Source organism: Pogona vitticeps, chromosome 6, assembly GCF_051106095.1.
Source record: "Pogona vitticeps strain Pit_001003342236 chromosome 6, PviZW2.1, whole genome shotgun sequence".
Taxonomy (NCBI): Eukaryota; Metazoa; Chordata; class Lepidosauria; order Squamata; family Agamidae; genus Pogona; species Pogona vitticeps.
The window spans coordinates 47623818-47912175 of NC_135788.1; the positions used below are offsets into that span (position 1 = coordinate 47623818).

The window sequence follows — 288358 nt, forward strand, 5'->3', positions numbered from 1 at the left end:
AAAAATGGGGTCAGCCTAGCCTCCTGTGGGAGGGAGTTTCAAAGTCTGGGATCAGCAACAAAGAAAGCCCTTTCCTATGTCCCCCACCAAACACCTCTGAAGGGTTTGGGTGATGGCAGTGTTAGATTTAGGTCCCGAGTTCAAATGCCCCACTTTGCTATGCAGTCCCTTAGGTCAGTGGTCCCCAACCATGGACCAGTCAGGGTGTGTGGTGTGCCAGTAGGGGGGCGGAGCTCCCTTGCACACATGCACACGTCACACTTGGGGGTCCCACTTGCGCACACGCACACAAGTATGCTCATGGACGGAACGTGCTCTCGGGCCACTGTGTGCATGTGCACGGTGCAAGCGCAGGGGGTGGAACGCACTCATGCATCTGCACTTGCAGGGGGTAGGAGATCTGTGTCCATGACCCAGTCCTGGATAGGCCACAGATCACTGCTGGGTTGCGGACCGGGGGTTGGGGACCTCTGCCTTAGGTGACTGCGGGTCCATAAATGGATTACACAACTATGCTTGTCCCATTCAGTTTTAATGGAGGACTATGACTTCATATATATGACAGGAAGAAAAAAAATTCCCATGTGCTTTCTCTATACCATGATAGTATCTCTTTACCTCTGTGGTAGTATATGATATTTTAGTGGATAAATACTCTGCCTTTTCATTAAAATTTATCTAACGTGTGTTTGAGAACCAGTGTGGTAGATAGTGTTGGTCTGAGTCTCAGGAGATCTTAGTTCAAATCCCCTTTGAATTGTGGAAATTCAATGGTGGGTGGCAATAATAAACCACTCCTTGCAAATTTTATATACTGTACCTCAGAAACCATTATTAAGGCTGCTATAAGTCAGAAGTGAGTGCTTAGCGTATAACAAAAAGGTACAGTAACACCAACAGCCCAACTGTTGCACATGATGCCTTAAGATGATTAGCTAGTTTATGGTGACAATGTTGTTGCTTTTTTTTTCTCTTTGGGTGTAACATTTATGAATATTTATATTGAGATTTGCATGCACCAATAGGAGTTGGTGGTGGGTGGAGTTAAGTGGGGAAAGAAAAGGAGAGATGGGAAGAGGGAGGGTAGGCGGTTGAGAGTGGAGGAAAAAGGTTGTTTAGTTAGTTAACAACATTGAATGGACTTTTATGACTTGTAATAAACAATTTCTACTTGGTTCTTAAATGATATGTTGCCCATATCTCTGTCATTGATAGAGAATAATGTAATCAACTGCTGGCAGCTGAACAAGACATAGCTTGTACCTTTGCTTGGTGAAACAACCAAGGGACAGATGGAAACATGACATAGGTACATTAGTGTTATGTGAAAAATTTTGCTTCATGTAGAAGATGGATACAATACGCCTCATGATGAGCATTGGGATATGCTCAATATGTTGTTTAGTCGTTAAGTCATGTCCGACTCTTTGTGACTCCATGGACCAGAGCACGCCAGGCCCTCCTGTCTTCCACTGCCTCCCGCAGTTTGGTCATATTCATGTTGGTAGCTTTGATGACACTGTCCAACCATCTCATCCTCTGTCGTCCCCTTCTCCTCTTGCCTTCACTCTTTCCCAACATCAAGTTTTTTTCCAGGGAGGTTTCTCTTCTCATGAGATGGCCAAAGTATTGGAGCCTCAGCTTCAGGATCTGTCCTTCCAGTGAGCACTCATGGTTGATTTCCTTCAGAATGGGTAGGTTTGATCTTCTTGCAGTCCAAGGGACTCTCAAGAGTCTCCTCCAGCACCACAATTCAAAAGCATCAATTCTTTGGTGGTCAACCTTCTTTTATGGTTCAGCTCTCACTTTCATACGTCACTACTGGAAAAATGCTCAGTATAGCTACAACCAAACTGCAAGCTACAAGTTCAGTATGTAATAGCCTAGAAGATATTGTTGTTCTGCTTCCACTGGGGTGGAGTCCAGGTATCAAGAGATCTTGGATTGGAAACTTTTAATATTAGCCCTAACAAACAAACCGTAGAACCCCAAAACAAAAAGTCCACCACAGTTTTTAAAGGGTTTCAAAGATTTTCTCAGTGGTTTTCAATTATGAAAGATACCTCATTTCCAAAGAAGATTAGGGAGTTCACCCCTGTGAAACACTCAGATGAGAAGCTTTCAAGATTTGCACCAAACTACTAAAAAGAAAACAAAATCCATCACAGAGGATCATTTTTGAAAGGTACTCCTTGATGTTTTCAAAAAGGTTGATCTAGCCGCCTAGAGTGGTCTATTGACTAGATAGGCGGGATATAAATAAAATAAATAAATAAATAAATAAATAAATAAATAAATAAAGGATACCTGATTTCCAAAGGAGTGAAGTGAATTATTCAGGTCAGATGTTTTCAATATTAGTTCTACTAAAGAAACACACATACACAGACAAATATAAAATCCAGCATAGAGAATCATTCTTAAAGAATTTATTCAATTTTCAAAAAATATTTTTAAGCCATTTATTTAAAAGATAATGATTTCTTAAAGAGAAATGAAGTGAGGTTTTAGGAATGACTATGAACAGAAACCCCATTAAGATCCACATTCATTTGGAACCAAATGATGACAGTTGGCACAAATGGAGGGCAGAGAATAAATGCTCTGTTTTGATAAGCCCTTTTGTTCCTCCTTTGTACCAGAAACTGAACAGCGCCATAGCTATACTGACATTCCAGCAAAAGCATGCTGTAAACATGAAATATTTGATTATTTGTTGTTTCAGTTTTTACAGTAATGTTGAGCAAGATTCTGTTGGACTTCAGCTCTCCACATAGCATAGCTGATGGTGAATAATATTGGGAACTGCAGTCCAACAACTCTTGGAGACCTACAAACTACCCATCCCTATTTTTCATCAACCTGAGAAATAAAGTAGGTAAAAGTAAAGGTTTCCCTTGACATTTAGTCCAGTCGTATCTGACTAGGATACGGTGCTCATTCCCGTTTCCAAGCCATAGAGCCAGCATTTGTCCGAAGACAGTTTCCGTGGTCACATGGCCAGCGCGACTAGACACGGAACACTGTTACCTTCCCACCGAGGTGGTACCTATTTGTCTACTTGCATTTTGCATGCTTTCGAACTGCTGGATTGGCAGGAGCTGGGACAAGCGACAGGAACTCACTCCGTCACATGGATTCGATCTTACGACTGCTGGTCTTCTGACCATGCAGCACAGAGGCTTCTGCAGTTTAACCCGCAACGCCACCACGTCCCCGAGAGAAATAAGGTAGTATTATCATAATGTTATGAATAATTGGAGGATGATGCTGAGAGGCAATAGCTCGCTACTACTGGGTGGTTCATAACTCAGCTAAAATTTGAGATGGAGGCTTTTATATTGTAGTTACTGTCCTCAGTGGCTCTTGTATAGTACAATACCTGTCCGAGAGGGAAAAGGGGCATGCCTTCATTCCCCTCACTTAAATAGCCACACTTTACTGTATAACATTCCTAGCACCTTAAATGTTTTATTTCTTTAACGTTTTCCACTTAACAGGATACAAATGGTTCTAAGGAGCTTATACTTGGCATCTAGGTGACATGGGATTGTTTCAGTTAACACCTGTGTATGCTTAGTTTGCAGGCTAGGTTGCCATTCATTGGACAAGTTTTCCAAATGTTTTAACTTTTGTTTTAAATTACTACCCTCATTTTAGTGGTTGTGTTCTTCACAGAATATACTTATAACTGATCAGGTTAATCTTATTTCCCTCTGCTTCTCTCTGGCGTGGTGGACGCTGGACCTGTATAGGGATGCTCATATTCAGAGCTGCAGAATATCCCTCCCAGCAGCTCAGCAAGCTACCATTTATTTTTAATTGCTCCCCACAGTGGAGGCCAATTAAGGATGGAGACAGCAGGGTAAGGATCACTCAAGCCCTTTTGAAGGGCACAAAATAAGCGTTTGCTTTGCCGAAGGCTTCCATTAATGCATTTCATTTAAGTTATAATACAAACACTTGGACACACTCTGTGGGACAAAGTGTAATGCAGTTCTGCTTCAACTAAGTTTTTGTGCAGATGGCAATAAAAGTGACAGAATAGCACCCCAGGTTACAAAGTTGGAAAATTAGATTTATATTTTTTTATTCCTCCTCTTGTCAGCAAGAAACACCTGCTGCAAAAGCATTCAGATGTCTCCTCTCTTATAAGTAACAGGCTTTAAGAGTTCAGTAGGATTATGCACTTCCAATTTTAGTGGATTAAAAATACAGAGAAGAAACAGCATAGAGCAGTACATTGTTTGAGTTGTGATACAGAAAATAACGTTTTGGTACCTGAAATTATAATGCATATAATGTTGAATACAGATTTAGTGGCATAAAACTGAGCTGGCCGAAGCACACTTCTCCAACCACCCTCTCCATGGTGCTCTTTCCAATATTCTGATAGTACTGCATGGAGGGTGTTTACTGAATGAATTGAGCTGAATGAGTTAATATTTGCTGGTGTGTGGATAGAGGAGGAATCTCTGAAGGATCTCAATTGGTACATCCCAGTTGGAATCCCATATCTTGACTACTTGTACTGTACTCTCAAGATAGTCAATAAGTGTGTACAATTTAGTTAAGATAATGAAAAACTATCTTAGAATCCTGCATCTATTTACTGGATAATGACTCCCAATGAACTCTGTGAGATGTACTTCTGGTTAGATATGAGTACAGTACAATTAAAGTATTCAGCAGATACAGATTCAGCTGAGTTTAGCTAGCCTACTTTATCAGGTTTGCCATTTTAAATGTTTTAGGCAAATACATTTTTTAATATTTTGACTATACTGTTTACTTGTATTTTATTATTTTCTGTTCTCTTCTGTTAAATTGTATTTTAATTATGTTGTCTATATATGCTGTAAACTGTCTAGAGTGGCCTTCGGCCAAATGGGCAATATAAAAATGAAATAAATATGAAATGGTGGATGGCAGCAAGTGTGGTTCAAACAGGAAAAATGTATGCAGCATATATACCACATTGAAATGCAGATTTATTCTGGTTGTGATTAATTTTCTTTTAAAATGCATTTATACCTAGATACAGTTTGAATACATTAAACAATTACTGATTACTCAGTGAATAGATTAAACCATGAGGAGTTTCAAAGAGCTTGTGACTTTAAAACTTCTTGAGTACACAGTAGGAATGTTGCCAACACTTCTTGGAGGAAAAAATGTTTCAGTCTAACGCTGCTCACTTCCCACTAAAAATCTGCTAATTCCTTAGCTGTTCATGAGATTTCATGGAATTGTATGCATATAAAATAGCTTTCCTCCTGTACAGTATATTGCTTCCTCCATCCCTGCAAAAAGCAAACAAACCAAAAAATACAACTTTTATCCATTTCATAATTCCATTTAAAATAAACTATTTAAAAAGTGAAAATTGTGTACAATATGATTTTATAAATGGATCTCATCACTTTTACAGTTTTACTGGTCAGCTGCTGATCTGCACTTGTATCAGTGAAAGAATGTTAGATTACATTGGCAAAGTGGAGTCAATTAATCAGGTGCCAGTTGAATTCTTGATATGTTTGATAATCTAATCAGACATGCACCCAGGAACACATCCAGTAACTTATTTAGCAGCATTTTGCCACTAAGATGTGTGCCATTTGACATGCAATTGCAAATGTGCAACTGTATTATTGCTGGTGTTTATTCTTGTTCTGCTATGACATTATTGTATGCACATATTGTTATAAAGCAAAACTTACAGGAATATAGAACAGGTATATTTATATATCCACTGGTTGACTAAATTTTATCTGTTTGGGAACTTGTTATTTTGTCATTGCATGAGCAAAAACTGTAATGACTGCATTAGAATCCCGCCCATTCTCATGTGAGAACTGCAAGCTTGATGGAATAGGCATTCTTTCTCCCACCACCTCTGTTTAAGAATACCTGCTCTTTTGATTTTTAAATGAACTAGCAGTAGTGTTAAAAAGGGCCACACATCTCTTTCAGTAATCAGGACAGGTGAATGGGATTCTTGTGAACTGGCTGTTCTTTGAATGACTTGAAGGGGCAAAGAATCATCCAGAATTTTTAGCAGTACTGTAGTCTCCTACACTGAGCATGTACGTGCTGATTCATCTTAATCCTACTGTAAGAGTAGTACTGTTGTTGACATGTTTGAATTACTAAACTAAGGTTTTGGCGATAAATATTTCTCCCTCTTCCTGTCTAAGATTTATTTTTTGTTTGTTTGTAGCTCCCTTTCTCCTGATAAAGGGACCTAAGATACATGTTCCACTTCTAAAATCAAGGTAAATTTAGCTTTTAGGAACATGGATTGCACTTGAAGACATTAGTATGGGGTTGGTCAGAATTCTCTACACATATAATCCATCTTTCTTTTCCCCACAATCCAGCTAGAGTCCAGTCAATGAGGTAAGAGCCTTCTAGTCTACATAGTACTGTTTGCATTCCTAATATGAAGCAAAACTCTTGGGGATTAGAGAAGCAGTACTTTCTGGTAATATGGGGAGGATAGTGCTTCGAATAATCTGTATCAAGGTATTGAGAACAGAAAGGAGACACCAATTAGAATTGATTCCTTATAAGGTACAAATCAAGCAGATTTGTACCTCATCACCATCTTGGGTCCCTTGTTGGGAGAAATGTGGCATATAAATAAAACTAATAATAATAATAATAATAATAATCATCTTATCAGCATTGATCCTCAAGCTGAATTTGTTACAGGTGGAAGGAAATAGACCAAGACCTCTTTGGATTTACAGGTGTTTGGTTGCATTAAGAATGTAGTCACTGGCAAACAAGACCCCTTGCACTGTGCAAAATGATCATCATCATCAGATGGTACAGACTGAAGAGTTTGCCATCACTGTGATATCAGGATTTTCTTCCCTGTAAGAGTCCCAGAGTATTACAGAAAACACAGAGTGAAAAGAGTTGGCACAGAAATACAGCCTTGTTTTATACTGTTTGTAACAGGAAAGAGATCAGAGATGATACCATTACTGCCAAAGTTAGCTTTCATACCATCATGGAATTCTCAAGTCATATGTTTGAACTTCCTAGGACTTTGCTGATTGGTACTTGAGGCAGCATCCTAATTGCCTCCTCAGTGATTTCAGATGGTTTCTTCAGCACATTTTGAAAATGCTCAGCCCATCTGTAAGTCCGGGCCGGTTCGGCCAAGGGCGGTTCCGTTGAGGTCGTGGGAAAGAGAACAGGAGGCGGTTCTTTAGATTTAACAGAGTCCATTTTATTCAAATACAAACTCAACTCAACAGGCTTGAAAGGGTCCATCAGACTCAATTCGGGCAACAGCTTATAACTTCTAACTCTCTCAACTTTTTCTGTTTCTTTACATCTCACTGGGGGGCTGGCCCAAAGCATTCTTGGTCGGTCATAGGCCGTATCGGAGTAGTTCTGACCGCGCAAACGGTCCCGCAACATGGGTGTCTCGCCCAGTCCCCCTCCCGTTGCTTCTGAAGCAAAGAGGGATTGGGACGGATCACCCTCCTCCCCCCACGTTGATTGCGAGGATAGACCACCACAGTCCATTCTAGAGAATCCAACTCTTGCCCGCGCGTTAAGAAATCTGGTGGTTCCGGGAGTAAACTTCCACTTACTTGCAGGTTAGGGAATTCCTTTAGCAACTTTCAGAAACCCTCCTGGCCCATGCTCCATTCTGTTTGAACAGATCTATCTTTCTTGTCAACCGGTTCGCTCTTCACCACCCTGAAACTTCCCGCCTTTCCCCCCTCATTTATATCCTCCCACACAATTAGATCAAGCTCCTCCCCTTTCTCATCAGCCAGACACACTTCTCTATATTCCTGAACTTCTCGGTCGTCACACTCCACCTCTACCAGTATCCCCTCTATACAATCTCCTCCTCCTTCTGCTCCTTTAATCGCGGAGGACGGCTCACTCCCTTTCTCTCCTTCACACCAGCTCTACAAACCTGGTGACATCACTGTGATGAGTAATGAATAATGAGTGATGAGAAGGGGCCATTGCCCTTCAGAATTTTTCTTTACAAAGCTATGCTTCCATCTGAAGAGAATCTCTGCTTGATAGATTGGCAACATGAATATTAGTCTGCCTTTCACAAAGTTAAAAAAAACATTCCCCTTATAGCACTGTATATATATTTTTTATTTTAAGTAAACTTAAATAAGACGGGAATGAAGCTTTCTATCCAAAATCGGTCCCAAAATATGTCTGTAACCACTGGAATATTCTTCAGACCCTGATTAAGCCACAATTTGGGCAGAAATTCATACAGTTTTTGTCCGAGATGTTATAAGCATTCAGTTAAGCCAACAGATGTATATGGTCTACTTACTGTTGTTGCCTTTCAATTATGTGTGTTCTCAAAGACTTGCAACTTATCTGGAAGTGATCTCATAAAAATGACACTGATGACACTATTTTGAAATAATACTTTCTTTTAACTCAGAAAATAAAATAGGCAGAATCTGATCCAAACTTGATATGTGATAGGTTCTTTAAAAACCACTGGGAAAAATGGTTTTTAAAGAACATAGTTCATACCTATGTTTCTTTGGCTAACAATGCCATATTTCTACTAAGTATGATTGAGTTGTCTCATGGTAGAAAAAAATAGACACTAGAGATTTTATATCTTTAAAAAAAGATTTTTGAAGGCAAAGTCAGAATTTCCAACCAGATCAGGCAATCTATCATGGGCTGATGCCAACATAAATTCATCTTAATGTTTGCCACTCTCTCAGTGCATGATCAGGCATATGACTTATTGAGATGTGCCCTGGCATCTTGTCAATTAGTCGCAGCAAACTACACAGTCCTTATTCTAACACTAATAGGATTCTTGGGAATGAATGTTCAGCATATGCCCACTAAAGCTAAAAACAGTTACTGAGGGGCCCTCTCATCATGAGCAAAAATCCATATTAAGGGATAGTGGAACAGAGCTCAATATATCTTGCTACTGGCCTGTTCAACCTCTCCAGACACAGACAGCCACCATGTCTATGTTGCTAGCTGGGGAAAGGGCAGATCCAATGACTAGATGCTCTTCTATTGCCTTCCTTACTATTCTTTCACATCTTAGTTCCTAAGGGTGCTGTCTGGTAAGTTATCTCTCAGCTCTTGCTAAAGGAATACTTAAGCCCCCAAAGTGTCATTACCTCTGTCAGTTTGCCCTTCCCACCCTGCTAGACTTATTTCTAGCAGTCATGACATAGCCACATCTAGATCCACAGAACAGCTATGTCACCTTTAATCTGGTAGGGGGATGGGTAAGAAATCAGATACTCCAGGGCAGACATTCTCAACTTTTTTTTTTTTTTTTTTTGGCCATGACCATAATAAATACCATGTGGAAGTAATATATGCCAGATCAGAATTGTATGAGTTGCACAACAAACTTTAAAAAGTGGTATGTGCAGAATTGTTTCCAGTCTCTGCCCCTCTTCAAATGTGCCATGTCTCCCCAATGAGGTCATATGACCTCTATTGAGAATGTCTTCTCTAGGGGCCAAGGTACAATATTAAACTATCAAGGGGAGATACTGATAGAACCATGACCATAGCCCATTTGGCATCAAACCATGCAGCAGTATATCATATCCGAGGAATGTATGTTCGCATGCTAATATGTGAAGAGTGGCTAGCAGAATTGCACACTGAATGTACTCAATACATGTATTTTCAATTAGTGCAGATCTTTGAACAAAAGGCTACCACTCTGTTTTCTAGTCAAAGTAGTTGTACAGTACTGTATTTTACCTGCATTACTTAAGATTGACTTTGCAGTTGTGTTCCTTGGCATAGACACAAAGTTTATCTGCAGTGTATGCAAATATTTGCACCTCTTTCCACTTGACACTTAGGTATAGACTTTCAATAAAGCCCACCCACTTTTAGAAAAATTAAGCATACAGTATTTTATTCTAGACAGTGCAGTGCATTTTTTTGAGGAAGTCAGTGATTCTGTGCATATAATTGTCATGTACAACAGACATACGTAAGATGTGTGGTACCCTGTTCAAGTACTCATAATATTTTTCAAAATATAATATAAAATCTTGACCCCTAAATTCCATAGAATCATATCTGTGTCATCATAAGAATGTTTCTTGTAAAAACAATGGAACAGAAAAACAAAGGAGACAGTAAAAACAACTCTTTACGATTGTATTTTATTGTTAATAGCTTTAATGCAGCCTATATAGTGGGTTACAAACTGTTATCCAGCATTGTCTATAAATTTAGAACTCTGATTTATGCATAACTCTTGAATAAAATATTTGAGCAATAAAATAGACAAAACCCAATTTATTGAAGTGTAATTGCTTAATTTTGATTCGATTGTATTACTGTTGCTTTTAAATGTCTTTAACACTTATATTTGCAAAACATATTTTTGGGTAATCTATGTGTGCAGTTAAGTATATTAACTTGAAATCTGTACCACAAGTCTCAATCATAGGTACAATAATAATTTATTTCTCATACTCCCCTAGCATTTGAGATGTTTGCTATCTTTTCAGTCTGTAGTGCTTTTCATATTGTTTAACACATTCTGCAGGCAGCCTTTTGAGATTACTGTATCTCTGTTTAGCTTATCATATGATTCATAGCTGAGTGAGGTTTAAACATGGTCTTCAATATGCAAACGATACACTCTAGCCACTGCATTATACTATTCATGCAATTAGCATGATTAGTTAATCTTGTCTCCTATGATATTAATAACTTTATGCTATTTGAATACATCAAGAAGGAACTTTGTCTATTAATTGAAATGGGTGCATATTATGGCAATAATACCGCTGCCATCCCAGCAGGCGCAGGTTGTCCATTATGCCAAATTTGTATTGCATTTCAGATCCGTGCTCATGTAGTCTACTGATTAAATTCTTCATGGATCAGGAAAATATAAAAATGTATGGTTTATTATTATTTATGAGCATTCTAGTATCAAAGATCTAAGGTATTTTATGCTTATCTCACTAGAGAGATATTTCAAAATAATGCTAAACAGGCTGATATTTAGTCTTATTTAGATAAATCTCTCCAATTCTAAATAAAATTTGGTCAAAACTGCTTCAGATTCTAATATGCTAAACTTGTTAGGAAAATCTGGGAGAGGAATTCCAGCCAGCAGGAGTTCAGTTAGGGTTGGACCTCAAGGTCAAAGTCCTCCACCCCATAACCACCCCATATAGACCAATAAATGGGGAGTTGAGCATGACAAAGAGATCCAGCCTTCGTACTTTGGCTGGCATGGGCTTGCAGGGACATTGTGGCTGACGCCATTACTGTACATCTTTTCTTTTTTTCTTTAAAAAAACCCAGGGAATTTAGTCAGCAGCCTGTTAAGCATGTGTTCCCATGTTCAGTTTATTATTTTTACGTTGTACACAAATGGTACAGTATTTTGTACAAGAATATAGTATCTCTTCCCTGGAAAATGCATGTAACATCAGAAAGCAGAATAATTACCCATGCTCCCATATACTGTATGTAACTTATTAAAAGCAGTTGTAGAGTGTGCAGTTGCAAGGGAAATGGGAAACAGAAATTCTAGTTGTGTGTTCCACAACTTAAATGATATGTATTGCCATTGAAGAGAGTCTCCTTAGACCATTAAGTTCAGGGTGAAAAATAGTACAAGCATGCTTTAGCTATTTTAATGCTTAGTAAATAATCACTAAACATCAGTAGATCTCAAGCTTTGGTAGCCAGAATGGTATATTTTAAAAATAAATGTGGGTTAGTATGGTTTCAGAAGCTACTTTGCTGTTCTGTTTCATATACCAAACTGGCAAATACTGCCAGATATTCACAAAATGAAGCTATTGGACAATATCTTGGAGGAGAGAAAATTAAAGGGGAGAATATATGACCTGTGCTGCACAAAAGAAACAGTTGCTAATAAAAATTGGAATAATTTCTGGGTTCTTATTTCACATTAAAAAAAACAAGGGCAGCAAATCACAACTGCAAAACATTCCCACATCTTCAGATTAATACTGCATGTTGGGTTTTATACAGTATGTCAGTGATTTTCAACATGGAGAACATGTACTCCCAGGGATACAACCCAGGACGTTTAGGAGTATATGAAGAAAATTGAATAATGCAGAAAAAGGCACAATGTAAGTTGCTGAGAAACCCCTCGGCTTCTTCCTTCTGTACCTGCCCATTGTGTGAGAGCCCAGCCAGTTGGCTTTCACTCCAAGGCAGCACCCATTCTTGTTCTGCCACTAACCTGGAGGCTTGTGTCACCTGCTCCTTTCTTGTCAGTGGCAGTTTCTATGGGACAAAATTCCGTTTGGATTTTAACGCCTTTATTGGTGTGCTCATGTATGCTACCAGAGGCTGTGAGGAAGTAACCTGAAGACAAGAGAGTGTCTTTCCTAGCCTGCCCCTCTCCCTAATTGAAGGGTATGCTTTAAGAAAATGGGCTGTGAAAAAAGATTGGGAACCACTGCAGTATGTGTGTGAACCAGTCCCAAAGTGAAAATGAATCATAACTGTGATGGTCCTAAAATTTATATGTCCTTTTAAAATTAATAGCATATAGTGTAGAGATACTAATTTCCTTTATCCTAAATACCCAGTCATAGTTTTAATTGTTAGAGATACTATGTGCCTTCTCCAGTCTACCAGTCTAGCTGCAGGCAAATGAACTTAACATCATTCAATTAGGCAAGCTAAGTAAAAACAAACAAACAAATAAAATGTTGGGTAAGCCAGTTGTATCCTTATTAGAATTAAATGTTTTGAAGATGACTTCAGAGTCTCCAACCTCTGTGGAATCCAGTTAATTTAAATTCTAGATTTGCCATTCTGTTAGCTTTATGTTTTGTTAGAACAGGAAAAACTTATGGGGGAAAATTAATGTATTAAAATTAGTTACCTATCCACTCTTTATAAAATTACTTGTCTCTAGTTTTATCAAGACAAGATGAATTTCTGATTATTAAAATTAATAACTTTAATAACTCAGTGCACATATTTTCTTGGTGAACTGTGTCACTGCCAAGATGTTCATTTAATTTCCCTCTGTCACCATTATCTACTATCCTATTCCCAACTTGTGTATACTGCAGAAGCACCTGAAATTCTGGATAATACTTCATACATTTGATGAATTTGGTATAATCATGGAAACTCATCCTACAATAGGTTTGTTAGTCTTTAAGATCTAAAATAATAGACTCTGTTGCTTTTCCTTTTTGTCCTCAAGTGAGTAGGATTCCATGTCAGGGTAGTTCCTGCTGCCTGTGAAAAGATCTCCATCAATAAAAATGTGCTCACCAATACATATACAGTAGTACCTCGACTTACGAATGCCCGTACCTACGAACATTTTGACTTATGAGCAGCTCAGCTTGCAAAATTTTGCACCAACATGCGAGCGGAGCTTCCACTTACAAACACAAAAAAGCAGGGGAAAAGGGCAGGAAATTTACATTTACTAACTGTTGGTGGCAAAGAGGCTGCTTCTTTGTAGTTCTTTCGTCACAACAGTTAGGGAAAGGGATGCGGAGGGGGGGTGGCCCAGAGCCAGGAGGCTGAGCCTGGCCGGGATGCTTTGGCCGCTCACCTCCTAGGCGCAGCAGAAGCAGCGGTGGCCCAGTGCTGGGAGGCAAGCAGCCAAAGCACCCCAGCCTGGCTCAAGCCTCCCAGCGCTGGGCCACTGCTGCCTCCGCCGCGCCCAGGAGGTGAGTGCTGGAAGCCCGGGAGGCCTCAGGGTGGTGGTGGTGGTAGAAGCCCAGGAGGCCTCCCAGAGGTCTCCCAGCGGCAGCAGTCGCGGCGGTGGTGGAGCCTGGGCTGGACCACAGCAGTGGAGGTAAGGTGCTGCTTTTTGCTGTTTTGGGTAGCTTTTGTAGGTGGGATTGGGCTGGTGGGGTTCTGTTTGTGTTCATTTTTGGATTTTTTTTTTTTTTTGCAGCTCCAGGGGCTTGCAGTGTTTTATTTATTGGTTTTTTTTTGAGATGCTGGAACAGGTTAATCCCGTTCCCATGCATTTCAATGGGAAATGATGCTTCGACCTACGAGCATTTCCACTTACGAACATCTTCTGGGACGGATTAAATTCGTAAATCGAGGCACCACTGTAATAAATTGAGGGAAATGAATATTTCCCCCACCCCATTTCCTGTAATATTTCTGAACTTTTTCCCAGACCAGCCAATGTAACGCATGCCATAGTTGAGCAAAGTAGTTCAGATCCTTCCTCAGCCATGAAGATTACCTATCTGACATCACCAGATGGTTTCTACAATCTCTCTGTTGGTCTTAAAGATATTGCAAGACTGGTAGTTCTTTTTATGGAATAATGTTTTGGTATGCATCGTGTAAGTATTTTGAGTCTAGTGGTTCTGTATCTGCATATTATAATCTTTTCCTCCTCCTTTTATTTGTGTTCATTTCAAATTCTTTCTTTTGGCATGTTGTCTTACTCTATGGCATTTATTCCCATAGCCACTTCATTAGTGATCCCGTGCCACCGTATGACAACTCACAAAGGGAGTTTTTTCAGACATTATACTGTTGCTGAAGCTTATTGATTGCCTATTGCCACACTATACTGTACATTTCTTTCCAGGTCTTGCTGCAGTACTGCTAGCACTTTTGTAACAAGGTTTACAATTTGCAGTGCTGCTGCTCTGCTTCCTGCTTTGCTCCTAGTGGCACAGTGAGCTCCAGTGCCTGCACCCTGCTGTCCACACAGAATGAATGGAGGTGGGTGCCCTCCTGTAAAGGCATAAAAATCAAATATATCTGCAGAGTTAGTCTGTTGCTACAAAACCAACAGAATGTTGTGGCCTGAAAGACTAGCCAGTTTTATTTGGCATAAACCACTGTATTCACAAGTGACAGGAATGGATTACTTTTTTTAAAGTGTCTTTTCAGTCTCCCAGTAACATGTTGTCTTACTTGCATTAGTAGCCTAAAGACTTGTTGGAAATACCTATTTCTGATTTCTCATCTAACAATGATTTCCACAGTCTGTCCCTAATGAGTATAATTTATACACTAATTCAAATTATTCAGGTTTAATCCCCAGAATGTAATCCTATTACTCTGGCTGCACATATAGGTTTGGAGTGGAAAGGGAATGTATGTATAGGAGGGTATGACTTTGTCAGATCATCGTTGAATATTTGAAATACAAGTAACTCCACTGTCCTGTCACTTTCTTTAAGAAAGTGAATTAATTCCCACCTGTTTATGGAAGAAATCTGCTCTAATAAAATTAAAAAGAGAAAAAAAGATATGCATATAAAATACAGCAAAATTAGCCTTTGAATTATGTTACTATGCTTCTCTGAGGACTGTTTCATGGTACAGTACTTTGATATAAACCTGAGTTTCCAGCAGAATGAATGCTCAACAAGAAGCTGTAACCAGTGATGCTTTCTGAGAACTGTATTTATATATACACACTTACCACATCTGTGGTATAAAATTTTCAGAGATACCTTTTTAAACAAAATGGCCAAAATTCTGTTGCTTAGCATAGTAAATCACACTAGAGTAAGCCCACTGAATCAATATGGAGTTGACTCACCAATTCTTCTTTGTGATCTCTGTGAATCATAAATGTCGATGTTTTTGCACCTGTGTGAACCTTGTGCATGAACATTGTTTTGTTTTGTGTGGTGTGATTATTGCTGTAATTTCATTTTCATCTAAGTCAGTATCAAGACAGCTATCTTGTTAATATCTGTAGAAAAGAGGAAAACCCTTGTTGCAATGCTTTGGAACCACCATGCCTGTATTTACATTTTGCAAAGGATATATCATATCCTTTTAACAATAATTCTGTAAGTAGTATGAAGATAATGGTGAATTTCAAGAACTTTTCCAGTCCAGATTTCTAGTTTACAAGGACCAAGGGTGAACTTTTGTAGGCTCACACTCTGGACCTTACGGTCTCCCTAGTATATACCGTATTTTTCCCTCCATAAGACGCACCTTTCTATAAGACGCACCAATTTTTTAGGAGAAGAAAACAGGAAAATATAATCTGTTTTCTTCGCTCCATAAGACGCACAGACTTTCCACCCCCCTGTTTTGTGGGGAAAAAGTGCGTCTTATGGTGCGAAAAATACGCTATGCTTTTGCTTTCTTCAGAGTATGGTAGGCTTTGTTCCATATGCTGCTTTGTTCCATATGCTTGTTCTACTGAATGGGGTAATGAATGTTGTTGTTGTTTAGTCGTTAAGTCGTGTCCAACTCTTCATGACCCCATGGACCAGAGCATGACAGCCCCTCCTGTCTTCAACTACCTCCCGCAATTTGGTCAAATTCATGTTGGTAGCTTCGATGTCATTGTCCAACCATCTCATCCTCTGTCATCCCCTTCTCCTCTTGCCTTCACACTTTCCCAACATTAAGGTCTTTTCCAGGGAGTCCTCTCTTCTCATGAGATGGTCAGAGTATTGGAGCCTCAGCTTCAGGATCTGTCCTTCCAGTGAGCACTCAGGGTTGATTTCTTTTAGAATTGATAGGTTTGTTCTCCTTGCAGTCCAGGGGACTCTCAAGAGCCTCCTCCAGCACCACAATTCAAGGCATCAATTCTTCGGTGGTCAGCTTTCTTTATGGTCCAGCTCTCACTTCCATACATCACTACAGGAAAAACCATAGCTTTGACTATGCGGACTTTTGTCAGCAAGATGATGTCTCTGCTTTTTAAGATGCTGTCTAGGTTTGTCATTGCTTTCCTCCCAAGAACCAGGTGCCTTTTAATTTCGTGGCTGCTGTCACCATCTGCAGTGATCATGGAGCCCAAGAAAGTAAAATCTTTCACCACCTCCATATCATCCCTTTCGATTTGTCAGGAGGTGATGGGACCAGTGGCCATGATCTTAGGGGGTTTTTTTATGTTGAGCTTCAGACCACTTTTGGCGCTCTCCTCTTTCACCCTCATTAAGAGGTTCTTTAATTCCTCCTCACTCTCTGCCATCAGAGTGGTATCATCTGCATATCGGAGGTTGTTGATATTTCTTCCGGCAATCTTAATTCCGGCTTGCGATTCTTCCAGTCCTGCCTTTCACATGATGTATTCTGCATATAAGTTAAATAAGCAGGGAGACAATATACAGCCTTGTCATACTCCTTTCCCAATTTTGAACCAATCAGTTGTTCCATATCCAGTTCTGTTGCTTCCTGTCGCACATATAGATTTCTCAGGAGATAGATAAGGTGGTCAGGCACTCCCATTTCTTTAAGGACTTGCCATAGTTTGTTGTGGTCCACACAAAGGCTTTTGCATAGTCAATGAAGCAGAAGTAGATGTTTTTCTGGAACTCTCTGGCTTTCTCTATAATCCAGTGCATGTTAGCAATTTGGGGTCATGAATATCTGCCTCCAAATCTTGCCTCGAACTGACAAAAACCCTGCATGCTCCTGTCAAAAATTGCTTTGTTAATATCAGCATGATCTTTTCTTTCTAGTACTGAGCCTCATCTTTTTCCTCCCATCAATCTGCAAGTGTTTAGTTTCTCTGAATGTCTTAAGATTTATACAAAAAATAGTGGCCAGTGATCAACATCACTTCTTTATCATCTCCGTAATTAATCAGATTATTTCTTTTATGATCCCATTTATCATTTCTGTTTTGTTCGTTCAGTATTTTTGTGTCTTAACATCTACTGCTTGGCATGTGCTCTTTAATCCTCTCCTGTCTTTCCCTTTTTCTATCTCCCTCTCTAATTAGTGAAAAAGATCTGCATGTATACAGTCTCTATTTTATTCTTTTATGTTCCTTGAAGGTAAGCCAACATTGTTTAAAAAAACCATGAATTTTATTGCAATTTTAATCTTTGTTATTCATTTAATTTTGTTTATATCATTACTTTCTCCCAATTCAGGAACTCAGGACAGCTTAAAAAAAAGATAATTGGACAAAACTGTTCAAACACAAGAAAGAATCCTACCTTTCTTCAAATCAGCTCCTGATGCTTTATATTCTTTACCTTCCCAATTTTATCTTCGTAACAACCCAATGAGGTAGGTCAGGCTGGAAAGGGAGACCAGCCCAAGATCAGTCAACATGTCTCATGGTTATGTACAGATTTGAGTTTAAGGGCCACAGGGTTGAAAATGTGAAACTGCACATGCTCTGAGTACTTTTTTTTAAATCAAGAGTGGCAAGGTGGTTTGTTTTTCCCTCTAAAAATGCAAGTATGGAAACAGTTACATAGAGTGATGGAGGAAAGGGAGGAGAATGTTAGTTGTGTGCTATTTAAATGAACAACTGCTGAAGAGAGTGAGTGAAAAATCCCCCGGTACTTTATTGTAAAAGCAGCAGACAGACACCTTAATCACTGTTCTTCTCTTGGGAAATAAATGGTCTGCCCCTTTTATTTATTATATTTTTAATTGTCTCTCCTGGTTTTATCACTGCCATGCCACGGAAAGCATTATTGTGCATTTGGATGACATTATCTTTGCTGTTTTAAGGCCAATAATGTGCTGCCTCTGTCTTGTTGTGACCTCAGTTATGCATTTTTTTTCTATTTTTGGCCTGCCAGGTACATTACATTCAATATCAAGTAACACACTTGCTTTCTGTATAAGAAAAGGGGAAGGGGGAAATCAAGTGTTTGTTTTTGTTTTGCTTTATTTCCTTTCAGCAGTGGAGTTAAGCAAAGAAACAAACCCAAAAAACAAAACAGGATATTCAGGAACTAAAATCATTTATAAGACTTGGCTCTTCTGTGTGTTCGTTTAGTCGTTTCCGACTCTTCGTGACCCCATGGACCAGAGCACGCCAGGCCCTCCTATCTTCCACTGCCTTCCCGGAGTTGGGTCAGATTCATGTTGGTTGCTTCGGTGACACTGTCCAACCATCTCATCCTCTGTCGTCCCCTTCTCCTCTTGCCTTCACACTTTCCCAACATTAAGGTCTTTTCCAGGGAGTCCTCTCTTCTCATGAGATGGCCAAAGTATTGAAGCCTCAGCTTCAGGATCTGTCCTTCCAGTGAGCACTCAGGGTTGATTTCTTTTAGAATTGATAGGTTTGTTCTCCTTGCAGTCCAGGGGACTCTCAAGAGCCTCCTCCAGCACCACAATTCAAGGCATCAATTCTTTGGCGGTCTGCTTTCTTTACGGTCCAGCTCTCACTTCCATACATCACGACAGGAAAAACCATAGCTTTGACTATTCGGACTTTTGTTGGCAAGGTGATGTCTCTGCTTTTTAAGATGCTGTCAAGGTTTGTCATCGCTTTCCTCCCAAGAAGCAGGCGTCTTTTAATTTCGTGGCTGCTGTCTCCATCTGCAGTGATTATGCAGCCCAAGAAAGTAAAATCTGTCACTGCCTCCATATCTTCCCCTTCTATTTGCCAGGATGTGATGAGGCCAGTGGCCATGATCTTAGTTTTTTTGATGTTGAGTTTCAGACCGTTTTTTGCACTCTCCTCTTTCACCCTCATTACAAGATTCTTTAGTTCCTCCTCACTTTCTGCCATCAGAGTGGTATCATCTGCATATCGGAGGTTGTTGATATTTCTTCCGGCAATCTTAATTCCGGCTTGGGATTCCTCCAGTCCAGCCTTCCGCATGATGTATTCTGCATATAAATTAAATAAGCTGCGGGACAATATACAGCCTTGTCGTACTCCTTTCCAAATTTTGAACCAATCAGTTGTTCCATATCCAGTTCTAACTGTTGCTTCCTGTCCCACATATAGGTTTCTCAGGAGATGGATAAGGTGGTCAGGCACGCCCATTTCTTTAATGACTTGCCATAGTTTGCTGTGGTCCACACAGTCAAAGGCTTTTGCATAATCAATAAAGCAGAAGTAGATGTTTTTCTGTCTCTATGCATATACAAGTGTGATGCTCAGACACACAGAGAGACTCACACTAAGTTTTACATATCTATTCCGCTCTTCTCATGCAAAGTAGAATACAGAGAAGAGGATTTGCAACAAATAAGGCATGGGGCTACTTACGGTAGTTTACAACATGGGGCTGTGTAAAATATTCTCAGACCAGCCCCAATGTCTGTTTAACCCTTTGTTTTTGCATCAGCTGCTTGACTATTTCCTTCTATTTTCAAACACACAGAGTTGGCATTTACTGAACCAGCCCATTTATCTATGATCCAGTTATAGCATCATAAAATAATTGAGTTAGAAGGGGCCAAGTTACATTCTAGCCTATACCTTATATTCAGAGTGCATTAAAAAAAAATAAAAACATTAGTATCTTGGCATCTTGAAGACTTAACAGCTTAAGTGTCAGATATATATCCAGCAATGCCTCTCAAGAGCAATCAGGCTGTGTTTTTCTTCCTTATCTTTTCTACTGTCAGACTTCTTTCAGCCAGAGCTACCACTTGCTGAACCTGGGAGGAGGCTTGCATAAAGTATGGGTGCAACTACATAGCAAGAAAAATCTGATGGATCTGCAATGAAGTCGCACCAAGACAGGTTTCCCAGGTTAATTTGCTTCAGCAAACCACAAAGGAGTCAGCAGAGAGAGAAGGAAATCATCCTTGTTTGCAGCTGGGTCAGCTGTTTGAATCCTCTGTTCCCCACATGTATTGGCTGGGTCTGCTTGTTACCCCCTTTCTTTATTTCTGTATTCTAGATAGATGACCAAAGAGACACAGAGAGAAAAGCAAAGAATTAGCATAGAAACAGAAGGAATTTTTAAATTTACCGTAACTTTGTTTTCAGCTTAATGCAGCCTTGTTCTGCTCTGGCTGTCCAGATTTGAAAAAGGCACAATTAGAGAGAGGTGCCTTAAAACTTCCTGTCTCCCCCCCCCCCCTTTGGTCACCCAGCTGCCCCACTCCTAGATTAACATGGTAAAAAAAGAAAAGGAAAGAAAGAGAAAGTAAAGAAAAGAGAAGGGAGGGAAAAGCAGACCTGGGCACCAGACATGGGGAGCAGAGGATTCACACAGTAGGCAGTTTCCCCATTGCCCTATCCCTCTCACTGCCATTAGAGCCAGTTGGAGTGGTTTTAAATACAATGGCTGTAAACCCTTCTACATCAATTCAAATATCAGATTGCCTGAAACAGCACAAAAGCATTTGATTCCAGAAAAGTAGAACCTCCAGCAGTAGAGGAAAAACTCCAGGCTGATTTACTTTGACAATTAGTCCACAGAAAAAATATGAAACAGACTGTCACAATCCTGGAGCATTTCCCACATTATTAGTCAATGTGCTTACATCCTATTTTCTGTGAGTTTTCAAAGCTTGATTTAAAAGCACATTGTGGTGTTGGGAGTTTCCATAGCGTGATCTGAAAGCTCATCCATAAGTTCTGAAGATCAGTTGCAAAACAAAGCCATGTAATTGAGAAATTACAAGAAAAGTGAGAAAGGTTCCAGCTGGGCATCCAGATGCTTTCAGCAGTTAAAGAATTCTATCTTCTGGTGATAAATTATTTTTTCTGCTCTTAATGAATCAGGAGCAGATGCAGCATATAGTTGATGTTACTGTATTATTTTACCACTTCTCACCAGCAGGTAATGGAGAGAATCTACAGAGTGGGGTGGACACCTCACATCAGCTCAGGCCAGACTAGCTGATGGTGAGGGATTATGAGTGATACAGTTCAACAACATCTGGAGGGCCATACATTGCCCATGCCAAAGCTGAGGATGGACTATTAGAAATGAAACCAGATGTTCTTTGTGCTTGGCAGTGTATAAATCATATTGGCCATTGAATGATGTTAGAATGGCAACCATTCTATGGCCTATCAGAGAACAAGTACCGTATTTTTGTTTATAAGATTCCCCCCCCCCCACTTTTGTAACCCAAAAATTAAGAAAATTTAGCTTGGAATATTCAGCCTCTGGGCTCAGAACGCACGGACATTAGGAGTCCCTGTTGAATCTGAGCCTACAGGCTCCACCTCCAAGGAGGTGTGTTCCAATTGGTTTGTTCAGCATCAGCTGACGTCAGTTCCATAAGGCTCCTGACTGGAGGAAGCCAAGTCTCCTGACTATAGGAAGCTAAGCCTTTTGATTCAAGAAAGTCTGTTTACAGGCTCTGCTTACTTCCATGTATAAGAGGCCCCTCAAATTTTAGTGTAATGATTTTAGGAAAAAACAGTGTCTTATATGTGGAAAAATACGGTATTTTCAGTGTGGAGCACAACATGCCCCATTTACTTTCTAGTCATCTTTCATTTGTTATCTTCTCAACGTAGAAGACTCATTAAAAACCTTTAAAAACATAATTTCCTGTGCATGAAAAGCTTATATTTTCTTTATACAGTTCTTCTGATGAAGGACTCTAGATGGGTGGATCAAGTTGATTTATCTTCTTTGAACCAATCTATTTTGAACATATCTATGAATTTTTATGCCCCTTTGTACCACAGTCTCACTGGAAATACATTCAACTGTTCAATCTCAGGTAGATGTACATATTTGCCTAATGCCAATGCAGAGTTTTCAGGAAAATGCCCTTAAAAATTACCATATTTTTCCAGGTATGATACTTTTGTCTAAAATCTTTAGACTAAACATTGAGGGTCATTTTATACATGGAATTAAGCCGAGGAGAGAACTGCACTATGGCAAAATTGCCCATACCATGCCTCCGCAAAAAAGGCTTCCTTCAATTACAAGGTTTAACTGTCTCCAATCATGAGGCTTAGCTTCCTACAGTCAGGAAACTTAGCTTCCTCCAAGCACAAGCCTTATGTAACTGACATCAGCTGATGCTGAACAAATCAATTAGAAAACACCTCCTTGGAGGTGGAACATGTAGGCAGTGTTCTAATGCAACAGGGACTGGTAATGTCCAAGCCTGAATAAAGCAATATGCTCAAAGCCAAGTGTGATGCATAACATGACAGTATTGGTATGTAAATATTACCTAATTATTAATTTAAAATGTGTTCTGTTTTATGTTTAAAATATTGATTTCCTAATTTTTGGTTAGAAAAGTGGGGGTGGTGTCTTATACATGGAAAAACAGAGTAGTCACAAAAATGCTGGTGGACTTTTGTGAAGAGAATTTTAGAAAAGCAATTTAAAATGGATACGGCATGGGAGTATCAGTTATTTTGAATAAGGGTATGATTGCACCCTTCTCTTAAAGTCTTCAATAGATGTGCTCTTAAAGTTAGAAAAAACTGACCAGGTTGGCTATTTGCAACAATAAGATATGGAGCACAATAAAGGCAGAATGAATATCATTTATTGATGTCTGTCATTCAGTGTTGCAGTCATATTTTGGTGAGTCATTATGCCCTGCTCAAGACTTACTGTTATCACAAACAGCATGCTGTGTGATTTCAGTGGTTTTCTCATTTGCAAATCTTGGAAGGAAGGAAGTAGCAATAGTGAGTGAAAGCTTCTACACACACAAATTTCTACACTGACATATTTGGGGACAAAATTTTTAAGGAGCCACCGTGGATGCTTATTTTGTGTTTAATATCACTCACTGACTGTTTTATCAAGTTAGTTTGTTTATTTGATTTATATGCTACTTTTTCCCCAGAATTGGGACCCAAAGTGGCTTACAGAACAGTTTAAAACAGAAGATTAAAATACAATAAAACCATCGACATTAAAATAGAATTATATTCAATTTTATAATTAAAATGCAATGAAAATTATAACTCTTTAAAATAACTTAATTTAAAACAGTAAAATAATTTACCTGAAAAACCAGCACATCAGCTCAAATTGTATAACTGGAGGTTCTCAACTGCCGAAGGCCTTCTTAAATAAAAAGGTCCTAGCCAGCTCCTGGAAGGAGAGAGGTAGATCTAGCTTCTCATGGCAAATAGTTCTATTGCCCCCAGAGAGGTTCCCTTTATTTACCATTCATGGATCAATTTCTGAAATCAGGAGCATGTGGTAGAGCAGGCATACCTCAGCTGTTGCCCATGACTCTCAGATCTTAGATTACAAACAGGATCTTCTTGACCATTAGCAGTTCCAGCTGGGGCGGTTAGGAACATGACAGCATATATGATGTTTCAGTTTCTGATTTCAAAATTAAAACTAAAAAGGGTATATTACTTTTTAGGGGACCTGTACGATTTATGTGTAAATTAAAGTGACTCCTTTTACAGCAACCAACTTTCTTTTAAAAACTTTTACCAAAAATTTACAAAAATTAAGAATATTTAGCTGTGTTTTCCAATTTAAAAAAAAAATCTAATGTTAAACAGTAGGTTTTAGACAATCTGCAATAAAATCATGTCCAGGAGTTTTCTGTTGAATCAATTCTCTTGTCTGCTGATTGTGGCAAGAGGCAACCCTGGTGTTGTGAAGTAGCCGTTCTCTGTTTGGTGGCGGCCTGATTCACAACACCAGCTGCTACACCAAGCCAAATGGTTTCGATCTCCATTCTTGTTCTTCATTTTGTTCTTCACACTCTTGGAACACCATGTTTTTTGCTCCTGGAGTTATCATTCTTTGTTCCCATACCTATAAAGAAGAAAACAAATAAAAATTTTTTTCCATTTTTTTATTTTTTACTTTATATACACATATCTGTACATAGACATATATATACACACGTATGCCTAAATCTCTATCTACAAACGATACATACTGTAGAGCTTAGCCTACAAGCCTTTTGTATAATAACACATTTCTTTCAGCAGTGTCTTCTCCTCATTATTCCTTTTGGTCATTTTCTATTTATTACAAAGTTTTTGCTTTCCACCATTCGTAGAACATGTTCCAGCTTTCATAGTAAGTTGACTTTTCTTGCCCTTTTAGTCTCTTTGTAAGTCTATCCATTTCAGCGCACTCTAATATTTTTTTGATAATCACTTCGTCTTTTGGTGGATCTCCCTCCTTCCATACTTGTGCCCATGCTAATCTAGCAGCTGTAAGGACATGTGATATTAAGTAATAACTTTCCTTATTTATATTATTTGGTATTAGTCCCAATAAAAAAGTTTCTGGTTTAAATTGTATTTCTTGCTTAGTCATTTGTTTAATCCATGTATACATTTTGACCCAATATTTCTTTGCAGTATCACATGTCCACCATGTGTGGTAATAGGTTCCTTCTTGGTTTTTACATTTCCAGCACTTATTCGAAATATTGGCAGAAATTTTTGCAAGTCTGGATGGAGGGAGATGTCATCTATAAAACATTTTATACAAATTTTCCTTATATGACGTTGCTAATGTTAATTTAAGATTTTTAGTCCACATTTGTTGCCATTTCTCAAGTTCAATACTATATCCAAATTTTTTTGACCATTTTACCATTGTTTCCTTAACCTCCTCATCTTGAGTGTCCCATTGCAATAAAAACTTACATGCTTTTTGAGTTTGTTGTTTTTCTGTAGTGAGTAATATTTTATCAAGTGCTATGTACTCGCTATAAAATCCTCCTGTTTTTTTATCCTGATTATAGATCGATTGCAGTTGTAGTTGGGGCCACCATGAAAAAGTCAGTCCTTTTATTTTATAAATTTTATAAGATCTAAAAAGGAGGAATTGTTTAATTTTATTTTTGATCTTTTAAATATTATAAAACACAGAGTAACATTACCCTAAATTAAACCACACACTTGATGAAATGTTTCTAATATTTCTCTTAGACAGATATACATCTAATTTTTGTGAAGTCAAAAAACATACAGTGGTGCCCCGCATAACGAGCGATTCGTTTAACGACAAATCCGCATAGCGATTTTTTAAAATGGGAAAACATCGCTTTGCGATGATCAGTAAGCGTTTCGCTTAACGATTTTCGCATTGCGATTTTTTTTAAACAGCTGATTGGCGGTTCCAAAATGGCCACCGGGTAAAGAAAATGGCCGCCTGCTGTGTTTTCGCGCCCTTTCCTCGCTTACCAGGCAGCGAAAATGGTGGCCGCATGGAGGATTTCCGCAGAACGCTGAGTTTTTTCCTCATAGGAACGCATTAAACGTGTTTTAATGCGTTCCTATGGGCTTTTTTGCTCCGCATAGCGACAAATCCGTATAGCGACAATTTTTTTGGAACGGATTATCATCGCTATGCGGGGCACCACTGTATATAGTGCTTATTTTATGTTATTTATTTTGTGCCTGATTTTCCAGTGCCCACGATTTAGTATACACTATACAGTGGGAAGACTAGAAATAACATTCTTTATGTTTCAGAGTGGCACCTGCATCAGAACTAGGAAAATTGCTTTCTGGAATACAGTTCCTAGAACCACCACTAACTTTATTAGAAACCTTTAAAAATTACATCTTGTATAGATTATTGCAATGCGCTCTACGTGGGGCTGCCTTTGAAGATGGTCCGGCGACTGCAACTGGTCCAGAATCGAGCTGCGCGGCTGGTGAGTGGTGGGGCCACTAGAGAACACATCAAGCCGATTCTGTTTAAGTTACATTGGTTACCAGTTGCTGCCCGGGCCCAATTCAAAGTGCTTGTTTTGACATATAAAGCCCTAAACAGCTTGGGCCCTGGATACCTGAAGGATCGCCTCCTTCCATATGAACCTACCCAGCAGTTAAGATCTAGCCAGGGGCCCCTTTTGAAAGAGCCATCCCTCAAGGAGGTAAAAGGAATGGCTTGTAGACAAACGGCCTTTTCGGCAGCTGCCCCCCAGACTATGGAATGCCCTCCCAACTGAAATTCGTCTGGCGCCGTCATTGTTGATATTTCGGCACCAGGTCAAAACCTTGGCGGGGCAGAAGTTGCTATCACACCCCCTCACCCATCCCATGCATGCACCAATAAAATGGTAGGAGATATGCTAGGTGTGTAAACATGCACACAACTGACATGCACTGGTCATGTAATCAAATAGGAATTTGGCCACTGTTCCAAGCATATGTTCATCTTTACTAACTTATGTGCAATTTTGAGAAGCACTGATGCTTATAAAGTGTGTGGAGAGGGGGGCTATTCAGTGAAATAAACTTATAATAATCTTTGTATTCCACGTTCCATTCTGCTTAAGAGCTAGTGTTTAACAAAAGTTTCCAAAATGCATGGACCAGAAGGGTTGGTTTTTCTGGACTTTTAACTCCCAAGAATACTCAGGCAGTATGGCCAGAAGCCAGGGAGTTGTCCAATAATGGATATTCCCCCCCCACACACCCCAATGGCATACCTATGATAAGGATACTTATAGCATTTTTAATCAGCTAAAAAAATTCCTTAAGTGAAAACTTTAAGTAAATAATAATAAAAGAAGTAGCTATGCATGCTCAGATGTCTAGGCTGGAGAGAGACAGCAACTCAAATAAATCACCTGCAGTCCTACTTTGGTACTTTGCAGGGAGGATCCGTCAAGATCTGATTCATGCTGGGGAGGGGTGTGTGGCCAGTCATAAACCATATGACTGGTTCTGAGGGTGCTTCATCCCCTCCGTGCTGTCCAGTAACTCCTTGAGATTTGTACTAGAGACAGAGCTTAGAAGATACTATGTCTTTTGCACAATTCTCTGCTTTGTTGAAGACAAGCAGGTCCCTCATTGTTCTGTAGCTCCCACAATCTCCATTAACTTGCATATTTCTGAGACAGCTCCCATGGAACTATTCAAATGTACAACTAAATTCTGTGTGGGTTTCTACATTAAGGCATACAGTCTTGAACTCTATAAAAATTCTAGCACAGAACTAGAGACTCTCCCACACTTGGAAGCAGAGCTTTAACACATTGTGGGCCAATATGTACAAATATTACATGCATCTTTGCCAACAAGAAATACAGCCCACAGAACTACTTGTGATAGCCCCCACAAACTGCTACTCATACCAGGTCTCCATATCAGTCAGTCTGCAAATTACAAATCTAGTTGCACACATGTATCAAGGAATTATTCACAAAACAAATGACATGTTTTCTGTAGACATGGGTGCTTCATATTCATTTATCTGGGGAAACAAATATGAACTGCAGTGCCACAGATGCCATGGTGGCCCAATCTTTCCCCCGAGAACTGGTCAGGCTACTTACCAGGCTCTACATAGTTTTTGGCTCCATCATCATCACATTCAATCCTGGAAGGTGCCTGGCCGGCCCTTCCCTGCCTTCCTGTGTAGCTGACCACTTCAGTAGGGAGACAGGCTGGGGAGTGTCCCTACTCAGCTGACAAGTGGTTGGCTGCATGTGGAAGCAGGGAAGGGCTGGCTGGGCTTCTTCCAGAATTGGTACAACAACAATGACAACAGAGTGGAGTATTCATTAGTGTCCCTGCTGCTTCTGGGGGAGTTGGATGAAATTGGGCATTCTCCAGGGAAACAAATACGGGGTGCCCATATTGAGTTTTCTGTCATTTAAGTCAGGAATGATCTACCTGTGGCTCCCCAACCACATCCACCAGCTTTATACAGAATGAATTTTGATTAGAGATGGGGATGACTCACCATTTTGGTGAGTTGTCCTGCTTCGTGAGTCATCAAAAGTTGATGACTCACAAAGCATGAAGTTGCCCCGTTATTCGTTGATTCATTTGGGGGGGGGGGTGTTATTAAAATAAAGATGGCAAAGATGGCAGCTGCAGCTTCCCTACCCTAAATGAAGCCAGAGCCGTTATCTTTGCAAAGGGCAGCCAGTCTCCCTTTTTACATGCTGTGGCTAGGAGGCCAGATGAAGACCTTGGCAGCGGCGATTAAGGTAAGGATGTGTCGGTGGGGGTGGGTGGGTGGGGGCTAAGATAGGGAGAGGAAGGGCCTGAGAGGGGTAGGCTGTGGGGGTGTGGCTGCCTATTGGTCGCTGATTAACTGACGACCAATAGGCAGAATTGTGTTGTCTTTTAAATAGGAAGGGGTGTTGGTGGGGTTGGGGGAGGGCTAAGGTAGGGAGAGGAAAGGAGTCAGGGGTTGGCTGTGGGGTTGGGTGGCTGCCTATCGGCTGATCGGCAGCTGGTAGGCAGAACGTGTGTTTTTTGTAATACGAGATTTTGTAAAAATCTCTTCCAGGCAACATATGAAGGTTGATAATAATTCCAACAAGAACAATTGTGGGAACAACAGATTGTTGATCCAGTTCAACCAATGCAGAAAACTGACTTATATTGAGACAGACTTGTACCTGACAAATCAGACAACTTAGATATCAAATAATTAGAACCTGATAGCAGTTCTACAGAGATTCAGGACTGAAGAATCAGATTTGCAAATACAGCCCATATTTACCTTTCAATTATCCTTCACAAAACAAAGCAAGCTAATTTTCACTATACTTGAAGTTAAAAAAACTTGTGTGACAGTAATCAGCATTTAGTACTTAAGGATTTCTCACTTCTAGCTTCAATGTTTCTGAATCACATAGTTTGCCATTGTCTAAATTAGGGAATGGTGATCAGGGAAGATTTTTTTTTTCCTGTGAAGAACGGTGTTCCGTTTGGGGGCAAATCACTATGGGGTCCATGTCAGAGGAAAGTGTGCAGAGCCCCTCCATTCTTCTACCAACCCCTTCTCCCCTTGCCAACCATCAAGTTGCCAGAGCACAGAGTTTTGACTGCTGTCCTCTGAAGATACCAGCCACAGAGACTGGCGAAACGTTAGGAAGAAAAACCTTCAGAACACGGCCAAACAGCCCCCCAAAAATCTACAACAACCATTGTCAGGGACTGCTTTTGTCAAAGGTGGGAACTGACCACCTGCAAAGAGCCTCCTGCTCCTTCCATCACTGCACCCATTTTAGCTCTCTTGTCCTTTTCTCTTTCTCTCTTGTTTTCCCTTCAAGAGCTGGATGCACTCCTTGGCCCTCAACTTGGCCACTAGTGGCCTATGTGGGCAGTGAAGCTCCAAGGTTTCGGAAAGGAGTACTCCCCAACCATTAGTATAGATGCTGCAGATTGAATTTGAGGTCTTTTCCTCGTTAGGTGCATCAGAAACAAAGCCCTTTCCTGAAAGAATAGAGATGAGGAACACTTCATTAAAGCCCCTTTAATGGGCTGCTTATCATCCTCTTTCCATGGGACCCACTGCATTCCCTTAGCACTTGCATGAATAAAGATGCATCTTCTCAGTGCCAGCAAGCATTACACATTCTCACAGTTCAATCCTCAATCTGTCCATTAATCTCAATGGAGCCTATTGACTTTTTTTTCATTTCAGTCTATTTTTTTTTCAACATTAATTTTACATTATCAGATTGGCTAACAAATTCAGATAAAAACACTTAAAAGATGCATGATTCGAAAAATTTAAAATCCAGATCTAACATAAAGCAACCTTACTCTAGTACATTTCTATATGATTACACCCTCAGTCCAATGGATGGTGTTGCAAATCTGTCCGTACTGTTTTGACAGCTGCTTGTCAAAGAAACTAGTCTTGCAATTATTTTCCAAAGGAGAAAAATCATTGATGAGAAATTTATGAGCTCTATTAATATGCATGAAAATAGACTTCTTTGGTAACACCAGCCTAATAACTCAGCCCCTCTTGTCTGTGATATCTTTATATTCTGTAGGTTAATCCAGCCAAATTTCTTTGCTACAGCACATGTCACACAGCGTAAAATATCTAACAACACAATTTTGCTAATCCCATTTTATGAGCTTTGTTGCCCTGTCTGGTCAATTCAATAGTCGTTAAAAATCTCATGGAAGCCTTCTGCCAAGAGCTCTCCCCCCCCCCACCCCTCTATATAGTTTCAATTAAATGGCTTAAGAGCCAAACATTGTATTTGGACATCTGCCAATGTCCTTCAGACACAGAATGTCAAGATACTTAATTAAATAGGCTTCCAAGCTCTTTCAGACACCCCACCTTACCCAGTCAGCTTGAACATACTAAGTGGCAGTGTAAAAAATCAGTTCAAATCTCTTTTTAGCACATTCTCCACACAGAAAGGGCTGTAGGCTGCTCTAGTCACAGCACATTCATTGCTTGTTACTCGCTTACAGATTAAACAAACACATAAAGATGAATGTCATTAACACTTCCTTTGTTGTCTTGTTTACTATTTAGTAGATCCATTAACATTAATTATTAGACAAGGAAAACATCAATGCTTTGAAGCGTTAAGCTGCCCAAGGAATGTTCACATGTTTCTTAACCGGATCTATCTCAAGTTTGTGCCAAATCTTCTTTTGGTTCCTTAACTGACAGACCCTCCTTCCACATATCCTTTTAAAACAACAACAGGAATACCAAACTTCTGATAGAAGAATCAACACTACCAGTTTCTGCATATGTATGGAACAAAAGAAGCACTTTGTCTTTCTCTGGTGTGGCATCACAGAGTATACCAATGTAGCTACTACAGGCTATTTGGCTTGCCTTGTGAAGCCAAGAGAAAAAACTGGAGAACCAAAATGATTCTGTTTCCCCGGGAGCAGAAATTTGACCTATATCATCTTGATTTAGGCAACAGAATTCTACATGTGGCAGTGGAAGGGCAAATCTTGGTAGTGGTTATTATGTATTAATATCTCTCTTTCAGTTCTACTTTTGGATTTTTAAGAAATTGCCTTTGAAAATACTAGCTTTTGTCTCTTTGGTCAATGTATAAGAGAAGACTGAGATACAGTACTACCCTGAGAGGTGTTTCCTGACTTTTTAAATTAAAAAGACTTTTCCTGCAGGCACCTCCTGATCTAACTCTTTTTTTGGTGCTTGGAACTCAGGGGACATATATTTATGTAGTATCCAGTTTGGGCTGTGTTTATAGTAATGTTGGTTTGTTACCAGATTTAATCTTTGAAATCTTTGCAACATTAACTGTAATTACAATATTCATTTAAAGAGACAGCTCCACAGAACAGATTTTTTTAAAAAAAAACTGGCTGAAATCTTGTAACATTACACGACACAACTAAGATGTCATCAGACCACAATGATAATCTTTAACTTCATTAATTCTAAGCTTCCTGTCCCCTCTCCCCTGTTTCCCGTTCCAAGGCTCCGTAGGGTTCTCTTTCACCCTAGGAATGACTTTGTGACCCTTGGGATTTGGGGAAGCCTTTAATAGCCAAAAATCACTGTTGGATTGACAGCAATAGTTCTGATCCTGGTGGTGGGACTTGCAGTGACAATTTTTTAGCAATTAAAGCTACCCTCCCATCCTGAGGCTCTCAAAGGCTTCCCCAAGGCAAAAGGGAATCTTAGGGAGCCTCGGAACCTGAAAGTGTGTTTGTGTGTGTAGGAGGTCAGTTTTCAATCTAATTTTATTTCATTTGATTTAATACAGCATTACCATTGTGAGCTGATGCCATCCTAGTTGTGTGGTGTACAGTTATGCCAATAGAATTTCAGCCAGTAATTCTTAGATTTTTCAAACAAGAGATGTGTTATAGCTAAATGAGATTGTGTAGGATACTATTTGTGAGCACAAACAAGTATACACTCTTTCCTCCACAATATCCTACTCTGTTGCTGCTTCACTATGGTGTGAAGGTGCTTGGAACATTATATTTTAAAAAGAACTCATTGCAGTATTCATTACATCTTGGCAGCCAGGTTGTTGTTATCATTGTTCCAGATGTGGCAGTAATTTATTGCACTGCATATTAGTAATGCATTGTGCCTCTGTTTTGGTCAGAAAATGCATGGAAATACTCTAGTGGCCAATTCTGATACTGCACTGTGAAAATATAAAAATTCAATGGGAAAGAATGCTTACTTTGCTACTTCCAATGGATATAAGAATGTCATAAAATCTAAGAAATATAATGTCGAAATGCACTTTAAAGGTAACTAGAAAACAGTACTAACTGAAAAATATTTTTTTCAACCACTTATTACATTATATTTTCTGTATCCTTATAACCACTGGTTATATCACCTCATAGACTATGTAAGCAGTGTACAAGCTGTAGCAAGTTCTACAAAACTGTGGTAAAACTTGGAAGACTCTACATTTGCTCACTGAGGAGCAGACAAGCTAAGTACAGTACCAATCATCTATCCATTCAATTCTTCAAAATACCTCAGGTTTATGAAAGTGGGATATTGTTCTTCTGTATCTACAATTCAAAAAGCCTGGAAACAGTCTAATATTGCTGTATATTTTGCCCACATTGCCATCAGGAAAAAGGACAACATGCTTTACATAGCAAAGGGCAGGGTGAATGTTAACACCAATAGCAGCAGTCAAGACGGTCTACACAGGATGCCCTCCTGTACTCACTACCGTTCACAAAGAGACACCATGCAAGGGGAAATCCCAGAAGCTGATTCCTTTTTCATCAGCTAACCACTTATCACCCAAACAGAAAGGAAAAATCATGATGACTGTTTTTGACAAATGTGAATGAGTAGTGAGCACAAGAGAGTGTCCTGTAGACCAGTGGTTCCCAACCTTGGGCCCCAGATGTTCTTGAACTAAAACTCACAGAAGTGTTAACCACTAGCTGTACTGGTCAAGATTTCTGGGAGTTATAGTCTAGGAACATCTGGGGACCCGAGGTTAGGAACCACTGTCGTAGGCCATCTTGACTGCTACCATTGGTGGTATCAACAGGCTTGGTCTTTTCAGTTTACATGAGCCGTTTTAAATCTGGAGACATGTGTGGGGTACAGTTTTACTTTTTTAAAAATCATAACTTGAAACCCCTTTCCCCAACTTCCCCAAATTCGGCAGAGAGCAGGAGCAGACTGCTATGCCTGTGCCAAATTTGGTGCTGATCTGAAGTCCAGTTTCAAATTTAAAAGTTTTTACTTGGGCTAACCCCATTTTAGAATTGTTTTGTAGAATCATGATTTATTCTGCTGCACAATAACACAGATCCACTATTGTGCAGCTATAATGTAATCATTTGTTTCCCAGACAGATATTAAAAAGGGGAGAAAAAGAAGAAGAAAATTAGGGATGGACCTCATAGCTTTCTTTCTGGCCACATGCTGCTGTTTTGCACAATAGACCAATGCATTATTCCTTGAACAGAGTCTGATATAAGGGAGTGCAAGTAAAAGCACTGCAAAATGCCAGCCACCTCAAACTGTCAGATCCAATCTTCTTCTCCTTCCCCTGAGACTAAATGACCACAATAAAACAAAAATCTTGCATTTTGCCAGCTACCCCACATTGGCTTTGTCTGCATTCTGTGCTAATTATAAAACTGGACAATTAAGCTATTTGCTAAATTAACAAATCTTGCTGTATAGCCTTGTGACTGGGCAGAGGTCCACGGAGAGGGCTTGCCGTGCTACCTTAGTGTGAATTTGTGCTGACAGCACAGCCCATTCGTCTTCATGTCTTTTGACAGAAGTGCTTACCTAGCAGAATGTAAACATCTTTGAACTTTGCTTACTGGAGAAAATGAAGCATTACTTTCCTACTGCATTTCCTGCTCCAAGATCAGTCATACATGTAGACGAGACACAGCATCCCTGTGTTTGTAATTAATCTCATAAAAAGCAGAACATCTCTCAGTCGATTTCTCACTATTTGTCTGCAGCTTTTGAGAGGAAAAAGAAGGGAAAAAATGTAGCACATCCAGAATAATAATCTGACAATAATTATTGATCTAGTATTGCAATATACAGTATATGCAAAAAGCTCTGTATTTTCTATATCCAGAAAAGGAATTGTTAAGTACAAGCACTGTCGGAATTGCCTTTAAAATGGTTTTTATAGTGAGAATTTGGAATTGTTACCAAATATCTTGAAGGAAGTAACCGCTTCAACTGATCACACAAAGGTTATGCGCTTCATTGTCAATTACTCTGTGAGATCACAGACAATTCAGATTTTATCTAGAGAGATCCTGCCATGCCAACTGTTAATAAGTTTTAAAACATACAACATGAATTCATGTAAACTATTTACTGATAAAAAGTATATTAATAAGTCACCGCTTTTCAAATATACAAGGAGGCAAACCAGTTTGATTCAAGGCATTTCAGGGATATTGCATTGTACAAATAGATAATTTTTCTATTTGGGAGAAGATTTGAATCAAAATATGACAAAAATCCAAAGTACAACTGAGATATGCAGATAATACTGGTGTTCTATTTCCTTTGAATCTATGAATGATCTTTCTTGATGACACTTGGCAATGCAGAAATGTTTAAAACAATAGGCAAAATATCAACTACTGTACTACAGAAAGTGTGAGAGAAGTGACCACCTTTACTGAAAATGAAGAAAGTACTTGGATGTTTTTTCCTTCAGAAATTACATCATTGAAGAGATGTACAACTTGTTTTCAAGGCATATTGTATATGTTTGTGTAAATACACCAGCTCTTATCCTGAAATGGTGTTAATAGATCTGTAGTGATGTTCATAGCTAACAGCTGTTTGATGAGTTCTGAAAAGCCACTTTCACCATATATACTATACACATCAGTAGCTTTTGCAGTATCAAATATAAAAAAAACCCTAATTTTTCTGACTGCAGGTTCTAAGGTCCAACAGGGCAATTGAAGTTTTAACTTTTCCAAGCTCTGCACTCAGTATTCAAACCAGGCCATGCTTATCCAAAAAAAAGGGGAGAATCTCAGACACATAACAACATACAAATATCCAGCTAATGATAAAGATGAAGAAGGCACAGAAAAAATTTATGATAAACTCAACACTTTTATAAAACATTTGAAAAAGCAATATCTGTTTTTCATAATGTGGAATGTTGATAAGCAAAGGAGCCTTTGGCAATTTTGTTGGCAAACAGAGACTTGGAAGATTAAATGACTGTGTGGGATGAATTATACGGTTTTGTGAAAAAGGGAGATTCATAATCATAAAGGTCATATTCAAACTACTACTGAGAAAACCGTATACATGGCACTAATGACAATAATCTAAGGAAGCAAGTAGATTATATCCTACTTGATCAGAGGCATTTTAACACACTAAATCATTGAAAATTTATCCTGGAAGAGTTGTAAATTCAAATTGTAATCCTGAGTCCTGTAATCCTGCAATAGAGTCTATAAAATAAGTAACAAATAGTCAAAAGAATTAAAAAGAATGTTAGGAAAATCAAGTTCATGGTAATCAGTAAAAAGCAAACAGTCCAAGAAATGCAGGTAAAGAATCACAACAGAAATGTGGTGCACATAGACCAAAGTAAGTATTGAACCTTGGTCGAAGGGACGGTGGGATCATAGCAAGACTCGGCAGGAATCAGAACAGAGATAACCCAGAACAACTTCTTTCAAATGAAGAATGTAATGTGCACCAAAAAGATAAAACTGGTTTTGAGAATGGGCACTGATTTCCAGTCTTATGATTTTCAGTTCTGCTCTGTGGCATGCTATCATGGACATTAAAGAAAAACTACTGTATGTAAAAAATGAAAGAAGAATGTGAAATGGAAATTTATCACAAGATGCTGAGAATGTCCTGAACTGAGAGTTTTCAGAGATATAATCTTGTTGGTCTGTTTCATCAACAACAAAAATAAAACAAAAACAGATTAATTGGGACATCTTTAAGATTCAGAAATTTATTTCAGTGTGAGCATTCATGGACTACAAAAGTTCATGCTGAAATAAGTAATCATAGAAAAGTGAAGTTGGAAGGGGCCTACAAGGCCATCAAGTCCAACCCCCTGCTCAATGCAGGAACACAATCAAAGCAGATCTGCCAGATGATTATCTAAGTTTTTCTTGAATGCCTCCAGTGTTGGAGTATTCACTGACTCCCGAGGTAACTGGTTCCACTGTCATACTTCTCGACAATGTTCTTGTTGTTGTTGCTGGGTCAAGAAGATGATCAACAAAGCAGTACTAAACCAAATGAAATCAAAGATCAAGAAACCATAAAACACATAGAATGCAGGAAGTCGACTGCTTTGGTCATATAGTGAGTGTCAGAAACACTTCTCCCTAAAGAGATAATATCTTGGGCGAAGAGTCACTGTAGGTACAAGTGACCACCACTTTTTATACCTGAGACAGGTCCTTTAGCCTCAGAAGTGCATAGTACTTGCCCTATGGACAAGTTCGACCTAAAATAAAACCTCTTGCCTGCTTACAAGGCAATAAACCATTGACTGTGGACCTCTCTGTTATAGTGGCAATTAGTGACCTTTCCACTCCACACTGGATTTAGGTGCAGTCCTGCTGTTCAAGAGATATGTTCAAGAGGTACTCAGGTACGTCCTGAGTTAGAATTATAATTGTTTTATTAAGAAAATAAGATAGTTCCATTAAAGTACAGTTGCAGCTTTAAAAGCGTAAAGCATCTACACATCCAAACAGTTACTATGATTCAAATAAGCTTACTATTCTTAGGTTAGAATAATAACAGCTAAAACTAAGCTAAATAATCATCATGACAAGCATTCTACATAACAGCTCACTAGGGAAATTGGGTGAATTTTCCTCCCCCCTTTTCTTTTCCTCTCAAAAACAAAACCTTTTCTCACCTACAAGAAACAACCATTTTCTACTCGTCTCCAGATCTCCCTCTTTCTTACACTTCCAGGTTGTTAACCAATTAGGATTATGAGGGCGTAATAAAGTTCACCACCCCTGTTTCATATGAGATCCGCAGGTGTTTATCTCGTTTCCAATTAGGAGGAATGTGGTGTTTGGTCTTCCTCTATTCTCTTTCTTGTCCAGAGTATACTATGGAACAGTCCCATGAGAACATTCAGTGGTTTAGATCTAAACTACACAGAAAACTTAACAGACTCCATCTTTGTATGACTACAAGTCCCATATGCCTTCTAATTCCTCACAGTGAGAAATGAAAAATGCAGTGCTAGAGCTGTACATTCAAGGTAAAATAAATGGGAAAAGACATGTAGGAAGGAAAATAGCTTACTGGCCAAAGAACCTGGGAGACTAGTTTGGATATAACACAACAAAATTATTCAGTGTTGCTGCATCCCAAGTCAGAAGAGCTTTGATAACTTCCTCCTCTTCAGTAATAGAGGAGAGAAGACCTGTACAAAGTATTTTAAACCCAGTAAGTGTGTATGAAACTCAGCAGTGCTCAGGCGTAGACCATGCTCTTAGTGGTTCTAACGTATGAGACAGCTAGATAGATTGCTCTGTGAGTTAGACCTCTGGCTGTGGAGCAAGAGGCTGGAAGTTCAATTCCTCACCGTGCCTCTCAGGATTAAAACCAGCCTGTGTAGCCTTGGGCAAGCAACACAGACCCAGAGTGTCCCCAGAGAAGGGAATGTTAAACCACTTCTGAGTACTCACTATCTAGAAAACCCTGAAAACAGTTGCCGTAAGTCAGAATTGAATTGATGCCACATATTAATTATTAAGATATGGTCCCCGTCATTATTGTAATACAAATTATTTTTCTTTTGGCTACAATTTCCACTTGAGAAACTAATGTCGAGGGTGGAAATACACAACAGTCTTACAATAGTACGGTAATACATAATTTGGGTGGTTGTTTTCATACATGCCCATATTAAAACTACTGGAGCATATAATGTACTTAGCAGTTTTATGAAAATGGATTTTTATTTCAATAAATGCTAGCCAGTTGCATGGTAATTATAAAACCACTGGATGTTTCAAAAATGCGATAACATTGAAATATTCAGAATATTAACTTACATTTTGTTTTAGTTGTTTTACTGTTCTACTTATGTTAAGTTTTTTCAAAACTTAGAAAGACAGACAACAGTCTACACAAAATTGTATCCATTTATTTTTGCATGCCTAATGGTGTATGGAGGTACACAAAATGTTCTTGCCTTTCACTGACACCAGAACTCCAGAAAATGGATGGGATTCAAGTGCTGCTGTTCTAAAACTGTATTCGAGATCACTGTATTTTCAAACAACCTTTTTAGAGAAGTAGAGTAGGACTGCCATATCCACGGGATTGGTATCCATGGATTCAGTTATCCATGGTTTACCACAATCCTGTATGCAACATACAAGGGGGCAGGCCTTGTAGCCTTTGTCCTGCCTCCTTCTATGTTGTATATAAGGTTTGGTATTATCTGTTTCCAGGCATTTGCAATAGATTGTGGAAGAGATCTCCTGTGGATACAGAGGTCCTATTATACTTCTTCTCCATACCCAAGGAAGAGGCTAGATTTAAGCATCCATACCCATTTAGATGCTTTTAAACATCCACAGCCATTTAGGAGATTGCCTGTTCGTCGTTCAGAGAAATTGCTAACTAAATCAAGACACAAATCAGCGGTCTGAATCTTTCCACATCCATTAATCAGTTCCCTGTGCAGCAAGCTCATCATGGCAGTGTACAATCAGATGACAGAGGAGCTCTCCCTGGACTCTTGATGCCAGCACATAAACTGAAATGACAGGCTGCTGTAGAATATGATTTAAAAGCCTAGTCTAGGGCTCTTCCTCCTCCTCCTCAGTGGCACAAAGGGATGAGTTGCTTTGAACTTATAAATACCATTAAACCTAGCCCATGTGTTATACGGGAAGAGGCAACCTCTGAACAGCTCCTGAACAGGTTTGGTCTCTGCATTCCTATACACGTCCAGCTGCTGTCTGTTTTGTGTTGCTGAATTTCTATATGAAGAGATAGGAAAGAAGAGATTCCCCAATCTTGAAAACCATTTATAAACTGATACTTGGGTATGTGTAGAAAATAGGAAACACCTTGAATGTATCAGGAAATTAAAACAACCAGAAACTAACAACAGCCACTTGCTCACAGGTAGAAAAATAAATAAAAATGTGAAAAAGCAAATTCGGTTTGCAGAACTGTGAGGCACACAGAGCCCTTTGGAGAACTGTTAGATTTTTATCAGTGCAAATTATCCCAATAATTTGGGGGACTATTTGGGGTTTGTTGTTTATTGTAATAATGAAATTCCGTATTTAACAAGGCAATGTTTCTCTAAAACTATTTACCTTGACTTTAAAGCACATTACTGTATCTTATCTGCATATCTAGCAACAAAAGTCTAAGGCTGCAATTCTATACTCCATTACCTGTAAAAAAAATCTCACTCAACAGAATGGAGCTTATTTCTGGATAAACACTGTGCATTAATTTTCATGTTTGCACTAGACAAAGAGAATCACAAATATTATGTAGGTATGAATACCTTATGTCAGCCAGAATACAATGTGCATTTATATAAAAACATAGAGTAATGAGCATGAATTACAATTGTAGTTGTAAATGCGCACTATGCATCCAACCAGTTCCATGGGAAATTTAATTAAAAAATTAGTTACAAATTTATTAATACTAGTGAGAATCATGTAAGATTGGTGTTGCTCAGCAATCAGTAAATGAACAGAGTAATGGTGTGTTTTATCTATTCCATATAATATGGATGCATCTGTATTAACACTTTCTTGCCCCTCCATACTCTACACAAAGATAACTCAGGTTTGATAACAAGAAAACCAGGATTGTGTGTTTTTTAAAAAATGGTATAAAATTATGGAAATATGTGTAGTTTTTCTTGTTTTCCACAATTTGCAACAGTACAAAAATGGGAAGGTTCGGTCTTGCACTATGAATATTTCTTTTAAGATGTAGACCACTGTAACCTTTCATAGAGTTAGGATACTTGACACTTTGCAAAATCAAGTTTGGCAGCATCTACTGTTTTTTAAAAAGCGCCTAATCCAGTCTCTCTGCTCTCCCACTCTGGTTCCCCAGTCTCCCAAGCCTCTTCCCCAAGTACCATCATTTAATGTTTTAAAGAAGTTTATCCCTATTCCCATTCCTTTCCAAATTTTGTTCAGGTTTTTTCCCCCACTTGTAAGTCTCAAAGCCTCTCCTGAGACAGGAAAAGCTTTAACATACATAAATTTGGGATCCCCCCTTTTTGCTTTTGGCTCTGGCTATTGCTGGAATGCAGCTCCTGAGATTTAGACTGCTGTTAATTAAAGAGTCCTTGCTTCAGTTCCAGGTTGTGCATGAAGCCTGCCAATTTGCACACAATGAGATTATGTTTAAGCAATGAGAAATCAAAGTGGGGAACTCTTTAATCAGTGGCAATCTGCTATTGCAAGCAATATCATTTCCCTTATACTGGCATAATTTACACAAGGATTTCAGCCAATGAATATCTGAAGTGTCTCATATAATTAATATCTTTCCACACTATTCCATGTTACATGCAGCTCTTCCAATCCTAATATTTGTTTATTTCGTCGTCGTTTAGTCATTTAGTCATGTCTGACTCTTCGTGACCCCATGGACCAGAGCATGCCAGGCCCTCCTATCTTCCACTGCCTCCCATAGTTGTGTCAAATTTATGTTGGTTGCTTCGCAGACACTGTCCATCCATCTTGTCCTCTGTCGTCCCCTTCTCCTCTTGCCTTCACACTTTCCTAACATCAAGGTCTTTTCCAAGGAGCCTTCTCTTCTCATGAGATGGCCAAAGTACTGGAGCCTCAGCTTCAGGATCTGTCCTTCCAGTGAGCACTCAGGGTTGATTTCCTTTAGAATTGATAGGTTTGTTCTCCTTGCAGTCTAGGGGACTCTCAAGAGCCTCCTCCAGCACCACAGTTCAAAGGCATCAATTCTTCGGCTGTCTGCTTTCTTTATGGTACAGCTCTCACTTCCATACATCACGACAAGAAAAATCATAGCTGTGACTATTCAGACTTTTGTTGGCAAGATGATGTCTCTGCTTTTTAAGATTCTGTCAAGGTTTGTCATCGCTTTCCTCCCAAGAAGCAGGTGTCTTTTAATTTTGTGGCTGCTGTCTCCATCTGCAGTGATCATGGAGCCCAAGAAAATAAAATCTGTCACTGCCTCCATATCTTCCCCTTCTATTTCCCAGGAGGTGATGGGACCAGTGGCCATGATCTTAGGTTTTTTTTGTGTGTGTGTTTTTGTTTTTTTTGATGTTGAGTTTCAGGCCGTTTTCTGCATTCTCCTCTTTCACCCTCATTACAAGGTTCTTTAATTCCTCCTCACTGTCTGCCATCAGAGTGGTATCATCTGCATATCGGAGGTCGTTGATATTTCTTCCGGCAATCCTAATTCCGTTTTGGGATTCCTCTAGTCCAGCCTTCCGCATGATGTATTCTGCATATAATTTAAATAAGCTGGGGGACAAGCCTTGTACTCCTTTCCCAATTTTGAACCAATCAGTTGTTCCATATCCAGTTCTAACTGTTGCTTCCTGTCCCACATATAGGTTTCTCAGGAGATAGATAAGGTGGTCAGCCACTCCCATTTCTTTAAGGACTTGCCATAGTTTGTTGTGGTCCACACAGTCAAAGGCTTTTGCATAGTCAATGAAGCAGAAGTAGATGTTTTTCTGGAACTCTCTGGCTTTCCCCATAATCCAGTGTATTGATGCCAGTATTCAGGTTAGCATGCAGATGAGCTGTGCCTTGAAAGTGCCTTGTAAACATTTCAGTGTGGGCCTTGGAGCACTCCAATACTAAATTCACTAAAGGAAAGCAACCCTCAACTCCCCTGGAAAAGCTCCACTTGTTGGCTTTGCAAAGATGTGGTGGAAATAGCAAAGCAAGACTACTTTGCCACCTTTATTCCTACAGTAGGTACGGTAATTTTACAACATAGTTCAGCCCTGCACAGTGGTGCCTTGACTTACGAACATCTCGACTTACCACTATTTCGAGTTGCGACCAGCTCTGGCTGCAAAATTTTGCTTCAACTTGCGGCAGAGCTTCAAGTTGTGACCAGAAAAAGGCAGAGGGAAAAGCAGGGAATTCAAATTTGCTAACTGTTGATAGGTGAAGAGGCTGCTTCTTTGTAGTTCTTTCGCCCCAACGGTTAGAGTGAGTGCGATCGGAGGAGGCTTTGGACTGCTTGGTGCTGCTTTCTGCTCCTAAGTAAGTACATTTACTTTGTTTTGCAGGGTGGGTTTGGGTTTTGGGAAGGGGTTATGTTTCTGTGCTGTGTTTTTTCCCCAGCCCCATCATGTTCGGGCTAGCTGTTGGGGGGGTTGTCTTTTTTCCCCAAGCCCCATGGCGTTCCACTGGGGATGGCTGTGTGTATGTGGGGTGTCTTTTCCCCTCCAGCCCCATGGTGTTCTGCTGCAGCTGGCTGTGTGTGTGGGTTGTCTTTTTTCCTCAGCCCCATGGTGTTCTGCTGCAGCTGACTGTGTGTGGGGGGGGTTGTCTTTTCCCCTCCAGCCCCACGGCATTTCACTGGGGCTGGCTGTGTCTGGGGGGTTGTGTTTTCCCCCCCAGCCCCATGGCGTTCCACTGGGGCTGGCTGTGTGTGGGCGGTTGTGTTTCCTCCCCAGCCCCATAGCATTCCGCTGGGGCTGGCTGTGTGTGTGTGGGGTTTTCTAGTGTTTTTTCCCAGCCCCATAGCGTTCCACTGGGCCTGGCTGTGTTTTTTGTTTATTTGTTTTGGTGTGTTTTTCAGCCCCAGCACATTCCTATGGAGCTTGCAGTTTTTTTATTTTTATTTTCCGGCCGGAATGGATTAATGGGGTTTCAATGCATTCCTATGGGAAATGGTGCTTCAACTTATGACCATTTCGAGTTACGCCCATCTTGTGGAACGGATTATGGTCGTACGTCAAGGCACCACTGTACCTAATTTAAAGTTCATTGTTTGGATTTTAAATTCCAATCTTTCCAGCCAGCATGGCGAAGCTCTGAGCATGTTTCTGTTGTCTTGTGCTCTCTGGCAGTCTTCCAATGTCTTTTATTGCCCAGAGCTCCCCAGTAAAGCAGGGAACCAGGTGCTCCATCTGAGGGATGACACCTTCTTTGCTGTTTCCATCATATATGCACAGCCAACTAGCTGAGCTATCTCAAGTGGTTTGTAGGTCACTCTCATATACTCCCACAGATCTAGCACTAGAACCCTTTAAAGCTATGTTTTAGGAATAAACCAGGTTATAAGTAGCAGCATGCATACATAGAACATTGGGACCTCAGTGTGTCACACCTCAAATCTGAGGGCATTTAGAGAGTCTGGATCCAATTGCTTAAGAACACACATTCAAACTTCTGAGCAGTTTGAAGATTTCAGAGATAATGGGGCTGGGTTTTTTTTAGAATAATTAAAAAGTAATAATCATTTTATCTTCTGCCTCTAGGTTCAGAATAGGGTTCATTCTCCTTCTTATTTACCATTTGTGGTAAGCCAAGTAATCCAGGGGCAAAATATTGCATGAAATATGAAAACTAAACATTTGTAAGAGTCCTCGATTTTAACTGTATTATGTTATTTCTTTGCTCATTCTCTAGCACGGCTGTAGGATGTGTAGGGGTGGGTCAGATGGAATTATAACTAGCTTGTGCTCTTGGAAGGGGGCTCACCCCAAACCTTTGGAGCAGCCAATAGCTGGTGTATATATAAGCAGAAATAGTAAGATATCCCTTGCAGTTTTAAATAAATTTAATCAGTCTGCGTGTTCCCCTGGATAAAATACACTGGTTTCAATATATAGCAGTGAACACCTATTAACTATAATCTCTATTTAAATAGGAGAAGTGACAACAGTTTTCTCACCAGCACAGTTCAACAACATCTGTACGTCATCTCTCTCAATTGCAGCACATATGGTTTATTGCCATTTTCTCGACATTTCTCAATACTTTGCTGAGATCCATTGTTCCACCTACAGTGGGGAGTGAAAGAATCCTGTCTCTGCAGCTCCACTCATCAGTGGGACCGGTCACCCTCATTAGTGCATATGGACCAACACTGTCCACAACAGATGTCAAAGACAAATTCTATGACAATCTGGCAGCTACTATCAAAAAAAATCCCTGAAAGAGAGGCAGTGTTCATTCTTGGAGACTTTAACGCTAGAGTTGGTGCTGATCACAATTCCTGGCCCACTTGTCTAGGCCGTTTTGGCATTGGGAACATGAACCAAAATGGCCAACGCTTGCTGGAGTTTTGCTATTATTATGGTCTTTGTATCAGCAACACGTTCTTTAATACGAAGCTTCAGCACAGAGTTTCCTGGAGACATCCAAGATCGAAGCATTGGCATCAGTTCGATTTGATCCTCACTAGACGTTCTAGCTTTCCTAGTATTAAGATCACACGCAGTTAACCAGAGTGCCGATTGCAATACTGATCACTCACTGGTGTGTAGTAGAGCAAACACTGTGAACAAAGAGATTGTATCACATGAAAAAGGAAGGAAGACGATGTATTGATATCAGCAAGACTCACGATCAAAGAAAAGTGGAGGAATTTGCCCAAGCACTTGAGGAAAGAAACCCTTCCAGGCCCAGCTGATGCAAATGCACCTGAACGATGGGAAAATTTCGAGAATGCTGTGTATAACACTGCCTTGTCCACATTTGGCAAGAAGACGAAAAAGACGACCGACTGGTTCGAAGCCCATTCTGAGGAGTTGATGCCAGCCATCGAGGATAAGAGGTGAGCTCTAGCAGCATACAAAGTCTGTCCTAATGAGTACAACTTGCAAGCTTTTCGAGCGGATCACAGCCAAGTCCAACAGGCCGCCAGGAGATGCTCCAACGATTATTGGCTTCAGCTCTCCTCTCAGATACAGATAGCAGCAGACACAGGTAACATCAAAGGAATGTATGACAGTATCAAGCAGGCTTTAGGTCCAATACATAAGAAATTGCTCCCTTGAAGTCTGCTACAGGCGTGATCATCCAGGACCGAGCACAGCAGATGGACCGCTGGGTGCAGCACTACACTGAGCTATATTCCAGAGAGAATGTAGTAACCAAAAAAGCATTAAATAACATTGAGTGCCTGCCTCTCTTGGAAGAGTTGAACAGCGAACCAACTTTAGCAGAAATAAAAGCGGCCTTGGATTCCCTTGCCTCCGGCAAGGCACCTGGAAAGGATAACATCCCTGTTGAAGTCCTGAAGTGCTTTAAAGAGATCATCACCACCAAACTGTATGAAATCTTTCGTCTTTGCTGGACATGAAGGATGCAAACATCGTCACATTGTATAAGAACAAAGGAGACAGAGGCGACTGCAATAACTATAGTGGCATCTCTCTTCTCAGCGTTGTAGGGAAGCTGCTTGCCCGTGTTGTACTGAAGAGACTCCAGGTGCTTGCAGAAAGAGTCTTTCAAGAATCACAGTGTTGATTTCGAGCTAATAGATCCACCACTGACATGGTATTCTCCCTCAGACAGTTGCAGGAGAAATGTAGGGAACAACAACAGCCACTCTTTGTGGTCTTCAAAGATCTCACAAAAGCCTTTGATTTGGTTAGCAGGGACGGCCTTTTTAAAATACTTCCGCCTCATCTCCTTAACATTGTCAGGTCGTCCTTTCATGAGGGAATTAAGAGATTGATGATGGCTCAACATCAGTGGAATGAAAAAATTGATGATGGCTCAACATCAGATCCCTTTGACATCTGGAGTGAAGCAGGGCTGTGTCCTCACGCCAACCCTTTTCAGGATCTTCTTTGCTTTCATGCTGAAGCACACCTTTGGAACTGCAACAGAAGGTGTCTATCTCCAGACTAGATCAGATGGAAAGCTCTTCAGTCTCTCTAGATTGAGAGCAAAGGCCAAAGTTCAACTGAAATGCATGCAGGACTTCCTGTTTGCCGATGATGCAGCCATAGTTGCCCACTCTGCTGAAGACCTCCAACAAATCATGAATCGTTTTATCAAGGCCTGCCAAGACTTTAACAATCAGCCTGAAGAAAACACAAGTCATGGGCCAGGGTGGACTCACCTCCCTCTATTACCATCTCCACATAAGGAGGTTGTTCATGACTTTGTGTACCTTGGCTCAATAATCTCTGACACTGTCTCCCTAGATGTCAAGCTGGATGAACACATTGGCAAAGCAGCTACCATGTTCTCTAGACTCACAAAGAGAGTATGACTCAATAATAAGCTGATGGCATATAGCAAGATCCAGGTCTACAGAGCCTATGTCCTGAGCACACTCCTGTACTGCAGTGAGTTCTGGGCCCTTTGTGCACGGCAGGAGAGGAAGCTGAACACGTTCCATATCCAACGCATTTTTGGTATCACCTGGGAGGACAAAGTTCCAAAATGAGTAGTCCTAGATCAAGCTGGAATTTTTAGGATGTATATATTACTGAAACAGTGATGTCTATGTTGGCTTGGGCATGTTGTCAGAATGGCTGATGGTCGGATTCCAAAAGATCTCCTGTATGGAGAATTAGTGCAGGGAAATTGCCTCAGAAGGAGACCACAGCTGCAATACAAGGATATCTGCAAGCAGGATCTGAAGGCCCTAGGAATGGACCTCAACAGATGGGAAACTTTGACATCTGAATGTTCAGCCTGGAGACAGGAGGTGTAGCATGACCTCTCCCAGTTTGAAGAGACATTTGTCCAGCAGGCCATAGCAAAGAGGCAGTCCCGAAACCAGCAAAATCAGGGAGCTGGACAGGGGAAAGATTGTATTTGTCTTCAGTGTGGAAGGGATTGTCACTCTTGAATTGACTTTCTCAGCCACACTAGACGCTGTTCCAAGTCCTCCATTCAGAGCACGTTATCATAGTCTCTCAAGACTAAAGGATGCCTAATCTAATCTAATTGACATTTCTCAAAAGACTCACAATATGTAGCCTTTTAAGTATAGCTGACTGAGGTCATGTGGTTTTTGAGTCATTTCCTGCATTCCTACTTAGTAATTGAAATGTGTATCTTCTGTTAATCTACCGATTTTAGGGGCTACATACTTTCAGCTTGTGTTCTTAAATCAGGTAGGTATGGAGAGGCTCCCTTTTAAAACCAGCTGTAAGGTTCACAATGGGCTTAAATCAATTCAGAAAACAATGTCTTAAAATAAATGGCCCTCTGGTGGCCATTTATTTTAACTCACTTCCTAAGAAAATAAAACAAGTCAGAGAAAAATAAATACAGGCTTTGGTATTCATTGTATGAATGTGAAACTTAGCATGGTTTTTAACAGGTTAATTTCTGGGTTTTTTTTGTCTATGTGACCAGGCTCAGAGTTAGACTTTGGATGGCCACTATCACCAGATGGTTCATGGCTCAGTAAACACTGGGCCCAGGATTCCTTCCTCTGCACCCAGAATTCTTTGAACTATGTCACAATAATCCTTCAAGAATGTGAGCAGCTTTCAACATTGGCTGCAGCCCAACAATGTGGACTATGTGTGTGTCTCTGTGCACCAGGGACTAAATATACAGTGGTGCCTCGCTTAGCGAATGCCTCGTTTAACGATGAATTCGCATAGCGAGGGGGTTTCCGGGGAAAATTACTGCCTCGTATAGCGAGGCTGTCTATGGAGGAAACTCGCATAGCGATGTTTCCCCCATAGGCCCCCGGCGGGCGCTTCGGAGCGGCCGCGGGAGAGGTCTCCCTGCGGCCCCTCCGAAGCGCCGGCCAGCCTGCAGGCATTCTCCGGGCGGGAGCTTCGGAGCGGCCGCGGGGAGACCTCTCCCGAGGCCGCTCCGAAGCGCCGGCCAGCCGGCCGGCATTCTCGGGGCAGGCGCTTCGGAGCGGCCGCGGGAGAGGTCTCCCCACGGCCGCTCCGAAGCTCCCGCCCGGAGAATGCCTGCAGGCTGGCCGGCGCTTCGGAGCGGCCGCGGGAGAGGTCTCCCCGCGGCCCCTCCGAAGTGCCGGCCAGCCTACAGGCATTCTCCGGGCGGGGACTTCGGAGCAGCCGCGGGAGAGGTCTCCCCGCGGCCCCTCCGAAGCGCCGGCCAGCCTGCAGGCATTCTCCAGGCGGGCGCTTCGGAGCGGCCATGGGGAGGCCTCTCCCCGCGGCCCCTCCGAAGCGTCAGCCAGCCCCAGCTGGTAGCCTATCCGCGCCGCCTACCCGAGCCGTTCTCGGATGCCTGGAAGTCCGAGAACGGCTCGGGTAGGCGGCCCGGGCAGGCTACCAGCAGCGGGGACAGAGTGGGGGGTATCCGGAAGGTTTCCAGGTGAAAGCCTGGAAACCTTCCGGACACCCCCCCCACCCTGCAGCCGCCGCTTGAAGCCTGCCCGGGCCGCCTACCCGAGCCGTTCTCGGACGCCTGGACGTCCGAGAATGGCTGGGGAAAGCAGCACGGGGAGGCTTCAAGCGGTGGCTGCAGGGTGGGGGGGTGTCCGCTCCCAGCGACCCCCCACGGCTTGGATCCAAGCTGTGGGGGCAGGCTGAGAGGGTGGTGGGATTGGGATGCCTTTCAGGCATCCTGGGTTTGGATCCCACCCGCCGCCGGTTACCCTAACCGGCGGCGGGTGGGATCCAAGCCCGGGATGCCTGAAAGGCATTCCAATCCCACCACCCTCCCCCCCGCGGCTTGGATCCGAGCCGCGGCGGCTACCCCAGCCATGGCCGGACTCTAGGGAGTCCAGCCATGGCTGAGGTAGCCGCCGGGGGTCAGATCCAAGCCGCGCGGGGGGGGGGAGAAAACCAGATAATCCGTTCCTATTGGAACGGATTATCCGGTTTTCAATGAATTCCTATGGGAAATGGTGTTTCGCATAGCGATGGTTTCACATAGCGATGTTTTTTTTTTTTGAACAAATTAACATTGCTATGCGAGGCACCACTGTACATGGTAGGGGCTTACTTCAGACCCCCACTAGACCTGATCAAGAAGCAAGCCACATTTAAACAGGAAGGTGGCTTGCTTCTTTAACCACATTAATGACTGGTGGAGAGCTCTCTAGCATTTCCGTGTACCAGTTGTTCTCTTCAATTGCACAAAGCTTCAGTAGATTGCAGCTACTGTCTATACATATTAAAAAGAGCATATCTGGTTCTTTGCCCTAATAAAATAAATAAATAAAAATCAGACAGAATCTCCATTGGCAGGTGTGTTTGCAGCCCTCTAGCAGTCATCAAGATGAGATATGAGTTTCCTTTGAAAAGACAGAGTCACAGAGCATCCTGGAGAGAGAATGGGTGCTTTGCTAATAGATGCGCATAATTGCTAGGTTACTATACACTTTGATGGGAAATTTTGACAGCTAGTTTAGAGTGCCATCACAAAGCCATGCAATGTGTTCATTGCCCATATTCATTTCTGCAGAATCCTCTACATTATCAGCTGAAATTTTTAAAAAAGAGAAGAGTTCCCAAATATTCCCAGATCTGAGGCAAGCATCTTTGTTCCATTGTGCTGGAGAAGTGTATAGATATAAGAGCAAGTACAGATATTTCTCTTTTGTTCTATCCATGTGCAGTAAGAAACTGAGGATGGGTTGTTTGGGAACTTAAGAGAATGGAAGCAGGGTGGGCATAGAAAGTTGCTATGGTCTGGAAGGGGTGGAGGGAAGCTGTAATTACCATCATGTGGGCAGGAAGGTATTAGAGAAAAGAAAAGGAGACTGGCACGCTAAAAGCTAATTTACACTCCTCCCAGTGAGGCAAAGAAGCAGCAAAGATGATGTAATAAACCAGCTGGCAAGCATGCTGAGGAGACTGCAACGTGATTCAAAGGCTGCATACAGTATTGTTCTATAACCAAATGGTTAGTCTTCATATTGTGAAGACTGTTAAGATTATTATGGCAGGAACAGTTGTGATTTCTCTTTTTTATCTTAGGCCACATTCGGACGATCCATCTTTTATTTGCTTTTTGTGTAACATAGAGCCTCACTAGACAAGATACTGATTCTGTATCAAGAAGCAAGACATCCTTCAGCAAAAAAGTGTCTGATTTGTATGTCTGATGTCACTGATTCAGATCATACATTAAGGCAAATGTATGTTTCCTCCTTCTACAATATTATTCTCCCAGACTGATAAATCTGAACAACTATGGGCCTGAGACATCAGCCATACAAAGACCTGCTATCTCCCAACTATTTAATACTACAAGAAAGATAAGCTAATGTGCCAAATGTGGACTGAGGCAAGCTCAAGTTAGATGGTCTTTTCATCCCAAAGATTCACTGTTTCTAGACTCAGTGTCCTGTCCAGTGCAGCCTTCAGGCAGAAGCACTGATAAACTGGTGAAAATGCCTCAAAATTATGCAAGCTTTCAGTTTCTTTAGAACTCTTAATCAGGTTAGATGCTTCTTTGTGAGAAACTGACTGAAATCCTGTTGCACAACTCCGCTGGACATAAATGATGATGTCATCAGCAATGTTAATCTTTATTTTAATTACATTTAAAACTTTCGAGGCTCCCTAAGGATCCCTTTTGCCCTGTGATTACCAGATTTTCAGTGAGGAAAAAAAAGTCCCTCCTTTCTCCTCATACTATGATTTTTCTCTGCAATTTTTTTAAATAGAACCCTGTAAAACAACAAAGCACACATACTGCAGTGTTTTGATGTTTTTAATAAACTAAGCCTATTAAGGGTGGATTCATTTTACAGTCAGTAAAAATGTCAGATTAGGTTTAAGCTAAACTAAATACAGTGGTACCTCGACTTACGAACCAAAAACAAAAAACACGGGGAGGTGGGGAAAGCATGAAATTTGAACTTTCAGTTGACCGTTGGCCAGTGAAGAGGCTGCTTGTCTGCAACGTCACTCGTCCCAGCGGTTAAGTGAGTGGATAGGGAGACAGTCTGGTATTGCCTGGTATAGTACACTGCCTGTACTGTACTGTACAGACTGTATTTCTTTTGCCTTTTTTAATTTTTGTTTTTTGCAGTTTTGATTTCTGGATTTTTTTATTTTTTTATTTTTGACCCTTTTCTAAAAAAACAGGGCAACTGCCTGTTCTGCGTGAGTACACTGTATTTACTGTACTGTACAGGGTTTTCTGCAGCTTGGTAGGGGAGTAGGGCTGGGGGGGGGGTTATGTTTCTGTGCCCTGATGGGTCTTGCAGGGTTTAAAAGTTGCTTGTTTCATGTTAAAATGTATTTTGTTCAAACATTGCTTGGTTTTAAAATGTGTTTTAGCTTCCAAATTCTCCCCCCCCCCCACTGTTTTCTCTCTCTGTCTTCACTCTTTTTGTGCTTAACAGCACAAACCTTTGTCTGAGGGGTCTGTGTGCCCCAGTGATGACCTTCTTTCTTTCTTTCTTTCTTTTCTACATTGTTCTGTCCCTCCTTCCCTCCTTTCCTGCCCCCTTTTTATCTAAAAGGTGTTTGACTTGGCTTGGCTTAAAAGGTGCTTTTCAAGGTGTTGTTTTTAGAAGGTATTCCCTCCCTCCCTCCTTTCCTGCCCTTTTTTTACCTAGAAGGTGCTTGGCTTGGCTTCGTTTTGTTTAAAAGGTGCTTTTAAAAAAAAGGTTTTCTGTTTAGAAGGTGTTCCCTCCTCCCCCTCCCTCCTTTCCTGCTCTTTTTTTGACCTAAGTTCATCTAAGGTTAAAAGAAGAAAATTTTTTGAAAAATTCTTCCCCTAGTGGTTGAGTACAGATTAACTGGCTTTGCATTAGTTCATATGGGAACTAATGACTCTACCTAAGAACGAAAAACATCCGGAATGGATTAAATGGTTTTCAATGCATTCCTATGGGAAATGGTGCTTCGACTTACAAACGTTTTGACGTACAAACACCGTCTCAATACGAATTAAGTTCATAAGTCTAGGTACCACTGTACAAATAACCATTGGCAGAAATAATAAAAGATGATGACTTAATTTCTGTATTTTGGGTAGTTTGAAAAGAAGATAGCAAAAGGTGGTAATTATTTGTTTTGCAACTGATTTGTTTAAATTAGCTGTAGAGTACATCTTGGTTAGCTGCCTCAGAGGCTCGCAGGCAACATATTGTTGACTACTTTAACTAGTGAAAGTTGTGGGTGTTCTTTCCTCCCTAAAGTTCTATTCATTTTACTTCCAGACATATTTTACTATAAAAATACAATACCTGTTTCAAAGAAGGTAAATGTAAATGTTCCCTTGACATTTAGTCCAGTAGTGTCTGACTCTAGGGCACGGTGCTCATTCCTGTCTCCAAGGCGTAGAGCCAGCGTTTGTCCATAGACAGTTTCTGTGATTACGTGGCCAGCGCGACTAGACACAGAACACCGTTACCTTCTCACTGTGGTGGTACCTATTTATCTACTTGCATTTACATGCTTTCGAACTGCTAGGTTGGCAGGAGCTGGGACAAGCGACGGGAGCTCACTCCGTCGTGTGGATTCAATCTTACGACTGTTGGTCTTCTGACCTTGCAGCACAGAGGCCTCTGCGGTTTAACCCGCAGCAGCACCACGTCCCCTTAAAGAAAGGTGTTGCTAATTCCAGCAGATCTTTGAAACTGTGCCATAATGCATCCAATTATTTGTATTTCTGGCATGTCAAACAGAGCAGATCTGGAACTACTACATGTTTGCAAGAAACCAGGCAAGAAACTGTCATCGCAGAGGTGTTGGAGCTTGGGCAGGAGGTTGCATGATGGGAACATCCACACCTGACTCCTGCTCCCATTTTTTAAAGGTGTTTACCATCCATCTTTGGATGTGCAATTTTAATTACTAGCTAAAGAAATAGGAATCACAGACCTGCATGTACAATGGAGGCACAAAGGTTGGGGGAAGACATGACAGTAGCTGAAGGAGGAGCATGATGTGGCGAACGAAGGAGGTCGGGAAGGGGTGGGCAGGCAACTGGCAGGGAGAACAGGGCAGTCCTGTACTGCCCCAAACTGCAGTGCATCTATTAAAATGGAGCAGAAAAGAATGGGACTGAATGCCATTTTGAATTGCAATAGGGCTTGATATTGTGCTTACAGATGGGCAGAAACTGAACTGTGAACCAGAAAAATTGGCAAACTGGGCTGGTTCATGGTTTGCCTCATAACCAGGTTCAGGGATCCCATTTTGCTGAAGCCAAATGAAGTGCTGAACTTTCCCCCCTCAGAAATTAATTCTGCTTCGCCAAAATGGGATGCCCACCCAACCCTTCCCCACTGCCCTCGTTGCCTCCTTAACTGCTCCTGCCTCCATCCTCAGAGGCAGCGGGCCCAACTCACCTGCCAGGAGCCAGCTGCTGCCTTGGCACATACACCCAGCTATCAGCAGGGAAGCTGGGCCCTTTGGCTCTTTGCATGCACCTACCACCCAGCTGAGAGTCCCCTGGGCTGCAAGGACAAGTGTGAAGGCAAGAGGAGAAGGGGACGACAGAGGATGCGATGGTTGGACAGTGTCATCGAAGCAACCAAGATGAATTAGACACAACTACGGGAGGCAGTGGAAGATAGGAGGGCCTGGCGTGCTCTGGCCCATGGGGTCACAAAGAGTCGGACACAATTAAACGACTAGACGACCACCACCCAGTTGATAGGCAGTGGCGATAGCATGACAAAGGCAGCGGTGGGAAAGGAGCAGGAAGCCCCCAGAAATGAAAACTGAGCAGCAAACTGGTTTGGTTTTATGTTTGGTTTGTGGCGGGAGTGGTTCATGATGTGTGGCTAAGAACTACAGACCACCACAAACCATTTTTAAGGTTCAAGCCCATCTCTAACTGTGTTCTACGACAGGACTCAGTGTGAATTTTTACAAGACGTTTTTTCCAGGCACTGTTATGACAATGAATGAAACTGGATGCAGGACACAACTCAAACATCTTAAACAAGCAGAACTTGGAAACACCACTCCCCTGCCCTGGTTGAAACCAAATCAATCTTCTGAATAATAAAACCCCAATAGGTGGGATGGAAATATTTATAATGACAATTATAATTCACATGATACAATTGCAAATAAATTCTACAGCAAAGATATCTTGGGGGTTATGTGTCCAGAACCTCAAGCCAACATGGAATTATGGGATTTGTAGTCCAAAACACTGAGAAGACCAAAGATCTCCTCGCTTGTTTAAAAATTTTTTTTGCTGATGTCTGATGTTTTGATGAGCCTTGTGGCGCAGTGGTTAAACCGCTGTACTTCAGCCAAAACTGTGCTCATGACTCGGAGTTCAGTCCCAGGTAGCCGGCTCAAGGTTGACTCAGCCTTCTATCCTTCCGAGATCGGTAAAATGAGTACCCAGCTCGCTGGGGGGGGGGGGGGTGCAATGTGTAGCCTGCATTATTAACTTGTAAACTGCCCAGAGACTGCTTGAAGTGCTATGGGGTGGTATATAAGCAGTACACTTTGCTTTTTGTGGCTTCAAAAAAGGAAGTAAATATTTTTATTAATTTATTTTATTAATTTATGTCAATCTATTTTATTAATTTGTGTCATATTTATCTTCTCATCTTGCTTTTCAAGATCACAGACAGAAAGATGGTTGCTTACACATCAGCTCTCTCCACAAAAAAAATGCATTGCCCAAAAAGAACAGACACAAATATTCTTAAAATGTGTATGTGGTATTTTATATGTATAAACACATACTTGGAAATTGTACTATAATTTAAATCTAAATAGACTACTCATCACAGTGGAAAGAATTGTGAATAAGTGATCTGCTCTTGCTTACTCTATTATATTGACTGCTGGTGGAAAATATAATACCCCTTTTCTCCTTTCTTTAGACAAGATCTTTATTTTTTTTCAACCAGACTTGAACCAGGTCTGGTTCAGAAAGATGATTTCAATTACACCTGCAAAACACTTGTGTTATTAACACAAAATATAAAACAGCACACACGTGTGTTATATGAATCTGTGTCTTTTCAGCACATGATGCAACACAGGTGCCACACAGAAGCATGGCTGAGACTGGTCAATATCTATAGGTCTGCAGACCATGTGACCTTTATACATGGCCATATGTCTGCCAGTATAATCCAGCACATTGGAATCCTTAAGGGTTCAAATTAGGATGGGACTTAACTCCCTACTTAGACATAAAATTCATTGGTTGACTTTGAGCCAGGCACCATCCCTCAATCTAACCTACTTCCTACTTATTAGGGTTGTAGAATTTTTTTAAAAAAATGATGTGTGTGTGCACACAAGAGGTGGGGGTGAGGACATTTAAAACAAGACTCCTGCACCCATAAGAAATGGAACTTGTATTTGCTTGCATTTCTGGTGTGCAGCCGGCTTCAGAACAGAGGACTCAATGCTTCAAAGTCTTTTTGTGTAAGTTAACTGCCACAACATCTTCATTTTCCTGCCACTTCTCCTCTACACTGACACTGTTATCTATGGCTATGTCAGCAGATTTTTTTTTAATGCACTGACATTTCCTTTCCAGTCAAAGAACAGATGCGTGATCAGATGGCACTGAGTGGGGCTTTACCTCTTCACAGCTCTACTGACTCATCACAGAACACAGGGCTCATTAAAGCCATTGTTTTATGCCTTCCTCAAACTGTAGGGGGACGACAAGGAGGATGGAAAAGCAAGGGCCTCGGTGCTAATAAAGCTCCATGTCACTGCTTTTGGTTTATTTACCTCGATGTAGAAGCTGATGTGGGAATGGGAAGGGAGGTGATTGGGTTTCACAAATCAAATTCTAACCAGAATCATACAAGATATCCTAGCAGCAGCTTTAATTTGCTTTAGTGGAATCAGAAATTAGGAAACTACTTTAAAAAAAGTAATTAATTATCATTATCATTCCAGGGTCCTCAAAATTAGTTACCATCATTGTTGCATTTTAAAAAAAATACTTAGTCTCACATTTCCCCAAAATAAGTTATAGCCATGTTAGTCTGCTTCAACATCTATTATATGCAAAACAAACATGAAAAACAAAAGTATAGAAGCACCTCAAAGGCTAACAAATTTATTTCAGTTTGAGCTTTTTTGGATTTCTCAAGCACACAGTGCCGGTTATTTAGTCAAAATCCATTACAGTATATACAAGTAAACAGGGCAGTTGGGAAATAGGAAATGTCAAATTGAGAATAGCATTATTAACCAATGCAATTAATTCTGATAATGTTAGTGACCAGAATAAGCAAGTTGGTTCTTGTTAGAATGCTTACTTTTTTATCAGATAGTAGCAGACTAGATTCTGAACAACAAAGATGCTGAACCAGGAAGCAATTTGTTTTAAATCAATCATTGGAATCAATACATTTGTGTATTCATGAGACTATAAAATATAAAATAAATAATATAAATCTATTACAATAGAAATCTATTACAAATATGTTTATTATAAATATAACAGTCAGAATCCTACTAATTACTCCATTGACATAAGTTTCAACAGCAAATTCCCACATGTTAAGAAATCACATAGGCATTTCCTATCACATATCCATTATGCATGACTCTGAGAAACAGGAACTACCTATGCTCATTTCTTAACTACAGCAATTTACAGTTGACAGTTATTCTGATAAAGTTATGCTCTCTACATTGGAAACAGGATTCTGAACATTATTCTTACAATACTTATATAATAATAATAATAATGAAGGCTGAAATTGTAATGTGTAGTGCAAATTTGGCTGAATTGCTTTTTAAAAAATGCTGTCGTAAATTCATGCTCCCAACCTGTGGAATTCCCTTCCACGGGAGGTCAAGCTGGAACCTTCTTTGCTGTCCTTCCATAGGCAGGCAAGCACGTTTAGAGAGGCTTTTCTTCAACAACTGGATGCCTGGAAGGGGGAGGCAGCATTGTAAAAGGCATGTAAATATAAAGCTGTCTTCTCCAGAGGCAGACCACAGCTGCGATACACGGACATCTGCAAGCAGGATCTGAAGGCCCTAGGAATGGACTTCGACAGATGGGAAACCTTGATATCTGAACATTCAGCCCGGAGGCAGGCGGTGCATCATGGCCTCTCCCCATTTGAAGAGACACTTGTCCAGCAGGCTGAGGCAAAGAGGCAGACCCAAACCCAGCAAAATCAGGGAGCTGGACAGGGGTTGTCACTCTTGAATTGGCCTCCTCAGCCACACTAGATGCTGTTCCAAGTCCTCCATACAGAGCACGTTACCATAGTCTCTCAAGATAGAAGGCTGCCTAATCTCTCCACTCAAGGGAACAAGAGATACACGTGAGCTACCTTATAGTCTAGATCAGTGGTTCCCAAAATTGGGGCCCCAAATATTCTTGAACTGCAACTCCCAGAAGCCTTCACCACTAGCTGTGCTGGCAAGGGCTTCTGGGAATTACAGTCCAAGAACATCTGGGGACCCAAAGTTGGGAACCGCTGTTCTAGACTGCAAACACTCAAGCTATTCCTACTTATAGTAATATGGTTAAAGTTAGTGTCTTCTAGTAGTTTAGTTCAGAAAATAATGTATTTCTAATTAAGGGAACAAGCCCCATTTAGCCACTTTCCCCCTGAACTAGTTATATATACACATGCTTGGTGGAGGAATGAGTGTCCTTGGCTAAGTAGGACAGAACCAAAAGTACCTGCTCAAAATGTATACTGAGCCACATGAGAGAATGCCAGCAGTTCTATCTGCCTACTTAATACATTTTCCTGACCATGCTACTAAAAATAATGGTCAAATTCCAGCTTTAAACTGCTGCAAGTTAGAATATTTCTCTGGCTTGGCACTGAGCATGCCTGTTTTTCTATTTTTATTTCTTTTCTCTCTTTCTTTCAATTGAATTAGGTTACTAGGCAACCAAAGCATTCTCTTCTATTGGTTAATAGCAATACTGTATTTCACATAATCAGTGTATTTGGGCAAACTGTCCAAGGAGAAAAGTGTGTGTGTGTGTGTGTGTGTGTGTGTGTCTGTGTCTGTGTCTGTCTGTCTGTTTGTCTGTCTGCGTGTGTGTGTGTGTGTGTGTCGGGGAGGCAGTGCAAATGGTTGCTTTTTGGACACCAATTGCTTATAAACTGTGTTACCAGCTGTCCCTACGTAGGCATAGAAAACACTCGGGCACCATTCAGTATGCAATTTATAGAGGTTGCCTTCGCTCTGAAAGGGGATGACAATTTTCCAAAACAGTACCCTCAATAAAAGACAATTTGATCAGTTTAATTTCCTAAAGCCACCATCCAAAAAGCACATTCTGCATTCACAATGGATGGAACTACTCCACCATCACCCCGAGCTTTCTTTTGAGTAGAGAAAATAGAATACAAACACAGAGCCCCATTAAGCTTGTGACAAAGATGGGTGAAATGATAGAAAGACTAGGGATATAAATAGTTGTTCATCTAATACTTTTATGCAAGTAAGAGGAACTGCAACCTACTTCTGACTAGAGAGGGAAACAAGAGATTTCCTGGATCTATTAATCAGAGTTTTTTCACTATCAATAATAATTATGGTAACTATGGATATGTTCCCTAGATTTCAAGGAGGACTTTGAATAATCTCTAAGCATGTTGAAGAGAAAACCCCTCTAACAGGCTGAGGACATGCTGGGATTTCAGCAGACGAACAGCCATTCACACCCTCCCACAATTATTCAGATTTGCCATGAGCTATATATCTTAATGGTCATTGGAGGAGGAGATATCTATCTGTAAAAGCTAATGTCCAGAATTTGAAGGATATACTTCGGGTGTATTCTTAGCCACTTTAATGGCTAGAAATCCTAGCCCACTCTTGATTTCCTCTTTTCTTTTTGCACCCTGTACGTTTTACATTGTGTGAGAGACTCATGTTGCTCTATTTTACTCTTCCTTAAAAACTCTACTAAATTTAATCTAAATACTATCTGGATCAAAAATGTTTAACTTCCCAAGGATGAACTGAACCCAGACGTTGATTATTATGCCAGATTTGGGGATATATACTGGAGACTCCACTTGTTTGATGGTTAAATTGATGTTCCTTATTCACATACAGTGGTGCCTCAACTTACGAACGTCCCAACTTACGACCATTTTGAGTTACGAACAGCTCCGGTCGCAAAATTTTGCTTCGACTTGCAACTGGAGCTTCGAGTTACGACTGGAAAAAGAAACAATGCAGGGAAGGTAGGAAAAGTGAGAAATTTGAACTGTTTTCAGTTCTGTTGGTCAGCGAAGAGGCTGCTTCTGTGTTTCTCATTCGCCCCAGCGATTAGAGAGTGTGGGTATGGAGAGAGACTTCAGACTGCCTGGTACTGTACAGTATTTTTTTGGCTTTTTTATTTTTGCTTTTTGGATTTTTGACTTTCTTTTTTAAAACAGAGAGACTGCCTGTTCTGGGTAAGTACTGTATGTACTGTACAGGGTTTTTCAGCGCGGGTTTGGGCTGGGGGGTTATGCTTTTGTGCTCTGATGGACCTTGCAATGTGGGTTTAAAATGTGAAAATTAGACTGTAATATTAAATTAAAATTAAATGTGAAAATTAGACAGTAATTTTAAAATGTAAAATTAGACTGAGAGATCTGTTTGCTGGAATAATGGCTGCTGGATTCTGTGGCTCTTAGAGTTTGTGTACTGTGACCTCTCTTTTGTTTTAAAAGGTGTTGGTGGGTGGATTTAAATGTGTTTGGTTTTAAAAGGTGTTTGGTTTTAAAAGGTGTTTTGTTTAAAAGGTGTTTGGTTTGGTTTAAAAGGTGTTTCGTTTAAAATGTGTTTTGTTTAAAAGGTGTTTGGTTTGGTTTAAAAGGTGTTTAGTTTAAAATGCATTTTAGACTCCAACCCCCCCCCATTGTCTTCTCTCTATCTTCTCTCTTTTTGTGCTTAACAGCACAAACCTTTGTCTGAAGGGTCTGTGCCCCAGTGATGACCTTCTTTCTTTCCTCTTTTCTCCAGTTTTCCCTCCCCCCCCCTCCTTTCCTGCCCTTTTTAAAACCTAAGTCATCTTAGGTTAAAAGAAGAAAAATTTTCCCCCTAGTGGTCATTGACGGATTAACCGCTTTTGCATTTGTTCCTATGGGAATGAATGCTTCTAGTTGCAACCGGCGCCTTGAGACACCACCAAAAACAGCCAGAACGGATTAATCTGGTTTCACTGCATTTCAATGGGAAATGCTGGTTCAGCTTACAACCATTTCGAGTTACAACCATCTTCTGGAATGGATTAAGTTCATAAGTCGAGGCACCACTGTAGTTGTTTCCTATGCTTTTTTAATAGGACATAGGACAGCCCCTTCTTCACTTTTTTTAACAAACAGGCAGATTCTTGGAATGAGGCTGTACAGAGTAGCAACAGGCTGGCCACCCTCTCATGCAGCAGACGTCCTACCAGGGCAGGATAGGGAGGGTGCATTTGCTGCTCCCAGGTGAGTCTTCCACTCAGACTAAGGAGCAGGATCAGCCCTGCGACTAGTACTGGGCAGGGGTAAGGTGGTGCGGAGCAGGGTAGTGTGTGGAGCACAGTCAACAGAAGATACTATTTGGAAAGCTTTTGCCAATGTGACATATCCATTGCAGCAAGGCTTAGCAGATCTCACAGCATAGGTGGAAGTCATCAAATGCTACATTTGGAGAATTATAGGTAGGAAAACAAATCTAAGGGTAAATGATGCTGAAGGGTGTAACAGATTGGTTTCAGGTATGTGAGCTGTCTTTAAGGCCTGGGCACCCACTTCCAATACTTCCCAGGTAGCACCAGGGCTTACCAACTCAGCACCAAAGTGTTGTGCTTATGCACGGTTGGCATACCAAAAATGCAGGAGTGAAAGCAAGGTGGAGGGGAGAGAGCTGCTGGAGCTTGGTCAGCTTAGGCCCATTATGGCATTTGGAACAAGACAAAGAAAGGAGAACCAGCACTGTAACATCTGGATTTTCCTCTTTGCACACCATCACGTTATTTGTGGTGCAGGGCCTACTGGGGGGAAACTCTCGTTGTGGACTAACAGTGACTTGAGCCTTCCCTGAGTCCCAGCAACTTGATACTTGGGGGGGGGGGACCCTGTATCATATGTGCCATAGGTGGGGCCATGTGAAATGCAACCCTGAGCAGGAATGGCAATAACTACCACAGTCGCTGTGATAGCCCCAATATGCCCGCCCACCCCTGGCACTGGAGGACCGTATCGTTTGATGAACCAGATTTTATCAGGACTGTGGCTTCATTTACTCAGATCCCCCTCATGCTCCTTCCAACGTTCAACTGGATCAAAAGCCCTTCTGCCCGTAGCCTGCCTGGCCTCTGTGACATCTCAAGGGCCCACCTCCTGGTCTCAGGTTTTGGCCCTGAAATTTCAGAGCACACTGGCACACTTAATGGAAGGTACTTTGGAACACCACCGTTTCTTCCGAGCAGCATACTTTGCTACGGAGTTTCGCAAACCTAAAGCAAGAGTAAACCTAGTGGCCCAAATGGAGTGTCATGCATTTTACAGTCTGCCGCCACAGTGGGACCTGCTTCTCTTCTCTTCTCTCCTTTCTGCAGCAATCTGTGCTGTCTGCTGAAGGAGATTCTGAGGGTACTGGGGAGGGGGAGGAATCCACCACCCCCTCCTAGTTCTAGCTATAGAAACAGTTCTGTCAGCAGAACAATCCCACTGGGCACTACTCTTCCTTAAGTTTAAACCTCCCAGTGCAATAAAACACTGAACGTGTGAGTTGCTTTAAAGTTGAGGATGAACTTAAATCTTTTTGCTAGACAAGGTAAGTACTAATTCATTATTCTCTGTGGATGTGATATTTATATTCTTCTACAGGTCTATCTTCGTTTATTGCAGTATTTCAAAATATATGTTATTTCTTTCGGACTCAAATGAATAATTCATGGCTAATTAATTCTTTGAATATTAGTCTTTGCCATGAATAATTATTCAGAACTAGCTCCACGATTATTGGGGCATTCACAATCCAAAACCTACAAATAGCCCCCTCCCCTGCTTCCATTAGAAACAGAAAACATCCTTCTTTTACACTAAACTGCTCCTCTCTTTTGAAAATACTCAAGTTACAAGAGGTATTTAGAAGATCAAATTCTACTGATTTCCCTGGACATGACAGTCGGGAGTAATTTAACTATTAAAATCAAAATATGATGGGCCACTATACCATTCTCATTATAGAGCAATACAGCTTCACTGATTTAAACTGTAATAAATATACATTAATGAAAAATGAAATACTGCCTCAGGCCCATATAATAATAATATTTTTATAAGATGGGATTCGGCAAAGGAAAGGGCTGTTACAATTGCCATCAGGAACGTATGCAGTCACGTTAGCAGCTTACAGCTGAAAAGAAACAAGTTCAAATTAATGTTCGAGTTTACAGAATAAGCTTGGGATGGTCACCATGTCCTAGTCCAACCTACTTCACAGGGTTGTTGTAAGGACAGAAAAGAGCACAGGGGACTTAGTGCATCATCTTGAAGGATGAGATAAAGATGTAGTAATAAATAAGACAGTTAATAATATGGTAATCATAGAAATTCAGAATGGTCTTTGATTTTGATACAGCTTGGGTTTGTTTGCTTTTTAATTGGGTTTATGCAGTCTAACATACAGAATCCTATGCAACCATAAACATTGTTCACTCCAAGAAACACATTTTAGTTTGAGGAATGGAAAGGGTTACTTCCACACGACTTGCTAAACAATTTTAAAATCCGCGTGGCCATCCCCTTCCACAAACACTTCATGCGTACGCTTAGCCTGGACAGAGAATGACAGTCTTAATTAGGCATGCTGTTGTATTGTCATGCAACAGCAACGTGTCAATGCAAAAGTATGGGTGAGAGACTGCCTCCTGTGCCACATCTGAAAAGGTGTGTTGGTGTGCACTTCTTAGACATGTCCTTTCACAAAGCTTAATTATAACCAGTAGCACTTAATCAAACAGGCCTTCTCCTTTCACCCACTTCTTTGGTCAATGTAAAATTTATGTTTGTGTTACACAGTTGTTCTAAAACAATGACCTAATTTCACTTACAATAACTACTTCCTCTCACCCGTGTCTCTCAATTGCACATAAATGGCCTGTACACAGTGCAGCACAATCTTTTTTTTCATACGTCAACAATTAGGCTCCCAAGCAAGCCTTGCGTACGTGGAAGGCATTTTTGATTATCCAAGGTGTGAGAGAACACTGCCCAACAATTCATTCCCCCAGACTTCACCTCACCTCTGCCAAGTTCCACTCTATTCCAAGAACAGGGGATGGGCAACGTCTAGAGATTTGGGACTACATGTGCCCACCCTTGGAATTCAGAGGGCTGCACCTACTCTTGCAACCCCCCTCCCACCATTCAAGTCCCAAAATACATTTTTATTTCTAAATATTTTAACCTTAAAAGGCCCCCTTATGCCATCTTTTGTTCTTTAGTCGTTTAGTCGTGTCCGACTCTTCATGAGTCGATGGACCAGAGCACACCAGCCCCTCCTGTCTTCCACTGCCTCCCGGAGTTGTGTCAAATTCATGTTAGTAGCTTTGATGACACTGTCCAGCCATCTCGTCCTCTGTAGTCCCCTTCTCTTCTTGCCTTCACACTTTCCCAACATCAGGGTCTTTTCCAGGGATTCTTCTCTTCTCATGAGATGGCCAAAGTATTGGAGCCTCAGCTTCAGGATCTGTCTTTCCAGTGAGCACTCAGGGTTGATTTCCTTCAGAATTGATACATTTGATCTCCTTGCAGTCCAGGGGACCCGCAAGGGTCTCCTCCAGCACCACAATTCAAAAGCGTAAATTCTTCAGTGGTCAGCCTTACTTATGGTTCAGTTCTCACTTTCATACATCACTACTGGAAAAAAGAGAAGTTACTTATTTGTAACCATGGTTCTTCAAGTGGTCCTCTATGAATTCACACAACTGGGTTCAGTCTGCGCCTGCACAGGACTCCTCAGAATTTTCTAGAGCTTTTAGAAAGCAAGATTAGTTGCAGGTTGCCCCTACAGTGCATGCTCTGCCCGCCTCAACCCTCAGTTCCATTTTATCTGCCACCAACTAAGGTAGAAACCAATAGGTTAAAAGCAAGTGACGGATAGCGGGGAGGCTGGGTGGGATGTGTGAATTCACAGAGGCCCACTTGAAGAACCATGATTACAGGTAAGTAACCTCTCTTTCTTCTTCGTGGCCTCTGTGAATGCACACAACTGAGTGACTAGCAAGCTCACTTACCAGAAGGAGGGCCGTGACTCCAAGACCGATGTCAGAACAGCTCTCCCGGAGCTGGCTTCCTTTTTGGCCCTGAGGTCCAGTCGTTAATGTATGACAAAGGTGGATGCAGTGGACCAAGTTGCTGCCCTGCAAATGTCTGGAAGAAAAGTATGCCAAGGCTCGATGTACATCCAATGAATGGAGCATACGCTCCACTTCTGAGGAAGGATTTGGAAACAAAGTTGGTAAGGTTATAGGCTGATTCAGGTGGAAACTGGAAACAACTTTAGGAAGAAATGATACATCAGGGTAGAGGATGACTTTATCTCGGAAAAATTGCAGGTAAGGCGCATCAGCTTGAAGAGCCGCTCGTTCACTAGCTCTTCTTGCTACCGAGAATAATGTCTTAAAAGAGAGCAGTCTAATATCAGAGGTGGCCATAGGTTCAAAAGGGCAGCATGTGAGAGCGTACAGCACAAGCTTCAGAGACAATTGAGGCAAAGGAGGTCTAGCAGGCGGTCGAAGGTTGCGAAGGCCCTTCAGAAAAAGATTTAAGTGTTGGGTGAGAAAACAAACGAGCTGAGTCAGAGTCGTGGGGTTGAAAAGAGACGATCGCTGAAGTGTAAACTTTTAAAGTAGACAAGGCTAACCCTTGATTAAACAGATAACGTAAGTAGGTGAGCATGATATCCAGCGAGACTGGCATCAGTTGCAGGTTCCTTGACTGAGTAGATCTTAGAAAGTTATTCCATTTATAAGAGTATAGGAGTTTAGTAGAAGGTTTCCTAGTGTGATTAAGGACTTCTTGGATCAGGGGAGAATCCTCCACGCCATCAGATGAAGTGAATGCAGGTCTGGGTGATGAATGTTGCCGGCATTCTGGATGAGTAGATGAGGCAGAAGTGGCAGCTATATGAAGTCTGTTGCCACTGTCCTGAGGATAGTAAACCATGGCTGACGTGGCCACCATAGTGCTACCAATATGACATTCACCCCCACCTGTCATATTGTGAGTGGTATAGGTGGAAAGAGGTAGAGGAGATGGGACTTCCACTGGACCATGAACGCATCTCCCAGTGATGAGTGACCTCTGCCTGCCTGAGAACCAAACATGTTGCACTTTGTGTTGAGAGGGGTTGCAAACATGTCCACTGCTGGATAGCCCCACCGTTCGCAAATCATCATGAACGTAGGTGTATCGCGCTCCCATTCATGAATCTGTACTGTGAGATGACTCAACCTGTCTGCCATCTCGTTCTCACTTGTGGAGACATGAATGGCCACAGGAAACACATGATGGTCATAGCACCACTCCCACAGGTGAATCGTCACGTAAAGAAGTGACATAGAGTGGGTGCCTCCTTGTTTGTTTATGTAATACATGGTCATGGTATTGTCCATGACCACATGAACACCACGACCATGTAAAAGAGGGGCAAAGGTGCAAAAGGCTTTTATCACCCCCCACATTTCCAGATGGTTTATGTGCAGATGACTTTCTCGCCTGGACCACAGAGCATGTATCCTGTAAGCGCCGCAATGAGCTCCCCATCCTGTGGGGCTGGCATCTGGCGAGTTGCAAAGGACAAAATGGATGTCTCATGAGCAGGTGTGGGAGGAAGATCACCACTTGAGTTGTTTCGACAGTTCTTGTGTGACACAAAGGCGCTTGTTTGGGCTGTCTGTCATGGTGTCGAAGTGGGACAGATACCAGGCTTGTAACAACCTCATCTTTAGACGTGCATGTGGAAGCGCTGATGTTGTTGATGCCATCAGACCAAGAAGATGCTGGGTATGATGCGCCGAGATGTTGGTGAATGGACGAAAGCGACGGACTGCATGGCTCAAGTTCTGGATGCATTCTGGCAGTAGGAAAATGCAAGCATTGACAGAATCCAGGCGTGCTCCTATATAGTCGATTACCTGTGTGGGAACAAGATGAGACTTTTTCATGTTTATTTGGAGACCCAGATCTTTCAAAGTTTGTAGGATGAACCTGGTGTCTCGAACAGCCTGTTGACGGGAGACGGCTACAATCAACCAGTCTTCTATGTATGGGAAGACTTATATGCTGTTTAGACGAAGGTATGCTGACACGGGGGCCACACACTTTTTGAATGTGCGAGGAGCGGTGGGCAGTCCGAATGGAAGGACGCAAAATTGAAAGGCAGTATTGATAAAGAAAAAATGTAGGTATTTTCAATAATGTTGGTGAATGGAGACATGAAAATAGGCGTCTTGGAGATCTATTACCACGAACCAGTCTCCTTGACGTAGTAGATGGACGATGGATTCTAGAGTAATCATGCGAAAGCAATGTGGTTGAAGGTAAATATTTAGAGTTCTGAGATCTAGGATGGGCCTGATGCCGCTGTCCTTTTTTGGAACTGCAAAGTAACGGGAGTAGAAGCCGTTTTGTATGTCTTGAGCTGGTACTCGTTGAATGGCTCATTTTTGAATTAAAGAAGAAATTTCTTTTTCCAGGGCAGGTGCGAATGATGTGAATTTGATGTGCCCTAGAGGTGGAAAGTCTATAAACTCTAGCCAATAGCCAAATTGAATAATGCTTAATGCCCATGTGTCTTTTGTGATTAGTAGCCAATTTCAGAGAAAGGGAGCGTGAAGTGTCAATGGGAGTGATCTGAGACATGTGAGGATGTTTGAGTCAAAGGTACTGTTTTGTTTTCCTGGCAGGCAGATGGTAAGTTTGACGTCGCTGTGAAGAAGCCTAGGGCTGGAAGGAAGTGGTGGTTGAAGATCTTTGTGAAGATCTGGAATTACCTTGCTGTTTAAAGAGCGGAAAGGCTGAGAAAACGCTTGCTGGTATTGTTGTTAGTTATAAGGCTTACGCCACTGATATTTTTGATATTTGGGTTGTTGATGAATGGTAGAAGACTTAGCTGTCTTCTTAATTTTATGCAGATTTTCCATCGTGTCATTGGTTTTCTCATTAAATCCAGTGGCATCCTCATTGTGTGATTTAGCATCTTCTGTAATGCCTGAATATCTTAACCATGCATGCCTCTTCAACCCTACAGCTGAAGTCATAGATTTCAATGCCACATCTGCTGAGTGCCGTGAGGCTATCCATTGATGTTTAGCCACTGTGAGGGCCTCAGAATAGGTATTGAGAAGGGCGGCCCTAGTATGCTCCAGGGCTGTTTCGAGGGCAGGGAGCACCTTGGCCCAAGTTGCCTTTGGTAGGCCCTCATGGCCGCTTGATAATTAGCCACCCAGAGCAAAAAGGTGGTAAAGGAATACAATCTTCGGCCTAGTACGTCCAGTTTCCGTCCCTCTCTTTTAGTTGGTGTAACTTTAGCCTTTCCTCCTGACTTTGATATGTTCGATTGAACTATAATCGAATTGGGAGCCAGATGTTTCAGAAGGAAATTAGCCTATTCACCATGCATCCGGTAATGGTTTCCTATTCTGTGGATGACTTGTGCTGATGCAGTAGGTATGGACCATGACTCCTTAAGAAGGTCCATAAGAGCAGGAGTAAAAGCTAGACTTAGCGGAGAAGAACGCTCCTGGTGAATGTCACCGAAGACCAAGTCCTCCTTAGGTGGAGGTGATTGTTCAATGTCCAGTTTTAGAGACTTGGCCATTCTGGAGACTATTTGGGCATAAGAATAAAAATCTTCCGAAGGGAAAGATGGATGGGGATCACCTGTGTCAAAATCAGGGGTTCTGGCATTCACTTGAGTTTCTTCCAACCCTTCAGAATTCCTGCTCTTGTTCAGAGGCAGCAGGTGAAAACGAGTCATCTTGGTCTGAAGGTGGAGGCGATGGAGGCGCTCTTCCTGACTTATGCTTTGGAGCTGAGTGTTTAGTCGGTTGCTGCATAGATTGTTGGGTGTCCCGCAACCAGTGAGCCACCGAGGCAATAGTGGAGACTTTGGCACGAGAAATCACTCCTCTTATCGGCATCATGGTGTTTCACATGCCAAGAGACTGTGGCATCGGCATCGGAAGATCGTCGACGTTGGTGTCTCGGTGGAGAGGAGGATGAACGATGTCGAGGCGTAGACATAATGAATTTTCTTATGTCTATGAGCATCCTTGTCATCAGAATAAGAGTACATGTAGTAATTTTCCTCTCGACGTCGATGACGGGATCACTTCCGGTCGACCGCAGTGTAGATAGGGTCATCATACAGAGTCTTCGCTCGGCATCGAGAAGAATGTGGGAGAATTACAACATCCCGATGACAGGGTCGATGTCAGTCTGGGGAGACATGCTTCCTTTTAGCTGTTCTCATTTGGGGAGGAGATTCCTGCCCTGACGAGACTGACGGAGATAACTGAATGGCCATCGCCTGCCCAGTAGAAACAGAGCTGTAATGGGCAGAAGCCGGACTAGAATGAACAATGTCCTCTAGCTGGCTAAGCGTATGTGAATGGCTCGGTGTAGGGGCTGAAGCCAGTGCCTGTTGATGTGGTAACAGCCCAGTGCTCTCAAAGGTAGATTCCCGGTCCTGAGAGGAATCCTCCAGGATAGGTGATGGGAGGGAGGCTGAGACAGGAGGAATATCTCGGTGCCGACTTTTCTTAGCTGCTTGTTTGTCAGGTTTGCCTTTAACCAAATATTTTTGCTTTTTCAGCTCGTCCTTCTGCGAGGCGGATGGTGTCAAGGTAAAATACTTTTTTGGGCAAAGTACAGTGGTGCCTCGCACAACGATTGCTTCATACAACGATGAATTCATACAGCGATGGGTTTTTTTGAGGAATTTCCCCCATCGTTTAACGATGTTCTCTATGGGGGAATTTCACTTAACGATGTCCCTTTTTGCTCATTTAAAAGTGTCTTAAAATGTTTGAAACCTGTTTTAAATGCTTGGATTCCATAGTGCACCTTGTGAAACATATGCAAACTTAATTTGGTTTTGTTCTGAGTCGTCCTTAATTTTTGGTGATTTTTTTATTTTCCCCATTTAAATCAATTGAATGGACAGTTCAATGCATTTAAATAGGGAAAACAAAAAATCACCAAAAATTAAGGACGACTCAGAACAACACCAAAGTAAGTTTGCATAGGGTTCAGGAGGTGGGCTAACGATTGCAAGCATTTAAAACCTGTTCCAAACATTGTAAGACACTTTAAAATGAGTGAAAATGGACATCGGAAAAGACTTCAAAAGCACTGAAGCCGGCTTCATTGCTTTTGAAGCTCTTCCGTTTTCGCTCATTTTTAAGGGTCTTACAATGTTTGGAACAGGTTTTAAATGCTTGCAATCGTTAGCCCACCTCCTGAACCTATGCAAACTTAATTTGGTGTTGTTCTGAGTCGTCCTTAATTTTTAGTGATTTTTTGAATTTTCTCTCATTGGAATGCATTGGACAGAAAGTTCAATACATTTCAATGAGAGAAAATTCAAAAAATCACTAAAAATTAAGGACAACTCAGAACAACACCAAATTAAGTCTGCATAGGGTTCAGGAGGTGGGCTAACGATTGCAAGCATTTAAAACCTGTTCCAAACATTGTAAGACCCTTAAAAATGAGCGAAAACGGACATCAGAAAGAGCTTCAAAAGCAGGAAAACGAGATCAAAGAGCCCTTTCCAATGTCCGTTTTCACTCATTTAAAAGTGCCTTACAGTGTTTGGAACAGGTTTTAAATGCTTGCAATCGTTTTGAATTTTCTCTCATTGGAATGCATTGGACGGAAACGATTGCAAGCATTTAAAACCTGTTCCAAACACTGTAAGGCACTTTTACAGGAGCGAAAAAGGACTTCACAAAGCCATTGAAATGTATTGAGTCGGCTTCAATACATTCCAATGGAGGAAACATTGTTTCACTCAACGATGTTTCCTATGGGTTTTTTCACTTAAAGACGGCAATCTGTTCCAATTGGAATGGATTAACCGGTTTTCAATTCATTCCTCTGGGAAATGGTGTTTCACAGAACGATGTTTCACACAACGTTGATTTTTTTGGAACCAATTAACATCGTTGTGTGAGGCACCACTGTACCTGCCTTCTTCAATGTTTTGCCCAAGCTTTCAGACACCAGTAATGGCGGCTGAGAGGCGGCTGAATCCTCGGGCCAGGGAGTCGCGGAGGGATTAGAGGCTGTTTCCATCGTGTCGGGCATCGATGCCAAAAGTGTTTTGTCCCACAAGAAAAGTTTAAGTCTTTGTTGTCTAGCTTTAAGGGCAGGTTTGGTGAGGTTTTTGCAGTGCCTGCAAGACTGGGGTTGATGACCCTTCCCTAAACAAAAAAGGCAGGTCTTGTGACCGTCCGAAAAGGGGAGTTTGCGGGTACACAAGGTACACCTTCTAAAGGGACCTGAAGGGGACATAAAGTGGAAAAATACTCAAGAAAACAGCAGACTCATAGAAACAAGCATGGTGTGGTGAGGCAGTCCGAGTCGGCAACGAGTTAACACGGGTCAACCAATCCAAATCTGAGGCTGAAGGAAGTTCAGAAACAATGCAATAGTCGTAGTCCAAGACAGCAATAGATAATTATAAGGTGACAATCCACAATCCTAAAGGAGAAACCAGAACAGTCTGAGGGTCAAAGGAGAATATCAGTCCAGTAGTTAAGGTGGGAAAAACCAGTCCCATCATAAAATCCAATGAATCAGTCCAAATTGCAAGGTCTAAACACGAGGGGCAACAATAATACAGTAAAAGGAACAGGCAAAATCGTAGACAAAGCAGTCCATGTCTAAATCCAATTATGCAGAAAAACGATAGCTCTAGCGCGAGAAGTTCCTATCGCCAAGGCGGTAAAAATGGAAATGAGGTTTGAGGCGGGCGGAGCATGCAGTGTAGGGGCAACATGAAATTAATCTTGCTTTCTAAAAGCTCTAGAAAATTCTGAGGAGTCTTGTGCAGGCACAGACTGAACCCAGTTGTGTGCATTCACAGAGGCCACGAAGAAGAACCATAGCTTTGACCTTTGTCGGCAAGGTGATGTCTCTGCTTGTTAAGATGCTGTCTAGGTTTGTCATCGATTTCCTCCCAAGAAGCAGATGTCTTTTAATTTCGTGGCTGCTGTCACCATCTGCAGTGATCATGGAGCCCAATAAAGTAAAAACTTTCACCGCCTCAATATCTTCCCCTTCTATTTGCCAGGAGGCGATGGGACCAGTGGCCATTATCTTAGTTTTTTTGAATGTTGAGCTTCAGTATTTTTTTGTGCTCTCCTCTTTCACCCTCATTAAGAGGTTCTTTAATTCCTCCTCACTTTCTGCCATCAGAGTGGTATCATCTGCATATCTGAGGTTGTTGATATTTCTTCCAACAATCTTAATTCCGGTTTAGGATTCCTCCAGTCCAGCCTTTTGCATGATGTATTCTGCATATAAGTATTCCTTTCCCAATTTTGAACCAATCAGTTGTTCCATATCCAGTTCTCACTGTTGCTTCCTGTCCCACATATAGATTTCTCACGAGACAGATAAGGTGGTCAGGCACTCCCATTTCTTTGAGAAGTTGCCATAGTTTGCTGTAGTCCACACAGTCAAAGGCTTTTGTATAGTCAATGAAGCAGAAGTAGATGTTTTTCTGGAACTCTCTGGTTTTCTCCATAATCCAGCGCAAGTTGGCAATTCGATCTCTAGTTCCTCTGCCCCTTCGAAATCCAGCTTGTACTTCTGGGAGTTCTCGGTCCACATACTGCTGAAGCTTACCTTGGAGGATTTTGAGCATAACCTTGCTAGCATGTGAAATGAGTGCAACTGTATGGTAGTTGGAGCATTCTCTGGCACTGCCCTTCTTTGGGATTGGGATGTAAACTGATTTTTTCCAATCCTCTGGCCACTGTTGAGGTTTCCAAACTTGCTGGCATATTGAATGTAGCACTTTAACAGCGTCATCTTTGAAGATTTTAAATAGTTTCACTGGAATGCCGTCACCTCCACTGGCCTTATTGTTAGCCATGCTTTCTAAGGCCCACTTGACTTCACTCTCCAGGATGATTGGCTCAAAGTCAGCAACCACACTATCTGGGTTGTCTGGGACATCCAGATCTTTCTGATATAATTCTTCTGTGTATTCTTGCCACCTCTTCTTGCTGTCTTCTGCTTCTGTTAGGCCTCTTCAGCATCAGTGATTGGTGCATAAACTTGGATTACTGTGATGTTGAAATGTCTGCCTTCAATTCGTATTGAAATCATTCTATCATTTTTGAGATTGTGTCCCAATACAGCTTTTCCCATTCTTTTGTTGACTATAAGGGCTACTCAATTTCTTCTATGGGATTCATGCCCACAATAGTAGATATGATAGTAGTCTGAATTGAATTCGCCCATTCCTGTCCATTTTAGTTCACTGACTCACAGGATGTCAATGTTTATTCTTGCCATCTCCTGTTGGACCACATCCACCTTACCAAGGTTCATAGATGTTACATTTCAGGTTCCTATGCAATATTTTTCTTTGCAGCATCGGATTTTGCAGCATCGGATTTTCCTTTCACTTCCAGGCATGTCCGCAGCTGAGCGTCCTTTCGGCTTTGGCCCAACCACTTCATTAACTCTGGAGCTATTTGTACTTGTCCTCCGCTCTTCCTCAGTAGCATGTTGGACTTCTTCCAACCTGAGGGGCTCATCTTCCAGCATCATATCTTTTAGCCTTTTGTTTCTGTCCATGGAGTTTTCTTGGCAAAGATGCTGGAGTGGCTTGCCAGTTCGTACTCCAGGTGGATCGCGTTTAGTCAGAACTTTCCACTGTGACCGGTCCATCTTGGGTGTCCCTGCATGGCATAGCCCATAGCTTCTCTGAATTACTCAAGCCCCTTCGCCACAACAAACCAGCAATCCATGAAGGGGTATGCCATCTAGTGGTAGCTTTTAATTTAAACATAGGAAGAGAACAAAGGATACTGAGGTCCACAAAATATGTCTAAAATGCTCCTCTGCATTTTAAAAGGCAAAAGGGGAAAACTGAAAAGTTTACACAACATGGGCAAGAATATAAGAGAATGCTGGGGAACTGCATTTGGGGCCGGCTTTTGGAGGCACCCTTTGTCCATCATAGTTTTCAAGAGCAGAAAAGAGGGTCTGAAAATCACCCTCAGACCTCTCCTGACCATTGCTTCTCCTGCCATTCCAAACCATTGGTTTTCATCAAAACAAGAGGAGTTTTGAAAGAACAAATAAAGCAGGGATACGAAACACATGCCTTCCCAGATGCTGCTGGACTACAACTCCCATGAACCCTAGCCAGTGTAGCCATTTGTGAGAGATGAAGAGAGTTGCAGTCCAATAGCATCTGGAGGACCATACCTTTCTCATGCCCCTTTTGAACTGCCTGCATCCTGTTAACAAACAACATATTTTAGAGATGAGGCAGATTCACATACCTTTCTTCCTATTAAAACCACAAGATTGCTTGATAATGTTTGTTTTCTTCAATTTATTTTTCAAGCATTTTTCTTAAGAACCTATTGCTCTCTCTTTTTTTCTTTAACAGAAAATGAATTCTGTAAAAGAAAACTCACCTTCCTGGCATTATAGTACAGTACTTACAACACCACTCCATAAAGATTGTTCAAAAATCTGATTTCTGGAAGATTAATTGTGTGATTTTTACGATCCTTTCCCCACATAGCTCTCTGTCTAATATTGCATTTTGAACTGGCATTATTCTAAAACTGATCTGCTATCATACTTCTATTAGCATTCTTCCATAGGGAGAAATTTATGCTCTCATGCATATATGGGACACTTGACTTGCACTTATAATAATGGCCTGCAGGCTGAGTTCCCACCCCACCCTCAAATTATATAAATATTCATACTGAAATGCACATATCCAGACACCCCTTTAAAACAGCCAATGGAATATTTAATCACTACCAATGCTACAAATGGAAAGGTGGGGAAAAACATTATGGAGAAAATCAGAAATCCAGAAAGCTGTAAAAAAAAAAAAAAAGAAAAAGAAAAAAGAAAAAAAAGTAGGGTTTGTGAATTTCTAAATGCTCTTTTGCAGTGAAACATAACATCTCTCTTCTACAGCGTCATCCAATCAGGGCAGGTCCAGTCATTGCACAAAGTGAAGAATTCACCTCAGGCGGTAGAGACTTGGAGGGGGAAAGAGGTGGGCGTTGTGTATCCTACTGTACGTGCACACATGTACAGTGATACTTGGTTCATCTCCTGTCCTGCCGCTCCTACAAGACTGTTTTGGTGCCACCTGGTTTTTATATTGTGAGTGTTTAAAATATTTGTTTTGGAATTGGTTTTAACCTGTTGTTAATCGCCCAGAATAGTGCTTTTGTACTAATGGGGTGGTATACAAATGTAACAAACAAACAAATAAATATGTGCACACCCCCAAGTAGCTGTTGCGTAGGGGTTGGGGGAGCACACTGTTCCCTCATAATGTAGAAGAAATTTTCTTTTGCATGTCTGGTAAGATTTTCAATATTCCATCTTTTGTATGTGTGTGTGTGTGTGTGTGTCTGTGTCTGTCTGTCTGTGTGTCTGTGTCTGTGTCTGTGTTTTACCTCAGCCAAATGCCATGAGCTGGCCCAGTTATCAGTCCAAAACTTCCCTGGATCTAATTAAAAATAATGTGAATGAAATGATTGATTTTTCTTTTAAAAATTAGTTAAGTATGATACAGATTGGTACTACCATGTGTAGGGTGTAGAGGCTTAAGCCTTCCTTCCCTGGTTGCAAACTAAGCTCCGTCTTTTGGGGAAACCCCCCCCCCCCCGATTAACATGAATGGGAGTGCAAATGACTGTCTCACTACTATACATCATATTAAACACATGAATTTAAATTAGGAAATGAATACATATCTTTATACACAAAGGGTAAACCACTGGTTTTGACATGAAAGGGTGTTGAGTTATTTAGTCAGTTTTTTTGTATACTTCTATAATGATTCAGTGAGATGAAACTCCTGGCTGTGGGGGCAGGAACAGGAAGTATGATTCTCCCCAATGTCTTGTACAAGAGCCAGCTTTGGCAAGTTGCAGAATCCTAGAGCATCCATCCCCAGAGGAAGGGAACAGTAAACCTTGAGAAGAGTTGCTATAAATCAGAATGGGCTTAACAGCAACTTATAATTTAATAATTAAGTTTGTCCAGCCTCACACAAACTTTCAAATAAAGAGTCAAATAATTTTCTTCACCTTCCTTATCTGCTCAGTGTTCACCTGAAACTTTTTCAGGTAAAATGAAAAGACACATGTCCAAAGTACAGGCAGATCAATAAAATAAGCTGGATATATTTATTGACCAAATTTCCCTTTGGAAAGTTGCCCCTGCTTGCTAGTTGTGAAATAAACTGCTTGACTTCAGATCCACCCCTTTCAGAAATGTGGCCTTCTCCACACCATTATGTGTCAAGGGTAAACAAAAACATCAGCTGCTCTCCAAATGGCTAAGATTTACTCTATCTGTTCAAAATTAGTTCAGCTTTTAGCTGAAAGTTCACTGACACAGAAGAAAAATACAAAAGCTCAGCCCCTGCACTGCAAAACCAGCTCTTTCTACGAAGAAATCAAAAGACATGTCTCTACAACTAGCTGCCTGCTGATCAGGCCCAATGATTGGAAAAGTTATTTTTCTGGACTACATTTTCCCAACCTGATAACTCACATGGCTAATGGGTCATGGGTCAGTGATTGCCGTAGACTGAGAAGATAGTCACTCAGAACTGTCCTCCCCACTCTGGTGTGCTCAGATGTGCTAGACTACAATGCACATAATCTCCAGGGGCCACTAGACAACACATTTGGAGGGCACACAGGTTGAAGAAGGCTGAATCAAACTATCTAAGAATGTTTGGTCAGCTGACCAAACATTCTTAGATAGTTTGATTCAGCCTTCTTCAACCTGTGTGCCTTCCAAATGTGTTGTCTGGTCAGTATGCCAAGACACTACATTCTTAGTGTATCTGCTTGGAAAACTATTGGATTCTCAACAACTCTGTCAGTAAGCAGGGACAAAAGACAGAGGGTAAGGTATAACTCTGCTTCATATAAGAAAGGGTTGAAGCATGCAGCACTTACCTCCCAGGTATAGGTTATATCAAATCGGCAACAATTTGTGCTAGAATTTTGGATCTAGGCAGCAGGGTTCTGTTAACTTTGCCCAATTAAGATTACTTTTACAGTTTTAATTGGCAAGATCCAATGCTGGTTTATATTTGCTGAAGTAAAATGGTGAAAGTTGAAGGGGCAAACTGCTGCTAATTCATGAGATGCCAGTTGCATTCCTGGTCATGCATTCCAGAATATAATCTTGTTAATTTAGCAGCAATTTGATATTGTAACTTTCACCATTTCACTCACTCAAGGCTAGAGCAGCAATATAGTAACAAGATTATGGTTCTAAACTCCAAAGGGGCATAATGAAAGATAAACCACCGCAAAGCATTTTGTTACATCTCCAGTTCTGGAATATAAGAGGTACAATTCCCATAACACAAAAAGCCTATTATGAATAGGCAGACTATGCTACGCAATCACTTCTGCTTGCAATGGGACTAACGAGGCCAATCTTGAAGATTCATTTCATGGTTGGTTGACTGCGTCACTGGCCATGGGGAAGCTTCCCTTTAGCTTGTTCCTTCCCAAATCCCAACAAACCAGAGAAAGAATCTGGGGTTTGTTCTTTGCTTCCTTCACTCTGATCTGTTGGCATGCCCTTCTATCATCAGATTCAACATAGAGATGCAACTGCCTGAAGAGAGGGAAGCTGCTCTACCCGAATCACCTCTCCCCCATGAACCAGAATGCTGAGCTTGGGTTCATATGAACAAGCTATCAAACAACAGCACTTCCACTTATTCAGATAGTTGTGTTTCTGTGCTCAGGGTGAGGATACAGGGGGAATAGGACATTGTGTGGGCTCCACAGGTTTCCTCAATAAATCAACACTATGGCAAAACAAGTGGAGAAGAAAGTGCTATGGTTGGTTGGTTGGAATGCTACTTGTTCATAACCCAACAGGTTCTGACAGATTCCTGACCTATTCAGTCATAGAAATGCATCCATTCTCTGGTCACGTCTGACTTCAAAGTTCAAAGCATGCACACGCTTCTGCATCTGGGCCCACTGTCACTGTTAACCTTATTCCTCCTCTTTTTCATTTTCAACACACATATCCAAACCTCTAGGTGAAGCTTACAGGCCAACGCTTCCATCTCTAGTCCACTACCATTTTGCATGAATAAATTAAACTACCATGTTTCCCCGAAAATAAGACAGGGTCTTATATTAATTTTTGCTCCAAAAAACACATTAGGACTTATTTACAGATGATTTCTTTTATGTACAACAATCTACATTTATTCAAATACAGTCATGTCGTCTTATTTTGATTGCTGCACAATGGTGGAGGGCGGGTTTTCACTTAACTGGGGCTTATTTTTGGGGTATGGCTTATATTACAAGCATCCTGAAAAATCATACTAGGACTTATTTTCAGGTTAGGTCCTATTTTTGGGGAAACAGGGTAGTTCCTCTGCATATCATTTGTTGTGCATTCTTCACAAATTCTTTCTGCCCTTCTGCCATGTTACTCTATAAACTTTTCTTTTAAAAATGCACAAAATAAGCATTTAAAATCATGCTTTTGGGTATCTTTGATGGCAAAAATGGATCTTTTTCTTACTATGAAATTTAGTTATCTGAGCCATAGATAACTTACTGTTTTCAGTAAGGCTCAAATGAAAACACAAATGTTCTTACCATGAACGTCTGTATTTCAAGCACCACACTGTGTTCTCTTTGGAGCTCTGAAGAATTTATGTTTTGAAGTTTTTGAGCCATATCCTACATTACATTACAGTATAAGGTACAAGAGAAAATGTGACAGACAGCTATGTTCTGGAGAACATATTAAACCCAGAGGTGCAGAATGTGCAAAATGCAGATTCTTCTGCTTGGCCATATTACTTACATTTTTACAAATTCGGACTGAATTATTCAGATAAACTGGCCTAACGGAACAATGTCTGTCACCATAAAAGTTTCCACCCAAAATATGTGCTTTGTAATGGTAAACACACAAAAAAGGTGAGCTGCATGCACAGCTCTGTGTACCACAAATATGCAGTTCCCTGGAGCAAACCTGTTCCTCTGAGAAAGAAATGCCATTATTTATCCAAGCAGAAAGAGACATCCCAAGAAAGCTGTTACCATTTGCCCACATGTGCAGTGTAAGCAGTTGTTCTAACAATCAAATTAAAGCCCTCTGCTAGGCTTTTTATTCCTCCTGCAAGTACTTGCTCCATAGCCCTCTGGTGCTCCTGGATGATAAATCTGCCCTTGCAGGCTCCTTTTGTATTTCTTTGTTCATCTGTAAGGGCTAAAATATATATTACAGACAACCTATCATTAGAAGAGAGAAGTCTCTGAGTGCTAAAAGCATCTGGTTGTCGCAGCAGGAGCTTGTTCCTATAGTCCACGAACTGGCTTGCTTTATTTTATGATTCACTCTTGGGAAGATTGGCAAAGGCTGTTTGCAACGTACAGTTTGACTGTATTTCCAGGAAGAGCAGATGTCAATACAAAACACCCTTAGATTTTCCCTGGAGCCCTATTATTCACTGTGGTCCAAGAAGGTAACTTCTCTGAGCACTTAAAATAAGGACTTATGGTCCAAATGGAAAAGAGCAAAGGAAAAGGGCAGCCTTCATTGTAGTACTATAAAGCCAGCAGATGGCAGCCATTTAACAATTCTCCTTTGAGGGAGTTCTCGCATTCCTCTTTCAAGATACAGGTGCCAGAAGCCACAGTCCTGTATCTGAAGATGGATGGAAGCACATGTTTGAGTGGCTCAGAGGCAGAAAATGTACCTCATGTCACTTACTGTACTGGGCTTCTTTGAGAGGGTGGATGTGTGAGAAAGAATGAGAGACACAGCAAGGCTGAGACTTCACTAGAATTCATATTTTGAAGCACTTTCAAACAAAGCACATGCCATGACAAGAAATCTGAATCTGAGACAAACTGCACAGAACTTGTGTTTGCTGGCAAACCAAGAATCAGAACTAGGGAAAATTACCTTTCTGGACTGCAATTTTCAGACATCTCTCCCCTCTTCCAGTGGTTGTTGGGGGATTCTGTGCACTGCAGAACAACTGACTTCCCCCAGCTCCAGAGAGTTTCCTAGAAACTCTGCTACATTAGAAAATATTGATCCAAAATACTTTTTTTCAAAAAAAAAAAAAAAAAAGTTGGATGTGAGTGTGTGGGGAGGAAGGACGAACCTCGTCAGATATGCTTGCAAGGAAACAACCGAGGAGCAGGAACAGCCAACAGTTTGAGGTTATGGGGCCCCCACAATGGTCTTTGGGAATGGAAATGTAACTGATAAAAGGTTAGAGCTGAAATGGATTTAGAGCTGACAACAGTTCATTGTTACGTTTGTGCTTCTAAAGCCTCGAACGTGGCAAACGTGTGTCCTCATTGTGCAGTAAAGAGAACATTACAGACTTGTTTGTGCCACCAGAGAGTTAACTGAACAGTGCCGGGCTGAGCCAGTGCCATTTATCTTGCTAAAATGACACAAACTTCATTAGACCGAGCTGTCACACTGCTTCCCTCCTGATTAGTGATATGGCTCCAGCAAATAGATGGAATTTTGTCTGACTGCAATGGCTCTATAGTGGGCAGAGGAGACAGTTATACTTCATCTTGTATGAAGCCAGAATAATTGCTTCCTGGCTTTCTTTTTCTATGTCAGAAGCTTCCTTTAAGACCAACAGATTCTCTCTCTGTGTGTGTTCTTTTTGTAGGGTTTACAAAAGATTTTGTCTGCTTTGGGAGTCACTGGAATATCTTTTGCCAGCTCTGGATCTTTTTAGCATTCTCTCATTCTCTTGGACCCCACACCACATTTTAAGCTGGTTTATTGTGTATTTGGGACAACCTTGAATGGCATTCTCTTGAGCTGTCTCCTATTCTTCATTTTTGCCCAATTCAAAAGGTGGCTTTTGCCTCCCAGTACCCCTATTTGCAATATGGGGCAAAAGGAAAACACCACTTTCCTAGGCTTTTTTTGTTTTGAGATAATGTTATATGAAATGAGGACTGCAAACATTTAGTGCAGTGGTTAACAAAGTGCAGCCTTTCAGTGCAGTTTCAACATTACTGATTCAATAGAAAGTGCCCTAACATCGGTCCCAAGTTCCAAAGAGTGGAACACCCCACAAGGGATGCTTCTGTTGGCGGAAGAGGCTGTTTTTTTGCTGATTATTCTTTACACATTGCAGCCTTACTGCATTCTAAAATCTGTTCCAGGAAAGCACTGGAGATAGTGTTGTTGGGGCAAAGCAGAATCATCTGCCCCCTTCTACCAACAGTTGCCCGTATTAGATCTGATTCACTTTTGTCAACAGAAGAGTAACTCTGGAACTAAATGTATACTGTATTCATACCAAGAGCAACAGATTTTTGATGGTCGGGAGGGGGAAGGGGCACTTATTTCTGCCCATGAAACTCCACGTTAGGAAAGAACCTATCTTTCTTTAAAACTTCCCACCAGCTAAAAAAGATACTTTCCCACATGAAATAGTCTGATGGCCACAAAGTATAAACCCAGAACTCTCCTAGAGGCATGGGACTTCCTGCCAGCTCCAGCTGTGGGTTTTTCCTCTATGCTCCCTGGCCCTTCATGAGTCCCCATTCTCTTGACAGCCTTTGCCACTATCCACTTGCTTGATAAGGAAAGGAGGGCCATCTCTTCCGTGAGGCAGAATGAGACAATTGTTTCAGGTAGCAGATGCTAGTGGTAGTAGTAGGAGTAGGAGTAGTAGTAGTGGCAGGCAACAACTTATTATCGCTCTTATCCCCCAGGCTTCCAACCATTCCTTTCTCCTGAAGAACAGAGCCCCTCTGCTAGCCTGCTGCCTTTAGATATGGTGGAGGACACAAATCTATTCATAGGCTCATAGAATCATGAAGTTGGAAGGGGCCTACAAGGCCATGGAGTCCAAACCCCCCTGCTCAATGCAGGAATCCAACTTGTTCCAGCTTGTCTGCATCCTTCTTAACATGTGGTGGTTGGAATCTGACACAGTACTCAAGATGAGACCTAACCAGTGCCAAACAGAGGGGAACTAATACTTCATGTGATTTGGAGACTATACTTCTGTTAATGCAGCCCCCCAAAACTGCTTTTGTCTTTTTTGCAGCCACATTACACTATTGGTACATATTCAGCTTCTGATATACAACTCCAAGATCCCTTGTGTACATAGTACTGCTGAGCCAGGTAATTCCTCATCTTGCAACTGTGCATTTCTCCCCCCACCCCCTCAGGGAGTAGAACTTTGCATTTACCCCTATTAATTTTCATTCTTTTGCTTTCAACCCAATGCTGAGCCTATTAAGGTCTTTTTAAATTTTATTTCTGTCTTTCATGGTGTTAGCTATTCCACACAATTTTGTATCATCTACAGATTTGATAAGCATTCTTTGCATCTCCTCTTCCAAGTCATTAAGAAAAAAGCATTGAAAAGCACCAGGTCTAGGACTGAGCCTTGTGGTACCTCATTTGTTACCTCCTCCCAGTTTGAGGAGGAGCCATTGATAAACACTCTCTGAGTATGATTCTTTAACCAACTGTGTATGCACCTGATAGTTATGGAAATATAATTTAAATACTTATTAAGCCCTATTTGTTAATGGACTGGGGGAAAGCATCTTATGTTACTTTTTGAGAAGTGACTTTTTGGACTACAACTCCCAGAATTCATCAACTAACACAGACTTCTAAATGTAAATGAGACAGAAACTGAGTGAGACTTCTGTTGCCTGTGTGCTGTCACTGCCATCTGCAGTTCCCACTTTAGTGAGTTCTAGATCTTCACAAAGTTTTTTTTAAATGTTCTAATTCCCAGAATCCTCACTGCCCAATCAAAATTCTCATTAGATTCTGGTACTTGTAGTCTAATGCCCCCAACCTTTCATTACAAGGTTGAATAGATTTTTCTGCTGCTGAAGATGAACATGATGATGATGATGATGACTGGTCCATTGATCTACATGCAATCTAACAATTTCATATGATTCTCCCTATCCCCACCATCCCATATAGCTACCAGGCCAAGGGGTGGGGGAGAAAGATGTGTGCACAGGAGGAAAAAAGCAGTGCGGAAAAAGGCAAGTCCTGAGTATATAGAAATCGAAATCTTTTTTAATACCAAGCCTCAGTTATCATTTCATTCTGATTCCATACAGATAATAAAACCATTTATCATTCCAGTACCTGAGTGGACTCAATATCAGATGGAAGGGGGATGATTCATTCAATTGATTTCACTGAAATATTGGAGTATAGCCATGAGCTTTGTGCTCTGGCGCTTGTACTGTTTTCAATTTGGGGAGGGGGAGGGAATGGTGGTAATAAATAAACCATTGATTACAAAATGGTTTCAAACAATGCTTGACAGGACTGATTTACACCTGTAGCTGTCTTGCTGCAGACTGTAATGTGTTACAACTGAACCGGGATTGACTGAAGAGCAATTCAATGGTGACAGCTATGAGTAATGACACAACTTAGTCACTACAACGCATGCCAATTATGCTGGATATATGCTTAACGGATGGCAGTTTATGCCAGATAAAACTATTAACTATCTGCTACAGGCACAGCATAGGTTGTCAATATCATTTTGCAGAAGGACAGCATTACCTCTGATATAGGATCAAGATGCATATGCAATTACTATAGGTGACCACTGACACCTGAATAAAATTATCAGTATTCTGGAAAAATTTCCTGTGTGTGTGTGTGTGTGTGTGTGTGTGTGTGTGTGTGTGTGTGTGTGTGTGCAGACACATACACATACACATACACACACACCCTACACACACACGTGTTTATACAAACATACACATATAGGTATATTAATTTAATATATTTGCATTTACAACTAGAGTACATCTACATTTACATATGTGTGTGTACACAGTACATACAATTCTACCTATCTATAAAAGAAAACATCTGCAACTATTACAGCATTCCAAGGTAAGCACCACCTAGACGCTACCAATCCTGCTGGCATGGCTTTTCTGGCCCCAATGTCTTAGGATAATCCACAAAAATGGACTGTTGTCTTTTAAATTTGTCACAGACAATGCACAGGTACTTTCAAAATTGAGTGCAAAAGGTTACTCATATCTACTGCTTGCTTGTCCAATGAGTTTTAGCCCATTTACTAGAAAAGACGTACATCTGAGTTCCAGGAATTTATCTAGAAGGCACATGTTTTCCCTGCAGAGTGGGTCTTTTCACATCTGTACACATCTTAATATGGTTATTTGGATGGGCAACATGTTTGCATGGCAGTAGCTTCAAGACACTGTCAGCAAAAGCTACTTTCGTGTTGCTACCACAACTTACTTGATTAATATTGCTAAAATTGAAGCCAGGGTACCAATTATGTCACCATTATGGATCTGAATCCTGTTACCACTCTTGTTTGGAGTTTCACACTCACATTTAAGAATAACATATTTATGTCGAAAATAAACAATGTGAGAAAACGAACAGGTATAACACTGAACTGTAAATTTATTTGTGAATTGAAACAGGCTCTAATGCTCTCCCTCTGACTGTTAACAGCTCTTTACCAATTTGACATGGGAAAAACAAAACAAATATGATTTCAATATATTCGCGAAGGCTTTTACGGCTGGGATCTAATGGTTGTTCTGGGTTTTTCGGGCTCTTTGGCCGTGTTCTGAAGGTTGTTTTTCCTGACATTTTGCCAGTCTCTGTGGCCGGCATCTTCAGAGGACAGCAACCTGTGCTGGCCACAGAGACTGGCGAAACGTCAGGAAGAACAACCTTCAGAACACGGCCAAAGAGCCTGAAAAACCCAGAACAACCAAATATGATTTCAACTGACTTGGATTTAATGTTAAACTGTGGAATTTGAGAAGCAGGGGTGGTGGGGGCAACCAGCAGGCCTTCATATGTTGCTCTCCAATTAGCCCCCACCACTGTCTATGCTGGGCACAGGTGGCCCACCTTTGGGTTACAGGGAGAGAGGGAGCATCCTTAGACCAAGTCAGACCACTGATCCATCTAGCTCAGTAGAAATGACACTAAGGGGTGGACAATTTGTCCGGACATTGTCAGGCTTCATCTCCCATTCAAGATCATCACTGCCTAGAGCTGACAGCAGTTGTAGCTCAACCATATCTGAACGACCGCAGATTGCCTACCTCAGACTATCCTGATGGGCAACAGCTGTCCAAGATTTCAGACAGGAGTCTTTCCTATTCTTAAGTCTTCCTGGGGATAGCAAGGGTGAAGCTAAGATCATTTCCATACACACGATGTAGGCTAGGTACCTAGAACTTAACAACATTCATCAGTGCTACTGCTCTTATTATTGTATCCCATCACTGTCTTTTTAAATATCTCCTGCAACAGTGTTACCAGTGTAGCTCTGCTATACATGGCAAGTTATAACTTTTTTAAAAAAATTATATAATTATGTGCATATCCTGCCTGAATTCTTCATGGTGTCAACTGAAACAAAACATGAAGAATATAATGTTCAGCATGTATTACCATGTAAAATCAGGCAAAACCCCCCAAACCCAAACACACAAGCAGGCACAGAAACTACAAAAAAGGCTCGCCTTCTATTCAAATCATCCCCATACCTCTGCTATACATTTGCACCTCTTTAAATAATGCAAGATTTCCCTGAAAGGAAATAATTTCCAAAAGCAAATATCATAGACACCAAATTTAAAGGGGGGATGTATCCAAGTGAGCACAATAGGGATCCTTTCGCAAAAAGATACATATGCTCATTCATGCAAATATTGATCTTTTAAATTTTAATCCCAACTCTCTGATGGGGGCTTGCCATGCTGCTGTGATGCCTTTTTCCCCCAGCCCAATAGTTTCAAAAGAAGGTGAATGGAGGGGGGGGGCTGCAGAGTGCTTGGCGGTCCTTTGTTTAAAGAGTTGGGTGATAAATTCCAAACTGAGGAAGAGTTTGAAACAATACCCTCCCTGTGCATGCCTTTTGCAGACTGCAACTGTACCCATTTTAAGAAGCTAATCTGGTCTGAATGTCATGAAACTTTGGGACTCGAATGTACAATTTTCTAAAGTACCTATAAGATCTTGAAGTACAGCCTGAGGAAGATGAATTATGACTGAAAGCTAGATGTTTGTGGTAAGATCCAAAATTTAGTAGAAATGACAAGTTTTAAAGAGGAGAAAAAAGTTAAATATCAAGGAATTCAAATTACCCCCCCCCAAAAAAAACCAAGTACCTTGATTAAAAGGCAACTACATCAAACTAATTGGTCTGATTGGAAAATATATGGAAAAATGGTCAAAATTGCAATTATCATTTATGGGGAGGATTGAAGATGTGAAGATGAATATATTACCTAAGATGATATTTCTTTTTCAGACAAAACCAGTCCTGACAAAACAATTAATACCTCAAGAATTTATGCAAGGGAAAAAAACTAGAATAAAAATCAAAGCACTTCCAAGATGCAAAACAGATTGGTTTTGGTTTTCATGTTATAAAGCTGTGCTCTAGTTTGGATAAAGAAATGGATAGTTTTAGAAAATGACAGAATATTAAAACTAGAAGGACATGATTTAAATCTAGGATGGCATGCCTTCCTATGGTATAAAAAAGCAAAAGATAATAAACAATTCAAAAACCAGCTGATAAGGAAAGCTTTAAACTGGGTAAGGACCAAGATCCAGGAAGAAAATTATCATAAAGTTCCTGAGTGGGTCCCACCAATGGAAGCATTTGCACAGCCAACATTAATGGAAAAGAAGAAACTCTTGAGATATAGAGATTTGTTAAAAGAGGACTTAAGTATGAAATCAAGGGAAGAGCTAGATGAACAAGGTACAATACTTGATTGGTGGACAAAAATACAAATAGATTCCAGATATACAAGAGATAAAGCAGTAGGATTTTGTAAGGAACAGACATCATTGGATAAGATATTTCTGAATTTAAAGGAAAAACTGATTGAAATGATGTATAATTATCTACTAGAATTAAAAACACTGGATGAAATAATTAATGTATGAAAAAATGGGCCCAAAATGTGGGCCATAATATGAACTTTAGGTCATGATCACAAATATGGGAAGGTAATATTAAGCTACCAAAAGCAATTCATTAGAAAGAAAATACATATAAGATGTTCTATAGCTGGTATATGACTCCTGAAAAATTATTGAAAATATATCAAAGTATCTCCAACAAATGTTGGAAATGCAAATCAAAAGAAGGTAGCTTCTGTCATATGTGGTGGACCTGTAGGGAGGGTAAGAGCTTTTGGAAACTAGTCCATGAGTTTTTACAAAAAAAATGTGATCCTGTATAATTCCATATGAATCTGAACTGTTTTTGTTAAATATAATACCAGACTCGATAGAAAAAAAAAGATATTTGATCATACATGTAACTACAGCAGCAAGAATTTTATATGTCAAATACTCGAAAAAAAGAGGAGACTCCAACAACCCCGGAGTTAATAGAAAAAATTATTGAAGCAGCAGAGATGGACATTTTAACTGAAGTATTGAAAAACAAAGAAATTGCTGAGGAGAGGAAAAAATGGGAACCTTTGTATAACTGGGTGAGTGATGAGAATATGAAAGGATTAAAATTATGAGAAAGAAAATGTAAGATATAATTTTAGATTTTAAAGGCTTAGAAAAAAATGGTAAGACAAGTGTGAAGTAAGTTTAGTAAGAAACATATTGATAAAAGTAATAATGATATCTATTGTTCTCTATCACATTCTGTATTTTTATTTAACCCACTACTCTGATCCAAATCCCCTTCCCTATGATCTTCCCTTACCCAATGGAAAATGAATTAAAAAATTAAAAAAGAAAAAGAAAGCTAGCTGTTGTGGTTTGCTCGATTTTTTTAGAGGTCTAATAAAGGCATTGCCTGCTCTTGCATTTGTTTTGATTTGAAATAGGGTGCTGAATCACACAGTAGTCCTGCTGTAATCTTTTACAGCAGCCTTTTATATCTTTGTTTCTGAGGAGCAAAAAATGGTTTGTCTGAATTTATTAGTTTTCTTGATGAATAATTCTTGCTTGGCTATCCAAGCCCTTGGTTCTTTTTGCCTGTTTAGCTCACAAAATGTCAAGTACCTGCATGATTCTGGTTAGAACTGTAACTGCATCTGATTTGTTCATTCCGGCCTGAAAAGTCTCACCTTCCCAAGCCCCTGTTTCTCCCTTTTCCCTTGCTATCTTGTTTCATGTAACAATCTGATTAAAATGCTTTTCCTTACACCTGATGGCATACCCTTGTATGTAGCGCTTGGCTAAAGAAGCTTTCCAGCAACAGTTGGAACTGTCACAGAACATTATACTTCTAGGAGCATCTGTGAGGCTATCAAGAAAAAAAAAAGAACATTTGTGTTTTACCCTTTGCACTGAAGCCAAACATCTAATTCTACTTAAACAGGAATTTTCCATTAGCAGTGTTTTAAATGCAGGGGATCAGCATTTGTGAAACAGAATTTAGATCCATTACAGTCATTTATAATTTCATTTGTTAGGCTAGAAAAGTTAGAGAAAGCAACCCTCCTGGAATCCAAAATGGTAGAAAAACATACTGATACCTGAGAAGGTGAACATCACAGAGCCTGATGCTGAAGGATGGTGAGGTGCCAGCCTCTCATTTTGATGAAAGTATTTCTTCATTCACTGAATTGTTATTGTGAAGCATGGGTTGTACATCTCACTTGAACTGGAAACCACAGAGGAGGATCTGGGTAAATAAAACATAGCAATAATCTTAGAACTGCAAAGATGTCCTTGGATCTTGTTGGAATGAACCATGATTACATGGCCTTTTCCTAGGTTCACAGTACTAAACGATTCAGTCTGTGGGCATCAGCCACTAGGAAACATTTCACCTAGAGATATCTGAACACTCTTACTGTTTAGAGAGCTATGTGTCTTTTTCATGGAATGAGAAAGAAGCAGGGATGTAGGTCAGGTCTTTGGGTCTGAATCCCAAGTCCAAATCCAAGACTTTGGTACCAAGTCCCAAGTCCAAGTCCTTGGTACCAAATCCCAAGCCACAAGTCTGGGCCCCTATAAAAAAACAAGACGTTTTCCCCAGAAAAAAGGAGGAGGGTGGGTTCTGAGTCAAGTCCGAGTCATTGGAAAAAAAAAAAAAAACACCCACCTGAATTGAGTCTGAGTCAAGTCACCAGTGAGACTTAAGTCTGACCTGATAAGTGAGTCTTGTGACTCAAGTCCCCATCCCTGGAAAGAAGAATAGAGATGAAGGGAGGAATCTGGCGGCGCACCTTGTTCTAGTTCATTGCAACATTCAGATGGCTCTCAAATACGTGGGTAAATGCACACAACAAAATTCTGCCCATCTGCTTTGCGCCTGTTCAGTATTTTTGTATTTGTTTAGCGGCAGGCACATGTGCAAGCAGTTGCTCTCCTGCCTCTTAAATGAGATTTCCTAATTTAAGAATATCCCATAATCTCTTGAATAATAAGAAATGTGCCATCGCAAGACAGGTGGAAATGGGACCTGCTGCCACTCCTGACAAATTTGTCACAGCTGATATTGGAAGATATGAGAAGCTAAGTATAAGAATGCACAAAAATCAAATTTACAATCCTACCTTTTAAAAAAACCACCCTACCAACATACATAATACCACTTAGTTTTGCAACACTCTGGAATGCTTGTCAGAAAAATAAATAAAATATATACCTGAGGCAACCCAAATGATATTCCTGTTGCCTCATTAATCATATTTAATACCAAAGTCCAATAATGTTATCTTTGGTTCCAGCTTTTGCATCCCATAATTTAATATGAGTGCCTCTTTTCACAGAGTGAATCAGGTACCAATCCTGTCTCTTTCAACCTCTTTTATGCTTCTAAATTAGAAAACCCCAAGTGCCAGTTCATTCAGATATGAAATACAGTCAAGGTCACTGTAAAAGAATGGAGTAATTAACTTTCCAAGCATCTGTCTGTGAAGAAATGGAGCACTTGTAAAAGTGGGTAAGAGAACATGAACTGTTCTTTAAAAGGGCTTTTAAAAGAACCAGCCCAAAAGGGATAAAGAAGTGATAAAAGACAAAAGCAGGTTCCAATGGAATGATCATGCCACGCCTCAGCAACATATTCTAGAAGAAAATTTAGCTTTAGTCCAGAAGCAGTGTAAACAGAGGGTCAACTTGGTGTTTACAGGATTTGGGGAGAAAAATCTACTACTAATAACTGTGTTGGCTAGAGATACCCTTGCACACTTGGAATGCATGTGTAAGTGAGAGAGAAAATTCTTAAGGCAAATATTCTGTATATTTGCTAAATTAGAAAACAATTAGTTGTTTCCACTCATCCTGCCTAGAACACACCTGGTCATGTTTGATTTTGGAAATCCCAGTTAGTCAGTACTTAGATGGGCAACCAGCCACGAACTACCAAGATTCTTAAGGCAAAGCTAGAAAAGAGTCCTGCCTGCAACTCTGCTGATTTTTTGCCAGTCAGCATTGGCAATAATAGGCTAGTTAGAGCAATGATTTGTCATAGGTTAAGGCAGCTCCCTATGTTACCCAAACTCTCTCGGAATTGTGCCTAGCTAGGATGTGTGTGCTAATTTAACATTCTCCTGACAACCTGCACTAGCTAGCAGATACTTTATGAATCGCAAGGAAAGAGAAAGCCATTTTAAATAGATCTGCTTGCTAAGGTGGGATGGCAAAATAGCTCATTCGTCTTTCTCTTCTTACACATACTTTTTTCTCCCTGTAACTGCTTGCTCTATGGCAAACAAAGGCACAGAGAAATGTTGCCATCATGATGACTGCTGTTCTAGTCTACTCCACAGCAGGAAGTACACAGAGTTATATGGATTTAGAGGAACAGCAGTGCTGACTACTCAGATGTCTCCTTCCATATGACTCCATCTTTCACCTCTAAAAGGCCCAAGGTCACTTAAGATATTAAAACAAAAAATATGAAAAGCTACAAAACAATATATTATTATCATAATTTAAAAACTAAGCAGTTATCAATTTAAAAACTATTGTAAAGGTAAAGGTAAAGGTTCCCTTTGACATTTAGTCCAGTCATGTCTGACTCTAGGGCACGGTGCTCATCTGTGTCTCCAAGGCGTAGAGCCAGCGTTTGTCCATAGACAGTTTCTGTGGTCACGTGGCCAGCGTGAACAGACACGGAACGCCATTACCTTCTCACCATGGTGGTACCTATTTATCTACTTGCATTTGCATGCTTTCAAACCGCTAGGTTGGTGGGAGCTGGGACAGGTGATGGGAGCTCACTCCACCATGGGGATTCGATCTTATGACTGCTAGTCTTCTGACCTTGCAGCACAGAGGCTTCTGTGCCACCACATCCCACAAAAAATACTGCATAAAACAGTTTGAAGCCATTCTAAAACACATTTAATGATAAAAATAAGTATATTAGGAACAGCATACATACTACACTGATATTTACCTGATACGTGTTATATAATACCAGTTAAAGACTGTGCCTTGTGTTTTCTATTAATAGTAGTAATAGCATCAGCAGCAGTAGTGATAATAATAATATACTTTACCTTCAAGAACTCTGGGGTTAGGGGCACAGGACCCTCTCCATGCAGTTCAAAACCTGTGTATAACTCTTATGCCCCCCATGTAACTACACAGTATAAACAGTTAATTCACACACACGTGCGCGCGCGCACACACACACACACACACACACACACACACACACACACACACACACACACACACACACACACACACACACACACACACACACACACACACACACACACACACACACACACACACACACACCCCTCCCAACCATTGCCAGCCTCCTGGCATGACCCAGCATCTTCCCTGGTCACCATGCCGGGAGAAGGGCTGGTCAAGCCCCCACCATCAGACTTCAGGTCACTGCACCCGGGGCCTTGGTAAGACTGACACACACTGACGCAGACACACACACACACACATGCCTTTCTCAGGTCACTTCATGGAGACAAATGGCAACGCTGTATTTATTGAATACTTATTTATTTATTTGTTGAAATATTTACCTATTTATTTAATGAAATGTTTGAGTGTCTGTTAAAAACAATCCACGTATAACCAAAACTGTGCTGCTCAGACCCATACAATTCAAAAGAGCAGTGTAAATAACAACAAAAAACAGCCTGTTTTTTTTTTTTAATCCTGTTAGGCAGCCAGTTACTAAGAAAACACCTGCCTGAAGAGAAAAGTCTTTACCTCCTTGCAGAAGGACAGCAAAGAGGAGGCCAGCCTGGTCTCCAGCATGAGGGAGTTCCATAGTGTCAGAGCCCCAACAGAAAAGGCCCTTTCTTGTGTCCTCGCCGTATGGACCTGTGAGGGTAACGGGACCCAAAGAAAAGCCTCCCCTGATAAGTTTAAAACCTGGACCAGCTCATATTAATATTAAGCTAGATGGAACATTCTTCAGATGATTCAAATGCAGCTCTCTAAAAAGGCCTCTTTCTAACATCCTATGTTAACTCTGCCAAAGATTGGAAAAAATTACTTCTCTGGCGTACAATTCTCAAAATACTTTAAACAGTACTGGTATTCACCCATGGTGGTTTGGGTATTGTATGAACTGTATTCCAAAAAGTAATTTTTCTCTGGTCTCAGTTGTCTGCTTGTTACTGATAGCTGTACTGTATGCCTAAAGTAGCGATTTGTTGCAGCCCACACTGCTTATCTGCTGCCTTAGTTGGGCAATGGAAGAACAGAATGAAAAGATGCTGCAGTTCAGTTCTGGCTCCAGTCCGCAGTGGCTGCATAAGAGTTTTATGTTCCAGGAAAAGACGCTTTCACTTAGCCAATCAAAAGCCACATTATCCACTCCCAAGAGGCAGTACAGATTTCCCTTTCCACTGGTCCTCAAGAAGAGGAGCAGCCATTCCGGAATGGGTGGTGTTGCTATCAGAAACCCACATACGTTTTTTTGGAGCAGAGAGGCTCAGTAATTGTATTTATTTCAATGTATTCTCGAAGGCTTTCATGGACGGGATCTGATGCCTTCACAGGCAGAGTTCTAACTCCTGTCCTCTGAAGATGCTGGCCACAGAAAGTGGTGAAACATTAGGAAGAAAAAACTCTAGAACACAGCCAAACAGCCCAAAATGTATTTATTTCCATGTTTAGGGCTAAAGCAACGAATAAGAGTAAGAAGATTCCCTAGAGACATGCTGAAATTCTACAGGAGCTGCACAAAATTGTGGTGCATATACTGTACATAGCACAAGAACCACACCAAATCCTTCTCTCTCTGTGATATGCATTTCATCTTGCTAATTTTTAAAAATTTATTTACATTTTCCTATACAGCAAAGAGAGGACTTTACACTTGCAGAAAACATTTTCCATCTATCCATCATGTTCACTCTTTGATAAGATCCTCAATGCTAATTTTACATGGGTTTGTCAGCCCAAGCATTTAATTGTCAGGCTAAAGTCCATTAAAACTAAACACGAAACCCAAATAATTCAGTGCCCTGGGTTCATTCTGTTTAGAACAGAAATATATTTTAAAGAGAGTTGCTAGCTGTGAAGGAAGGAGAGCCAGTGTGCCGTCCTCCATGGAGCAGAGGACAGAGGAGAGCCCTGGTTGTGTGGAGGGCATATTGGTAAAAATAGAACAGGGGAAAGAGTAAGGGAAAGAGTCACTTGAGGTATGCTTGGCTGACAAGAAAGGGGAGGAGCTGGATTTGATTGTGAGGGAGGAGGGTATAAAAGGGGAGGAAAGGGCGCTGAGTTTTAGAATTCTAATGGGCGAACAACCTCCCACAAGAGACCAGGCAGTTCAAACAGAGTGGAACGCAGGACAAGAGGGATTTGCTACACTTATGAAAGAGTTCCCAAACTTCCAACTGGGAGGAGGTCTGCTGCCTGACCCCAAAGATGCGAGCTTGAAGTGAGAAGATTTAGAGCCTCATAGAATGGACAGTGGTAGTGTACCCTCACAACCAGTGTGGGAGGAGGAGGGTGATCCATCCCAGTCCCTCTTTACTCCAGACACAACGCGAGGGGACTGGGCGAGACACCCATGTTGTGGGACAGTATGTGCCATGAGAAGCACCGCACTGAGACCCATGACCAATCGGGAGCGATGTGGACCGGCCCCTCAGTGAGGAGTGAGATTAAAACTCCGGACGTCAGAGTAAGAAGTTATCGCCTGTTACCTGAGTTAAGCCTAATGGACCCTTTTGAACCTGGTGAATTGAGTTTGTTTAGTAATAAATCAAATCATGTTAAGAATATGGAACAGCCTCTGTCTCTTCTTCCCATGCCAACACAGGGGTCGCACATGGCTGACAACGAACCTAATTATACTAGCACATCACTTTCTCTTAGCAGGAAAGAGGTTTGATTCTTTTACTCTTGGATTCATTTTTCACTGATGGTGCTTTTTGTCTCAGGCCACCAATTCTGGTTCCCCCTTCCCCTCCTGGGATTCCACAGTGCTTCTGAGCTGATTAAAACTTACCTGATTTCTCATACAGTGCTTCCGCTAAGCTACTTCATCCCCAGAAGTCCATCATAGAACCATGATCAGCTGTTATCTGGGAAGCAGCTTGCAAATGCCATTCTTGTTACTTGTCCTGTCTTTCTCCCAATATACACAGGCTTGCTTGCTTGCTTTTGAAAAGAGAAGGGGAATTGTCCTACATTTTATTGTTTGGCTGAGCTGCCGTCAAGTTAATACAAATCCCCAGCAAATTGGGCAATCGTGAAGCAAAACTGAAGCTTAACTGCTGAAGCTTTAACATAATAAAAAGGCAAGCCTAAGGAAAGCAGACAACTTAAGTTGTATGCTGTGAGCAGTCAGACTGATGCCTTGTGCTGCAGGGTAATAGCACACACAGAGAGCAGAATCCAATTGTTGGTCCCAAGTAGAGCTGACTCATAGAATGCCTGAATACGTAAATGTTGACATATGAAATCCAACTGATTCAACAGGTCTGCTCGAGAAGAGACTAGCCCTGGCTACGACGCTGTTGAGGACTTTAACTGCAATGCTACCTCTCCCCCGGTCAATTCACCATAGGATGGGCTATTATCAGGACACATTACTTTTTGAGATAATTCCCAGAACCCTCCAGCCAACACGGCCACTGGTCATGCTGCCTGGGGGATTCCAGTGGTTGTGATCCAAAAAGACTCAGCTTATTACCAATCTGCCCAAGAGATTCTCATAAGGATCGTCGCAGCTGTTCCCATTTTTCCTGATTTGTTTTAATCTCAAGGTATTTTTACACTATCTATGAAGGCATTTCCAAATCACAGAAAGTTCTTATCAAAAACAAAACAGAACACACAACCATTTATATTGATGGAATTCAACAGCCACAACTAAACCCAGCGGAGAAAGGACTGCATTATATCTGTCTCTTGTGCAGCTGTTAAAAGTAAGCAGCTCATCAAAAAAAAGATAAAGACTGCACTACAATTCAACACCACAAACAGTTAAATACATAGGGATCCAGAGGCAGACTTTCAAGTATGAAGCATTCAAAGCCCTCCACCTGGATGGCTGACTCTATCAGTTTTGCTTCTCCTACACTACATTTTTAAACAATTTCCATTTTTTTCATACTCTTAGACACAAACAAACCAAAGGAAGTTATCATCTATCTCTAAGAGCTTCCCCCTAAAACTCACAGGCACTGGCTACGACTACCTTTGCTTGTTGTAAATGTTACATCTGTGGAAAAGAATGACCCAGCCAGGAATATATGTGTGATGATGCCACCACCACCTTTGTATAAAGGCACTTCACCTCTGACCCCTGGTACAACATTTTATTTTTACTGTCTCTTTCAATTCAATGTGTCTTGCATTGCAGCCAGGACAATTCTGGATGCATCTGCAATATATTACAGTAGTGTGTGTCTATACCACACAGAGCAGCTTGATACAGCTTTAACTGTCATGGCTCCATCTTATGGAATCCTGTAAGTTGGTGGGATTTCTGAATTGACTGAACCATAGGTCAAAAGATTCTATATGACTCACCAAATTACGAACCCTAAGATTCACTAGGATGTAGTCATGGCAGATAAAGTGGAGTTAAATAGGTATAACTGTGTCCAGCAGATACTCTCTCAATTCTATATGAGCTCTGATACATTGTCAGCAGCAGCTGAGACCCAAGTGAGACCTATTTGGACTTCCCAGCCTTCTGGTTTAGGCTTGCATGTAGTGCCTGTGGTCTCCCAAAGAAGAACTACGTTGGGAACCATGGAGACTTTAAAAAGCAGGCACTGTTCATAGACCAGGCCTCTGCCTCACTTGAAATAAGGTTGGGTGAGGGGAGAGTTTGGAATTGTTATTAAAACAACAACACATTTATTAGTCCTTTTCTTCTAATACTTATGTATGTATTCACCAGGAATACTTTTTAAATGGTGCTAAATACTGTAATCCGTCAAGAAAAGTTCCTGAAGGAAGGAAGGAAGGAAGGAAGGAAGGTACTGCTTCTAAGGTGCCAAATTCCACACAGAATAAAGAAATGCATTTTGCTAAAACAAGAATATTGATATACTTACGCCTGAGGAGAACCCCCCCAAACTGTGGCTAAGAATAACCACATTATGAATTGTGGTGCTTTGCAATATACTGGTACGTACTGAAAATATTTTCAAGGAATAATTGGAAATCCTCCCTCCATTTAATCCTCAAAACTAGGCACCTCTTCTTTATTTCTGTAAGTAAAAATACTGACTGTAGTGGAAGCCGGAACAGCAACACTGGCAAGGACAGAATTGAAGAAGAGCCATGATTCCCCCAAGAACTCCTCCTGAAGGTGGCATCAGCTTGTAAAAACTCAGCTTTTACTCAAGAGATGCTGTTCTTTCCTTTTGCTTTCATCTAGAAAAGTACAAGCACAAAAACTGCTGCACACCCACTCTAAAACACAATGCTCCCTTCCTAGCAGCATTCAGTTGGCTACAAGCAACCCCCTCATACTTTTGATGTTATCATAGCATATAACAGTAATCATTACTGCTGCTCTGCTCACAACGGCAACTCATGTTGCATGTTACTAATGTATTGTGTCTACAATACCAACCTGCCAGAAAAGGCGCAGAAATATTCTCTGGTTCTTTCTAGTGGCCAATTCTGATATTCGAATTTGAAAATATTTACAGAAATGAAGGACAAAACAAAACAATGGCTCTCTTCCTACTTAGGATTGGTACAGGAATGGCATAAAATGTAAAAAAGAAACAAAAACAAAACAAATTCTGTCAAAATGTTTCTAAAAATGCCTCAGAAACTCCTTTTGAAAATACCTGGGGTAAGTAGAATAATACCAAGATAATACCTGGTTTACTGCAGGAACCATAGTAAAAGAAGCAGCCCCACAGACAAGGTGGAAGAAGCCCTATCAAAATATGGACTTTCCAGTTGCTTTTAAATACTTTTGCTAAAAAATTAAATCTGCAAGTTTTGAAAGCACCTTTTCTAATCAAAGGAAAGATTAATCAGATTTATTAATGCAACATATTAAATGTTGCAGCCTTAAACATTATATATGTGTGTCAACTTTATTTTATAAATAGCTGCTAAGGACAACTTTTGGCTAATGGCTGCTTCTACCTCTTTGTGTTATACAGAATTTATCAGCTCATACGTACTGTATTCATTAATCATACCTGGGTAATAAGAACTAGTGGGAGACTCACTAATCATACCTGAAACTACAGAATATGGAAATATATTTTTGTATAAATCATACAGCTGCTCTTTCCTTTAAAATTTATCTAGGTCAGATTTGGAAAAAAATATATAAAGGTCAAAAGAGGAACAGAAAGGTGTGAGTACCCACACATCAGTATGCAAGAGTATATATATATATCATGATCTCAACAGGAAGTGGTAGATATGATTCTGACACAAAAGATGTGTCAGCAGACCTAATGGTGTAAGGAACAAACGCCTAGACACTGAACTAAGCACATCAGCCAGGAGATCCTCAAATCAAAGGTGTCCATCAGGCTGGATTCCCTCAAGGGATCAATGTCCTTCAGGGCTTCATGATCCCAGTAAACAACACTCTGTGTTGTAAAGAACTGAAAGAGTTCTGACATATTGTGAAGGCTACCACTATGGCCAAAATTTGTCCAAAGGAGCCTCGTGGCACAGTGGTTAAACTGCTGTACTTCAGCCAAAACTGTGCTCATGACCTGGGGTTCAATCCCAGGTAGCGGCTCAAGGTTGACTCAGCCTTCTATCCTTCTGAGGTCAGTAAAATGAGTACCCAGCTCGCTGGGGGGGGGGGCAATGTGTAGCCTGCATCATTCACTTGTAAACCGCCCAGAGTGTGCTTAAAGCACTATGGGGCAGTATATAAGCAGCACGCTTTTGCTTTGCTTTGCAAAGAGAATTTTAGTTACAGTATTCTCATTCAGTTTGATAGAAACAAAATTCCCTTTGAAAAGAACTTCAAAGGAGGATGAATTTCTGCAAAGATCTCTCAGGTGAAGTTCAGAATCCTTGTGCTTACCTTATTATCACGTGGCTAAGATAATGTGGTGTGCATGCCTTGTCTTTCATTATATAATCTCTGTGGCAGACGGCAGTACCTTCATCCCCCTGGATTCCCTCATTGCAATTAAAGCTCAGGGTAAGATGTCATAAGGTTACTCCTTCCACAGGGATTTTTCAGATCAGGAAGTGTGGATACCCAGAGAGGCTTCAGAGCGATGGAGAGGTGTGCAATTGAAATAAAAAACAAATGCAGCACATATGGCCACATTACAATACCACAGTAAGCTCAGAAATCTAATGAAAAGAAATGCTAAAGGCCTCTGAGAATGAAGCAGAAAAATGGAAACCACTTTTATAGGAAAATAAACCCCTGGAGAAATCCATGGGTCAAGCTGCATTACTAGCTCTAGCCCTTTCCTGGAACTGGACAAAACACTGTTCCCCCTCATAGCAGCTACAGGGCTTATACGAAAGGTGGTTCTATTATCATTTGCAGTAAAAACAAAAGGTTATCTAAAAATGACTATTCAAATGTAATGTTTGAAAGGCTTGCAGAAGATGATGAACCCTGGAGAATGATATCAAGTGCAGAGTCAAACTCAAAACATACTCTTCCAGGAAACATTCTGAGATACTTTTTTTACTCTCTCCTCTGAAATAACAGGCCATTTTCAAAAACATCTCTACTTCTCCTGGCGGCCACCTCCCTGCTTCCCATAGAGTTATTGAACATAATTTCATAGGGTTATTGAACAAATGCTGCAGGCAAACAAAACAGATAGGTACATAGGAGACACAGACAGACGGGCATGGGGATGTTGATCTCTCCTGACAATGTGCCTCATCTTAGATCACTTAAATACCTTAAGTGATGATATATTGTTGCCCTTAAGTTGGTTGTCCGTCCATCCATCTGTCCATCCAATTTATTTCTCCATTTCTCAAAAATAGACTAAAAACTAATTTTAAAAACAGTTTTTAAATACCAAAGTCCTTAATAATATATTTAAAACAATATTTAAAAAACCAAAGGCCATACAGAACTGTACCAACCAGAAGCTCAACAAGGATTGACTTAGTCTGGTTTTCCTTGGGAAGAAGTTCAATAATTTGGGTGCTGTTACGGAGAAAGCCCTATTGCTGCTTCGAAAATGTCAGGAACGGAACCTCTGTGTGTGTGTGTGCGCGTGTGCGTGTGCGTGTGTGCGCGCGTGTGCGTGTGCGTGTGTGTGTGTGTTTCTACACATAAAGCACATGCAGTATCAATAAGCTACATATCCTTCCTAAATGTTTTCCCACTTCCTTTGAAGTAATACACTGAGGGAAGAACAGCTCAAAGACTGGAAATACTAATTCAACTGTACTTTGCAGCCTTTTCTTTTAAAACTAAAAAAATATATACATGCTCTCAAAGATAGCAAGAGATGCACATAGGTGACAGGGTGCATGGTGGGGTTCTATTCTGTATGCAAATAGTGACCAAGGTTCAGAAAAGCACTTAAAACATGCATTTTCCACACTAGGATTGAGTTGAAACAGTTCCTGGAGAAGCACACCAATGAACTCTGACCAGATTGAAAAGCAGTGGGAAGCAATTATTTCAAAATATGCAACATAGTCTTGCTCCTGTCAGACCATGAAATCTATGTTTATTTCTTGCCAGAGATGCCAAACAGCTACTGCCTTTCTGCAAAAATTCCACCTCAGCAGCATCACTCTTTCTCTGTGTGTATCCTCCTTACATTCATATATTTACTGCTCTTCAGACCTCTCAACACAGTCACAAACAAAATCTGAATGGAAAAAATTATATCCTTAATCACTTTGCAAAAAGCTGGTTTAGTACTTCTTCCTGCCCTAACTCAAAATTTGAACTTTAAAGCTCACAAGAACTTTAAAGCCATTTTTACCATATACAGTAGAACTTCTTATCCATGGGATCAGTATCCAATGATTCACTTATCCAGGGTCTAAAAATATTAAAAACATTAAAAGAAAAAAAAATCCAGAACAATATTCATATATATATTACCAGAAGCAGCCACTAGAGGGAGCCAGAGACTGTGTTATGATTACTTGTTAGTGAAGAATACATAGCATGGCCTCTGGCGCCCTCTAGTGGCTAGTTATGGTAATGCTTATGAAAATATGTTTTCTGGATTTTTTCCGTTTACCATGTTATATACAATATATACGGTTCTCTATTATCCATGCTTTTCAGTATCCACAGGATGGTTTGGAACCAATCCTCAGTGGATATGGGGGTTCTACTGTATATGGTAAAATATATACCACATCCAATATGAAGATAAAAGGTATGGCATTATTCTGTATTCCAAGAATAGTTGTAAACCATTTTAAAGAAGATGTATAAAATGGAGTCTGGATCATATGAACAACCAATGAACGGCTAGCCTACCCCCACTACTATGCACAAATGAGATGTTACATTTTTTCTTATAGCTTCATGGGTAGAAGAGTGGGAGAACAGATACCAAACTGAAAGGAAGAGTGGTGAGGGTCTTGCAGATTAAATAGATAGATGGACCAACACAGCAAATACCTACCTCTCTAGCATCATCACTACAGCCTCAAAATACTGTATATGGATAGGGGAGAATCAACTGGGGCCAAATTATGAGAAGGAATCAAACTGGGTGCAGACCCTGGACTGTCTGTTCAATATGAAAGTCTCTCTTCTCAGCCCAGAAAACCAAACCAAACACACTCTGAGCAATAAACCCCCAACAACAAATAATTAAAATAACAGTTAGATTTCACATTATAACATTTCCATTCTCTTCCACAGCAAGGATGAGCAACCTTTGACCTTCCAGCTGTTTTGGATTACAAAGCAGAGCATCTCCAGCCATAATGCTTAATGGTTATTATCAGAGTTGCAGTACAAAGTCACTGCCTACCACTTTTCTAGGACAGCCTCCCAGTTTCCAGAGAGATGGTCATCCAGTAGGAGCAGGGGCAAAGTCCAATATACTCATGATTTGCTCCCCATCCTGGTAGAAGGTAGTAGCTCTTGTGTCAGTGAATTTCATACCTTTTCTGAATAAAAGTAGTGCTTGGCTCTGCCTGGCTTCTCCGGCTACTCAATGGGCCCCAGCAGTATCTACCCCTGCTGACTGAGTAGAATAGTTTAACAGACAGGTAACACTTCTAAATGACACTAACATAAACTCTTAATGAAGAGCATTACTAGTGTTTGGAAAAACTTTGGAACGTATCTATGAATATGCTCAGATTCTAGGCAGGGGTGGGAGTGGAGGTTGCAAAACATTCTACCAAATACAAAATGATGCTTCTCAGGTTTCTTAAAAACAGCCATAACATGTTCCTGCTCCTTATGGCCAAAAAGGAACAACACACACTTCAAATTACATGGGCTGATGCCTGATGAAACCACAGAAGCCAAAGGCTTTGTTAAACAGCATTTATCTTTAAAAGGAGTATGTCCTTGTTCTAAACTGTGAGGAACAGCAGACTATGAATTGTGCAAAATGAAATCTATTAAGCAGGTCTGTATGATTCAGATTACAGAATCTAAATTTCTTAGTGCAGAAATCCAGTGTTTACAATGAATTTTACAATGTAGCACCTAGTGCTCCTTATTAAGCAGACAGAAATGAGGAAAAGGTTGTGCCAGCACCTGTTCAAATTCCCTTTCTTTGTTCTGCCCACACAGATACAACAACCAGGCATTCTGCCCTCAATTGGATAGCACTGCAAGTATTTTTCAAAAGACGTATTATTTTCTTTGTGTTCAAAATGCCAAATGATTTGGGGTACACTATAACCTAACAGAGCTGTAATAGAAACCAAATTAATATATTCAATAGAATGAACAAAAGTGGGGAGGGGGGAGCCATTATAAATACATTTCCTGAAAGCAAAAAAGAAAGGACTGAACTGAAGAGGGCTAGAAACATAATGAATAGCAATATAGCACAACCCACAGACACACACACACACACACCATCTAACATAGACCATGCCTGTAAAAGACTATGGTTCCTATGGATAATTATCTCTACATGATTCAGGTACATTTTAGAATCATTCATTAACCCTACTGGCAGTATTTGCGGGGGGGGGGGAATCATTTATAGTTGTGTAAGTGAGTGGGTTCATCCAATATGAACAAGACTGGGAAGTCAAATATCCTGTCTCTGAGAAAAGACAGAAGAGCTAAATGTGAATAAGAAGCCCCAGTCACATCACTTAATAAAACTAAAATAAAGCTCAGAACAGCTGCTTGAACGACACTTCCCATTATAAACTCTTTTACCCTTTGCACCCAAAGGTCCCCCGATCTCACAAACAAAACAAAGCCAACAACGCCTATCCAAGTACTTCCTGTTTCAATGGTCATTTCCACCCCAGAGCTGTCTGGGGTGGAGACCCAATCCCTCTGAGGTTGCCTGAACAAATTTCTAGCCTTAAGTAGAGTGAACCAATTTGCCAGAATCCTGCTGGTTAACCACAGTAGACTCACTGAATTCACGGTGTTGGCTCACCACTCAACAACCGATTCAATGGCTGAAATCCTGTTGCAGAGTATAGGCCAAACCATAACTTTCAACCTGTTCCTCCCTGGTAAGGGTTGTTTAGTGTGAGGAACAGACCAAAAATTAAGATGTGGCTTATGTTTAGCAACAGGATTTCAACTATTGGGTCTTTGTGGGACTAGCAATAGGGTTTGGGTTTTAGGTCACTTTTAGGGTTTAGGTCAGTTAACTCACCTACTGAGTCATGACTTATGTCATGACGTATGTCATGACGGGCTATGTAGCTTTCATTTCCATCAATATTAAACAGCAAACATTTATATGTTTTGGTCCAGAAATGAACAATAATTTTGAGAAAGAAGGCCTTCACACTGTAAGTGAGCTTGTGGAAATGTTTTCTGGATCCTGTTTTTAGGAGGGGAGGAGCAAGAAAACACAAACTATCCTGCCTCAAAGCTGTGAAGCAACAGCATATTGCAACAATAGCACAGCAAGAGGAAAACCTTGGAGACCTTGTGGTGCAAGGACGTCTTGCCTTCTGCTTGTTTATGTCTACTGCTGAAGTGCTGCTTTTAGGAGGATGGAAAACTGCATGTCTTGCAGTGCTACCATAGTCCTAGACTGTTTGCCAGGGGCCAGAGCAGGCTAAAGGTATCATATAGAGCTACTCCACAAAATGAACAGCCCTACTGGATTTCTGGGAACAAAACTGTGGTAGGCTGTATTACTGACCTTGTCTCAGTTTTACCCCAGAAACGTTGTTTTCTGCTCCTCTGCATCGCTGGAGCAGCATCTCTTTTCTGCCAAGCTTTCCCCCCCCTTCTCTATATTTTCCACTCTACACACACAAAAAGGAACTTGCCTTCATGCAGAGCAGCAGAATAAAAACTGAACCATCCAGAAAGAGCCAAAACTAGTACGTAAAGTGATGGAAAAGGAATTATATTTCTCACGCTTGAATTATATTTCTCCCTTCCTTGTCACTACAAAATGGTGCAGATCAGCTTTCTAAAATAGAAAGTCTGAACTCTCTGTTCTTTGTTTGTGAGTCAACTGACAGTGTACCTAGACTACATGGTTATATCAGTTTGCTATCACTTTAGCTGTCCTTTCACCCTACTAAATCCTGGGATTTGCAGATTAGCAGAAGTACTTGGAATTCTCTGGCCTGGCTATATTCTGTAGGAGTTTATAGTTGGTGAAGCACTCCAAATTCTCTGCTAGAGAACCCTTCTGAACTAGAACACTACAGCTGTCTAGCATTTTCAGCACCTCTCCGAGAGCCTGTCATGGGTGCAGAATGCAGACATTACACACTCTTTCTGGCCAGCACCAAACCATACAGTTGGATGGAACTGTGCCCATCCAAGACAATCTTATAAACCTTGGAGCCCTAGAAAAAGGTTTTGAGGCTCAAGTGGACCATTCAAGATCAGTCTAGTTCATTCAGAGGGTGGGCGGGTGGGTTCATGGGGGAAAGAGGTGAGATGCTTGCATATGCCTAGGCCATGCCCATGCCCACCAACCCTATCTCTTCCCACCAATTCACTTTTGCCACCATTATCCCTAGCCCGGTGTTCTAAGACACTGGTTCTTAACCTTGGGTTACTCAGGAGTTTTGGACTGCAACTCCCAGAAGCCTTCATCACCAACTGTGCTGGCTGGGGTTTCTGGGAGTTGCAGTTCAAAAACATCCGAGTAACAAAGGTTAAGAACCACTGTTCTAAGACTGCTGTTGCTGGCCTCCTTCTTTTTCTGGACCTGGATGTGGAGAGATGCTGTCTGGTATTCCCTACTCACCTGCTTTATGCAACAGGCTGTCATTAACCCATAGACGTTCATACATTTATCATTTTAGTACTTCCTGCACAAATTAGCAGCTTGTTCAGAGAAAGCTACACATTCAGCAATAGCTACTGTATACCTTCCTACTGACAAGAAACAATCCGGAAATGATTATACATACACTCATCATTGCAGGGATGAGCACATTTGTCAGCTTTGGTTTCACCTATATGCTTAAAAAAATATGTTCTCAAGTCATTTCTGTCACATGTATGAACAAAGGTGCAAGTGTTCGAGTCAAAGGAAATTCTCAACTACATGCACCAGTTAAATCAAGATACGCTTGCATATCTGTGGCCACAATGCACATACTCTGGCAGAGGCAAGCAAAGCACAGTCCTCCAGATGTTGCTGAACTTTGACGCCCAGCATGGCCAATGACAAGGAAAGCTGGGAGAAGCAGTTCAGCAACACTTAAGAGGGTCTCAGTTTGCATGTTGCACAAGAAGGGGACATTGAAAGACAAGGCATTATTTCCTATAATATTCACTTTGGTCATATAAGCACTTCAGCTTCTGTCAGAGTAAATATTAATATTACTGACATAAAGGCAAAAAATTGACAGCATAAAATGAATTTGCATGTTGATGATATGCTTTTACTTCTTGAGAACCCCTTAAAAGTATAAGGTCATTAAAACAAATATCGGAAAATTTAAACTGCCACATGGGATTAAAAATTAAGTATCAAAAATTTTAACTACTATGTATAAACATTCCCATAGTAGAACAACGAGAAATTAAGGTGATGTCTAACCTAGATCTGTGTTACTCTAGCTTTAAATATCTAGGAATCTAATTTTTAAAAAAGTAGAAACTAATTAACATATAGAAAATTTAAGAATGTGCTATTTCCACATGGGAAATTAACCCCCCCCCCAAATTGGGAGAAAGACAACCTAAAAACAAGAAAAATAAATTAATTAATTAATATAAAATTAAGAAATTAGCTAAATTAGACTTACTTTTGCAATAGTAAAAGCTTATATATTACCAACATTTTTATTTTTGTTTTTAAAAAATACCTTTACATGAAAAAAAATAAAATGGTGTCAAAAATGGGCAGGGACAATAATTAGAACTCTTAAAATTTATAAACAGTGTAAAACATGAACCAGCCACAAAAGAGGGATTGGCTATATCACATTTAATAAAACATTACAAAGCCTTTAAAATTAGTTCAGGCAGTTCAATTTGTACAGGTGAATAAGGCCCCTTACTAGAGTCAAATAGAGGTAGCTGTTGATACTTGTTTTGTTAATTCCTATTTTACACATGCCAACGTTGTTCAGAAATAGAGAATACAGAATCATTTTACTAGTGCATTAATTCATATATGGGATAAATATGTATTTGTTCCTCCAATATGCCCACTATGCCCTTTTTTTGAACATCCTCATCTTTAATTTCAAGACAAAATGCATAATATACAACTGGCAAGAAACTGGAATTTATAGGATTAGAGATTTAAATATAAGAGAAAATTTCAACAGGACAGTTAAAAGAAAAACCCACTAAAATAAAAACGAATTGTCTCCAATTATTTCAAATGTAAAAAATTTGCAACTCAAGTGTTTAATAACACAGATTCTATTAGAGCACCTATAATCACTGAAAACTATTGTATTGAATAATATTTTAATAAAAAGAAGATTAATCTCAGTAATTTGTAAGAATCTTATTAATGACGAATACAGTATAGTGTAGTAATAATATGGGAAATGAACCTAAATATTAATATACAGTACCAGAATAGTATTGGAGAAATTTTAGAACTATGCAGCCTTAAAAATCAGTATCAGCCAGATCTAAGGGTTTGTAGATGGCAAGTGTGCCCTGAAAAACTTCATGAAACTTCATAAAATTATTACGGAGATCTCCGACAGGGTTGGAGAAATTGTGGCTCAAAAAGATTGGTGGCAATCCTTGAAGGGGTTGTGAGAAACGAAATTGCTAGAATTAGAAAAAAATGCTCATGGACTCTCTTTTTGGAGATATTTGAATGAGTAGTAGCTGTGATGAAAAAACTAACTACTACTCACTTTTGATTGACAAGAGGAGAAATGGAGAAATAAAGGAAGACACGTGATTCTGTGAATAATTGTGTTCAGATTTGGTGCCCTTGATTGGTATTTGGTTCATATTGTAACAGGGAGGATGAAGATTTGAAAAATTGGATGGATTTCTGGAATGATACCTGGATTAATAGACTACAAGAACGGACTGTATCATTCACAGAAATAAATGTATTGTCATAATTTCATAATTGCAGATGAAACTGGGTTATAAGCCTTTATATTACAACCCCTTTTACTGTTTTTGTTCTTTCCAACAACTGTCAACAAAGGAGAGGGAAAAAGAATGGGTGCTACAAAAAGTCCCACAGAATGCTTTCCTGCATCATTAAATGAGTGGTGGTGGTACAGTGGGGGGGGGGGGGGAATAGTGCTGCTGCTCATTAGGGAGGTGGTCAGGTGACTGTAGTGACTGGTATATTGCATTGTCTGACTGGCAGTGGATCTCCAGGGTTTCAAAGGGCAGAATTCCCTCCTAGCCCTATCATGAATTCCCTTCTATTCCTGGTAGTCTACCATCAAAGCACTACCCAGGCCCAGCCCTGCTTAGCTTCTGAAGCCTTCAAAAATAGACAAGCAGGCAAGATCAAAAGCACACAAAATCAGGCATATTTAGGGTGTCACATTGGCACTGAAATGTCAGTGACTAATTGGAAGAGGTACAGTCCAATACACATTGGGCAAACTAGAGCTTTTTATTTTCACCAGGTGAAAATTAAATGTTCACATTCAGCTGGCAGGGTGTAAATAACATCTGCAAAATAATTAAACTGATTCCCCATTCATACAGAAAAACTTCCTTTATTCAATATATCTGTTAGAGGTGTTCATTCAGCTTGGAGAATAATAAGAAGTCTAACATTTATTATTCAAATTGCTTCATATTAAAATTGGGTATTGAGAAATGTTTCATTTACAATTCTAAAAACTTTTAAAAATTCAGATATAAAAATTTAAATAAGATTAAAGATTACAAATTAAAATATCCACCCTGGCTACATTCTTCCTCTTGCCCTGCATCTGGTGCTACCAAAGTTTAGGAGGCATTTAGAGAATCTGTTGTGTTCTTTTTCTCTTGGCCGATGGATATCATCTTTATTTTTTGTAGGTTAATGTCAATGAAATCAGTCTTCTATAACCTGTTGCCCCCCCAGTTAAGCTGAGCTAGAACTCCCATCATTCCCAGACAGCACCACCATTGTCCATGTTGTCTGTGGTGGAAGTTTTAGCCCAACACTTCTGGAGGGGATTGGATACTCATACTTTGAATGTAAGACATATTATTCTAAGACCAATGATAAACATATTTTCATGGTACATAGGGCAAGCAAAAAAGTGTCTGAAAACAGAAGTAATTTAGTGTAACCGCTCTTTGTTGCCATAGCTGATGTCATCTGTTCTAATTTTAGTCTAATCAGTCCAGTTATTTAGCTCTCATGATACTTGAGAGGCCAACTCCACTTTGATTAGTAAGATTGCATTTTTGATATGGAAATCTCTGTGCTACATTATTTTTTTTCACAATGAATTCCAAATGGTGTCTTGTTTAGTCCCAAGATGACAAGAAGCCTTTCCAACACTGGGAGGTGAGGGATGAAAGAAGAAACCACTGAAATGCCATTGATTTCCAAGGGCTTTCAGCTATTTGTTAGGAGACTCAGAATGCTCAAAGGGACACACTTCTTTGCACTCTGCCTGTGGAACATGCTATGGGACTTGTTACAATGAGTGCTTCCAAATGGAGGGGATTTGGATCAAAAAATTAAAAGGCACTGTGCAGCTATTCCATCTTTTGTGTGCAGTCCTAAAAGGACTGAAAGAGTAATGATAAAATTCAGGATTACAACAAGGAGAAGACTTACTTATCTAGAGGCCCCCTCTCCCTGACATTCTATTAATGATGCAATGTCAGTGTACCCTCATCTGGAAATACTTCTTAAAGTCCATTTTTTAAATCCTGTACCTTTCTAAAATGTGTTCAAGCCCTTGTCAAAGGACAGAAGGGGTTCTTTTCTGAAAGTACAAGAAGTGTTTGTTTCTTCTTCTAGCAGTGCATAGAAAGCTTTGGAGGAATGTTTTCCTTCCCATTGAGATCTCATGGGAGGAGAGGACAAATAAGAAATCCCCAAGCGATTCTCCCACTTTTTCTTATCTCATCCACACATGTAGAAAAAGGTTCTACCACTACCAAATTCATAATGCCTGCCAGAGAACTTGAGAAATATATCACACCTTTTCACTACTGTAGTAGTTTGGAGAAGGGGTGTATATATGTATGAGAGAGCTACCTGCACAAGCTAGGGAAGAGGAAAGAAGTAGTAATGAAGGTAGAGGGTTGGTTGATAAGCCAGGCTGGTATTTGGAGACATAGATATTTGTTGCATTATAGAACCATCTGTAACTGTCTGGTACATTAAGGAACTGTAGGCCACATCTAAGAAGCAATTTGCATGTAATAGCTAGCAACTTAATATCTTACAGTGCTCCAGATCATATGATGATGAGGTTCTGGCTGCTTTCATCATAGAGAATCTTCAGTACCTTCTCCTATGTGCTACCAGACAAAGAATGTACCATGCTTTGCCATCATTTGTACCATCATTTCCTTAACCTTGCAAATGCTAAATGACCACGTAAGTTTAATTTGCAACAGATATTGTCTACCCTTGTAAGGCTTCAGTTCTCTGGTGAGGCAACATCTTGCCACCATATGATTATTCGGAAAAAGCTTCATGTTGGTTTACTGGGAGCTGTCCATAGTACTGATCCATCCTACAGTTCCACAAACATGGGATGATTCTGTTTATTTTAAACATTTTTAAAAATGCGCTATATCTGAAGATTTGAGCATGGGGCACAATCAAGAGAAGTTTTAAACTATTTTAAATTTCAAACAATATTTCAACAATTTAGTTCAACAGAAATAAACAAAAACTACAAATCAACAGACCAAAAACAAAGATGTGTTCAATAAACCACCAACATTTGTGTGAACAGCTAAGTTTCAACTTGTAACTGAATCAAGGCCAACCAGTCAGACCACCAAGGAGAAATCACAGGGCCTTATAGGTAGGAAGGCCTTCTCTTATGTCTGCACTTGATTATTACTCCCAGCAGTGAAGAAGGCACTTCTTGGCAGATATTAATGATCAGGTATACCACAGAAGTGAGTACACCCACTCACATTTCATAAATATTTTAATATATCCTTTCATGTGACAACACTGAAGAAATGATGCTTGGCTACAATGTAAAGCAATGAGCATACAGCTTGTATAACAGTGCAAATGTGCTATCCCCTCAAAATAACACAACATACATCCCTAAGTGACAATGTCCAAATTGGGCCCGAGTAGCCATTTTCCCTCCCTGGTGTCATGAGACCTGTTAGTTTTGCATGTCTCAGGTGTGAAGGGGCAGCAGGTGTTATCGCTCTCACTCTCTCAGACTGGTAACTGGAAGTTCCACATGGCACCTCATGGCAATGAGCTATCTGAAGATCTGAAAAAAATGAATTTTTGCTCTACATAAAGATTGCCAAAATCCTGCAACTGAGCTGCAGCACAGTGGCCAAGACCATACAGCAGTTTAACAGGACAGGTTCCACTCAGAACAGGCCTCGCCATGGTTGACCAAAGAACGTGAGTGCCTGTGCTCAGTGTCATATCCAGAGGTTGGCTTTGGGAAATAGATGTATGAGTGGTGCTAGCATTGCTGCAGAGGTTGAAGGGGTGGGGGTTAGCCTGTCAGTGCTCAGATCATACACTGCACACTGCATCAAATTGGTCTCCAGAGCTGTCAGCCCAGAAGGAAACATCTTCTAAAGATGATGCACAAGAAAGCCTGCATAGAGTTTGCTGCAGACAAGCAGACTAAGGACATGGATTTCTAGAACCATGCCCTGTGGTCTGATGAGACCAAGATAAACTTATTTGGTTCAGATGGTGTCAAGCGAGTGTGGCAGCAACCAGGTGAGGAGTACAAAGACAAGTGGGTCGTGCCTATAGTCAAGCATGGTGGTGGGAGTGTCATGGTCTGGGGCTGTGTGCACAGCCAGCACTGGGGAGCTACAGTTCATTGAGGGAACCATGAATGGCAACATGTACTGTGACATACTGGAACAGAGCATGATCCCCTCCCTTCGGAGACCGGGGTGTATGGCAATATTCCAACATGATAATGACCCCAAACACACCTGCAAAACTACCAGTACCTTGCTAAAGAAGCTAAGAGTAAAGGTGATGGACTGGCAAAGCATGTCTCCAGACCTAAACCCAATTGAGCATCTGTGGGGCATCCTGAAGGTGGAGATGTGCAAGGTCTCTAACATCCACCAGTTCTATGATGTCATCATGGAGGAGTGGAAGAGGACTCCAGTGGCAACTTGTGAAGCTTTGGTGAACTCTATGCTCAAGAGGGTTAAGGCAGTGCTGGAAAATAATGGTGGCCACACAAAATATTGACACTTTGTGCCCAATTTGGAAATTGTCACTTACGGGTGTACTCACTTTTATTGCCAGTGGTTTAGACATTAATGGCAATGTGTTGCGTTATTTTGAGGGGACAGCACATTTACACTGTTATACAAGCTGTATACTCACTTCTTTACATTGTAGCCGAGTGTCATTTCTTCAGTGTTGTCACATGAAAAGATATACTAAAACATTTATGAAATGTGAGGGCACGTACTGTGATATACTGTAGATCTACAGTATATAAGAAGGGATGCTCACTCAGGCATTGAAGTTCCAAGCCATTTAGGTATCTGAATGTCATCATCAGCACCATAAATTTGGACTAGAATTATATTGCCAGCTAGTGCAATTCCTTTAAAACCCAAGCAATAGGGTTTCTATACTACGTGTTTCAAGCAATTATCTAGCTACTACATGACTCCCCATAACCTAATTGGATATAAGTCCACCTAAGCCTTTCCCCAACCCTGTCTATCCAGCTGATCATTGCTGGTTAAGACTGGTGGGAATTGCAACCCATAACATCTGGAAAGAGTCAAGTTAGGAAATGCAGGTCTGACCAATTCAACCTTACTTAACATAACTTTGCCCACTGTGACTACTGGACAATTTGCTGTGCCTGATGGAACACTTGCTAGACAAGACCAGTATCCTACAAAGCTTCTGCTAAGTGAAAAATCCCTCCAGTAAAATAAGGTGAGAACAAGTCATCTACACTGTCACTGGTGTTATGTTGTAGGTGCCAATTTCCATGATGAAAATCTATTATCTTCTTGCCAACAGTAATGCTTCTGTCTACAGTACAATTCCGCATTACTGTGCAATCGGACTTTTTGTTCAGTGAAAGTTGAACAGGATAGTGAACCAAGATTCCAGTAAACCTATAAATAAGTCCAACCCCATTCCCCATGATTCCAGGGTTTTCACAAACAAAACAGGTAACATTAGCAGAGAATACACGAAGATTCTGAAATAAAAGAAGGGGCATGGGAAGAATGTCTTGGAGCAGTCAGATACATTTTTATGGTAAATATAACAAAAATATATTACATACAAAAGAATCTACATTATAGAAGACTAGACCTAGCCCAGTAATTTCAGTAAAAAGAGATAACATCTATAGTGATTTCTTCATTTGAGACAATTTGTCATTGTCTAAGGATATGAAGAAGTCCCATAAAAGTACTCAATTCTCTTTGTTAGAAATTGCTAACTTATATGAGATTTATCTTCTCTAGCATGAGGTAGTGTTTTTTCCATCTCATCAAGACTTCTGTAATTTGCACAAAATGTCACTGGGCAAACTACTGTAGAGTCTTTTCTTCTTGTGAAACTAAGCACAGAGAGAGAGAGAGCAAGCTCAGAAGGCTGACTGCTCGCAATGACACAACCCACCTAATGCTTCTTCTTTTTAACAATAAACAAAATAAAGGAGCAGTTTCATTTTGCACATACAAAATATTCTGCAAATTCTCCCCAACTCTGACCTCCCCTCAAATGTTTGTTGTCACAGGCAAGAAGAATTTGTTTCTACTTTCTCATTAGATGTGCAAGGACAAAACAATCAAGGTTAGGAGTAAGAACTGTACAGTACAGTACTATAGTCCTTATCCCTATATTAATGGAACAGTGTTTGCTCACCTTCAGTCCTTTGTTTCCCCCCACTCTTCCTTTATTATCCTGTACATTCTATGTACTCAGACTCAAATCTCCTCGGGTTGGTTGGTTGGTTTCTTCATGAATCACTATATAGTGCTTCGTAAACAAGAACTTTAAAAAGTCGCATTTTTGAATCACAGTTCCCAGAACCTATCAGCAAGCCTGGTAGTGCAGTTCAAAAAAGTTGACTTTCCCAAGCATTGTTTATAAATGGGGATGGAATTCATATACTATACAAGGTACTGGGTACCTCTATTTGCAGTAGGACAATGAGAATGTCAAAGGTCTGTCTATGGCATTTGTATTGTGAACAACTGTTTCACAAAATCAAGTCACCACTGTGGTTACACATATCTTTATGTGTGTATGTATGTGCAGGGTTTTCTTCTGCCCCCTCCCCCACATCACCCTGTACAATGACAAGGAGGTTTAAACCTGCTTCCCTTGACTACCGAGATCTATAGATTACTGTAGGGTATGAGATGGAGGTGAATGGTTCTCTCAACTCCCAATAACTGGAGAACTGTAACCAGGGTGGAACAATTGGGACTTTACTCCAAGCATCAACATTAAGAGGACATCAAAACCTAGAGGTGACTCTAGTCATAAGTATTAGGAAAATAAATGGCAACACACCCCTCAGATCTTTGCATGTGCTTTTTTGGTGTGTGTGTGTAAACTTTTTCTTCTGAGGGACCTCACATTCCCCTCTTCCTTTTTCATCAGTGCCCTGCACAGGGTAAGAGGGGATGGAAAAAACATCCTGCTTGCCCTGAAGCCAAGATGGCTCTTTGTAGCTTTCCCCAACAGCATTCCCTAGCGATACTGATATTTTATCCTTGAAAAATTAGCCTGATGAATTTTTCAAATTATCTAGAAAATAGTGAGGGGAACTTGGAAGGGGGAGGTCCTTTCCATTGCACACCTTTTCAGCTGGTCTTGTGAACTGCTTCCACTGATCACCTGAAACAGTGTAAGTGTTCTAATGCATAGTTGTCGTTTCACCTATGTTATTTACTACTCATCATTTGCAGTTATTGAAGGATGAACATGACTGTGTGAATTCTCCCTAAATTAATGACTTTTTGGGAAACAGAAATTCTGCTAATAAAGTCAGAGACGTGCAAAATGAGTACACAGTTTATTAGATCTCTTGCTGTTGCCTTCTATGTAAAAATTTAATATTACATACTAGGATGGGGCAAAATTTACTGTTAGACAGGATAAGGTTCTTGTTAGAATTATCCAAATTAACATCCTTTTTCAACATAACAGTTTTTTTATCTCTAGATAGAGCAAGAATTGAAATAACAATGGCAGTACCAAATAATTCGCATAATGAAGCTATTTTTGAAGGTTCCATACAGAATATGAAATAGCACGGTCTAACCAAATACGGGATACGTTAGATACCACTTTTGTGAAATGCCTGTAGATTTGTTGTGGTACAGCAAAAAGGACAATGTTAAGCATGTGCTATTATTCCAGGTGAAAGATAATCAACATTTTTCTGTGATGAAGCTTAGAATATAGGTGATGGTAACACAAAAACTGTTAGATTCTTCTTAGATGAGATCCACTAGTGCCAGTGAATCAATATCTTTTCTTAGGGTCTTGGTATTCAAGAGGCAAATTCAGTTTTGCTCATTTTAAAGCAAACATGGAGGAAAGGACAAAACAACCACAGCACACTCATATGATTTTAAAGCTGAATATGGCATGTTTATGGTATGTGTGTTAAGATAATATTACATTGAAAAATGCAAAGTATTTATGGATATACAATCAATAATCAAACATAAAAAAATCTTTTACTTCTTCAGGGCATAAAAGGAGAAAGGGCATAACATACAACAGAGTGTAATTTTTTAAAATTTTACAAAGGAATTTGCTAAAAGCATGATATACTATATTTTAAAACAAATAAACAAATGTGAAGAAACAGGGACTTTATCTTTTAGCTCCCTAACACCCCCCCAGTTATAATGTATCTGAAAAATAATTTACCTATTTACATGCTATATAAGTGTAATTTCTTTTAATGCTACAATCATTTATTTCTTAAACACAGTTCCTACCTCCAATCTCAACAATAACTGGTTCCAATTTTAAAGTATCTGTCTTGGTGACATTCGACTACATTCTATTTCCCTTTCTTTTTTTTCCTTTCATACATATTTTCACAGAGCAAATAACAAACATAAAATCCCATCTTTACTGGTGTAATGAGTGCTCTGTGACACAGAGCATGTTCAGCTGCATTTATCCCCATTTCGAACGCATTTATTACTATGAGATTAGTAATCCTAACTCATGTATATTCTATCTACAAAGACTATATGTAATTTTTTAAAAACCCACTCACTACATTAAGATCTTCAGGAGCTAATGAGTTAAAGATAAGCGGCATTAACAAAGGAAAGCAATCTTTCTTTGTTTCCTATAGAACATAGGTTTTCAGCAATAGGTGTGTCATTCAGGCATAACATGAAATTTCTAGATTTAGTTATTTCTCTGCTCTGCAAAATTCTGTATACACTTGTGGGGGTGGGAAAGTAGCAAAAGGTACTATATACTTAATTTTAGCACCCTTTATCCTTTATAAATTTATTTTTAATGGTTAGATTTTATTTTGAACAAACACACACTCCATTTTGCATATGCTTAGAATGCAAAATATCACAAAGGCATACAGAGTTCCATCGCAAGTCTCTGCAAGGATGATGCTACTATAATACAGCCCTAATAAAAATTGTATTAGAACTTTCAATAGTTCTTACATTATGTCAAGACTTCACCTACACATCCTAGGGCATTATACTCTATGAATTCAGAATCAGGTGAAATATTTGTTTGTTTATTGCATCAAATGAATAGAGATTTTCAATGAACAGTCATTAGTTACTTAAAACCCAGTTCTTCCCTACCCTGAAGGGTATCATTGAACCTTTGTGAGTGTGACCATTTCTTCAGAAACAATGTGATAATTCTAGGAGTAAAGTTTTAGGCATACAATGAGGTAACTTTAAGGTCCATAATTTTTAAATAATCCACAATATCAATATCAAAATTTTACACAACTGTAGAACACAACAAAGTTTCAAATTTGCTGGCTGCCTCAAAAACAAATATCATAATGTTTCTAATCCTGCTTTGGAACTTATCAACAAACGGCAGCATTGACTTCACCATATGCAGTACTGTACAGGCAAATAACCTATATTATTCTATTTTCTATTGTAGTTTTATCCCAACAGATAATTTTTAACCTGTGTTATTCTTGCAATTTCAGTCCAGAACAACAAAACTGCTTAATAAAAATACCATCCGAGCATTATGAATTCATGCTTAATTTAAGTGTCAATGAAACACATAATACGGAACTTCTTGACCATTTTGTAAGAGGTGCATATTTTATTGCTGGATATACATATGTAAATAGTTCACCTTCAGGGCAGTTCTGTATACTATGTCTTGTACGTCTTCCTCAGATTCAGCAATATTACATTTCCATGCCTCTGTTACACCACTAGTCTTGACTCAACACTACTGGAATGTTATAGATACAAACTGCAAATCTAGCAAAATGTGCACAGTTGAACAAAGCGGAGACAGCTTTAAGAGGTCAGAACTCTCTGGTGCTTAACAACAATGCAACTTAAAAATATAAAACAACATCCAAGTATAGAATACGTTTGTTGTGATAACAAGGGATCATTTTTTACTGAGAAGCATCAAGACAGTTTACACTTATCAATGCTTAAAGGGAAAGGAGATGTTTGAATGAGCTGAACAAACAGATACAGTGGTTTCTTTTTTGAACAGCAAGCTTATGGTTCTAATTAGCCATATTTGAAGACTGCATAATTCAAATATATTTCTGTATGACTAACTCAGACATCACCTTAAAAGAAAGAATGGAACCTAGGTCTTGTAATTTCTTTCTGCTTTGCATCTACTATACATTCCTAGAGCAAAATGCAAGCAAGCATGCTTTAACACAAAAGGAATAAGAGAAAGCAGTAGACCTTGCTTTACATTGTGGCATTCTTTGCAACAAAAGACAAGTGTTTACAGCCTGCATAGGAACAGAAATTGCTCTGTTCTTTTCAAAGAAGTTATGCTATTGCCCTGCACAGTCCTAAAGTTGGCTGTATTATTCTGTTGCTGCAAGGGGATGGAATGAGTCATGGAAACAGTAGCAATGTTTTAAAACATGTCTCTTGACGATCTATCGGAAATACATTCCTCTACATTATAGAGCAAATGCATAAGACAATGCTGAAAACCCAGCTGTTCCAAAGTAAAAACGTTTACAGCTGCTGTTAGCCTTTCACCAAGCTTAACACCCCGCACCCCAAATCATGCAAATAACACTGTTGCAGTGAACAGTTTATTAGAAATTAGATCTCAGAACAAAAGTTTTTGTTTAGTCACACTAACATTTTTTCACAAATATGTAGTGGGTTGTAAAAAGGATACCATGAATTTTTTTTTGAACTTTTCCTTTTTTCCTTTTTTTAAAAACAAAGCCAACCTATCATCACCAATCACCAACCCTAAACAGTTGGGGGTGGGGGTGGGTTAATCAATTCTTGCCATGGATTCCGATCTCTCTGGAACAGCCACCAACAAAAAGAGTTGATTCCAGCTGAATGCAGGTTCTTAGGGTGGGTAGGGAAGACAAGGCAATTTCCATTTTGAGGCTTCACCAGACTATATGTGTCAAATGCTATAATACAGTGCAGGCTCTTTACCAGGCAAGGGGAGCATTATCCTGCCCCTTGCATTCTTAGCAAAATGCATGCACAAGACAGGAGACAGAAAGCACTTACCTCCTTGCAACAATGGTAACAAAAGAAAAGATGATCTGCATTTTGCTCCTCCTTAGCAAATTCCTGTGCAAAGAAAATGCGAAGATTCAAGTTCAGCTCAGGAACTGCACACACAGAAGCACTCCTGGTTAAGCCAGTACCTTCTTCCAGGCACCAGACTCAAAGCCTTCACAGCTACACGCCACCATCCCTCCATCTCTTCTGAAGCCCCCCCCCGCCCGCCCCCCCCACTCGCCCGCCCCAAGCTCTGCATCACAGCAGGCTACTGTAGCCAGGAGACAGAGGTGCTTAAATTAGAAAACCACTGCCAGAGGAAATAAACAGGAACCACAGCGACCCCCTCGACCCCAGCAGCCATCAAATCCGGGAAGATACAGTACACATCTGTTTCACGAGGCCTCTCGGGAGCTCCAACTCCAGCTACTTACCCTGTCTGCATTATTAATAGATGTTAATGGCTCCATTATATTGAAACGAAGAAGCCCTTCCCTTTCCTATAATATGAAAATCCAGAGGGTTTTTTTAAAAAAAAAAATCACAAGACAGGAACCATCTCAGTGGTCCTTCTATTAGAGCAAAGCCACATTCCAGCACCGCCATCCCATCTACATACGAAGAGAACTGCTGCCACCCCACCCTTCCAAAGACCAATTTGGCAGTCAGGGATTGATTTTCAAGGCAGCAAAACAGCTGCAATGAAGGAAACAAACAGGCAGACTTGCTGGCTACGTTTTTTTTTCCCCTCTCTCCAATAAATACAATTGTGTTCTTTTTATATGGATTGCTATATTCATCTAGAACCTTTTTTTCTTCCCCATATGAAAGCATAGGGAAACACCTTTGCTGCTACACTTGTTTTATGTATATGCTGCTTTAAAAAGGGGAGGGGAAACCCCAGTCTTTTCTGTAGCAGAAACAAAGAGTATTAGTTCAATTCAGAGACAAAAGCCTCCAACCCGTCTCTGATTTTGCTGATGTATAAAAGAGTGAGATCGTGAAGTATGCTTGGGTAGTTAGTGCCTGGATTTCCTAAGGAAAGGACACACCCTCCTTTACGTACATGTGGTGGTAGTGGTGGAGGAGACAGAGACACTTCAAAGTGTGCAGGAAAGTACATTCACACTCAAAGATACTAACCTAACCTGAGTATACTGTGAAGTCAGCCCTCGGGAATCAAGTGAGCCAAAGGTATCCAAACATCCTTTGATATCACTATAGAAAGCTATCTTACAGATACCCTGGACTGCTGTACTTCAGACACATCAGAAGAAGACAAGATTCTCTGGAAAAGACAATAATGTTGGGAAAGCTGGAAGGCAGCTGGAAAACAGGAAAACCAAATACGAGGTGGATTGACTCCTTAAAAGAGGCTGCAGCAGAGTGGATGAAGACTGGACATTTTGGAGAATGCTCATTCATAGGGTCGCCAAGGGTTGGGGGCAACTTGATGGCATGTTAACAACAACAACAGATAGAAGGAACTCACACTTATCAATGTCCTATTTTATACTCCTGGGGGATTTGCATAAATGATACAGCTTGATTGCTTGAGGACCTACAAGAGAGGGGCAGTTACAGTGGAAGATATTTCATAACATGTCTACTCATTAAATTGCCGCACGTGAGCATCTCTATCTCTTGAGAGTCACATTAAATGACTCCCAGCTAAATTTAGCTTTCTAGGACATGGGGCTGGCATTTTTTCCCTGAAAGCCATTTTATACAATCCAGAGAAGATAAAATGTTTTTTTTAACCAATTTTTTACATTTTTAAAAAACAACATTTTATTCTAAAGTCAGGCAACACATCTTCAACACATTTACGCTGAAGCTCTTCATAACAATAGCATAAGAGGCTTTAGAGTTGACCAACATATCTCTGCTGCAGATGCAAAATGCAGTTGGTTTGCCTACTTCTGGTGAATAAAGAGAAATGTCATTAGTCTTTCCAAGACAAAATGTAAAGCGACTGGCTATGTTGCCCATTGTCTCTACAGATTTTAGAGAACGCAGAAACAGGAAAGGCACAGGGATCGACTGTATTAAGTATATTGCAGACAGGCAGCCTCAGCATGATAGTTTTCATCTTGCTCTCTAATTATTTATCCAGATAAAGCCTGACTGCTGGAAAATTAGCTCTCAACAGGAGGTAACTGATCTGAAAGGTTCTTTTTGACTAAGAAATCATGAACTGCTGGTACTACCGAGGCCAGCAGCAACTCACTGCAAGGACTAACTTAAGACTCCATTGAAAATGAGTTAGTCTTCATTCACCTCCAGAAACGAAGCTAAGCATCTAAAGAAAAATAGGACAAAATCACTTGAAATCAGGTATTTAATAAAAAGCAAACCAATCTGGCTCCTTCAGAAGGTTTCAGAAAGCACAGAACAGAAGAAACATTCTGTTAATTTTTCTTTTGTAATTATTTGTGCATGCATTTCAATTTGCTATATACAACAAAGAAAAATTTCAATCCTGATTTATGTTTTTTTAAACATTAATTCGACAGTTAATATTTGTCCCCTTTTGTTACTTATATTTTCTTCACCAGAGAAGGTTTTGGCCCATGTTTTAGATCAAACACAGACATATGATGAATTTAAAAAGTAAAAGCTCTAGTAGAAAAAATGTAAGTAATTTTAATTCTTTGCTTTTAGATTTCCAAAGGTACAAACACGTTTATTTCCCCTGAATTCAGAAGCTACTGTATTGAAATTGAGTCATTTCCCCACACTGTTCCCCTTTCTCCCCACACATCTTACAGAGGGATGCTACAGTTACCCAAATTGTATGCTTCTCTTTCTCAATCTCTCTCTCTCTCTCTCTCTCTCTCTCTCACACACACACACACACACACACACACACACACACACAGAGAGAGAGAGAGAGAGAGAGAGAAGTTTGAGGTCAAATTTGGCTTTGCTTTTCCAGTTAAACAAAAAAAATCCCCAAACAATTTAATAACAGTAAAAACTACGACAATGCAGAAGGACATCAAAGCAAGAAAGCAACTATAGAGAAAATAGTAATGAAACAAAAATAGAGCTGTAACTTAAATACCTGTGCATTCAGGTAATGGTGACTGTAGTAACTAATGGCAATTGCTGCATTTCTCAGAATGCCATGTTCTTTATTGTTGTCTCTGAAGCAGTTTTACCTTGGACTCAGGAGGCAAAGTGCATTTATATTTTGAATGTTAAGGATAGCTTGTCGGTAAAACTACCTGCTTCACCTGGCCAGAGAACAAAGAACATTTTCTTTTCCCATCATTTGGTTCCTAAGCCACACCCTTTTGTCCATATAAAGCACAGGCTCCTTTCAAATGATGTCTTGCCCCACCCTCATCCATAGCTATAAGCATTTTCTCATCAATATTGTAAAAGAAATAAGCTTGTTTTCTGGTTTAGTTACGGGTATATATTAGTGGACTTTCCCAGCATCCTTCAAGGCAGGTAAGACAAAAGAAAGGGCACTCACAGACAAACGGAAGAAAGTAAAAAAGGTAGCAGTGATTGATCCCCATCAGTGGTGGTAACCTGTAAAGTCTGTGCAGAGCTTGTGTGTACAACACAGCGGACACATAACAGCAAGTGCAAACTGGTAGTAGTGTGGGAAGAAAAAGTGTGAGAACTGGAGCAGCAAGTTGCCACGCTTAAGGCTATAAGAGAAAATGTAGAGCACTGAGACAGAACTCTCAAGCAGCCGTCACCATGAGCGGCACTGGAGGTGGAAGAACATCAAGACAAAGTAGAGAATGCTGAGGAAAAAAAATAAGCAAAATGGAGGAAGCACCATGGAAAAGAGTCGCAGTTAGAGCAAAAGAAGGAGACAATACTCTTCACCAGTGGAACTGTGAAATTGCTTTCAGGTATTTGAAGAGGAGTCTGACAGACAACATGCAACGAAAGACATACAAGAAACTCTGTGGGAGGACATGAGAGAGACTGAAGCTTTGCAAAGCAGAGTCACTGAACCCACACCCTACAAAAAGAAGAAGAGAAGAGCAGTTGTATAAGGCTCCCCACTGCATGGATGGAAATTAAAATATGCCAAGATGATCCAAGGACCCATCAGGTATGCTGTCTCCCTAGAGGAGACAAAACCCACGGATGCATATTCCTTTCTTCTTACCCACATGGGAATAAATGACACAGACAAGAGGAAATACAGAGAAATAACATCGGATTCTGAAGCTCTGGGAAGGAAACTCAAGGGGTTTGGGGGCCCAGATCATCTCCTTGTCCATCCTACCAGTACTCAGAAAAGGAATAGACAGGGAAAGGAAATATTCCAGGTGAACAACTTGCTACAAAGATGATGCCAACTTAAGAGATTTGGATTCTGAGACCGCGTTTCCTGGAATTGGACTGCTAGCAAGTGATGAGTTGCATCTCACAAGGACTGGGAAGAATGGATTTGACCACAACATGAAGAACTTCATCAGGAGAGCCTTAAACTAAATTGGAAGTGGAAGGGAGACACAAGGTCAGAGGTAAAGATAGGTGAAGGCTTGCACACAGTAAGAGGGACAAACTAAGCAGCTCTAATAGGGCCCAATAACAACCTTCATAAAAATGTAAGAAGAAAAGCAGGCAAAAAAAAAAATCACATATATACGATGCCAGGAGCATGGGAAACAAACAATAACAACTGGAAATCTTAGTTCAGGTGAGTAAATATGAGTTGATAACTGAAACTTCACTTCCATGACTGGAATACGGCAATTGAAGGACATAAATTGTTCAAAAAGAACAGAAAGAAAAGAAATGGAGATGGAGTTGTGGTATATGTGAAAAATACATATTCTTGCACAGAAATACAGGAGGATGAGCTTGCTTGTCCCACCAAGAACATCTGGATTAATATAAGTGGGGCAAAAAACAAAAGGAACGTAGTATTTGGAGTCTACTACCAACTACCCAAGCAGGGGGAAGATGTGGATGAAACTTTTGAAAAACAAACTGGAAGAATTTAAGAGACACAATGTAGTAGTAATGGGAGATTTCAATTATCCTGATATCTGTTGGGAGGCAAATTCTGCCAAATATGGCCCTTCTAAAGCATTTCTAGCTTGTGTTGCTGATAATTTTCTCCAACAAAAAGTGGAGGAAGAAAGTGGACAAGTAGCTGTCCTTGACTTCATTCTAGTCAACAGAGATGACTTGGTAGAAGAAATGGCAGAAAGAGGAACTCTGGAAGAAAGTGTCCATGTTCTAGTTGAGTCCTTGATTAAAAAAAAAAAAAAATCAGGGTACGGCCACACGTGTATGCTGGATTTTAGGAAAACCAATTTTAAAAAACTCAGAAATAGGGCCCCATGGCAGGAGATCATAACAGGAATCCAAGATGGGTAGGATTTTTTTGAAAAGAAAGTTCTAAAGGCAAAACTATAAACAATTCCAACAAGAAAAAAAGGTGGAAGGAGGCAAAAAAGATATGCGGTTTTACAAAAAGCTCAAAGAGGGCCTGAAAATAAAAAAGACATATACAGGAATTGGAAAGCACACCAGGCAACAAAGGAGGAATATAGACAAGCAGCAAAGAACTGTAAGGATGGAAATAGGAAAGCAAAAGCTGAGAATACGCTGAGTTTAGGAAGAGATGCTAAAAGCAACAAAATAGCATTCTTCAGGTACATGTGTAGCAAAAGACAGAGAAAATAAATAGTGGCTCAGCTACTCAATGGGAATGGAAAACAAATAACAGGCAACAAAAAAGGTAGAAGAGTTCAATTCCCATTTCAGCTCAGTCTTTTCCCAAAATATAGTCTATGACCCTCCAGGCATATGTGAAGTGCAAATGGAGGAGAGACAGGATTGCAGCTTGAGACTGATAAACAAATAATTAAAAATACTTTTTTTATTTTGATCTAGTTCATATCTCCGGGTCCAATTGAATTCCATCCAAGAGTAATGAAGGAACTAGCTGAAAAATTCTCAGAACCACTATTATTATTTTTTTAAGCATGGTGGATGGGTGAAGTACCAGATGATAGTAATGTTGGAGGAGGGCTAACATCGCCTCTGTCTTTAACAAAGGCAAAAAGGAGGAACCTGGGAACTACAGACCAGTGAGACTGTCAGGGAAAATTCTGGAACAGATTATAAAGCAGTCACTCTGCAACCACCTTGAAAACAATGCAGTAACAACCAGAAGCCAACACAGATTTGTCAGAAACAAATCATTCCAGACTAATCTTATAATAACCTACTCATAATTTGAATTTTGTGGCACAGTGCTTAAACTGAAACACTGCAATCAAGCCTCTGCTCATGACCTGAGTTCAGTCTCGACATGTTCAAGAAGTCAGCTCAAGATCAACTTAGCCTTCCATCCTTCTGAGATCAGTAAAATGAATACCCAGCTCGCTTGGGGGCAAAGTGTTCCTTATGTTGTAAACCACCCATAGAGTGCTCTAAGCATTACAGGGCAGTATATGACTTAGGTGGGGGGAATACAGGATAACACAAAATTGAATGGGATAGCTAATACCCTGGAAAACAAAAAAATATCATAATACTGTAATCACAAATGCCATAATAGGCTCAAACACTGCTTTGAAAACAACACAATGAAATTTAACAGGATAAGTGCAAAGGTCTACACCTATGGCAAAACACTCGCAGCCACACCTACAAGATGGGGGATACTTGGCTCAGTAATACTACAAGTAAGAAGGATCTTCAAATTGCTGTAGATCACAAGTTGTATACTGTATGAGCCAACAGTGTGTTTGTGGCTGCAAAAAAGGCCAATACTATTTAAGGCTGCATTAACACGAGTATAGTCTTCAAATCACACGAAGTACCAGTCCCCTCTGTTTGGCACTGGTTAGGCCTTACTTTGTGTATTGTGTACAGTTCTGGAAAAAGTTCAGAGAAGGGCAACAAGGATGCTTGGGGGACTGGAAACTAAGCCCTATGAAGAAAGACTGAAAGAACTGGGCATGTTTAGCCTTGAGAAAAGGCTGAGGGGATATATGATAGTACTTTTCAAATACTTGGAAAAACTGTCATAGACAAGAGGAGCAGGATCTGTTATTGATCATTCCAGAGTGCAGAATAATAGGCTTAAGCTCATATAGGAAGCCAGATTATTGAAAAATTTCTGTTAGAGCAGCACAACAATGGCCCCAATTATCTTTGGAAACAACCATCTGTCCAATATACTTTGATTTGGATTCCAGCATTGAGTAGAGGGCTGGACTTAATGGTCTTATAGGCCCCTTCCAACTCCTTTATTCCATGATTCTATGAACACATTCTCAGAACAGACAGAAGTTTGAAACTGCACAGAAGAGCACACTGCAAGCATGTGATTTAAGTGCACATCACATTTTTCACTATTATTACTATTAGAAGCTGAGTGGGGAAGTTCATCATCCTGTGCCTTTGCTGGAGCGGTCAGCTGAGCAGGGAGGAGGGACAGCACCAGCTGGGCTATTGCCATGATTGGCATGTTTTCAGTGATGCCAGCCTCATGCACAGTGTGGCAAGTGGTAAGTGGATGCCTGGTTTGGAGGGAGAAGGTCCAATCAGGTCGACCACCTGTGCCAGCAAGCATCTTATTCATCTTCCCCAGGAGACAAATATGAAGATCCATCTCTAATCACTACTAACTTGTCTTTATAGAAGCTTACAATCATGTGCAATGAAGTCCAGGTCTTGATATGGGTAGCCCCTATGCAAGTATGATGTGAATGCATGCAGGAGGCTGTGGCAGCTGATTTTTCCATTTATGTATATACTGGTTTTTCATCATTATCAAGGCTGGTTACCAGAGATCACTATGGCCTTAGGTGGGCATCTGATGCAGCTCTCTGGACAACCTGGGGTCAATTTATTTGCTGGTCACACATGAAGCTTAAACAACATGTCAGGACACAAGGATAACTGATAAGACTATTGTATTATCCCCATAAACTGTATAAATGTTATGCTGAGTTAGGACTCATTTTTATGTAGTACCAATTATAAAGCACCACTAACTTGCCTATGTTTCCATTAACAGTTGCAGGAGCCACACAAGACCATATGAGATCCCAAGACTTGCCTCTATACCATGCCTATGGTCTGCAGACCCTGCCCTAGGAGTGGCCTGGTTTTAACCTGCCACACCAATACTTTCACTGCCATTCTGAACTTGAGGTGCATGGATACTGCAGACTACAGGATGCAGACTCAATAATTCCTTTTTAAAAAACAAAAGAAAACAAGGAAGGATTTCTAGTCTTCATGGCTGCAGAAGTTTATTTAATAAACACACGGGTTTATACAAAGTGAGAGAAAAACCAGCCAATGGAGTTCCTGTGTCATGTTGGAACAGAGAGAGATGCCTTCTATGGGGTCCATAGGTCTACCTAGACCAGTATTGTTGCCACTGACTGGCAGTTGCTCTTCAGGGTTTCAGGCAGGAGTTCTTCCAGCCACCTCCCCCCCCCCCCGGAGATGCTGGGAACCAATTCTAGAATCATCTGCACGGAGGCAGACATACCACAACTCTCCTACAGCCTCTTCTAACCAGACTGCTGGTCTATACTTGCAGTAAATTGTTCTCTTATTCCTGTGTCTTTCTTTCAGTTGCCACACATCTTGTTTAAAATCAATTCATTGGCAACATGCTCCTCCCCGTTTTCTTGAATGTTGGGAACACATCAGATTATGTTTCTGGCCACAAGGTGTTCTGCCGGCCACCTATCCAGGATGCCCAGCAGCACAAGGCTTATTCTTTCCTTCTCCGAGTACTCAATACAGTTCAAAGAACCCAGAAATGGGATCATTTAGTCCATACCAGACAGAATGAACAAACATTACCTTCTCCCAAGTTCTTGGCCCTATGTAGAAATAATGAAAGAAAGTGGCAACCAGGTTCTCATCTTATGCTGAGCTTTAGAACGGGGCCAAATGAAGACATTTTGACACCTGTCTGCCTCTCTAGAATCCTCTTTTCAAGCTTCAGTTTTCCATGAATTGGGTTTCATCACCACCACCTACTGCGGCCCTCAACCATATCTCCTCTGTCCCAATTGCCGGATCAGCCACTTCGTACTTTCCTCCATAGCCACCCATCTTTCCATGGCCCATGATGCCTCACTCTGAATCAGCAAATGTAGAGTATCTGTCTTCAGAAGGAGCAATTGTGGAATGATGAGCCAATACGTTTCAGACTCAGCAGAAGCAGCACTGCTGTTTTGCCATGGCAGCAGATCTGCTTAAATGGTATTTGCTGCTGTAGCAAGTCAGGTGGTGCCCCTGTGGATGCTCCTAACATCATCTCAGATTCTGTCCAACAATGCTTTGCTCTGAGAAAGATTCCTACTCACCTTTCTCAGAACAAGGCATTGTGGAATGAAATCTGGGATGGCTCCTCGAGGACTCATCTTATCTTGTCTACATAACAAGCCTTGCTTATCTTGCCTATGTGTCAGGGCTGCTGTGGTATTCTTAGGTTCACTCCCTTCAATCCAGGACAGTTCTTCGGCCAACATCAACTGCTCCCTGGAAAGGCAAGTGCACCAGCTTTGTTCTGGGTGGCTGGCAGGGGACAGCAGGTGAGAACTTCTTTTGCCCATCCCACCCTGTGACCAGAGCCAAAATGCTCCAGTTGCCTCATTGCAAGGCCAGGCTTTTAGAATGTTTGGAGAAATTTGTGTCTCAAGCACAATATGGAAACATTTCCCATTCTGTTGCCCTCTATGTATGTCAATGAGGGGGTGGGGTCAATAGCAAAGGTAAACAAGCTGGTTACCAAGGTCACCCAAGATCCACAGAGCCCAAATTACCTTGAAAATCTTAAAGAACTGCAATTTCACCAATTCAGGCAATCCCTTCACTAGTGCCAATGAAAACTATGTCATACCTACTTGAAGAGGCAAAACTCACCACCTGGTGGCCCTCATTTTGATGATGAGGCTTTCCCATAACATAGTCTGGTCTTGAGGAGACAGCAGGGAGGCAAACCCATGCTTATCTCACCCTCGCATGTGAGGACAAGAAACCACAAAATTATTCTGTAATGTTCTTGATAAGAGAAGAAAACCAGAATGGATTTTGTACAAAGCAAGAGAACAGGAATGGTTTTTGTACAAATTGCACAAATAATGGCTTAGCACAGGTAACGCAAAAAGATGATTGTCACTGCTTTGTTTACTTGGATTTTTAAGGACTGAAGCATCAGAGGAGCCCTCTGCACCTTTTTAAACACTTCACAAGCTATTCTGTGTTTGCTCTGTATGTGTGTTTGTGTTACAAGGAAAAACAGAGCCCCTTGTTTCTCTGTCCCTTCAAGGTGAGGACTGTCACATTGCTTGAAAACTGCTCGTCAAGGGGCCTAGTCAGGCGGAGTCAGCTCAGTTAAACAAGAACGGAAGATTTCTGACAACTTGACAAGATCATTCTTTACATCCCTAGGTGACAGATGCACAGTTCACCTCTAATACTCAAAACCTAAACACTCTAGTACAGACCACATTCCACTGCCACACCTTTCAAGAATCCATTGTCCCTTCCACACCACAAAGAGATGGTGACATAGGGCCTTCTGGAGGCAGAGCCCATATGAGGAAAACAGTTTGCAATGCACAATTTTAAAATGGTAACCTGGAGATTCTCTTGCATGCAGCTTGATGTCCCCAGAGGAAACAAGCTCAACATTCGGGGGGGGGGTATCTATTCCTGCTTCCTCCCCTATCTTTCTTACTGTCTCATTCTTGTTGTTAAGCCTCCAACTTACAGAGACCCTATGAAGAAGCTGTTTCCAAAATGACCTGTCCTCAACAGCCCTGCTCTTAGAGCTGTTTTATGAATTGCAATAGGTTGGGTATTTTTCATTCTTTGGATGGAAGGAGTGGTTATGTAGGAAAACAGGGAAATACATTGCTTATGGATCTCCTTTTAGAAAAGGAGTGTTCTCTCTTTTTTCATATTATATAACTATAATATTAAGAGACACTGGGATGTGGAGAAAGTAGTTCACTGAAAGCTGTTATTCCAGTATTTTGTTCCTCTGTTTAATACTGAATTGAAGGAGAAATACTTAGGGAGAAATTAAATACAATTTCCTAAATTTTAAAACCACTTTTGCTGAAATACTTAATCTCAGAACCTTTGTTCAGAAATCTGCAACATGCAGATCTTTTGTAGCAGCTGCTAATCTTACAGTGATGGCATGTGGGATGAAAAATGCAGCACTGCAGACTGGAATAGAAGAAAAGGTGCACTTGAATTAAAAGAAATGGAGCACTGACGGGGAATGTAATCTGCAAAATAACAGCACCAGCTCTGCCATTAGGGACAGTGAAGAAGCTGCTTCGAAAGGCAGACACGAGGAAATGGGTGGCAGGCTCCCACACTGCTCTGACCTTCTGAAGCTAGTCTGTCCTCTCATACCAGCTCAATGCTCTCTGGTATGGCGGAAGATATTGGTCTGCCATCAGTACTGAAATAAAATTCAACTTCTGATACAATCAACTTTGGTACATGAAACAAGAATATGAGAAGCAGAGAGCTGCTTCTTTGCCTTACGCACTAAAATGTCTTGAGCCCCTGCAATCTCCAGCAACAATAAATTCCAAAATACACAGACAGAACTGATAACATATATTGACTTCTAAGTAAGAAACAGATCTTTGTATATAGATATACAGAATCTACTACTCACTGAAAAGGCACAGACTGTGAATCAATACAGAAAAATTGACCAACAGGTCACATATCACAGTGCAGCCTTCTACAACCTTGTACCTTTTCCATGAGGCAGTCACTAGAACATGAGTGGGCAACTTGTAGTCTTCCAGGCATGTCAGATGGCAGCTCCCACCACCTCTAGGATGTACAGATCCATTGTATATATAATCATTTGGTAAGCAAGTCGTGTAGATTGTCCTACACCATTTAGGCAGCCTATTCACATACGCAGATCATAGTGGTTGAATGGTTTGTATATATGAGTGAACCTGTCATTGTGACATGCTTACTCCAGTCCAACGCTCATCAGGTGTGAAGTGAAACCAGATTTTGGGACAGCAACGTTGCAGCCATGCTGTGGTGCAGTATTGTGGGACTTATAGTTCCAAACATAGCCTTTTCAAGCTCTGGATAAAACATGTACTTCCACATGTCCTCTCCCCTCGTGACTCAAATTACCCAAGGGACCTCAGACTGAGCAAATTATAAAATATTGTGAATTGTAAATTGAATCCTAAATATTGTAAAGATATTATCACTAGGTAGTAAGGAAAGTAGACCTACCTATTATAATCTAATCCTATATTCAAATTTCAGGCATAATGGTAAGAAGTGAACCATGGAACCTTCAAAAGGCACACAGAGACATCTGTGCCTTTTTAATATATTCATTTGTGACTCAATACAGATCTGCCTAATTATTTCAAATCAACACGTGAAATTTGCCACATGCCAACCTTACAGTCCCTTTACTTCTGTACTTCCTTTCCATATTATAGCAGATAACCCTTTGAGTCCTTAGGATCCACAACCATTTGCCTCTACCATCCATCCACATTTAGCTCACTGTCTCCTCTTTCCTTCAACCATCCTGCTTTTTTATCCCTCCTTCTAGTCAGCTTTTAGGGGTTTAGATCAAGGATGGTTCCAGTCTCTTCAGCATCAGGGCCTCCCCTGAGAGGTGCACCAGTGGTGAAGGGTGGCAGGCAACTAAAAACCACTCACCACTGAAGGTAGCTAAAAACCACTCAACCCACAAGGCCATAATACTCTGTCCCTTCAGGGGAATTCTGAGCAGTTTCCTAGTTGTTTGCCATTGCTATTTAGCATTTTCAGGTTGGGAACATAGGCCAAGCCTACATTCCACCTTTGGAAGCTTAGCTAACAATTGCATGAGGATACTGGGTGCACATACAGGCTGGCCTCAGATTTTTCCTCCTACTTCTGGAATATACCATTTCCCTCTTTGGGCCTGACATCAGGGCTTCCTCAGCCCAAATGGGCTTTCAATTCCCTCACAAACATCACAAAATGGTGATAATTCAAGTTAATGTTTTGTCAAGCTCATAAAATTGAAGCCCACCTGAGAGATTCATTCCTTAGGTATACCCTTAACACAAGTACTGAGCTCTACATTCCCACTTCATTTTCAAGTCCTCATTTCACACCGTCAAGCACCTCTGCTCCCACTCACAATGAAAAAGTTACTAAGTCCACAGAAAAACAAGTGCATCATAAACTGTATTATAAACCAAACCAAACCATTACTTTTCTTAACACCTTCAATTTCACAGCACCTTCTATATAGCATGGAATACTATAGAAAAATGATAATGTTCCAGTTCTTTGCTACCATAATCATCTCAGAATGAAGTGGTTTCAGTGCTTTCCACAGTCCTTTGTACTTCTCTCTGGCAGATGTAGATTATACAGCAGATCTGTTTAACGTGTATTGTGTATACAGGACAAACAATGTTGATTTAAAAAAAGAAGGCAACAGGGCACATCCTTTGCTAGTGTCTTGGGATGCACATTCCACAATTTCAGGGACTGCATTAAATAACTGATGATTTCAAAATCTTTTACTGCAAAGAACTATCTGGAAAATGACAATGGGGTTTGGTGGAAACTTCCATTTATTACACATAGAAATATGAATGATGTAATTAGTATCAGAAAAGTGATCACTAACAATAAAGAAACTATGGATGATACTTTTAGTTTCTGACTATTTTATTTAATTGTACTTGTCTTTTTGAAAAAGGAGTTGGGGGGTCATACCAGAATGGCAGAAACACAAGAGGGGGAAGCATATCGTAAACTAACATCCACTGAAAGGATATTGTAATTACTGCCTATTACTTGCTCTAGCAAATCCTCTGTGAGGTTGCATGATGTACTTCAAGAAACACTATGAAGACAACAGAGTCAAACCATCTGGGCAAGAGAGTCACAGCAATGCTAATCACAAAGTCAAATTGCATTAGCCTATGACAAAGACATGATATGCAGAGGAAATGTTCAAAAAACACATGCTGTCTGAGGTTGGAAAGATGTATTTTTGGACCATAACTCCAAAATCCTCCACCAGCATCAAGCTGCCAAGGGATTCTGGGAACTATAGATGAAAACTATATTTCCAAGCTCTGAATTCATGAATGCTCCAAATAGGGAAAAATTAAAAGGGCCCTGTTGCTTTTCTAATCATTAGTTACTAGAATAAGAGAGTGCACAGCTGGAATGATTTAAATCAAGGTTATGTTTTGAAAGTCATGCCTCTTATGAAGAAGTGTGTACGCTAACCGACTGCTATAACAAACCAAATTAGTTTGCAACTAAATGGGACATTAATTCTATGTAGGAATACAAATGCAGAGCACATGGCCAAGAGCCTGCATATCTTTTTTGCACTAGAATATTGTCCCTAAGCAGAAACAGTTCTGTAGGACTGATTCTGTGAACCACACAGTGAGAGAAATACGAATTGACTTGCTGTGAAATCACACCAAGAAATTCAGGTTTCCCTAGATTTGCCTAAATTAACTGGCTACAGGGAGAGGAGGAAATTGGCTAAACAGCCTTGTTTACAGCATGTTAATGTAACTCTCCTGTAGCCCTGCAGGAAGCACAGCCATAGGAGAACTACTTGATAAGTTGTAAACAAAGTCAGAATGGCAATTTCCTAATCTCATTCTTCCTCTTTTTCTCTCTTTGGGTCTAGATGCCCTTGTGCAGCAGCGCTGGCACCAATCTGTTTTAAAAAGTGGGAGGGGGAGAGAAACTGCACATTCTGTCAGGGAGGGAATGGTGGATAGCGAAAGATCTAATGTTTTCTGCATTGGTTGAAGCAATCACACCATCTGAACCAATGTGAATGGCTTTGATAAATAGTTAAAAAAAAAAAAGTAGAAGCCCTAGCAGCAGAGGGAAAAATTACAGATCAAAGGCAAAAAACTCCAGGCTGATTTTCATTGACTTTTAGATCAGGTGATCAATGAAAAAAAAGTGGATCAGCTCATCCCAATCCTGCAACTTTTTCTACATTTTTTGCCAATAGTAATACTTAAAATGTGGAGTATTTTCAAAAATTTGAAGTGCTTCTTAGTTTTAATCTCTACAACAACTTCTTAAAGTCAATATTATTGTCAGCATTTTATCTCCATTTTGCAGGCTGGATGGGGAAGATTGAGATCAAGCTAAGGCTCTTAATCATCACACTCTCTCTGTTTATGAGGAGGTTGCTGTCAGAGCCCTGGGCAGGCTGTCTTGAGGTCATAGCTCCTGAGCTTCTAGTAGGCAAGGGGGAGGGATAGCAGGCACCTGCAAGCAACTAGCTGATGAGGTCCACCTGCAAGGGTGAGGGTGAGCCAGAGACCATGATAAAAGAGGAAGCCCAGGAGGGTGCAGGGCTTCTTTCAGGGCAATGGAGTGAGAGGCAGAGACTTCAGAGGAGGAGAAAACCAGAGGAGAGTCTCTCTCAGGGCAGCTCTCAAGGCTTGGGGTCCCCAATTCTGCACCCTAGCTGAGGTGGAGGCTGCCTGAGAAGAGAAGCCTTGGATTGAAGTCCTCTTGCTCATGGAGTAAAGAAGGGCTGCAGATGAGGGATCCCAAAGGCAGGACTCCAGGAGCCTGCTGTACCCTCTGACATGACCTTGGAGCTCACTTCATCCAATGGAAATTGCAGCACCCACTCCAACCATTGCTGCGGTGCTGCAATGGAAGCACCAGTCCAAGGAAGAGCAGAGGAATGGCCACCTCAGCTTGTTTTACCAGCCATCCTTGAAGAACCTTCAACCAGAGCCAGGACCTCTTTGCAAGACCAGGACTCTCAGAGTTTAACAGGAGATCCTCTTAAAAGGATATTCCCTGGAGGATTACTGCAGGGAACTCAACACCACCACCCCGGGAAACTCCTGCAGAGAGTTAAGGATAGTGTGCTGGTTTCTGTTGGCTCCTCAGTCACAACAAAGACTCGTCTTGGTTATTTTCTAAACCTGGAGCCCATGGAATTATTGCCGGGTGACCCTGCCACCATGAGGGTGGGACCAGTGGCACTCACACTATTGAAATTAAGAATACACATTCAAATGACCTTAGCCCATATTTTATTCCCTCTCCCCCAAGCTTTGTTGGCTTGAGATGGCTATAAGCTACAGCTCATAACATTTTTTAAAGAATTCATTACATGACGCATTACTTTGACATAGAAATGGAAATAATACTTGCTAAATTCTTAATTTTTGTTGATTTGGACTTTTAAAGCCCTAAATAAGAGATTCCTTGCCTTCATTTGTTGGCAAGGTTGAAAACAGACAGTCCTTGCAAAGAATTTATATGAGACACGTGCAAATACAATCATGTTTAAGAAAGTCATGAAACTCATAGAGCAATTACTTTATTTTATAGAAAACGAGGTCCAGTTTTTAGCAGCTGCAGCCAGAGCCGATCAGGAGGACACTCAGTGGGTAAGCTAGTTACCTGAGACCACGTATCACTAAACCTAACAGGGCATACTTCCGAGTAGATGTGTATAAAGTTGTACTGTAAGTTCACATTACATGCACAGAAATATTTCAATATCTTTTTTAAAATATATAGAGAAAAGTTGTTTTGGAATAAACTGAAGTAGTGTGACTATCCGGTTGGTGGTCCCACTGAGATTAATAAACTCATTAAATCAACTGAGAATATTAAACCAACACTTGTATAAATCCCACTGATTCAACGGAATTACTCTTGGACTATCTATTGGATTTGGCCCAGTGGGCTACTATGTTAGCATACACATATAAACGCCTTCCATCATTTACAATAACTACCGTCTGGCCAATAATACACCTACACTCTTTAAGTGAGGTAGAGGATTATAGATGATCAACTTTAGATAGTCTTGAATAGCAGTGAAATCAAGTATATATAAAGTCAGTATGGTGTGGTGGATAGGACAGCAGCAATTTTCAGAAATTAAACACCCTCTTCTACTCATCCCATCACCTTCAGTGACCTTCCCATGAAAAAGAATTCCATGGGACACCTGGAACCTTCAAGCAGGCTTTCTATCAGTGACTGGCTGTTTTTTTCTTAAAAGAAAACAAGGCTGATGTTTTTGTTATTTTAAAAATATTTTAAGAACTGTTTTTATCCACCAGTTATAATATTGTATATTTTTAATTCTTTTGAAATACTGTAATAATTTATTGTTTTTAGTTTTCAATACTGTTTCTTTTGATACTGTAAGTTGCGTTATATGTAGTTTTCTTAAAGAGAAAGGCAGGGTATAAACTGAGTGAGTGAGTGCATTCATGCATGCATGCATGAACGAATGAATGCATACAAAGCCACTCAGAACGAGGAGATATGGAGCATGGTGTCATCAATGTGCTGATACTCAGCTCTATTTCTTAATAAATTGCGAATAAGGTGCAGTTATGCCAGTCGTTAAACAGAATTGGGCACAGTAATAGACTGTATGGAAAGACAACTAACTGATGAAACTTCCTGGCAGGACTGGGGCCTTATGTACAAGTGCTTCTTCAGCCCTGAAGGCTAGCCAACAACCCACCCAGAATGAGGCCACTCTCTTGAAAGGAACAGACTCCTATCTTGAGAGTACTCTTCCATTCATCACAGCCACCTGAGGGCCAGATGATCTCACTTGCTAGGAGTATCTTTTACCAGCTTTGACAATCACAATCTGTGTGTGAATTACAGTCATTCCTGGATAATCTTGCTACAGTGGTCCATGTAATGATTATCTCAAGTCTGGATTAACACAATGCCTACTGTGGGCAGCAACTACCCATGAGGATGGACCCAAAGTCTTTGGTGATGCAAATGTGGCTGCTCTGTTACTGTATGCAACAATCACTGGAATGGGCATAAGTGTTGGTCTAGCAGTTGATTGAATGGGCCTACTCTAGTTAGTTCTACCAGTTGCATTTTGTCCAGTGACCTTGCACTGTAATAATAATTACTGTACATGCCATCAAGTCAAATCTGACTTATGGCAAACCTTTCAAGGGTTTTCTTGATATGAAGGATTAGGAGGTAATCTACCATTCCCTTCTTTTGGGGGCGCTCTGGGACTACTTGCCCAAGGCTACACAGGCGGGCTGTTCTCTTTGGACACACAGTGGGGAACTGAATTCCCAGCTTCTGGCCCCATATCCAGATACCTAATTCATTGAGTTATCCTGCCTTGTACTACATACTTTGATACAGTCTTCTTTTAATATGAAATAAATCATATTAAATAAATAGATAACACATTCTCTGCCACACCTCCATTCCAAATCAAACTCTCCGAATAGCTTTTCTTTTTATTTATCTTTTAAGAGAAACTGAAGTGTGTTACATAAGTCAGCTTCCTTATTAATTTATTTGGTAGCCCTTCTTTCTTCGTAGGGGAGCTGATAATGTACAGAAAATATATACACATAGAAGTACAAACACCTAAAATCATATATCATAAGTTTGCTAAAATACAATATGAACAATGCAAATTGCAAATAAAGCACTTGCTTATTACCCCATTTACAAATAAAAATATTTCAACTAGTACAAGCAGATCTTTAATCGAAGGGAGTACCACACCCAGGAAACAGCCTAATTAGCCTCTTATGTATTAGATACCATCCAACTGTAGGTTGCTATCTGTACTACTAACCTATTAATATTTTTATTCCAGTTTAATTAATCACTAGCACTTTCAAAAAAAAATCAACTACTCGATTTCAGCAGGTCTTTGAGAACTGTAAAGAACTGCATTTCTCAACAACGAAGTACCTTCCAGATGTATTGGTCTACCACTCCCACCATTCCGAGCCACTGTGGCCATTAAACACCACAAAAGAGAAGGCTGGTAAAAGGATCCTGAGCTTCCTTATAGAAATATAATTCCCAGGGATCACTAGGAAGATAGAGCAATACATAATCCTCTTCAAGGCCTGTTTTACAGATAAACTGGCTCATGCACCCTCTTACCCTATGATCTGTTCATATGATTGGTGGCATGAGATGAAGCTATGTTTATACAATAAAAAAACTTTATAAAAGTAAGAAACAATACGATAGCCCCAATTCAGCGCTATACAGTCAGCTGTACTGTCCAGAAATGTGAAACATCCATTACTAAGGAACATATGGCAATTCACAAAGAATCTAAGAAAAGCAAATACTGAAGCACTATAATCTTTCTTATTAATTGTTTTACCTACTGTTAATATTGGCAGAGCCAATAATGACCTTACAAGAACAAAAATAGACTCAAAATTACTAAGTCCTTACCCTAAGTAGTAAGCTTGTGAGAATATTTTAACTTTTTTATTTCAGAAGTAATTGTGGTTAGAAAGCCTTAAAAATAAAAACAATCTAAATGATTAATATTTAATTCTGAAGACAGTTTATGTATAAGTATAATCATCTGCCTTTTAAAAATTGCCAGAATTGTACAGGTTTCCTGTAACTCTGCAGTAATAATGTGCATTTTCAGGCACTGTATTTCTAAGTAACAATATTTGTATGTTCTTGCCAATTTCCATGTGGAAACACTAGAGATATGCATGGTTCATGCATGACAGCATATGGAAAATAAAATATTTGCCCCCAAACCACTCATCACATTCACACACAAAAATTCCTCCTATCTCAGAGTTGAAGGATTAAATGCACTGAAACAAATTTCAATGTTTAATTTCAACAAGTCATGCTGAGAGAGGAACTCAAGCAGCAAAAGTTGAGACAATATATTATGTACTCTAGCGCACTGCACAACAGCAAAAAGATCTATTAATCTGTTTTTCTGTCCTTTAAAGGTCACTAAAATGATAGTTTGTACATAAGGACTTCATCTCGGCCATTTTACCAGACAAAAGGCAGAGGGCTACTGCATTGTGCCCCACCCAGCTCAGTCTAAGATGGATCATGTTTTCCATTTTGCAGCAATACTGTAGTACAACAGCTTTCCAATTAATTCTCAATTTCAACACAGTTTTTTAGCATATCTCAACACACACAAAGCACTCTGAATACAACTCCATGCAATAAAGGATAGTCAAAATTGCGAAGGAAATCATACTGTTTTTCTCCTTTCATCACTGTACGGGAAAGGTGCAAATATAAATACGTTTGAGTTAAACATTCTAAAACATCTTTAAATTATTTCATACATCTTTTTTTAAAAAAAGAAAGAAAGAAAGGAACATGTGCCACCAAAAAGAACAAAAATGTTTTTCAGTTTATACAAATAGTTTACATGGCGAAAATGGTCTTTTCCTCTAATGGTACACTGGACGCATTAATTTACTTACAAACAAGCATTTCTAACCATCTAAAGGAAGTGAAATCCATCATCCATGAATCTTGATATTAAGGTGAAAATGTGTATCACTGAAATCAGTAGTGCCATATAATTTGACCGTAGCAAATAATGACAAAATCAACATTCACATTATTTCTTCCTCCATCCACAGAATTCTATACTGTATTTTGTATCTGAAATGCAAATGTTTTGATATACTTTTCTATGACAGTACTAAAAGACAGATCTAGATAGAGAGGAGCATCAAATTAAGTTTGCACCATTAAATAATTAAAAATACACACAAAGCATGAAATAGTGATATCTGGTAGAAAAGGTCCCTCATAAAAAAATGTCAGGTTGTTTTATTACAGTTAATTATAAATCTGCATATTCTGCATACTGAAAAACTGTTAACAGCCAACAGCCATGGAGGACATAAACATCAAAATTAAGTTTAAAAATTAATCAAAGCAAATAGAATACACATTGAAAAGGCAAATATTTCCTAAAGTTGATTGTATTTTCTTAGGCTATTTTCCCCCAAAAGCTTTAGATTCAAGTCTGACATTCCAAGAATTATCGGTTTTTGTTCCAGAAAGTAAAGTAGTGTGTAAATATTTACACAGTACTTATGACTAACATTCCAAATGCATAGTTCCACTTCATCATAGATCAAGCAGAAGCTACCACCTCTGAGGTGGGCTGAAACTTTTCCAGTGCAAGGTAAATGTATTTTCCAAATCAGTTCCAGCATATGCATTTGTTATCAGTAGAGGAGTGAGGACTGCATGTGGTCCTTTTCAGGGTGGCATTGTACAGGCCTCCAGGTTGAAACAAATGTGAACTGCAGCTCCAATAACCCTGGGGCTGCAATAGCAGTCAAAGTATCCATCAGAAAATTCTGAACTCTCTGATCTCTTGGGTGTAAAAACTCATTATGGTTAATCTGGTGCAAAGCCGTATGGGAGATGTAGCGCTGCTGACATAATGTTTCATCACAGGCTCAGTCATGCCAGTCCAAGATCTTTTAAATCAGTTAACAGCATATACAATACTGCCTCGCGTAATGGCGATACATACTGCCTCGCTTAATGGCGATAATCCGTTCCAGAAAAATCGCCGTTAAGCAAAAACATCGTAAAGCGAAATTAAAAACCCCATTGAAATGCACTGAAACCCATTCAATGCATTCCAATGGGGTAAAAACTCACAGTCCAGTGAAGATCCTCCATACGGCGGCCATTTTCGCTGCCTGTAATGCGAAGAATCCATCCCTAAACACAGCAGGGAGCCATTTTAATTACCCGGCAGCCATTTTAAAACCGCCAATCAGCTGTTAGAAAAACATTGTTTTGTGAAGAATCAGTTCCCGAAGCAGGGAACAGATCATCACAAAGCGAAATTCCCCCATTTAGACCATCGTTTTGTGATCGCAATTGTGGTCGCAAAAAGATCGTCACAAAGCAAATTCGTTGTAATGCGGGGCAATCATAAAGCGAGGCACCACTGTATACACAGAGGTATGATGAGCACTAGAATCACCAATTCAGAAATAACTGAACTCTGTGCACCTTAATTAATCTCCAACATAATGAAGGACCTTCTCTTTAGGTTTTAGTTAAGACACAGCCATCTAAGTCTGTCTTTTTTCCTGTAGCAGAAATGGTTCAGCAAGGTCCAAAAGAAGAGTGAAAAATGCTTTGTACATGCTTTGGGATCCTACTGCTGGGGGGAAAGAAAAAAGGCCACTCGATACTTCATAGTAAAGCACTTTTAATTGTGTCAGACTTCAAAAAAACAGTTGTCTGATATAACATGTCTTATACAGAGACCAGCTATAACCTGTGAGGAGAAAAACACTAAGTTAGCCTTGCAAAAGAGTCTTAAGCTATTAAATTGTTAGCTCGAAAAAGCAAAAGAGAGAGAGAGAGACCCATCACATTAAGCATGCCTTCCTTCACATACTTCAAATATGTAGAGAAATCCTGTGCATGTAGACTTACAGACTGATTCCACTGTTACAACCTATTAGGAAGAAAAGCAGCGTCAGACACATGTCAATAAGGCCTGAAAAGGGTGTGCCCAGTTCTTTAACAGTGCCTGATTACCAGAGCTTTGGAAAATTACCTTTAAAAGCAATTAGTTACACCTCTACCTAGAAGGCTCCCAAAGCAATCTGCTATCATTTACAGATACATTCTGAAAAGTAACTATTGACTTTCCCATTCAAAAATTGCTATAACAGTTGCCATTTCAGTTGCATGAAAAAGAATCTCTATGATACAAACTGGTGCCTGTGGTACAACACATCCCTAAGAAGCCTAAGCCAACATTGAAATGAACTATAAACAGCGAGGATGGTTTTGAGTCCATATAAATATAATATATACAGTACATATCCTTAATAAAAAGAAAATCTCTTAGTCAGGTGCCATAATTATTTTTCAGAAACAATACTCAATAACAATGAATAGGGTGACTTCTAAAATGAAAAATTACTCTCAGAATGCTACACTGGTCAGAGTCTGACACTGAGTAAAATACGTGGGATTATAAAAACAAAAAACAAACAAAAACCCTATACTGGATGATTTTACAATCCTCTGCATTTTGTTACTACACAGAGAAGGCACACCGAAAAAGCATTTCCCAGCCAGCCTCCTTGGACATGCACTGTACCTGGGGAAGGGTTAGGGTTCTGAAAAGCAGCAGAGCACAAAAATGCACCAATATCTGCTCAAAAGTAGGCTTTGACAGCGAATTCTGAGCACAACCAAATGTCACTCTTTTGCATATAGCACCACCAGCAGCACTAGTCATCATCATCATCATCCACACAGCAGTGCAAAAACAATCCTTTTCTTGCAGATACAGTCATCTGCTCCAGCTCCATTCTCACCAAGAGGAAAGTGAATCGCATGGCTTAGGTCATGAGTCATGACTATAAAATTGGGAGAAAAGACAACACAAACACACTTGTTTAGAAGCATAGAGTCCAGCTCCAGCAACAATCTGCATTGTACACAGAAGGAAAGTAGATCAAATGGCGAAGATCATGAATGCATCCCAAATGTATAAAAATAAAGTCCTAAAAGTACATCGCAAAAGGCGTGATGTTATCCTTTGTTAAGTTATAACTGCAATGCAACTTAACTTCCTTTTCCAGTACTGAAGATGTAAGTATAAGTAATGAAGTATTTGTAACTAGTTACTTCCAAATGCAATTGATTGGCTGGCAATGGTTTTGACTAACTGCAGCAGTCAAACAAATATCTACAGCCCCAGGATGCTTTGCAACAAACAGAATTCCTTTGCATCAGGTACAATCAAACCTAATCAAACCTGCCAAACTGTTCATCCATTTCATCTTAAAATTAATCCAAATCGCAATGCGGAACTGCTTCTGACACTGTGAAATGTCCACTTCATAACAACCATTTTATTTCATTCTTTTAACATTCAGGCTGAAGAGTTCTGCTGAGCCCAAAAGTTTGAACATCACCTTGTGGGTTTTGATCCTAGTAAAGGATATCCGTTTATGGTAGGGTCGAGAACCTTTCACCCTCCAGATATTGTGGACTTTAACTCCCATAACCCACAACCAACAAAGCCAAGGGGAAGAGGAAATGCCTACATTGGAAGCCTAAGTAAAGATTCTCTACTTCAGTCTTAAGGGATCTGTTGCAACCTGAAATGTATTGTGTTCTCCTTTGTCCCAGTGCTAAATGATTTAACAAAGGCTCCCGCAATTTCATATTGCTCTACACTCTACTTTCTCTAATATTATAGAAGCCCAGTTCATATTGCCACACTTTTATTGTGCCAGCAATGTCAAGTTTTTGGAACTACTGTGTCAATCTGAAAAACTAATTGTTTCTTCAGCTTGAATGGCAATTTAGCAATAGGTGGGTGTTCTGGAATGCTCCAGTCCATAATTCTATGCACATACTCAATGAGAGAACTTGATGTGCTGTTTTTCTTCCAGAACATTCGAATGCAGCAGCTTCAAGGCAAATATATGAAACCATAATAATAGAATGCACCCAATGACAAAAATTCCACAATATAGGGTCTTATATAGAAGCTAATCACTTTAATGCTAACATTTATACAGCATTTTTATAGAGTCTGACAAATGTCTCATATCTATCACATCCATAATTGAGCTCTCTAAGTGGCAAACTAGCATCCAATAACCAACCGTATACTCACTCCTACATTTTATGTCAATGCAGAAATCTATGTTCATGGCAGATATTCTCATAACAATTAATGTAGATTCTAAAAGCAACTACATGCAAAGTTACATGGTAGTCAAAAAAAGTTGCTGGAAAGATAGCTTTTAGAAAATTTAAAGGAAGGGTACCAATATTCTATGATTCTGCTTTGCTTTCTTAAATTCTAAAGCCCTCTTCTCTTATGTGAAGGGAAGACAATAGCAAGAATTCTAGCCAATGTAAATGAGGATGCATGGTCTGCTCAACTACTGCCTACCTTCCCATAAGGTAAAATCCCTGCTGTAGTCCTGTACATATATATCTTATATTCCAGAACTGGGTTCCTGGGTCCACTGATTATATGGGTTTTAAAACAGGGTGAATCTACGCACATCTACAGAGAAATAAACCTCACAGTATTTAGTAGGATAACGGTTGCTCTAAAAATTCATTCCCAAAAAGGCCACCGAAAGGCTCAGTTTGGCTCCTGCGGCAGAATTAGAATAAAACCATCCATAAGACAGAATTTCTTAATAAACATCAGGGAAATAAACCTTCTCCAAATTTAGTTTCATAAAATTTACTTTGCATTAGTGCAGCATTAATACCAACCCATACCAAGATATGAACCTCCATTTCCAACTAAGTCCTTCATCCATCTTGAAAATACTATGGAAGGAAACCAATGAAACCAGCCAAATAACCCTCTTTTAACTCATCCCTGAACGTCTGTACCCAACACATACTTCATTCACTATTTACCTTGAATCTCAATAAGAGTTAAAATGGAATGGCACAAATGACCACTATTAAGAACTCAATTGTACCAAAGTCTCTCCATTAGCAACTCTTGAAACAAACACAAATCTTACCCTCTTAATTCCATATTACCACTATTATGTCGTGCATTTTCTATCTATGGTATTATGAGGGCTCTGTTATAAAAATGTTACCATGCTGCAGCTTTTGGCGCATTTCCCTACACAGATCGACGCATGCCTTCTGCGCCACTCCTTTCCTGGTTCTGCTAAGCCTTGACTTAAAATGTGTCATTGCTCAGACTTTTCCTTCCCTTCCCTTTTCTTTCTGGATTAAAGAAAATACCTTGGCTTGACCAAGGTCAAAGACAATTTCCTGAGAAGGAAACATATATTGTGTCGTCCCATCCTACACATTTGTTCTAAATCTATCAATGATTGCCAGTTAAACTCAAGCCCTTGGCTACAGCTAGCTTCATTCTGAAGTCAGGCAACGTGCAGTCCAGACAGGGCACAGTATGAGACACATATCTTGGCAAAAAGTCTTGGTGACACACCCCTTCTTCCATATTGTGGAATTTTACCCAACCAGCCTCCAGACAAACATACCTTTCCAAACAGGGCAGTAACAAAACTGTTGGTACATACTAATAATTTTCATAGTGTCCTGTAGCAACCATTAAGCATCCTGACAGAAACTGATATTTGATATGTATTTTGGTGCAACTCTACACAATGGGGCTTACTTCCCTTGCATGTGTGCAGAAGATTGCATCTTTACTTTCTAGGGACTAGGTACCACTGAACTGCGCAAGATTCATATTTGAGGAGACATTTGTGGAGACTGCACTACTAGTACTGTAGCCTTCACTGAAGCACAATTCAGTTTCATTTCCTTATTTCTTGCCCAATCTAAAAATTATTTTTCTTTTTCTTTTCTGTCCTCATTTTCATTGCTTGACATACACTTCTGTAGCAAATGACAAATGCAACTGACTGTGACTGGGCTGGAGAAAGGAAAACGTTACCTATCCATTCCCTCCCTCTGTTTTCCAAACATTTATATTTTAAAAGAGATATACATCTATAATTGTTCTCCTTTTGTAACAGAAAACAAAAATAAAGTACTCAAATCAACCACACAATTCAAATGTTCAAGAGAATAATCAAGATTTGCCTTGGCTGTTCAATTGCAAGAAAAGGAATTATTTCATGGGTTCCCCAAACATGAATCAGCCCCTTTCCCCTTTTTTCCATTTTCTTCAGAATTTGCACAACTTTGAGAGTGGGGTCAAAATCAACCCTATTGGTTCTTCTCTGCTTAATCCTTAGAAGTTCTAAAATAAAACCACAGAGAAGCTTCCCCTCTGGTAACCTTTAAAAAGGAAATCGACATTCTCATTACATCCAATTAATGAATTAATCATGCCACCGCTTGGCTCCTGCGAGTTCCCAAGCCACCTTCCTGTTCGCTTTTACCTCCTTTAGGTAGTCCGCTCGTTTGACGCTAAAGCTCCTCGCCTGACAACTATCCTCTCTCCCTTCACAAATCCCCGGGGCATAGAAAGCAAGGGAGAACCCCGCAGAAATGGGGGACGCGACTCAAAGCCCTGGCCCCGTCTTGAAGCCCACGGCGGGGAGCCCCAGGGGGGGTCTCCTCCGCCCCCCCCCTCGGTCCTTCCCCGCGGAAGCAATGGCGGTCCGGCTCACCTGTTCAGCAGGGCAGGGCGGCGGGCGGCGGCGGCCAGCGGGAGTCCCTCTCGGGCGGCGGCGGCGGCCCCCGGACCTGGGGAGGCTGCCGGGCGGAGATCACCCAGGGGAGGGGCTGCGGCGATGTCAGAAATACCAGACACTACCATTCCCTCCTTACTTATGGGGGAAGGGAGGGGCGGCGCGTGCGGCGATCAGGTGACAGCACTGCGCCCCTACACTGCAGAACCGGGTGGTTCCCGCTTGCGGGAGGTGGGGGGGGAGGAGAAGAGGGGGAAGAACCCTCAGCCTCGCCGCGTTCGGATTTGGAACTCCCGGCTGATTAGCATTCTAGAACGAGCGGGGCGGTGGCGGCCGCGGCAACCGAGGCAGCCGCTCCACGTGACTGAGCGGCTGCTGCTTGGCTGGCGCGCGAGGCTTGCCGTATGCACTCCGGGTGCCTCCATTGATACGCCGCCTCGCTCGTCTCACCGGACCTCCTCCCCCACCGTGAATGTGCGCGATCGCGGGGAGGGGGCTGGGATCAGCGAGAGAGCCGGGGAGAGCAGGCTATGGGGGGGGGGGGGGAGAGAGAGAGAACGGGAATCGCTGTCGTTGCCTCCGCTTGTCACAGCTTTGTCGGGCGACATGGTCGAGGAGGAGGAGGAGAAGGGAGGGAGGCCCGGCTTTTCCGCGGAAGGGCGCAATGTGCACGTGGGTGGGGAAGAGATGCCGCACGAACTGGACACGGCTGCCCTCGCCTCTCGGCGACATCCTGACCTCCCCATAAGCTCCCTCGGGCTCTGCCACCTAAAAATCCAATCCAAGTCCCTTGCACGGGTGCTCTCTGCCCCCAACTCGAAAGGCGGCGCGCGCTTCAAAGCATTTCCACCTGTCATTTCTGCTCCACATGCAGCAAGGAAGTGGGCGTGGCCGCCGGGCTTTAAATCTGGGGGCCCGTCTGGTATTCGTTCGGTCGATCGATCGATCGCGGCTCTCATCGGGACGCTCCGGCGTTCCTACATAATAGCAAGCCATGGGGAGTCAGTCCCATTGAGCTGGGGGTGGTGGTGGTGGTGGAGGCTTCCTTCAAAGCAAACACGCGTAGAGTTAAGGGCTGGATCGCATCACTTCCGAAGCTTGCTCTGCCGCCGCCGCCGCCGCCCGCCTTGGCCGCGGCGAAGAGAGAACAGCGGGACTCGATTCTGCGGTATAGACTGGCTGACAACATACTCTTTCTTGGCCTGCATTGTGCATAGCATAGGACTGGCTTCGTCACAGCGCTCTGCAAGAAACAAAGCAACCTACTGTGCCCGTGAAACGTAGCAGTGTTTAAAAATAGTTGGTAATTGCCCGTGTGACCTTACACCATGTTTTTCTAAGGAAGACTAAAGTGGGTTAGAAGAGACCTTGCAATTTATCAATCTCGTTAGAAAGTTTACAATATGAACGTATTCTTTCTTTTTTGGGGGGGGGGTATCTTTTAGTACTCGTCCTGTGTAATAACAATCGAACTCCGCATCTGACTAGTTAACACCCTCAATTCGAACTGATGCTCAGACTAAATCGCGACGTTTTCTTGCTTAGATTGCTGAATCTTTTGACACCGGAGTGCGTAGACCTGTGTGCTCGGTGTGTGGAGTGTTTTGTGGTAGGCGAAGGATTGAAAATATGGGAGGCCTCGTCCCTTCCCTCCTCCTTTAATGGCAGCCGAAATAGAGATCTCTTACTGCTTTTATAGATTCAGTACTGAACGTCCCTCATTTTCAGGTGTGCAGGAGAGGCTCCGGCCACAGTATTCTGGAATGACAGAAATGCACTCTGCCATTCCTTATCTGCTCATCGTTGCATCAGTTGTTGCTTTCCCCACCCATGGTCGCTAAGGGCCCTGACAGCGGTGGTGCTGATATAATTTTCCGAGTCAAGCGTGGAAAAGTTACTTTTTTGGACTACAAAATCCTCCAGGTAGCCTGGCCACCACAGCTCCGATTCCAGGGTTTGGGATTTGTGGCCCCCTAAAAATAACTTTTCCAGGTACTCCTCTAAAACTTGGGATCCAGTTGATGAACCTTGACAAAGCCAACAAACCTTGTCGGCAAGGTTACAGTCCAGGTCCTCAACCGTTCTAACCCTTTTTCGGCTGCGGAATAAAAAGAGTTCTAGCCTTTTGCGGCCAGAATAAAAAGAGGCCTGCCGGTGATTCTGGCGACCTCTCAAGCTTAGGCGTGTTTTATTTTCTCTTGGGCGTAGGACCGCAGCCGAGGATGATGAAGGAAAATGGGTCGGCGTGGAAAACCACGTGGCACGTCGTCTTTACCAACCGCGCCTCTTCCTTCCAAGAGGCCCGTGCCGCTTCAGCTGTGGACGAATCCGGCGCCCGAGGGGCTCCGCACTGAGTCTGGGGGGGGGGGGGCGCTCCGAAGCGAGGCTTCTCAGCCTCAGGCAAGCCGGCTGCCGGTCCCGCTTGGCGCAGCGCTTGCGGGAGGGGAGGCAGCCAGGAGGCGGAGACGCCTCAGCAGCCCGATCCTGCCGCCTCCCTCGGCTTGTGCCGTCTCCCCAGATGCTTGCTGAGGCCGACCGAAGCCGGCCCGAAACGGCTCCGATGTGTCCCTGGGCAATAGTCCTGATAGCCTTTTTCCCCCCTGGGGTTGCGCAGCCCAGCTGGCTCGACCCCACCTCTTTGGGGGGTGGGACGGGGGTGCTCTTCAAGGGCTACCGATAAAGCCACTGTCAGAACGTCGTGTGTGTGTGGGAGCGTTGCAAGACGCAAGCGAGCTTGATGAGGGACGGCTCGTTCCGCGGGGAGGTGGAAGGCTGAGCCCGCTGCACGGCCCTCGCCCCGGCTCCGTGCGAGGCGCGCCATTTCGAGAGAAAGGTCAAACAAACCGTTCAAGCTAGTGGGGCTAAGGAGGACTCTTTGAACGCCCGCAATGGTGGGGGGAGGGGGGTTGGGGTGGGAGGACCTGATTATTAATCATGCATAAAGGTAATTGCTTTCCCCTCTTTGAAGAAAAGGCAGGCTCTTATATGTGGCATCAAACCTACGGGTTTTTTTCCCGTGCCCGTCCCTCCTTTTTGTTTTAATCGCCGAGTCTCCCGCCGACAGATCCACCCGAAAGACAGCACCGATCGCAGCCTTTCCCTTCCCCAGTGGCACCGATGTAGGCGTTCCTCTACTGAGACACGCACACACTTGTTGAAATAATATTTCTTGGATTGTGTAGTGCAGCTCCTAATGGAACTGGAGTGCCGGCGCCCTTTCAGACCAATTAAAAGCAGCCCGGATGGTGTTGAAGGATCACTATTTAACTGCCGAAGCAAATAAGGCGTGGTTGTATGTAATAAACATACGGTGGGCGGTGTAATTGCTATTGCTTTTTGTCCAGGTATGTATGGGTAAGACATCTTTTCCTGCTTTACAAAACGTGGCTCCATTATGTATATAAACTGCGGGAAAAGTTTCTGCTCAATCAAAATACTGTATGCTGGAAGAATCCCTTGGACGCTCCTTCAGAGGTGTGCATTTGAAAGTGGGAGAACTGCGGAAATGTATCCTTTTTTAGAGAACGTTCCCGAAATTTATCTTTATCTGCATTCTCTCATTTTTATACATCGATGAGCAGAGAAACAACCCCCCCCCAAAAAAAAACAGAGACATACACACAACACTCACAGTAAAAGTCAATAGAATTGTATTCTCAGTCCTTCTGTCTCCAGTTAAATGAGTGTAAGTCTATATTGTTTTTTTAAGTTAACCAAACTGGACGCGGGTATACAGATTGTTTTGGAATATATCTGAACATAAAATGGAAATATGAGGGTTTGGGAGGGAACTACTTTTTACAAAGCAGTTTAGGACGTGCTTCCGTTTTAAATGAAATCAGCACATGGTGACGAATCAATATTATTAGTGCTGGAGGTGGGGGCCAGCAGGAAACACCGCCTGATCAATCAAGGGCGGTGGATTTTTAAAAACTCAGCAGTTAATATTTCTTGGACCTTCAAGCATATTTTACAGTAATCGTTTTAATGTTATTTCAATAATACTTTTTACGAAAAAATATTGCCTTATATATACATATATAATAGAATACTTATTTTTCTTATGAATTTTAAAAAAGGAAACACGGAATGACTGGTAAAATATGACAAGACTTATTTTTGGGTGGCAGAGAGGAAGAAAGAGGTGAATGAACGCCGGGAGATATCAATCAGTCAGCATTACAGTAAATGGTAAAATAGCTGAACATCGTGGCTCACTTCAACAATTCTAGACTGCACTGAGAACTAAATTTAATCTTCGAGCTCCGTTTTGATCAATGATGCTCCATCATGTTATGTCTTGGTCCTGATCACTTATCTCGATGGCAACAGAACTTGGGGTTTGACTGTCTCCTTTGCGTTCAGCGGGACTGGGAATTGCCTATTGTCTTCGGAGTTTTTGTTCTACCTCTCAGTGTACCTAAAGCTGTATAACTGACAGATGCTCAGAGTCACCGAGCCAAAGAAGAGCCATATAAATACACGCATAGGCTGGCAGAGTCCAGCTGGGCAGGATCCTGGTTGCCCTCTACTGTAGTTTGTTCGCTTGCCCTCCTGGCATGCTCAACCAACATCCTTGTCGTCCGAGAGCTAACTTGCGAGATATTCAAGCATGTGCAATATTTACTACCTTTGACAAGTCTGTCACTTAATCAGCAGTCAGTCTTATGTAGAGAGAGGTATGGCACCTATTTTAACCCGCTTTTCAAAAGATATCAATCACAGTTGAATAATACTATGTCAATCGGTCCTCCCCCCCCCCCCAAATGCTAAGATTCATTTGGAGTGGCAGCTTCACCTCAGAATGTTGATGGTTTTCATATTTTTGTTGTTGATGAAGCGATTCAGTTCAGAAATCTTGCATTATTTAGATGACGGGAGCAACACACCCATCCACTGCCTCAGCACGCCAGCGAGGGGGAAAGAGAAGGAAGAAGAGAGATAGAGGTTACGTAAAATCTTACACCAACAAGTTTTCCAACGGACGGGAAGTTCAGTTTCAGAAATCCTTCCTATTCTGTTGTGGTTATATGTCCTAATACCGTCCCTTGTGCTGCTTATTCAATCAGAGATAAAAGGCTAAGAGTTTTCTCACCCCATCATGGGTTGGAGGGGCAGTTCCGTCGAATTATTTTAATAGCCACATTCAGACAAACAGCGTAGCAGAGGCGCCGTCAGGCAACCGCTCGATCCTAATATACCGAAAATACAGTTCTCCCCTCCCAGGTGTTCACACCCTCCCGCTTGTCCCCCTCCCCCCCAAATAAACTTTGGCGACGGCGCCGTGCTGGCGTCTGTCACTGGAATCCTCGTCAACCCACCGCTGCCGGCCGAGTCGCTCTCCTGAGGCCGGGCTTGAAATGGTTAAAGCCGCGCCCCCGGCTCTTCAAAAACGCACCTCCTGGAAACTCCGCCCTCGCGGGCCCCGAGTCAACGCCTAAAGGAGACGGCAAGGAAGAGATCCGCTCACCCAAAGCAACCTGCTGGAGTCGGTTGTCTGGAGCCAATAGCAAAGGGGAAGGAAGGAAGGAAGCCCCCCTCTCCCCCAGTTCATTACCAGTTGCTGCCCGTCTCGTCTGACGCGGCCCTCTTCGCACCTCGAGGCGAGGCGTGTCTTGGGAGGGCGACCTGCTTGCACCGCCAGCCGGCATCCGAGGGGAGAATAGGGTTGGGTTGGATAATGAATTTTCCAGAGATACAACCAGATCTTGGTAGAATTTGGGTTATGTTCCCACACAGCAAAACAGAGGCAGACGTTTGGTGAAAAAGAAGTGCGGGTGCATCTGCGGTACAATCAGTTCTCCACGTTCTGGCTCCATTCTACAGAATCTTAGGATGGTGAAGCATTTAGAATAATCTCGTCTGACACACACTCACTCTCGTTCGCTCCCTCTACTCGTTTCTCTCTCCCCCCCCCATCTCTCCGTATGTGTGCTTTTGCTGTCTGAAGCAAAGAACAAGTGTGTCATCACCCCGTTGTTCTACATGCAGAAGCCAACCTGACTAACCTTTCAATTTGATTTTAAAACTACCAAGAGACTGCATCCTGGACTTTCACTGCAGCTGACAAACCTAAAAGTTCAGGGAAGAACACACATCTTGATTCTCCCTGCAGAATCACCAAACATCTGCTGCCTGAGGGGGAGTGACTCATTCTATCTAATTCTCTTTCTGCCTAATTCTGAAATTCAGTATGAGTAGGACAAGGAAGGAAGGAAATTTTCATTTTGCATAGGTGAACCTTCTGATTACTGTGATCCCAATGCAAATATACATACTGTAAAACTGTTAGGCATTCTCCCAGCGGTGAGCCTAAATATCTGTAACAAAAACCAAACCTAAAGCATTGTGACATCTTTGCTTGATTTTTGTGGGAACGTTTGTGGATTACAGTTGTCAAAGTCTAAGATCTCGCAGGCAGCCTCTCACCAGGAATAAGAGCACCAGGACCCAGTTCGCCATGCAGGGTATCGAGTCCAAAGACACTCACGGTGCAGCTGGCTGTGGCCAAGCAGAGGTGGGAGGACGGGGCTGGGAGCCAGGTCACAGGGTTGGGAACAAGGAGCCAGACCAAGGCACTGAGATGCAGGAGACCAGCAGAAGCAAGCAGGGACTAAGGCAGGAACAGGAGCAGATGCAGGAACACTGGACTCTGAATGCAGAGATGACAGAGGCAAGCAAAGGCAAGAGCAGGGGCCAAAGACAGGAGCTCCTGAACCCAGGAGCAGAAAAGCATAGCATGACCAAAAACCTTTGTTGCTGAGGGAGGGAGAACCACTCTTTAAAGAGGCCTTCCCTCCAGGTTTCCAGGTGAGCCTCATGAGTAGCCCAGCAGCTGCTACACAGGCCAGGGCCCCAGCCTGCAAACACCAGGCCATTCCTGGGTCAGTCTGGCCCCAATCCTGCAGCTGCCAGGGTGGTGTGGGCCAGATCCTGACAACAGTCTAGTTTCTCAGATACTTTCAATATCTATGGATGCAGTATATGCCGTCGTACCATGGGATAGAATACATGGAAAATTGACATATACTGTGTATGGCATCCATAGATATTCAAGTACTGGACGCCAGTGGCTGTCTGCCATTCCTCCATTTACAATAATGTTGGGCACTGGGAGGTGGGGTACAGGACAAAGCCTTAAATGCAATGATTCTAAAAGCCCATGTAGCACCTCAATCAATATACAACTCAGCTTAAAAACTGATTAAAAGTTACCTTTTGACTTGTGACTACCATGTGATATTAAACCGAAATGAAAAACCCTGATCCATCACCCAATTTATTTAAACCGTGCACCTAGTCTGAATGGTGAACATGGCCCCCAAGATGCTGTTGGACTACAGTGTTCATTATCTCTCACCATTGGCTATGTTGATTTTGGCTGATGGCAACTGCCATTCTCACCATCCGGAGGGCTACATGCCCAAACTACTACACTTCTCTGGTTTGATTGTGCCACTTCAAACCACAGGTGAAAGTTTACATCACAAGTGCTCCTGCTAGTTGGGAAAAGAAAAACATCTATCATAAGAAGAAAGAGGCATGGCTAGAACACCTGCAGGATTTATGCATTAGCATTTTAAATGGGTACTCATTAACATGGAGTGAAAGAGAAACAGTGTACAATTTGTTCTGAAGTGGATGCTTTTTTTCATATGATTTCTTATCTGCACTCTGAAGCCTGACAAGGGCTTTCTAGTCCTGAAAACCATAAGGTAAATTTGCCACAAACGTGATATTTTAACCTGTCTGTCATCTTATTTTCATCTTGGCCTTCACCAGTCTGTTTTATACAACCCAAAACACTACAGTCAGGAGACTGTGTGTGATAAATGCAAGCATGCTAGTTCAAGTAATTTATTTTTGCATGAGCAACTCGAGGCCTATATTTTTCCACATCTTCTTTCCAACATCTTCTTTTCAGAAAACAGAGGTGAAGATCCTCATTTATTCCACATTCCTTGGTCAAACAAGATGTAGCAAGCAGCCACCATAGGCAGGGAGGATTTTTGGCAGTGCCCCAATTGTGAAATGTCTCAGAGTAACTTCATCACGCTTTTATGTGTTACTCTTCTCCCCAAAACTACACTACATTTGAACTAAACCAAAAGGCTTTCCCACAAAACTTTTTGCTATTTTTTTTTAGGTTACTTCAATGCCATCCTGCCATACCCAATGACATGCTGATATCTGAGAGTGGAGGGTAATTTTACAGGGGATATATTTTTATAAATTGTATACTGCTTTTATGCTGTAAGCTATGAGTTAATTTAAGAGAAACAAAATGTATTAATCATATACTTTTAAACATCTTTTTCCTTAATTGCATGCAAGATTGTATCTAATGCCTTCTTGAAGGACTATGTTGTCAACTGTAGATATACTTTCCAGAGAGAATGAGGGAGTTGATAGAGGGGAAAGAGAGATAGGAAGATTTAAAAAAATGGTAGGCTCACCTCCTTTGGATTGTGGCCCCACCTGCAATGGCCTTCAGCCTACCATCTGCCAATCATGTAGTTCCTGAGAAATATTAATGAATGGAACTCTTAACACAGGAGAAACTGGTACTGATCAGGAATGACAGAACAGGGTGGACAATTGAAGAGAAGACAAGGTCAATAAATGATGGAGGTAATTCTGGTATTGTTCCTACCCATCCCGCTTATAGTGACATGCAATCCAGCTCCTTATGTTAGTCTTGTAAGCTTCCAGACTGTCACACATAATTCTCTCTTTTGCACATCCGATTTGGATAAAATTTGTACAAGCTAAATAAATACAGTTCATCTCACCATAGTGGAGATAACTGGTACTACTTAGTCTACTGTCCAGGGTGCTGATTTTTTAATGGGTAAATTCAAAGATTTTGTAATCCCTTCTTAAAAGTTCCTTATCTTTGAATTAGACTTGGGCCAGGCCATTGTAGAAACCTGCCTGCCTGCCTGTTTGTTTGCTTGTTTATATCCCACTTACCCTTTCTAAAATGATATCTCAAAGCAGTGAATGTTATTTTTAAGTTAAAATAGTTTTAATGTTTATCATATTAGTGTATGGTTTAATTGTTTTTTGATGTTTAACTTATGATGTTTTTAATTTTATTATTTAAATATTATGAGCCACCTTGGGTCCCCTTATCAAGAGAAAGGCAGCCTGTAAATAAAATGAACAAACTAACTAACTAAATAAACAAATCCAGCAGAAACATACAATTGGGTCTGCGACTGAGGTATGAAGATTTATATGTTGGACTAGTACTTTCAGAGTTCCCCAAGTAATGAGACAAGGCCACTGTAGCAGGAAATAATGAAAAAGGCCTCCATCTGATACTTGCAGCAAGGCAAATCCAAGATATTTTCACTCAAGAGGTAGGGCAGCCAATCATACCCCCCTCTCAAGTCAAGGTTCATATCCAGAACATCCATTGTCAAGGTCAGCCAGGATATATCAGCAGAGGAGACAGAAAATACCACCGGTGCCTTTCCCTGCTTCTTCACAGGAAAGATACAAGAACAATTAAGTGGAATTATTATCCATGTGCTGCCTTGTTGAGGCACCTCAAAATCAGCCACCTCAGACTATGCCTAATCAACCCTGATAAGATTAATGTCAGTTAAATGGTGGAGGCTGGCAAGCTCAGTGTCATGGGTTGGCTCTTGATTTTAGTCCAAACTTTACTGGAGTGCCAAACTTTTTTGGGATGTGATTTGGCAGCTTGGATAGCTCCCACAAAGTCTGGAACAATCCTAGAAACAGATTCACCATTCCCATTAAACTGGAGTGCCCAGTATAGTCAAAGTGGATTATTCTGGGCTACAAGGCAAAAAGTCTGATCCTCTGTAAGGCAGCTTCCTCTCTTCTGTTAACACAGTCCATGGCCAAACATATGCAGGAGTATTTCCTACCCAAAGATGAAAAATTCTGCAGTATTTTTTTTAACAACATTGCAGGAGCTCTCACCTGCGCTGCTCTGAATGGTGTACAGAAACATCCATGCAGCAGCTGCTGTTTGCTCATGGTTACAACATATTTCTCAACACATTATCAAACACTGCCTACTTACCCTTTAAAAGCCTGCAGTTGTATCTTCTGAAATGCTCATTTTGTTGACAGTCTGAAAAATGCCAAGATGCTGATGTGGATCCAGAAATTGGACAATACTGCCAGGATTGCATCTCCCTTCCTTGTGAGCATCTTGTCTGCCAGTGGGAAGGCTGTGCTTAATTTTTTCCCCAATAGATTTTTCTATGGGTGTGGATATGCAGTTCATTCATACAGAACAGCTATAAAGAAATGGTGCAGGGGAGTGAGTTGTAGTTTAGCTAATATATTTTTCTGCTGCTTAAGGACATCTAATCTCTAAGCCCAGCACTGCCTCTGTCATCATGGTGTGTGTGTGTGTCCTTGAGGGGAAACTACATGCTTACAAACAGGTCCTTCCTTCCTTCCTTCCTTCCTTCCTTCCTTCCTTCCTTCCTTCCTTCCTTCCTTCCTTCCTTCCTTCCTTCCTTCCTTCCTTCCTTCCTTCCTTCCTTCCTTCCTTCCTTCCTTCCTTCCTTCCTTCCTTCCTTTCTTTGCATACAGACACAATGAGATGGAACCAGATAAAGAAACACAGCTTGCATTCTGGGAGCATTGACACGTTGTTGGTGGCCACTAGAAATTCAGTCGCTATTCAAATGGGCAGACTGCCATTGTGTGAAGAGACATTCACACATGCATCAGTTCTAGTGCATGTGTTTTGTTCTGTTCTCATATTTTGGTCAGGGTCTGCTCCTGCAACTGCCCTGGTTCACTGAGTGCCAATCCTTGTGAAGCAAAAGGCAAAAGAAAGAGGTCCCAGAAGATGTGAGTGAAGCCTGAAGTCTGCTGGAAAATGTACTTGGGCTAAAAGAATCTTAAAAAGTGAAAAAAGGTTTGCATGTGGATGGAAACACCTGAATGAGATGTGTGTATCTCCAGTAGACATAGAATGGTGACTGATACAGTGTCTACAGTGGTAGACATACAATATAAGAAAGTGCATAAAATAATCAGCATTTACACTATCCATAAAATGGTGGTGCTGAACTGAACAAAATAGTTTGCAGGAATTGAGCAAATGTTATGATAGGCACAAAATTCATCATTCTCCCCACCATGTGCAAGATGGGGATAATATTATCCTACTCTACAGGTAAGGATTGTAGAGACAGTACCCCAAATCCACTTGTTTAACTATGTAAATAGCACAACTTTGGGGGGCATTTGCTCCAAGTCAAGAAATCACTGCAGACACTGTCAGCTGCACAATGAATCATACAACTTAGTATGCAAATGATAGTATCAGTACTGATTTCTTAATCTAGAGGAATTCACTTCCAAATGTTATACCAGTTGCGCTACACAAGCATAATCAGATAAGAGGATTTGGGCCAATGTATCTGAGGTGCCCTGTATACTTTAAAGCAGGTATGAAGAACCTTGTGCCTTAAGGGATAGAGCTGAATTCAGTACCTCCAAGTCCCTCAGATGGTCATGCCACTTTCCTTATGACACCCTGAGCCTTTTTCAGCTTTTGTACAATTTTTTTCATTCTAAAAGGTTCATGGGACTCTCCTAATAGGTATCAGCAGCATGAATTTTAAGGTGAAATATGCAGATATTTTGGGTCCTGCCTTTTCTTGCATTCAGCCCTCGCTTGCCATGGAAATCCAGTCCTCTGAAACTGAAATCAGTCCTTGTGGTAAAAGAGGCTTCCCTCCTCCTCCCGTGCTCTAAGCATATTATTGTACTGTTTAGTTTTAAATAGCAAAAGTCAGCTTAGCCAGTACCTTTCTTCCAAAGCGATTCCTCTTTAATCTGTACATCTGTTCCATTAATAAAAGTTCTTTGTTTCTGAAAGTCTGTCTCTTGCCTTCCATTATGTAAGACAACATACATTCCACTAATTCATTTTAAAGCTATCCACTTTGGAATAAAGCTATCCACTATGGAAGAGCTCCACCTTTCCATACTGGTTCTGGATTGCTGCTAGCCTAATTGCTGTATTAAGATAAAAGTGTGCTTCAATTTTATGAACTGCAAAGAAACAGAGTCTGCACTGAACCACTCTCTTCCTTCTGCATCTCACTTTCTGTTATATTCTCAACTAAAATAAAAACAGCATGATAGCATTGCTTGGGAAATTGCTAAGCTAGTATCTTGTTGGCAGTCTCAACTATAGAGCAAACCCACTGAATCAACTGTAAAATGGCAGGTCAACACCTACCTAAATCCCATTGAGTCAATGGATCTACTTTAGTTGGAACTAGCAATAGGATATCGACCCTATTTTTGTAGGAAAGAAAAAAACATAGAGTTCTGTTATCCTGCTATATGTGAAACTTAGTATTTTCTGACCACTCTTCCCCACCATTTTATGAACAATGTAGTTTAATGGTTTTGTGTGCCTAATCTTTGGGGTAAAGAAAAGAGTGTTCAGCGTCTTTTTGGAAATCTGAAGGACTTGCTGACAAGTGTCCACAATCATATATTGAAGAGCTTCAGTATAAAGAAGAAGAGGTCATGAGAAGAAACAATCTTAGAAGGGGTGGTCTATCAAAACGAGTAGTTCAGTTAAGGCTTTGTTTGTATAAAATGTATCTGTATAAACAGCTTTAAAATAACCTTTAAGTTTGACTTTATAACAGAACCTGGAAGCCTGGGTAATTTCTCCCCATTTTCCCTATTGTGCAGGCCTTGGAACTGAGGCAGTAACATCAAGCTCTGTGTCAGTTAGTGTTTCTCATAATAAAGAAAGTTGCTGTGAAATTATCAGGGTTTCCCTCATAATTTACTATTGGGAGTAATGAAGGTTACAGTTCAAAAGTAACGTGATAAGGAGAGACAAATTTACACTGCTGGTTTAACAAGAAATGGTTCAAGTTATATCCAAATGGTACTTTGAAAGTGCATTTTGAAGGCTTTATTAGAGGTATTCTAACAGGAATGATTCCTCCAAGTAGTGGAAAGTGACAGAAAAATAATGAGCAGTGCCACAAGTAATGCAACAGGTTATTTTTTTCGACATAATTAAGTAACCACAATGGGCATTTTTTTCAAAACCTGTAACAAGTAATAATTAGAGTTGGGATTTTTGGAACTGAAGGATACCCCATCCCATAATTTGGCAGAACCCACCAGACCAATTTATGGGACCAGGAGCCCTCCAACTAGCAGAAGGCAGACCAGCCCCCTCTTACTTCCATGCTGCTCTTGTGCCATTACTTCAAACCGTTAGAAAAGTGTCCCTCTACACCATGAGAGTCACAAGGATTCTCTGTGACTCACAAGGTGCATGGGGGAAAAATTCTGATACAGCACCAAAGCATTAAAAAAGTTCTGAACCCCCAAGGTTTAGGATTGTCTGCAACTTGCAAGAGAAACCTAATTGTAAATGTATGAGACAGCCTCTGTGGGAACTCATTTTCCCATGCACCTTTGTGAGTCTGGATTCGTCGAAGATCAAATTACTTGACAATATCAGAAAATAATTATGAAGCAAGGTGTATGTGATATATTTAGTGCTAGTTGTGAATCCAAAGTAACAATTCATCATGTCATAGTTGGATGTCCTAAGATAGTATCAGCTTAATACATGTGCAGGAATAATTAAGTTGCAAATATAATTTTTCAGCAGTTGGCTAAATCTTATGGCTTACTCACATCTTTTCCTCTATATTGTAATTTCCTGCCACTTCCAGTTTTAAAAAACAAAACTACAAAACTGGAATACAATACTGGGGCAAGCAAGTTATCATGGGTAAAACAGTTAATTTATGGATGTTATACTTATGAATAATCAACAAAGAAAAACTTTCCTAACAGAAGCTGAAGTATTATCAATAAGCAACCTCAAAAACACAGAAAGTACAGGAAGTGCAAAGGGCCAAACATTAAGACTAGAATCTGGAAGTTGAGTCATTGCAACTGAACTTCTTTCTTGTTAGGTTGAAACACTTCCAAGGAGCTTCTTCGGTCTGAGGAGAGTTGGTAAGAGACCCCTTATATATCCTCCACATTGGTTTCACTTCTCCCTGGTCTGAACAGGCTTGTTAGAAGGACAAAGGACTGGGGGTGAGGGATAATCCCACTTCTGCAGTCCTTCTCTACCCATTGTCATGGGTTGTTAACAGTTGTTAACAGTGGTCTTTCTGGTGTGCGCAGGCCACCCAAAAGACCAGACACCAAAACACAACAGGAGCAATATAGTATATGTGGTCCAACACAAAGAGGAGTGTTTGGAGCTTTACATTGGAGAAACCAAACAGCCACTAAACAGGAGAATGGCCCAGCACAGAAGGGGCAACAGCTCAGGACCACAATCAGCAGTGTTCCTTGATTCGAAAGACAAAGGACACTCATTTCATGACCAATATTTTGGAACAAGAAAATAGATGGTTTGAGAGAGGGGTGAGAAAGGCCATACAAGTGCATATAGAAAATCCCTCACTCAGCAGCGGTGGAGGCCTTAGATACAATCTGTCTCCTGTTTATCATGCTGCCCTTTCATCTGTCCCCAGAAAATTAGGACCACATATATCAGGGATCTCTTACCAACTTTCAGACTGAAGAAGCTCTTTGGATGAGTAGCGAAACATTTCAAGAAATAAGTCCAGTTGCCATGACCCCGTTTCCAGATAGCCTCACGTGGATGACTGAGAATCTTCACAGATATGAAGACAAGAACTTAAACAAATTTTGAGGCAAAATCAGGTTATCCTCCTCAACGTACTAACCTCAGAACTTAAGTTGTTCCAAAATCTTTGGCTCCTCATTCAGAATGGTTAACAATAGCTGCTAATTTGCTTCCTGAAATTCAAAGATCAGTGCTTTTACAACCATGTCATATTACGGACAGATTTTTAGGACTTGACTCCTAATTTTTATGCTTGGCCCTTTGGTCTTCCCCCATGCAACCACAATGCTGAGAAATAAGAAATGATGATGATGATGATGATGATGATGATGATGATGATGATGATGATGATGATGATGTAGTAAATAGCACATGTTGATTCTGCCAAGAAAAAGGTGAAACTGTGTCACACCTCATCTGTGAATGTCCAAAGATTGCACAAACAGATTAGAAAGTTAGACATGGAGTGGCAAAGTTAGTTCATTGGTCATTATGCAAAAAATATAACTTCCCGCCTCCAAAAACCCATAGGAACATCAGTTAGAGAAGGTGTCAGAAAATAAAGAAGTCAAGATCTTGTGGGATTTCAGGAACCAAATGGAGAGACATCTTGAACATAACATACCAGACACAGTAGTAATAGAATGAAGAAATGTCTGGATCATTGACACTGCAATTCCAGAGGATGCCAGAGTTGAAAATAAAGAATTGGAAAAACTAACAAAGTACAGAGACCTGGCAATCAAAACATCTCGCCTCTGGAAGAAATACACTTCAGTGGTCCCCATAGTTATTGGGGCTTTGGGAACAATATCAAGAAATTTCACACAATACTATATATAAGCAGTTGCAGATCTCAGAAATTACACCATCAGAGCTCCCCCCCCCAAAAAAAAAGCAGTATTAGAAACAGCATACATACTGTGTTGATATTTAGCAGATATTTAGGTTTTTGGTTAAAACGTATATCTGTTATATAATATATAATACCAGTCAATGTTTTTATAATTTTGACTGTGCCTGAAGTTTATGAACTACAACAACATGCCATCAAGTCAATATAATTTAAATGAAATGGTGCTGTAGAACAGCTGCCATTCACTACTTGTTTTGACCATGGCCATCAACACAATTTGAAAGAAATATAGCCAAATTAGAATTGTATAAGTCGCATAACAAACCTTTTAAGATGATGTGTGAAAATTGTTCCCAGTCTGTGGCCCCCTTCAAATGTTCCAGGGCACCCCAGGGGGGCATACAGCCCCTGTTGAGAATGGCTGCTCTAGAGCAAGAGATATTCTTCTAATATTTTTCTCTAATCAATAGTTTTCATATAAATTCCACTAATTTGTATAAGTGCTCTGTTTGGTTAGCAACTGCAAATTATAATGAAAGCCATAAATGCAGCTTGATGATAAATAAAACAAAAGTTTTAAATCAAGGCAGTGAATATAAGACTGCATTCACATATAGCTATTAAGGGGTTTTATATAAATCTGAGGAAAAAGGAGCTATAATAATACTACTTGAATATATAGATAGCCATAGACAAGAAATGTAGTACACAATGTATATTTTAAATATTTAATGAAACAATTAGGTTTTGCTGTTCGGATTAAAGATGCATTTTCATTTGTTCCATATCTCATCACCTTCATTGTAATTATTTGCTGTAGAATTTCAGGAGGATCTGATGAATATTAACTATATAATTTACATTTTACTCTTAATATTAATGAGCCCAAATCTAGTTCACACTAAGATTTGGTGCTATAGAACAGGGCTTGAGATTTCTAATGACCATATAACGGTGGCTCTTAGTCTATAGAACACACTCTTTTCTGAGTTGCAATCTGTTTCCACTTTGATTTTAAGAGGGGAGTAAAAACACATCTTTATAAATTGCTGTATGATACCCAACATGTCCTGCTGTGTTTGTTTTTTTAATCTGTATTTTTTCCTGTTTTTAATGGCTTCAATGCATTTGCTTAATTTTTGCCAGGGGGAGGGGAACAGCAGGCCAAAGTTGATACAGTTCTCAGAGTCTGGTTCAGTCTGGGAATAGACAAGTACATAGCAAGGTCAAGGCTGTCCAGGGTCAAACCTATCAAAGGTTTGCCCTGTGGACTAGCAGACAAGGATTAAGCAAAAGCATAATTAAAGACACGCAAAGGGTATTTACAGGAGCTTCAAGTCAGAGAAGAACTAGGTCAAGGCAATCTAGAATTAGAGCAAGTGCAGAAATATTGTTCTAGAAGCAATTCTATAGCCTAGAGCTGAGGGTTTTAAATAGACACTGCCAAAACCTCACCCATGGTTGTGGTATAAGTCATCTAGAAGAGGATCTCCTTAGAAAAGACTTGTATGCCTCAGGAACTTTTTGTTCCCAAGGAGTCCATTGCTGATGCTGGGCACTTCTAGTGTGAGGACTCCGGACTATTTGGCACTTTCTCTGAGGAGGTATCCCCCAGTGAGAGCATAGTGTTTTCATATCTGATGCCAAAATCATGACTTTTTCTGCTCTATAATGGTGCTTCTTTTTCTTTCCTTTATTTTCTGTTGACACTTCCAAAATTTTGGTACATCAGAAATAGTGAAATAGTGAAATCAATACACCAGGACTGGCCATCTTACCTGATCATCCAATCCTGGATGTCAAACTTCAGTCAAAAAGAAGAAGAAGAAGAAGAAGAAGAAGAAGAAGAAGAAGAAGAAGAAGAAGAAGAAGAAGAAGAAGAAGAAGAAGAAGAAGAAGAAGAAGAAGAAGAAGAAGAAGAAGAAGACAGTCTACAATTTCACTCATTTGGAAAAAAAAATCAAAATGTTCGTATTATAAGAAAGCCCTTCATGCTGCATAGCACCAACTTTACCTGTGATGGAGTCAGTTCATGCAATAAAACATTAGTCTCAATTATATTTTAGGGAGTGGGGAAATGTGGAGAACACCATCATAATAATGAGCACTTTAAAAATCTGCAAAGATGTTTCATTGTTTCTGGCTTATATAGCATTCTTCTATAGCTCATGACATACAGGTTATTCCCATTTTGCAGGTAACTCAAAAAAGAGTGATGGGTTTATGGCATTCCACTCATTCCACAGATAGGACCTATACTGTAATTTGGGAAATCATTGCCCACATGAAACATCTGCGAAGTATTTTCTATATTCAGATATTGTCATTAGTTTTAATCATTTTAAAATTGTCTTACCTATTGATTAAATACAAACATAACTTGCTCAACATTTTTAATCTGTTGAGAGCCCTAATAATGTATGTAGATTCCAAATGATCCTGGATTGGGTTTGATGTATGTGTTTTTTGCATCTGCGGAGGATGCAACATTTATTTTTATTATCTGGGGTAGATTATCTGGATTAAGAGAGGAATGAAGCCCACAGGCAAACTTAAGACGTGATGCATATGATTCTGGCTTCCTTCGCATAGCATAATTTAGTATAATAGCCAATCATTATTTTGCAGTCATAGGAAATTTTCTTCTGGCTTAAACAATAGATATTTATTCTCAGGGCAGCTTTTAGTATAAAGTTGCCAGTTCCATATACTCCTCCCCTAACAATAATAATCTTGTTATACACAGGATGTACTTCTTGTACATAAAGTACATTATGAATATATACCTATTTATCTTTGTCATTCACCATAGAAATACCTCAACATGAGCTTAGCGAATGAACCAATCACCTTTTGATACACACAAACACCCCCCCCTCCTACCTCCCTAGCAACACAACTGACAGCATGGCAACAGCAACTGCCACACAATAGGGGAAAATGAGGGAAATATTGTTGTGCAAAATTAATAACAATAATGCTAGTCAAGGCTGTTGTAAAATGTGCATTAATAATATTTTGAAAGCACTGCTGTTATTATGAAAACATATTTTTGCAGACACTTTGAGTATTTAAAAAAGCATTATTTTTCTTTTGTAAGTACATATGAATCATGTGTGGAGTGAAAGCATGAATTTCCCTTCATTGGCCATCTTCTCAGTGTCTGTTTAAACAAAAAAATCTTATTAGTCAAAGGGTCAAGTACACTACTTTAAAATTAAGAATTCCCATACAATGTTGAACTATGTAACAGAGTGCAATCCTATACTCATGTACCAGGAAGTAAGCCCCATTGAACCCTGTGAGTCTTACCTCTGAGCAAACATGCCAAGACTGTACAGTAAAGGATCCTCACCTGATGAAATGTGACAGATTCCAAGCCCCTTGGTGTTTTTTTACCTCAGTACACTTGATTATAAATTAGACCTAATAGTGTTCAGTCAATAGGACTGTGCCATTTTGAACATTTCTCCACACCTCAGAAATATTTCAAGAGCTGGCGCCTTTAGAAGGAAGAGGCCCTTCAATTCACACGGTAAAAGGTACTTGTACTTGTTTCATTGTTTTAAAAGCTTGCATGCATGAGTCAGATGGAATCAGAGTGAAAAACCTGCCAAAAGACAAATAGATTGCAGAGGTTTGTGACTGAAAAGTGACTAACAAAAACTATGATATGACGCTAACTATGATATATACCAACCCCGATGGGCTACTTTGCAATTTTCTAGTGTGCCAGTTTTACTCTGGGGGGTGGGGTAGAGTGGAGGACAGGGTTGCACATTATGTTTACTACCCCTGGCTCTAACCATGGCGTACATTTGCTGATCTCTGAATTTGAATCAGCTAAAAATGCAGCCCTGCCCTTAAAAATTAGTTTAAAACATGCAAAATGTTATTGACTCAGTAGGTGGTCTGTGCTGCTTGCATCATAAGCACTGCAAACATCTTTACTTAACAAATTATGGTTTTCCTCTTTTCCACTACAGTTTGGTTGCAGCAGAAATATAGATTAGTTGTTATTAGTGTAGAATTATTGGACACCCTGGCAAATGGGTGTGCACGTGCTTTTTACAGGAGGTGCCAAATTTGTGAGTTGTTTGTTGCAGGTTGAATTTTCAGATCCAGTATTTAATTTTATTTTTAGATTCCAAGAAAAGGGTAGCACCGGAACTGCAGAAAGGGAACCTCTCTCTCTCTCTCTCTCTCTCTCTCTCTCTCTCTCTCTCTCTCTGTGTGTGTGTGTGTGTGTGTAAACCTATTTGTGCCAAGTCCAGTTTTGGCAGTGTGAAAGTAATCACCTTGTGTGTCAAGAGACATGTTTCTTCCCTCCTGAATGAGTCTTGGCAAATGTAACAATAATAACGACTTTTCTTTGATACCAAAAGTGAGAAGTCCAAGACAGTCACTTCACTCACTAGCACAGAGGTGGGAAACTTGGGTGGGGACAAGAGGCCAGTTCTTGGACGTGACATGAACTCTGTCCTGTTCACCAATGCCAAAAAGAGCAGAAAGTCCATACCTGAAATAATAGAAACCATTTCTGTTTATGGGAGTTTAAAACCACTTGGGAGTTTTTTGGTCAAAAGAAGACATGTAGGAAGTGTACACTTCGTTTTATAGTAGAAACACTTCTGAAGTGCAGTTCTCAAGGAGGTGGAGGAGATTTTGATGGGAAAGGACCACAAGGACCACAAATATGGGTAGGGTGTATTGTCCATTCTTAGGTCAAGCTGGTTCTGCCTCCCGGTCAGATAGTACAATGGTAATGACACTATCCCTGTAATCATTGTCACCATTATAACTGGAGTCATCATTACTGCTGGGTTAATACGGAAGGAAGCATTTTACTCACTTGCCTGTCTTGTTCAACTAACTGCCAAGCTCACAGAAAGCTTGCATTTCCTAGGTCATTCCTTTCAGACAATGCATGATGTGAATCCTTCAGAGCACCTTTTCTCCAACTATATGGAAGGAACAGATGTCAGAGCAGGAGAGCAAGAAAGGAGTTAGGAAGGCATAAGTGGGTTTGCCAAGTGGCAGGTCTCCAGGTACCGTCTCAAGGAATTGCTATGCTTGCCTGGGTGTCCAGAAAGAGAGAGTGCAAGTGGTTCCCAAGGTGGAGAAAGTTTGATTTTATTCTGACATCTTTTGCCAACAGTGCTGCTCTGCATTCTGTGTAGGACAAAATAGGTAATTTCTGGGAAAAGGAATGCAAAGGTAGAAATCTGACTTTAGGAATGGCAACACAGAAAATACTTAATCCTCCCAGGATGTTCCATTATGGAACTTAAAGCAGTCATTTAAAAAAAAAGAATCACAAAAGGAAATTCAGTGGGGAGCGGAGACAATGCAAATAAACCAAATTCTAGCACATCTGCAAGGGCCTAAATAAGGATTAAGACTTCTTACGGCATTATATATAGTAATAATGCAGCCTTCTGTAATTTCTTATGTTTTTAGCCCCATCCCATTATGTCAAATGCCGCTATTTAAATTGGATTTAGCATGTTTTATATCAACTTTAAAATGGTGATTACAGGAAGAATGTGAAAGTGCAGATCAATTTGCAAGGAGATTGTGTTATTTTCAGTGGCAATGAGTTGGGTTTTTTCCCCCCTCCTCTACCAGAAGTCCATTTATTTAAACATGGATATGGAATCAGTTCATTGAAATCCATTCCACGGATGTTAAAACCCCTCTCTGAGTTATTTTTTTTTAATACCTGCTGTCTGAAACAGTGTTATACCATACAGCAGAAATATGAAAATGAAAATAAAAACCATTGTGGCTTCCCTGCCCGGATGCTGTGGGCCGGGAACTGACTGAGAGGAGCAGTGTCAGCAAAGTCCATCCTTGAGGTTGAGGAGGTGCCACGCCACCCAGCTGATGGGCGGTGAAGCCAGGCTGTTGCCTAGATTGCAGCGAAGCTATGCCACTGCAGTAGCCAGGCTTCCCTGCCCATCAGCTGTGCAGTTGAGAACGCTAACAACGATTTACAATCATGTGACTGACACATGGTTATAAATCAAATGGAATAACTTGGACATCTAGTGCAAGGTATCATCCATGTAACTGGATCCTTCCTTGACATAATCGGGCCTCTCCCTAGGAAAAAACAACTCTTAGCATTCCTATGATAGACAAGTCCATCACCGTGGCCACGACCTGCTAACCACTGTCATTTTGTCTATTATCTGTGTTCTCACCTAGTCACAGTGATAACATACATGTAAAGACCAGACTATTTGCACTCCTTGTGTCTAAAAAAGTGGATTTTGATCCTCAAATGCTGAAGGAAAATTGTTAGGATTTAAAGTGCTACAGTGCTATATTTTCTTTTTGCCAACAGGCTTAGACAGACTAACATGGCTCCAGAAATGGTATAGTATGGTATCTTTAAGAATATAGACCAAATACCTATTTTGGCCAGGATTCTGCTCCACAATATCCAAACAAATGTCCAAAGTGAGCAAGACATGAACATTACTGCACCCTCCCTTCTGCATTGAGAGAAATGTTACTGAGGCTTCACTGTGCCCAGCAATTCTCAACTCTTTTGGTGATGATTCTTGTTTCAGTGTTGTTTCCCAGGAGTTATGACCTGTGAATTTGACTTGCTTGCTCAACCAATGAACAAAGTCTGGATTTTTACACTGAGATAAACGTCTGCTTTATTAGAGGAAGCGTAGTCTCCACTGCCTCTGTCATTGGCTGTGCTCCTAAAGCTGATATGAAGCCAAGACTCCAGTCTTTTATGCAGACTGAGAGTGTCTTGGATTGTCTGAAACAGCACAGTGACAATGCGGAATCAAGAGATATGATCAAAGTAATTACTCAAAATGTACTTTTTCTTAGGAAACCATTTTTTCCACTTTATGAGAAGGGCTCAGAGTTTTCTGTTAGATGAAAAGCAGAATACCACCTTCTGTGGAAAACAATCCCCCAACTACCATTGTTATCAATATTCCTAGCTAAATTCAACTCCCCTTTAAAAAAAATAACTATAAAACCAAGACTACTAATTTAATCTAGCCTTCCCAGCCTGGCACTGCCTTCGGCCCATGTGTTAGATTTTCACTCCCAACACCAGCAGCGAGACAGACCATTAGCAATGCTTGCCGAGGACTATGGGTTTGTAGTCTTGGAGCATGACTTTTGGGGAAAGGTTGGATTAAACAAAGCTAGAAATAAGCTAGCAAAGACATTCTCTGTGGGTATCTGTAACTGTGGAAGATGTGATCTGTTTTAGAAGTCCTTATGGGCAAGTGGTGGATTTCATTTACAGTTAATTACAGATACACAAAGGAGGTGGGGAGTGGCAGACCTGGAAACTTATATACAGCCCCGTAAACATCTGGCAACATACACCTAGCACCTGACAAATGGATTTATTAGGAAGGAAGGAAGGAAGGGCACGGCTCCAGAGAATCCCACTTTTAAAAAAGATTAATAGCTTTATGACTCTCCTTATGCTTTTAAAGATATGAAATCTTACTTTTTCTCTGCTACCTCCATTTAAAATATTATATGCATACATTGTAAATAATATCTTACCAGATGTACTCTTAAGTCACAAGTGAAAATGTAAATCCTTGTAAATACACAGTTTGCTTGATTTTACTAGATACACAGTTTAGGGGTGGTTGTTGTTGTTTCCTATATTTGTGCATTGTGCAATTAAAATGTTTTTTTTAGATCCAGTAATTATCTGTATTCAGTGGAACTTAATAGAGCTTTCTTAGCTCAGATGGGTTAGCATGAAATTTAATTTACCCTAATCTGTCAGAGACCAGGGAAGCATGAAATATATTGTACAGGGGAATTATCTATTTTGCAAGATTCTAGGTCAGGAAACATTCCAATTGGCTATTTTAAAGATGAAGAAGATAAAACAAATGTTTCTATAAATTCTGATTCATTGTCTGTCCATTTAAAAATATTTTTAAACATTAGAAGGCTGAGATAATGACCTATCATATGTTCATGCTTAATCAGAATGGCTTTAAATTTTAATTCAGCTTATTTGTTCTTTTTAAAAAATTAAATGGAATAAATAAAAGTTAGATTCTTATCTGGAATAAAGGTGCCTATGCAGCATATGTAACAAAGACTTGGCAAGCACCTATACCTTTCATAGGCTATTACTGTAGTAATGTTACTGTAGTATTGTTGCAGATAATTTGATCTCTGTGTGTGTGTGTGTGTGTGTGTGTGTGTGTGTGAGTGTACATTTGCTTAAAACATTTTTTCTGCTTTTCAGTGGCAGAGTTTAAACTAGCTCACACCATTAACAAAACAGAATCCCATTGTGCACAGGCCAGATTGAATTAAAATTATAAAGAATTAAAAACTGGGAATATAAGATCATCATGACACAGGAAGCTATGTTATTTAAACTGATATAAGGCTGCAATTTTATGTTCACTTACCCTATTCATTCAGAATTCCTTATACATGCATAGAATTATGCTGTATAGTCTTTGGCTCATCTTTTTTTCAGTTCTTGGCAGAGAAAGATTATAAATGCATTATGTCCCAGCACACTAATAATACGTAGCGTAATATTTAGGGTTCCTATTAAAAGACCACGCTATCACTGTTCCTTTCTCCACAGAAGTCCCCTCTGCCAAATTCCTATAGAATTGTGTGGAATTCTCATGGCATTCAGATTACAAAGATGATGAGAGAAGACACAGTGCTATTGGGCATCAAAATCAATTTCTGTGAAGCAGCTTAGATATGAATGAGGATGACAAGTGCAGACATACCCAGATTCTAGTGATAATGATGCCTAATGACACAGGTACGGTGCAATGCTTATCTAAGTAAAGATGTAGGCTACATCCCTTAGGAGGGCAGGTAAATACTAGTTTGCAGAACACATGACACAAAGATAATGAAGTCAAGACCTTCTAGTTCAGTGGTGTCAGAAAACTAGCTTCCCAGGATGGAAAATACTTTGGGAGGGGAGCAAAGGTAGATTTATCATCAATCTTGTTTCTTCACAAAAGTTCAGAAATGGTTTGCACGAGTAAAAATAGGACGGTCCTTCTTTCTATAAGGTGTGTGGCGTGGGTGGGTGGGGGTGAAGCTCCCACTTCAGGTGGAAGAATGGAAGGGGAGGCAAATCACAGTCCCCACTCAATGATAGCTCACATGTCACTGCTGCATCAGGGAAGCACTATGGCTGCTACTTTGAAGAGGTCTGCGGGCATTGCTACTCCTCTACAAGGAGAAGCTAAATTGTACATTTGGGATTATTTAGTTTAGAATAAAGTCCAATTAGGGAGATAGATGTGTATACAATTCTGACTGTTAAAATGTTACACTAAGCAGGCGATACAGTGGAACCTCTACTTAATCTGTCCCAGAAAATGTTCATTAGTTGAAACGTTCTTAAGTAGAAGCAAAATTTCCCATAGGAATGCACTGAAAACCATTTAATCCGTTCCGGCTGTTTTTCATTCTTATCTAGAGGCGCCGTTCTTAACTCGAAGTATAAGTTCCCATAGGAACTAATGCAAAGCCGGTTAATCTGTACTCTACCACTCGTTGTCGTTTAGTTGTTTCTGACTCTTCGTGACCCCATGGACCAGAGCACGCCAGGCCCTCCTATCTTCCACTGCCTCCCGGAGTTGTGTCAAATTCATCTTGGTTGCTTCGATGACACTGTCCAACCATCTCATCCTCTGTCGTCCCCTTCTCCTCTTGCCTTCACACTTTCCTAACATCAAGGTCTTGTCTTCTCTTCTCATGAGATGGCCAAAGTACTGGAGCCTCAGCTTCAGGAGCTGTCCTTCCAGTGAGCACTCAGGCTTGATTTCCTTTAGAATTGATAGGTTTGTTCTCTTGCAGTCCAGGGGACTCTCAAGAGCCTCCTCTAGCACCACAATTCAAAAGCATCAATTATTCAGCGGTCAGCATTCTTTATGGTCCGACTCTCACTTCCATACATCACTACAGGAAAAACCATAGCTTTGACTATGCGGACAATTGTCAGCAAGGTGATGTCTCTGCTTTTTGGGATGCTGTCAAGGTTTGCCATTGTTTTCCTCCCAAGAAGCAGGCGTCTTTTAATTTCGTGGCTGCTGTCTCCATCTGCAGTGATCATGGAGCCCAAGAAAGTAAAATCTGTCACTGCCTCCATATCTTCACCTTCTATTTCCCAGGAGGTGATGGGACCAGTGGCCATGATATTAGTTTTTTTGATGTTCAGCTTCAGACCATTTTTTGCACTCTCCTCTTTCACCCTCATTACAAGGTTCCTTAATTCCTGCTCACTTTCTGCCATCAGAGTGGTGTCATCTGCATATCTGAGGTTGTTGATATTTCTTCCGGCAATCTTAATTCCAGTTTGGGATTCCTCCAGTCCAGCCTTTCGCATGATTTATTCTGCATATAAGTTGAATAAGCAGGGGGACAATATACAGCCTTGTCGTACTTCTTTCCCAATTTTGAACCAATCAGTTGTTCCATATCCGGTTCTAACTGTTGCTTCCTGTCCCACATATAGGTTTCTCAGGAGGTAGATAAGGTGGTGAAGCACTCCCATTTCTTTAAGGACTTGCCATAGTTTGCTGTGGTCCACACAGTCAAAGGCTTTTGCATAGTCAATGAAGCAGAAGTAGACGTTTTTCTGGAACTCTCTGGATTTCTCCATAATTCAGTGCATGTTAGCAATTTGGTCTCTAGTTCCTCTGCCCCTTTGGAATCCAGCTTGTACTTCCAGGAGTTCTCGGTGCACATATTGCTGAAGCCTACCTTGGAGGATTTTGAGCATAACCTTGCTAACGTGTGAAATGAGTGCAATTGTACGGTAGTTGAAGCATTCTTTGGCACTGCCCTTCTTTGGGATTGGGGTGTAGACTGATCTTTTCCAGTCCACTGGCCACTGTTGAGTTTTCCAAACTTGCTGGCATATTGAGTGTAGCACCTTAACGGTGTCATATTTAAGATTTTAAATAGTTCAACTGGAATGTCATCACCTCCACTGGCCTTGTTGTTAGCCAAGCTTCCTAAGGCCCACTTGACTTCACTCTCCAGGATTTCTGGCTCTAGGTCAGCATCCACACTATCTGGATGAACTTAGGTCAAAAAAGGGCAGGAAAGGAGGGAGGGGGGAGGGAACACCTTCTAAACAGAACACCTTTAAAAAGAAGCAGCTTTTAAACAAAACCAAGGCAAGCCAAGCACCTTTTAGCTTAAAAGAAGGGCAGGAAAGGAGGGAGGGGCTAGGGAGGGAAGGAACAATGGGGAAAAGAGAAAAGAAAGAAAGAGGGTCATCACTGGGGCACATAGATCCCTCAGACAAAGGCTTGTGCTGTTAAGCCCAAAAAGAGAGAAGAAAGAGAAGGGGGGGGGGAGAGCCTTGAGTCTACAGTAGACTCCATTTTAAAACTCAATTTTAAACTCAATTTTAAAGCCTGCCTGCCTGTATCAACAAGCACCACAGTTTTCTGATTTTAAAAGAGACAGACCTTGAAGCCACATTTTAAACACACATTTTAAAACAAAAGACAGGTCACAGTACACAAACCCTAGAAGCCACAGAATCCAGCAAGCATTATTCCAGTACAGAACTCCTTATCACAAAAAGAGAGTCTAAACTGCATTTTACAGCCTGCCTGGATCAGCAACCAGCAACCATTATTGCACCAAACTGATCCCCAAAGAAAAAAAGATGTTGGAGTCACATTTTAGACCCACACATTTTAAAACAACAGAGAGGTCACAACCCACAAACCCTAAAAGCCACAGAATGCAAAAATAAATAAATACATTTAAGATTTTAAAATTACAGTCTAATTTCCACATTTAATTTAAATTTAATATTACAATCTGCTTTTCACACTTTAAATCCGCAATGCAATCAGGGCACAGAAACATAACCCCCACCTAGCCCTACCCCCCCACCAAGCTGCAAAAAACCCTGGGCAGTACAGTAAATACCTTACAGTGCATGTACTCACCCAGAACAGGCAGTCTCTCTGCTTAAAAAAAAAAAGTAAAAAATCCAAAAATAAAAAAGCAAAAAAACAAACAAACAAAAAAACAGCCTGTACAGTACAGTACCAGGCAGTACCAGGTAGTACCAGGCAGTCTGAAGACTCTCACCCTATCCACACTCTAACCGCTTGGACGAGCGATGTTGCAGACAAACAGCTTCTTCACTGGCCAAAGGTCAACTGAAAGTTCAAATTTCACGCTTTCCCCACCTCCCCTGCATTTTTTTCATTCATTTTTTAATGCTCTCTTCCCAAGAAGAAGCAATATTTTGCGAACGGAGCTGTTTGTAAGTTGGATCGTTCGTAGCTAGGGACGTTCGTAAGTAGAGGTTCCACTGTATGTCACTTATTCATTGGTTTTCTAGACAGGCATGTTACTCATTACTTCCAATTTACCTGCAAGTAATGAGTAACATGACACATTTCTAATTCATTACTGTCAGTGTTTGTTTTTAGCAGAAATAGAACAGCTCGTTTAGAAATGCATTTTCAATATAATCTTAAGGGGAAAAAATTAAAAAGCTGGCAGAAATTAGTAAACACATCCCAGGCAAGATGAGCTATCAAACTCCAAAAATACAATATGAAATTGTAGACATTATGGCACAAGAAGACATAGTGCTTAGTAGAGATTAAGTACTCTTACGATGTTAATGTTATTATCAACATAATATATTTTGATGTCATTGGGATCATCAGGGGAGGCATTTCTCTTAATCCCACCACCTTCACAGGTGCATTTGTTGGGGATGTGGGAGAGAGCCTTCTCTATCACTGCAGTCAGACTCTGGAACTCCCTCCCACTGGAGTCCAGGCTGGGCCTATCTTTACTGTCCTTCCGCAAAAAGGCAAAGACCTTTCCCTCCAGGCAGGCTTTTTCTTAGTGACTGACTCTGAGTGGGAGTTTTCATTGGAATGTTGTGCCATGTTGCTTTAAATCTGTTTTTGGTGTTGATTTTCTTTACCATTTTCAGTGTGGTATTTGACTCTTTTAAAATATTTGTACCTTATTGTTTTTAACTTTTAGATATTGTCTTTTGATGATGTAAGTCATCTTGGGTCTTTTTTAAAGAAGAAAGGTGAGGTGAAAATATTTTAAATAAATGAATGAATATTTCAGATACTTCATGATGACAAGAAAGTTATGTGTATGTTTTGCAGTACCACTTTTTTCTAAATGCCTGATTTCCTCAAATGTTTTATTTTGCACTGTGGAGTGCTCTTGTTCTTTGTCTAAGCCTGTTATATTTTATTGGTGATGTCATGATACAGGATCAGAACTAAATTGTTGAGAGAGCAAGCTCAACGCTTGTTTAAACCTCTCTTTTTTAAAGTTACGGCATAAACTGTTTTGTGTTTCACAGCTTTTTCTAGTCCTTATTCACCATATTCTTAAAATCATTTTTCTTATGGGAAAAAATTGCCAGCTTTTGAAATTCATGGTGTCTGTTCTAAACCTACTATTAATCTAATTTACAGATTTCATTGTGTAAATTAAAACATAGTGTCTGCATGGAGAAGGATGGAACTGCCTTTGTTTTCCACGAGTTTGGCCGTCACATCTGTATGTGTACAGACTGGCTGATATTATGCTCCCTACCCCACTCCCAAGTATTTCTTTTGAAATTCCTATTCTTTTACTATCATGGTACATTGCCAGGTACACGGGCCATTCAAATCTCTCTATGTCTGTCATAGAAACACTGGCACTTGATTATCTTCGATTCAATTAGAGAGTTTAGGTTGTGTTTTAGCTGGAGTTTGCAGGGCAGCTCTAAAAATACAAAAGACGTTGAAAGAAAGAACAATAAAGTGGCAGCTAAACAAGAAGATATAAACAATCTCAACAATTCTGGCATAGATAAGAGTAGATTTGATATGGCTTGTTTAGCTTAGCATTCTACTTTGCACCTGTCAAATGTGTTGGACTACGATCCCCATCAGGTCAGAAGTATGGTTGGTGAGGAGAGTTGTAGTTTAACACATCTGGAGGGCTCCTGGTTGAAGAAGCCTGAGTCAGGTTTTGGAGGTCCATAAGAAGTTCAAATTTCTTAGGGACCTCTACTTTCAGAGTTTTTCGTTAGGGGAGGCTATACTCAAAAGAGGGAAGGGCATTCTAGGGACCTTAATCTGGCCCACCAAGGTCTGGATCACTCTGACGTTACAGAGCAAACAATCCTCCCATCGTGCTCTGATAGACAGATAGACTGGTTTTATGAACAGAAGTTTGTAAACACAGCATCCATTCTGAGTCAATGCAACATTCAAGAATATGCCACAAATAATTACGCCATTGTTCTCCCTGCCCCAAATAAAAAAGGCTCCATGCGGAAGGAGGGAGAAATCAAATCTCATTGCTTACACTTTGACAGGTTTGTAATGATGATCCAGAATATCAGACTTAGAAGGTGCTTCCTTGTTCAGACGCACAAGAGATGGTTGGAGGAACAGCAAAAATCAATATGCACTCCAATTAGAGAGGCAGCCAAGATTGTGCAAAATTGCAAAGAGCTTTTAACCATCTCTTGCCAATAACCATGGTGAGCAGAAACAACAGCATAGAAAGATACTGCTTATGGTTCGCGCGAAGAAATGTGCCTTTGATATGCACTTTAATACTGTCTCCAATACAAGGATGCACCTCCTGGCAGCGTGACAGGGTTTTCCTTTGGTGATTCGATGATACAGCAGATGATATCCTAATGCAGTGGAAGTGAACTGCATGAAATAACCTCATGGCACTCAGTGAAGTTCATCAAATCCCTTTCAGTGCCTTTTGCATCACATGTTGCATAGACTGTGTTCTCAAAGAGATAAACTGATTGCTCCAGTGCCATTTCACAGAACATTTGCTGGTGTTTATTTTTGTTTTGTTGTTTTAAATCTGGGAACTGCAACAAAATGTTGCCCTGTCAACCAACTACCTAAAGAACTAAAAGTTCCAAATAGCTATTCTGTCCAAGCAGAGCATTCCATTTCCTCTCCCTCACCCACCCATTTTTCTTACTCAGTTGTACCTCTATACGCCATTAAGTACAGAGCATGCTCAGTTCTCCTCAAGCTTCTTCTTCTTGCAACAGAGGAGGTGTCCACGGTGTCTGTATGTGTTGTTGTTTTAGGGAAGGGGTTTCCAAATTATGGCCCATGGGCCACATCCGGCCTGCCTTGCCTTTTTATCCAGCCTGGTCCGATACGCTGGGGCACCACGGCTGCAAAAGGGCCAGTTTCACTGCCACATGGCTTGGCAGAGGCAAAAGGAGACCACAGCAGAAACCCAGCGTTAGGGCCAGGGGGACAGAAGGAAAGGAATGACAAGGTGTCCCTCAAAAGCGGTCACCCGGGGACTGCTCCACAGCTCCCTCCCAGCAATGGTGTATCTTCGCCCGAGTCGTCTGCTGGCCTACCCTGCCTGGCCTTTTGCACCATAGCAATCTTCCATCATTAAGGCAACCACCCAGTGCGCCCGCTCCCAGCCCTGCTTCGAAAGCATGAGCCAATCTCCAGCTGCTATGCCATATAATCCATCCAGACAGTGGCAACACTCAAGACTGTAGGAGACGAAAGCAAGGTGAAAGCTTGCTCACACTTGCTCTCACTCTGTTTGTGTGTGTGTGTGTGTTTTCTCTGAGGGGGGAACATCTCCCTGGAGAGTCCCCATCCTTCCTGAGGGGGCTCCCTCAGTGGCTGTGGTGGTTCATTGTTCCCCCTTCCCTTCCCTCCCTCCTCCTTCACCTTTGTCCCCTCCAAGCTCGGCTGCAGGTGGTCAAGATGGTAACCGGGGCACTACTGAGGCTGCAAAGGAGTGTGGGCCAGCACCACCAACCCACTGCCTCCTGCTCCTCCTGCACCACTGCCCCCCTTTCCCACTGCCTTGCCTGCAGGCGGGTGGGCGAGCGGGCATCCAGGAGGGTGGGGGTACGGGTGGGTTTTTGGGTGAGCATCCAGGTGGGGGGGTGTTTGTGCATGCTGCCACATTTATGCGCACGCACACAGGTTTCTTTGGCCCTCGAAAATGTGGAAAATGTACAGTGCAGCCCTCATGCTCTAGGAGACCCCTGCTCTAGACTAAAGAGCACCAAACACTGTAGCTTTTCCTCATGAGGGAGGTACCCCAGGCCAGTAATCATTTTAGTCACTCTCTTCTGCACCTTTTCCAGTCTCACTATGTCTTTTTTGAGGTGCAGCGACCAGAACTGCACAGTGTACACAATACTCGAGGTGCGGTCTTACCAGCATTTTGTACAATGGCATTATAATGTTGGCTGTTTTGTTTTCAATCCCCCTTTTAATGATACCTAGCATGGAATTGGTCTTCTTCACTGCCACCGCACACTGGGCTGGCACTTTCATCTAGCTGTCCACCAGCACACCAAGATCTCTTTCCTGATCCATCACAGACAGCTCAGAACCTATTAACTGCTAACTAGAGTTTTGATTTTTTTTTTTTTTTGCCCCAATGTGCATTACTTTACATTTTCTGATGTTGAAACACATTTGCCATTTTGCCACCTATTCTCCCAGTTTGGAGAGATCCTTCTGGAGCTCTTCACAATTCCTTCTAGTCTTCACCGTCCGGAAAAGTTTCATGTCATCTGCAAACCTGGCCACCTCACTGCTTATCCCTGTCTCCAGGTCATTTATGAACAGGTTGAAAAGCACCGGTCCCATGAGAGATCCCTGGGGCAGAACGCTTTTCACCTCTCTCCATTGTGAAAATTGCCCAGTGACACCTACTCTCTGTTTCCTAGTTCTCAACCAATTCTCAGTCCATAAGAGGACCTGCCCTCTTATCCCATGACTGTGGAATTTTCTCAGCAGCCCTTGATGAGGGACCACGTCAAACGCCTTCTGAAAATCCAGATAGACAATATCCACTGCTTCGCCTACATCCACATGCCTGTTGACCTTTTCAAAGAATGTAAGGAGACTTAGAGCTAGCATTGAAACATTAGTTGCAAAGATTGTAGGTTGATTTTTTCCCCTTCTTCTCAGAATAACTATAAAATTATCTAGCATATGGTTATATAAGCAAGTCAGAGAGGCTACCTAATTATCAATTGCAGTTTCTGCCAAAGAGTAGACATACTGTACATAGGTGTGACAGACAGCTCTCAGAACACTCCTGTCAGTCAGGTCAGAGCTCTGATGTGGGAGCCAATGACATGAGAGAAGGAGCAGAACCAGGGAAATGGTCACATTCTTGGGGGTTTCAAGAGCAAAGTCCAATAAGCCAGTCCAATGTCAGAAGTTCAGAGAATGCAGAGCCGATATCAAAATGCCAAAGCCAAATCACAAACCATAATCCGAGGTCAGGGTCCAAAGCCAAATCACACAACATAGTCCAGGGTCAGAGTCCAACGCCAAGGGTCCAAAGAACAAGGCTCGAGATAGTCAGGAGTGTGGATGCGAGCCAGAGATTTGACCCATTGATTCCACGCACTTCCCAGCCATCTGGGAGCTGCTTATATAGTAAAACAGTCATTGAACTGCTGGAAGCCTTTCATTCTGTCAATACCCAAGACTAGCTGACCTGATGTTTCTGCAGGCAGTATTCAGGTGATCCTCTGATCTTTGCATTATAACTCTTTGCCAAAGTCTAGCCCTTACCCTGACTGCTGGGGGAGGAGAATCTGATGGTGATTCAGTTGTCTGTGCTTCTAATCGCTCAGCATTCTCCTCAGCTGTAGTTAACCCCTCAGGTTCCAGATCTTTGGCTCAACTCATGACAGAAATAAAAGGGGAGAAAAAAGACAATTAAGGACAGTTTAGGCAGTTAGGGCCGTGGTTGTGTTAGAGAGAAGAGCAATAGAGAGATAGAGAAAGAGATAGGAATAGGACAAGCCTTGGAAAGTTTTTGTGGTTAAGATTGGAAAGAGTTAAAAGTGCTAAGAAATAAATAAATGGTTGAATATATAAATACCTTGATTAAAGTGAATCTACATAAGCAAAAATAAATGTAATCAAAGCAACGTTTATTGAATGAATAATTTTAAAAATCCATGATTTTCTTTATATGATTTACCTACAAACCCATAAATAAACATTGTTATATTGGACAACACTGATCTAATAGTCATATTTGGTACAGAGAGGAACATATCCTCTGGTGGCAGCGAAAAAGAGTGAAGAGTACATGTTGTGCCCGAAAGGGAACCTGGGTGTGTAGAAAAACAAACAGGGGAACTGGGGTGTGTGACAATAGGAAAAATTGTGATTTCTAGATCATTAAGTATCCTTTTGTATCGTAGCTCTGCCTGTGAAATGGGAGAGGTGTGTGGCATATACAGTGGTGCCCTGCATAGCGATGATAATCCATTCCGAAAAAATCGTCACTATGTGGATTTGTCACTATGCAGGGCAAAAAAGCCCATAGGAACGCATTAACACATGTTTAATGTGTTCCTGTGGGCAAAAAACTCACTGTTATGTGGAAATCCTCCATGCGGCTGCCATTTTCGCTGCCCGGTAAGTGAGGAAAGGGCACGAAAACACAGTGGACAGCCATTTTCTTTACCCGGCAGCCATTTTGGAGCCGCCGATCAGCTGTTAAAAAACATCACTATGCGAAAATCAGTAAGCAAAACTCTTACCGATCATCACAAAGTGATGTTTTACCATTAGAAACATCGCAATGTGATCGCTTTTGCGATCGCAAAAAACACATTGCTATGCAGATTCGTCGTTAAACGAATCGCTCGTTATGCGGGGCACCACTGTATTTTAACCATATAATGTTTTATGAACTGGCTGTACATCTTTTTAAATTGCATTTTGTGTATTTTAATAATATGTTTTATGAACTGATTTTACATTTTTAAACTGCATTTTGTATATTTTAGCCACATAGTATGTTTTATGAATTGGTTGTACATTTTAAACTGCATTTTGTATATTTTAACCATAAATATGTTTTATGAGCTGGTCACCCGACTGTAATAAATAAATTCATGGCATATTGCTGCTTTTTTGTTTTCAGGGTGGACAGAACCATGTATCATTGCTACATGTGAGTCACATTCACCCAGAAATTAAAAAAAAGAATTATTTAATTAGTGGCAATGTGCAGCAGTTAATGATATCCCTTCTATTGTGCAGGCAGAACTATGCAACAGCCTACTGTCCCAAGAATCCCATAATAAACTTGGTCTGAATCTGAATGGGAAATTGTGGTTTTTGTAGTTCCCCAAATAACCATTTTTTTTCAAGGTTTGGACCCATAGAAGGTGGAATTGAGGAGTGCAGTGCCAGCAGAGAATCAATGGTGATTTCATCCATAGGTGACTGCATATGCCTGAGTTCTATTTGTATGATTCCAACACCCACAGAAAGGTCCAAGTTTCAACTTGCATCTGTGTTTGGCCTATATGTCCCACATTGTTAACATATAACCATTCATTCACCCTGAGGAGATGTATCATTCTAACAGAGTTTTTTTAAAAAATAAAATGAAATTACCTACCAAAACATTTTGAGCAATACTCTTGACTTTCCCCCATGAATCTGCAATTTGTTTTCTGAATACGAAATTATAAGGTCAAATTATCTGGGAAATACATGTTCTAACCTGCATAAGTTTCAGCTCATTTTGCTAATTCTTGGCTGGGTTGAATAGGAGAAAACCGACATCCTGAATGTCAATTCTCTGTGTTTCTCCTCACTAGGTTAATAGTTGCACTCCACCCTCATCATTATTCTGTCACTAAACTCCAAGCATTTTGATTCCAAGTGCTAAAAAGCCTGTTGTTGTTGTTTTAATCTTTAGAAGTTAATGAGATGCTGCATCTCAGCAAACTCTGTAGGAATACAGTTGTTAATGAACAAGTGATCAAGTAGCTTAAGTATGGTAAAGCATCTAAAGCAGAGGAACGCTATCACAGAATGAGAGCCAGAAATAGACTTTGCACCAGATGTCATTAGAAACACATAGTACTTTCCTCTGATGCTATCTAGGAGGCTTCCTTCTGTTCCAACATGGCTCCCTTTGAAAGAACTGAACGATGTCTGCTATTCATCCCCTTTACTTCTGTGCCTTCCTTTCATTTTCCTCTAATGGGAGAAGGGCTAGAGGGGAAACATGCTGTTTTCTAAACAAGCTGACTGTGGTGTGACTGAGGAACCACTTCATCACCCATGGTGCATATTTGCCCTCTGTAATGCAACACAATCAAGATGTTTCAGACAATTCCCACTGTCCCCATACAGTATGGCTCTTAGTGGCTACAGATGATGGGCACGGTAGTTCAACCCATCTGGAGGACATCAAAATGAGGAACGATGGTGTTCAGGCTCATTTCTGATGTCCTGTTATATGCTCTGTGTGACGGACAGGTCAGTAACCTCTCCTGTCCATCACAATAGAACCTTGATATATCAACCAATGGTTGAATAGAAGAGGTGGAATTAAGGATATATAAGAGAAATGGAAGACAGTTAAAGATCAGTTAGGGATGAGTTAGGGACTTCAGTTAAGGATATTAGAAGCAGTTTAGGCAGTTAGGACCAGTCTTGTGTGAGAGAAATATATATAGAGAGAGAACAAGATAAGAAATGAATAAATACCTTGATTAACATGATTCTACCTAAGCAAATGTAAATGTTACCAATGCACAGTTGGTTGATTGAATGAATAAAATAAGACCATCCATGATTTACTGTACATGATTTACTTATAAACACTTAAATAAACATTGTCTTATTGAATAACACTGATTTAAGAGTCATATTTGATATAGTGAGGAATATATCCTCTGGTGGCAGCGGAAAGGGTTGAAAAGTAAATGTCATACCTGGAAGTGAACCTGGGTTGTGTGGAAGAACAAACAGGGGAACTGGGGGGGGGGGTGTGACACTCTGCAACAGGCAAAAACAATGCTAGTCACCTCTCTTATGTTCCAGTTAGAGAGAGTGATTCCCAACCTCTGGTTCCCCAGATGTATTGGGCTAAGCTGTCTGGGGCATCTTGACTTTTATGTCCAGCAATATTCGGGAACCAAAAATTGGGAAATAAATAATTAGTTTGTTCCTCCCCCAGAACCAGCTCCAGGGACAGCATTTACCAGGGACCCAACACCAACAGAAAGCCCACTACTAAAAAGTGCTACAAGTTTGTACAGAATATTTTAAAAGATAGAACACAATTTAACAGATTTCTCAGCTTGCATGATAGGAACTCTTCGAGTTTAGGAGGAGTCCACTCCAGCTGCCCTGCTGAAGGGCTCACAAATCCTTGAGTCAAAAATCTTACTGCCTCTAGAAAGTTGTCTTATATCAATATATGCTCCATAGGGTCTACACAGGTGGTGGGGAATGTGTGGCTCTCCAGATGCTGTTGGACTACACTTACCATCATTCCTGACCAGGAGCCATGTTGGCTGGGGTTGATGGGAGTAATGTGAAATTAAAGTGTTAAACTATTCACTGCATTGGGTTGGAGTTGAAGGCTGGATAGCTCAGTAAGCTAGGTTCCAGAGCCAAAAGATGGAAGTTAGAGAAGAGCCTCTTGGGAGAAGAGCCAGCCCATGTAGATTTGGGCAAGATGCATAGTCCCAAGGCACTCCCAGAAGAAGGGAATAGTAAATCACTTCTGAGTACTGTATACAGTACCTAGAAAACCCTTGAAATGGTCATTGTAAGGTGAAATCAACTTGAAAACCCATAATTATTACTTAAGACTCCATCCTCAGATGGCTGTTGCATTTTGCTTAATCTTCTGGTCCAGTTCATGTTTGCTTATTTTTTTGATAAAGAGTTTATGATTTGATCCTACAAAAGCATTGCTTGGAACTAATGCCTTAGTTTGTTTAGAACTGCTGGATAGCTCGGTAGTTTAAGTCTCTGGCTTCGGTTGGGAGTTTGATTTCCCATGGTGCTTCCTTGGCAGGGGCTGGACTTGATGATCTATAGAGTCCCTTCCAGCAATGCAGCTCAAACATGAAGATGTACATGTTAATGTTAAAATAGTTATGGTTGCCTCAAACAGGAGTACAGGCCAATAGACACAACTCAAGAACAATGTTTTAAAAGTGATATTTTAATAGTACTTCCAAATATTTATTTTACTTATCACTAGATGCAATCTTCCTTTTTAATGCAGAAGTAATGATTTTACTGCTAACATATTAGATCTAACACATCATTTCCAAGCTCAGAGAAAAAAAATAAGTACACTATGTTGCTATGCAAAATATGCAAAATGCATGCAAAAACACTAAGATGCACAATAACTATTCTGCAATCAGATGCCCATGTATCAATTACAGCAGTAATAACAGGACTTAATAATATCTGTCAATTCTAACTTAAGGAATGATGTGTTAGATATAAAATATTACAGTTAATAGGACTAGATCACACATTTGCATTTTTAATATAATATTATCAACTCTTGTTAATAGGGATATGGGGTGCCATCATGTTGATCTCTATTGTTTGCTGTACCTTTTGAACTTGTAAAAATTTGTTATTCCCTTAGCAACAAAGACAATAATAATATTTATGCTATGTTGAAGTTATCCAGAAATAGGCGGTGGCTGAATGATGCTCTGGGACCCACTGCTCAGTTATGGTTGGCATTAGCATAGCATTAAATCCATTTTCTTAAAAGCAATGTATAACCCTGACATTTTTCTAAGAAAGACTACTGACAGGCAATCTCAAAGGCTTATTTCTATATGCAGCTAAAGGAGCAAGGGGCTGTATGTTGCATACTGCTAGAACAGGGTGTGCCATTAATCTACCATGTATTTACATTCTGAGCAAAGGGTCCAGTCTATACAGAAGAAATTAAAGAGAAATTTGACTGAGAAGTCAAGCAGAGGGTTAACTTTGACCCCATTACACATGACCTTGTTAGTGCAGCTTGCAGTGTACGGGGCGCTGCAACTTCATTCTTAATAGCTTAATGATAATGTAATGGTAGTTAATAGAATTAAAGTAGTCTAGGATCACTGGAAAAAGGACAGATAAAGGTCACCTTGACTTTCTGTCTTCATGTAAATGGGAGGGTCACCAGAAAAATAAAACACTTTTCAGATAACTTAGACACAAATCCTTCTCTCTGTGGCTGGTCCTACCATTAGTCAGTGTGAGGTATCTACCTCAGGGAGCAGATGCTGGGGCCATGGAAAGAGCTTTGGGGTGTTATGTGTGCCAAGAAAAACTCAAATCCTTACTGTAGAAGTGATAATGTTGGTGTAATTTCTTAAATAGTAAAAATGTTGCCCATTACTCAATGCCCATTGGTAACACATAGCCTTTTGTAATATGTTACTACCGTAGTACATTCATTTCTTAAAATCCCTAAAATATACAAAATGGCTCCAATATTCCCCCAATGAGCCCCATCCAAATCTAACTACATACATAACCATTGCATTGGTATTTCAGGTAAATTGGTTGAGCCCCTCAGTACACCAAAAAAGCAATACATTGTAAGCAACATCATGATATATATGGTATTACTTCTGAGCTGTGACCAGAAGACCTGCTAATTTGGCCTGCCGGTCTCATTTGCTGGGGAGACACTATCCCTTTGCCCATGCTGAAGTATGAGTATTCTTTTTTTAAAAAAAGTTATGGGCTATTTTTATATCTACCCTTCCTCCAATATGCTCAAGGCAGTATTCTATATCCTTTCCCCTGGATCCTTACAAAAGCCTTGCAAGACAGGTGAAGTGGAAAGAGTAGCTGGCTGAAGGTCAATCACTGGGGGATAGCACCCCATCTGCAGTATTGCAGTGTGAGTATTAGGGAGGTGGAATAATAAGTAGGACTAAAACCTGACTTTCCTAAGTCTCAGTACAATACCCTGAGTGCTATGGATGTGTTGGGTGTACTTGGAGAAGGGTCTCTGCTAAAGAGATTAATATCTGGGCTGGTTGATATGACAGAGGCATTCTTTAAGCCAAGAGCAGACAGTAGTTTCTTGTTATGTGTCCATGCGTAGGTTATCTATCAAGGTAACCAAAGCAGTCTTAGAGTGCAATCAGATGGAGAGATAGCTTGCATTTGGAGCCACTTGTGGCACTGGTGCAATCTATTTTCTAGAAATCACATGACATGCAGGGCATCGCAAATGAGCCCAACCCTGCTCTGTGAAGTAGGGCTACTCTTTGTGGGGACCAGGATGGAATGATTCCTGTAAGCACCCTTTCATGTATGATCAGGAAAAAAAACACCTTTCTTGCTGTCTGATCACACTCTTAGTCTGCCTGGTCTGTTGGGTTTATATTCCACTTTCTCCAAAACTGAGATCAATGTGGCTTTCAGTGAGATTAACAAAAGAGATCCAGATAACACAAAAATATTAACATATTGAAATGCAATTAAACAAATTATTATTTTGAAACACAGTTGATGAACAGTAATTTTAAAGTGGGTGCATTTTTAAATACATAGCATCCACCAATCAGAAGCTCCTTGCTCAACAAGCACTCAACTGGCAGAAAGACAGCAAGACAGGATTCAAGGCAACCTTCCTTGGAAAGGTACTCCACAGCCTGAGAGGAGTCACCAAGAATTTCTTCTCTCATGTGCCTTTGAATATGGTGGGTCCAAAAAAACCAGCCTTTTCAAACTCTACAAATAAGTATGTGCCATCAAGTCAATTCTTATGAAGAACATTTTCAGGTTACTCCAGGTAGAGAATACTCATAAGTGGTTTACCATTCCCTCATGGCACAGTAATTAAACAGCACTACTGCAGCCAAAACTCTGGTCACTACCTGGGTTCAATCCCAGGTAGCTGGCTCGAGGTTCATTCAGCCTTCCATCCTTCCAAGGTCAATAAACTGAGTATATAACTTGTGACGGCGGGGGTGGGGGTAATGTGTAGTCTGCATAATTAAAGCAGCACACTTGGCTTTTACTTTTTGCTTCTTCTGGGGTCGCCTGGGGATGGAGCAACTTGTCCAAGGCCACACATGCTGTCTCTGTTCACAAGAGGCACTCTTCAGCCAGCTCAAACCCTGGGTGGGCTCAAATGGCAGAATGCAGTTGTTTTAAGGCAAAGGTGAGTGATCCTAGCAGGGCCAAGAGTCATTCTCTTAGATTTGGTGGTTAGCCTGAGGACCACACTCCCAAGAAGCAGGGCCAAAGAGGCTAATTTGTGTAGCTTGTGATCTTTGCTTGTTTTGTTTAAGCAGTGTTTAAGCAGTGCACATTTTTGAGGCCATATCCCCAACCTTTTAAAATTTTATATATATTTGACCTCAAAATATGGCAAATTGCTTCTGTACACTCCAGAGGGCATATAGAAACTTTCTGAGCAATTTTGTCTTCAAAACAAATTTGAATTTTGGGGTTGAGTGTGGGGTATTTCGAAGGTCCTAAGGGTGCTGGGAGTGACAAAAAAATGACACTTGGAGGCCACATGAGCCCCACAAGCAGTATGTTTCCAACCTACAATTTAAGGAGTAGATGTATAAAACTTTGAACCCTTGAAAGTGCTGTACAATGTTACATTTCAGATACTGTGGGAGCAGAAAGTGAGGGATACACTTCTAGAAACAGAGATCTGTGTAATTTTCCATTCTCTTTCTCTGAGTGTCATTTCTAGAGTCTTCTGAAGAATGTTTCCAGGGCATGTCACCACCACAATCTTACATGTATTTACTCAAAACTAAGTGCAATTGTGTTTAATGGGGCTCCCTGTATTTAGGATTGCAATCTGAAGGCACATATATATTCACACAAATGTTTTTGATTCAGATATGCAAAAGTCCATTTCCTTGACGATCCAAAATGTTTAAGCACTTTGTTTAGGGAATGAAAAATAGGAGCCTTTGCAATTCATGCCTTAAAGGTGTATTCCTAGTCTTCCTGGTTGCAAAATAAATCCTGGAATCAGCCAAGGTGTTCTAAGGTTCAATGAGGAGGATATATGGTACATAAGGGTATTTAAGATGACTACTGGCTGAGAAACAACATGCTTTCATAGTTGTTCTTTGCAAAATATGTCAACTTATGCTTTGAATGGCAATGCAACATATGTAAGATTTTATTTCTGTTCTTAATATATTGCCCCCTATAAAGTTATTCTGCTCTCTCTTTATGCCTCCATGGTTCTCACTGTGCAGTGTTCAGCATGACAGTGCTTTTAATGTCTTCATATTTCCTCAGATTGGCAGTTAAATAAAAGATATAGCAAGTGGACAGTTTTGCTCATATTTCAGAAGCATTTTGCAATGTATTCTTGTACATCATATGTATCGGGGCTGGGTAGGTTAACTCCTCCAAGGGGATATACGTATGCTTATATGTTTGTATGTTTGTGTACATAAATTGCTTTTGTGCTTCCTGAACTATTGCACAGTGGTATTAAAATAAGACCAGCATTTAAAAAACAAAACAGATATAAAGCATTCTTTATAGCTCAATTAGATTTTTGGGGGAGAGGGGACCAGAGGCCCCAGTCATCATGGCCATTGGATGTACTGCAAATATAAATAAATATAAACAAAAAGTTTCCTAAATTGTGCTTTAAACATATGCAGAGGTAGTTCTAATGTGACAGATTTGGTGTAGTATCTCAGCACCTCCAGTCCCTGGCATAGACCTTGCCAGCCCCCAGCACATGGCTGATGGGCATCAACACTAAACCAGCGTGGGTGTGTACTGTCCATACAGCTGGCGTCCTTTGGTGTGCTTCTGCAAGTGACACTGTGCATCAGGAAGCTGCCATCTGGGAGTGCCCTAAGAGAATCAAATTCTTATTATTCTCATATCTGTCAAAGAAGAAGATGCCAACTCTGTGTATCTTGCCCTTGCAGCATGGACAGATGGAGCACACCAAGAACAATCAGGATTTTATTAGTACCATCTGTATCCTATAAATGCCACATCTATGACAGCATCTCTTTTCATCAAAGCTTGGGAAAGTTGCTTCCTTAGGACTACAACTCCCAAATTTTCTTTTCCAGTGTGGCCAGTGTATACATGGAATGGAATCGGTGCATGGCAAATAAAGTCTGTTGGGAATGTGGATATGGGTGCAAATTAATTTTCCCTGAGTGAAACCCTGCAACAATGTATGGAAAAGGCCCAGGACCTGCTTCTAAGAACTGCTGGATAGCTCAGTGGTTTAGGCATCTGGCTGCAGAGCCAGAGGCTGAGAGTTCAATTCCTCACTGTGCCTCCTTGACAAGGGCTGGACTCAATGATCCATAGGGACCCTTACAGCTCTGTTATTCTGTTGTTGTGGTGATGGTGGTGGTTGTCGTTGTCATCGTTGTCATCATCTTAAATACAAGAGAAACATTCAGTTTATTGAGTTATTCTTCTAGTGGATTAGAGAGGGAGACTTGAAAGTGGAAGAACTATGAGATTCAGCTGTTATGGTAAAAGGAAGGGAGGAATAGTAGGTTTTTAATCTCCACTGCTTCCCAATTCTAATTTTTTTAATTTTTTAAAAATTATTTTTCTGATGTTCTGAATAGGAGGGAAATAATGTGTAGCAGATCCAGGACTTGTGTGTGTCCCCCTCTCTCTTATTCTGGGGACTTATCAGAGAAAAAGGGCCCTGTCAATTGAAGGTGGTGGCTTGGGACCACCTTGGTTGCCGCACCCTGGTTGTGGAATGCCCTCCCGTTTGAGACCCACCTGACATCAACACTGTCTTTATTTCAGCAATGAGTTAAAGCCTGGCTGTTCATTTAAGCATCTGGTACCAAGGGAGATCACAACTTGGTTCTGAAGCCTTAGGCTTGCTGGGTTTTTGTTACTGAAATTATTACCATTATTATAAAATGTTGTAGAACATTTGAATTGTTTTAGATTTTTATCAATGTGTTGTTTTATACTTTTTTAAAAAAATGTACCCTGACCTGAGATCTCGAAGAGCACCTCTATTATCATGGGACTAGGAAGGGTTGTAGAAATTTGTGTAGTGACTGGGAGTGGGCTTGTGAAGTGCAGGGCTTTGAAGTAACTACTGTAGTTACAAATAACTGGTTACTTGTACTTAAATCATTTCCCCAATAACTAAGACAGACCTATGTTCCATTATGTCTGTAATCAAACAAGAAAGAAATTATATTCCCAGTTCCAGATCTAAGAAAATAAGGAAGATAATGTTTATCAGAGAAATGCCTTGACATAGGAAAAATAGCAGGAGCCCTAATTCTAGCTGACATCAGGGGAGATGCAGGGAGCCATGACTACTGTCTCACCTCTCAAGAATAAAGGCAAGATGTTGGCTTTCCCAGAGGGAATCACAAAGAACGTATGAGAAAGACGTAAGTGACATCATTAACCCTAAGAATATCAGTATAACTCTAAGGAATGTCTGAGCAAGTAAAACCTAGAGAGGTCCTTCTTTCTCCCTCTACTGCTCCCCATGCAAAAGCATGCATCTCCTTCAGTGTAAGATGACTTCTTTTCGGTAATCTCCAACAAACTTCACTGCTTATTTATTTATTTATTTATTTATTTATTTATTTATTTATTTATTTATTTATTTATTTATTTATTTATTTATTTATTTATTTGACTTATATGCCGCCCACTCTACCCAAAGGTCTCTGGGTGGCTTACAACAATTAAAATTCAATTAAAATACAATAAAAGATAAAATGATTAAAATACAATTAAAATTGCCATCAGGACCCACAGTTGATGTTATTTCAATTAAAAGCCTTCTGGAACAGGATGGTTTTGACCTGGCGCCGAAACGTCGTCAACGTTGGCGCCAGACGAATCTCAGTCAGGAGGGCATTCCAAAGTCAGCTGTTGAAAAAGGCCGTTTGTCTACAAGCCATCCCTCTTTCCTCCTTGAGGGAGGGCTCTTTCAAAAGGGCCCCCTGGCTAGATCTTAACTGCTGGGTAGGCTCAGATGGAAGGAGGTGGTCCTTCAGGTATCCAGGGCCTGTTTAGGGCTTTATATGTCAAAACAAGCACTTTGAATTGGGCCCGGGCAGCAACTGGTAACCAATGTAACTTAATCAGAATCGGCTTGATGTATTCCCTAGCAGCCCTACCACTCACCAGCCACGCAGCTCGATTCTGGACCAGTTGCAGTCGCCGGACCCTCTTCAAAGGCAGCCCCATGTAGAGCGCATTGCAATAATCTCCAACAAACTTAACTTCTTTTTATGGGGTAATTGTTAAGGTTTTGGTTATACTTACAGATGCCCTTTTGGGAATCATGGGATCTCAGGCTTATGTAATACATGATGTGCCATACAGAATTTTAAGCATGTATTTTATTTTATTATTTATTTAAAATATTTTTATCCTGCCTTTCTCCTTAAACGACAACCCATTTTACCAGTCAATTCAATCTGATTTTGTACCTGCATTTAAAATACCGGTTGCTGAATAATCTGAGCATTTTGGCCTTGGTGAGAAGCTGCTAGATTACCACCTCCCAAAAGTCCACCAGAAGGAGGAGTAATATCCAGCGGTGAATAGTTGCATCCACATTAAACAGGCAACTAAGAGTGGCACATGGGGGCGATAACAGTTTAAAAATGAATATACTGAAGAAGAGCTGACTCAACCTTATCAACACTTGGAAGCTACCATTTTAATTAAAAGAGATCTATAATTAAAGTGAAGCGATTAACTATTCTTTAATTAAATACCCAAATAATTGCACTGAAAACAAACATGATAACATCCTATTGTCAAAGCAGGATTTATATATACACCCATTTGATAGGTTGACATCATTGTAATTCTTAATGAGATCCAAGGGGGAAAACTGGCCTCTTCAGCACATATACAGCATGAAAGATCAAAACGGGGGGTATGATTTGGATGCAACAGGGTATGATTGATATTTCTGCATCCATGGAAGCACGGCATAGTCTGTCGAAGAATTCACCTGAAAGTCACCAAGCCTGGTGATGAGGAAAGTATGGCCCTCCAGATGTTAATAACAACAACAATAACAACAACCTTTGAACTGCAGAGCTGGAAGGGACCCTATGGTTCATTGAGTCCAGCCCCTGTCAAGGAGGCACAGTGGGGAATTGAATTCCCACTCTCTGGCTTCTTAGCCAGAAGCCCAAGCCACACAGCTATTCAGCAGTTGCAGCTGCTATCACCTCTCACCATTGGCTGTGCTGGTTAGAGCTGATGGGGGCTACTGTTCCACTATGTCCAAGGGACATACATTCCCTGGATGAGTCGAACACTCTGCTTTATGCCAGGAAATTCAGTACTATCCTTCCCTGCATCAATCTCATGACAGATTAGAAATGTAGAGAGTATGGTTTTTTTGGACCACAGTTCCCAGAATACCTTATTCCCTGTTGCTTATTGGTATTCTGTGGCTGGAGGACTTTGACTGCTACGAACATTTCTTGGCTCTAAAACATATCTTCTCTCCATACAGCACCAGAAACATGCCGTCTTTTCATTTCATCCATTTGTATCCTGTCATTCCACCATTATTTGGACTATTTCTCTCCTCACCCTCAATACAGAGGTGACCAGTGTGATCCACTCAGGGAGTTGCAAAACTCTGGTGCTGCTTCCAACCACCTGAGAGTGAGCCTGTATCCTGAGTTGCCTGTGTGCAGGTCTGCAACAACAGCTTCCGGTGTATCCTCACCTGCCATTTCACCACTCACCCAGCACCACAGGGCTTTTTAAAATAACAGATACGTAGTAGTGAAATGAAATGCTGGAGATGACTTGCAGGTGAGTTAGTGTGAAGTAAGGAAGACCTGCGCAACATCAGTTTCACTCTGTTCTCACAGCGCACACCATAATCTAGTAGCAAGAATGTTGTGACAACTGAAAATGGGGCCAAGCACCAGCATTTTCTAAGTGCCTCATCCTGCTCTATACATACCATGAACATGTTGCTGATCCCCATCCCCTTGTTACCATACGTGGCCGATTTCCGGGTGGGCGAGCCTCTAGCCAGTGACCATCTTCCTCTATCCTGCAGCCTTGCCCCCTACATAGACCCGATACCCCCGATGAACCTGGCTCCCCCGGAGTATTCACCGACCCTGCTCAGAATTCACTGGAACCTCAGAGCCAAACAACTCTTTGAAAAAATAACCAAGCCAGACATATCTCCGTATAGTTCTCTTAACTGGCTATCGTCATCGAAGCCCGAGGACTACATTCAAGGTTTTGAGAACCTAACAGATACCATAACAGCTAACCTGGGGCGACCCTTCCCCCAATCCCTGTCAAAACAGGCCTCAGCCCCCTGTTACAGGCTTGACAAGGTCTCCATTGCACTGAAGCAGCACCTGAGAAAGATCTACAACAACTACAGATCCTCCAAGGCTCCCAAGCCCCCTTCCCTTTACTTCGAGCTGAAAACCCTCCTCAGTTCAGCCATTAAGAATCTCCATCACCGCTCGGCAATGGCCCGATGGTTCCAACTAGCCGAGGCGCTCCATTCAGGTAATAACAAAAAATTCTGGGAAGTGGTTTCCGGTTCCTTCATCTTCAAGCAGACATCACCTGATCTCCCTTACATACCAGCCGAGACGTGGGAACATCATTTCCTGGCCACCTTTCACGACAGCTGTAAGCCAACAACTCCATCAGCTGCGCCTCCACCCCGAGACCTTCCAGAGTGGGCCCCAATCACAACCAGCCAAACAACAAAACTCATAGGCCAACTCAGAAATGGTAAGGCCCCTGGCCCCGATGCCCTTCCTCCGGAACTGATAAAGGCATATACGGACTGGTGGGCCCCGGTACTTGCTGTCCTATTTACCGCTATTAATGAATCTGGCATGATGCCCAAGTCATGGACACAGGCAATAATAATTCCGATCCTAAAGAAGGGAGACAAGAAAACTCCAGCTAATTACAGACCCATAAGCCTCCTTGACATTATAGGGAAGATGTACGCCAGTCACCTACTTTGCAAATTGCAAGACTGGCTTCATGATCAAGACATCATGGGCCTAGAGTAAGCGGGCTTCAAGGAGGGAAAGTCAACACTAGACCACTGCCTGATCCTATCCCACATGATTTCTAAATACGCCTCGCAGCCAAACACTCGCCTTTATGCAGCCTTTCTAGATCTCAAAGGGGCCTTCGATTCGATCGACAGAGACATTTTATGGCTCAAACTTGCCAGGTTGGGTATCGACAGAAGGCTACTTTTTCTAATCCAAAAACTGCACGCGGGTTCCACTTGCCGCATTAAAATCTCGTCGAAGGGGGCCCTCTCCAACCCAATTCCTGCCAATAGAGGAGTGAAGCAAGGCTGCGTCCTGGCTCCAACCCTGTTCAACCTGTTTATCAACGATCTCGCCCCTCTCTTACGCACTGTCAACGGTCACAGCCCCAAAATTGGCCACCTCTCGATACCAATCCTTTTGTACGCGGACGACATGGTTCTCCTCTCACGCTCAAGAGTGGGCTTAAAGAGACTAATTACTTGCTGCCTTGAATACCTGTCACACAACAACCTTCAACTCAACTTCGAGAAAACCAAAATTGTGGTCTTTGGCAAAGCGTGGAAACCCTTCGTATGGTCATTCCATGGGAATTCCATTCAGCAGGTCAGAGAGTTTAAGTATCTGGGCATTACTTTCCATCACCGACACTCCTGGTTAACTCACCAACGGGCAGCAATCAAGACAGCCAAACTCTCAGCCCAAGCCATCCTACGATTTCACCACACCTGGGGCCATGGCTTTATTCCCGCTGCTTTACAGATCTTTAACGCGAAATCAGTTGCTCAGCTACTATACGGCGTCCCTATTTGGCTGTCCTCACTACACAGCTCTGTGGAGAGAGTACAATCTGTATTTTTATACAAAATCTTTGGCCTCCCTCACTGTGTTCCATACGCAGCTCTGTGTCTTGAAGGTGGCCAACACAGAATTGAGACTAGGGCCTGGCTCAGATTTCTCAAATACTGGGTCAAAATTTGTTTTTTCTCTCCCAAGGACACCCTATTGCAAGCGTTGCTAGCCGATAGCCTGCTTCCCAATGGCTTGGCCCTATTCACAAAGAAAGTTAAGACTCTAGGGCTATCTCCCGATCTTCTGGGCCTTATACCCCCCTCCAAGGTGTTTCCAACCATCAAAAACAGGGTCCTGGACATTGAAGGGCAAACTTTGTTTAGTGCGGCACAAAAAGTCTGCTCTCCACTTCGTCTTCACCTCTCACTCACTCTCGGACGCAGCCCAAGCTACCTGTACTTCCTTGAACAGCCACTAGAGCGCTGGGCATTTACTCTCGCCAGATGCAACATAGTTCCATCAAATCTAGTGCAGGGCAGATACTTGGGCCTACCTACAGACCTGAGAACCTGTCCATGTGGCCAGGGAAAAACTGAATCTCTGCATCATATGCTATTTCATTGCATTTTGTACATGGATATCTGCCTGCTCCACCAGTCGGTCTTTCCCCCCTCCTACACGCGATGGGATGACCTAAAGAAAACCCAATACCTTTTAAATGGTACTAACAAGGAAGTTACTGTATCAACTGCTCGATATGTTCACGCCATTATTCAGAGACGTCGCAACATGCCCTCTCTAAAATGAGGGGCTTAACGCTGTTTTTCTTCTGCACCCCACTCGCATGCAACGAACCCTGTATGCGTATTTTACTGTATTTATTTTGCGGCTCCTTCTGCTGTATGCCAATAAAGGTTTATTATTATTATTATTATTATTATTATTATTATTATTATTATGATTATGATGATGATGATGATGATGATGATGATGATGATGATGATGATGATGATGATGATGATGATGATGATGATGATGATGATGATGATGATGATGTTGCTGGTTTGGGCTGACATTCCATTGAATCCATAATGGACTCTTCCACTTTGTCATCCTTGCCAGTCTTCACATGCTGGGATAGGCATGTCCCACAAAGTCACCAAGGGCCATGTCCCTCAGTTTACCATAATCTTCCTTAGCCCAGCTGCAATGTGGTTAGCCACAATGTGGCTGTTTTGCACACTACAGGCATTTGGATGACAGCTGAGTGCCCAGTGAGGCCAGTAATGAAAATAGAGTTCATAAAGAGTCCAGATATTAGAGGTATTGTTGCCCCATACAGGTAGCCCGTGCATCACATAGGCATCATTATTATGTTGGACAACTGTCCTCCAAAATGTATTTTCTGTGAAGAACTTGTTGAATGTTGGACAAAAGAAACAAGTCAAGGATACAATGAACACAACACTGAAGGAATGCAATATTGATCATGTCCATTGAGAAGATCTTGCTCAAAACCAAACTGCCATCAAACATGCAGCTAAAGAATTTGAAATAAAAAGAATCAAGGATACACAAAGGAAGAGGGAAGTGAGAAAGCAAGGAGGCAACATCTCAGCAGCACAACAGGCCCAGGATTGGCTAACCTACCCCCACCGTTTCTGTATCTTTCAGGCTCATGTTGAGCTAGTTAATCACTTATGTGTCCATCAATGTACTACTGCTCGACCTTAGTCATTCACTTTCCCCCACCACCCAGATGGTGAATCTAATGGAGATGGTCTTCTCTGAAAACAAAGGATGAACCATATACATTTGTACAATTAATCAACCTACTGGCCAAAACCCTGTTCTGTAGTTACATATGTTGAAGGCAAATAGCATAACTCACCATGGCTTCTTGTTCCTAATGAACGAGTCCCAACTTGAATTTTCTGGCATATATCAGTCTGGTCAGTTGACACATACTTGAACATCCAAGCTGGGACTCAGGAATTGCCAGCAAGAAACTATTGCCAGTTACACTGTTTGCCTTCCTCAGGCACAACTATGCAATAGGACTTTGGCCACAGATTGTCACAACTACAATAGATTAATTTATAACTTGCCTTTCCACTCAGCAGCTCAAGACAGTGTATATTGTTTTTCCTGTTCTGCTTCATCCTCACAGGAACCCTGTGAGGGAGCTTAGGGATGTGCTCAAGGTTACCCACTGAACTTTATGGTTGTAGGGAATTTCAAGTGGATATTTCTGGTCCTAGTGGAATGGTTACACTCCAGTGAATTTCTCCATGATCTTAAAATATGGTCCCAGCCATTTCAATGTTAACTATTTTAAAACAGATAAAGATATGGCAAGGAATCATTTCATCTCAAGATCCAAATTAGGCCCAGACAATGAGGTCAGGCTATGTGTCAAAGTTAGTGGGACCACTACTCAAAAAAGGACAGAGTCACAGCAGGCTTGTGCTCTCTCCCCTTTCACACACAGACATTTTCACAAATATTATGTCCCTACAGCTTGCAGTCATGTACACAAATGCCTCCTCCTGAGCCTCTTTGCCTCAGGTTTTCTGTGGAATGGAAAAAACAACCGTCTTAGCTGGGGTGGTAAGGACTGGCTACTATTAAGAGGGATGCCCAGTAGGAATACAAAATACTGCACGTTTCTCATGATCTGAACTTGAAAGAGTTATATTTTTGGACTGCAGCTCCCAGAATTCCTTAGACAGTAGCCATGCTGGCTAGGGATTCTGGGTGCTGTAGTCAAAAAATTGCAGTAATAATGTTTTCTGAGCTTTGCTCAGGATCCCTGTACTAGTAAGTTCCCCACCACACACAGCCATTTTCAGAACAGCTAATGCTAATGTAAATCAAAACAGAACTGATTACCAAAAGGCACTGAGAAGAACAGGCATCAGAGAGGTGTCCCCTCCACACGCACACACAGAACAGGCAACTAAATAACCACCACGATAATTTTCTTAAGAGCAGTTCCATGCACTCCATGAGAAAAATGTGTGGCTGGGAATTGACTTGCTGTTTCTAACACCCTTTGTGAGTGTGATTTGATGAAGCTGTTCCCTCTTGAATGGATTTCAGTGGGGGCTTTTGCATGCCTTTCTCCCATTGCACTTGCTGCAGTGCACCGATATTTTGCCTTTAGTGGTGTTTTCCTTCTAATGCTGCAAACTCAGGCCTCTGATGCAGCACATTGTGAGAGCTGAGTCACACCACACCATGATCCTATTTTGTGTCATGATGATGGTGGTGGTGGAGTGACAGATCCTCCCGCTGCAAGCAGCAATGGAAAGCTGGCCTAGTTAATCTCACCCCCATCCTTTTCTCTCACACAGCCTTGCTGGCATCAGTAAAGACCGGTAATGATCTCTGGGCACATACGCACATTGGCATCACTGGGTGGCAGCCAGATATCTGTGCGATGCACCAGTAACAACACTGACGACCTTCAGCTTGAAAGACTTTGATTCCTCTCCAGTGACAATTTCTGTCCCGAACCAATTTAGTTGTGGTGGCGTCCAGACAGAGGTTTGTGGTGAAAAACACAGAGCCCCACTCCACATCCCATACGTAGTAGGGCTAGCTTACTAAATCTGGAAGTAAGAGAAGGAATACTGTCATACTCCCAGCCAGAGCCTTTTAATTTGTACTCTGCATTCTTCACACAAAGCAGTTCACACAAAAGAAATAAATGCAATAACCATCATTACAGTGGGAAGAACATTAACTCAGTTACAATTCACTTCACTTTTCAAATGTCTAAGGGAAAACTTTGCATGCCAAGAGGCCAGTTAATATTAACATTATGCTTGCTTCACGCAAATAACATCAAGAGGCTAAACAAAACAATACTTTGCTCCCATCAAGCTCACAACAAAAAAAGGAGAGGCAATCAATCACACAAACAAACAAACAAACACCTGGTACCTCAGACAGCCTGACAATGTATCAGGGAAAAACCTGCCTCCCTTGAAAGTCCTTTTCCATGAGCTAAAAATGACCCCCTCCTTCTCATGTCAACTCCCCTCCTGGATGCCTCTAAGCATCAGCTAACCAGGAAAGATAAGGTGGAAGAGGCTTCTCCTTGGGCACAGATTGCTATCAGTGGAGATTAGACCATTAGGGAAAATGGGGTAGTGCCCGATCAAGACTATGCCCAGCTGTCCCATTCTTGCCTGCCTCTTTTCCAAAGCTGGAAGGTCAAGGCTCACCTGTTTTCCCCCCCTCCTGGCCTTGTCAAACTCTCTCTCTCTCTGTGTGTGTGTGTGTCTGTGTGTGTGTGTGTGTGTGTGAGAGAGAGAGAGAGAGAGAGTGAGTGAGTGAGAGAGAGAGAGAGAGAGAGAGAGAGAGATCAATGGACAGAAAAAAAAAGAATGTGAATGAATAAGTGAATTGTCCAGCTTTGGACCGAGGCACAAAGAGAAGCATCAGCAGGTGAAGACATTTCTAATTTGCGTATGATGTGTAATTTTCTGCTCCTCAGCTAAGTTGTGGAGTGAATGGATGGTGTGGGAGTGAGGCAGTGCTGCCTCTCCATGGGGTTACATGGGTACATTTATGAATCCCCACTGTTGCTCTGGTGCTGCCCAGCATTGGCTGCTGTGTCCTCTGCCTCACCAACCACAATGGGTAAGGTATCCCGTTGCACATACAGGGCTGATCATGCAAACGTGTTTGCTGTTTCTCAACTAACCAACATGCAACCATGTGCCTGTTCAGTCACCCAAACGGTTATGATCAAGTGCACAGCAAATAGCCTGGAAAATTGCACACTCGCATGTGCAGTTGCCAATTTATGCTGCATGAATACAACAGGCCTTTGGGTGGAAGAAGAATTTATATGTACTGTGGTAATTCTTTCTGGGAACTTTTTAAAAATATGGTGATATTTTAAAATGTGTGGTGGTACAACCGTCTTCTGTACTTACGGGACATGTAATGATTTAGGAGAAGGATATGATGTGCCAATTATAGATTCAAGGAAACATTCTGTATTTGAATAATGTGTTTCCCATATTATAGGAAAGTGCAATAGATTATAAGGACAAAAGGATAATATGCGATCCATACAAAATCTGGGAAGCGACTATTAGAGTAAGTGGTATTCCGAAGGACTAGCTAAAGGTGGTAAAGGGCATTAAAATTAATTAACAAGTCTGCTCATCCTCTTCCTCTGTTGTTCAGCATATTGATTGAGGAAGCAAACAACAAAATCAAAGAAGAAATGAATGTGAGTCTTAGAGTAAATGGAAAGGAAGTTAATTGGCTATGCTTTGAACAGCATATGGCTGCAATGGAAAATAAGGAAGCAAGGCTACATAATATGTTAAATATAAAAAATCTGTTCCAATTCTTTTTTTAAATGGCAACATAAAAGTAAATGAGAATAAAATAAAATTTTAGTTTAGTTCTGGTCTAAGGCTATCAGCTGTAGTTAGACACACTTGAAATGAATGTGAACTGTGAGTCAGAACTATTGGCAATTCCATTTATACCTATGGGAACTAAGTTTGACTAACTGCTGGATAGTTTAGGTGTCTGGCTGCAGAGCCAGAGGCTGGGAGTTTGATTTCCTACTGTGCCTCTGTGATAGAGGCTGGACTCGACGATCTATAAAGTCCCTTCCGGCTCTGCTCTAAGATGATGATGCTCTAAGATGATACTTTAGTCTGGATCAAATCCATGATTACTTTTAGATCATCATTATTTTAAAAAGAGAACTCACTGCACTCTATTTATTCACTGAATTCTTTATATCCATTATATTCCACATGGTAGGACTTTCCTACTGATCAGAATCTGAACCAATTATGACTAACTTCCAACCCCTTTACCATTTTACTCGTGCTTACTACATATCCTCACTGTACTTATGCCCACTTTGAAGTAGGAAAATTGCTTTCAATCACGTAATTATTATATGCTGTTAACTTGCTTCTGATTTCTGATTTATGCTGAACCTATGAATTTGTGACCCACCCCACCCCAATGTTCCTGTCAGCTCTGCTCAGATCTTAGAGACTCAAGGCCTTTACTGAGACCATCCATCTCAAATTCAGTCTTTCTTAATCTTTCTTAATCAAATTTATGTCTTTCTTAATCGCATTCAAATTTCAATCTGCTATGCTTTCCTGAAACATACACAAATCTCTTCTTCCTCTAGCTAGAACATAGAAATCTCTATGATTCATTCCATCAGTCTTTTTAGCTTCCAAGGAGATAAACCCCAGAACATCAAGGGCTATTAACACTTCTTTGCCAACTCCAGGCATTGCCACCAGAGCAAACACATGCTCATTCCCACTCACATAAATGTGGTTGTTGTTGTTTAGTCATGTCCGACTCTTCATGACCCCATGGACCAGAGCATGCCAGGCCCATAAATGTGGTAGGAGACCTATAATAGCACTTCCTGAGGCCAGAAACAGCCATTAAAGATGACTCGCAATTAGAGCTGAAAGCAAGTTAATGTTGCAGAGGGGTCACTGAGGCAACTTTTTGTGTCTGTGAAAACAGACTTCAAAGGAATTGCTTGATTAAGTCCTGAAGTTCATTGGTTTCTTTGTTACATGCCATAAAGTTGAATCTAACTTATTGTGAACCTAATAGGGTTTTCAAGGCAGGTGAGATATTTAAAGAGTGGTTTTACCAGTGTTGCCACTCCCTCTCCCCAGTGGGTTTCTGTGGAGGAACAGAGATTTGAAGCCAGGTTTCCTAAATCCCAGTCCACCACTCTATCCACTGCATCTCACTGGAGCCCGTATGTCCTGAAGACCAGTCACCAAATGAAGCAAGACAATGTGCTTAATCCTAGAAGTAAAAAAAACTCATGCTGTAACCCTCAGACACTCACGTAAGTTTTCTCCTCTTCTAATCATGGGGTATTTCTAACCTCTGTTTCTTGTCTGGATCATGGGAGCAACCTATTCTCAAACCAGTTTGGTGATATGTCCCACTGACTGACTGCCATTGGTTGCATTTCTATCCTGCCTTTCCTTCAAGGAGTTTAAGGCAGCATATGTGGCTTTCCTCCTCCCTCTTGAGCCTTGTAACAACACTGGCCAGAATTCACATAAGGTTTGTATATCTCAGCTCAGCTAATTGCAGCCAACTGACCGAGTGCCCCATTATGTCTCAGTCATGCCTGATTGCATAACTGAGATGGGCCCTGACTCAGCATCAACGAGCTGCCATTAGCCACGGCCAGCTGTATAAGTGTCACATGAATACCAGCAGGATGTTCAGGAGACAAAGGCAAGAGGATTCACTAGAAAATTACTCTTCTTATATCCAACTGCATAGAGAGTGTAAAATTTGCTATGGTAGAAAAAGGAAGAGCATCTGAGGAAATCCTAGTTAGAGCCAGGCTTCACAGCCTTGGAAAGAGGTGCAGCTAGGTTCTGGTCATTAGTGCCAAGGGGAATTAGGGCTTCTCCTTCTACCCCTAGACAACCAAATAACCAAATAACTTCTGAACAATGGCAAGTCCATTTTTCAGCATTCTTTATACATAGCATTTCTGGGTCAAAACCAGAAATGATTTCGAACTCTCTTCCTCTCTCATCCTGTCCTGACTCGGATCCAGACAAACTCTGATGAAATAAATAATCTGATTACCTCTTTGCCTAGTAACAAAGCTCCTGGAGAGGATATGCTCCCAGGGGAACTGTTTACATCCAATACCACCTGGTGGTGTGCAATGCTTGCTACGATGTTCACCTATAAAAACCAGCATGGGAAAATACCTCAGGGCTTTGGGGGGGGGAGCATTATTGTCCCTATACATGAAAGAAGCTCTGGTCCATGGGGTCACGAAGAGCTGGACACGACTAAACAACAATAACAACTACAACTCCATCACTTGATACAGAAATATGCCCAACTATTTTTATTCATTTAATTAGTTAAAATATTTTTATTCTGCCTTTCTCCTTAAAAAGAACTCAAGGTGGCTTACATAATTAAAAAAATATTTAAAAGCTAAAAGCAGTAAGTACGTATAAAAATATTTAAAAAGAATTAAGTATTATATTCAAAACACATTTAAAACTACAGAGCACAACAATCCATTAAAAATCCCTTTCAAACCAACAGTCATTAAGGAAAAGCCTGACTGAAGAGGAAGGTCTTTGGATGCTTGCAAAAGGACAGCAAAGGTGGGGCCCATCTAGCTTCCAATGGGAGGCAGTTCCAGAGTTTGGGAGCAGCAATTAGGTAAGAAAAAACTCTATGTCACCTTTGTGGACTTCAGCTCAGTTTTTGATCTTACAGACAGAGATTCCTTCTGGCAAAAACTTTCTGCCACCAATATTGAAATAAGGCTGTTTTTAAAAATGCAGATGCTTCGTGTTTTCAAGTAAGACTTGGGGCAAATGAGCTGCTGTCAGAGACAATAGCAACAGATAGAGGAGTCTGGTAGGGATGTCTATTGCCCCCCCTTCTTTTCAGTTTCTATATTAATAATATTGTGCAAGAATTGAGTGGCCTCAAATTCCTCCTGCCTTTAGTTGGAAATGTCAAGCTTTCAGTCTATTTATATGTAAATGATATTGCAAGGGTCTCCACTACATTAGTTGACATGTGAAGATTGAACAAATTCTATGTAACAGAACACCTGGTTATCAATTCCATCAAAACCAAAGCAGTTACAAAACATTAGATATCTTGGCCTATGCTGTAATGCCCAACTCTCATGGAGACATCACCTGGATGCAATTAACCTGAAAGCAGGGCCGGACTGGCCATCTGGAAATTCTGGCAAATGCCAGAAGGGCCGATGGTCAGAAGGCCGGTTCCTGCCAGCCATTCCACCCCCCCGCCGCCGCCGCCGCCAACTGGCCCCATCCCTCCTCCTCCTCGTCGTCCTCCTTCTCTTCCTTGGCGGGAACAGGACGACTGACTTCACGGGAGCCCCTTCGGAGACATGGGGCAGCGGAGCCCCGGCAGGCTTGTGCTGCCTGCTCTGCTCTGCTCTGGCCGCCCACCGCCCTCGCTACCGTCAGCAGAGAAGGCGAGCCCCGCGGCAGTGGCAATGGCCACTGCCTCCCCTTCTGCTCCGCTCCTCTCCGCTCTCCTCTCGCTGCCGCAGCTTTACAAAAGCTGGGCGGGCGCCGCCTTGGCTCCCTTTTGCAGCCAATGGAGGGAGGCGGGGAAAAAGTGGCGGCGGCAGGCAGCCGAGCAACCCGCGGCGTCTCCTGGTTCCCCGCGCGGCCCTCTTGGTGGAGCCGTGTGGGGCGCGCGGGCGCGCGAGCTGCACAGACGGGGGGGTGGGGAGCTGTGTGTGTGTGTGTGTGTATGTGTGTAGACGCCGACGCCACCTCGCTTTCAACCTGCCGCCCCTGTTCACCTTGGAGGTGCGGGGCTTGCTGAGGGGTGGCGGGAGAATAGCGGCACGCAGACTGCCTGAAATGAGGAATACTGTATCGGCTATGAAGGAGCGACCTCGAAAATGCCCCGCCTTCAGCTGCCCTGCTGAGCTCTTGTAAACTTAAGCCTGTTGGGAGTCAGTCCATTTCATATTTGCTTTTCCTCTTTTCTTGCTGCCTTCCGCCTTTCCCAGGACGATTGTCTTTTCCACAGAATCCCACCTTCTCATGATGTGCCTAAAGTAGGACAGTCTCCGTTTTCTTCTTTTTTGCCTCCAGAGATAGATCAAGCTTGATTTGATCTAGGACCCACGGGGTATCTGCAAAGATTTCCTCCAGGAGCACATTTATGACAGAGCAGTGATTGGCATGACCTCCCTGTTACATACAGCACTGATGTTACCTGTCTGTCATGGGTTTGGAGGGAAAGTTCCATCCTATGGGGAGTGGAAGGCGGGACATCAGGAGGAGGGGCTGTACTGTATATATATGTGGAGCGTGTGGAGAGCTGGAGAAGAGCTGAGAGAAGAAGCTTGAGTGGGAGTCTGTGTGTCAGACAGGGTACTACTGTGTGTCAGTTAGTACCAACCTGATAGGTTCAGGTGTCTGTATGGTTAGCCAGAACTGATAGGTTCAGGGTCTGTGCTTCAAGTTAAGTGTTCTGTGTGAACCAAACTGTGTGTATGTATGATTGAGACTAAGCCACGTTACTGTATCTTATTCACTTGATCAGTTTATTTTCCCTGTGTGTTATTTGAATAAACCTTATTCCTTTATTTGTTAAAAATCCATCCCTGGTCTGTGTGACTTCTTATAGGGAAGGGTTGGTGGCAGCTTAGTGAAACTGTGGCATATCCCAGTAGGTCTGGGTTTGTCACATTGATTGGTGTCCAGCGTGTGGGATACGACTGGTCCAGTTGTCCAGTGGTCCAGCAAAGCCTTGGCAAGAGTGCCCAGAGCAAGGGGGGTCTAGTCAGGGACAATCTGAGAGCACGTAGGTAATCTTCTAGGTGTACCTCACGGGGAGGTGCGCTAGTAGAAGAACGTGTAACCTCAGATTGGGGACTAGATTAGGGAGCTCTGAGGCAACCGGTTTTGGCGGGAAAAAAGCTGAGGCAAAACTGTAAAGTAGAAGTGATTTAGCCTGCCTGCTGAGAGGCCTAGCAGAGGGGGGTAGACTCTGGCTCGCAACTGTTGCAAGTTAGTGCTGAAGAACAGCAGTAATCTATAGAAAGCTGGTTCTGAGGCAAAAGAAAAAAAAAAGTGGTCGCTTTATTTTGAGGCTTGACTTTTGAAAGCAGCCTGTTCTGGGGGGGGGATTATGCCCTTGACTCGAAGCCAAATGGCAGAAATGGGTGAAGTGAAAGACCCCCAGGTTGACCAAGGTTCTGAGGATGAATTTGGCTCAGTGCAGGGTGACAGCACGGGAGAACAGAACCCAGAACTCAGGAAAATGCTCATAGCCCAACAGCATGAACTGAGGATGAGGCAATTTGAAGTGGAGGAAAGGGAAAGAGAGAAACAGAGACAATTCGAATTAGAGAAAGAGAGAATGGAAATGGCGAGGGAGAGAGAGAAAATTGCTCTGGAAAAGGAAAGAATGGTGTTTGAGTTAAGAAAATTGGAAATGATGAACCAGAACAATAATAACAATAGGGATTCTGAGGGAGGCCAATTGTCTAAAGCTGACCTGAAGAAATTCCCTGTGTACCACAAGGGAGATTGTCCTGAGGTGTTCTTTTCCTTAGTGGAAAGAGCGTTTGTGGACTTCTCAGTGAGGGAAACTGAGAAGATGACCATTATGCGATCTTTAATCAGTGGCAGCCTGGCCGAAGTCTATTCAGAGATGCCAGAGGAACTGATGAAAGATTTTGCAGAGTTTAAAAAACTGGTGTTTGCCAGACATGGGATAAATGCGGAACAGCTGAGGCAAAGATTCAGGTCAATCACCAAGAAACCAGAGCAGACTTTTACCCAAGTGGGGGCCCAATTGGTGAGGCTGCTAGAGAAATGGCTATCTCAGGAGGGGACAGAGACCTTTCAGCAGCTTAAAGACTTGATAGCGCTGGAACAGTTCTATTCAGTCCTGCATGGGGAACTGAAATTCCAGGTGAGGGAAAGGAAACCGAAATCTGTGGCAGAAGCAGCCGAGATCGCAGATTTTATTTACCAGATAAGAAAGCCCTTAGGTGAGGAGAAATCTGTAGGAAAACCCAAAGAAACCTACAGCAAGTACTCTCAGGGACCAGGAAAAAACCAGCAAGGGGGAGGGGCCCATGGTGAAGGGAAGCCCTCAGACATGAAACCAAGACCTCAGATTTTGGAGGGAAAACCAAAACAAGATGAGAAAGACTCAAAATATAGCAGAAAATGTTATTTCTGTCAGGGAAAGGGCCATCTAATCTCAGAGTGTGAGAAATTAAAGCAGCTAAAAGGAATTGTGCCTCAGGATTCGAGTGGAACCAAGCCAAAAGCTGTGTTCTGTGTCCAGAAAGAGCAAAGCTCCTTGTCACTGAGGGAGCCTGTTGCCATGGTTACTCAATCTGGAACAGTTACATCTGCTGATCAGGCTGAGGAAAATGGTCCTCTTGTGGAGGTCAAGCGCTGCTTGCTCGTGAGAACAGATTCTCAGTTGTTTGAAACAGCAGGGGTGGACGTAGGAATACTTGACCATCAGTATCGGGGGCTGAGGGACACTTGTTCCCAGGTGACCCTGTGCCATCCAGATATTATTCCTAGGGAATATATAATCCCAAATGAGAGCATGAAGGTGGCAGGGATTGAGGGGCAGGTGATCTCACTGCCAGTAGCGGAGGTACCTGTGAACTTTCAAGGCTGGAGGGGAGTTTGGCGGCTAGCGATTTCATCGACTCTGCCAGCAGCCGTGCTCGTGGGAAATGACCTGGCTGAACATGTGAAACAGGTGCTAGTGATTACACGTTCACAAGCCACCACGGGGACAGTTCAGGGGGGTACTGATGAGCCCGAGACGGAAGCAGAGGGGAGTTCAGAAGCTGTGGTGGAAACCTTAACCACAGACAGCAGATTTGGCCAAGAGCAAAAGGCAGACGCCACTCTCCAAAAGTGTTTTGAACAGGTGACAGACGCCCAGCTAACACCTGAAACCCCAGTGAGATTTCTAGAGAAAAAGGGGATTTTGTATAGAGAGACCCTGAGGAATATCTCAAAAGGGGGAGATGGGATCAGAAGTCAGCTAGTGGTACCTGAAAAGTATCGCCCCATGATCTTACAAAGGGGGCACTCTGACATGTTTGCTGCGCACTTAGGGGTGAACAAAACACAGCAGAGAATCACACAGAATTTTTACTGGCCTGACATAGGGAAGCAGATCAGGGAGTTCTGTAAACAATGTGATGTGTGTCAAAGGCAGGGGAATAGCCGTGACAGGACCAAAGCAAAGTTGTGCCCTTTGCCTGTGATTGACACTCCGTTCAAATGTATAGGGGTGGATATTGTGGGACCTTTGCCCAAGGCCACAAAGAGGGGGAACAGGTTCATTCTCACCATTGTGGACCATGCCACGAGGTACCCTGAAGCCATACCCTTGACTAACATTGAAACTAACACAGTGGCAGATGCCTTGGTGGGGTATATGTCCAGGATGGGATTTGCCTCAGAAATAATCACAGATTTGGGCGCATCGTTCACATCGAAGCTCATGAAACGCTTATGGCAAATCTGTGGAATTAAGCACAAGGAAACCACTGCCTATCACCCTGAAAGTAATGGGTTAACTGAGAAGTTCAATGGGACTCTAATGCGCATGATTAGGGCTTACTTGGCAGAGAATCCAAACAATTGGGACCAGAAGCTGCAATCCCTTTTGTTTGCTTATCGATCAGTGCCACAAGCCAGTACCGGGTTCAGTCCGTTTGAACTTTTATTTGGGAGGAGGGTGAAAGGGCCCCTTGATTTGATCAAACAAAATTGGGAGCAGATCACCCAGGATGACCCACAAGACGCTGTGACATACATAGACACCTTGATGAATGACCTAAAGAGAAACCTAGAGCTAGCAGCAGAGACCCTGCAAGCTCAAAAGGTCAGAAAGAAAGCTTGGGATGACCAGGAAGGCAGGGAGAGGCACTTTAACCCAGGGGAGGGAGTGCTTTGGCCTAGGCCCTGTGAAGAGAACAAACTGCAGCTGGGTAGCCCAGAAATAAAAGACTTGGGTCACATAGTAGGGGGAGGAGTGATAAAACCCCTCGAGGCCAAGATAGAAGCAGTTCGTGATTGGCTCAGACCCAACACCAAGAAAAAAGTTAAATCATTTCTTGGGTTGGTGGGCTACTACAGAAAGTTCATCCCGAGGTTTAGCGAGATTGCGGCTCCGCTGACCGATCTGACGAGGAAGAAGGCTGATGACCGCATCCCGTGGACCAGCGACTGTGAGGAGGCGTTCCAGAGGTTGAAGCAGGCGCTCATCAACTATCCAGTGCTGCGTGCTCCAGACTTCGACCGGGAGTTCATCATCTACACCGATGCGTCTAACAGCGGGGTAGGAGCAGTTCTTTGCCAGGAGGATGAGAATGGTGACCAGCATCCAGTGTCCTACCTGAGTAGGAAACTCCAGAAAGGTGAGAGACATCTGGCAACCGTGGAGAAGGAGTGCCTGGCCATAGTCTACGCGATCCAGAAGGCCAAGCCTTACATCTGGGGAAGACATTTTATTCTGTGCACTGACCATTCACCACTGCAATGGTTAAAGACAATGAAAACCCACAATAGTAAACTTATGAGGTGGGCTTTGAATCTGCAAGACTATGACTTTGAAGTGAAGGTGGTCAGAGGGTCAGTGAACTGTGTTGCTGACGCCTTGTCAAGAAGACCTGAAGAATGAAGACGGCGAAAGAAACATGGACTATGTATATATTTTGATGACAAAAAGTCAAATGTGTCTGTTTATTAAACATGTTGGTTTGTATGAATAAAGGTAACTTGATGTATTGTTAATGGTAAATGTTTAAATGCCTAATAGAGTGTAAGTATAAGTAAGTATGGTATTGTATGTTATTATATGACTGTTTTTGTGTGTTTTGGGTCCAGGTTGTTTTTTGGTGAAAAGCACCTTAGCTTTCCCCCTACAAAACAACTTATAAAGAGGGGAGGTGTTACATACAGCACTGATGTTACCTGTCTGTCATGGGTTTGGAGGGAAAGTTCCATCCTATGGGGAGTGGAAGGCGGGACATCAGGAGGAGGGGCTGTACTGTATATATATGTGGAGCGTGTGGAGAGCTGGAGAAGAGCTGAGAGAAGAAGCTTGAGTGGGAGTCTGTGTGTCAGACAGGGTACTACTGTGTGTCAGTCAGTACCAACCTGATAGGTTCAGGTGTCTGTATGGTTAGCCAGAACTGATAGGTTCAGGGTCTGTGCTTCAAGTTAAGTGTTCTGTGTGAACCAAACTGTGTGTATGTATGATTGAGACTAAGCCACGTTACTGTATCTTATTCACTTGATCAGTTTATTTTCCCTGTGTGTTATTTGAATAAACCTTATTCCTTTATTTGTTAAAAATCCATCCCTGGTCTGTGTGACTTCTTATAGGGAAGGGTTGGTGGCAGCTTAGTGAAACTGTGGCATATCCCAGTAGGTCTGGGTTTGTCACACTCCCTTCCCCTCATAAGGTTTTGAGAGGAGCATCTTGGTCCACAGGCTATGCCTGGTTACTCAGAAGTAAGCTCTATTTTGGTTGGGTTTTTTTTTCAGGCTGTTTGGCTGTGTTCTGGAGGTTTTTCTTCCTAACGTTTCACCAGACTCTGTGGCCGGCATCCTCAGAGGACAGAAGTGGCTGTCTGTGACTCCTGTCCTCTGAAGATGCCGGCCACAGAGGCTGGCAAAACATTAGGAAGAAAAACCTCCAGAACATGGACAAGCAACCCTGAAAAATCCACAGCAACCATTGGATCCTGGCCATGAAAGCCTTCGAGAATGCAAGCTGTATTTTGTTCACTTGGACATTTTTCCTTCAGTATCACTAAAACTGCAGGCCAGAGTATAATACAAAAAGTACAGTATACATATGTGTGATCTATTCATAGAATATTGTCTCTGGACTGGGCACTTTTTTTTTTTTTGGCTTGCTGGTCAGATGAGATTTTGAGCTCTCCAGAACTCTTCATCACACAAAGATGGTATAAAATTTAGTTAAGGCAAATACAGTATCTTAAAAATTGGGCCAGAGTTGATGCCCACAGCCCATGAAACCAGACTGCCAGGAAAGCAAAACAGTTTTAGATTCCACATGGGTGAGTGAGAAAGGTACCAATTTGCAGGCTCTCCACTGTCTGCACATAGTTATTTCACAAACACTCTGTTGGCTCAGGTTTGATCCCCCCCCCTCCCCCTTAATCAGGTATGCTTAAGAGTATAATGTAAAGTAATCAACATTATTCTGAAAGGTTTCTTGTCTGTTCTGACATGTCTCATCACAGAAGCTTGGGCAGAGGGGAAGGAATCCAGTTGTTAAGACAGAGAAAAAAATATGGTCAACCTTGGTGTTCTGTCAGTAGGATGAGGCGGCTTTAGATACAGCCATCATAGATTCCAGGATGGATCTGACATTAAAAATCAGGATCAATGGCTGATCTCAGGGTCAGCCCAAGACATTTGATGTCTGAGGCAGAGCAGCTAATTGGCAACCCCACTTACACTCAGGTCCAAGTAAATTAGAACCCAAAGCCGGCCGAGTTATTTGGATATGGAGTAGCTATCTTTCCAAGGCACCCCAGATCTGTTCCTTCCTCCTGTTTTGTGAGATACAGTACTTGCTGAAAATGGGTTGTGTTTCAAAGTCCTGCTTCTTCCCAAAAGTCACAGGTGGGCCGCGATGTGAGCATGAGGGACAGACACATCATGCCAGTCTGGGATGAGGAGTTTCTGCCCTTCCTCCAGTTCAGACCACGAGCAGCCACTCCCAAAGGTACAGCTAGGAAGGTACCTTCACACATATCCGGGATAGACTGGAATGGCAATGGAGGTCTGAACCTCTCTCCTCTCAGGCATTCTTCATTCTTCTTCTTAACATGTCTTGCAAGCCCAAGGTAACACATCTTTTATTATCATGAAGCAAGCCCCACAGAATAAAAATTCATTTCCGAACATAGAAAAGTCAGGGTATCTATTTAGTTCTTAAGTCAGATATAGAGAAAACAATAACCACTGGACCGTCTAGCACTGATTGTCTATACCAGAAGTCAGCAACCTTAATGTCTCTCCAGTTGCTTTGGATGATAACTCCCACAATCCCTCATCATTGGTCATGCTGGCTGAGGCCTTTGTAATATGACTTCCAAAATATCTGGAGGGCCAATGATGCTCCACCCCCCCCACCACCCCCAGTCTACATTGCCTTTAGGATTACAGATCAGAAAGTTTCCCAGACCGGGAAGCTTTGAACCTGGGACCAGCACGTATGCTGCTACTAAGCTCTAGCCGGTCTTAATTTATGTTCTCCCATCCTATGTAGCCATGTGCAATGTGCATACTTGGTGTGTGTGGTTACTCCATCAGCACATATCCAGACCATTCACTTAGTTGCATCCCTGGACAAACAACAGAGAGCCAAAAATTTGTGGAAATCACTACAGTATTCTACAATAGGATTATGGCTCAAATATATGCTATTTTTCCTAAATAACTCAATGTGGCATAGAAACATTATTACACTGATAATGCAAGCTGAAAAAAGCACCACACAATAAGGTAAAGGTTACCCTTGACAATTTGTCCAGTCGTGTCTAACTCTAGGGCGCGGTGCTCATCCCCGTCTCCAAACCATAGAACCAGTGTTTGTCTGTAGACAGTTTCCATAGTCACGTGGCCAGCGTGACTAGACACAGAAAGCCGTTACCTTCCCACCGTGGTGGTACCTATTTATCTACTTGTATTTACATGCTTTCGAACTGCTAGGTTGGCAGGAGCTGGGGCAAGTGATGGGAGCTCACTCCATCACGTGGATTCGATCTTATGACTGCTGGTCTTCTGACTTTTCAGCACAGAGGCTTCTGCAGTTTAACCCGCAGTGCCACCACGTCCCTACTACACAATAAAGCTACCAACAAATACCATTCACAGCTAAGCTCCACTTTCAGTAGCTTGATACATTCCAGGGTTAAGCAAAGGATGAGGCTCAAGAGACAAATTCAAGATACTACAAACTTCACACACAACAGAAAAACAGCTACCCTTTCTAGTTAGGAAATAGGGAAGAAGCGTATCTATTCTGTATGGATGTCAATCATTTATAGGTCAAGACATGCTAAAATGTCTAAACAGGAACTGGGGCATCACTGAAAACATTTTGATTTTAAGCTTCAGGTTGCTGGAAACAAGGCTGTCCTTATCAGCGTGCAAGGGATGACTCCTTGCATGGTTGCTTTAAATGTGTGTTGGAATATAAGAGCATGATAGTGGTTGAAGACAATGAAATCAGAAATCAAGGGTGGTTAGCTTATCTTAAACAAAGGCATTTTAATAGATGCTTGGCAGTTATAAATAAAGCAATCTGAAGCCCCCCCTTCCTCAAAGCCCCCTATTACTGCATTTCAAGACAGGGAAACATTTACTTGTTGAATTTCTTCCTGTCATGTAGTTATTAAGAGCAAAAAAGCTTTTTTTAAACACCTTGTGTTACAAATAGAGTATGACATAAATACAAAAGACTGATAATATTTTTGTTCCAATACTGATTCCAGCATAAAATGAAAGCTGGCCTTTTCTGTAATATTAGATTGGGAAAATTCTCAGCACAAAATATATTTTTTAAAAATTATATATATATTTTCCTCTCTGCTCTTTCTCTAAAAATTGGATGTTGCATTTCTCAAAGGTCTTCACATCATGTTACCAGACAGTCAAGCCTTATTGAAAGTCATACAATAGGTTCTCTACCCCACTTTAAAGCACCAGTGGAGGGAGTCTGTGAGCTTTTTGTCATGCTCTGGAGGTCTGTGCCTCTGTTGACCTTGAAATGCTGCTTCTTTTGCAAGACTGGGGTAGTGAAAGTGCTGTAGGTCTTCAGATTAAAGAGTCACAAGAAATGGCAGGTTTACAACAAGTCTCACAGACCCATGCAAGACTTTGGAAAAATAGAAACATCTAAAAAATTTAGTTGTGGTTATTACTTTGTTTGAGGGATGTGGTGGCGCTGTGGGCTAAACTGCAGAAGCCTGTGCTGCAGGGTCAGAAAACCAGCAGTCATAAGATCGAATCCATGCGACAGTGTGAGTGCCCGTCGCTTGCCCCAGTTCCTGCCAACATAGCAGTTTGAAAGCATGTAAAAATGCAAGTAGATCAATAGGGACCACCTCAGTGGGAAGGTAACAGCGTTCCGTGTCTAAGTCGCACTGGCCATGTGACCACGGAAGAATGTCTTTGCACAAACGCTGGCTCTAATTACACTTTTTGTTAAACGTGATGATTTTATAGGTTTAGATTTCCTGATGCTCCTTGTTATTTATACAACCAGGGCAATGATTGGGATAGGGAGAACTCGTAAGCATGTACCAATACCACTATACCAGCAACGCCCTTTCAGCGCGCCACAATATCGTGAATGGAGCCCACAACAGGTGGGCCTGTGTCCCCACAGCCGGTGAGCCTGTGTGCTCTAAATGCCAGGGCCGATTTTTGGTCCCAGTCCGGCCCTGCCTGAAAGCATCTCATTCTGCTCCATCGTTTTTTTCTGTTTACCAGAGTCCATGGGAGGAGTTTGGTTGTTCCATGCCGTCAAGGTGCTTTCAAAGAAAATAGCCCCCCAAATAACATATGGGGCAGAGATATTGGGATACACAAAGACCAAAATTATTTTATATACTCTCTCCTAACTGTCCCCGTGATACACCTGCTGCACACTTAAGGGTTAAATTGGGATTAATCACAATTCAAATACGTTCCCATATCACACTTGCTATGTATTAGCTACAGTTGGCCTGTATGAGTGATTCTTGCCTTCCAAAACAAGGGCCTTAAAGAACAATTTCAGAGCCCATCCCAAGAGTCCTGGGTAAACTTAGACTCATTTTGCAGAGCTATGGGAATGATACGGAGTCCTTGCCCACCTTTGCTTCTAACAAAGTTAAGCAGCTGGTTAAAGAAAAAATCTGTCTTTAAGTGGCTGGATCTGTGTGTCCTATTCTCATTGGTACCCAGTATAGAAAACATTATTTGGTCTGGAAACCTAACTGCAGCCTCTTTCAGGAAATCACTCACAGCTCTGTGTTTTCAGTGTATGCCATCAGCCATTTTGGTTGGGGAGATATGATAGCATCCCGTTTCATCAAAGATTCTGTACTTGTGCATCAGGAGAAGCTGAAGATATTTTTTAATTATTTATTAAGTTGCCTTTTATATGAGCATCCCGTAAATCAATTTCTTGCTGATATTCTTAGACCTTTGTGTGATAGATTCCCTTTGGCTCAGCTCTGTATGCTGCTTGTGGGCAAAGATATAACCACTACCTAGGAAGAAGCAAAATTTGCTTTGCTAGCAAAGAAAATACATGCCAAGTATCAAAAGTCTTAAGGAAGGAGGGAAGCTATATCACTTTACATTTATGTACAGAGATGGGCACGAACCAAAATGAACCAGGACATTTGTCAAAGATCGCTGGTTCATTGGCTCGGGTCAGTTTGGGTTAGTCAAAGCTGATGAACCAAAATGAAACGAACCAATGAACTTTTTAAGCAATTCAACAACCTTCCTGGTTCGTGCGCCCCCCCTGTCCCCACAGCCTGCCTCCCGCCCTCTTCCCACTGACCCTGTCATCTCTCTACCTTGTGCTGCTGCTTTCTCCTTTTCCTCCTCTGCCACTATATTCAGAAACAGTAGACTGGCTTCCCTTCTGAGATCTGGGCCTGCTGTCTCTGCACATGTACCTGCCTATCAGCCGACAAGTGTGGGCATGGGCAGGTAAAGTGGCCTGGCTGGATTGAGGCTTCTTTTTCCTCCTCCTCCTCCTCCTCCTCCTCCTCCTCCTCCTCCTCCTCCATTGTTGTTCCGACTGCAACTGGAAGCAAATGGACACACAACCACAAGGTCCTGGATCTGGGCTGCCCATTTGCTTCCAGTTGCAGCCAAAATGACAATGGAAGAGAAGGAGGTGGTGGTGGCAGGACCAGGTAGGGAGGTGATGGGGGGGCAATGGGGGAGGGGCAGGTGGGTGGCAGAGGGGGTGGGGCGTTTAGTTTCTCCTTCCCCCAAGCATGAACTTTTTTTTAAAAAAAAAAGAAGCAGTTTGTAGTTCATTTTTTAAAAAAAAAAGTTCAGAAAAATTCATGGTTTGTGGGTAGCCACAAACCACCACAAACTGCCATTTTTCTGGTTTGTGCCCATTTCTATTTATGTATAAATATGTGCTATTCGTGCCATATAAGTTATGTGTTGTTGTTGGTATACTGTGATGACGTATGGTTTTAAGTAGTAAAGCTTGTTCTGTTCTGTTCAGTATGTCTGAATACTGTGGTAGGTGAAACTGAGGGAATATGGCTCAGGTAAATTTCATTGATTTCTGGTGACTGAGAAAACGTAAGCAGTCCAAAGTCACCTAGTGATTTTCATTCCCGCGTATGAATTTGAACTGAAGCCTCCTGCATCCTAGTCCAATACTCCAATTGCTACACTGCTACATCCAGTTTGGTGAACTAATCTCTAACTAGCCATAGCCATATTTGCAGAAAATTAAGCTGGGTGGCCCAGAATTCATTGAGGAACCCAATAGTCCTGCAGATCAGGATTCCCACCACAGTACCGAGTGGAGGGAATGCAATGAAATAGAAGAGAGCCATTATGGGAAAAGACGACTTCAGGAGAATATTAACTTCCGGTTGCCCCAGTTTAATTTATCTCTGCATCATTTCTCAAGGGCTAGCCAGGGAAAGTGCAATATTGATTCAATGTCTTGGTATTACTGCATATTACATATTCATCATGCTGTCTTACCGTTAATGTATTAAGGAGCTGAACAAACAGTAAGGCCAAATGGAATTAAAAATAGAGCAAATTATTGCCTGTGTGGAGTTTACACTGATTTAAGGCTATTATGCCCTGGCTGCATCACGGCATCCCAAGGTAGCTCATGCATCCCTTTGTTTAGAAGCAGGGCTCTCCATTAGACTCTGCAGCAGCAGCAGCAGCATCCATTCTCCATCACGAAAGGGAAGCTGCTATATAAAATAAATGGTGGTGGATCAAAACAGGCAGCAGGCGGGGTAACAGAAATTGATCTCCAGGATAGACTTCACTACAGACACAGACACACTCTGTCCTGCTTCCTTCCAGAGACTGTTGAAGACGTGGTGAGGGGAGAGAAGCAGCAGCTCAAAATATTGGTAGTGTACATGGGTTTCACACTAGACCAGTGGTTTTTAACCTTTTTGAAAGAAACGCCCCCTTGAGCCATTGAGGAAGTTATCATCGCCCCCCTCCCCGTGGTGACGATATCTTATTTATTTATTTATTTATTTATTTATTTATTTATTTATTTATTTATTTATTTATTTATTTATTTATTTATTTATTTATTTATTTAAGACACTTAAATCCAATGACCCCTGAAAACAAAATTAAATTCCAAGAAAATGAAATGCCCTCAAAAAAGTAACATTTAATGATTTAGTTGCAAGTGAATTTTAAGACGCAAAAAGAAATATAAAAAGGGCATAAAAACAAATGCAGGAACTAAAAATTTCAAGACAAAAAGTCTGAAACTAAATTAAAATTGGAGGAAAATATATATTCATGCACACTGTAAAAAGGCTGCAGCCATCTTCACAGGTTTGGCTTGCTCCAGCGCCCCCCTACCGCCCCCCTTCTGCTCCAGCGCCCCCACGCCGCCCCTTTTCGTTCTACCGCCCCCCTGAAAAATGAAATCGCCCTCTGGGGGGCATTATCGCCCACGTTAAGAACCACTGCACTAGACCTCTCAGGTTCCATCCCCAGCATCTCCATAAAGAGTTGAAATATCTCTTGCCTGAAACTTTGGAGAGCCATGGCTAGTCAATTTGAACAAAACTGGGTTTCATAGGCCAAGGCCACAACAGTATGCTTACTTCAAACCAGTTTCAATGTGAAATGACTTTTGCCGCCTGTTAACTTGTCCTGCACTCATTACCTCCTGGCTCCCCCCTTCTTTGGTAGAGAAGCATCAAGTAGGCCAAAGTCATCCAATGAAACATGTTTATTTTCCAACAAGTTAACTGTCTCGTTTGGGTTCATTTCTTCTATTTTAACAACAAGTCATAGCTTTTAACAGTTTTATAACAAGAATAATCCTCTTTGAACAAGAGAGGAGACAAAACAGTAATTTCTTGATCCCATTTAAGGACGGAGCCCGATACATTGGGCATATTGTTTCTGAATATCATTGACGTGGGTGGTAAACCCATTCCACCAGTAGTTTTCACACTTTCTTGCCTTTGTTTTGCCTCAGCTGCGGTTGGAATGGGCTGCTCCCACTGGATTGCCCAGGAGTTTCCACACAGCTCTGGTTCCCCCGCTTCTGTGCTTCTCTTTCCAGCCATGCCTTGTACTCTCTACGCTGTTTCCTTTCCTCTGTCCTCTGTTAGGTGTCCTTGACAGGATGTTTCAAAGATGAAGTGCCATGACAAGAAAGGAGCCTTTCTGTGGCGAAGCTCAAAAACTGAAAGGTTCTTTCCTTCCCTCCTTTATAAGGAAGAAGGTAGTTCTTTTGGTATCCCTATTCCATGCACTATTGACATGATAATGATGATGACAACAGCAATAATTCTAATGATTAAACAGCTCCTACTGCGTCTTCCTTCTCTTTAGGAATTCAAGCAGGATGGAAAGCAATTCAGGCAGGATGGAAAGCAAGGGGACAGAGGAAGCTGAGTGGATGACAGAGGTGTCCAATTACACTGAGAAAGGAGGGCCAACTTTCCCATTTTAGGGCCAAGTATCTCCTTCCGACTCTCTTTGGGATCTTTTTTGCTGTCATGCTGAAGCACGCATTTGAAACTGCAACAAAAGGTGTCTATCTACGGACTAGATCAGATGGAAAGCTCTTTAATCTCTCTAGATTGAGAGGGAAGACCAAAGTCCAGCTGAAATGCATGCAGGACTTCCTCTTCGCCTATGATGCAGCTGTTGTTGCCCATTCATGAATTATTTTAGTAAGGCCTGCCAAGATTTTGGATTAACAATCAGCCATAACACAAGTCATGGGCCAGGGCGTGGACTCACCTCTCTCTATTACCCTCTATACAAGAATTGGAGATTGTTCATGATTTCGTGTACCTTGGCTCAACAATCTCTGAAACTCTATCCCTAGATGTCGCGTTGAATAAACACATTGGGAAAGCAGCTACCATGTTCTCTAGACTCACAAAGAGAGTATGGCTCAATAAGAAGCTGAAGGCATACACTAAGATCCAGGTCTATAGAGCCTGTGTCCCGAGTACACTCCTGTACTGCAATGAGTCCTGGACCCTTTGTGCATGGCAGGGGAGGAAGTTGAACACATTCCATATATGTTGTCTCCGACACATTTTTGGTATCACCTGGCAGGACAAAGTTCCAAACAGAGTAGTCCTAGAATGAGATGGAATTTTTAGCATGTATACATTACTGATATAGCAACGTCTACATTCGCTTGAGCATGTCGTGAGAACGGCTGACGGTCGGATTCCAAAAGATCTCCTGTATAGAGAATTAGTGCAGGGAAAGTGCCCCAGAGGGAGACCACAGCTGTGATACAAGGATATCTGCAAGTGGGATCTGAAGGCCTTAGGAATGGACCTCAACAGATGGGAAATCTTGACGTCTGAGCATTCAGCCTGGAGGCAGGTGGTGCATCATGGCCTCTCCCATTTTGAAGAAACCCTTGTACAGCAGGCCGAAGCAAAGAGGCAGTCTGGGAGCTGGACAGGGGACAGATCGTATTTGCCCTCAGTGTGGAAGGGATTGCCACTCTCGAATTGGCCTTCTCAGCCACACTAGACATTGTTCCCAGACCTCTGTTCAGAAGACGTTACCATAGTCTTTCAAGACTGAAGGATGCCTACACCTCCTTCCCTAGAGTATGAGCCATTCAGGGAAGGTGAGATGGTTGCAAGCAGCTGCTGTTATGCTGAAAAATGCTTCTGTGTGCTGGCCATTTCTATCTTGTCCCTAAAGAGAAGAGGTACCAACAAAAGCACAAGTCACTTCACAGTCTGGACAACCTCATATCTTGCTTTTATATTTAATAAGATACCTGTGTGAGAGACTTCTGCTGCTCTAGCACCACCACTTCCAGCATCCTCCCTCAGCCATATAAAGGTAACCTGCTCCTCAAAAATGACTGTGTCCTTTCTTGCTTGCTTGCTTGCTTGCTGCTCCATATGCTTGCAACACCCTTTCAAACCACTTGTTTTATACAAACATCTCTGGAGAGGATGTTCCAAGGATTGGCTGTGCTCACTGGGGATGATGGGATTAGTAGGCTAGTACATTGGAAGAATAAAATAGGCTGACCTGATATAATTCTGAGCTCTTCCAGATGGGACTGCTTTTACCACTTCGCAATGCTTCTCTCCCAAGTTCTGCTTTGTCCTGCAAAGTATGGGGTTCACCATGTCCCATGTTCACAGGACCTTGGGAATTCAAAGCAGGGCAAGGAGACAAAACAACTGGAAAGGGTTTCCTTGAAAACAAGAAAAAAAAACCTTCAATATTTAGAAAGAGGAAAGGGATGTTTTCCTGAGTACCCTACGATTCCAGTGATATCTCAAAAGGAAAGCACCCGAAAGCAGTAGTACAAGAGCCACCTCACCTCCTCACTTTCCTTTATTGTTTCCTATTTTCATATCACTATCCCTTCCCTTCCCTCCTTCTTTGGAGGCATGCAGGGTAGTTCTAGAATTCTTTCAAAAAAACAGTAGTATGGGCTGTGAATGAAAGAGCATTTAAGGAGATGTAAAAGAGGGCACAGGTATGCTTAGAACTTGCATGGTGTAATTTAGAGGCAAATTTAAATGAAAATACAGGTTATGCTCAAAATCCTCCAAGGTAGGCTTCAGCAGTATGTGGACCGAGAACTCCCAGAGGTACAAGCTGGATTCCAAAGAGGCAAAGGAACTAAAGACCAAATTGCCAACTTGCGCTGGATTATGGAGAAAGCCAGAGAGTTCCAGAAAAATATCTACTTCTGCTTCATTGACTATGCAAAAGCCTTTGACTGTGTGGACCACAACAAACTATGGCAAATTCTTAAAGAAATGGGAGTGCCTGACCACCTTATCTATCTACTGAGAAACCTATATGTGGGACAGGAAGCAACAGTTAGAACTGGATATGGAACAACTGATTGGTTCAAAATTGGGAAAGGAGTACGACAAGGTTGTATATTGTCCCCCAGCTTATTCAACTTATATGCAGAATACATCATGCGGAAGGCTGGACTGGAGGAATCCCAAAAAATTGCCGGAAGAAATATCAACAACCTCAGATATGCAGATGACACCACTCTGATGGCAGAAAGTGAGGAGGAATTAAAGAACCTTGTAATGATGGTGAAAGAGGAGAGTGCAAAAAATGGTCTGAAACTCAACATAAAAAAAACTAAGATCATGGCCACTGGTCCCATCACCTCCTGGGAAATAGAAGGGGAAGATATGGAGGCAGTGACAGATTTTATTTTCTTGGGCTCCATAATCACTGCAGATGGAGACAGCAGCCCCGAAATTAAAAGACGCCTGCTTCTTGGGAGGAAAGCGATGACAAATCTTGACAGCATCTTAAAAAGCAGAGACCTTACCTTGCCAACAAAAGTCCGAATAGTCAAAGCTATGGTTTTTCCTGTCGTGATGTATGGAAGTGAGAGCTGGACCATAAAGAAAGCAGACCGCCGAAGAATTGATGCCTTTGAATTGTGGTGCTGGCGGAGACTCTTGAGAATCCCCTGGAGTGCAAGGAGAACAAACCTATCAATTCTAAAGGAAATCAACCCTGAGTGCTCACTGGAAGGACAGATCCTGAAGCTGAGGCTCCAGTACTTTGGCCATCTAATGAGAAGAAAAGACTCTCTGGAAAAGCCCCTGATGTTGGGAAAGTGTGATGGCAAGAGGAGAAGGGGACGACCGAGGATGAGATGGCTGGACAATCTCTGCGAAGCAACCAACATGAATTTGACACAACTCCGGGAGGCAGTAGAAGATCGGAGGGCCTGGCGTGCTCTGGTCCATGGGGTCATGAAGAGTCGGACACGACTAAACGACTAAACGACGACAGTTTACCTCACCATAATGAATATTGTAGCCAGGTGAAATATGCTTCCACTTCTTTCCCTTCTTATCACCTTTTAATCATTAAATTGGACTTAGATGAGAAAAGAAAACTTAAAACAGGAGAGACTTCTAATAGTGAGAGAGGGCTGTTCTGGAGCAGCCCTTCAAATCGTAGACTATCTTCTGGACTGTAGGATGCATAGCCATTCTAGGTGCCCTCTATGGGGGAAATAAAGCCAGATATACCTTTACACATGGCTACCAGATAGGCACTTCTCTTTGTTAGAAAGTGTCTGGGTGAGGAGTCATATGGCTCAGTGGGCTGGAGTACCTAGGGTTGAGAGTTCAACCTCTCCACTGTGCTTCCTAGAAAAAGGAGCACATTTGCCAGAGAGTGGGAAAGTTACTTTTTGGACCGCCATTCCCAAAATTCTACAAAGAGCATGGCCACTGGGGTTTGTAGTTTTAGACTTAATTTTTGTAAGCTGTGATAGACTGTGTGTTGTGGTTTACAAACATGGAGCAGAGTGTAGAAAAATACTTTTTTGTTTACCCCAAGGGTCCACTTTCAAAAGCCCTTTCCCAGGCAAACAATTAATGTATTAATTGATTAATATATTCATGTGCTCCCTTTGCCCTGCTTTTTCACCAAAGAATTCAAAGTGGCTGGCGTCTGGTTCCCAGTTGGCCTCTCACCTGGCCAGTTTATGGGGTCAGATCACCTTACCTTCATCAGCAGAGTTACATCCTAAGTCTTCAGTCCATTATCTAGTCTTTGCACAGATTTGAGGAAGGATGATAAATTGCAATTCTGATTATGGTTGTTTGCAACAGTCAAGACATGTTTTAAAAAAATGTGCAGGAAAGCCGAGAGTTGAAAGGTTAGGATTCTTTGTGAGAATGAACAAGTCGATCAATAGTTTTTCCTAACAGATTACCTTCCTAGGGACAATTACCAGAGCCTCAATCTGGGGAGTTCCAGCAGGGAATCTTTGCCAGCTGTGGAGATCTTGTTGGCTAGAGTCTGTGGAAGGGGAAAAGATATATGACTCTGGGTCTTGACCTATTAAACACTCAGTTCATGTTGGAAGGTAGCATTAAGTAATGCATGTCTCTATATTCTGCAGGGAATACTTGTTAGCACACACTTAACTTTGACCTCTAACACTAGGGTTATGTATCTTTTTATGGTATGTTTTGGGGGAATGAGCTGGCTGGATAGCTCAGTAGTTTAGGTATCTGGCTGCAATGCCAGAGGTTGGGAGTTTAATTTCCCATTGTGCTGTACAGTCCCAAGGCATTCCCAGAAGAAGGGAGTGGTAAACCATTCCTGAGTACTCTGTACCTGAAAGCCTCTGAAAAAGGTCACCATAAGTCAGAGTTGACTTGACAGGACATGATTATTATTGCGGGAAGGGGGGAGTGGGAGCAGGTACCTTTGCATAAACAAAGTTCAACTGTTATGAGTGACAACGAACAAATCCAGTAGATGAAAAACATCATAAAGTTATTAGTTACAAACATAGTTACAACTTCAAGGTGTCTTGGCCAAGTGGGGATTTGAACCAAGGTTTCCAGGTGTCATCCTTTGTAATTTGTTACTTCCAAGCTCTGGGTGTCACTAATTTGCAGACTTCAGAAATTAACCAGAAATTAATTTGCCAGGCTTCATTATGTATCTTACTGGGGTGGGGAGTCCGCCTATAACTGATAAAATGAGATGTTTCAACATTATTTTTGTTATTATATCATTTATTATTATTGTGTTTGTATTTTATTGAATACATTACATCTCACTTTTCCTCTAACAAACTGAAGGCATTGTATGTGTCTGTCCTTCTTGCACTTTATCTCACAACAACCCTGTAAAGTAGATCAGGGATGTGCTTTTCAAGGCTTAGGGTAGACTACAAGTTGGAACTCCCAGGTGCCAGACCAACTTTGACCCAGTGTAAAGAGAGACCAAAAGTAAACTTGAAGGTATTTGAAAAAGAGTGAAAAGTCATAGAAGGAAGGACACCATGCAAAGTAACATTAAGGGGAAGGTTATTTTCATGGCAGGAAAAAATGTCAATAACGTTAGTGTAGAACCCAATACAAGGACACCAAATGTTCCATCCAGAAAACCTAAATTAGTTTGTTAGAATGACAGATCTGTAGTAACCTTTACTTAGATGTAAATAATGGATGCTATCTTACAGGAACAAAGAGTTAAATAACTTTTCTCCTTGACCTACCATTTTGCATCTCTCTTCACGCACATCCCAGACACCATAAAGGAAACAGAGATGCCACTGGTAACCTACCCAGTTCCCACATTTATTTCCTGCCATGCCTATATTCAAACAGAAAAGTCCAATTCAGGCATTCAAACATTTAGCCTGAAAACATTTAGCCACTGGCAATGGTGCGGCTAAAAAATATTGTAAATAAATAAATAAATAAAACACGTGGGACTGAAAGGATGATGGCAACATGGGGATGCAGATGAACCCTGCCCCACATGCCCCCACCCTGTCCAAAACCTTCACCTGTTCAGTGCAAAAGCCTGAATAGGCATTTTTAAAATGTTCTGGTGAATCTGCTTATATCGTGTTTCATGATCAGCAGTCCTTCAAGTAGAGTGTTTATGTGAATGTACACTTTTACTAAAAACAACACTCTACTCATCATGTCAGGCCATCTTTAAATGCCTCCTCCATAAAACTCCCCTCCTTTTTCAATAAAACTGTGCTCTCTGTTTAATTATTGTAAATCAGAGAGTACTGTACCTTGAGAGCTTCCTATCAATCTGAAAGCTCTTCCCTGCTAATGTATAAGCTGGTTGTGAAATGGAATGGGATTTAGAAGAAAGCACTAAGCGCATGTTTGAAAGAACTGTTTTCTAAATAATACATTGTATGTCTGAAGGCTGAGCTTTGCAAAACAGATCCTGAGGTCATACTGGTGAACTCTGTCTCCATTTAAGCCAGGTTCTTCTCTGAATGACTGTAGCCTCAAAGGTTCTGTCCTTTGCATGGCTACAAATGCTGAAGAAGCAACTTCGTCTTGTATCCCCATCACTGTACCATCTCAGAAGCTTCCTGAGCTAGAAACCAAAGGATAAGAAGTCATCCTTTGGGCAGCAGAGTGGGATGCTGTGGCATAGAAAAAGTCTGCACTAGTATAATTTCTGGTCCTCTGCCTACTGCGACTCCATGCTTGTCCAGTACACTCCCATGACAGTCATGCACACAGGCAGTCTGAAATAGGGCAGTATAAACAGCGACATTTGGGTTTCAAAGCATTCAGGATTTTGAGCATAAGCTTGCTAGTGTGTGAAATGAGTGCAATTGTATGGTAGTTGGAGCATTCTTTGGCACTGCCCTTCTTTGGGATTGGTATATAGACTGATCTTTTTCAATCCTCTGGCCACTGCTGAATTCCAGACTTGCTGGCATATTGAGTATAGCATCATCTTTTAAGATTTTAAATAGTTCAACTGGAATGCCATCACCTCCACTGGCCTTATTGTTAGACATGCTTTCTAAGGCCCACTTGACTTTATTCTCCAAGATGTCTGACTCAATGTCAGCAGCCACACTATATAGGTTGTCCAGGACATCCAGATCTTTCTGGCATAATTCCTCTGTGTATTCTTGCCACCTCTTCTTGATGTCTTCTGCATCTGTTAGGTCCCTACCATTTTTGTCCTTTATCTATCCATCTTTGCACAAAATGTTCCTTTATTATCTCTAATTTTCTTGAACAGGTCTCTGTTTTTTCCCTTTCTATTATTTTCCTCTGTTTCTTTGCACTGTTCATTTAAGAAGGCCCTCTTGTCTCTCCTTGCTATTCTTTGGAAGTCTGCATTCCATTTTCTGTAACTTTCCCTATCTCCCTTGCATTTTGTTTCCATTTTCTTCTTTGTTATTTGTAAGGCCTCGCTGGACAGCCACTTTGTTTTCTTGCATTTTCTTTTCTTTGGGATGATTTTTGTTGCTGCCTCCTCATGAGCCTCCATCCATAGTTATTCAGGCACTCTCTCCACCAAATCTAGTTCCTTAAATCTGTTCTTCACTTCCACTGTGTATTCATAAGAGATCTTGTTTAGATTATACCTGAGTAGCCCAGTGGTTTTTCCTACTTTCTTCAGTTTAAGCTTCAGTTTTGCTTTACGAAGCTGATGATCAGAGCCACAATCAGCTCCAGGTCTTGTTTTTGCTGACTTTTATAGAGCTTCTCCATCTTTGGCTGCAGAGAACATAATCCATCTGATTTCGATATTGCCCATCTGGTGATGTCCATGTGTAGAGTCGCCTCTTGTGTTGTTGGAAAAGAGTGTTTGTGATGACCAGCTTGTTCTCTTGACAAAATTCTATTATCCTTTGGCCTACTTCATTTTGAACTCCAAGTCCGTACTTACCTGTTGTTCCTTTTATCTCTTGATTCCCTGCTTTACCATTCCAGTCCCCCATAATGAGAAGAACATCTTTCTTTGGTGTCAATTCTAGAAGGTGCTGTAAGTCTTCATAGAACTGGTCAATTTCAGTCTCTTCAGCATCAGTGGTTGGTGCATAAACTTGGAGTGCTGTGATGTTGAAAGGTCTGCATGAGGAGGTTGCTCATCCACAAATCAGCTGCTGTGATAGGTGTAGTCAGTAACAAAAAGGCACAGAAAGTAAAATTATTGAGGCTAAAAGATAGTATGCCCACGAATCTGGATGTAGCTTAATGGGAGGTCTTATGTATTGTCAGATGAGGGACCTTACCTGCAGAAACTTGCCATCTTAATTCCCTAAGAATACTGCCAGAAAGAATCAAGATGGCAGGCAGTTGTAAGGCAGGGGCTACAAAAAAGCTAACAAAAAATATCAGAAGGATCAGAGAATGCTGGTGGGTAGAAATGAAAAGTGCCGAAATGAAACAACGTGGTCTCTATGAATGTTTCTTTGGAGAAATGTGGTATTGGGTTTGTGGGACCTGAAATTAAGACCTGAAGCTAAGCAGCTAAGATGTGAAGGATCCCTAGTTTGAACTGTGTCCCATTCTGTCCTTTTGTGAAAGTTAAGGGAGCTGTCCAGCAATGCAAACTATTACAAAGCTTGGTACTGAGTAGGAAAGGAGCTGTCCAGAAGGTAGCTAACTAGGAGGAAGTCTGTGGAACATCAGCAGCTTTCAAAGCAGAATGGAAGGTTCCTAACCTGATATATCATAGTATTCTCAGTGTACTAGCTAGGACCAGTTTGATCACACATCATGTTATGGTTCCTCTTTCTAAATAGGCTTCTGACTCAGATGCTATGAACTGCAAGTAAGTGTTCTGCTGCTGTCACCAAACTGTCTGATGCAGATTAGGAGGGTCAAGTAGAGGGTCCTGAATCAGTAGGTACCTCCAAATGGAACACAAAGAATGACCTATTTCTGCTGGATCCCTGGTGGTGTATTCCCCTTGAACACCTTGCTGGCAACTCCCCATCTTCCTATGGTTTTTGTTCATGCTCAGCCGTGATGATGTTCTCCTGTGGTGAGAATATCTTATCTGAGTACAGTACTGTGAAGTGATGGGTACAGATACATTATCTGCAGTTCCTACCTTTGACTGGCAGTCCTTGTGTAATTGAAAAGAAGAGGAAGTCTTCTTAATCCAAACCTCACAATACATGACAAAAAAAAGTCCAGCATGGGACCTAACTGTCTATTCTCCTTCCTATAATCTTAGCATTATGGTCCCAGTACTGGCTACACAGCCAGTAGAGCTCCTGATTCATACTCTATGGGTCATCTGGAGAAGTAACCTTATATCAGGTCAGACTATCTCGCCCAGTATTGTTCTGCTATGACTAGCTTTCCAGGGTGTCCAGAAAATATCTTTCACACCATCCGTTAATTGATCTAACTGGAGATGTCAGGAAATGAACCTGTGATCTTCTCAAGGCAACATGTTTGTTCTGCCATTGTCTTCCAGGCCATGCCACTGCCCCTATACTGTGCACTAAATTTCACTTCCATGAGAAAGAGGTCACCAGAAAACAGTGTTGCTCAAGATTGTTTTTATTGTTATGTAGTTTCAAGTCAGAATGGATATATAATGACTTTAATTGGGTTTTTTAAGCTAAGAGAGATATTTACGGGGTGATTTTACCAGTTTCACACACACCCAGTGATTTTCCATGGCTGAGGGGAGATTCAGACCCAGGCTTCCTGAATCCTAGTCTGTCACTCTATCCACTACACCACACTGGATATTCCAAGATTGTTTGCTGCCTCTTGAAACAAATGCTGCATGGTGCCACAATGGAGAAGCCCTTAATGGGAGACCAAACCTCAGATTAGGAGCAAGGGTAAACCAGCACTACCATCTCTGATACGAATGCTACCAAACAAAGCCTGTAACTAACAGGATCTTTAATGGCTACTGAGCTGCTGATGACTCTGATTACAGCTCCAAAGCAAAAGGAAGTATCATCTTCCCAGCAGATGAGAAGAAAACCAATTGAATGTTTCCCATTAATAATTCAAGGAGCAGCAATGGTAAGCAAATGAGTTCTTTCCACCCAAGGGGAATGGGAAGGGAGCAGAACCTTCTGTTCTTGGGGTTCCCCTTTCAGAGCAGCAGTGAAGTTTCCATGATTCATCTACAACATTTCAGAGAATAAAATAAAACCCACAATCTCTCTCTTCATGTTTATAGACTTAAATGCCTGCCTGCACAGAGAGATTATGATAAAAGTGGTTCTTACACTAAGAAGATAATCACAGCGCATATAAGATGGCTATTTTGGGCTGTTTTTTTTTAGCCTGGTGTGGCCCTCTGGAAGTGCTGTTGGCAAAAATGTGGTCCCTAGCCCCAGAAAAGTTGCTCACTCCTGTACATGAGCAATGAATTGGTCCTTGATCTTTCCAGAAGTCAGAACAGAAATCAGGATGGCACACATGTGTTCTGTGGTTTAGCTGGGATCCACTTCATGCGTTTGCACATTGGATGCATGGAAAATTTGACCCAACTTCGGGAGGCAGTGGGGGACTGGAGGGCCTGGCGTGCTCTGGTCTGTGGGGTCACGAAGAGTCAGACAAGACTTAACAATTAAACAACAATGCATGGAAAAAGCTTTTTTTAGTGGCAGCTCCAGCCGATGGAATTCTATCCCTAGAGCTCCTCGCCTGGGCTGCATGTTTCTATTTTCTGGGCACTTGCCAAGAAGGAGCTTCCTTTTTTTCCTAGGCTTTAAACTTTCTGAGTCATAGACATGTTAATTTGTTGTTTTAATTAGTACTCTTCTGTGCTTGGTTTATGCCACAATATTTTTAATTGATGACATCAGTTTTACTGTGATAATTATTTGCTAAAGAACAGGCCTCAAATATTTTAAATTCAGGTAAACAAAGATTCTGCCAGAGTAAACTTTATGTTGTCGCGGTATGAAAAAAACAAAACCAAAATACTTTTCTTGTATATTCTTATGACCAAAGGAAATGTGGATTTCTGCAATCCTGCCACCTTGTAAGAACATTCTTTTGTTTTGATTTTAGATGTGCATGGCTACATAATCTCCTCTCACAGACTTCTTCTCTTTCAATGTGCACATCTGATCAATGCCTAGTTTGAGTGAGTGAGCGAGGGTTGTGTTTCTTCATGACCCTTCGCTCTGTGTGTGTGTGTGTGTGTGTGTGTGTGTGTGTGTGTGTGTGTGTGTGTGTTCTTCTGTAAGTGTGTGAAGAGACAAAGATTTTTAATGTAAATATTTTGGTGCAACTTTTTGGAACTATACAGATGGCTTGAATGTATTGCTCCCATTGATTAAAGTTTGGATGAGCCTGTGGGACTTGTAACATTTCAAAGTACTGTTAGGGAATATGCATGTTTTTCTGTGTGTATTTTTCAAATGTGTGGAATTTTTAAAAGATGTTTCAATAGCCATCTGTCAAGGTGCATAATCTGGCGCATAAATGGTGCCCTCCTTAACGATAGCCCAGGCAGTGTTGGTTTGTGATGTCCACTATTTAGGTGGTGGTGGTGGGGAAGTCCACTGGAGCAGATTTTTTTGTAGATCCCTAGATTTGATGAAATTATGGTGTTTTTTTTTTTTTCATATGTAGTAGCAATCCTAGATTTCCATGCAAGGCATCACTAACTTGCATAGAAACCTTATGGTACTATCAGGCTCTGTCAGATGCCTGTTAACTACCTTAAGCCAAAAGTGGCACACGTTAAATAATTCATATTTTATCTAAGTCAATGGAAACTGATAGCCTTGTTTAGTGGCCTAACAATCTCACAGTTGGGGGAAAAAGTGTGATATGTAATTTAATTAGTTCATTAATTGATTAATCTGCTTAAAGCAAGACAATTAATAGCCTAATAAAATCTTGGATGGTTGACAGTCTTGATATTCATAGACTCTTAAAAGCAGCCATTCAGAGAAAGATAAGGTTATAAGTCATTTCAGATGTTTTCCATTAGCAGATTTACATCTTCAACTTTATAAAAGAACATGATTAAGATGTATTATTTTCAAGAAGACAATACTCTAGCTTGAGCCCGATTTGATGTAGCAGTTTCCAGTTGTAATGTAGAACTCATTGCTGGGGAAAGCTAGTGTCCAGGTTGTTAGGTTTTGTATGGTTGCACAGCAAAAAGTGGGACAGTTTTTAAATTTATATATAGGCTTATAATTATAAGCAAGTTTCCCAAGAATTCCTTTATCTAAGTAAACCAGCAAAGAATAATAAGTCAGACCACAGTAAAAAGTAGAAACAATATTTATTAACAAAATTGTGTGCTCAACAATGTGACACGAAGACATGGAGTTGTTAGTGATCAAAAGAATCATTTAGTCTGTTAAAATGGTAGAAAATGGTTTTTTCTCTCTCTCAAATTCATAGCTCTCTCAAATTCATAGCTCATCTTACTGCCTATCTCACAAAATGGAGGACAAGCAACAAGAACCCAACTGAAAACAAACTGTCTATGAGTGAAGATAAGAAAACACCTAGTATCAGGAAGGAAAGAGAGCTTTTGATTGGTTGCTTAACAGCAAGTGAAAAACAAGTTAGTTTTCCTAGAGAGGTTTTCTCTTCTAAAGGGAATCATGTGACCAACTGGGTTAGTAATTAGTCCATGCATAGTATGCTGAGTTGCTAAATATTTCAACACAGGTCATGATATGAACGCACAGGCACAGTGACCATGCAGGCTTAGGGATTCTAGGCCTTGTAGTCCAAAAAAGCACCTTTCCCAAACTTTGAGGAAGTATGTGGAGATTTCTCTATAATAGTTTGTCCTTTGTTTTCAAAGGAGATTGTTTCAATCAAATTCACCATTTAGGGGGAAAAGAAGTGAGTAGTTAAGGTTGAGAAGTGCCATGTTGATGGACATGCAGGTGACTAGTTAGTCCAATACAAGCCTGGAAGGTACAGAAACAGTGGGGGGCAGGTTAGCTGATCCTGGATTATCATGATATTTCATTCTTGCTTTCTCACTTCTCTCTTCCCTATAGCTTTTCCCTATAGAGCAAGGGTCAGGGAAATTTCTTACCTTTTACCCCCCCCAAGATTTTTTTATATGCCAACATTACCCCCTTGATTCGAAAGGAAGGAAATGATACATTATTGAAATTCAAAATCTTATTGACTCTACACAGGCTGTGTACCGAACTAGCAGGATGCACCAAATTTAAATAAAGATGTGCACTATTTCTGCTGGAACACATTGCACACCAGCCAGGGAGTAGTAAGGTGTCCAACGTGCCTAGCAAGTTGCATTAATTTTTTGCTAGCTCGCAGAGGATTTAATCATCATCAGTGGCTGCCAGAGTGGTGCTAGCAATGACGTGTTTCCTAGAGACAGCTGAGTTTTTTTGGGGGGGGTGTCATACCATTTTCATCATTCTGTCTGTGCTGTGCAAAAAAGAACAAACCAGGCTAAGGGTCAGGTCAACCACCCTGGTGCCACAGCCCAGCATCAAAGGACCAGTGCGCTATTTTTTTATCATCATCAATGGAAAACTCAACAGTGGCCAGAGGATTGGAAAAGATCAGTCTACATCCCAATCCCAAAGAAGGGCAGTGCCAAAGAATGCTCCAACTACCATACAATTGCACTCATTTCCCACTCTAGCAAGGTTATGCTCAAAATCCTCCAAGGTAGGCTTCAGCAGTATGTGGACCGAGAACTCCCAAAAGTACAAGCTGGATTTCGAAGGGGCAGAGGAACTAGAGACCAAATTGCTAACATACGCTGGATTATGGAGAAAGCCAGAGAGTTCCAGAACAAAATCTACTTCTACTTCATTGACTACGCAAAAGCTTTTGACTTTGTGGACCACAGCAAACTATGGCAAGTTCTTCAAGAAATGGGAGTGCCTGACCACCTCATCTATCACAGGAGAAATCTATATGTGGGACAGAAAGCACAGTTAGAACTGGATATGGAACAAGTGATTGGTTCAAAATTGGGAAAGGAGTACGACAGGGCTGTATATTGTCCCCCTGCTTATTTAACTTATATGCTGAATACACCATGCAAAAGGCAGGACCGGATGAATCCCAAACTGGAGTTAAGATTGCCGGAAAAATATCAACAACCTCAGATATGCAGATGATACCACTCTGGTGGCAAAAAGTGAGGAGGAATTAAAGAATTAATGAGGGTGAAAGAGGAGAGTGCAAAAAACAGTCTGAAGCTCAATATCAAAAAAAAACTAAGGTCATGACCACTGGTCCCATCACCTCCTGGCAAACAGAAGGGGAAGAAATGGAGGCAGTGATTAAAAGATGCCTGCTTCTTGGGAGGAAAGCAATGACAAACCTAGACAGCATCTTAAAAAGCAGAGACATCACCTTGCTGGCAAAGGTCCATATAGTCAAAGCTATGGTTCTTCCAGTAATGATGTATGGAAGCGAGAGCTGGACCATAAAGAAAGCTGACCGCTGAATAATTGATGCTTTTGAATTGTGGTGCTGGAGGAGACTTTTGAGAGTCCCCTGGACTGCAAGGAGAACAAACTTATCAATTCTGAAGGAAATCAACCCTGAGTGCTCACTGGAAAGACAGATCCTGAAGCTGAGGCTCCAATACTTTGGCCATCTCATGAGAAGAGAAGACTCTCTGGAAAATACCTTGATGGTGGGACAGTGTGAGGGCAAGAGGAGAAGGGGACAACAGAGGACGAGATGGTTGGACAGTATCATCGAAGCTGTCAACATAAATTTAACCAAACTCCGGGAGACAGTGGAAGACAGGAGGGCCTGGTGTGCTCTGGTCCATGGGGTCACAAAGAGTTTGACACAACTTAATGACTAAACAACAAATAGAGGAAACTATTTCTGTAAACCACACTACCCTATGCTAGCAGTCTTCCAACTAGACAAGTAGTTGCTTTATGGAAAAGGCTAAATACAAACAAAAGGCACCCATGCAGGTGCAGTAGCTACAGCCATGTAAATGTGGTGCGCGCGTGCGCACGTACGCACGCACGCACGCACACATACGCACACACGCACACACTTCTTTTCAGTAATTGGACTCTATGATTGCTGTTAGCAACCATCTGTCTAAGAATTTAGTGTATTCTTATAACTGATAGGAAAAGAAGTGCTGGAACGAAAAAGTGGCAAGGCTGGCTGAAGTGAATCTACCTTTTCTCTAACAATGAGCTCCACTGAGCAAGTATTAAGTATGTGTTATACGGTTTGGAAGGCCCTTGCTCAGTGATGGGGAATATATGGCCCTCCAGGATCCTTTGAGCTTCAGCATTTCACCAGACTTCTGGACTTCCATGCTTCTTTCTACCCTTTTTTTAAAAAACTCCTAGCCTGATGAAGAGTTTTGGGAATCTGAAAGCTTGTACACTGTTGTGGAATTATATACAGGTATTTTCTTTTGTTGTTTAGTTGTTAGGTTGTGTCCAACTCTTTGTGACCCAATGGACCAGAGCACGTCAGGCCCTCCTGTCTTCCACTGCCTCCCAGAATTTGGTCAAATTCACAGGTGTTTTCTACCTGTGGATTTTGGATTTTGCTTTGCAATTCTTTATCAGTAAATTATGTAACAACTAATGTTATTTTATTCCTGTGGAAACAGCACCCAATATATTCTCCTATGTGTGAGAGCTTCCAATGATTCAGATACTTTGTAGATCCATGTCTCCATCAAGCTAGCTGTACAGGTAAAATTGAATTACCTTGAATTGAAAGGGAGACCTCATAAAGCTATAACTCTGACAAAGCAACTAGTTTAGAGGGTGCTAAAACACAGAGGTGACTCTTTTCATGAATGTGAGGGAAACAAATGGCAAAACCTCACTCTCCATTCAATTTCCCTCTAAAGCAGAGGTTTTAAACTCAATTTACCTGGGGGCCGCTAGAGGCAGAGTCTGGGTGAGGCTGGGCCGCATCAGATTTTCCGCCAAGCGGAGCAAGAGCCCAAGGAAAGCTGCCCAGGAGTTTCCTTAGCCGACAGACAGGTGGGCTGGCTGGCAGGCTGCAGTTCTGGATGGAGGGTGCAAGAGGTGCTGTCTTGGGAGAGAGCCGGCGAGCGAGGCAAGGCTTTTTTTTTACTCTTGACAGCAGAGGATGTGTGGGTGCTTTGGGGGGGCAGGCAAGGCAAGGGCCACAAACTATCATCTGGGGGGCCGCAAATGGCCCCCAGGCCGCATGTTTGAGACCCCTGCTCTAAAGAAAGCAGAAACTTCCTCTTTCTTTTGAAAGATTCCACATTCACTTATTTGTTCCTTGTCAGGTCTCATGGCTCAGGGCTGAGTGAGTGGAAGACAGAAGCCAATATTTCTGGTTCTGGTACTGCTCCTAATCTCTGTTTCAGACTTCCTGTTGAGCTTTCCTCTTTTGAATTCTATTTCCATGGTGAGGCATTGGAAAGGAGCTGATCAAATGCTGAAACCAGCTCCAGCCAAGCACTTCCCTGAAAATTACTTTTCTTTATGTAAATAGTGTGGCTTTAGAAAGATCTACTGTATAGTCATGATAGGTTGCACATCCATTGGCTCCCTTGCAAAAGACACTCACGTGTCAATGTTTTAGAAGAGGCAGCCGTGTTAATCTATGCTAGCATATCAGGCAAAAGAAAAAAGAAAAAAAAGGGGGGAAATAGGGGGAAAAAACTTTGTTGTGCCTTAAAGACTAGCTGCTATATTTTAATGTGAGCTTTCGTGGATAAGCCCACTTCCTCAGACACATAATTTTTTATGTTAATCAGGAATACATATGTCTATGTATTCTATACACCTTGTTTCATCATCATCAGTGCAAATGGCAATTGCAGCCAAGAAATCAGAAGACTGAGACTAGGAAGGGTAACAATGAAGGAATTTTAAAAGATCATGAATTGTAAGGATGTGACCAAGACCAAGATCATCCACACTCTTGTATTTCCAAATACTCTGTATGGGTATGAAAACTGGACAGTTAAAAAAGCTGACAGGAAAAAAAGTGCTTTATTTGAACCATGGTGCTGGAGGAGAGCTTTGCAGATATGCTAGACTGACAGAAAAATAAACCAGTGGATCTTAGATTTAAACTGAGGTTGTCTTATTTTGGGCACATCAGGAGAAGGCAGGATTCTAAGGGAAAAAAACAATAATAATATTGGGAAAGCAGGAAAAGAGGAAGACCAACTACAAGAGGACTGACTCCCTAAAGGGAGTCACAGGCTTGAGTGTCCAGGGGTTGAAAGGGGTTGTGGAGGACAGGACATTCTGGAGGGCGCTCATGGTGGATCTGCATGAGACAGTGCTATCACACTTATGGCTCACTTGTGGACTTCCAAGGACATCTGGTTGGCTGCCATGAGAAGAAAATGTGCTAGCTAGGCCTTTAATCTGATCCAGAATGATTCTTCTTATGGTCAGCATTCAAAGTTCAGAAGCTCTGCTGTTTGGGTCTATAACTCTCAGAACGGTCTCGCCAGCATGAGAGTCTGGTACCTACAGTTCAAAAAAGTAACATTTCTGAGCTCTGATGGATGGCATGATATTCTTCTTTCTTCATGACTGCCTGCCATAAATCCAGGATTCTAGTTCTGCACCTAACCCATAAAGTAATGGAGTGGAGCAAGATGGTGGATCTCATGAGAATTACAGAGGGAAGCAAGACAACCCCTGTGAGTAAGAATTTGGTATATAATAGAGCTTTGCATTTAGAACCTGACTGCTTTCCTAAAACCATTTTAAAAGTAGGGCTTTTAAAGTTAAACACTGTAAGTTCAGATAGGGGCTTGGCTCCTGCAGAACCTTCATGCCTTATAAATGGTACCTCTGATGTCTTCTTACTTTTTCCGTACACCTGTTGTCTCTGACTTGCTTGCTGGGCGCTTCCATCTGACTTCTGCTGGCTTCCCACTTTCCCGTCACACTTCCTCTCTCTAGCTTACTTATTAAGAACTGCCCTCTAACCTCTGCTGTTTTGTCTCTCTTCTGACTCCCACCTCTGCTCTTTTGCTGTCACACTGGTAATGTAAATACAGCAGCTTGCAATGCCAGTCACAGCTATAAAAGTGAGTCTTGGACACTGTGTGGGTGGAATTAGTGAATATTGGAAGAGTCATTGAAGCAGGGGCTTGTGAAGTGAGCTGTTGTTAAGTTGAGGACCCCTGTGTCTTCATTGACAACCTCTTGAGACCTGTCTGCCAGACATTTTAAAACACTGGGATTAATTCCAGTCAATCGGAACTCTGCTCTTTATTGTGGCTGTAACTTCCCCCACACACTCTGAGTCAGATCTGTCTTTCAAAAAACATTAGGAAATAAACCCACTGTTGTTGGTTTTTGTTTGTTTGGTTTTTTTTAGGTATTGAAAGAAAGGCTCATGTAGAATGATGAACAGCACTGGTGATCGCGCAAACAGTCACATCATGCAGGGCCCAGCTGCTCCGTTTCTGGTCTCTCCTGATAGTTCTGCATGTGGTCCACCCTCCAGGTCCTTTTGATCAGACCATTTTCCCCCCTAGCTCTCCTCAGAGCTGCAAAAGAGAGGTAACTTTGACTTTGAGAGTCAACTCTGGAAAGAGAGCATAAAGCAAACTTCTCAAGAAGACAATACAGAACTCCCCATATCCAGAAGCTTGGAGAAGTTGCTTTTTGGATTATAGCTCATGGAATCGCTTGACTGTGCTGGCTAAGGGATTCTGGGGTTCTTTTGCAGTGCAGCAAAGGAACTTCTCTCAGTTGTAATATATCCATGTTTTTTTTAAAAAATTGGATTGTCTACAAAAAACTAACAGATTAAGAAGCCTGTGACCATAGAGGCTGGAGGTGGGGTGGGGAAAACTCTGGTAGTTTTCAGTACAAAAGTAACTTTTTCAGGCTCTGCTATATCCATATGTTTTGTTGAACTGTATTAGTTGCAAAATGTGAACAGATGAACAGGCACCAGCATGTCAAGTGGCTCTCCACTGGGGATCTGATCTTCTGGGAAAAGCCAAAGGTGGAAAGAAACAGGGCACAGTCAGACTGGTAAATAATTGATGGCTTTGAAGGGCTTCCCTTCTGAGTTTCCGCAGCTTTTATAAATTCCACCAGTCTGGTGAGAGTAAGATTGTTTCCGGTCTTTTGTTGCACTAAGAGACCGTATATCCGTTACTTATTGTCTTCCAGAGCATCATCCCTTGTTTGTTTTCCCTCCCCCATCACCCTCACAGCTAGCTGGAAGGGATAAATGTGTGCCACAGGCTGGGGGCAGATGAATGATGCATTTATAGCTGGTAAAAAAAGAGCTGTCTCTTTGCTTGATAGAGATTAACATACAATATTTTTTTTTGAAAAAAATGAAGTCAGTAGGACCTGGAAAAGAAGTGATCAACAACAAGATGGGGTGGATTTCTTTGCAAACTTGAATAATCAGTGGAGTTTCAAATGAGCTCCAGCCTCAAAGCTGTAGTGACAGATCTTGAGCATGATTCAAAGGATAGATACTATAAATGGAAGTGGGTTACTTACAATGGGAGTGATGATGTGTCCTAGTTTTTTGTATGGGGGGAAAAAGTTGTCTTTTGAAGCAACGCTACAGCAGGGTGCCAACCATTGCCATATGGTCTTTTCTCTTGGAGATGCTAACACACATTTCCCATAGTGGGTTCCGTTTTATGGGTGCTGACTGCATTGTCACTGGGCTGTCTTTTGTAGACAACATTATGGACATCTGCTGCCCTTTCTGGGCTGCAGACCTGTACCCACCCTTCACCAGAGCAAGGAGCCCAAGAGCATCTGTCCCTGGCTTGTCACCTTTGTTCCTTCTGACCATTGTTTCTGCAGCACATTTTAGACCATGAACATGAGAATGTTTGGCAATCTGCTCTGGCCTTACAACAACTCTGTCTAGTTTGCCTCATATCATTCCTATAATATTAACATGGAATGGGTGCTGAGAGGGAGAGAACTTGCTTTGACACCGCAGTTTACTTTAGAAATACAGTATAACAATAATCATCGTAGAACTGCAGAGCTGGAAGGGACTGTATGGATCATTGAGTCCACCTGTCAAGGAGGCATAGTGGGGAACTAACCTCTGGCTCTGCAGCCACAGACCTAAACCACTGAGCTATCCAGTAGTTCCTGAAGGTTTCTGGCTCCCACTTCTCTGTCAGTTATATAGAGAAGGCAATACTGGGTAAAAAAGGTTGTGTATGAGGAGCTGCCATGTTTGTGTTATTCATCTGTTACATTTACAGTATATCCCACCTTTCCTTCGGTGGACTCAATGCAAAATCCATGGTTCTCCTCCCACTTCCCACTTTATCGTGACAGTATCCCTATGAGGTAGGAAAGGCTGGGAAAAAGTAATTGGATCATGTTTACTCAGTCAGCTTCATGGCTCAGAGGAGACTAGAACACAGATATCCCTGATCCCAGATCAAACTACTGCAACTACTGCTCCACTCTTGTCTCTCTTCACACTGGCTGTGTCTGTTTTTTTTTGTGTGTGTGTGTGTTTTTGTTTTGTTTTTTTTTTGAAATGCAAATGTCAAGAGAGCTCCCAAGAGGCTACTTTGGTTGAAATTCCCAGTGAATCAGTACATTTTTGATGTTTAAAAGAAACTGCCCATATGCAACATTGATACATCTAAAAAAAAATCTTATGTTTTTAATATTGTTTTTTTTTCTCTTTTTTCCTTTATACCGGTTCTTCATTTTGCCCACTGCACACCTCCAGTGCTGTGTATAAACCAGGGCTGTTTTGCTTCTTGCATGGTCCTTTATTCTCTGCATGGAAGCAGAAATGTGACTAAATTGTATTAATTGTCGATAAATATACCTCTAGGATAATCACATGGCACAGCCCTTCTTCTTCTTCTTTTTTCCCAAAACTATTGGAGAATAGGGAAGGAATACAAAAGTTAAAGGGCAGTGGAAGGGGTGGGAAAAGGGTTTTGACTATAAGAGAACATCAGATATATAATCATTCAATCTTTTCATATCAAGTATATAAACATATAATCTATTCATATTCCAGTAAAAGCTCATCTTTCTTCTTCTTCTTCTTCTTCTTCTTCTTCTTCTTCTTCTTCTTCTTCTTCTTCTTCTTCTTCTTCTTCTTCTTCTTCTTCTTCTTCTTCTTCTTCTTCTTCTAACTATTTTGTCTATGTATTTATGTAGTGAATCAGAAAGCAATGGAATATTGCACCAAATGTTTCCTGCACCAAAACTCCTGCTGGAAGCTCATCCATCCAGCATACTTCTGGATATCTCCATGCAGATTTTCATTTTTCTTTTTGCTTGACAGCAAAATACTCTATTATGGCATCTGTCATCTGCATTCAGAATGTGGTGCTATCTTAAAAAGACCATAGAGATCTCTAAATGTGTGGATTGTGTCTTTCATGCTTAAAGAGATCTGATGCAGGTGGTGTGATTTTGGAATGAATAGTCTGCTACATAGAGAGAGATGTTTTTAGAGCTTTCTGTCAGTTCCCTTTCAGAAATGACTACAAAACACTAGGGAAAGAGCTGGGTGCAAGACAGGTAAGGGTGCTATTCAGTTATAATCATGCCTATGGGTAACTGTATATTACTTCTGAGGCACAGAAAGGTTTTTGTTATTGATTGGGCCACAAAAATGTTGGTCAGAGAATGTGGTTCTGTAACAGAGGTTTTTAGTCTAGAACTTGGACATAACCTATCATACATAATTAATTACTTGTGATGAATTCCTTGTTTTAAATACCAAAGTTATAACAAAATTACATTGCAGTGGTAGCTTGACAAAGGATAGCCTCATTCCTTCTGTAGAGTAACACGAACGGTTTGGTTACGCTTATAGATATGGGGATGTGGCGTCACTAAATGATGGGGGAGGAGTAACCCATGGTTCATGCTGACTCACAGTGTGCCTCAGGCTGCAACATCCTGTTTTCCTCTGGGTGTTGAGATGACAAAGAGCTTGACAGGAAAACTCTGTGTTTTGTCTCTCAGGCCAACCACTTCCTTGTAACAATGACTTGTCTTTTCGCAAGAGTGAGCTGAACGACTATTTTAGTTACTTTTGACAAATGAGTAAATAAACAATTACCTAACTACTTTGGGGAAGGGCCTGGAAAATAGTCATCCATTGGAAATGAAGTGTCTACAGTTACTCTCCACCAGTATCATGGAGAATGTAAGGCAAATAGTATCAGTTGTTATTTTCCCTCATACTGTGCAAAGGCCTGATGGACCCCCTGCCTCTTTTGGTTATTTAGCTTGTATCAAGAATGAATAACTCAATGACAGGATTAGGCGAGGGGAACATTTCTTCCCACATATATATAGCACATCGTGTACATCCAGGGATTCATGGATTGGGGGTGCTGTTACTACTCAGAGTCAAACACAAGGTCGCCAGGAGGTAACCTTCCCTCAAGAGGGAGGGTCATGACCCTGGCATCTTGTTACAGGTTGCATATTGTTAGGGCACAGAGAATTTTTGCTTTTTTGGACTCCAGCTCCCAGGAGCCCTCAGCTTAACATGGCCACATTTTCCATCTCTGAGTCAGAGAAAACTCCCTGCTCCAGCTAGAAGTTTACAACCATCATCCCTCAGCTCATGAGATTCACGGGCCAAACATCAGATTGCTACTCTTCATCCTTGAAAGCAGTAGAGAGGTTGATAGGGGCCGACATTTCTGATCATAATGGGAAGTAATGCTGTAATCTATCACAGGATGTGTAACCTGCATTGCAATTATGTAGAATTAAATTTTCATAGCAATATACACAGCTCTTCCAGCCTTTTCCCCTATGGATTCCTTAGCCATAGTCTTTCTGAATGGAAGCATGCCTATCGCTACCAGCTGGGGGGTGGGGGTGGGGGTGACAAGAAGCCAAAGGACGAGGGTTTTCATGAGCATCCTTACTGATATGCTCACAAAGGGAGGGGGACTAGAATTTTAATGCTCTAAATAAGGAATGAGCCTTAAAAGAAAAAAGGAAAGAAAACATTTCCCTCTCAGTCAAGATGGACCTGACTCCAAAGAGCTTAATAGCACCTAACCAGTTCCTTTCACAAACTTGGAAATTCTAACCTCAGTCAGTAATGAAAACCTGAGATATAATGGCAAAGCTTGCCACCATTAAAAAAAAAGTGTTCTTTTTTATCGAGCAAGGAAAGTGGGGAGTTAGGTATATATGCAGCAAGGTTTAGAACATTTCCCTGTTAAAACTGCTGTATCTCTGTTGCAGTGCAGCGAATATGGGGTGGCCTGATGGTGAATGCATAATTCAGAGCCAATAGCTTTACAAAAGACCTGCTCCTAATTTGTTGATATGAACTGATCCAGCAGCCTGCATTTTTTGAATCTTGCTGGAGGGGGATATTTGTGGATGCTCTCGTTTGGAAGCGGCCCTTCCAAATATGCCACTAGACCACTATATCTAAAAATGCAACTGAGAAGTAACTAATATAATGAATATAGAAACCCTGTACAATCTTCTGTACAGAATAGTACAGAAGACTGTAACCAGTGCTAATGTATAAGCCCAAGGCCCCTGATCTACCTTCTTTTGGGCTGAACAGCTGCCTGAACATCAGGCAAATGAATCAACCTGGCCGGTCTTCCCCATTATGTATTACTTTTCTGTCTTAACTATGCCCAATTTATTCTCGAAGGCTTTCACGCCTGGGATCTGATCGTTGTTGTGGGTTTTCCAGGCTGTTTGGCCATGCTCTTTAGATTTTTCTTCCTAACGTTTCGCCAGTCTCTGTGGCTGGCATCTTCAGAGGACAGGATTCAGAACTCTGTCTGTGCTCTGGTGCAGTTTGTTTGGATAGCTGAGTATTTATAGCTGTGGGATCCGCTTTAAACCTTAAGAACATGGCCAAACACCCCTGAAAACCCACAACATCCATATACCCAATTTCTCAATTTCACCTTTGTATATAAATTAGCATTTACAAAGCTTATACAAATCTTTGTTCTTCGGGGAGGTGTACTTTTTTTGGGGGGGATGGTTTAGGATTGGTTTTTAGTTTAGGATTGAAAACTTAACCTCAAATAACTGCAGCTTTTGGATTTGGCTTTAAGCTGCAGTGAGAGGCACACTGTGCGATGCAGAAGAACTGCCACAAGCTACAAGAAGTGGATTCTTTAAAATGGATGTTGCTGTTGTTCTGTTTTATTCAGTAATTTTTTTCTACCACAGTTGTTAAGCTGCTTTGTGCACGTCGTAGCATGGTTACCATGGAAAGCAGAATACAGATAAAATGAAGGAAAAGGAGAAATGTCCTGCTCTCCTCTCACCTGATTAGTTTCCCCCTGAAAAATTCAGCAATCAGTGAACGTTCTTCTCATTTCTCCAGTAGAAAGCTTTCCCATCAAGAAAAATATTGTCTGTGAACCTGCCCTCAGCAAACCAGGAGAACAAATGAACAGAGAGAGAGAGAGAGAGAGAGAGAGAGAGAGAAATCTTCCTTATGTGTGTATTCACAATGGAATTACTTGTAATATTTACTGTATATTTGAAAATTCCTCTGCAAAATCTTTGTGTATGAGAAAATGTGACAGTAGGTTAATGAAAGAGGAATTGCCAAGGGAGAGCAAATTTTTTCTCTGTTTGTCTAAAGCTCCCCCTTGTGTTTAAAGGGAAGAAAGCACCTTATTTCTCCAAATGTGGAGAGGTTTCCTCTACAGCTCCTAAATGCCTCACAAAGAGTGCTGTGAGCTCTTCTTTAGTACCTTAAGGAAAGTGCTTATTGTATGGAAGCATCAAAGACTCTCAGGCACAGCAGTAGCCCTGTTTTGCCTTGAAGTGGCATTTCAAAATGAAAAGAGAAAAGGCCTCCCACCAGGTCGCTCTTAAAAAATTTAACTGTTTCTCAAATTGAAAGCTTCGTTTCAAATAGAGGCTGTCATATGAAGTTATCTGTGTGGAGAAAAACACATACTCAGACCTGTGGCTGCACACAGATGATCTGAACAGAATTCAACACAACTCTATACCTTTCTAGACATTAAGTCTGATATTAAGTGCCACATGTAGAAAAATTTAAATGGTCACAGGTGAGACGTTGGCCACTCTTGATTTGACTTAGATCCAGTTTTCTGCTCTGCCACAGAAGGCATGCAGTAACTTGGCCATGTCCCTTATGCTCAGTGCTGGTGCTTCAGTCTTCATTCATCTAATGTACAGCAACATCTGCTGATGGCTGTGCTTATGTTCACATGTGTGTTTGTGCTCACTCATTTAGTTAGCTAGTGTTCTTGTTATCTTCTGTATATATTACTCAGACAGTAATGTGTTCTTCAGCACATAGAAACCATATAGATCAGAAACTGAAGATAGTTACCAATCACTAGCGAAAATGGCAAACTCAGCACTGATCATTGTCGGCATTGGACAGGAGTCACTCTTTTTAAAAGAAGGTAAAGGTAAAGGTTCCCCTTGACAATTTTTGTCCAATCATGTTCGACTCTAGGGGGCGGTGCTCATCCCGGTTTCCAAGCCATAGAGCCAGCGTTTTTGTCCGAAGCCAATCTTCCGTGGTCACATGGCCAGTGCGACTTAGACATGGAACGCTGTTACCTTCCCACCGAGGTGGTCCCTATTGATCTACTTGCATTTGCATGCTTTCGAACCGCTAGGTTGGCGGCAGCTGGGACAAGCAACGGGAGCTCACTCCGTCGCGTGGATTCGCTCTTACGACTGCTTGGTCTTCTGACCTTGCAGCACAGGCTTCTGCAGTTTAGCCCGCAGCGCCACCACATCCCTTTGCTTAGAATGACGATAATTTCCCCAGTATATTCCTGCTTCTTTCCCTGGTTGGTTTGGGCATCTTACACTGGAAACTTATCAAAGCTTATGCTGTTGGACCGATTTGTCTGTAACATCACTTAGGGTGTTTGATCAGTCAGTTATCTATCACTTGATTACCTGCCACAGCATATGTGAACCTCCTCACTTAAAAAGTACGGTACATTTTTTCTCTTCGAGAGGATATGCAGATGAATTACTCATTGTCAAAAACTCTGACCCTGGATAGGGAACCTTCACAGCCAGAGGCAAGGATCTAACCTAAATAGCCACTTGTTAACAGTGTGCTCAGACATCAGAGCCTCACAGGGTAAAGAATGGCATGTGCAGTATTGTTCTCATACTGTGTAATATCACAGTTCCAAGTGGTTGTTCAGTGCTACACCACATATTCAAATGCTTTTGTGCCTTTTGGGTCCATGTGATATAACAGATTGAATATTGGCTTTGATTATTGATTTTTAAAATTCTAAAATATTCTGCATTCAAATGAATTCCAAGGTAGCAGAAATCAATCAATCATGTAACAAAGAGTATGCAATAAAAACATAAAATCTTTCCTAGAAATAATAGAACCAAAAGGCTACAAAATTATAAAGCAGAAACACACCATAACATTAGTTTAAAAATTTGGCTGCTATTATTATTATTATTATTATTATTATTATTATTATTATTATTATTATTATTATTATTATTATTATTATTATTATTATTATTATTATTATTATTATTGACTTATGACCATTTTGAGTTACGACCAGCTCCGGCTCCAAAATTTTGCTTCGACTTGCGGCTGGAGCTTTGAGTTACAACCAAAAAAAGGCAGAGGAAAAAGGTGGGAAATTCAAATTGCTAACCGTCGGTAGGCGAAGAGCTGCTTCTTTGTAGCTCTTTTGCCCCAATGCTTAGAGAGTACAATTGGAGGAGGCTTTGGGCTGCCTGGTAAGGTAAGGTGCTGCTTTCTGCTTTCTAAAAACTTTTCTGGGTGGGTTTTGCACCATGGTTTTGGGCTGGGTGTTTCTATGCTGTGATGACTCTTGCAGGTTTATTTGTTTTTTGGGTTTTTTTCCCCGATGGGTCTTGCATGCTTTGCTTGCTTTTTGCTTTGCTTTTTTTGCATTTCAATGTGTCTTGCATGCTTTGCTTGCTCTTTGCTTTGCTTTTTTGCATTTCCAATGGGTCTTGCATGCTTTGCTTGCTTTTTGCTTTGCTTTTTTGCATTTCCGATGGGTCTTGTATGCTTTGCTTACTTTTTGCTTTTTTTGCATTTCCGATTGGTCTTGCACACTATGTTTGCTTTTTTGCTTTGCTTTTTTGCATTTCTGATGGCTCTTGCACGCTTTGCTTGCTTTTTGCTTTGCTTTATTGAATTTCTGATGGTTCTTGCACACTTTGTTTGATTCCCCTCCACACTTTGGCCGGAATGGATTAACTGCGTTTCCAATGGGTCTTGCAGTGATTTTTTTAAAAGTTCATAAGTCGCGGTACCACTGTAGTAGTAGTAGTAGACAAGACAACCTTTATTGGCATAAAGAGGATAAAACATAACCAAAACGGTACTTTAAATACCCCCAGATATACAAAATCTAGGAGGGAGGAAAGAAGACGACAAAAACCCCTGAAAACATTTAATAGTAAGTGAGGCTTCACTTTCTCACAATTGAGCTAATGAAATCTGCAATTTTTTCCAGAGTGTCACGCACCTCCACAGATAACATAAATCGGACTTTGTTCACATTAGATTTTCTGTTTTCTCTTCAGATCATATCATTATCAGCAGCAGCAGCAGCATGCTACTACTGCTGCTGCTACTACTGCAGGAGAAACAACAGCATTCTAGGCTGAATGGAAGCTTTTTGTGCAAGCTGACAGTCTACAGCAAGAATGGACCAAGCATGGGCTTTTGGACTTTTTTTTGGAGGAGTGAGGACTGGAACTCTCAACAGCTTGGCTACTGGCTATGCTGGCTACAGCTGATGGACAATACAATCCAACAACTTCTGGAGGGCTAGCCTTTTCCCGTCCCTGAGCTAGAAAAAAAGTCAAGGCATGCAATATAATGAAGAACAGTATTAGCAAAGCAGGTATTTTGGGTTGAAGGCACTGGTGCCTGGAACGTCTGCTTCATAACATTTATTTGTTTGCTTGTTTGTTTACATCTGTATACTGCTTGACTTAATGCAAAGCACCATTCAGGGTGGTTAACAACAGGCATAAATACAGACAAAATATCACCCACTCCCCCAATTCCCAACTGCATGATTAATTCAAAAACAGAAAACACTCTGACAAATATTAAATCATAAGACCTAAAGACACCAGTAAAAGCAACTACACTAGTGATGGCAGTAGGACAAGACAGAGCCAAGCTGACACCTCAGGGGAGAATATCACTGAATGCTTCCTGGAACAGTTCAGTCTTTTGTAACCTCTTAAAGGTGTGCAATGATGAGGCATGATGCACCTCTAGGGGAAGCCTGTTCCACAAGAAAGGGGCCACAGGTGAGAAAGCTCAATTCCTGGGAGAAGCCTTTTGAGCCTCTCCAGGCATGGCTGTCCACAATAACAAGGCCTTGGAAGATCAGGTGGGGCAGGCAGATATTCTTAAATGGAGGCATTCCAACATGTACTGTGGCTTTAAAATCATGATGGGCTTTGTACATTAGAACCAATACCTTCAATCTGGCTTGGAGAGGCATCGGAAACCAAGGCAGACAAGCTAAAACTGACAAAATACTATTGAACTTCATTTAAAAGAGCTATTGCAATTAAAGGATTTACATCTTGCAGATCCATCATCTTAAACCTTTTAGTAGAGGATAATAACAAGAAAATCTAGCTGTTTCCCCATCATTCCCACCTAGAGCTTAGGAGGCATTCATTTTTAAAGATAACTTTATATGTGTCCATCTGCAAGAGTGAAGAATGAACCCTGGGCTCTTTGGATCTTCTCATTAACAGATCCTGAAATGAGTCAAGCAGAAACGTTTCCTCTGGCTGCCTGTAGAGATGATGTTGATTTATGACTAGGCCTTTAGTTGAACCACTGTAATTTTGTGAAATGATAGCAGTATTGATCCTAGAAACAGTTTCTGGAGGAACTAAATGAAGCCTTGACTTGAACAGTTCAGCCTTCCACTTCTATTTGTTTCCTCTGCTTGCTACCAACCTTTGTTTAACCACTTTCACATCTCCCCTCCTGTGTCTCTTCCTTTTGTCACAGGGACAGGTTGCTTTCTCTGGGGTAAGCAAACAGAACCAAGTGTACTGATGAATCTTGTGATGCCGTCCTACATGCAGACATTACTTTACATTAAAATGAGAACAGGGAATCACTTGTCAAGGATACTGAGCTCATTCATGCAGTTTTTATCCTGCATCACATTTGATTGTTCCTGGCCTTGAGAAATGCTCATGCAGGGAATTGAAAAGTTTCCTTCAAATTATGTGCGATGAGCTTTCTACGAGTACATTTATAAATTATTACAATAATTCAATAATAATATAAATTATTATTGAATTATGTTCAAATGATATGTTGCATTTCTTTGGAAAACTCAAAGTCACATTATCAAGAGAAAACCCCATTTAGCAGATGAGAGGTAGCTTTTTGCTGTCAAGAGTTATGTTCCCTTTGGAGTAATCAGCCAGCAGCCACGTGAGAGCGGTGGTTAGAGAAAGATGCCTGCTGAACTGTTTCATTCTCTCATCCAACCCAGCATTGTTTAGGGTGGCCAGTGGATTCTGAGAGTTCTGCAGAAACAACAATTAAAAAAAGTTCTGGTTTTCACCTTCATATATGTTATAATGATTAATTGAAACCTCATTGATTTGAATGGGACCTAACTGTGGCTAACCTGCTCAGGATCTACAATACTATTATATGGATGAAATATGGTTATACAACACCAAATTCATCCACTTAATGGGCACCAGTCCCCTAGATGATGTCTAAATTCAAGAGAAGATTTTCAGCACACCTCTCAAGGTTTAAATATTAAACCAGAAGAGGCTAGGCTAAATCTATGGAAAACAAAAACAACGCACCTTGCCAAATGGGGGCAATGCTGAAGAGTGTCTCCCACCAGGACAAGCCTCTAAGTGGACCATATGGAAGTCATAGGGAAGTCACTGAAGAAAAGTAGGAAGATCAAATGAAGTAAAATGGGGCAATCTGATGTGGGACAAATTTTCTGTGACTGTGGATAAATTCATTCAATACAGCACTTACTGTATGTGCATGCAAAAGAAGATCTGGCAAATGGGTGAGATAACGCTATTGAAGTAGCTCACTTCTGGTCAAAAGTAGTCTAATTATCTTAACATTTTAATTTGTTTTTATTTTATTTTCCTTTCGTATATGGCCATCAATTATGCAACATTCTGTTAGGAATAAAGAAAGAAACATTATTCTTCCTTCTAATTTCCTGTCTCTTGTTCCAGGCAGCTCTGGAGCTATTTTCTTCCTTCTACAGCCTGTGGTAGGTCATAGCCACCCATTTTTCAAAATGGATGGCGATGGATCCTGGACCCGCTAACTCCCCCTCTAACACACCTGCGCCCTTCCCACAAAATCCAATGTGAAAAAAGGCTAATAATACTGTACATCTAGGAGGCTTTTGGGAGCTGCAATTGGTCATTTAAAGGCTACAGTGGCTCCCAGGCCTATTCCCTCCTCCTCCTCCTCCTCCTCCTCCTCCTCCTCCTCCAATGGCTGCTCACTCAGATGAGGAGACAGAGCAGGGAAGCTGCAGCATTGCCTTTGAGTGGGCAGACTTCAGAGGAGGTGGAGAAAGGGAAATGCATGCTGTGGTGAGTGGGTAGCCACACTGAGGAGGCAGGGAGGGAAATGTTTATCACTCAGGGAATGAGCGAGTGCACAGAGGAGGTGGGAGAGGGGAGTGCATGCCCCCCACAGAACATCTGTGCACCAAACTGGACCTATCCACTGAACTGCAGTTTGTGCCCATCTCCATTTATAATTAACTACTTTTTTAAAAAAATGAAATTTCTAGAACAAATAATTAGTCAGTCTATGACCACATAGAAATGAAAGAATGTGGTGATTACCAGAAGCCAGCTTGGGTTTTTCAAATAAAAAAAGTCATGCCGCAATCAACTTCTCTCCTTCTCCCTCTCCTTTCCCCTCTCCCTTGCTCTCTAAATGATAGAGATACAAACTTGATAGATAAGGGAAATATTGTATCTTGATTTTAGTAAAGCCACAAACAAGATCCCCTGTGATGTTCTTGTGGGCAAGCTGGTGAAATAGATGCTGCAATACTCTTGGTTGGAGATTTTTAAACAGAGGCTAAAAGGCCAATTGATTTAGCTGTGGATTTCCAACATCTGAAAGGGGCTGGGCATTGGGTTCCTTCTGGCTCTACAATTCTATTATTCTATGGTTGGTGATGGACTATGATTCTGGAGAACAGGGTTCAGATCCCCAATTGGCCATGGAAACTCACTGAGGGAGTGGAACTGGTAAAACCAGTCTTTTAATATCTCACTTATCTTGAAAGCCCTATTAGGGTTGCTATAAGACAGTTCTGACTTGACAGCACAAAACACACACACAGAATTCTAACTATCTTGCCCTTCTATTGTAACTATATAAAGTTCACTCCTTTTTGTAACTTTTAGTTACTTTTACAGTTACTGCTACTGTTCATTTCTTTATGAGTATGTGGCCTTATGAAATAGTGGAGGAAGACTAGGTTGTAGTTCAAATGGCGGCTTGTGCTTTGGCTTCTGCTCCCACCTTAAGCAGTGAGGTGGTCAGGAGAGCAAATTTTCTACCAAAGGCCACTAACAATGGGGTGGTTATTTTTAATTGGAACTACAACTGAAACTGATTTCCTGGATTATTTGTAACTGATAAAGAATGTGATCAGCTGGCTGGATAGCTGAGGGGTTTAGGTCTCTGGCTGTGGAGCCAGAGGTTTGGAGTTTGTTTCCCCATCATGCCTCCTGTGAGTAGAGCCAGCCTGTGTGGCCTTGGGCAAGTTGCACAGTCCCAGGGTGCTTCCAGAAGAAGGGACTGGTAAACCACTTCAGAGTAGAGACGGGCACAGTTCACTTTGTCCTGCATTTTCACATTGGTGCAGCACCTGCATTCCCTTTCCCCTGGCTAGCTCCCACCACCACCAGGAGCTGGTGCAAACTGGACATCTTTTGCTCTTTGTGAGACCATCCAATTGCAGCAGGAGCATGGACTTCCCTTCTCTGCCTCCTCCAGCAGCTCCCCTTTCAGACAAGGAGGCAGGGCAGGGATTTCTCCAGTGCTGCCTTTGACATGAGATAATGTGGCATGAAGTGAGTTGTGCCCATCTGTACTTCAGATTATTACCTACCTGGAAAACCACAAAAACGTTTGCCATAAATCAGAATTGAGTGTGATCACCAGTCAGTTATTGATCACACTGTTTGACTTGCAGTTGAGACAGTGACATTTGACCTCTTTTCTGATGACTACGCAAGGTACAGCTAATTGCTAACCATCCACTCTGCCTTTTTCTATGCCCATTTGGACCTTTTTGCTTCATTCACTGAGGCTGCTATTGGGGGGGGGGGTTAACTTTTAAAAATCTAGTTCAACATTATGTAGGATAAGCGCTGCACTTCACAAGATGCCACCTCATTTCCACCTGGGGGGTGTCCTTCCATAGAGTGTATCATACAAAAGCCTGCTGAATCTCTTAAGGGTTTCTTCTCTTTCTCCACTGAATCTATTCCACATCCCCTAGTGCTTTCCCTACCCCAAAGAGCCTGCTATATTTATTTCTTTTCTATCTCATTCTATCATTTTTCACCCCCTGTACCTGTCTGCTCTGCCCTCAGCCTCATTCTGTTGTTCCACATCTCTCCCACATCTGCCCATTTCTGCTCCTGTTGCTCTTAACACTCCACTCTTTTTTTCCCAATGCTGTTGTATCCTTTCCCTAGCTCTTTTTTTTAATCTTGTCCTTCTTCTCTCCCATCCCCATTGCTGCATTCTCTCTTTTGGTTCCTGATTTGATTTGTTGCCAGCTGATTGCCCCCCACTCACTCCTTCTTTTGTCTTGTTGTTCCTCTTTCCTGTACCTGCTGCAAGAATTTTGCACCCCTTCTCTCATCTCTCTCTCTCTTCTTTTTATCTTTCTTTTGCCCTTCTCCTCCTCCATTCACTTTTAGATAAAGAAAACTTCTTGATGGAGGCCTTCAGTACTAGATACCTTCAGGTTTGGGTTCATGTAACAGCAGGCCCCTGAAAAGAGAGTGGTCAGGAATCCCCCACAAATGCAAGGAAGAGGGACAGAAATAATTTTTTGCCTAATGGCCTCCAAAGGTTTTTAACAGTTGGAGTGTGAATAAGGAGAAATTCAAAGCAAGAAAAGTGATGCAGGTGCAGTGGGAGGCCAAGGAACTCAAAGGCCCTGTGTGATGTGTATGTGCCCATCTACATTAGAGACCCAGAACCAGTAAGAATGGGATCATCTCTCAGACTACATAGTAGCCAATAAGGAGGATACAAATCTCCAAGATTCACACAACTGTTGCCTGGACAAAATTATATCAATACAGCACTATGTCACTTACAAAAACAATTAATTATATTTTAAAATCAGGCCAAACAGCTGATGGCTGATAGCTGACACTTAGGGATGAAAGGAAGGGTGAGAAAGAGTCAGAGAATAAGGAGTTTTAATGAGGGGAGGGAAGGTGACCAATGATCCTGTTGAGAATTGCAGCCAACTGGGAGATGCAGTGTGCTTTCTTGTTCCAAAACTATTCAGGATAAATGTTTGCAGAAACATTTATTTCAACATTCTTTTACCCTTTTTGAGCACCATCAATGTGGAACAGCTTCCCTATCCAGTTGCAACCTAAATTTTCAAGCTCTGAACCTATACTATACTTTTAGTCACATAATAGATAATCAAGACTGAAGTTATTCCTGAGACATTTGGGTGTGCTGAAGGCTTACACCAACATTATCTAAGTCCAAGAGAAATATCCTTTCCTACCCTCTCATTCCTTTCTTATTCTCTTTAACCCAGTGGATCCTTCCTTCCTTCCAACCCATTTACATATTGAAATTTCCCATGGATGTCATGTGAAGATGAAACAGCTCATTATTCATGACCGTTGAGCAAGAGAGTGCACTAAATCAAATTAACAGCCAGAAAGGAAGAGATGAGGAAGGGGAAGAAAAGGAAATCATTGGCTTCTGACTGTTTACTGTCTTCCTGATTTGTTGAGGAATTCTAAGAAACAGCAACCCACCCATGGGATTTTAAGTGCCTCAAGATCAGGGTGAGGTACTTAACCTTCATAATATGCCTTCATCTATTTTGCCCAGCTGAATAATTAATGAAAAGATTTTTAAAGACAATTCCTTTGTGCAAAATATGATTTAATTTCAGGGCTGAAATGAAAGTCAATCTCATACTGAAAAACATTAGAAGCACATGTTCTAGGGTAGTTATATTGGGGCTGGCACTGGAGCAGATAAACTGTGTGTTGTTGCTTTTGTGAGGGCGTATCATTTTCTTTTCTTCAAATCAGTTTGTCAGAGGAGAAACTTACAGGGCATCTGATTCAACTTTACACAATTCAGTCTTCCTTATGCTTTTGGGCAAAGTTTGGAAAAGTAAACTTTCTGGACAACAGGTCTCAGAATCCACCATTCCATTCCAAGATGGCGCTGGTGGCAGTTGGCTAGCACTTTTCTCCACCGCACCGGGTTCTCTCTTAGGCCCCTTTTTCTATTTTTGCTCTTCTTCTCTTCCTTTTTAAAGTTTTCCCCGGCCTGCCTTCCCCCTCCTCGTTTTCTTTTTAGTTGGTCACCAGATTGAGAGTGGGACCGCGGGAGCTAGAGCTGGAGCTCAAATGTGGGGCTGGAGCTGAGGCTCGGCTGTTCTTTGCATAAGAACCTAACAAACAACTCAAATTTCTTTATAAAAAAGGCAGAAAGAACTCAAGACCTAAAATATGTAGATATGGGGGAAAGTAAAATCAATTATTTAGCCCTGCTTTACCTTGAAATTTGAAGAAGGACAGCATTATAACTCAACTTCTCCCCCCCCCATGTCCAAGATTCCAAGATGGCACTGGTGGCAGTTGGCTAGCACTTTTCTCCACCGCACCGGCTTCTCTCTTGGCCCCTTTTTTTATTTTTGCTCTTTTCCTTTTTAAAAAAAATTTTTTCCCCGGTCTGCCTTCCCCCTCCTCGTTTTCTTTTTAGTCGGTCGCCGGATTGAGAGTGGGGCCGCGGGAGCTAGAGCTGGAGCTCAAACGTGGGCCTGGAGCTGAGGCTCGGCTGTGGAGCCTCAGCTGTTTGGCGGAGCGCGGAGGCTCGGGAGCCTTTTTCATAGGAGGAGGTGGATGAGCGCTGGTGGGGAACAGATTTTTTTTTGTGACCAAGCCCAAGCCCAGAGCGGAGACTGCCACCAAAGGAGAGCGGACTGGAGGCTGCAGACCCGGCACCCCCCCTCATCCCGACGAGCTTGCCCGAGCTTGCCCGATTTGAGACGGATTTTGGAGCCCCAAAAGTCTTGGCTGTTGGTGAGGTGGAACCGACCATCCCAGGCTCTGGTGGCAGGATGGCAGGGAAAACTTTCTGGGTGGCCATGGAGGAGAGAGAGCTATCTACAGTGGATCTCGGCTGGGCAGTTACCATCTTGGATTCCCTAACGGCAGCCTTCCTCCTAGAACTGGTCTGCTCACCCTGCTGCTCTTGGACTATCTACAGAGACGCCACACTTCCTTCTTAAGGAAGGGTAAAGAAAAGCCAGGAACTGAATATCTTTCTGCCTGAACCTTTACTGTTCCTGATGCTCCCTATGCTCAATTTTAAGACCTATGTGATGCAACCCGTGAATAACACCCTCACTCCACTGTTTTTACTACTAATAACATCAACTTTAACAACTTTAAAAATAGCTCCAATAACATCAAGACCAGTAAAACTTAAAAGGACAAGATTAAGAGGTGGAGGAGGACAGACCTGGACTATATGTGGGGGGTAACTTCTTGATGTTTCTTAATTTAATTTTATATATGGGGCTCTTGTATTGAGATTTTAATTATAATACTGTATAATATTGTATTTATTTTTGTATTTGTATTTGTCCTGCACTTTTCTTTAAGTTGCGGTATTATTTAGGGTTCTGTTCTTTACTTTCTTTTCTTTTCTATTGATATGGAATGGAAGACCTGTTTGCTCAGTGAGGGGCATTTTAACATCCTGGTGATCATGGGTAAAGGGAGATATGGCATTGGTGCAGTCCCTACTTGTGTCAGAAGAACAACGAACAGATATTTGAAGGCTGTCTGTTGTTCTGAGACTGTGACCAACCCTCAGTATCGAGGTAGCCAGCCCAGCCTGCCCTCCACTCTAACTTTGGTACTGTTGAATGCCAGGTCTATAGCCAACAAGCCTCAGGTGATTCACGATCTTATCCTGGAGGAGAATGCAGACCTGGCATGCATAACCGAGACGTGGATCAGCAGGGAGGGGGGTCCTCCCCTGGCTCTTGTCTGTCCGCCCGGTTATGCTGTCCAGCACCAGGGTAGACTGGAGGGGCGGGGGGAGGAGTAGCCATTGTTTATAAATCCAGCTTGGAGGTTACTAGGCGCTCCTCGATGGTAAAGCCGAGTCTAGAGGCACTCCACGTGTCGATTGAGGCCAGGGATGGTATTGGGATTTTGCTGGGTTACCGCGCTTCCCGCGATCCAGCCACTTCCCTTCCGGAGTTGACTGACTTTGTCTCCGCAGCACTATTGGGATCCCCGAGGCTTTTGGTCTTGGGTGATTTCAACGTGCACGCAGGGGCAGAGCCATCTGGGTCAGCTCTTCAGTTCTTGGAAACCATGGCTTCCTTGAACATGTCCCAACATGTCAACGGCCCCACTCACGTGGGTGGTCACACACTGGACCTGGTCTTTTCCTCCAGTTGGAGTGAGTGTGATCTGGTGGTGATGGACCTCATGTCAGTCCCCTTGTCATGGTCAGATCACCACCTAATAAAACGTAACCTCCCTCACAGAGAGCAGGGACCTATTTCTATGGTCCACCCTTGAAGACTACTGGATCCGGCTGGATTCCAGGACGTCATGAGAGGGGTCATGGCGGACCTGGCTAGTGCTCCTGTCGATGCTCTGGTTGATAGCTGGTCCACCTTCGCAACCAGGGCTATAGACATGATCGCACCTAAACGCCCGCTCCATCGTAGAGCTCGTCCAGTGCCCTGGTTTAACCAGGAGCTTCGAGCACTGAAGCGACATAGGAGAAGGCTAGAGCGCAGGTGGAGGAAGAACCCAATGGATTATAATAGGATAGCTGTCTGGGTCACAACTAACCTTTACCTGTCTAAGATAAAGGCTGCTTGTCGAACTTGCTTCGCTAACCAGATAAGCAAAGCGTCCAACCAGCAGGTGGAGTTATTCCGTATAGTGCGTGACCTATCCAGAACTGGTCTGGGTGATAGGCCTCCCCCTAGTTTTTCACCTGACCAGTTTGCAGCCTTTTTAAAATCTAAAGTGGAGGCCATTCGACGGGATCTCTCTCCTTTTTTGAACACAGTGAGTCGAGCAGTGATGTCCAGTGCTCCGTCTTGTCCAGTAACCCTTGACTCCTTTCAGCCTGTCATGCCTGATTCTGTGGCCAGAGTGCTTGACCGCTGTCGAGCCACCACCTCCTCCTTGGACCCTTGCCCGGCCTGGCTAATCAAAGCAGCCAGGCCGATAACAACAAAATGGGCCACTGCAATAATAAATGGGTCTTTCCTTGAGGGCAGGTTTCCCTTTGCCCTCAAGGAGACACTCATTAGGCCCATAAGAAAGAAACTTAATTTGGCGGCAGATGGAATTGGCAATTATAGGCCCGTCGCCAATATTTCTTTCATGAGCAAAGTGGTTGAGAGGGTGGTGGCTGACCAGCTTTAGGTACATCTGGATGAAACAGATGCCCTGGATCATTTTCAGTCAGGCTTCAGGCCATGCCACGGTACAGAGACGGCATTGGTCGCCCTGTACGATGACTTGTTGAGGGAGGCCGACAGCGGTAAAATTTCTTTGTTGGTCCTCCTCAATGTCTCGGTGGCCTTCGATACTGTCGACCACGGTATCCTCCTGGGGAGGCTCTCTGAGTTGGGTATCGGTGGCTTGGCTCTGGCCTGGTTCCGTTCCTTCTTGGAGGACCGCCCCCAGAGAGTGCAGCTTGGGGAAAGTATTTCGGCCCCGTGGAATCTCAATTGTGGGGTTCCACAGGGGTCGATCATCTCCCCAATGCTGTTTAACATCTATATAAGGCCGCTGGGTGGAGTCATCAGGGGGTGTGGAGCATCGTGTCATCAATATGCTGATGACACCCAGCTCTATATTTCCTTTTCATCAACTGCAGGTGATGCCATCCTGTCTTTCCAGCACTGCCTGGGGGCCGTACAGCAATGGATGCAGGAGAACGGGCTGAGGCTGAACCTGGACAAGACACAACTTTTTTTGTGTGTGCGAAAATACACATTGGTAAGTGCAGATACCCCTCAGGGCCACACGGGTGGAGTTGGCAGGGGATGTGGCCACTGTGATTGGAGCCAAGATGCATTTGTGTGTACACTCACATACACACAGCCTCCCTCATTCATAGTTACCCGCAGAGACCATATCCAGAGGATTGTGAAAAGGGGCTTGAGGATAATCAGATGAATGGTCTCAGAACTATGGGAAACCCATCTAATCAAGTACAGTGGTGCCTCGCATAGCGAATGCTTCGCTATGCGATGAATCCGCACAACGATGGGTCCCGGGCCATTGCTGGAGCGTTCGCTCAGCGATGGCCCCTATGGGCTTTTTTCACTATGCGATGATCGCGCGGACGCGATCAAAGCATAGCGAACAGCTGATCAGCGGTTCCTCGCTAAGCGAGGCACCACTATAATTGGATAACTCAGAACCACTGGGGAAAAAGCATTTGCCCCCTTACCCAGAATAAATACACAAGACCAGAAATATGCATTAAACACGGGCCATACTTTATTGAATATAATCCTTGTTGCCAATCCTTTGTCAAAGGGGGGTCCTGCCATAGTGTGGATTCAGGTTTCAAACATAGGTCTAAACGAACCCTTCTAACCAACCAATGTGCTAGTCCTAGCCCGAGTTCTCCCAGTCCTGGAGACAGTGGGAAACTCTGCCAAATTTGACCACCCTGGACCTCAAACCACTCTCTCCATGTTGACTTTTGGTCCGGGTGTGTCCCCAGTGCATTTTCCCCCAAGCACTGTAATTGCACGATCCGCAGTGCTGGGAGTTCAGATAATTACCTACTATTGCTATGGGACTCCCCAAAATAACTGTTTAATCCACACTAACTGCCACAGCATAGGGACTAGCCATGCTAAGTCCAATGCCCGCCATCAAGATGATCCAGCTCCAAGAGCAGGTCCCCCCTTGATGTCTTCCAGGAAGACATCCAAATCTCATTCGGAAAGTTGTACACCATCTGACCGAAAAAATTCTGGCCCATCCAAGTGGATCCTCTGGTGACCAATTACTGATCCTAGGCATTTGCAAACAGCTCTGCAGACTTCTCTGTTAACACTCCACCGGGCAGTGTTTATGGGTAAAAAATATCTCGCATTCCTCTAAGACAAACAAGGGATGAGTGTTGACCAAACAATGCATATGCCAGGATATGTGACCCTTAACCAAGTGAGGTCACAAATCACATTGATGGTCGGGGCATTTCCAGTGTGCCATGTCAAATTGTTGCCACCCAAGTGTATCACCAACACGTCTGGCGGGTGTTGCCCAAAGGCAGCTGCACGACAAAGCTGATCCCACAGCACGTTGCGGCGCCCTCTCCATTTGATAGGGGCCTGCGCATCCAGGCTGAGGTTGCTCCCCCATGGAGATGCAGCAGCGTACCGTGCTGCCCAAAAACATAGCTGTGGCTCACAATCATGATGTGTCTCCTTCTGGCCACCACCACAGTACCTGCAAGACACCAAAAAATAGGCCCCTGCCTAGATGTTAGGAAGTGCCCTAACATACCTGCGATAAGAGGATGAAGCCCATCGTTTCAACTGTCTGATATCCTCTGGGTGGTAGCCGAGGGCTGTTGTCATGGACGCCGCACCAATTCTGAAAGAATGCATGCCAAATCTAAGACCTTGCATTCCTTTTTGAAGGGCCAGATCTGTTAGCTTCCAGAACTGGTACTTTGTCAAAGGGGAGCCATCCCTATGAACAAAAAGATAATCTGGGCTCGACCCCCTGAGTTTTAAATACGCTATCATAGCCTTGACAGGGTAGATTAACTTAATGTGACACCGTGCCAATTTTATACCCAATCCTCTACCCCATTGATAGGCCTTGGATCGACGTATGTGGAGCTGCACCATCTCATTCACCACCTTGACATCATGAAATTGTAGTGCTACTTCAGTTTTGTCCCCCTTTCCTGAAGCCACTACTTTGCTAATCCTAAGGGCACCAACAATGTTAGCAAAGACAACTTCAAACTCATCTCTGCACAGAAACAAATGCCTTCCAATAGCTCAGGCGATATAGGAGTCTTTAACCCTGCCTCTTTCCTTGGACCATCCTTCAATCATTTTCTAGATATGGAAATCTGATGAACAGTCTGGAAAAGCCCATTTTTTTGTGGAAAACGCCAGTGTGGAGTAGGGGCAGAATTGGCAAAATGTGACATTAAATCTGCATTTTGGATTTTGCCAATCAACCCGCAGGATTTTGACCTGTTAGGTTTCCATTTTCAGGGGTTTTTTCTATATAGAAATGGAGCAGCCCAACCACCTAAATGGGCACTCATGTAAGGCCATGATGCACTAAGCACCCCAGGTGCCTGCGAATTACTGCTCTCCTGCCCAATAAGTGCCTAATTAGCCAAAACCAAAGCCAACTTATGAATTATAAATTCAAAACAGGTATCCAATAGACACTTGCCACTGAGGCAAAGAACAAAGGGAGTAGGAGGGGGTAGGGGGGGTAGGAAAAAAGGCATGCTGCTCACTAATTAGTTTAACGGCTAAGCCCGCTCTCCATTATCGTTTGAACCCGCTGAATTAACTTATCAAATAATACTGACTCTCTCTCTTTTTATATTCCTACTCGCACCTGAATCCCCAATAATACTTTTCTTAATTATAAACTGTGGTGCAGATCACGCGGCTGCGCAGCTGGCGCAGGCACCACTGACGCACCCCCACCCCATTTCAATGCACAATTAACTTAACCAATTAATACAGAATTAAATAAACTATAAGTCCAATAAATAAAAATAAATAAATAACAACATTAATCCGCAACCAAAATTACAACAAAATTACTGCACATCAAACTGAGGGAGGGAGCAGATGCTACCCTCCCGATCTGAAGAACAGAGCTGTGTGGTCCGGACTACTGATGCCACAGTCAGATAGCAGACTGAACAGCCAACTCATATCATGACTGAAGCTGACAAGAAAGAGGAAGCAAAGAGGGGGGAACAGCTCCTTATGTAGCCCATTGTTCCCCCCTCTTCCACAGCAAATCATGCGATACTGAGCAGAGGTCTTGCGTCCTTCGGGAAGACGGCAAACATAAGCCATGCAGCTGAAGCCTTGGCTCTGCAGCAGCTTAATCATTCTGGGTGCTGTCGTCGTTTAGTCGTGACCGACTCTTTGTGACCCCTTAAACCAGAGCACGCCAGGCCCTCCTATATTCCACTGCCTCTCAGAGTTGTGTCAAATTCATGTTGGTTGCTTCGATGACACTGTCCAACCATCTCATCCTCTGTCGTCCCCTTCTCCTCTTGTCCTCACACTATCCCAACATCAGGGTCTTTTTCAGGGAGTCTTCTCTTCTCATGAGATGGCCAAAGTACTGGAGCCTCAGCTTCAGGATCTGTCCTTCCAGTGAGCACTCTGGTTTGATTTCCTTTAGAATTGATAGATTTGTTCTCTTGCAGTCCAGGGGACTCTCAAGAGCCTCCTCCAGCATCACAATTAAAAAGCATCAATTCTTCAGCGCTCAGCCTTCCTTATGGTCCAGCTCTCACTTCCATACATCACAACAAGGAAAACCATAGCTTTGACTATGCGGACATTTGTCAGCAAGGTGCTGTCTCTGCTTTTTAAGATGCTGTCAAGGTTTGTCATCGCTGTCCTCCCAAGAAGCAGACGTCTTTTAATTTCGTGGCTGCTGTCTCCATCTGCAGTGATCATGGAGCCCAAGAAAATAAAATCTGTCACTGCCTCCATATCTTCCCCTTCTATTTGCCAGGAGGTGATGGGACTGGTGGCCATGATCTTAGGGTTTTTTTGATGTTGAGCTTCAGACCATTTTTTGCACTCTCCTCTTTCACCCTCATTACAAGGTTCCTTAATTCCTCCTCACCTTCTGCCATTAGAGTGGTATCATCTGCATATCGGAGGCTGTTGATATTTCTTCCGGCAGTCTTAATTCTGGCTTGGGATTCCGTCAGTCCAGCCTTTCACATGATGTATTCTGCATAAATGTTGAAATAGCAGGGGGACAATATACAGCCTTGTCGTACTCCTTTCCCAATTTTGAACCAATCACTTGTTCTATATCCAGTTCTAACTGTTGCTTCCTGTCCTACATGTAGGTTTCTCAGGAAACAGATAAGGTGGTGAGGCACTCCCATTTCTTTAAGGACTTGCCATAGTTTGCTGTGGTCCACACAGTAAAAGGCTTTTGCATAGTCAATGAAGCAGAAGTAGATGTTTTTCTGGAACTCTCTGGCTTGCTCTATAATGCAGCACATGTTCCCAATTTGGTCTCTAGTTCCTCTGCCCCTTCGGAATCCAGCTTGTAATTCTGGGAGTTCTCGGTCCACATATTGCTGAAGCCTACCTTGGAGGATTTTGAGCATAACCTTGCTAGTGTGTGAAATGAGTACAGTGGTGCCCTGCATAGCGAGGTTAATCCGTTCTGGATTAACCGTCGCTATGAGGAAACATCGCTATATGAAAAGTAAAAACCCATTGGAACACATTAAACTTGGAGGCCCAAACTCACCGTTCAGCAAAGTTTCTCCATAGCACTGGCATTTTCACGCACTCGGTAAGCGAGGGCAGGGTGCGAAAACGCTGCACGCGGCCATTTTGGGCGTCTGGCGGCCATTTTGGAACCGGTGATCAGCTGTTTTTTAAAAATCGCTATGCGAAACGCTTACCAATCGTCGCAAAGCGATTTTTGTCCATAAGAAGCATCGGTATGCAATCGCATTAGTGATCGCAAAATCCGCATCGCTATGCGGATTCATCGTTAAACGGTGTGCTCGTTATGCGAGGCACCACTGTACAATTGTACGGTATTTGGAGCATTCTTTGGCACTGCCTTTCTTGGGGATTGGGATATAAACTGCTCTTTTCCAGTCCTCTGGACACTGTTGAGTTTTCCAAACTTGTTGGCATATTGAATGTAGCACCTTCACAGCATCATCTTTTAAGATTTTAAATTATTCAACTGGAATGCCATCACCTCCACTGGCCTTGTTGCTAGCCATGCTTTCTAAGGCCCACTTGACTTCACTCTCCAGGATGTCTGGCTCAAGGTCAGCAACTACATTGTCTGGGTTGTCCGGGATATCCACATCTTTCTGATATAATTCCTCTGTGTATTCTTGCCACCTCTTCTTGATGTCTTCTGCTTCTCTTAGGTCCCTCCCATTTTTGTCCTTTATCATGTCCATCTTTGCACAAAGTGTTCCTCTAATATCTCCAATTTTCCTGAACAGATCTCTGGTTTTTCCTTTTCTGTTATTTTCCTCTATTTCTTTACATTGTTCATTTAAGAAGGCCCTTTTGTCTCTCCTTGCTATTCTTTGGAAGTCTGCATTCAATTTTCTGTGGGTTTCCCTATCTCCCTTGCAATTTATTTCCCTTCTTCTCTCTGCTATTTCTAAGGCCTCGTTGGACAGCCACTTTGCTTTCTTGCATTTCCTTTTCTTTCGGATGAATTTTGTTGCTGCCTCCTGTACAATGTTACGAGCCTCTATCCAAAGTTCTTTAGGCACTCTGTCCACAAAACCTAGTTCCTTAAATCTGTTCTTCACTTTTACTGTGTATTCATAAGGGATTTGGTTTAGATTATACCTGACTAGCCCAGTGGTTCTTCCTACTCTCTTCAGTTTAAGCTTGAATTTTGCTATGAGAAGCTGATGATCAGAGCCGCAGTCAGCTCCAGGTCTTGTTGTTGCTGACTAGCCCAGTGGTTTTTCCTACTTGAATTTTGCTATGAGAAGCTGATGATCAGAGCCACAATCAGCTCCAGGTCTTGTTTTTGCTAACTGTATTGAGATTCTGCATTTTTGGCTGCAGATAATATAATCAATCTGATTTCGGTATTGCCCATCTGGTGATTTCCATGTGTAGAGTCGCCTCTTGTGTTGTTGGAAAAGAGTGTGTGTGATGACCAGCTTGTTCTCTTGACAAAACTCTATTAACCTTTGTCCTGCTTCATTTTGAACTTCAAGGCCAAACTTACCTGTTGTTGCTTTTATCTCTTGACTCCCTACTTTATTATTCCAATCCCCTAGAATAAGAACATCTTTCTTTGGTGTCAGTTCTAGAAGGTATTGTAAATCTTCATAAAATTGGTCAATTTCAGTCTCCTCAGCATCGGTGGTTGGTGCATAAATTTGGATTACTGTGATGTTGAAAGGTCTGTCTTTGATTCGTATTGACATCATTCTATCATTTTTGAGATTGTATCCCATTACAGCTTTTCCCACTCTTTTGTTGACTATGAGGGCTACTCCATTCCTTCATAGATCTTACATTCCAGGTTCCTATGCAATATTTTTCTTTGCAGTATTGGACTTTCCTTTCACTTCCAGGCACGTCCACAGCTGAGTGACCGTTCGGCTTTGGCCCAACCACTTCATTGGCTCTGGAGCTACTTGTCCTCTGCTCTTCCTCAGTAGTATGTTGGACACCTTCCAACCTGAGGGTCCCATCTTCCAACGTCATATCTTTTAGCCTTTTGTTTCTGTTCATGGGGCTTTCTTGGCAAAGATACTGGAGTGGCATTGCCAATTCCTACTCCAGGTGGATTGTGTTTAGTCCGAACTCTTCACTATGACTTGTCTGTCTTGGGTGTCCCTGCACAGCATAGCCCATAGCTTCTTTGAATTACTCAAGCCCCTTCGCCAGGACAAGGCAGCAATCCGTGAAGGGGTCTGTGTGACCAGCATATGGTAAAATGGCTGTCACTGTTTATTTCCACAGAAATCCCATAGATTGAGCTACGGTACACTCTGCCTACCTTGTATTTTTCTAATTTATTTTTTCTAATTTATCTCCCAAAGGCAGATTCACTAATCATGTTTTTCTTTTAGTTCACATATTCTAAGAAGCTGTGCACCATACTACTGATGAAGACATATCCACTGATGGAGATGATGGGGGTTCTTCTCAAAAAAGGAAACTTTTCCAAGCTCTCGTTCCAGCCTGGACCTATATAATCAAAACATTTGCATCAACTATAATTCACATGTGTGATTGGCCTTCTATCAGTGACAGAGAACTTGCTCAAGCTTAATCTACTGCAGTGGTTCTTAACCTTTTTGAAAGAAACGCCCCCTTGAGCCATTGAGGAAGTTATCATCACCTCCCTCCCCACAGTGATGCTTGATTTATTTATTTATTTATTTATTTATTTATTTATTTATTTATTTATTTATTTATTTATTTATTTATTTATTTATTTATTTATTTATTTATTTAAGACACTTAAATCCAATGACCCCTGAAAACAAAATTCAATTGCAAGAAAATGAAATGCCCCCCCAAAAGTAACATTTAATGATTTAGTTGCAAGGGAATTTTAAGATGCAAAAAGAAATATAAAAAGATATAAAAACAAACCGCAATGCAGGAATTAAAAATTTCAAGATGAAAACTCTGAAACTAAATTAAGATTGGAGGAAAATATATATTCATGCACACTGTAAAAAGGCTGCAGCCATCTTCACAGGTGTGGCTTGCTCCAGTGCCCCCTATCGCCCCCCTTCTGCTCCAGTGCCCCCACACCACCCCATTTCGTTTTACCGTCCCCCTGAAAAATGAAATCGCCCCCTGGGGGGCATTATCGCCCACGTTAAGAACCACTGATCTACTGAAATAATCCAGTAACTTTCCAAGTATACTCTGTTCCTCTGGAAAATGAGAGGTCAGGAATTTGAATCCCTCTCTCTTTTGCTTCATCCCCAGCTGGCAGTGGCTTCCTGAAATCAGAATTTAGAAACATGCTGGCTGGTGATGCTGGGACTTATAGTTCAAAAGCCTGTTATTTCTGAGCTCACTCTAAGACTGCTGTCCAATAATGATTTTCCTGAGAGAAATCCTCACTAAACTGAATGGTGCCCAGTTTTGAGTAGAGATGTAGAGGAGAGCTCTGGATGTTTTACAGCCTGACTGATGACTGCGAGAAGCACAGTTTGGAAAAATTCCTTTGTTGGATTCCAGAACCTGGAATCTGCCAGCAAGCAAGACCCTTAGTGAAGCTGGCTGGGGGGATTCTGGGAGGTGGCACCCAAGCAAAAGAAAATGAAAAAGAAAAATGGTCAAATAACTCTTGAGTTCAACTTTATATTCAAGAGTAAGCTCTGCTCAGATTCCTCTCCACCCTCTCTACACCGTTCCTGAAACATGTCAATGCTCATGTTCTTTCAGGGTCGGTGGACTACAGGGGATTGGGTGCAACAAGTTTGAAAGCATGGGAAATGCAGGTGTAAAGGGGGCATGATCCTGTCAATTATCCCCTCCTCCCCATGTTCCAAACTTGGGAGGTGATCTTCTCCTCCTCCCCCTCCTCCCAGCAAGGCAGACAAGCTGACCACACTCCTCTGCCTCTTTCTGCATTTGCTCCCTCTAGCAGCAAGGCCCATGTACTCTGTCCATAAATATATTATTCTCTGTTCCTGCCAGCCCCAGACTAATAGGCCTAATGCTTCCTGAGGAGCAGCCCAAAGCTGCATTAGCCGCAGATGTTTGATTGATTTAAAACAAAGAGCCCGACCGCCAAAGCGGCTCTCTATGGTTTCTCTTCCTGTCACTTTGCCTGTAGGGTTATCTCTGAAATGCAATTAAGGTGCTTAAAAGTACATTTTCAGGAAGATGCAGAATTGATGATGATATCTGTGCCAAGGGGTGACTCCAAATGGTGTGCACTGTGAGGAATAAAGTCATGCCCTCGCCTGTACTGCCACGTGCAAGGAGGCCCACCCCAGTTTCTGTGGGGTCATTAAAAACAGAGGGCAGGACTCAAAGTGCCCCCTCCCCCCATTATGAAGGTTTTACAGTAGATGTCTTGCACCACTTAGATTACTGCCTTTTCATCGTTTGCTCATTTATTATTGAAAATCAAATGATGCTCTAATTCAGCGTTTACGCGGGAAGTTAATAATTGTCGAGATTTCGTTTATTTGGCCCCATTTCTGGTATTTGCCCTCTACACAAATCTGAGGTTATGGGACCAAACTCATGTTTAGCTCTTTGTTCTGTTTCATGTTCGTGAAAGGCTTTTGTTCCGGCATAATCCAGATAGAAGTAATTCTTTGAGGTTTGGGAAAATTACATTTTGGGACTTCCAGAATCTCTCACTGAATGGATTCTAGAGACTGCAATTGAGTTGGTGGCAACCTGAATCCACCTCACTCTGTGCTTAAACAGTGACATCTGTTACAGCAGTGGTTCCAAACTTGGGTAACCGAGGGTTCTTGAACTGCAACTCCCAGAACCCTTCACCACTAATCGTGCTGGCCAAGGTTTCTGGGAGCTGCAGTGCAAGGACACCTGGGTTAGCCAAAGTTGGGAACCACTGTACTGTGGGATGATGATGATGCAGCTCATGTTTCCTGCCTTAAGTAACCGTCTAGAGGTTCACAGCTTGGCTGGAAAAAGACAAGGCTGAGTCTTTCAGGAACAAAGATGCATTGAGATTGTGGAAGACATCAGCTGCTCAATCACTATGATTTGGTTTGGTTTAATAGAAAAGTAATAAGGCGGCAATCCTGCACCCTTAGCAGTGAACAAGAATAACTAAATTCAGCAAGGCTTGCTTCTTGATCAATGAGTATATGATTACAGCTATTCGCATCATGCATAATGACAAAGTACAAATTCATTGTAAAAAGCAGTGGAGTCTAATTTGCACTGTACCAGAGTTCTGCCACAAATCCCCATTATGCTTTTGCAAACACTGCACCGATCTAGTGAAGTTTCTTGTGCAGCTGATAAGGAAGGCATGCTACAGCAGGTACATAATCAGCTTTACTGCCAGTGCAGCACTTGCATGCTCCTTATTCGGTGCAGCAGGACTTGCTCCCAGGCAAGTTTTTCTGGAATGTTGAGATGAACCTACTATATGCCACGGACATTGCAAAAAGGGAATATACCATGACATGATTAGACACACCACCCTACAGAGGCACCAAAATAAGCCACTTCACAGGTGCTTAACATGGCAGCTTAATTATACAGCTCCAGCTCCACCACTGAAAGCATCTTTAGAAAACATGTCATTTTACAGCCTCGTATTTCCTTAACTCGGGGTGTGGACTACAAATCCCATCATCACTAGCCAACGTGGACATGGTGGGAATGGTAGCCCATGTCCAGCACCTCTGGAAGGTCTCAGGTTGGGGGATGGAGTCTGACTATGGATGTATAATTTTCAGCACATTTTCTCCTTTTCTGCTGCAGTGGCTTTTTCTCCTTGTCTGCTTAATCACACAGCAGCTACACAGCTGCTAGATCGCACACTCTTCATAAAAGGCAGGGGAAATCTAACCTCTCTGCATGAGGCTGATAGACTTGTTGCTTGAAAGGGGTCTGTGCACTGCAAGATGCTGGTCATACTGCATGAAATGGAGAATGCCATCTGTTCCCTGTAACATGATTTTAGAGAAAAAGAAAGTGATACTGCACCGATAGGCTATTGCTGTGGTATGTTAAAGAGGAGGACAGGTGGCCCTGCACTGTTTAAAAGATTCTGTTTTGTATTTAATTTTGTATACGTACTGTAGAACCTCCATCCTTAACTGCTGCTTCTCTCCCCCCCCCTTTTTAAAAAATCCATGATGTTGGGCTGCAAGTCCCATCAGATCTAGCCAGCATAGCCAAGGCTGAGGGATGGGAGGTGCATTACGACACGCACAGAGTTGCGTGCTTCTCTCCTCCATTTTTAAATGGCTGTGGGATGTGCTACAATGAAATCCTACTGAGAAAAAGCTCTCACATGTTGGTGTGGTTTTCCCACTTCTAGAAAAAATGAAACCAGATGTGCAGTGTGGCTTCACGGAGTTAATCTAACCGTGCAGTTTCTGGTCACACAATCAATTGTGCAAAATTACCCCTCCGTGATCACATAGGACAATAGGATTCGGTCCTGTGGAGGTAAGCAGGAGAGCATATCACAACATCCCAGATATGCCAAAGAAGCTTGCAAGTGCTCAGAATCGGATTTTCTTCCTTTCCATGTACAACTGGGGAGCATGAGATAATAGCACTTCTTGACCGTAGAGAAGATGAAGACCTGCAACATCTCTGAAGAGGGATCTTACAAGGGTTAGGGGAGACCTGGTTATCAAAGATGATTTGTGTGATGATATTTCACATAGATAGGGAGGCATCTGTTAAGTGAATCCTGGGAGAGGGGGGTCGGAGGAATCATCCAGTGAGATCACCACAACTGATGGAAATGGAAAGGACTATAGCCCAGTGGCAGAGTATATATGCTAGCATGGGCAGTGTCCCAGCTTCAATCCCTCGTTCTCCAGGCACAGCTGAAGAAGCATCATGCCCAAAGCTGCTGCCAGACAGTCTTAACAAGACTGGGACAATGATCTGGCCCAGGATATGGCAGCTGTGGCCTGATATATTCTAAGAATGGGATCTGCCTTTTCCTTATGTGTCTCAATGACATCATCACCTGCCACCAGTAAGTTGTTCTTCTGTCTCAGGTAGCAGCATTAGATCTACCTAACACAAGAAATGCAACAGGCAGGGTAATTAATCTGAAAACAATAAGGGCTAGTAGGAAGAGGAAGACGAAGAAGAACCAGATTTTACTGGAAAGGACTTTCTGTGGTGCCAAAAACCAGACACAACATTTCATAGGAGCCTGACCAAGTCAGAGCAGAACCATTCATGATTTTTCATGATCTAGACCAGAGAAGAGTAGATTCAAGTGGGCTAGGAGCCATTTCTCAGATTGGCTGTTAGTTCAGGGGCAGCACTCTGAAGTGGATTGGCTCACGTGGGAAAGGACATGGTCAAAGTGGCTCTTTTTTTTAAAGTATATTTTTTAAAAACGTAAGTATTATGAAATACATGCATACAGAGAGACAGAGAAATCTATATGTGGCTTTTCCATTTAAAAAGAAGTCTGTTTGGGATGGGGAGCTCTTGATTTTTATATATCCCAAACATACCTTTTTTAAAACTGGAAAAGCCCCCTCATGCTTTCTGGCTTTGGCCTGGCTTTGCTCCTTCTTGGAGGACCGTCCCCAGAGAGTGCAGATTGGAGAGAGTTTCTCGGCCCAGTGGAGACTCAACTGTGGGGTCCCGCAGGGCTCAATTATCTCTCCAATGCTGTTTAACATCTATATGAGGCCGCTGGGAGGGGTCATCAGGGGATGTGGGGCTTCATGTCATCAGTACGCTGATGATACTCAGCTCTACATCTCCTTTTTTCCAACAACAGGGATGCTGTCTCGTCCCTTGAGTGCTGCCTGGGGGCTGTTTAGCAATGGATGCAGGTGAATGGACTGAGGCTGAATCCGGGCGAGACGGAGGTCCTTCGGGTGGATGCCCCAGACATCAGTCTGGGAAACTCCCTCTCTTTTTTGAGGGGTGACTCTTACCACCAAGAGTGAGGTTTGCAGCTTGGGTGTACATCTGGACCCGACGCTCACCATGGAGACCCAGGTGCCGTCCATTCCACACACTTCCACCTTCGGTGGATTGCCCAGCCGCGTCCCTACTTTGATGTGGGGGTGCTCATCACTTTGGTCCATGCACTCGTAGTCTCAAGATTAGACTACTGTAATGCGCTCTATGTGAGGCTGCCTTTGAGATTGACCCGAAAACCTTGGATGGTACAAAATGCCGCGGCCAGACTTCTAACTGGGGTGAAGAGGCACCAACATATTTCCCCTATGCTGGTCGCCTTGCATTGGTTGCCCTTTCGTTTCCGCATTGACTTCAAAGTTCTTACGATTACTTATAAAGCCCTAAACGGTTTAGGACCTCGATATCTGGCAGAGCGCCTTCTCCCACCCATTTCTGCCAGAGACACTCGTTCTACCCAGGCTGGGCGACTGAGGGGCCTGATGCCGAGAGAGGCCCAGAAGGAAAGAACGAGGAACCAGGCTTTCTCAGCAGTGGCCCCTCACCTCTGGAACAACTTGCTCAAAGAGATCTGCCTGGCTCCCTCTTTGGGTGTCTTTAGAAATGAACTTAAGACATGGCTATTTAGGCAGGCTTTCCCCCCTGCTGTATCTTAATATTTACATTTTGACATCTTGGATTTTTGCATGTTTATTGGTTCTATTGTTTTTAAATTTTGTAATGCCACCCAGAGTAGACCATTGGTCTAAATGGGCGGGGTATAAATCTAATAAAATAAATAAATAAATAAAAATAGTGGCGATAATTTTTTTTTTTAAAGTTTGAAAACCTTTTGGCAGTGTTGGGGGATAAGGGGTGGGGCTGGTTCTCCCTACAAGGCAGAAGAACCCCCATTACTTCTAAAGAGTATGAGAGCATTTAAACACTGTGAGCATTTAAACAATTGAAAGCATTTTGGAGGGTGTTCAATGCTGGGAGGACAGTAGTGGTGGGGCTGTATTTCAGCCCCTGTAGGCCACACTTTCCTTCTCTGATGTACACTGATCTCTGTCGATGCAGAACAGAACTGCATTACTTTCCCCAGCTGCCTCACTGCAGTGCTGACTCATGGTCTGTTTGTGGCAGCTTGCCCCAAAAGCTGTCTTGCTGGGAGAGGATGGTATGTTGTAGACGTACTCATTGGGAGAGGGGGCTGGCTGGGGAACGGTTGGTCTGCGAAAACATTTACATTCTTTGCGCATCTACTGCTGACAAGACATCTTTTGTGCCACCCAGCTTTTATTTTTGTTAAGAGCCCCTCTTAAAAAGACCAACAGTTTCAGAGGTCCATCTCAAAGCACATAAGAGGATCATCTTCTGTGCAGTTCCCAGATTGTGGAAGTTACTCCCCTCCAAATTGTGATGTGTTTCCACTCTGACTATTTTTCAGAAGACACATCTTTTTAAACTGGTATATGATGTCTAATCTGCCATGCTGTGCTGTTTTTAACTGTATGTTTTGTTGCTTTTAATGGTTGTAATGTACAGTATTTACTTGAAAATAATGGCTTTTTATAGTGGAGTTGGTTTACTTGATTTCATGGGTGTTTTAGTTCAGGAAACATTATCCATCTTCATTCTTTTAAGAAATTTGTGAGCTTATACCTGTAGCTATTTATAGTGGAAAGGTGGGGTATAAATAATGATGATGATGATAACTGAAAAAAGCAGAATTTTACAAACATTCTGTCGAAGTTAATTTTGTTAATTTGATCCCAATTGAGCCCCTTCCTGTAAAGATCATCTTAACTTCTGTTGCTGTCTTCCAAAGCATTGGTTCCCAGTCTGGAGTTGTATGAAAAAATTCCAGAGTGTGTGTGGTTCAACAATAAAATGTTTTTAATACCATTTTTTTTAGGTTAACCAACTTTTTATTTTCATATGCCATGCCACCAAATTAATTTGAAATGCTTTTATTAGGTTTTGTATTTATCTTACATTTTACATCATGCACTGATTTAATTTTCTAAATATTATATTTTATTTGCTAAAAGGGAGTTGGCTTATGGTAAAGGAGGTCTGGAAATGTGTGAGGGTTTCTCAAAAATCGAAACAGAGGTAGGGTGTTGAAAAATTTGGGAACCAGTCTTCTAAATCATTGCCTACTCCACTTACTGGTTAGCTGTTCCACAGCCAAACAACACCCTTTGTGCCATATACAGATTTGATAACTTCTCTCACTCTTTCATCCAAGTTGTTCATGAAAAACCCTTGAAGCATTCCACTTGCCACTTTTCTCCAGGTTGATGAGGAGGATAAGGCTGGCTTTATCATGGAGCAGAGTGATGTAGTCACCTCAGACAGTAGAGGAAGTAGCTACAACGCTCCCTCAGGCATGATGGGCAACTCCCTTCAGGGGCAAGAGCAGTTGCTTGTTCATCTCTATTGCTGAAGTAAGATATAATTGCCTGTATATTCAGCTTCTGTAGATGGAAGGGGAACTTTTTTTTTTCTTTTGCCTCAGGCAGTCAATATATTGAGCCAGATGGAAGGAGAGGAGTAGGAAAGGATAAAGAAAAATATAAGATAACTGAGTTTTGATATCCTGCCAACTAACTTCTCTATTTTAAAGTGTTTTTCCCCATGGCTTATCTTTTCTTCCCTGTTTTGCCTCTTCCTGTCCAATTTGTTATGCCAGTTAGCGGGAATGTATGCTTCATTACTTCCACAAAAATGTCTTAAGAGTTGTTCCTCTGCCACCTTACATCCAGTTAGTGTGATTCGTAACTGATGTTAGAATGGGTTTACTGCCTCTTTACAGTATTTCTTGCTGCAATGGCACTTGACCTCACCTCATCATCCTCAACCTTTGTTTCCATTACCCTTCTTCCATTCTCTTTACTCTTCCCCATTGAGATGCAGTTTCTCACAGTTAATGACAATCCTCTGAGAACTGCAGAGCTGGAAGGGACCCAGCTGATCCTTGAGTCTAGCCCTTGTCAGGGAGGCCCAGTGGGGAATTTAACTCCCAACCACTGACTCTGCAGCCAGATGCCTAAATCACTGGCCCTGCCTTCAGGCAAAGTGAGGCAACCACATCCAAAAAGAGATGCTAGGGGCAGCCATGGCAGTCCCTTGCTATATCCCCTCAATCCTGGCTGTTCTGCTCTCTTGTACCTCTCGCCTATGGGAAGCCTGCTAGCAGGACATTACAACTGCCAGGTTCACCACAAAGTGATATAAAATGCCTCTGAAAATGGAGGCAATCTCTAGCTATGGATGGCCCCAGTCTCCATGAATTTAATTGCCTTTTAAATCTATTCACATTGGTAGCCATATTTACATTCTGTGGCCATGGATGCTGTCGTTTAACTATGGAATACTAACACCCTGTGTAATAGTAAGATCCAGCTGTAGATGCAATTCATTTCTGCCTGAGAAACAGGGAAGGCGAGGGGGCAGCCCATCCTTTGCCTCAGGCAGTAAAATATCTTGGGCCTTCCCTGTGCTAGAATATTGTGTGGGAAATATAAAACGAGATCTCTGTCTCTACAGAGTGTGTGTGAGAGAGAAAGAGAATGAGAGGAGGACTATAGAAATCCTTTTGTTACAGAACGTGCCTTTCCTTGGGCACAGGATTTTATGTGCAGCCAGCCTTGGACAAATGTTCAAGTCATGATGGGTACTTGTGACAATTTCTGAGTCATCGTAGAAGCTGGCTCATCTATTTGCAATGAATCTTTCAACCATCCGTGGTCACCTAAATGCTAAGAAGTATGGCTGTTCTAAAAAGGGAGAGATGGATGATAATTATAATCCTGGATATATGCTTAAATTTCATCATGGAAATCATGGCTTCAGAGATTCACAGCTGGTCCCCTTCAACATGCCTAATAAGGAACATGGGCCATTAAGAAATGGAACAAATTACCTAAATGAGAAAGACAAAAGAAATTCTGCAGTTGATTGGCTATTAATAAATCATTACACCATTCTACTCTTCCCCCACCCTGCCCCCGAGATTGATTTTAAAGAGCCTGGCAAAGAAGGTGGAGTAGAGAGTTTGAGAGGTTAGAGCAGTGGTTCTTAACGTGGGCAATAATGCCCCCCAGGGGGCAATTTCATTTTTCAGGGGGGCGGTAGAACGAAAAGGGGCGATGTGGGGGTGAAAGAACAGAAGGGGGCAGTAGGCGGGCGCTGGAGTGAGCCAAACCTGTGAAGGCAACTGCAGCCTCAGTGCTGGCAGTAGATCTGGTGCTTCTGCTGCCGCCAGATGATCCAGCTCTTTCTACCTGCCACGTCTCACCTTTCTCCTTTATGGGAGCACTGAGTGTGGATCGGGTGGAAGGAAAGGGTCTCTTGGGTTCTCATCCTCGCCCCGTGAAGTGCTGCCTCACACCCGGGTGGGGAGGGAGACTAGGTAGGTAGGTAGGTAGGTAGGTAGGTAGGTAGGTAGGTAGGTAGGTAGGTCGGTCGGTCGGTCGGTCGGTCGGTCGGTCGGTCGGTCGGTCGGTCGGTCGGTCGGTCGGTCGGTCGGTCGGTCGGTAAGATATCATCACCTCAGGGAGGGGGGCGATGATAACTTCCTCAATGGCTCAAGGGGGCGTTTCTTTCAAAAAGGTTAAGAACCACTGGGTTAGAGCACCACAGCGACTATCAACATGCATAGTCGGCCCCACAGCAATTTTCAGTCCTTCATCAAGTTCTTAAGTTGAACCTCGCTTCAGCCTCACTATGGTTGATAAATCTAGTTATTTGTTTGTGTACAATACTCACATTCTGCTTCATAGTCTCAAGAGGATCTCAGAGTAGCTTACAAATAATTCTTGAGAAATGGGGGCTCATAAGATACGTTTCCCCCCCCCCCCAAAGTTCCCTATTTAAAAAATACATGAGAGGGAGTTGAAGGAGCTAAGCCGGCTGGCAGCCAAGACCCTACCTCAACTTGCATTAGGCTGGCAAGTGTCCAGTTCTTTGCTGCTTATTTTTACTGCTTTTATTGGCTTACATCCAGTTGCTACTCCCAAACAGACACACATACTAAATCAACTGCTAATGGTAAGTTAACATATATGGCCATGTCTTAAAGCCAATGGGTCTGGCCTAGTTCAGACCAGTTCAGTTTTTGGTAATGGAAGCAGAAAATCACACCAATGCTCTCTGATTCCTTGGTGGCAAAGATACAACAATAAATACTTTAAAAGGTGGGGAGACTACCTTTTGTACTACAACCCCCAGCACTCCAAGCCAGTAGAGCTATAACATTTCAGTGAACTGTCCTCCCAAAAAGTAACTTTCCCCATCTCTCAGTACATTCACTAAGTAATAACATGCTCCTCTTTCATGATACCCAAGTTCAGCGACCTAATAATGTTAGACAGTCCTTTTGATGTCTAAATTGAAACTCTTGATAAGAAGGAAAGTGCTCTGAATTCATTCTGAGAATTCCTCTGAGCTTCTTAAATAACATTTCCTGATTCTCTCACTGCATTCAAAGAAGGAAGAAAATGCAGTAACTTATGTTTTCAAATAATCTCCAGTTTCTTAATGCCAGCAGTAAACTTACTGAAACTGCAGCAGTAAATTTTCCAGTCTTCCAAGAACTAGCAACACAAGACCAGTAGGTATTTCTGGGAATGTCACCAAGTTCTTTGAGGCATCTGCAGATCCAGAACAAGCTCCCTTAGTTCTGTAGTCAGAGCAGAATATGGCTGAAGTGGCCCTTTCCCTTTGCAGCTCAGGCCTTGCCTTTCTCCCTGCCTCATTGTCTCTTTAAGGTTCCCTATGCTTTTGCAGCACAAAATGGGCAAACCACAGCACTGTCCACAGGAGCACAACAGCCAACAAAGATTAGGCATCAGCAAGACAGGCTGCTAAGTGACATCCGTAAGAAACATAAATTTTGCATGGCATAAGCCAAGAGCCGCTGACATGGCTGATGTTTCATGAGCGCCCTGTGCATTCTCCTGCTACACAAGGTAAAATTCAGCAGTAACACTGGGAGCATTTTACAGCATCCTCCACTCATTATGGAATCATTGGATGGTCACTATTCACTATAATAGCAACAATGGTAGTCAGAGCTATTTGTTTCTTTTCAACAGTTTGCTTGCAAACCAAACAAAGGGATCACTTCCTGCTTGCCAGGAAAAAGAGGCAAAGTGTATAATGACAGGCGCTGAGCACAGGGCAATGGAAAAACTTGGTGAAAGATGGTTTCCCCCTGCTGGCTCTGTCTGGGAATGTTAGACATGACTTAACAAAGCCACACAGAGACAAGAGATATACAGTAATTGCAGAAATATGATCCTAAAATGAGTCTGGCTTGCATGCGTATGTTTACTTTGTGAGTCCAGATCAATAACTGGCATTTATTATATTTTAAAAGACCTTTAGAAATATCTTTGTGGTTAAAAAACTATAAATTATTGGGAGAAGATATTTAAAAGATTTCTACAAGTCACCCCAAAAGGAACAGAAAAGCAAATGCAACTTCTGGTGAAAGGCAAAAAGGAAAATCAGTTTCACAAGCCTGTATCACAGACCTGTATAAATATGCATATTAAGTTGTCCCAGACTTCAATTGCATGTACACAAAAACATAGTATTTCAAAAAGTCACAGAAGAGTTTCAGCATTGATAGAAGAGATGGCAGCTTCATGGAGCCAGTGAGGCTGGTCCTGCAGTAATGGATTAAGTTTTAGGGTTCAATAGTTCCCAGCCTTAGGTCCCCAGATGGTCTTGGACTAAAACTCTCGCCTTCACCACTAGCTGTGCTGGCCAGGATTTCTGGGAGTTGTAGTCCAAGACCATCTGGGGACCAATGGTCAGGAAGCAGTGATTTATAGAATGCAGCTGAATTCAGGGTTGAAGAATCATCTTTCCCCCAAATGTTTTGGATGACATGTGAAGTCCTAGAATTCCTTACCATTGGTTCTGCTAGAACCAGGAAGGATTTGCAGACTAAAGCATTGGAGAGGGCTTAATACTTCCTGGACTCAGGAACAGAGAACAGGATATGTGTATACTAGAGATTGGGATGAATAAAAACAAATGGTAATTCATTTTGATCCATTATTCATCAATATTAACAAATCAACAAATACGAATACAGTGGTGCCTCGCATAGCGAGGTTAATTCCTTCTAAAAAAAACATCGCTATGGGAAAACATCGTTAAGTGAAACGAGTTTTCCCATAGAGATGCATTGAAAACTGGATAATCCGTTCTAATAGGAACGGATTATCCGGTTTTCTCCCTCCCCCCGCAGCTTGGATCTGACCCGCGGCGGCTACCTCAGCCATGGCTGGACTCCCTAGAGTCCGGCCATGGCTGGGGTAGCCGCCGCAGCTCAGATCCAAGCTGCGGGGGGAGAGTGGGGGGTCTGGATGCCTTTCAGGCATCCCGGGCTTGGTTCTCACCCCCTGCCGGTTACCCAAACCATGGGTAACCGGCGGCGGGTGGGATCCAAGCCCGGGATGCCTGAAAGGCGTCCGGATCCCACCACCCTCTCCCCGCAGCTCGGATCCAAGCCGTGGGGGGAGGGTGGGAAGCATAGCCGGCCTGTCAGCCAGCTGAAAACCCGGCGTTCGCTCGGGAGGAGGTGGGCGAAGCTTCCCACCTCCTCCTGCCCGATCGCCGGCCTGTCAGCCGGCTGAAAACCCGGCGTTCGCTGGGGAGGAGGTGGGCGAAGCTTCCCACCTCCTCCTGCCCGATCGCCGGCCTGTCAGCCGGCTGAAAACCCGGCGTTCGCTCGGGAGGAGGTGGGCGAAGCTTCCCACCTCCTCCTGCCCGATCGCCGGCCTGTCAGCCGGCTGAAAACCCGGCGTTCGCTCGGGAGGAGGTGGGCGAAGGTTCCCACCTCCTCCTGCCCGATCGCCGGCCTGTCAGCCGGCTGAAAACCCGGCGTTCGCTCGGGAGGAGGTGGGCGAAGCTTCCCACCTCCTCCTGCCCGATCGCCGGCCTGTCAGCCGGCTGAAAACCCGGCGTTCGCTCGGGAGGAGGTGGGCGAAGCTTCCCACCTCCTCCTGCCCGATCGCCGGCCTGTCAGCCGGCTGAAAACCCGGCGTTCGCTCGGGAGGAGGTGGGCGAAGCTTCCCACCTCCTCCTGCCCGATCGCCGGCCTGTCAGCCGGCTGAAAACCCGGCGTTCGCTCGGGAGGAGGTGGGCGAAGCTTCCCACCTCCTCCTGCCCGATCGCCGGCCTGTCAGCCGGCTGAAAACCCGGCGTTCGCTCGGGAGGAGGTGGGCGAAGCTTCCCACCTCCTCCTGCCCGATCGCCGGCCTGTCAGCCGGCTGAAAACCCGGCGTTCGCTCGGGAGGAGGTGGGCGAAGCTTCCCACCTCCTCCTGCCCGATCGCCGGCCTGTCAGCCGGCTGAAAACCCGGCGTTCGCTCGGGAGGAGGTGGGCGAAGCTTCCCACCTCCTCCTGCCCGATCGCCGGCCTGTCAGCCGGCTGAAAACCCGGCGTTCGCTCGGGAGGAGGTGGGCGAAGCATAGCCGGACTTCAGCCGGCTAAGAGGCCGGCGATCGGGCAGGAGGAGGTGGGAAGCTTCGCCCACCTCCTCCCGAGCGAACGCCAGGTTTTCAGCCGGCTGACAGGCCAGCGATCGGGCAGGAGGAGGTGGGAAGCTTCGCCCACCTCCTCCCGAGCAAACGCCGGGTTTTCAGCCGGCTGACAGGCCGGCGATCAGGCAGGAGGAGGTGGGAAGATTCCCCCACCTCCTCCCGAGCGAACGCCTGCTTGTTCAGCTGGCAAATGGTGCCTATGGGGAAAACATCGCAAAGCGATTTTTCCCCATAGGCAACATCGGTATGCGATCGCAAAAACGATCGCAAAAAAGGCATCGTTATGTGGATTCCTCGTTATACGAGGCACTCGTTATACGAGGCACCACTGTATATGAATATTCTTTGACAAATCGATAAATCGATTTGTCTATTTGTCTGCACTATAACACTGGCCCCTGATGACCTAGAGACACCAAATTTGCAGGGAAGCTTCCTCAGACACTTTTCTACAACTTTTCTACAAGTTTGGCGAACATTCCTACAAAGAGGAACCCCCCCCCCCCCCAGGAAAGCTCCCACGGGATTCTTAGAGACTCAAAATCACAATGGAGCCTCCTATGTCTTTCCCCAACATGGATGCCAACTTCGGTGAAGACTGGATATTGGAACTCCGAGTTATTCACCCACAAACTGGGTTTACCGCATAGCACAGAAGCTCATGGTATTGAGGGAGTTATATTTAGCCACAGCAGAATGAGAGGTCCCTTTGACAGAGAGGCATGCATGAGGCATTGAGTTTGTCTTCAGCTCAGCACAACGTTACATTTGCCAGTGAAGTAGAGTTTGCCCTCAGGACAGGAAGACTGCAGGCAAGGAGGTACAGTGGTGCCTCGCTTAGCGATCACTCCATTGAGTGATGAAATTGCTTAGCGATGGGGTTTTGGCCATCGCCAGAGCGATCGCTTAGCGATTGTCCCTATGGCTAAAAATCGCTTTGCGATGATCGCGGGGAAGCGATCCTGGCAAGGTGACCCTTTCTAAACAGCTGATCGGCGGTTTCAAAATGGTCGCCGGAAAACAAAATGGCCGCCCGTTGTGTGTCCTCACTTTAGAGGCACCGAAAATGCCCGCCCCTATGGAGGATCTTCGCATAAGGTCAGTTTTGAAGCCCATAGGAATGCATTAAATGCATTTTAATGTGTTTATATGGGCTTTTAAAAATTGCTTAGTGACGAAATCCCTTAGCGATGTTTTTTCCTGCACGGATTAATGTCGTTAAGCGAGGCATCACTGTATTAGGCAGCACAGCAGGCTTTTTGGCTCCGTTGGGCACTGAGGGTTGGAAGCAGGAAAACAGGCTCTTTTGGCCGCATCGGGCACCGAGGGAAAAGGCAGCAGGCAAGCAGGCTTTTTTGGCCGCAGCAGGCACTGAGGTATTTAACAGCAGCAAGGTACTGTGTCTTGCCCCATTGGGCACTGAGGAAGTTGGCGGCAGCAACATAGAGTGTGTTGCCGCATCATGCACTGAGATAGACAAGAAAGCATGTCTTAATAGGCATCGGGCACCGAGGCAATTGGCAGCAAAGTAGGGTTTGCCCATTGGATGTGTAGTGGCAGAAATCTTCAACATTGATGAACAAGAGAGTGGCATTTGCCATCAAGGTGGCATATGAAACACAAGCCTCCAGAAAGAATTAATTAAGTCAAGTATGCTGTTCTTGACTACCAGGAAGGGCTTGGGTCAGCCCAGCCCTCTTGGCATGGGGAAGCCAGAACATCTTTGGAAAACCAGATGATCACCTCTGCAGTCTGACGCCATGCAATGGTGTTGTTTTGTTATTGATGAAGAAAAGGGATGGTGGTTGTTGTTGGCACAAGATGAACTCTGCAGTCTTAAGTTGTGTGATGGGGCGACACCTGGACAGGCTTTTGGGCCCCATCGGGGCACTGAGGTAAGTTGGCAGCAGCAAAGTAGAGTGTGTTGCCCCATCGGGCACTCGGGCACATGGCAGCAGGAAAGCAGGCTCTTTTGGCCCCATCGAGCCACTGAGGCAAAAGGCAGCCACAGGAGACTCTGGTCTTCTTCAGCAACATCAGATTTGCCTGCAAAAGAAAGGTTTTTGCTCCCAGGAGGTAACTGAGGTTGCTTGCAACTTCCAACACCACCACCAGCACCATCACATGAACAGGGTCGGTGCTACTAACAGCGGTCAATCTGCGGGGCTGTCGGAAACAGATCAGCTCAGCTCTGCAATCTGAAGCCGTGCGGTGGGGTGATGGGGCGACGGCCGGACAGGCTTTGGGTGGGTCTGAGACAGGCCTAGGAAGGAAACTCACCTGTCACAGTCATCAACATCTAAACAGACTTGCTGACAGCATTAAAACAAAGATGCTTGTTTAGAAGAACTAGAAAGCTGGGTATTGCTTGCAACTTGGCTGCTGAGACCACCCAGATATGATCAAGATAGCCCTCAGAGGTTTTGGGGGGCTGAGACAGGCTTGGCCCTCTTGTCACATCCGGGGGTGCCGCTGGGACAGGCTCTTGTTCAGGGGAGGCGGGACAGGCTCTGGGTGTGCCAAGAGAGGATTGGTTGGCCCTCTTGGCACATTTGGGAGTGCCAGGACAGGCTCTTGGTGAGCCAAGAGGGTTGGCTGGCCCTCTTGGCACATTCGGGGATGCCAGGACAGGCTCTGGGTCTGCCCCAATCAAAGGCTGTCTCCGCATCACCCCATTATCACTATATCACCTGGTTTCCAATTGCAGAGCTGATGTGGTTCATTTGCCAGGCAGGAGTTCTCCCCTCCCATTCAGGGAGACAGAAGGTGAACAAACAGCCCGCCGGGACTATGTGACCCAGCAGGCAGTCAGGGAGGCAGGAGGTGAAACAAACTTAGCCCGCTAGGACTACGTAACCCAGCAGGCAGTCAGGGAGGCAGAAAGTAGAACAAACTTAGCCCGCCGGGAATACGTAACCCAGCAGGCAGGCAGGCAGAAGGTGGAACAAACAGCCCACCAGGACTATGTCACCCAGCAGACAGGCAGGCAGGCAGGCAGGCAGGTACGACTTGGTTGGAACTTGGCCTGAGGAGGCGACTTGAATCGGCAGCTGGAGTTGGGGCATGTTTACAGGCCAGCAGGCAAGTAGGCAGGTCTTTTTTTTAAGGAGGACTGGAGGGTGCAGGTGGGCAGGCAGGCAGGCGGTGTGTTAAGGGAGAGACTGTCATTGGAACCCTACCTCTTTGGGCTCAGTGAGGGGAAGCCCAACAAGGGAAATTTCACCTTGATGAACGACAGTCTCTCCACAGTAACGGGATCCAAACGTGAGTGGCGTGGTCAGAGTATGTCTCCGAGATGGGAAAACTCGCGCTCGCTTTGGACACTGGTGGGGGGGGATGGAAAGGAGGTCCATGGACACATTGGACAGCTCCGGCCAGATGACTATATTCCTAGCCCAGTAAAGGAGGAGATCTGACTGGTGGGGCTGAGGGGGCTCAGCCAGATATTCCCACGCCATTATCTCTGCCGAATCATCCTCAGCCAGCTGTCTTTCCACTGAGGCAAGTGGCAAGGTCACCACAGAGCTCCAGTAATGTCGGTGGGTGAATGGAGCCTTCACCTGGTGTAGTCCTTCCCTGTGGTTCAGGCAAACCACCTTGCCCCTCGTAGCCTGACGTTCCTGTTTCCCCACGCAAACGTTGTGCCCCTAATGCCCTGCAGACCTCAGTGGAGAGCTCTGTTCTCCACTCCTCGAGGTCTGAGGTGTGTGCTGCCAAGCCCCCCTTGATTCGAGCATCACACAGGCAGGCCATTCGGTAAGCTCTGTCGCTGTAGACAGGATGGAGTCACTTCTCTACACCTGCCTGCAACCTCTTCACCAAAGCCCTGGTCCGTGGAAGGAGGGAGGATCCTGCTGCTGCAGCAGTCTCCAGGGACGGATCAAGGGGATGACCTGCCCCAGGCTTCCCGTATAACCACACAAGATACCTGTGGTTTCCAGGAAGGGCTTGAGCACCTCCACCATCTGGGAGAGGGCCAGCCAATCTGTGGCACTGATGCCCACCTCTCTCCCCCTGGGCAGAATGGGCATGGAGGACATTATGTTCTCCAAAACGGCCTTCTGCTCCACCAGGTGGGACACCATGGTGTAGGTGGAGTTCCACCTGGTGGGCAGGTCTATCAGGACAACGGAGGTCTACTGACCCAACTCCTCCTGCCTCTCACACATCTGGTAGGCAGCTTTCAGGCTTCAGGAGAAGTGGCCCACCAGTTGGCGGCATTGCTGCAGGAGTGCCCACGTCTCCTGGATGCCTGCATCCCACTTGGGCTTGACGTGGTTACCCAGGCCAAGGGCATTGCCGCACCACAAGGTGTAATTTCTGTGCCATGCATACGATGCCCTCAAAGCCCGTCGTGTTTAATTCCACCAACATGTTCCGCCCCACATTTGTGACCATGTGGTCATGAGTCACCTCCCCCTCCAGTGCCCACTCCTGTAGAGCCGACAGGAACTCATTGGCAATGTTCCTCCCTGTCACCTGAGCTTGCATGTGTCATGCCTGCAGCAGAACGGACCTGTAGCCTGGGGACTGACAAGAGCCTCCCCCTGCGGCCCTGTCGCAAATGCCCTGCCACTACTCAAGTCCTCTGGTTGCCACCAGTGGGCTGTGAATGAGAGGTAACCATGCTGACTTCCGCTCCACGGGTCCACCATGAAGTGCACCTTGCACCCCTGTAGCCATGAAAAATGGTCACGGACCACCTCCATCACTGAGTCATAGAGCAAGGGCAATACTCTAGAACTGAGAGTTCTCTGTGAGGGGAGGTTGTACCAGGGGGCAAAAAAAATGTAGCAACTGTTGGAAGGCTTGGGATTCCATGACAGACAGTGGAAGTCTGAGCAGGGTGATTGTCTCGCGACAAGATGAGTGGCTGCCTGCTGGGCCTTGCCCTTGGACTGTCAGCTGAGGGTCATGGCGGACCCAATGGGTGCCACTTCAGGAAGCGTGGCCTACCTCATGCTCCCGGCCCCAGAAACCCCTGTGGTTGCCCTTTTGAAAGGAGGTGCCTCCTCCTGCCTCCCCTGGAGCTGCTGTTTTCCCTCTCCCAGACAGCATGGATAAAGTGCCTTCCCTGGACAGGAGCCTTGGGTGGTGCCTCTCCAGATGTTGGCAGAGGATGGTGGAGGACAGATGCCTGGGGTCTGACCCCATCTGGACCACCCCAAGGCAGGTATTGTAGCGTGCCAGCTGTGGGTCATCGCTGAGCGCCGTGAAATGATCCCACATGGCCCCTCTGCCATATCTGCCCAAACGAGGACCCACCTCCTGCCCCTGACTGCTGGCCTGGGAAGAACTCTGTGTCCCAGAGGTGCTGCTGGTCTGGGAGGAGGGAACAGATGACTCTGGGGATGAGGGTGGGCGGCGCTGTGAAGCCTGCCCTGTCGTTACTGGTTCCAAATCGGACAGCGGATCTTCTGAAACCAGTAACTCCTCAGATTCCTCTAGGAAGAGGAGCGGCAGTTCTTTCAGCAACTCTGGAAGCTTTGGTTCCCTGCCTGCCTGCAAGGCCACCGGAGGAGGAACAGTGGCAGCACTGGTGGTTATCGCAGACGTGGTTGTGCACCTGGTGGTCATGATGATGGTGCTGCTACCTAGCCTGTGTAGCTTCACAGCCTTCTTCCCCTTGGATTGCCCCTTTATTTTCCCTTCATTTTCTACTGCCTGTCTAATAAAACCAACTAAACAAATAAAGCAATGGAGATTGAGGAAGGGAACTAATAGAGTGTATAAATTTTATTTTTAGAATGATGGTGGTGTAGTTCTTTTACTAAAAACATGACCTGCCTGCCTAAACAAAGCCCCCCCCAGTATAATGTAGTTAGGAAAATTCACACACACACCACACACACACACACACACACACACACAAACACACACACACACACACACACGTGTTTTAGAAGAAAAAGGAATGATGTATCCAGCAACCCAACAAATATCCTGAGAGACAGAAGCCTCTTTTGAAAAATGAATATAAAGGAAAAGAGACTCCACAGTCAGACAACGACAGCCCCCCCCCACTGGATGATACACACACACACACAAGCCTCCAGGGGGAAAAAAAGGTCTGATTGATTTGAATTTGAAATGAAATTAAGCCTTTCCGAAGAAGTAGCCTAAGTTACCTGAAATCCCTCCCCAAATTCCCAGTAAAGTTGATGATGATTGATGATTGATGAATGATGATGAAAAAGAAAAATATAAGTCTTTGTTTTGCTGCCGCAAAAGTGAAACCGCAAGAGCACCAGCAAGCCAGCGAGCAGCAACTGTTCTCACTCCGGAGAGCATGAACAGAAGTGCGCAATGCCTGGAGTCATTGTGAGATGTCTGAAAGTTTCACAAGCACCACAGCACTTTCTGGCAACTTTCACATACATCTGCAGTTAAAGCTAGACGAGCACCTAGTAGAAACATGGGGAAGTATTAGACAAACGCCCAGTAGGAAAACAAACTGCACATTAGCCTAGCTCATTTTGAGAGCAAGGGTGAACAGCTTTGCTCGGCCCAGACCAAGCTTCTGTAGCTCCCTCACGTTGCAAGGCTCCCTACAACACATCTTTTGGCAGCAAATCTCAAAAAGCCCTTAAAATAGGTAGGGAATTATCTTGGAGTTCCGTTTGCAGTCTCACATGCTGCCTGCAGTTTATGTTATTGGGAGGGACTTTTCTGGGCTGGGGTGATTATCTATTTATCTAGCACTAACCAATTGTTCCTTCTAGCCTTTGAATTCCAAGAGAGCCCCACCCCTCTGCGGAGTGTTCTTTTCCCTCTGTGTAGTCTGTTGGTGACAGTAGTTTGCTGTTGATCTGTTCAGTTGATTGCTGTGTATGAGTGCAGTAAAGAAAGCAGCATACACAAGTCGGCAGTTTCAAGCAAAGTAATGTTTTTTTTCTCTTTCAATTACAAATGTCTCAGAGTGAGCCGCTGAGATTTGAAGTACTGTATCACTTAATGAGAAAGGGGTGGTGGACTTTGAGGAATTTGTAGCTACTGTACTCTCCTCTGTAGATTTCTGTAGTTCTACTGCAAAATTCTGCAACAAATTCTTGATTTAAAAGGGGTTTCCTGGTCAGTTCAGACGAAAGGAGGCTTTTGGCCAGTGTCCTGTGGTTTAAATGTGGAAGCCCCTTAGAAACAAACAATTCATGTTTGTTTTGAATGGTGTGGCATTCAGCTCTGCTCTCACCTGTCCGTCACAGCTGGGCAGGGGAACTTCAGCCAATGAGAGGACGGAGGGTGGTGCAGAAGTGGGAGGAGCTGGGTTATATAAGGTGTGTGTGATGTGTGAGAAGGGATCAGATTGAGTTTGAAAGATGAGTGATTAGAGAGATTGATAGAGAGTGAGAAAGAGCCTGTCAGTGAGGGAAAAGTCTGTGTGTGCTAGTGTCTTATAAACAGTGATTGACAAATTGATTTTATACCTGTGATTTACTCCTTTTATTTTGTGTAATCAATAAACACTTTATTTGTTTTGAAAGAAACACTTGTCCTTGTGATTTAAAGGATAGGTTGGTGGCAGCAGTTTTGGTGAGAGGTAGTGAGCACTCTTAGAGGCCTGGATTGGTAGAGGCTTGAGAGTGGCCTGCTACAAATGGCTTTTTGTGAGTTGCTACCAACATTTGGCAGAATTATTAACCACCAAATTTCAGCTGCACAATTGATGGGGGAATTCAAGGGAATGCAAATGGCCTTGGAGCCTCAAGTTTTAAGAGGATCTGAGCCGGCACAAAATGGCATCTCATTCTAGAATACAATCCACCTACTCATGACATCGACATATCAGGATATAAAAGCCAAGATGGAAAATCAGTAGGATACAGTCTGAAAGAACTGAGATGTCCTGTCCACAGTGCCTGGAGACCACCCTAGTGAATTGCCTACAACCATCTCTTCGCCTTAGCTGATTCTGCAGTTGATTCTAGCACCTATCGACATGGGATATAAACACATATCACCAATTAACATATATCAACATGCAATATGAGATCGTCTCGCTGCTCCATACCTCCAATCTCATAAAAGCCTTTGTCTTTCTCCTTCCCTACTGTACTTCTTTTGTAAAACATGGGGATCACATAACCCAACACCAGCAATTTTCTCCACTACTGTAGCACAAAATATTTGAACACAGAAGGATATTTTCAACTCTCTGGTTCAATGGCTCTAGTTCTTCTTTAATAGTAAGTGGTTCAGTGTGGTCTAGTGGATAGAGCACCAGGCTAGGGTTTAGGAGATCTGGCTTCCAATCCTTGGTTGGCCATGGAAACTCTCTGGGGAATAGCAAAGATAACTCCTTGAGCATCTCACATGCCTGGAAACCCCTACCAAACCCCTAACTTGACAACACACACATAGTTTTTACTTAGTTTCTGCATTGATGATACATTACTTTCTCCACAATAAACATGATTACAGTGCAACCCTATGCAGGCCTGCTCAAATAGAAGTCTCTGAGGTCAGTCACAGTACAGTATGTATGTATGTATGTATGTATGTATGTATGTATGTATGTATGTATGTATGTATGTATGTATGTATGTATGTATGTATGTATGTATGTATGTATGTATGTATGTATGTATGTATGTATGTATGTATTTATTTATTTATTTATTTATTTATTTATTTATTTGATTTATTTGATTTATTTGATTTATTTGATTTATACCCCGCCCATCTGGTCTGGTCGACCACTCTGGGTGGCTTCCAATAAGGTGTATACAAAAACATATGAATTTTACAAACAGTCCCTAACATATACAGTACAATAATAAAACAAATAATAAATGAAAGAAAAAATAAAGAAAGAAGTAAATATTGACAGGAGGGAAGGCCTGAACATACAACCACGTTTTTAGTTGACTCTTAAAAGTGCCCAGCGTAGGGGCTGCACGAATAACCAGAGGAAGGTTATTCCAGAGGCGAGAGGTCACTGCCGAGAAGGCCTGGTTTCATGTCCTTTCCTTCCGGGCCTCCCTCAGCGTTAGGCTCCTCAGCCTCACCTCCTGGCTCGTGCGGGTGATCCGAGTAGATCTAGGTGTATCTGAGTTTACGAATGCCTTGGTTAACATCATTTTTGGTTTACAAATGGAAATCCATAGAAAATAATGCCTCAGTTTATGTTTTTTCCCCCGCAGTACGAAGGATATTTCCCCAGAATGCATGGTGCCCGAAGGTTTATAGTGCCACTCCCGTTCCTATGGCAATCCGCGCTTCGGTTTATGAATTTTTCGCATTACATAACATTCTGGAGAACGCATTAAATTAATAAACCGAGGTACTACTGTATATAGGATTGCACCAACTATAGTTAACAGCATGCTATGCTATTGAAATGTTCAAAATCAAAATAAGCAGAGAAACTTTGAAATTGGTGGAATTTTTGTACAAACAGATCATTGAATTATATTCATCTTCATGATTCAGAAAGTGTGCAGTGCAAATGCATTCTGATGGAAATACTGCTTGTTAAATAATGAACACAGAGAGAAACTTGTGAAAGCAGATGTTAAACGATTCCACTGGCATTTTTTTAAAGTGATAACACCTTCCATGTTTAGCTGTAAATTAGAATTTTAACTGTGCACACTGTAGAGAGAAGAGAGAGTTAAAGAACATGCAGGAGCTGCTTAAATCAGGAATCCTTCATTTCCTGTTCGATTTCAGCATATCTTACCAAAAGTGAGAGATTTGAAAAGCACTTGTGGAGTAGATTTGAATGTTAAGAGGGGCTTGAAGGCTGACATGAATAAATATGAGGTAAACAGCTGCACTTAAGGCAAGTTAGTTCAAATAGGTGACAAACAAATGTGATGCTTCAGAATGGATGCTAATTTTCCAGACAGGATACAGGAATAATTTAATAATTATTCATATAATAATCTAGATTTCTTTCTTCATTTAGATCACCTTTTAGCAACTGCCAAAACCTGAATGTCAAGCAAGATTATTTAGAGGTTGTCATGATGTGTTCCATCTTATGATCTATGCTGACAAGAGAGCACTACACTCCACCTTTGTCCTTTTTAGAGAATCTGAGTCTGGCCCCACTCCGTCACAAAACTGCGGAGATCAGCTTGTGACCTCTAGGCTGCTTTGGTTGTTTGTTTGCTGATTATGTGCATATTAAGAAAGGAAAATGCAAGAATTAATCTTTGATTGTTCATCAGCACTGAAAATGCAAATCCATCTACAGTACTAAGGAAAGAGGGTTAAAATAACCCATAAAAGCATAAGTAAGGAGAAGAACAATGAAGTCGTGGCACAGTGGTTAAACGGTTGTACTGCAGCCAAAACTGTGCTCATGACCTGGGGTTCAATCCCAGGTAGCCGGCTCAAGGTTGACTCAGCCTTCTATCCTTCCAAGGCTAGTAAAATGAGTACCCAGCTCGCTGGTGGTGGGGGTGGGGCAATGTGTAGCCTGCATAACTAACTTGTAAACCGCCCAGAGAGTGCTTGAAGCACTATGGGGCAGTATATAAGGAGCACGCTTTGCTTTATCTGTGGATGGACAACATGCAGTGGAGGTTGGTCTATCAGATCAAACGGGAAACTGCTCCCTCAGTCTGTGACTAGAAAGGGTAGTGAAAGGAACACATTCCCCCAGTAGAAAATAAAGTATATTAGTGACTCAATATAAGAGACAATCTCTCCATTTTAATTCAGTATTTAAGGAGTTCAATTGCAATGTCATTTTTAGATAAGAGGAAAGGAACAAAACCATAATTAATTACTTCTGCCTATTGTAGACTTCAGTTTTCTTTCTAGTGGCCACCCTAACCTACTGGTCTGGCTTGGTGTGAGACATCACTATTCATTCATTCATTCATTCATTCATTCATTCATTCATTCATTCATTCTTACCACACCTTTCTCATTAAAAGGGGACCAAGGTGGCTTACATCACTGAAGTATACAAAGGCAGATTACATCATTAAAAGACAATATTAATGCTAAAAACAATAACTATACAAATATTAAGGGACAAATACCAGTCTGAGAAATGGTAAACACAAGCACCTTGAAGGTTACCGTACTTTTGTGGACCCCTTCGCACCATTTATCACTAACAGTACTGCAGCCATCAACAAATGGTGCTGTCAAAGGGGGGAAAGGTCATACACACAGAACAAAACCCAAATTTCAGTTTTTATTTTTCCCTTCTTGAAGGGAAGGAGACACATTCTTTCAGAAGGGGACACTCCTCCCTGCGATTAACAAATTCTATTGCACTTGTAGTTCTTACTTGGTGTAAGCAGAAGGCAAGCAAAAGGAGCAATGTTCACTCGGAATCCCTGCCCCACTCTGCACATCATCACTGATGTCATCTGTATATATTCAGCAACAGCCCCAAAGGACTAGTATAACCAATCACACAAGCCGAAAGCAAGACAAAATAATGTGACTGGAGACGATACAAACCTTGCCAGTGGAACAAAATATTCTGTATTCTCATGACAAAAAAAAAGGATCTATTCACAATTAGCATTAACATTATGTAGTCTATGAAGTAAATGTTGAAAGATGCAGTGGGAAAATGATAGAAACAGTAGGACTCATTAGTTGGTCCCAGATTCATATATTATCTTAAAACATGGTATCAACATTTATTTTAATCAGGTAATGTGTGCTAATGAATTGTAGCCAAGAGAGCCCCAAAGACAAAGAAAAGGGCATATAGTTGACAACATTGTCTCACACATGCACACATACTGGCCAAAATCCAATTGTAATTTGCAACTAGAGCAGGCCTCTTGAATCAATGGTACTTATAGAAGAATTCACTCAGCAAATCCCCACCGATTAAATGGAGCTACTCTTGTGACTTACTACTAGATGTTAGTCACTGTGTTCCAACTGTTACACTAGGGCTTACCTTGTGACCTCACAAATGTTTGCTCTCTGTAACCTCATAAGGGTTTCAAGTTTTGGCTCTGAAATCTTGTGGAACAGGAAGCTGCTGCCTGGGTATCCTTAAGAGGGCATTATTTCCCCCTTTTTAAAGGAATCTTGCAATCAGAGGAAGTACAACATATATTTTGGGAAGAAAAACTAGAGAACCAACTCCACTCACAAAACAGGCCTGAATATTGAGACTGAAGCATGTTCAGTAACTCCAAAATGTTGACTGTGTAAAAAAGGAAAAAACAAAACAAGAGAATGGAGAGATCTGAAGTACCCTACTTGAGCGTCCTACAGCTGAATAAATCCACTCCCTTTTCCTACTCTAGAGAAGAGCTTGCCTGGCTCATAAGAGTCCTGCAAGGATGTTAAGATAATCCAATAATAAGCTGCAAGGAGGTTAAGACACACAGCAATTTTGTGAGTAGCTTCCAGGAGCCACTGATCATTGATTGGCAATTGAGAAAGCAAGCCTGAGGACAGAGTGAGTGAATTCATGTGCAGCGTATAGGGTGGGCCTTCAGATGTTACAACATAATTCCTATCAGTCCTAGCCAGTGTAATTAATAGTAAGCAGAGTTGCAATCCAACGATGTCTCCACTGCACACACTCTTCTCCTTGGCTTATTCTGTTGCACAGGAAGGCATAGCTGGTGAGCTGGAGCTCTGCCAGAGACACAGAACATGCACCTGGTAGTATTTGATGTATGTCCCATTTGTATTACTTATGCTCTCAACTGCCAGGGTCTGTAGAAAATTGCATATTTGTGGCTGTCTGTTTCACAGAGGTTCTTTTGTTACTTCCTGCATACTTTTTTCACAAGACAAAAAACAAAACACTGCTAAATTGTAGTAGATTATTCTCAACGAAACTGCCACACTCGGATTGGGAAAGAGTATTGGCTTGTATTTAGCAGACGTAGATTTTTGTATATACACCCTTGGATCCAGACGTAGTCAAAGCAGACCCACTGCAATCACTAGGGCTTAATTTAGCATTGGTTAATTTAGATCACATTTATTGTAATGGGTTTAAACTTTATGCGTTCAACCTCTCTCAGATGTGGTTGCATTGCAGTTCCCAGTGATCCTAGCTGGAGTAGTCAGCAGTGAGGAATTGTAATAACAATTACAGTCTGACAACATCTGAATGGCCAAACATTGCTCACTGTGATGTAGACTAGAGAGGGGAATGATCTCCAAAATGGCGATTCATTGTGGTTTGAATTTCCCCAGGGATTTCCAATGAACCACAAATTGGTTCATTGTTGGGGTTTTTTAGACAACCTGAGGCTGTAAAGAAACAAACACCTGAAGCCGCCACCTGCTTCCCACTGCCCCCTTTTGCCTCCTTACCATGGCCTGCCCATGTTGGTGGTGACGCTGGAACAAAAGCTGCAGTTCCATTCAGCTAGGCTGCTCTCTGCCTATGGGCCTGTCCCTCAATCTTGTTCTATAGATTATCTATTGGTATATACTGTATACACATTCTCCTCCTTTTTCATATCCTGTTGAGACTGGCAGTATTTGCATCTGTGTCAGGCACAGAGCTGCCAGTCAGTCAGCAGGCTGTCTCTGACCCACGGGCACAACCAAACAAAAAAGTGAGAGAAGAGGGGTTTTTTTCTTTCAGATTTCAAGGACATTCTGCAAGAAGAGATGATGACAGAAGAAACCACTTCTGCATAGGAACAAGCATAGAAACGGAGACACTACAATATTACGCAGCAGCTCATGTTTCTTGTGTTTTCAG

General features: G+C 42.0%; 2 long non-coding RNA genes across 6 annotated transcripts; both read right to left on the reverse strand.

Moving 5' to 3' along the window:
• Nucleotides 1–23141: 23141 nt before the first annotated feature.
• Nucleotides 23142–144637, reverse strand: LOC110082163 (uncharacterized). 2 transcript variants are annotated; one of them, XR_013537277.1, is made up of 4 exons: nucleotides 144237–144637; nucleotides 117286–117348; nucleotides 87953–88101; nucleotides 23142–24407 (listed from the first exon to the last, which is right to left on the reverse strand). It is a non-coding gene; the product is annotated as an uncharacterized LOC110082163 (long non-coding RNA). The 2 variants fall into 2 exon arrangements; XR_012088357.2 differs by lacking the exon at nucleotides 23142–24407 and adding an exon at nucleotides 49556–57059 and having other exon boundaries at nucleotides 144237–144633.
• A 3247-nt stretch (nucleotides 144638–147884) lies between these two features.
• Nucleotides 147885–174773, reverse strand: LOC110082148 (uncharacterized). 4 transcript variants are annotated; one of them, XR_013537280.1, is made up of 4 exons: nucleotides 154318–174773; nucleotides 150687–152777; nucleotides 149815–150086; nucleotides 147885–149694 (listed from the first exon to the last, which is right to left on the reverse strand). It is a non-coding gene; the product is annotated as an uncharacterized LOC110082148 (long non-coding RNA). The 4 variants fall into 4 exon arrangements; XR_013537279.1 differs by having other exon boundaries at nucleotides 150748–174773; XR_013537278.1 differs by having other exon boundaries at nucleotides 150687–174773.
• Nucleotides 174774–288358: the final 113585 nt, after the last annotated feature.